Consider the following 288,358-nt stretch of genomic DNA (forward strand, 5'->3'; position numbering starts at 1 on the left):
AAGAAAGTGAAGTCAATCTAGAGATAGAAGAAGAGAAGAAAAGGATGGAAAAGGGAAAAGAAAAAGTTGAACAGGGGCCACCAAAGCGACCTCGCAACACCACCCCAATCATCATTGAAGAACCATCTCAGAGGGTGGCAAGGCTCGAGCACGCAAGAGAAGCCTTTGAAAGAGAAAGAGGTATACAAGGGCATTTCGAGGAGTTCTGGCAACCTAACCCTTGAACAAAACTTAGAACAAAGGACCCACTTCATGGAAAGATCCCCTTGCAGAACTAGAGAAGATTTTCCACAAAGAGGAGCTAGAGAGAACAAAGAGGAAGTTGGGACCTCTAAGTTGCTAAAAACAAAGCATGATAATCAACCTCCCTCTCTAATTATTGTAGAAGTACCCTCTCTGTCTCACATAGAAAAAAGCAAGCATGAAGAGACGGCTCAAGAGGAATAAAGCAATAAAAGAAGATAGAACCTACATATCCAATCTATGATGTAATTTTTCACTTTTTTTAATCAATCTAGAAATCTATAGCCCTAATCCTTTGTAATGCTTTGGTTTATGGAGTTAATTATGTGATCATGAGCGAGACAGAGTGGGGCTAAATGCTTCCAGGTTATATCAATAAAATACTAAGCTGCAAAGAGTTAGAACAATCTCTCATTTTTGACCCCAAAACCTTTGGCTACGGTATAAAAGCCATTTTTTATAGAACTAGAGGAGTCTTTTTTGGATAATTAATGGTACAACTATTTCACAGAGCTGTGTGTACTCTCTTGATTTCTTCTCTAGCTCATAACTTCCTCGTGAAGTGTCCATTTGAAGTCTCGTTGCTTCATTGCATTCAGTGTAAAAGCTTTTCACGACACTATGATTTTCTTGCACTAAAATTGTGTTTTTGTTGTTGCTCACCTATTCCTTAACTTTTTATGGCTCAGCAACTCGACTTTTACTATGCCAAAGAGTGTTTTTTGCACCTTGGTGACGACTTTTTACATTCTTGCGCTTACTATGAATATTTCTTCAGGTAAAAGTAAGCTTGAATCCTTAAAAAGAGCATTAGTGAAGGACCAAGTTGGCATTGAATGTCTCTTTTGCCATACCTGTTTTATCTTCTTCAAATCTGCCAAATTGCATTCACATTGGTTGGGTTGTCCTTCTTTGACTGTGAAGACTCAATTATCTATTTGATTCTCCAATTGGGCCTGTTGTAAGGAGTCTTTGAGGTTGTTGTAGGCCTCTATTGGCTGTCAGCATCTGGCTTTTGACTCGGTTCATTGGAGGACTTAGGAATCCAAATCTCTTGAGGACCTTTGTAACTCCTTTGTTGACTTTTCTTAGCTCTAGGTCTTGTTGAGCTCTTGAGATATTCATGCATGTCTGGTGTAGTTGTAGTTGGCTTGTGCTTGACTGGTAGCCAAATCTTTGCATAACTTATGTAGAATCCTTGTCTAAGAAGAAGATTCTTTGAGATCCGTCTATGTTCTATATCCTCTTGAGAGTCGTGGTAATCTTTAGCATCTTTTGATGTTGTTCTATTGTATACCTGCTTCTTAGGTATCCTAGGATATTGCCGAGCTTGATACCTTGCAGGCCTTCTTTCTTGGGAGGGACTTGATGTTACTTCATATTCCCTTACCTGCAGTTTTGGTACCCATATCTATCTGGTTCCTCTATAGTACTCTTGTTCTTTTAAGCTCCATCGTGGTGCTGTTCATCCCATGTGTTTGTCTTTCTATGTTGATTTCCCATCTTGAATCCAAATCGGATCATTGAATTTGACTAAACTGCTTGGAACAAACACTTGTTTGACTTTCCTTGGTTTTCTTAAGTATTTTGGTTGTTATATCTTTGTTTTTCTAGATGTCTTCCTAGAGGTTTCAGCTGGGTCAACAATTGACTTGAAGTTTTGAAAGCTTGACTTGCTAGAAGTGTCTGATCCACGAGGGTTCTTTGATGTAGAGGATATGCTGTCACACCTTTCGTGATGATCGGTGGAAGGTCCACTTTGGCTTTACCTTTTTTTGCAAGATTTGGCTTTGATTCCTGTGACTCTTGCAACTCTAAATCTAGCATTAACGGTACCTGTATTTGTTGCTTGCTAACACTTGGGAAAGAGAGTATCAACATTGTATCTTCTCTATAGGCCTTGTGTTGGTCTAACTACTGATGGCCAAGGATGAAATTTGCATGCATGTGTGTTGAAGACTTTACTTGAAATTTTACCTGCTCTTGATGTTTCTAGATGCTAAGTGTAGTAGCCATTTCTTCTTTGCTCGCAACCTTACCTAGTATTGCTTTATTGTGTTGTTTTCCTGGAGAGATCGCGAGTATTCTTTGGATGCTATCTACAACTATATTGCACTTTTATTCTTTATCCAACAGAGAATTACATCTAACATTTTCTCTTTTTGTACTACTGAGAACTACAGCTATTCTCAATTTCTCATTGGAGGTTCTATTGAAGATTTATGTGCTGCTTTTGTCACGGTCTCATCTTGATCTAAATGTGTCTCTATGGAGGGCGGCCTAAGACTCTGTTTTCCAATCTGACTTCCATTAGCTTTTAGCTGGCAATGTCTGGATCTTTGGACTTCCTATTGCTTCTTGGGTGTCTGCAATTTTAATCTTCTTTACTTCTTGTCTTGGTGGCATTCTCTGCTCAATAGCTTTCGTGGTTGCTCTTTGCTCTGTTTGATCTGCACTTCTTGATTCTTGATCTACTTTAAGCTCTTCTGAGGTTATGTCCAATGGAGACGAATCATCTTCAATAAGCTTTGCTTTGGCATCGGTCTCTAATTTAACTGTGCTTGAGGACTTTGAGCTGTCATCCACGAGTGACCAGTCTTGGTGTTCATTCTTTGTTGTCTGCGATGACTCCGTCATGTTTGAACTTCGTATCTCTAACATCTTCTGGGCCATTGGTATTCCTAGTATGATGTTGTCTGGGATATCCTTGCTATGATCACGTGGAATTGATATGTGATAATCTTCTGGGCCATTGGCATTCCCACTATGATGTTGTCTGGTATGTCCTTTGTTGTGATCACATGGAATTGGGTTGTGATGATTTGTGAACCTATTTGAATGGCCGTGGAGACAATTCCCCAACATATTTGCTCATTTGTCTCCAGAAATTCAGGAGCATCTTCCATTTGTGGTGGTTGGCCACATTTTTTCCAAGTGCAAAAAGACATGAGGTTCTTGTCTAGAAGAAAATCTAGCTTTACTTCACTTGATAGCTTTTCTTCATTTTCAATGGTGATGCTGCATTCGATTTCTTTCTTGTACTGATTGATTTTGTTGTGGCTGTGTCCATGGGTTGAAATTTTTCTACATTGGCTTTGTCTTGATCACATGCTTCCGTTGATGTTGACTCGTATGACTATGATACCGCACCTCTTTCTTGCAACTATTGAGCATTGTCTGCTTACATTTGAGTAACTTTTGATCTTACAAAATCCATTGTACTTTTTGGCCAAATCTGTCTCTTCGGAAGAGATTTTGATGGTGACCTTTGTGTAGCCTTCTGGACTTTAGCTTTCATTGATTTTGACTTTTTGTCACCTGTTCTAGCAGCTTGAGACTTTGCATCATCTTCAAATAGTCTTTGACTCCAAGTTTAACATTCATAGGGGCTTGTACAAGGTCATGAACCTGTTGAAATTCATTACTGTTTGTATCTTGATATGCATATGTGAGCTTGGTCCCATGCAATTGCTTGAACACTATGGGATTTGTTGGCTTCTGGCTTTGACTTGTGGAGATCAGTTGAAACTTTTTTCCTTGATGATCTTCATAGAAGAATTTTTTTGCAGATTTTGATGGAATCTAGGTCAGTGGAAAACTTCCAACAACCATATGATCTTCCAATGGTTTTTGCTTTGAAAGGGTCTGTTGGCTAGAATTTCTAGGGCTTATACTGGTGTAGCATCTTTTGGTACTAGAGCTGAGCTTGATGGATTTACAGCTCTCCCCTTCCTAGGGTGATCATTATAGCCTGCTCCATTATGAGAGTTTAAAACTATTTGGCTCTGGTTTAGTCTCACCTGTTGGGAGCATAATTTGAGTAGCATTGTTGATGTTTGGAATCTGTAAGCCTTTTGCATAGTTTTCTATGTATCTTCGTGAAACATGACAAATTATTTCCCAAGTCAAGCTGTAGATAGCATTATATTTGCTTTGATATTGTCTATCCCATGGGTATTCTATGAATTGAGCTTCTGTGGTTTTAGGACCCAAGGCATCATAGATTTTAGACTCTCGTCTATATCTACGTCTGTTTTGGTCAAAATATATGCTCTTTTGGTCACAACATCAAAGCTTGATTTTTGATGGAGGAGAGTTTGGCTCTGAACAGATTTTTGGGTTCACCCGGGTAATATCCTTCATCTCTATAGAGGACGGGCCATAATAGATTCTATCCTTTGAAATGAACCATCCTTTTTTATCTATCACTCGATGCACTTCTATGAACTGGTATGTGGTCCGTTCAAACACTGGTTGATCCTTTTTGTACAGTTGCCCTTTTTGGTCTACATAGTGTGCATATGAATTATGTGTACCATACAATGCTAATATCATTCTATTTGACGTGTCCCTTAGACTCATGAATGATTGCACAATTGTGGCAGTGGATATAGAATCATTTGTAAACCTTACACTCTTTTTGACCTTTGGTGATAAATCGCAATTCACATTTTCAGTTTTCTCCATGCTTTGCTTGGCAGTTGATGTGTCCCTATTGTCTAGATTTCTTCGACAATCTTCATGAAAATGTCCACTTTTTCTTCCACAATCTGTGTAATACGCCATGACTGGTGGTATTTCATTTAGTTCTATCATGTCAAGCTCTAGCTGAGAAGTTTCAGCTTCTGTACTCGTCGCCAAGTTGTCGATATCTTCTTTTAAAACACTAAGCATCAAGTTGTAGAATGTTCCATCTTGACCTTTGTATTGTCTTTGACGTGGTTCTCCAATTAGATTGGCTTTAATTGGTTGATCTATTGGATCTTCCATTAATAGCTCTCGACTGTAGATTTGAACAATGTAATCCATGTACAATGATCATGATTGCATATGCACTAAATGGATGCTTTGCGGGCTTGTGCAGGTTTTTGGATAACCACTTTGATCCATCTTTTGCACTTTTATCTGCACCTTGTGTTTGAGCTTGCGATACCTATCCCCATTGAAGTCTGTGAACATGTGGGAGTCCTCTGAATCTGTCTTTACTCTGATCAATAGGATCATGGCTCTTGTGCTGCTTTTATCAATCATAAGATACCTATGGCCTTCCAAATCTGTATCCAAAACCTTATCTCCATTGTAGCCATATAGCTACAAAATTTACTATGTTGCAGTTATGCATATGTTGCTACTGCTACTACTGATTAGCTTTGGTTCTTGTGCATTTGAACTCTCGGCTCGACTTGACTCCATGTTTTCTTGGTCTCTTAGAACTATCTCTTAGCAGATCCCGGTGTTGATTTTGCAGAATTACTCCTACTCAAGTTTGATAAGACTGCTTTTTCCAAATTACTTTTGGCAGTTTATTGCTCTTAGACTCACAAGAGTTGATTAACTCTAGCTCAAAAGTGTCAGAATTGATTGCAGTCTTTGAAATGACGAAAATCTAGGCCTTGAATAACCTAACCTGCAATCCAATGTGATTTGTGCCCCGATTTGCAAGTTCCGCGCGTGAAGCTGCCCTACTTGATTTTACTAAAAATCCATTTTGAATTGTACTTTTATATGCTCAATCCCATTTTGACAGGGTTTTTATCGTTCGCTCCAATTGCTCAATTTTTTGCTAACTATTGTGATAGGTCTGTGTATATCACTTCAATCTGAGCTAAGTGAGTTAGCAAATGAGATTTCCAAATTCTATCCTTGCAAAGAGCTAAAGAACTAATATGCAACCTAAAAAGTGAGTTATCATGTATTAATTTTGATCCAATGGAACCCAAACTTGACCAGTGACCTTGTATTATGTTGCTCTAACACTGTACAAGTTCAAAAGTCTAAAATCTTGTCTCTGGGACTCAAAAGAAAATAATCTGATTATTTACTTTTTCTTAGTTTTCTCACTTTTCAGAATTGTTTTGCCATATAGTACCTTGTTGAAGTCTCTGGACAAGTTTCACTGAGTTTGAACAAGATTTGTCCAAGTTATCAATTGTTTAGGTGTTCGCAGACTCAGTTTTTGATAATCTGGCTTAGGTCCTCACTTTTGTAACCCAAATCTCACCAAACTTAATATGAGTAGTCTACTTGATGTGCTTAACCCTGTGGTATACTCGACTGTGCAAAAATTGTCAAATCTGAGGAAAATATAAATAATCCAATTATTTACTTTTCTCAGTTTTTCTCACTTTTTAGAATTGTTTTGCCATATAGACACCTTTTTTAAGTCTCTGGACAAGTTTCACTGAGTTTGAACAAGATTTGTCCAAGTTATCAACTGTTTAGTGTTCGCAGACTCAGATTTTAAGAATCTGGCCTAAGTCTCACTTCTGTGATCCAAACTCGAGCCTTCATAAAAGATGTTTGTAATCATGCATAGAGTCTCTGGTATTAACGTTCGTCAATTTTGAGCTAAAAGTAAATAGTCATGATTATTTACTTTTGGCTTAAAATGAACCTTTTCTGTAATTTTTTCAATACTCTATCTTTTTGTGACATATTTTAAGCCTCTAAGTCAAGTTTCACAAAATTTGAACAAGATTTATCAAATCAAACTCAATTTCTCGACAATTAGTACAGGTTTTAATTTTTATCAAGGTTTTGGTATGTTTTGTGATCCAAACTCTATGAGCCTTCAAAAAAGATGTTTGTAATCATGCATAGAGTCTCTGGTATCAATGTTTATCAATTTGAGCTAAAAGTAAATAATCATGATTATTTACTTTTGACCTAAATTGAATATTTTTTGCATTTTTTTCAATGTCAGTCTTTTTGTGACATGTTTTAAGCCTTTAAGTCAAGTCAAAACTTAATTTGGCCTAAATTCTCAAGAAAATATAAATAATCTGAGTTTTTGCAAACTCTTGAAAATTTACCTCAAATAGTGGTTCATACAACTTTTATGAACATAATCTCCAGCCGGTTTTAGTGGTTGATAGTCTTTTGGTGCTATTTCAAGCCGTAGACCTGAAATTCTGCAACTTTACATAAACAACTCATAGATGATTCTTTTGGAGTGAACAATGATTTGAGATCCCACCTCGGATTCTACTTACCCTACTCCTAGATTCTACTGCAATTGGGTTGTGGAAGGTGTCCACAAACACTTGTTTTCTTGGTAGACTTGAAATTATGCAACTTCACATAAACAACTCACAGATGATTCTTTTGGAGTGAGCAATGATTTGAGATCCCACCTCGGATTCTACATACCCTACTCCTAGATTCTACTGCAATTGGGATGTGGAAGGTGTCCACAAACACTTGTTTTCTTGTGTTTTATGGTTTTCTAAGCATTGATCTTAAGACTTGTCTTGTCCATTAATCATTCTCAAAATCCTAACCTAATCCTACAATCCTACAAGGTACTTAGCAAGTACAATCTACTTCCAAGCTACCTCTAAAGAGCAAAAGGTGACAGTCTTAAGCTATGTGGTTTTAAAGAGAAAGGTTAACTCTAGGTGATCCTAAAGGAAGTTAAAGGACAACTACACAAAACTCTCTTGTTTTCCCTAGTTTAGGTCTACTCATCCCCGGCAACGGCGCAAAATGTGAATGGGTTTTCTAAACTCACTCTTATCTTATTGCAGACATAGCGAGAACCACGAACATAATTGTCAATCCATGGGACGGAGCTGACTCGACTAGTGCATAGAGACTACAAGAGGGTGTCAATATCTTGGAAAACAATAGACAACTCGCACCTAACACAAGCTACACTAAATTGACCTAAGTCATCAAAAGCTAGTCCCGAATCGGCAAACAAAACATGACCGTTATAGTATCAAACAACATCCGAATGTTACGAAACTTCTAGACAAGTATATAAGACCTAAGCACACATGCTTATAGTCTCAAATCTCACTTTCAATGAAGTGAAAAAAAGCGGTTATAAACAGCAGTGAGATTTTGACCTAGTCGTTTCTTACCCTAAATGCATCTAAATGCTTAGCAATGATGGCCCAATACCCTGCCTATGCCTATTTTGTGATTTTATGCCTTAAATTACTACTTATGATGAAATTAAGCCGTGGGTTGGTGATGCCAAAAGCTACGAGACAACCGACAAGGAGATGGAAGCATGAGAAGGAGAGAAGTGAGCGTAATTAGCTCACGCTGTGTATTTCTTATCCAAAACTTAATAAAATCTTTTCAAAGTTGGTTTTTATGCCTTAGGCAACGTTTAAAATGTGTAATGTCCCGTCGTCCAAGACCTTAGAGGCTCCACAACTTACTGTATCTACAACCTAGGTACACTAACTGACTTACTCTTTACATCTGGAACTCTCTTATTGAGTCCGTAACACTTTACAATTATCACAATGGCTAAATAAATCAAGAAATTACAATACATGGACATTTTGGAAAAATGTGAAAACTGTGTAACTCCAACCTTTATTGCTTCTTCATATTCATCTTTGATGTACATTCATTCATAAGGCTTCAATCTTTAGAGACTCCTGTTAACTGACGTCGGCTCAGTTAACATCAAGCGGAGGTGCGTTGACAATAGTTTTATTGGTTTCCTTTGGGACCCACTCCTTTGTGATTACTAGCTGTTTTGTTGATGATGCTCGTTTTGGAACCCATACTTATCTTTGCTTTGTTTGTGTTTGAAGAGACTTCTTTGGGATCCACCTTATCTTTGTGTGAGTCAGCAATGGCCTTTGCTTTAGCCCTTGTATGCTTGGTTGGAGATGGGATGCAGAATTTGGGAGTTGATACTTTAATTGTTTTGAAATCCAAATAAACTCTTGACCTCTTTGTTCTTGAGTCAACTTCTTTGGAACCCAAATCTGAGTTGCGAAAGCTTGCGAATTTGTGATCTTCTTAGCTGTTCTTGCACGCTTCGATTGTTTTCCTTTTGGTGTTGGATCTTGTGATTTTCCATCGGAGATATTCTTCTTCTTGATCCATGCCTGCTTGTGGCCAAGCTGGCTCTTTGGTATCTGAACTTTTTGGCTTTGTCTTGTCGTTCTTTGCTTTTGGTCTTCATGGATGTTACGGACGCTGCCACTGATAGTGATGACCTGAGTTACTGGTAGGATGTTAACCCTCATGGACACCCTGTGTGCAACGATCGGCCACTGTGGGCGCCCATGTGTGAATGGGCCAAACTCTTATAAAAGGTCCATTTGACCTAAAAATCCTCATTCTCTGAGGTGTAAAGCTAAGAAGTGCTCTTGCTCCATCTCTGTCTCCTTCTCCTTCTATGTGTATGTGTGTATGCTAGAGAGAGAGAGAGAGAGAGAGAGAGAGAGAGAGAGAGAGAGAGAGAGAGAGAGAGAGAGCATTGCGGAGACATCGGCGGCGGCGAGGTGGTAGAGCACGGCATCAGCGAAAACTCCTTCTTCTTCGCAGCACATGATCCTTCACGACAGCAGCATTGAGAGGTGAGTGACACACAATTGTTCTTTGAGCTTGCTAGAATTCTCTAGCTGTGTTTTGCAGCCTTTTGAGGCTCACAGATAGTGCACAGGCAAGTTCCCAGCCTTCGACACGTATGGAAAAGCATACATTTTTGGGGTCGCTATTGAGGATAGCCTTGCATTAAGCTTGAGGAGCACTCAGTGCTACCTTTGGAAGCTTTTCTTTCATCTTTTTTTTGTTTTTTGTTGAGTTCTGTGAGAACTGTTTAGTGACTATAAATGGTAGATTAGCAGGTTTTTGGCAGATTATGTTAGTAATTGTAAGCTCTGTTACTGCTGCATTGTACTGATTTTTTTAAGTTTTACAAGATCTGTAATTTGCAGGTGTTAGTAGAGCTGTTAATGAGTGTAGACAATGAGAAGTAGAGTAGACAGTGAGCAGCGGAGTTGACTGTGTGTAAGTGTGCAATTCTATGTTAGACAGTTAATTAGTTGCAAATAGGTTAGACACAGCTCATAGGAGCTGCTATGTGTGCGTGGGAGCTCGACGTTCACATTATCCTCAGAAAAAGTTTTTTTTTGAAAAAAATTTATTTTAAAAAAATGCTCGGGATATTTGGGACTAAAAATAAATTCAAAAATTACAAATAAAACAATATTATTATAAAATAAAGGGATCAAGATCTTTACCCAAGCCCAAGCCCAGGACTCAGTCTTATGATATTCTACTCACACTACCTCATATATAAAGGCTAAGATCTCAAGTGAAGGAAGGGTATGTGGGACAAGTTCCTCAAGTCCTCTACCATCCCCTTCACACTCACCCTTTGGACTTACTAATCCTAGCCCAGCTCTCCCCACCTAGGAAAGGACTAGTTTTAGGATTCCAAGGGCTCTATGTAATCGAATCGGGGGCTACAAAGCACGACACGTCCCTCTAGCCAAGACGCTCGTTTTGAGCTATCATACACCATATTTCTGTGACTCGGTTAAAAAAAGGGACCAAAATAACAAAAACATTGGGTTGTAAACACCTAAAAGAACTAGGTGAGTGTCCTTCACGGGCACTCACCAACACTTCTAGCGTGTTGAGGCCACATGCACCTACGCTCTGGTCGTGTGCTAGAGGATGAGCACATCAAGAGTGTCTCCGTTTACGCGGGCACTCATTATTCCTCTACCATAGGCTCTAGGCCCTCAGTGGGAACCTGTAGGGATGCGTTGTAGCACGACCTAATCGCAACCCACGAAATTGTCAAATCGTGGATCGGTAACCCGGCTAGGGCATGGAATCACGAGCCTAAGATGTATAGACATAGAGGATTCAAGGGATCCTTCTAGTCATCATAGAGAGAATCCATGGAAAGGGCTTCCTCTAATCAACACACATTCCTACTTACTAATCACTTGAACACAATCATGTGGTTGAAATTAACCTCTCACATCAATCACTCTATTCACAACTCTTAATCACAACTACACAAGCATGCAATTAACATACCTACTCCGCATTAGTGTGTCCATTCCGGCACAACCCCTCAATGTGACTACATATGCACACACACTAACCGCACCTTGTAGAGAGAGATGAAGAGAAGGAAGGCATAGCCCACACACACCATGGCCAATGGTGTGGATAGAATAGATTAACTCAAAAAAAAGGGATTAGGAGATCTACTATCACACTAATACAATCTCACTCCACACAAACAAAGAAGACTAATAAGAAAGAAAGTGTAATTGATTATTAGAAATCAAGAGCTACATGGGCACAGAAAGCACATGAGCCTCATGACCATCCACTCTACAAAGAGAAGAACTCACCCAAGAATGACTACTCATTAAACATAGGGCTCTTTATAGCTTTGGGCCTCAAACCCTTCAACTATGGGATAAAGTTGAGCTCTCTAGCCTAGACTCATACAACTTTGGAACTCCTAAATGAGCCCAAGCCCTATACAATAATCAAGAAATATCGTGCACTATAGCACATCCACATCTTGGTGCATATTCGGTGTAGCCTATGTTAGCAGCTGCTAACATTCCCCCCTTCCTAATTTGGCGCACGTCCTCGTGTGCCAGTGAAACAAGACACGGTGACATGGTAGAAAGCAAGTCCATAGAAGAAATGTTGATCTACAAAACATAAGAACAAGTAATGAGCATCAAAGGCCACCAAGAATAAATAAAGCATGAAGTACAATGAACAATCATACAAAGTGAATTTTTGCTTCCAAAAGATGGGTGAATCATAGTCAAAAACTAGACAACGTAAAGCAAAAAAACACCTAAACTATCATGAAGATTAAACCACTTGAAATTTCAGTTTTATGCATGAAACACAAGCAATCAATATTGACCCTAGGCTAATGCAAGCTCATAAACCTACTAGCCTAAAAACTACGTGAAAAATCTTAATAAATCATTCAAGTCTATCATGTCTAAGGGCTATAAAAAAGCACTTGAAGTACATTGTCAAAAATTTTTGAAGCTTATGGAAGTTTTGGTTTTTGTCATTCATTGAAAAAAGTAAAGCACAATCACAAGGCTACCACCCCAAGGCAAGTCTAGGTGCGACTCTCGGCTCCTTGAACCCTCAAGAAGGTGTTCCAAAGGCCTACTAGCCTACCAAGGCGATGGCTAACCCCTATCAGCCCAGGGCATCGGTTTAGGGCCTTGACCAAGCGAGCCAAGGTGATTCCCCTCGCCTACCAAGTGCCAATAAGGCGCTAGGCCTCACAAAGACACAACACAACATAGAATTTTCTTTTCATGTGTCTAGTAGCATTTTTGCTACATTTTCTTGACACTTTTTTATTTTTTAGCACATTTTTTTTGTGCTTCCATTATGAGATGCGTATGGCAATTGGACTAAGGAGACTAAAGCCTAATCATAGCCCTAGGTCATGTTAAAAATGAATGGAATATTAAGACTATCACTAAGAGTCTAGGACTAGCAAGAAATGAACCTATATTAACCTAAGGTCAAGGCCAATTACCTATGATTAGCACACATAAAACCTAATTTTTTAATGAGTTAATTTTCACAAAGCAAAGTGTTGAAACTTTAAAATGCTTAGCTTTCGAACATGAAAACACCATAGCTTAGAAGCAAAGTTTTACTTAACCAATCATAGAGAATGAAGAGATAAACAAAAGGGCAAAATCATGGAAGGATTACACCTATTCATGCTCTTTGTGCATCCTCGAGCAAGAATCCCCTTCGTGTAGAGAAGCCTCTTGATCCTTTTTACTTGCAAAAGAAGATTTTTGAAGCTAATTGTAAACACAAGCTACAAAAGCCATTTATTTGAAATCCAAAGGCACACAAAAAACATTAATGAAAACCTAAAGCTAGGGTCTTGCATACCCGAATTTGCCAAAGAGAAAAAACCCAAGGGAAAAAAGTGTCTTTGGTTATGCATATGATGCTCTAAAGTATCAAATTTATGCATACATAACAACCATGAGAGAGAAAATGCTTCTAAATAAGCAAGTTTTGCAATTTAAAACTTCTCATGGATGATTCAAAAGTTTGATTAATTTCTAGCTCAATGAAGTATGCAAAAAACAAGCCAAGAGCTGAAAATAATGCAACTTTTGAATGAGATGAAGTGGCTCTCGATAGCCAAATTTTACAATTTAAAGCTTTTCAAAAAGTTGGCTAACAACTAGCTCACATGAAATTTTCAATTTAAGAGCAATCTATGAGCTAGAGATGACTGCAACTCTTAACGGAATGAAAGTGAATGGCTCTCAATAGTCAAATTTTGTACTTGAAAGCTCAAAAATTTTGGGTAAATACTAGCTCAAAATGAAAAAATTAACTTTTGACAAGGCTATGAGCTAGCATAGCATGTATACAACTTTTAATCCAATCAATTGGAATGGCTCTAATTAGCAAAATTTTGCAATATTTTGCAAGGATGACCCCTCCTTGGATCAATGAAATCACAGGCGTGCCACATCCCTTCAAAATTAAGCTCAATTGTTAGTGCTTTTAAACATTTTGTCATTCAAAGTAGGCACTAAAAAAAATATACAATCAACCACAACCCCAAAAGTTTAATGCGCACTCTTGGCCATCAAACAAGCTTCATTTTAGTGCTTTCCAATGATTTTTTATGTTCAAGCACCAAATTGTATAAGTGATGTTAAGTTTTAGCACAAAGTCCGACCAAGCAATCACAACTCATCATTTAGTGCAACTCTCACATGAAGCTCACATGCATGTCAAATAGAGCTTGCCATTTTAGTGAAAATGAGAATTTCAATCAAGCCAAGCACTAGAAGAATGCTCAATCACAAGCCTAGAATTTTACTACCCTCTCATGGTCATTCAAGAAACCCAATTTAGTGCTATACCATGATTTTTGCATACATCTTAAGCACTAAGAAGGTATCGAGAAATGCCGAACACAAACTTCCAATGCACACGCTAGATGATCACATCCAACTAGCACTCATACGGCATGCATAGAAAGGGAAAAAGAAGAGCATAAGATGGAGTGAATTGAAGCTCCCTCGAGGCATCAAACGTGATCTTGTGTCCTTGGCCAATACCTTGGTAAAATGGCTCAATAATTGGTGCAAGAAGGAATGTGGTATGCTAGATAAAAAATGTCAAGCTCAGGCACAAATCCACGATTTTAGTACTACCTTGCCAACAAAATTCAATGATCAAATAGAAATTCATATTCCATGCTCTCTTCTAGAGAATTTTTACATACACAGCAAGAGAGAGAGAGAGAGAGAATGATGTTGACCGTTAAATCCATCAAAAAACCATTTTAGTGCTAAGAGGAGGATTTGTTAATCACAAGCACTCATCCAAAAGTTATTCTTTTCATTTTTCTTGCACTAGATCGTCTCAATGCTCAGCTTGCAGACTTTGAGCTCACCTCCGCCTTGTGCTCAAGACTTCTCCTAAACTTCCCAAGGTGGAGATAAAGAGGGTGGGAATAGCCTCTTTGATGGTAGTAATTTTTATGTTTATTTTTTATTTCATTTTATTCATTTTATGCATTAACTGACTTGGTGGTTTCTTGCTCTGTATAGAAGGAGTCGTTAATGATGGTCTCGCAGGTAGGTGGGCGAGGTCATGGGGTTGCTCCAATTGGGTTTGTGTGATGGCACAATCGACAGATTTGTGTGTTGGCACAAATCGACAGCGAAAGGATGGCAGCGAGCACTGAGTGGTGTGGGTTCAATAGGCAGCGCCAAAGCAAGTGGGTGGGGCGGGAGAGAGCAAAACGGGGTCAACGAGCTGTGGTTCAGTGAATTTGCAGCAGGTTTGAATTAGATGCGCTAATAGCGGGCAATGGTCAGAAGGTAGAGAATCGGGGGGTGCGAGCCAAGTCAAGCCAAAAATGACGCAGTGTGTGTGTGGGTTTTTTCGAGGTGGGCCTGCAGCACGCGCACCCTGCAACTGGGCAAGTGGCGAGCAGTGGTGCGTGTCCAGGCCCATAAAATAGGGAATGTGTGTGTGGTTGGTGAGCTGGCGCAAATCCCTGCTGTCAAAGCTCGCATCCATATTTGGTAGTGCCAATAACAAACAAAGCAAGACTCGGTTGCAGTTGCATGTGTGTGAGTGTGTTTTGAATAAGACCAGACCATATCTGGTAGCAAAAAATGGATATGTGTGTGTGTAGCTTTTTTATTTTCAAAAATCTCCTCTTGGAGGGTGTTTCTATTCCATGGTTGTGGCAATGGATACGATTGGAGTCAAACAATGAGAGTGAGAGAGATGATGTATACGGAAAATTGTGTAAAATTCCTTTCATTTTTTTTTCAATTTCCACATTTGATTGCACACATCTCTTGTGAGGGAAACATTCAAAATTAGATCAATTTCTTATTAAGTTAATGACTTATCAATTTCCATCACTTCCTCGAGCTTTTTTGTTCAACCATTCAACTTGGCATACACACTTGAATCAAAAAATGCCTCAAGATATGCAACTTATTATGAAAAATTCATCAAGTAGACAAAATCTCATGGATACTCATGTAATGGCTCAATTTAGTATTGTATCTCGGATTAACACTCTTTGATCGGACAAGGCATGTATTCACAATTAATGACCATATTTTCTCATTGGAGAGTACCCAACTCATTAGGTAACTATCATTGCAAAATATTGCTCATATCCAATATCAAAAACCATTGATTAAACCTAATTAGGTGTTTCATTGCATCGCTACACGCTTTTGATTATGGCACTTACAAATGCAACACGTAATGAAATTTTTTGCCATATCCAATCGAATTGGCACTCACATCACAATGGCAATGTAGATTAATCATTTTCAATTGGGTCAATTGAATCATCTAAATCAATCAATCAAATACACACCAATCTTTTAGGCCAATAATCATCATAATTGGTAACTGCCACCAATTATTCATCCCAATTTGAATACCAAATGCCATTGAGTAGGCACACACACCCAAATTTAAGCCAAAATTTTATGCAAAAAATTACATCAATTCCACATTGCAATGCAGAAATTGGAAGTTCGATCAAGCATACTTGAATGCATGCATGCTCAATTTCCAAAAAAATAGCATTATTTTTACCCGATCAAGCAATGCACACACTCAAAAATTAAGCACAAAATATCAAATTTGGCTCAATTGGCAATGCATTTAGGCTTATACCTAATCATTGCACACACTTTTAATGATCATCTCACAATCAAAAACCATTTAGGTGTCCCAATTGACCATCCATCATTGAAAATCGAGTGGTCATGGATGGGCACACACACTCAATTTTTGCCCAATTTTTTGGAATTTAAGCTTATCCAATGATTGAGTTAGCCTAACATACACATCATTTACATGATTGCATACTCATGTATCATCAATTCCATCACTTTTTATGTATGCACACATTCAAGATTAGGTGCACACACTTGAAATCTTTGACAGTTTTTTCCCTCTTTGGTGTGTGCACACACACAATGATTTTTATGCACACACATGAATTCTTAATGAGAATTAAGCATTATTTGGATACACACAAAGTTCATTAGTCACATATTGACTATCAATTTCATTCCAAGTGTATTAAATTAGGTGCAAAGTGTAGGTCAATTTGTGTTACACACCTAATTTTAGAAAATAATTAGCAAATTGAATCACATTGATCAATCAGAAATTGACATAACAAGTGAGTGTATTTACATTGTAATTACACTCCAAGTGATTCCTTTGCTTCACCCAAAGTAGCATCATTGCATACACAAGTGTGTGCACCATCAAATCGGTTCCAAAATTGACCATTTGTAGGTCAAAATCAAACACTCAAATCATCAAATTAGGCATAAATTGGTACAATTAACTTGATTAGAGTGATGATTCCACCTCTTGCAAGGGGATTTCACATACTTTACACTTCAAATGTTAGTGGTTAGGTTAGCAAAGTTAGTCAAAATTAGTAGAAATTAGCATAAAATTAGTAAAATTAGCATGGGAAGAAGCAAAATTAGCAAGGGTTAGCATGAAATTAGTGAAATTGGGGGTTTGGGGTATTCATAACTCAACATGATTATCAATTTCTTGCACAAAATCATCAAATCAAACCAAAAAATGAGTTACACACACTCAAAAACCAACAAAATTAGTAGTGAAATTACTCTATTCTACACATCCTAAACTCACTAGCTTAGGTTATCGATCCCCGGCAATGGCGCCAAATGTAGGGATGTGTTGTAGCACGACCTAATCGCAACCCACAAAACTGTCAAATCGTGGATCAATAACCCGGCTAGGGCATGGAAGCACGAGCCTACGATGTATAGACATAGAGGATTCAAGGGATCCTCCTACTCATCATAGAGAGAAGCCATGGAAAGGGCTTCCTCTAATCAACACACATTCCTACTTCCTAATCACTTGCACACAATCATGTGGTTGAAATTAACCTCTCACATCAATCACTCTATTCACAACTCTTAATCACAACTACACAAGCATGCAATTAACATACCTACTCTACATTAGTGTGTCCATTCTGGAACAATTGTTGCAATACTTTTAGCAAAACCATTCATATCTAGTAAGACTAGGTCACCTGCTAAGACTAACGTGCAAAGCTTCGTGTCGCCTATGCAACTTACCTCCTAACATGGTTTATGACAAAGATCATGCCTTGTTCATTTCTTTACATTGTATTTATGCATATAGAGCTTCTTTGATTTTGAAGCAATGGTTTGCGATGAACTCAGAGGGCCATGCTGCAAAAACGTATAGAGGAGAGTCCAAGTTTCCTAAGGTAGACTCGAAGAAAAAATGGAGAGATCCTCAAAACATATTTTTCCTTCTTGCGTACAACAAACAAGTAGATTCATGTAACTTATTGTAGCTAATTATGGGGATTTTTCACAAATAATCTCCTACGCACTCATTTCTCTTTACGGGTGATTTACAATCCCAAGCCTTTGATGTCGAGGTGGTATGTCATCGAGGTAGCACCACAAAGTACACTAGGCTACACATGCTATAATATTCCATTTGTACAAAATGTAGACAAAAATGCACATTGTAGAAGGCGAGGATAGTCCCAAAAGGCAGAAACTACCCCTTAGAATTCCAAACAGCGGGAGCAGTCAGATTAGCAGTAATTACCACAGGCAGTTATTGCAGTAGCTCCTAGGAGCTATAAATAGGACCTGCTACATTGTAATTGGGCTTCTTGACTTCTTAGCTGCTTGACTTTTGGCTTTAGCTTTCTATTTACTTTCGGGTTTATAAGCTCTTTGCCTCTAGCTTCACCCTGTAATCATTGCTTCTGTAATCATTTGATCTTAAACCCAGTATACATTGTACTGGTTATCCTTGAGCTATTGATCTGAACCTGCAAATACTCTTTCCAGTCTTCCAGTCATGTCTCTCATTTCAATATAACATTCGAGTTTAGTTTCCTATTTCAGTTCAGTACTCTGTTCCAGTTTCACTAACTGAACTGGCGACATAACCAGTAGCTCTAAATTCTAACATTGGAATCAGCTGTCTCAAGAGACCAGCTCCAATTCCATTTTGGCGATCATGGTGGTTAGAGTTGTTCGCTCTTTGACCAGAAAACTCTTATCTCCCATTTAGAAATTTTAGCTATACACATGGCACCCAAAGCCAGATGTGGTCGCAAATCATCAACCCGGTTAGGCACTGATTCCAACCTCGTCGACCTATTCCTGAGGTATCAAAAAGAGAGTGTAATCCCAAGAAGGACCCTGAGAGTGAGACTGAGGCTCAAGAGGAGCACAGTTCCTGAGGTATCAGAAAGAGAGTCTGATCCCAAGAAGGACCATGAGAGTGAGATTGAGGCTCAGGAGGAGCATGGTCATGCTGACGAGGCTAGGGACTCTCAACACTCCAGTCATTCTAGGAGGAGAAGGGTTGAGCAAGAAGAATGTAAAACCAGGAGTTCTCGGTCCACACACAAGGCAGTTGAGGCCAAGGGCAGCAAGGGTAGTCGTCATGATTCCACCAAGAAAGCCAGAGAAGAGACAGTGACTGAAACTGAAGAATAAGTTGATTGGGATGTTGACACACATCACTATAGGAACAAGGTCAGAAGAAGCACAGACGATGCCGACCGGCATAATTATACTTCTTTATTGAAAATCTCTTTCCCATTGTTCAAAGGAGGAAAGAAAGATGATCCAAATGTTCATATTCAAGATTTTGAACAATATAGTGAGTTGAAGAATATTGATGAAGATGACTAGGGTGAATATTTTCCTCAGACATTGAAAAATGCAAGAAGGAAATGGAATTACCATTACCCGGCTTGCCAAATCAGATCATACAACAAATTGCTCAAGGATTTCAAATTGGAGTATTCAGACAACAAGGGTGATGAGGACATCCTCTATGAGCTAGATAAGACTAGACAAGGGAAGTTGTCAGTAAGAAGTTATGTAGATAAGTTCAAGGAATTAACCAGGCAATTGCAGGAGCCACCATCAGAAAAGAAGCTACGTGCATGGTTCTAAATGGGTTCCGCAGTAAGAAGCTCATAGAACAAGAGGTACCTGCACCAACAAAGAAATTTAATGATTTGGTGCAGAGAGCTCTGAAGCTTGAACAACAAGCTAAGAAAGAGAGAAGCCACAAGAAGAAAGTCCAATAGTAGCAATTCTTCCACTGAGAATTCCAATACTAGCAAGTTCTCCAGTAGCTCTGATAGAAGCTCATATGAAAAGAGCAAGGACAAGGCAAAGAAGGGGTCTTGGTCTAGAAAGGTTGATGAAATGGCTCGGCAGATTGTTGAAATCAGCCAGACCAAGCAATCAGTTAGGATAATGTAAAGCTGGTGCTCAAGGTGCAAATCTAAAGATCATGTTTTCAATGAATGTCCACAATGTACCTATTGCTAAGCGTATGGTCATTTATGGAACAATTGTGGCATTTAAATTCATCACTTCAAAAAGGGAAAGGATATGTCTCTAGTCGCATTTACCAATGCTAAACCAGCTAAGGTAGAGACAACCAGTGTACCCCAAGATGAGAAATCAGGTACCAACGGCAGTGGTACTAGGCGTGGCAAATACCAAGGAGGTACCGGCCGAGACTGGAGTCGTGGTAATTTTCAAAATTGAAGCCTTAACTGTTATACTTGTGGCAAGTATGGGTACACTTTACAGCTCAATGTCCAGAGGCACCCACCACTGCAGCTACTGAGGCAAAATCCCTAGAGCCAATTCCAGTATGAGCAGTTACACGGAGTAAAGGGGTAGTCATTGAGAAAATCCCAGATGAGCCTGCAAAACCAGTCAGTCCTGAACTAACAAATGGGCTCAGCATAGAGAGGTATGGAAGTCAAAGGGCAAAGAGAAGGTAGTCGATGAATGGTAGGAGCAGAGAGAACTGGCGGCTAAGATCACAGAAGATCTAGCCAAGAAGCTACCAGAGCATTCAGAAAGTTATAATGCTTGGGTCATTCATAAGATACTAGCCCAGTTTTCTGAGAAAAGACAACCAGATCAGTTAGGATCTAGGATTTTTGACACTATGTTGGCTATAGTCCAAGGAATGGTGGAAGATCTAGGAAACGTAAATCAAATCTAACTGCAATGGGAAACAATGAAGGGGGCAAAGGAGACACCAGAGCAGAGGAGTGGCACTATGAAGATAGTCCCGATTCCTTGAGTTCTGAAAATAACTCTAATCAAGAGAGAGAGAGAGAGAGAAGAAGAAATTCATGTTAAAATCTGTGAAAGAATTAAAAAATTGATAGTTGAATTAGAAAATGTCAAAAAAACTTTGCCTGAAGCAGCAAAATTCATCAGACAACGAAGAGAGGCTAAAGCGGATGCCCGAGCAGTTGACTTGGCAGCTGTCAGAGATGATGAAGTGCCGCTGATCCACGTAGACTACAAAGTTAGAAAACAATGGGAGCCACTATCCGCTGTCATATTGGATGGAGGGACAGGTGTAAACGTCCTGGAGGCACACCTTCAGCAAAGAATGGGTATCACAAACTTGAAATCCTTTAAAGTTCAAATGGCCGATCACAGAGTGTGCAAGCAACTAGGATGATAGAGAGTATGCAGATAAGGGTGGGAAAAGAAAAGTTCAAGGCCAGCTTCCTAGTACTGGATGCGGAATGCACATATGAGATGCTACTAGGACGCCCATGGTTGCGAATGGCACAGGCTGTTCACGACTATGCCAATCAGACTCTGATAATACAGGGCACAAGTAGGAAGAATTCAGATCCAGACAAACAACACTAGAAGCTGGAGGAAGGCGATGTTGGCAAGAATGAATATCTTTCCATTGGCTAAGATAGACCTAAATGCAGTATTATTTGACAAGGATCAGGCTGAAAAGCAAAGGAAGCCATTTTCAGATCAGTTCACTGAAGTGAATCCTGGAGAACGACTAGTTCAGCTAACTAGACGGCCAGAGAAACCAGTTGAGTCCAAAGAAGAATTCTCAGATTCCAGTACACCGACGACCACTGAAGAGGTGCACTCTGAAGAAGTTACTAAAAGTCACAATGATAGTTCAGAACTAAAAGGTCCATCATGGGATTATGTTGAGGAGTCAACCAAGCTAGGCATACAAGCTTATGAGATGGGAGATGTCCTACCCGCCGACGGTGCTTTCAAGGGGCAAGAACCTTCAGTCACTCCGGCTCCATGTCCAAAGCTATGTGGACAAAGAGGACTTCTTCATCTCTCCTCTCAAGCATGAGGATGTAATCCTAGGGGCACCATGGTTTGATCGCATGACTGCCAATGTTAAATTCCATGAAAGGAGAATCTCCTTTAAGTTCAGGAAAAAAGATATGTACATAGATGCTAAGGAAATGGGTAACACCATACCCATTGTACATACACAAGCTTTCAACAAGTCAATAAAAAGCTCTATTTTCGTATACATGATTTTTGTTAAAGACTCTCAAAATGAACCTAATGTTTTAGCAAAAGAAAATATACACAATCAAAAGGAATTAGAGTTATCCAATTTTCTCAAGGGGTTTCAAGATGTCTTTATTGACAACATCCCTTGTGAACTACCTCCTAAACGAGGCAATGATGACCATGCACTTGAACTTCTTCCAGGAAGTTCACCGCCTAATAAACCTCCTTATAGAGTTTCTCAAGCTCAACAAGAGGAGATTATGCGGCAAGTGCATGAGTTAGTTGAGAAGGGCATGGTTAAGCCTAGCTCATCTCCATTTTGTTCTCCTATGCTATTAGTGCAAAAGAAAGACGGCACGTATCGTATGCGTGTCGATTATAGAGCACTAAATAGGATCACTATCAAGAATAGGTTTCCCGTTCCACGGGTAGAAGACCTATTTGATAAGCTACAAGGGTCCACCTACTTCAGTAGGATCAACCTAAAAAGTGGCTATCATCAAATAAGGATAGTTGATCAAGACATTGTAAAGACCACATTTCGCACTACGTTTGGTCTTTACAAATACATTGTCATGCCTTTTGGCTTGACCAATGTACGAACCACATTCAACCGCTTGATGAAGAAGCTATTCAGGCCTCACCGAACCTTTACTGGAGTGTTCTTTGATGATATCATCATCTACTCTAATTCATTAGACGAACACAAGCAACACCTCCAGGTAATATTTCAAGTTTTAAGAGAGAACAAACTTTATGTTAATTGAAAGAAAAGTGAATTTTTCTTACAAAAGATTCAGTATTTAGGTCACATTATCTCTCAAGATGGCATCCAAATGGATCCATCAAAGTTAGAGGTAATAAAAGGATGGGCTAAACCAAGGAATCTTCATGAACTAATAAGCTTTATAGGTCTGTGTGCATACTATAGATGCTTCATAGAAAAGTTCTCACTAATAGCAGGACCATTACATGACCTAAAAAAGAAAAACGTTAGGTACAAATGGTCTTCCAAGGAGAACAATGCTTTCAAAAAGCTTATCTCTCAACCTGCGCTTACACTACCGGATCTCTCAAAGCCATTTGAGGTCCAATATGATGCTTGTGGTAATTGCCTTGGAGCTGTTTTGCTCCAAGAAGGGCACGCCATAGGCTATGAGAGTCAAAGGCTCGACCCTGTTGAGCAAGCTCTAGGCATATATAGAAAGGAACTCCTCGTAGTTCTACATGCCTTAGACTCATGAAAGCACTATTTATTAGGGACTCCTTTCATTCTGCGAACGGATCACCAAAGTCTTAAGTACTTCATGACGCAGACCAAGCTCTCCAACAAACAAATAAGGTGGGAAAATTTCATTTTGCAATTTCATTTTCATATTGCTCACATTGCTGGCAAGCATAATCAAGTAGCCGATGCACTCTCAAGACGGCCGAGAGTGAATGCGGTTTCCATAGAAACTCACAATGATCTATCTTCTATGATAGATGAGTATGCTATTGATCTCGATTTTAGAGATGTGATTTCAGCCCTTGCACTAGGGAAGAAAGAGGAACCATTTACTTTACAAGATGGTTATCTTCTCTATGGCAATAGACTATGCGTTACTAACTGACTCCGTGAGAAAGTAATGTATGAATCTCATGCTCCTCCTTATGTGGGGTATAGAGGGATTCAGTCTACCCTAAAGGGGATTGAAACATATTTCTATTGGCCTGCCATGAAAGCAAACATACAAGAGTATGTTTTTAAATGTGTGGTATGCCAAAAGACAAAGTTTAATAGAGGGAAGCAACTTGGATTTCTTCAACCTTTGACAATCCCTAATTCACCATGGGAGAGCATATCCATGGATTTTATCTTTGGATTTCCTAAGTCTATCCATGGGAATACGGGAATATGGACGATAGTAAACAGGTTCAGTAAACAAGCTCATTTTATAACTATCGGAAAGACTATCAAAGCCCATCAAATGGCAACCCTCTTTATTTCACAAATCTTCAAGTACCATGGCTTGCCAATGTCCACAGTGTTAGATAGAGATCCTAGAATGACCAGTAGTTTCTGGAAGGGTCTCTTTGAGAATTTAGGAACAAGGCTAAATTTCTCTTCGGCCTATCACCCGCAAATGGATGGCCAAAGTGAAATAGCTAACCTAACAATTCGCGATCTACTAAAAGCCTATGTGACGGAAGTAGATCAAAGATCCCAATGAGAGAAGTACTTACCCTTAGTGGAGTATGCCTACCATAACACTGTACATACTTCCACGGGAAAATCTCCTTTTGAGGTAATTGAGGGAAGATAAAAAAGTCCCATGCTGCTTAAGGTACATGGGAAGATCTTCGCTGCAGATGAGTATAGACGCTATCTCTATCTCACAGGAAAGGCAAAAGGTTGTTGCTGACAAGCACAAAAGAGCCCAAGCCTTTAAAGAAAATGATTGGGTATTACTCAAATTTCCCAAGGCTCAATTAAGGCACATGATGGGAAAGAATCCTACGGGACACCAAAAGTAGTATGCTAAGCTAGCAAAAAAGTACTATGGTGCCTCCCAGATTCTTAGGCCAATCAATGAAATGGCCTATCAACTCAAGTTTCCCAGCCATTGGCTCATACACAATCCTTTCCATGTGAGCCTACTAAAGCCTTACAAAGGAGAGCCACCTCAAGAACCAACTATTGAAGACCCACTGGACATCGAAGACCAAGAAGAGGTGTTGCAGCCCGAGTCCATTCTCCGACATGAAGACAAGGTACTAAGAGGCGGTAAGACTATTAGATGATATTTTATTAAGTTTAAGAATTATCCTTTTGAATATGCTAGATGGATGCAAGGCATACAATTAAAGGATAACATAAACCTTGTCAATGCTTACAATGCTTCCCTAGAGTAAGCAAATGTACAAATGTTAAAAATGAACAAAGTTTTTGTTTTATAAGACTCTCTTTTTATTTATTGTGTACAAATGTAAAGTAGTATGCATGCTTAGATCAAGTTTGTGGAGACGACGTCTCCCGAACACCAAGTAGAGCTTGTCACTCTACTATGGAAGATTGATAGGCCTAATGTGCAGACATGCTTGCGGTAGCTTAGGCTCTCATCCTGTTACCATATACATGTGGTAGTGATGTGTGTGAACACACTAGGACCGCCGGGGGCATTTTTTCCCTCTTTAGGAGGTTTTTTCCCGCGTGCATTGTATATATGCCCATCACTCTAGGGCTATCTATCTTTCCATTGCACACTAAGTAAGACACTCTCTATTGTGTGCCTTGAGCTTCCTTCGTCTTCTCCAAGCTGTGTGTGTTTCTCTGCAACCCTAATTCCAACAATTGGTATCAGAGCAGGTTGCGTCCTCCCGAGCTTAGTCGCCAGCTGCTCCAGTACACACCTGCTCACTTTCTCCAATTTCAGTGAGCTTTGGCGAGCGTTCGGGCTCATTTCGGCCTCCGTTTCCACTACAGGCAGTACTGCACAGGCTATTTTGTCATTTTGTGTAGAACTTTTGTCAGTGCCGTTTTCTGCATAACAGGTGCCTTATAGTCTTCTACGGTTTGTGCTATATAGCACGTGTTGTTCTCGCTCCATTTCTCCTATTTTCGAGCAGTTTTCACATATGTGCAGCATTTACCATGGCTGACAACAACAACACAGATGTGTTCAAGATGTTTGTTGCTGTTGAGGACAGGTTGGATGGGGACAACTACCCTATGTGGGCTTCTATAATGCAACATGTACTTGTGTCAAAGGGCGTCTGGAACATTGTGCAGGGCATTGATGTACGTCCCGGTTCTGAGGATGTAGGCGATGTTGAGGATGTTGCAGGTCTTGCTGCAAGGATTGCTGCTGTAGAGTTGTTTTGCCTACGGCAGAACAAGCTCGTTGGGATGTTAAGGATGCGCAAGCTCATGCATTGATTGCGTTGTCTGTGAAGCGCACCATTGTTCCTCACATCCATTCAGCAAAATCTGCAAAACAGGCTTGGGATATTTTGGCTGGTCTTTATGCAAGTCGCAATGAGGCTAAAATTGCTTTGCTGCGTAAAGAGCTGGAGTCAAAGATTATGCATGAGGAAGATGATATGGACACTTTCCTTGCTAGTGTCAAGGATATCAATGAGCAACTCATTTCTACAGGTGAAGTCATTTCAGACAGTTCCCTAGTGCAGACTGTTCTTGATGCCTTACCAGATTCTTACCAGAATTTTGCTAGTACTTGGAGACTTATGACCCAAGGAAATCCTGAAGTTGCCAAGTTTGATGCATTATGCACATTGCTATTGCAAGAGTCACTTTCCAAAAAAAACAGGACTAGGAAGCGTGCAGTTGAATAGGCTTTTATTGCTTCTCAAAGAAAGGGTGGTAACAGCAATGCAGCCACTTCTTATGGTTCTGCTACGAGTGGCGAAAATTCTGTTCCTAATGCTTCTGTTGGAAGCACTTCGTCTGGCAATTCTGGTGATAAGGGCAAAAAGAAGATGCGTTTCCATTATTGTAAAGCTAATGATCACTTGATCAAGTCGTGTCCTAAGTTGAAGGCCAAAGAGGCTAAGAAGAAAGAGGGTGGTTCCACTGCAAATGCTGGTTCCACTACAAATGCAGCCATTGTTGAGTCTTCTGTGAAAGGAGACTGTGATGCTGATGTTGATGTAGAATGGGCTTTTAGCGCAGAGTGCACTTACAATCGTGTTGTCCATGATGCATGCTTGTCAGTTGCTGCAGATTCACATGTGTGGTATTTTGACAGTGGTGCTACAAAGCACATTACCTCACATCGTGAATTGTTTACCTCTCTTGAGTCTGTCCCTCATGGGAATTCTGTCACTTGTGCCAACAATGTCTCTTATCCAGTTCAGGGAGTTAGAAAGATTGTGCTTATTGCTGCAAATGGAAATTCCTTCACACTTGTTGATGCACTTTATGTACCTGGGATCAAGAAGAATCTCTTTTCTGTATCCGCACTTGCTAGACTTGACTTGTAGTCAAATTTGTGGATGACAGATGTACAGTTCATGATCTCAGTTTTGGTGATGAAATTGTTGCATCTGGGCTTTTGTGCCGTGGGCTGTATAAGCTCACTTTTTATGACAAGTGTGGATAAAATTTTGCAAATGCTGTTGCAGATTCAAGGGCTATTTCAGATGCAAAACTTTGGCATGCACGTTTTGGGTCATCTGAATTTTGCCAGTTTGCTGCGTTTGCAGAAATCTGATATGGTTGCTTCTTTGCCACCTCTTGAAGCACCCGTCAAACATGTTTGTAAAGGCTGTATTTTGGGTAAGATACAGCGTTCTAGGTTTCCAAAGGATGGTTCAGTTCGGGACACATGCAGGTTGCAGCTTGTGCATAGTGATGTTTGTGGGCCCATGCAAACTCCGTCTTTGGGCAATTACCTGTACTTCGTGACTTTCACTGATGATTACTCTAGGCATGCATGGGTATTTCCACTTAAAGCGAAGTCCGAAGTTTTTATGTGCTTCAAAAAAATTCTGGCTATGGCTGAAAATGTCTCGAAATGTACTATGGGCACCCTCCGTTCTAATCGAGGGGGGGAGTATATGTCTCATGAATTTAATGCATTTCTGGCTAGTCGTGGGATAAAACACCAATGTAAAATTCCTTATACACCTCAGCAAAATGGTGTTGCTGAGAGGAAAAACAGGTCACTGACGGAAATGGCACGATGTATGGTCAAAAGTCAAGCTTTGCCGCATTCTTTTTGGCTTGAGGCCATCATGTGTGCCACTTAGGTACTTAACAGGTGTCCTACAAAAGCTTTGCAGTCTATTACTCCATATGAAGCATGGCATGATAGAAAGCCTTCTATTGAGCACATGCGTGTTTTTGGCTGTTTGGCATATGCTTTGGTGCCACAAGTGCAGCGCAGAAAATTGGATGATAAGGCTGTCAAATGTATTTTTTTTTGGTTATAGTGCTGAAAGCAAAGGTTACAGGTTGTATCATTCGCAAACAAAACGTATTCTGGTTTCTCGGGATGTAGTGTTTGTGGAAGATTCTGTTCAGCCCTTGCTGTCATGTACTAGAGACAGTAATGTAAGCTCATAGGACATTTATGACACTTTGTTGCCTCTTTTCAGTGGTGGAAATACGAATGTAAGTTCCAATGAGGCAAATGTACAGCCTATGGGGGTTTCTGAAAATGTTTTAGATCAGCCTATTACTGATGCAGATGTACATGATGTACTTGATGAGGAAAGGGCTGAAAATGAGCAGGCTAGAGGTATGCCAAAGTGGCTGGTGCACACTTTGCGTGATAGTAAATTGGATGCACCTTTGTCTAGTCGTACTCGTTCAGGATCTCGCCATGCATCTTATGCATCAGATTGTTATGCTTTGGCTGTGTCTAGCTTACATGATGTTGATGATCCTCTATCGTTTGATGAAGCAGAGAATTCAGAAAATTGGATGGTTGCCATGCAATCAGAATATGATGCACTTATAGAAAATGAAACATGGACTTTATGTGATTTGCCTCCTGGCAAAAAGGCCATTGGTACGAAGTGGGTTTACAAGTTGAAATGCAAGCCGGATGGTGAGATTGATCACCATAAGGCTCAACTTGTTGCAAAGGGTTATGCACAGCAAAACGGCATAGATTACGAAGAGACTTTTGCTCCCACTTGTGTATGACTACTATGCGTTTTCTATGTGAATTGGAAGCTCATTTTGGTTGGGATGTACATCAATCAGACATTGTTACTGCTTTCTTGAATGGTGACATATTTGAGGAAGTTCATGTAACACAGCCTCGCGGTTTTGTCATAAAAGGACAAAAGGACAAAGTGTGCAGATGTAAGAAGGCTTTGTATGGGTTGAAGCAATCTCCTTGTGCTTGGTATGAGAAATCTGACACTCATTTGGTTAAACGAGGCTTTCGTAACAGTCCAACAGAAAGCACATTGTATGTAAAGCGTGAGGATGATGTACTTATGATTGTGGTTCTTTATGTTGATGGTTTGCTGATCACTGGACCAAATGAGAGACATATTGCTGAATTTAAGGCTGATTTGAATGCTACTTTCAAGATGAAAGATTTGGGGCTGTTGCATCATTACTTGGGTATACAGTTTAAGCAGTGTGATGGTGGTATTGCCTTGTGTCAGAAAAGTTACATAGAGACATTGCTATGTAAGTTTGGACTTGAGGATTGCAAACCTATTGCCACTCCCATGGAAATAGGTTTGAAGTTGAGTCTACATGATGTTGGCGATCCTGCTGATGTCACTCTTTATCAAAATGCTATTTGCTTCCTCATTTATGTATGCAACACGAGGCCATATATTCATTTTGCAGTCTCACAGTTCAGGAGATTTATGCATAGCCCAGGGTCTAAGCATTGGCAGGATGTCAAGAGGATTTTCCACAACCTTAGTGGCACTTTACATCTTGTCTTGTTTATCCCAAGGGGACATCATTGCCGCCAGACTTACATGCTTTTTCGGACTCAAATTGGGCTGGTTGTTTTGACACGAGAGTGTCCACAAGTGGTTTTTGTTTCATGCTTGGCAATTCATGTATATCATGGTTGAGCAAGAAGCAACCTACTGTGGCCACTTTGAGTTGTGAGGCTGAGTACAGGGTAGTCTTCACAGCTACGGTTGAGTGTGTATGGCTCAAACGCCTTATGGCTGATTTGGGTGTTGGACAGGACACTGCCAACACTATCTACATTGACAGTCAGAGCGCATTGGCAGTTGCGAGGAACCCAGCTTTTCATGCTTGCACAAAGCACATTGAGGTGCATTACCACTATGTCAGGGAGAGGCTCTCAATAGGAGAGATCAGCTTGGCTTATGTGCCAACACAGGACAACCTTGCAGATATTTTCACAAAGGCATCGTCTTGTGAGAAGCTTGAAGCTTTCCGCAAAGCTTTGGGCTTACTCCCCTTTGTGGACTGATCATGTCCTCAGGGCATGGCACTTCCCTTTACTCATGTGCCAGCTCTTGCTCACCGCATCACTCCAGGGGGGATTTGTTACCATATACATGTGGTAGTGATGTGTGTGAACACACCAGGACCGCCGGGGCATTTTTTCCCTCTTTAGGATGTTTTTTCCCCCGTGCATTGTATATATGCCCATCACTCTAGGGCTATCTATCTTTCCATTGCACACTAAGTAAGACACTCTCTATTGTGTGCCTTGAGCTTCCTTCGTCTTCTCCAAGCTGTGTGTGTTTCTCTGCAACCCTAATTCCAACACATCCAAATAAACTAGTCATACATTCTAGAACGATGTCGTAGGGTAACATAGGGATCCTCTACCCGCTAGGAAAAAGGACTAATGAATATGCTTTATCTTCTCTACCCCATATTCGAGCACGACTATGATTTCAAGAGAGAGGTAAGGTCATAATGATCAATATCTAATTCTCCTAAATGATTTTCTCATGTTAAACTGATCATTTAATATGGGGAAGTGCCAAGGGAGGAGAAAAAGCTAGAATATTGGTTAAGCTAGCAGACCGGCCACAGTAGGGATCCAAAGGAGGGAAAATAGGGATCCAAAGGGGGGGGGCATCTGCAAAAGATCAATTTGCAACAATGGGCTTAAAAGACCCTAAGGTTCAGCCCATTAAGACTTCCAAAATTCAAAGGTTGTGTCCAAAGGTCAAAGTTTAGGAAATTTGGATGCTTTGTGTGTGTGTGTGTGTGTGTGTGTGTGTGTGTGTGTGTGTGTGTGTGTGTGTGTGTGTGTGTACAAAAGTCTTCACAAGTCCCTACATAGGAGGGGGCGAGCCCAAGAAGTAGGGGATGAGAGAGAAACACCCACACACACTCAGAAGCTTCATTTGTACACAAGGGCAAAGAGGGACACATGTCAGCTCCCTAGGCCAGATGCCCACAAGGTGTACTCAAATCCTATTGGATGGCCATGGAGGTGGACCAATGAAAATTAGGCTAGAGTAAATCTAGCTTAATTAATTTAAAAACACTTAATAAAAGAACCAATAAGAATTAATCTCTCTTGAAGACTATTGGACAGTCTCCCAAGGGGTCCAATGAGCATTCAGCAGCCCAATGGCTTGCTTGATTCCTATTGACCAGGAGGCAAAGGGGTCCAATGCGAGTTTAGTTGAATTTATTAATTACCTAAAGCTGTCACAAAAGGGAAAAGGGGGTCAAAAGGCTATCACTTATGCTCTTGGAATCCTGTTGGCTAAGCCTTGGGAGGTCCAATGAGGTGCTAGCAAGAGCAAATAGCAAGAGGGGTCGACCAAGAGAGAGAGGGGGCTGATTTTTCAAAAGGAATTATCCACACACACTCACACAAGATCATGTGTAGAGTAAGAAGACTCTCTCTCTCTTCTCAAGCTTTAATGGAAAGCTTATCACCTACTCCAAGCTTGTGAGAAGGGAGGCCTACACCAACAACTCTTGGCTTTGTGATGCAAATTCAACCAAAAGCCAAGCTTCAATGCATGCTCATCTCCTCTACTATGCTAATTACTAAGCTAAGCTATGCTAATATGAGTGATTATGTGAGGAGATGTACATCTTTCTCGTAAGACTACTCCTTCTTCCTCTCAATCTACTCTCATACCCCGCTAGCTCTCACCATCTTCAAAGGCGTGTGAGGTCTTGGGTCTGAGACCGTGAGGGAATTGATGTTGTGTTTGATAAATTTTTTGCTTAGTGCTTGAAGTTTCCAACTTCATTGCACTATCTAGTATTGAAGGAACACAAAGAATTGTATTGTAAAATGTCTCTCTTTATGGGAGAAACCATAATACAAAGTCTTTTGGAGGGGGGAACGTCTCCATGCAAATCCGGTCCTCAATTGTTGTCAATTGCTTAATTTCTCTCTCTTTTGAAGTATTTTTCATGCTATCTAACTAGGTGTTATACTTTTTGTTGCTCTCTCCACCCAAGCACTCTTGTTATTCTCATTAGGAATCTATTCTAATGAAATGCTCACTATGTTCATGCTCTTGTCCACTACACACAAGTTACTAGGCCATTAAATGTTACATTGGTATCAAAGCACAAGGTTTCTCTTTTCTTGCTCAAGAAGGGAGGTCCTCAAGCTAGCTATAAATGGTTGGTATTATTAATTGCATGTGAGTAAGTAGAATAGGGATTTTTCAACCTTTCAGTGTGCCTACCTTTGTGTAGATAACAGGGCATCAATGTCGAGAGCTATGGTCTTAATAGTGGAGTCCTACGGGGCTTGCCTATGGCTTAACCACTATTGAGCTATTAGAAGCTTGACAGAAGCCAGTGTTGTTTTGGTGTTGAACGACCCTCTCTTCTATTCCTTGCAACTAATGGTATTCGAGCCACGGGTACAGTATCTTGAGTGCTTTTTCTAAAGGGGTAAAGAGGAGTAGCAACTAGGGCTTGAAGTGCCAAAGCACACCTAAAAGTTGTTAGAATTGTTGACAATAGTAAAGAGAGTGAAATTAATGTTGATAACTTTGATTTTTCTAATGAGCAGGCTACTAATGATGCCCCGATGCTTGTTAACTATCATGTTTCTAGGCTTCAACAAGCCATGGGTGATCCATCCCTCCAAACTGAAGTGCAACGGCAGCTTCGTGCTCATGGGATTCTCCAAGCTCCCCACCATGACGAGAGAGCACCTAGGAAGCCTCCTTGCGAGACTTCCAAAAGAGGCCTCACTCCGACTTGGGAAGAAGAAGAGTATCCATATGAAGGGCTCAAAAAATTTGCTCCTTGATGATGCATCTCCTTCTAAAAGGAGAAATCAAGAGCCTCCACTGAAGGAATGAGAAAGAAGTGAGTCTCGTGCCACCTCGGTAGAGATGGCTCCACGAAGACGGCGGGCTAAACGCTCTCCATCACCTCCAAAAAGAAGAAGACCATCGCATGCTTCTCCACACCATAATTCAAAGTGGGATGACAAAAGGCAAGAGAAGAAAAGGGCGATAAAGAGGGCACCCTCTTCTCCATCTTCTTCATCCTCTTCCTCTTATGAAAGTGATGGTGAAGACAAAGAAGAACAAGGCAAGAAAAAGGCCAGAAAGAGGTCATTATGTTAATCGAAAGAAAAGTGAATTTTTCTTACAAGAGATTCAGTATTTAGGTCACATTATCTCTCAAGATGGCATCCAAATGGATCCGTCAAAGTTAGAGTTAATATAAGGATGAGCTAAACCAAGGAATCTCCATGAACTAAGAAGCTTTATAGGTATGTGTGCATACTATAGACGCTTCATAGAAAATTTCTCACTAATAGCAGGACCATTACATGACCTAACAAAGAAAAACGTCAGGTACACATGGTATGCCAAGGAGAACAATGCTTTCAAAAAGCTTAAAGAAAAGCTTATCTCTCAACGTGTGCTTACACTATCGGAGCTCTCAAAGCCATTTGAGGTCCAATCTGATGCTTGTGGTGATTGCCTTGGAGCTCTTTTGCTCCTAGGAGGGCATGCCATAGGTTATGAAAGTCGAAGGCTTGACCCTGTTGACCAAGCTCTAGGCATATATGAAAAGGAACTCCTCGCAGTTCTACATGCCTTAGACTCATGGAAGCACTATTTATTGGGGACTCCTTCCATTCTGCGAACGGATCACCAAAGTCTTAAGTACTTCATGACACACACCAAGCTCTCTGACAAACAAATGAGGTGGGAAAATTTCCTTTCGCAATTTCATTTTCATATTGCTCACATTGCTAGCAAGCATAATCAAGTAGCCGATGCACTCTCAAGATGGCCGAGAGTGAATGAGGTTTCCATAGCAAGTCACAATGATCTATCTTCTATGATAGATGAGTATGCTATTGATCTTGATTTTAGAGATGTGATTTCAGCCCTTGCACTAGGGAAGAAAGAGGAACCATTTACTTTACAAGATGGTTATCTTCTCTATGGTACATGACGGGCAAGAATCCTACGGGACACCAAAAGTACTATTCTAAGTTAGCAAAAAAGTACTATGGTCCCTTCCAGATTCTTAGGCCAATCAATGAAATGTCCTATCAACTCAAGTTGCCCAACCATTGGCTCATACACAATGCTTTCCATGTGAGCCTACTAAAGCCTTACAAAGGAGAGCCACCTCAAGAACCAACTATTAAAGACCCACCGGAGATCAAGGACCAAGAAGAGGTGCTACAGCCCGAGTCCATTCTCCGACATGAAGACAAGGTACTAAGAGTCGGTAAGACTATCGGACGATATCTTATTAAGTTTAAGAATTATCCTTTTGAAGATGCTACATGGATGCAAGGCATACAAATAAAGGATAACCTAAACCTTGTCAATGCTTACAATGCTTCCCAAGAGTAAGAAAATGTACAAATGTTAAAAATGAGCAAATTTTTTTTCTTATAAGACTCTCTTTTTCTTTATGCACAAATGTAAAGTAGTATGCATGCTTAGATCAAGTTTGCGGAGACGACGTCTCCCGAACACCAAGTAGAGCTTGTCACTCTACTATGGAAGATTGATAGGACTAATGTGTAGACATGCTTGCGATAGCTGAGGCTCTCAAGCGCCAAATGGACTAGTCATCCATTCTCGAACGATGTCGTAGGGTAACATAGGGATCCTCTACCTGCTAGAAAAAAGTTAATGAATATGCTTTATCTTCTCTACCCCATAGTCGAGGATGACTATGATTTCAAGAGAGAGGTAATTCATAATAATCAATATCTAATTCTCCTAAATGATTTTCTCATGCTAAAGTGATCATTTAATATGGGGAAGTGCCAGGGGAGAAAAAGCTAGAATATTGGTTAAGTTAGCAGACCGGCCACATTAGGGATCCAAAGGAGGGAAAATGGGGATCCAAAGGGGGGGGCATCTGCAAAAGAGCAATGTGCAACAATGGGCTTAAAAGACCCTAAGGTTCACCCCAGTAAATCTTCCAAAATGCTAAGATTCCAAAATTCAAAGGTTGTGTCCAAAGGTCAAAGCTTAGGAAATTTGGATGCTTTGTGTGTGTGTACAAAAGTCTTCACAAGTCCCTACATAAGAGGGGGCGAGCCCAAGAAGTAAGGGATGAGAGAGAAACACCCACACACACTAAGAAGCTTCATTTGTACACAAGGGGAAAGAGGGACACATGTCAGCTCCCTAGGCCAGATGCCCGCAAGGTGTACTCAAATCCTATTGGATGGCCATGGAGGTGGACCAATGAAAACTAGGCCAGATGTCAGCTCCCTAGGCCAGATGCCCGCAAGGTGTACTCAAATCCTATTGGATGGCCATGGAGGTGGACCAATGACAATTAGGCTAGAGTAAATCTAGTTTAATTAATTAAAAACACTTAATAAAAGAACCAATAAGAATTAAGCTCTCTTGAAGACTATTGGACAGTCTCCCAAGGGGTCCAATGAGCATTCAACAGCCCAATGGCTTGCCTGATTCCTATTGGCCAGGAGGCAAAGGGATCCAATCAGCATTTAGTTGAACTAATTACTTACCTAAAGCTCTCACAAAATGGGAAAGGGGGACATATGTCAGAAGGATATCACTTATGGTCTTGAAAACCTATTGGCTAAGCCTGGGGAGGTCCAATGAGGTGCTAGCATGAGCAAATAGCAAGAGGGGTTGACCAAGAGAGAGAGGGGGACTGATTTTTCAAAGGGAATTATCCACACACACTCACACAATCTCATGTGTAGAGTAAGAAGACTCTCTCTCTCTTCTCAAGCTTTAATGGAAAGCTTATCACCTACTCCAAGCTTGTGAGAAGGGAGGCCTACACCAAAAACTCTTGGCTTTGTGATGCAAATCCAACCAAGAGCCAAGCTTCAATGCATGCTCATCTCCTCTACCATGCTAATTACTAAGCTAAGCTATGCTAATATGAGTGATTATGTGAGAAGATGTACATATTTCTCGTAAGACTACTCCTTCTTCCTCTCAATCTACTCTCATACCCCGCTAGCTCTCACCATCTTGGAAGGTGTGTGAGGTCTTGGGTCTGAGACCGTGAGGGAATTGATGTTGTGTTTGATAAGTGTTTTGCTTAGTGCTTGAAGTTTCCATCTTCATTGCACTAGCTAGTATTGAAGGAACACAAAGAATTGTATTGTAAAATGTCTCTCTTGATGGAAGAAGCCATAATACAAAGCCTTTTGGAGAGGGGACCGGTTCCATGAAAATCCAGTTCTCAACTATTGTCAATTGCTTAATTTCTCTCTCTTTTTAAGTATTGTTCATGCTATCTAACTAGGTGTTATACTTTTTGTTGCTCTCTCCACCCAGGCACTCTTGTTATTCTCATTAGGAATCTATTCTCACGATGTTCATGCTATTTTCCGCTACACACAAGTTACTAGGCCATTAAATGTTACAGGATATATCAATTTTTATAGAATATTTGTTGATATGTTTGCTTTCAAGGCATTACCTTTATATGAGCTCACCAAGGAAACCAGCAAGGTCATCTAGACTGTTGAATGTGAGGAGAGCTTCCAATGTCTTAAAAATGCCATTATCAGTAAGCCAGTACTTCGACAACCGGATTGGGATGTTATTTTCCATGTGCATGTTGATGCTTTGGGATTGGCAATGGGAGCAATACTGGTTCAACTAGAAGGGAGGACTGATTATCCAGTGTATTTTGCCAGTCGGAGATTCAGTCATGCTGAACAAGGATATACTATTACGAAGAGAGAAGCTTTAGGAATGGTTTTTAGTGGCACAAAGTTTCGACATTATTTACTGGGCAAGCTATTTCATTTCTATGTGGATCATCAGGTATTATTATTTTTTATTAACAAAGTGATTATTCAAGGAAGATTGATTAGATGGACGATGTTCCTGATGGAGTTTGAATTCCGCATATTTCACAAGCCCGATAAATCTCATTGTGGTGCTGATTTCCTATCCATAAGTACTGACGGCTACTCAAAAATATCCTTGAGAGATGAGCCAGTAGATGTAGAGTTGTTTCAAGCGACAGCTGAGAAAAACACAGATCTAGAATGGTATGATGTATATCAATTTCTTTCCAAAGGAGGATTCACAGAAAACTAAACTCAAAATCAGAAGAAGTCTCTGTTATTAAGACTCTAAATTTCACCATCATAGGAGGATTGCTCTATAGACTGAAAGTAGATGGGGTTCTTCGAAGGTGTGTGCCAATGGAAGGAAGAATGCAAGTTATTTTTGAAGCACGCGATGGGGATTCTGACGAAATTTCTCCACTGATATTATTGATAAGAAGATTTTGGAGGCTGGATTATGTGGTAAACTTTGATATCTGATGTTAGAAGTTTTTGCAAAACTTGTGATATATGTCAAAGAATGGGTAGACCAACAGCAGCTGACATGACTCCACTTACTCCAGCTCAACCACTGGGAGTATTTATGAAATGGGGTCTAGAATACATGGGACCATTCAATAAGGTCACTCCAAGGAAGAACCAGTATATCTTAATGGCTACCTGTTATGTCACTAAATGGGTAGAGGCCAAGGCTCTTCCAGATAATACTGCGAAGCCCACTACGGTTTTACTATTTGAAAACATTATGTGTCGATATGGATGCGCCATTGAGATCGTGTCTGATCAAGGGACACATTTCATCACTGATACCATGGAAATTCTGATGGAAATGCTCTCAGTTAAGCACAGGAAATCAACTCTTTATTATCTAGGTGCAATGGTCAGGCAGAGAGCAGTAACAAACCATCAAGAACATTTTAACCAAGATTGTTCAGAAGGAACCACATCAGTGGGACCTTAAGCTACAAACTGCTCTATGGGCCTACAAAACAGCTTACAAAGTCACCACTGGAATGACACCTTTCAGAATGGTGTATGGTACTGAAGCTGTAGTGCCTAATGAATTTGTGATTCCCAATCTCAGAATGGTGGTGGAATATGGATTAGAATTAATCACAATCTTAAACAAAGACTGGAGGAGTTAGTGCAGTTGGATGAGTTGCGCCAATGTGCCATGCTGGAACAGGGAATTGTTCAGCACAAAGAAGAAAGCACTAGCATGATAGAAGAATCAAAGTTAGGGAGTTCCGGAAGGGAGACTTGGTCTTGCTTTATTAGTCCAAACTGGTCCCTAAGAAACCAAATTAAAGATAGCTTGGCCTGGTCCATATGAAGTTGATTGGGTATTTTCCAACGGCACAGTAAGGTTGAAAGACTTATCTGGATTATTGCTGCCAGGTGTTTATAATGGGGCCAAAATTAATCTATATTGTTCTAATGAGAAAGAGAACTCCAGAAGAGAAAATACGGGCATTCTAGGTACTCATGACCAGGAACTATCATAACCAGCTATTTTAAACCTCTTTCATATACAACAAGTACCAGAACCAGTGACAGTACCAGAAAAGTCTCAGCGTGATAAAACAGTGCCAGTGGCAGAGTCATTAAAGTGGCAAGCCAGTACCAATTCTTATGGGGAAAAGGGCCAGTGGGAATGCATGTGACAATCATCAAAGGGAACATGGGAAGTATTAGCCAATGCATGTGTTCCACGTCACCGATGATGCACAAAACTCTAGGAGTAGTAAGTAGTGGAGCTTTTATGGTGCGAATGCGTATAAAAGTAAGGCAAGTGGGCATTCTTCCTCACAAATCTCCTACGTGATGCTTACCTACTGTTACACACTCGCCAGCGCCAAGCTCTGAGGATTCTTCGCTACAACCACAAACCTCCTCGATAGAAGAATCTGTTGATCACTGTCTATCCCTACCTGACACACCTTGCTATGGCTTGGATTATACAAGTAAGTCTTCTTCCTCTACATACTTCCTGTCTTCACAGTGTATGGGTAGAAGGAAAATGTCGAAGAGATGCAGGATACCATAGATGAAAATGTAGCAATTATCAACTCCCTACAAGCTTCTCTAGCACTTATCCCACATAGAAAGATACAAAGGTATGTGTTTATCGAGCAAGCCAAAGCACTACTGCATCTATGGGATTTGCATGTGGTTGTACAAGCTACGAGGATAGATTTTGATACGGATGTAATCAAGCAGGTTCTTGATTCTTTTAGTGCCAAGGATGACAGTGCTATTGTTAATGGTGTAACAGTCAAAGCAACTCCTGACGCCATTGCCTATGCTTTCAAAATGCCCAATGAGCCAAAGCCGACCACATTGTCTGTAGAACCAAGAAGTTTGGCTCCGAAAGAGGATGAAGCAGCCAAGAATAAATGAAAGGCTAGTGCGCAAGGGGATCAAGTAGCAGGAGTGGACGTCCCCTCAGCCTACAGGTTTGTGGCTAAGGCTGTTAGCCTGAAGAACAATCCCACATATGTGTCAAAAAAGCTGTTTGCCATGGTGCTTGCAAAAAGATTAGATGCTACAGCTAAAATCAACTTATGTCAGATCTTATCTCATAATGTGCTCCAACAGATTGCTAAGCTGAAATCTCAAAATGTATTCAAAGCTTGGTATGTCTAGAAATTTCTATATTAGGCAACTGCTCCAGAAGCTAATTACCAGGTAAGGATGGCTTGGAGTCTGAAGCCCATCCCAGAGACTAACAATGTTGAGCTCTCTTTAGACGAAGAGGCTCCAAGCAAGCACTTGGCTCTAACTGGACAGAAGAGGAAGGCCACACAGGTGGTGGCCGATGGTTCAAAGAAATCAAAGGTTACTTTGGCCAAAAGCAGTGCTTTGCTGAAGCAATTGGAGAGTCAGGTCAAGCCCTTTCCTACTGGAAAGTCCTCAGCATGCCAGACTTCAACCATACTTGAAAAATAGACTCCAGCAGACACCAGTGCTGGAACAAGCCAGTAAGAAATGTCAAGTGGTGAACAGATGGCGTTCAATGACAAGGGAAAGGGTTTAGTACCTGCTACCAATCCAGCCAACAAAATTCCTTTCAGTGAATTGTCTTTATCCATAGCCAAGAAGGATAGACTGCAGCAGTTACAGCATCACCCTCTCAAAGGCCGACTAATTCTAAAAAAACTTGATTTGGAAACATTACCATACATAGCTCCTGTTACGGTTTATGAGCCAGTCCAATCTAGCCCGACAACAGTCGTTGATGGCTGCTCGGTGCTTATCCAATCATCATAAAACACCATTGTCAACGCCTTGGGACAAATGATGGATGCATCAGCCTCCACTGATAAAGTGCCTAAGCTAAAAGAAGAACTGGGAAGCAGCCAGCCGCAGATTCAGAAACTTCAGCAGGATATTGGGGCACAATCTCTTAAGCATAGTATTGTTGAAAATCAGTCAGCACGAACAATTAAGGAGTTACAAGCAAAGATGTGAAAGCTCGAAATGAAGAGTAGGCAGTTAAATGAAGTCAAGGCAGAAGCCGTAAGAAATGCTGACAGATTTCAGACTATGCTGAGAATGAAGAGGGTAGACTTCAATATGTTGCTGACAATTCACATTGCATTGAAGGCTTCCCTTACAGAGAGATATATCTATAATAACCTTGCTGGTATTCTAACTCCAGAAGGAAATGTCACTCTGAATATGGACAATCTGAAGGCACTTATGGAGACCAGACAGAGTGATTTGCAAGACAAGCTCTCTGAATACAACAGCGCTTTAGCAAATGAAGCCTTCATGGATTATATTGATAAGCAAAATGATCCTGATGAGAATTTTGAGAGGGAAGAAGAGCAAGATGAGGAAGGGGAGGAAAACCCATCAGATAAACCTGATGATGATGATAATACTCCTCCTTCCCTACCTTCAAGCTCTGGAGCTAGTGGATCAACTGCCCCACAGGGAGCAGTGACCCCAACAAAGACCAACCAGACTAGCACAAGGACCAGCCAGACTAGCAGTCAGGGGACCAGCGGTCTGATGATCAGCAGCAAGGCAGTGGACAGAAGGGCAACACTAGAGGTTCTCTAGTACACCAGTCACAGCACAGTCTAGATGGAAAAGGAAAAGGAAAAGCTATGGTTGAATCCTTAAAGGCTGATGAGCAATACTCCTTACAACTCATCACATTGAACAAGAGACTAAGACATCAGCAAGCTCCTATACTAGGAAGTATTTGGAGGATGAAACTCTTATCTTTGACCTAGAATTCTTTCAAAGGATGTATGTAGGTGCTAGGGAAATGATTCAGCACTAGAAATCAACTGCCTTTCATGATCAAGAGCTGTGTCAATTACTTGAGCATCCCAGCAGAATCCAGCTACTACTGGAAAGGGTACCTGAGTGGACGCTGACTTCTGATGATTTGACAGTCAATCCACATTGGCAACAAAAGTCAATTGCAGACCGACACTCTTTAGCTCTTGAACTGGATCTACTGCTAGGAAGCAGGCCTACGTACTGGTGTATGAAGGAGGTTAGAACTCAGCTAAAAGAAGTCTTGCTTCAGATGCAAATCGCCAGAAGAGTTTTGGATCATAGGGTGTAGACCATCATTGAAGATCAGTCTTCCAGTAGTAAAGGACCTTGGACTCAAATGACAATAGGAGAATAGGAAATTGCCCTTTGAAGACTCTTTCGGCTTGTCCAAGTTACTAGGAAGATGATGTAGCAGGAGAACCAAGTTGTCCTCAATTTTCTGGAATTTGTGCGTGATTCTCCAGTTCTCATGTATGCATTGCCTGCTAAAGAAGCTGAACTGTCTAGATTTTTCCCAACTTTGTATCCTCAACATCCAGAACTAGTGGATTGGCTCACTTACTTCAACACATCACCAATGAACTTCAAGACTGGTATGAGCAAGCCACTATGGGATGGAAAGCCTGGAAATCACTGATCAACGACGCTCTCAAAATGGATATTGTCATGGATCTGCAAGGAGAAATGCAAAAGGTCAAACTCTGTATGGGACAGGGGAAGATCCAGCTCCGTGGATTAACGAAGATCACAAATCAGTTACTTCAACTGACTATGGAGTCTTCTAAGATTCCTGAAAAGGATATCACTGCAAATCCTGGACTGGAACCACAATACAGAGAGATGGTTGAGATTCTCTTTGAAGCTAGAATCAAGATGAATCAACCTCTTCAGTAGAAATGGATCCACATAGCCTCGCATTGTCATAAATTGGCTAGAACTTGTTTGAGAAAGGGCAAACGCAGTTGTATGATCCCGATACCAAAACCTACAACCCACTCACACCTTATGAATTTGAGATGTCCATTGAAAGGCGGGATCATCTTGAGTAGAAGGCCATTTACAGACTTATCCAGAAGGACAATGCTGGCACTGGGACTTTTGAGGCACCAACACAAAAGAAGGGCAAGAGGAAGCGGGTTGAGTGGAAGGATACTGGGTAGTTCCATCTCAGAATCAGACGGTGGATTTTCTCAGTTAGGCACTGGAATTTCCTTCGCTAGGCACCATTGGAATTACAACTATAGGGGTGTGAAGCACTCAACAAGCATGAAGTATGGTATAAATCTAGCAATACTGAAAGAGTATTATCATGAGGAACATCGGCCAACTCATGAGGAACATTGGCCAAATCAGCAACCAGAAGGGTTTAGGGTTTAGAGTTTAGGCCAAATCAAAAAACCATACGGTTTTCTCAAGACCAACTCAGAATCAGGCGGTGGATTTTTTTAAAAAATTATTTTGGAGTTATACCAAAATTCAAGAAAGGAGGGAAGGATGTAGAAGGCGAGGACAGTCCCAGTGGGAACTGCCCCTTAGAAGGCCAAACAGCGGGAGCAGTCACATTAGCAGTAATTACCACAGGCAATTATTGTAGTAACTCCTGGGAGCTATAAATAGGACCCGTTACATTGTAATTGGGCTTCTTGGCTTCTTAGCTACTTGACTTTTGGCTTTAGCTTTCTAAATACTTTCGGGTTTACAAGCTCTTCGCCTCTAGCTTCACCCTGTAATCATTGCTTCTGTAATCATTTGAGCTTAAACCCATTATACACTGTACTAGTTATTCTTAATCAATTGATCTGAATCTACAAATACTCTTTCCAGTCTTCCCGTCATGTCTCTCGTTTCAGTATAACATTCCAGCTCAGTTCCCTATTTCAGTTTAGTACTCTGTTCCAGTTTCACTAACTGAAATGATGACATAACCAATAGCTCTAAATTCTAACACTAGAATCAGATGTTTGAAGAGACCAGCTCCAATTCCACACACAGTCCAAAAGACACAAAGCAAAAGTTGTGAATGATGCCATTGATATAGAGAAGATATAAGAGCAAACACAAAGGGGAGAAATGCATTGAATGATACCATTGATATAGAGAAGATAGAAGAGCAAACACGAAGGGGAGAAATGTGGAGGATATATTGAATGATAATGTGGATGTCTCCCTAGAGGGAGAGCTCTTCATATATATAGGGATTTATTCTAAGGTATGCCAAGATGAGATGGAGCTTGCTTAAAGTACGACTCATTGTCTTCCATCACATTTTCTCCTAGTGTAACTAGCTAGATATATTTTAATGCAATGAAATCAAAACTTCTTTACTTTATTTAGCTACTTATTAATATTAAGTTGATAAGGTGTTATGGTTTATTTTTATTGTAATGGAAAGTTGTGATTGTTTTTGGTGCAATATTGTTTACTCAAAGTTCGATTGTTGATCGTGCAAGCTAGGCATCTTATACAATGTTCTAGTTTGTTCATTTTTTGACTCTCCTACACTTTCTTCTTTCTACATACATGGTAGATGATAGCCCACAGTAGCTTGGGCTTGTTCTGTATTGCTATCCCAAGTCAATTGGTGTACACGCAGTCCAATTGCCCATCCTTGTCACATTCCACAACCTCAAAGTGTTCCAAATCATCAAAGTCTGGTCGACACTAATGTGAACCCTTGCAGCTATGCTCTATTAGTGGCGGTGGTGGTGGACAATGTGAGATGGCCGTAACCCCGTCATCCCTTGTCATTGCCATAGATTCACTTCCACATTTTTCCTAAGCTTCATACCACTCTTACCCCTTGAGACCCCTCGGCTTCACACCATAAGATACTCCGATTGAGACTCCTTGTTTCACACCGTAGGATACCCCTACCTTCACACTAGAAGAGATACCTATAGATACCCTCGTGGTTACCACTTGCCACTTTTAGCGAGATCCATAGCACATGTGTCCTTATAGAATAGATCAAGTGATTGATCACGTACACATGGATGAGAATGGGAAACCTCTCATTGCATGCACCAAGTTTGCTCCTAGGCCTTCCATCATCACATCTTGAAGAAATGGAGGCAAATCGACATAAGGGTAAAGGAGCAAGAAATTTTTCTCGTTCACAATAATTTTCGAGGGCCCTCTGATGTAATGCTTCTCCAAAAAGTGCATATTGGAGAAGATGGGTGATTAACGCAATCACAAGCATTCCAATGCTTGGGAAGTGCACAAGCATGGTTTAGGTAAGGTTGGTTGGCTAAACAAAGAAGATGAGAATTGCACAAGCATGGATTAGGTAATCCTGGTTGGCTAAACAAAGAAACTTGTAGGTCATCAAAGAGGGGACCATACATCCCCCAACATATGGAGCTAGCAAAGAGAGGTAACGAGGTTGCATGTGGGGCAAGGAGTTCAAATCACATGGAAAGCAATGGTTGGGTGACATTCAAGGATTTATCAACTTTGTCATTGCTTGCTCTAATCTTTTTTTTGAGTTCTTGATTTGAAAATGCCTCCATCACTAGAAGGGAGCCATCCTCACTCAAGCATAGATATGGTGTAAAATAATATCTCCATTCATTGATCCAAAAGTTGTTATCACAAGCTAAATTCGTAAGTTGGTTTAACTTTGAACACAATTTACATTGATGTTACTTTTTTTTTTTTTTTGGTTGTTGTTTTCTTTTTTATTTATTCCTTTTTTCTTGGTAGAACCCACTAGATATCTAACTACAATGGGAAGAGCTTTTGTCATTGGAGTAGTGCAACTAGGATACTTATCTATAGTTTTTTAGCTTTAGCCATATATGTCCTTATTGGGGATGGCACACACATCCCATTTTGTAATTGTGATTTTAGTTTATAAATTGACATGGTTTGTACTTCATCATTTGCTCACTCATTGTATTGAACATCTGAAAGTAAGCAAATACAAAAGCTGCTCAACCTTATGATGTCTTTTGGTGTTCTTTTGGTGTCGCTTCATGAAAAATATTGAGGAAAAGCCTCATTTTCTAGCTCTATCACTTAGAAATTTTTTTTCCTACATTTGTCATTAGTTATAGTTTCTACAACATTTGGTAATTGCGTCGTTACCACGATTGGTAATAACAATTGTGAGAATGATGCACGTACCAATGCTTATGCCAACTGTATTATAAATGAATATACCAACATTCTAATGATTATGCTTGTATTGGACTTTTGATGCTAACATTTGTATCAATGTTATGATGCTAATGCTTGTACCGTCAAAAATATTGATGTCGCAAGAAAAAAATTCCTAGTTAATTGGTGTTGATATTCTTGTCTATAGTCTTAAGACTTGCTTATAGTGTACACCTTATCTAAGCCCATTGTATGGGGCTAGTCAAACTAAAGGCTAGCTAGAAGTTGGGATGTGTGTGTTTATGATTGATTGCCTAAACATAATTTGACTTGTGATAACTACTTAACCATACAGTGGGACTAGACCAAACAATATATATGTACCAAAATGAGAATTAAACTTTTCAAAATGAGAAGTTTCTAGACAATTATCATAGAAATTTTACATGTACATTCTCTCAAACAATAAATTTTGGCATTATGATGGCATGAAAACAAACAAATCAATGATCCATAGCATCATTTGGTAAGAACATGGCATACTATACATGTTTAGCATTCTTGAGAGATTGAGAATACCACTTTGTTTACCCCTTAATGAATGGTTGCTCGATTTTGTTGAAGTTCTAAAGCCCTACAACTGCACTAAAAAATAAAGAAATTGTTAGGTGTTACAACAAAAATTTACATTATTAGAATGCAGTTGAATGCAATTGTGGCCTCTAATTAAGGTGATGTCAAGGTGTATTGTTGGCGGATCGCTGCAATCGGACGATGTAGCCTAGAAAGAACTCAAACCAACATAAATATGTCAATTCAAGGACGTAGCCGACCCGACAAGTGCATGGAAGCATCCAATGAAATGCCCCAACAACAATGCATTGAGGAGAGAGGTGTCACTCTCAAGCAAGGAGGCAACTAAGTGGAAAATGCCTAAGTCTCCCGTACGGTCCAACTAACACTCAAATGGTCATAGAGGTGTCAAATGAACTCCAAATGACATGAAACTTGACATTGGGGGTCTCTAGGCTATAGGCAATAGGTTTCCAACACCAAAACATGCAAAAGTCACAGCCGGGTAGGTGAGGAACCGCAACTGTTTCCACCTCTCACCTTCACCAAAAATGATGAATGAGGGGTCATTTGGCTCCTCGTAAGGCCTACTTACCCCTGTCCATGCTTAGTTCACTTAAAACACCATCGACAACTCAAAACAAACAATTAAACACACTAGGCAACCTAGAGCTAAAACCGCTCATTGCGTCTCTCTCTCTCTCTCTCTCTCTCTCTCTCTCTCTCTCTCTCTCTCTCTCTCTCTCTCTCTCTCTCTCTCACACACACACACACACACACACACACACACACACACACACACAAACATAGCACATTGAACATGTACACGATGCCAAGAGCATGAGGAAGCAGCACATGAAGTTCCATTAGCAATGCTTACCAGTACAAAGACTAGTAAGCATGCAAGTGTGGGCATACTCTTCACTACGTGAGCTCCAAAGTAAAAATAAATCTTTTAATAATCACAAATTTTGGCTTACATACCCAAGGTAGAAAATTGGGTATTTGGTTAGAAAGGGATAGTCAAAAATGTGATGGGCTCTGACATCTAGCCTTTTTATTGAGTACAAAATGGTTTGAAAATAATTAGACTCTTTCGGGTTTAGGATTTACAATGCCGGCTTAGGTGAAAAATAAATGATTAAGGGAAAAAGGTTTTGCAGGCCCGTCCAAATTTGTGTGATTGGGATCCTTTCTTCGACACTCCCCCCTTCCGATCTCTTATTTTCCCTGACAAGACTTCAATCTTTGAGCAGGGGCTTTCTTTGCTTTTTTTGTCGACATACTCCTGAAAATCCAACATCATTAGTTGTACTTGGTCTTCTTTCTGTCGCTTGGAGATTCTAGTTAAGGGTTTTTCTTGTTCATGGAAGGTGTATGCCACAAACTATAGTCTGAGATTGTGGGCATGAACATTGTGGAATCCATCTCAAAGTAGCCCATATAGAAGGCCTCCTTGAAAGTCTACATGTAGTGGCTGAGTAGAAACATGATCCTGGAAAATACGCCATAAATTATCTTCATCTTGGGGGTTTCATTCAAATTGAATATTAGTCCTTTGTACCACTCCAAGAATGAAGTCCATTTCACTTTGGTGGGCTCTGTATTCTTGAAAGTGTTGATGCATGCGGAGAGCATGTAACATATCTTCAGCATAATCTTGCATGTTATATCTGGCTTTCCTTGAACTAGGCTGATCATATGCTTGATGGCCTTCCTCATGTAAGCAAGTAAAGGTGTCTCTCTTGGTTTGGAGAAAATTGGGTAATTTAGCCATGTGGGTGAGAGACAAGCAGTTGTTTGTAATCAGCCCACCTTCTCCTCCTGATGATTGGATAGTACGTCGGGTCAATTTGAAGGTGGGTTGGAGCAAAGGAGTTTACTATTATTTCCTACTTTTCTCCCCCATGAATTTAATTTTCCATTTGGGTATGGATTCTTTGATCTATTCATGTGGTCCATTTTGAAAGATCCACTTCTTTGTAACTTCCTTCGGCATCTGGTAGAATTGCTGGTAGCAACTCTTTCTTCTTCTCTATTGTCAGTCATTTGAGTAGTGGATAGGGAAGTTCTGGCTCAAGAACCTCCTCTTGTAATTGTTCTGGAGTGATGTAATTTAGTAAATCTAATTTTATTAAATGGTGCTCATAGTGGAGGTTCCTGGCCACAACTTCCTTAGTCACTTCCCAGTGCTCCTCTAGTAGATGTGAGTACTCTTGAAATAATTTGTGAGGGTTGGGAGGTTCTGGAACTACTCAACCATTAATAGTTGTTTTCTTAACTCCTCCATTTCCTTCATAAGCATCTCCATGCTTTCTTTTGCCTTTACTTCTTCTATCATGGCCTTGCTCTTGGTGTGTAGAGATTCTTGCAATGTGATTCTCGTTTTTTGAGAAACTTCTAGGGCTTGTGTACTTGTAAATGTGGGTCTTCTCAAAACTACTTGTTGGGATGAGCAAGGGATCTTCTTTAAATGCCTCTAGTTTTCTATTATGATCATCTATCCAGCCCTTAAGCACATCTATTGAGATATATTGCTTCTGGGCAAGTGCTATTGACTATTTGGCACTTTGGTGGGCTTGTTGATATTGCTTTTCCTTCTGGTTCAGGGCAAGTTTACTGCTCTGAGCTATACCCTTTTGCACTTTCGTGGACATCTTTTCTTTCTCGTACATCTCCTTGTACTTTGCCAACTCTCCGCTGACATGCTCTAACTGTGCATCCCTTCTTTGAAGATCTTCTACTAACAAGGTGTTGGTATCAATTAACTCTTGTTTTCACTCCTTGTTTTATCCATCTCTTGTTGTGTACTGACCATCACTAAGTTGAGATTGGCATTGTTTTCTTCTTCTCTCTCATATTTGAAAGTTATCTGCATGATTTCCTTGTTTAAATCCTCAAATAGCTTGGATGTCAATGTTGCCTCGGCCATACTAGACATTGACTCTTGGATTTGAACAGCAACTTGTGTTGTTTCTATGGTGGTTTTGGGGACGGACTCCTTGCTTTCATCTTTCTTGATAACCGTGATTTCGGGTGGAGTGATTGTCTTGATCTTGTGTTGTGGTCTATCTCCGTGGAACCTCTTTAAGAGAGCATCTGGGGAAAGACTTGAGTCTTGCCCTCTGATGCTTTCTCCACATTTCCTATATCTTCTTAACTGCATGGATTATCTGTTGCCATTGAACTTCTAATAAATCAGGTAAACCAGCCATCCCAAGGTTTTCTTCTATTTTTAACAAGCCTTTAGGGTGATTTACTCCTTGTACCTGTTCATTTTTTATTTCCTATCCTTAATCAGTTGTCATTGGGTTTTCTTGTGTTTTTTGCAAGCCCTCTGACTGATCTTCTTCACATATAGCGTGCTCAAATGTTCTTGACTCTAGGCTGGGTTCTTTGAGCAAGGACATTGATAAATCCACCACAGCATGGGCATATTCTAGGTTGTAGCCTGCATCTAACAAATCTTGGATAGTATTTTTTGCATGCTGGCCCGTATGGGACCTCTACCTTTGTACTTTTTGTGTGGCCTTGGCTGGCCTGTTCTAACTGAAGGCTTACATTAGTGGGCGAGGAATCCATGTGAATTAGATTGGTAGGCATAGGGATTGGTATTTTTGGTTCCTCCTGTGGTGTTTCATATTGCTACCCTTTCCTTCCCTGTTCCTCCTGCTGATAGATATGGTCCATCATTTCACCATTGTCTTGATCAAAGGTTTCTTCTTCCGTAGTGGTTGTAGTTGTTTGTTGGAGATTCAATCTTATTTTTGTCCTTATTTCATTAGCGGAGGCACTTTCTTCAGGCTGATCCTGAGTCTTCATTCTTTTAGGCTCCTGGCCTTCTTTTCCTTCTTCTACTGGTCTCTTTGATGTCTGGCATGTTTGTTCTTTGATCTTGACCCTCATCATATCTAACAAACTCCGTGCATGCTCTTCTTTTATAAGTTTTTCTGTATCTCTTCTTCTTTGATTAGCTTCCCTTTGTTTTTTCTTCCTTTCTTCTTCAGCTTTCTACTTTTTCACTTGTTTATCTTTAGCTCTTTGCTCTGTTTGTTCCACGCTCTTGGCATACACTAATATTGGATTTCTTTCTTGAGTAGTGGGGTCTAACTACTAGAGCTCTATCTTTTCCTAGTAAGTCTTTGATCCAGTTGACTCAGAGCTAGTGGCTCCCTCATCCCTGACATACTTTGGTTGTGTTATTTTCTTTGCTCTTGTGATCCTTGCAGATGTAAAAGGTGTTGCCACCTTCTTTGATTTGGATTGTCGTACTTGTTCAACCCATTCGTTTGAATTTGGGGCATCCTGTTCTCTAACTAGACATGATGCAATCTTTGTCAAAAGTTCAGCTCCCCCTAGGTGTGGGATGTCAGATTGCTTGGCCCATTTCTTTTTCTCAGCTGCTGCTACAAGCCGATCGAAGCCCCATTTGGCTAGATCAACAGGTACATGCATGTGTTGTGGTACTATCTTGTGTAGGATTGATGCCAAATTTTTGGCTTGCCTTGTGTATCTGGTTTGCCTCTCAAAATGTAGGTGATGATGCAGAACTCTCATTAAGTATTGTGCCCTTCTTTCTTTGCTACTGCTAAATGTGGGCAACTTCATGGTATTGAAGTCCTCATCAGCATAGCCTTGTGGTTTTACCGGCTCTCCCATTGGTAACTTTGTGACTTCTACTATGGTGTCTAGGGTGATTTCTACGGTTACCTTCTCCCCGTCTGCTTTTGTGAGTGTTTCTGTCATCTTTTCTTCTTCTACCTTTTGGAGAGTTGTGATTAGCTCATGAGCCCATCTGTATAGTTAGCTTGAACTATTGATTCTGATAAGAAATCCTCAAGTCCTAGCCTTGAGATGGCTCTATCGGCATTTTGCGGTGTATAGGCAATGGTGTTGAAATCTTTGCATCTGTGGTGCCTCACATCTCTTTCCTTGTTTGTCTTTCCACACACAATTGAAAATTATGAGGCCGTGCTGCACTTGGATTGCCTCATCGACAAAACACACTCTTGACCCTGTAATGTGGTCAATGTCAACCTGATAGCTTTCTTTCTCCTCAAGCTTGTACATGCTTTTGTGTCTCATTTTTTGGAAATGTCTGATGTTGTGGGAAACAAATGACAAAAATTCAATTTTAAGCTAGGTAATTATCAAATGTTAGTCACTTGTGTAGTTACTTCCCTCAAAGTTAGTTTGGTCAATACCTTGAGCTCAGGGGGTCCAAATTTGGCATATGAGGTGTCATTGGGATGCCCTTCATCATGGTCTACTCCAGTCCCTGAAATCTGACAAATGGTGGCAATTGCGACAGGTCTCATCAGTGTCAAATTTGAGATTTTTTCACATATTTTGTATATTCATCCCCCCTGGATGCCATTCATAGTATTATGCATGAAAAAAAGATGTATGGTTGCAAAAATAAGCATAAATGTCAACAAAGTGATCAACTTGGACACCTAAAATTTCAAATTAGGTCCAAAAAGTATCTAGACCCTTTCTAACTTGGTCTTTTAAGTTGGAAATTTTGACTTTTGGCCTACCTTTCTGAGTCCATTTTTGTATTCTACTCTTCAAGTGGGTTCTCTGGACTGGCAACATGCTATAGCTATCAATTTTCCAGGCTCAAAGTCCTCTTTTTGTAGGTCATGTGGCAACAATTGTGGTACCTGTCAATTTTAGCAAGAATGATACCATCAGATTCCCCTTGATGTGTTGATTCTATTACCATCTTGCATGGTCATTTGAATCACTAGTTTGGTCAACACTTAGTTTTTCCTCTTGCCAAAAATCTTGTTTGTTAAGAAAGCCCTAGTTATGGTTTTGCAGTTGGATTCACACCTTCCCTGTAGCTTCCTATGGTCATTTATGTGCTTCTAGAAGGTTGGGGCCTACTTTTATAAAAAAATGCACTAAAAACACACATTCTATGATAAGTGGAACTCTGACCAACTTTTTTCTCTATTCCTTATGGTAATCAGTTCCTTATGGCTAGATAGAGCTTATGGTCCAAAAATTCGAGGCTTTTTCATAAGTTATGCTAGTTTTGCAATTTTCCCAGCTATTGGACTCTGAAACTTGTAAATCTTTGAGTGAAAAATCCTTGTTGGTCCAATTTTTTAGCAAATGAAGCGTCTATGGACTCCTCATCACCTGTAGAACTTGTTGGTATCAAAATTTTCATGGTCTAAGCCCTATGGCAGCTACCACGATCGGTGTCAACTGAGGCCGTTTTGCACACAGATTACATGGTTGGGTTCCCCATGCCAAGGAGATCCTGTTGGGGCCATGCACTTGTAGTTTGGCGGCATGTTCTCTTTGACAGAGCAATATCTGGGTTTCTGGGTACTTTGACTATTCCTACTGAGTTTTAGGTATCCATTTGAGGTGATCATAGCCTCATTAGGATCCTCTAGAGGTGGACTTCATGCTGGTATGCTTTGTTCATGATTTGGTGCCAGGTAGTAGCTACTGCAATAGGTGTCACTAGCACCTAATGCTGACCTAGGTCACATTGTTTCAATCCCCATGCCTTGGGGGTTCTTTTGATGGCCTGACTATGTCATTTGGACTTTTCTACCTTGTGTAGTGCTCAGTCTTCTATGTGAGGTGCTTATACCCTGTTTTTGTATTTTTGGTGAGTGGGTTAGTTTTTGGCATGCATGCACATGTTTCATAAGTATCATGGAACTCATCGCTAGCTCCGCTTGCCATGGAGAAGATAATCTATGCGTATGGGCTCTTCGAAGGTCGCGCATGCTCGCTTGCTCTCTCTCTCCCGCAAAATTGCTATGTGGAAATGACTAGAAAATCTCCCTAAGTTAGTATTTGTGCCTAGTGCTTTTGGAAAGCCGATTTATTTTTTTATCCCATCATTCCCTATGCATACCTTATAATTTTTATGGATCTTTAATTTTTGCCTTTGGACTTCGTATGTCCCCGATACGGCAGGTTTACCTTTCGGGGGCCCGTCGTATTTAGGTCAAAATTTAACGTCTTCCATTTGCTTCCAAACTTTTTCTATGAGTCACTTCTGTTATGGAATTCTGTCATTTGGCTTCCAATTCTCCATTTCTTTTTTGGGTCTTTAATAGATTTTTAGAAAGAAATTCAAAAAAAGTACTTGAAAAAATGTGATAAATCCCCTAATTTTGCAGAATCAGTCCAAAAAAAGTACTTGAAAAACTCTGATAAATCCCCTAATTTTGCAGAATCAAGCCAAAAATTATCCAAAAATTACCCAAAATTAGGTGAATTATTCATGGCTTAAGAAAATAAGCTTCATATCATGTACAGAATGTTTAAGCCACCATTGGCCTTTTTTGTGCTTTTGTCAATTTTTGATCGAGGTTGACCATTTAATTAGAAACAAAATATGAAAGCTTTTATGTATGGAGTATATACAAGAAGATGGGGTTACTTTTGGCCCTGACATGACCAGATCCCCCTTTACTTACTTTTCAAGCATTACTTAGCATATTTTAGAAAAATCAAATCGCAATAAAGTATAATTGTAAAACAATACTTGGTAATATATATATATATATATGTCATGTCTTTTGTCATGTCTCCCCCTCTCGTGTCTAAGTCCTTTTGGACGAATTGGAAATTATGGGTTCAAGGTGGGCGGATCAATATTTTTGGGCCCATATAGCCTCTGATTGAGTATTGCAACACGTGCTTTCATAGGCATATGGAAAAATTTGACAAGACCGGCTATGTTGATGACTTGTTTTGGCTATTTTGGCCATCATACTTGGTGTTTTTGTAGTGTATGACCCTGCCTATGGATTTGATGTTTGTCTTGTGTTTTTGTCACTGGAATCCAGATCCAAAGCTGATTTTTTTGTGCGTGGCATAGATCTTTGGCCATCCAAACTTGCTTTTTTGACTTGGTTGGCCGTTGATTTTCCAAGTGATGCTTGGTTGGTTTGTTTGGCCTCGTACGGGGATTCAACTTATTGTGCTTAAGAATCCAAATAAGCTCCTATGTTTCTAAGCTTGAATCAACTTCTTTGGTACCCATATTTTTGTGATTGTTGCAGGGGTGGTCCATATGGGTATATGAGATGATACTTAAGTCTTTGCCGGCTTATGGGCTTTGAGTGAATCTTTTGCATATATCTCATACCCAAACCTGCTTTGTTTTGAGATGTTACTTTGGGTATCCCTCTCTCTTTTTTAATTGTCATTTGTCTCATCAGATTTTTTTTTGGTGATGGTGTGGATTGGGCTGATGTCTCCTTGACTTGGTGTGTTGGCTTTTGTGGAGACTTTTGGGAATCCATTGCATGGTTCCTGTAGGCAAGGGTTTTTTTTTGTGCGGTTTTGATGGTCTTATACAACATAAAATCTGTGTGGGTAGACATAATGATTGATTTGAACATATAAGGTCACTAATCCTAATGCTTTGATCTAGTGGTCAATATAGCTCTCCATCTCCTGTGATGTCATTTGAAGCTCTACGTCATGACCAAGCTGTGTATATGCTTGAGGGAGATGATGTTTCCTCGGGCTCGTGTGCCAAGTAGAGTGGTAGTTTCAACTTGATTGTTGCCAATCTTAACTTTGATTACTCGATTCACTCTATCTTGCTTGAATTTTTTTATGGAAATGGAGTTGATACGCAATGGTCTCCCATGTTGTTGTTGTTGTCATAGAAACCTTCCTTTAGCCATTCATTCCTTAGCTTCTGTCTGTGCTTCTTCAACAATTTTTTGCTTTTCTTTTGCTCATTGTTTCTCATTGTGAAACCTCTATAGCATTTCTTGGGTTAGTAGTAGATGATACTTCTTGAGCCTACATCCACTAATCCAGTTAGGCATTTCTTCTCCATTTAATGTCGCAAGCTTGACAGGCCCACTTGGTCACAACTTTTTAATCACAAGGGGTCCCATCCCTTGCTTTTTTAGTTTTTTAGCATGTTGTTTTAGGGTATAGACCAAGACGTAGTCCCTTGTTTTAAATTCTTTTGACCGCACATGCTTGTGGAAGAACTTCTTTTGGCGTCTTTTCTGAGCATAGAGAGATGCTACATTTTGAAGGCGTAGTTCATCTAGCTTTTCCAAATCATCTAACCTTGATGACAGTTCATGACCTGTCCACTCTAGTTTTTTAGATACTCTCAGGGTTGGGATTAAGAATCCAATTGGTAGAATGGCATTAAGACCAAACACCATATATTGTAGGGTGTCGTTCCAATAGATGTCTTATAGGCCACTCTATATGCCCATAAAGCATAATGTAACTTTTGGTCCCAATCTGTTCGTGATTCCGTCACAATTTTTTTAATATTGTGCAAAGTGTTTTATTAGTAGCTTACGTTTGTTCATTGGCTTGTGGGTGGTATGGGGCAGGCTTCTTATGAATACCCATGAATTCATCAAGAAGATTTTCAACAACTTCGTTTACGAAATGTGTGCCTCTATCACTGACAATTTTTATGGGTAATCCATATCTTACAAAGACATTTTCTTATAGAAACTGTGCAGTGGCTCTGGCATCTTCCTTTTGTGTGGATTTTGATTCAGCCCATTTTGTGAGATAGTCCGTGGCAACAATGATATAATGGGCATGGGATTTGTAAGTAGGGTTCCATTAGGAGTTCCTTCAATTTATTAGGAACATTTACTTCTTGTGGTGAAAGAGAAGTAGTAAGAGAAGGGAGAGAGGAAAGAGAATCATATGACATTGAGGAATATTCAACCATAATAGAACCATTATCAACATTTGATAACAAATGACACAAAGAGCAACACAAGAAGAGTTCTTTATTTCATCATTTTAAGAGAGCTTCATAAGCTTGGTTGTAAAAATGAGTGGTAAGGGAGGTACATCTTTTGTCCCCAACAGTTGCACATGCATACCATTGGATTCAAACTTAAGACTATTACGCTCATAGCTATGTCACAATGTTGAACCTAACCCATGCAACCACTTCCAACTCAACACCACATCTCCTCTATCCATGTTCATTGCCTAAAAATCTAAACCTATGTGATACCCTTGGATCTCAAGAGGTACACCTTTTACTTGGGTATCCCAAAATCCAACATCATGGCCATGGTCATTTATCATAGCTACCTTCTAGTGGTGGAAACCAGATGTTTGAGGCACATTGAGACATTTCACTAACTTATAATTAATGAAATTGTGATAGGCTCTATCATTTACAAGGATTCTCACCTTGTGACCTTGAATGTAGCCATGCATTCCCATAAGCTAGTGCGGGCCAAATGTGAGTTGCCACATAAAAGCAATGATAGAGCACTCATGAAATGCTTTGGTATGTGTGACCTCCACATTGTAATAACAAGAAGAAGATTCTAGGGGAAGCAATTACACCATGTGCATTACTTTATCCTTACCCTAGGAAGAAAATTTCCCTTGGGGACAATCCTTTTTGCCATGCCCACTTCCCATGCAAAATAAAATGTAGCTTCTCTTTCTTTGCTTTTTCAAATTCCTCAATTGAAAGATAAGTTCTAGGACCCTTGGGCTTCTTGGACACATCACATGAGGCTACCAAAAATTTTCTTTTATTATGTGCTTGAGTATAGGCATGGGAACTATCAAGCATATGCGTGTTATATTCAGCTACTACTGCGGCTAGCAACCAACATAATTAGCATTGCCACTTTATTTCCCCTACTGATATTTGTACAAAAAAGACTCGCGGTTTGCAATGATTTATCATCTAAACATCATGAATATGTAGTTGCACTATAGCCCTTCAGGTGTTTTAACATGCTTCCTAAGCTCATGAGTCCATGGATAAACCCTCTAGCTTGAGGATAACATCTCTATTATACAAGATATATTCAAGCAGTGTCTTATGCTATCACATAGAACACTAATCCCATGCTATCCAATTTCCCATTACTATTATAACTACCAAATTCTAACTTTATATGAATATCTTCTTAATAGAGTCAGCCTACCAGATCCAACTTGTATTTAGAATTAGCAAATTACATATTTACATAAATTTCTAGTTAATGGAGTTATCCTTAGAGGACTTAAGCACCTAATCATTTCTTAGTGAGACCATAAGTGCAAAAAGGCAAGCTATAAAGTATAAACAATGTCTACATATTTCTATTCGCTAACCTTTGTGTTCATGTTTTTTGCATAGTATATGCATCAACTAAGTAGCATTACTCGTTATATTCGGGAGACGAAGAATACGCAAATAATAGGCATATTATATGCCCGTTTTATATTGTGCCACATCAGCAACGATGGGGTGCCATATAAATTCTTAGTTTTTCAATCGAATTTTTTATGAATTTGTTTTTTTATCAAAAAAATTGGCATAAAAACAGGCTGCGTTGCTCATTTGGCACATTTTCCACTTGAGCAGGTAATTAGTACTTGGAGCAAAATTAAAAAATAAAACAAGTTATTGACTTTTAGAAAAAGATTGCAAATTAATTAAATAGTTTTAAAATAAATCTAGATTAAAAATAATTTAATTTGATTTTGTTCAAATTTTGTCAGGTAATTTTTTTTTCATGGTCAAATAGTATAAGCCCTGTATGTTGTGTAGATCTTGGTCTCTCACTCTATGCAGGGTGATTCTTTATAAGAGTCACTTGCCATGTGCTCAGTTAATTGACACTTGGAAGTGAATTAGTCAAATAATTCAGGGTATTCCCATTGTGTGCAGAGTGTACTCTCACATGAGATAATGAGTTTGAGAAATATTACTTAATAGAGGATAGTTTTACGTAGTTTAGTGTTCTATTTTGATGTGCAAAGATTCAGTCATTTCAAAGTGAACATACGTAGATAGACATTTTTATAGGGCTATCCATTCACACTATGCTCTCACTAAAATTAAAATTTAGGAATAGCATGTCCAAAGATATTGATATTTATTATCTTAATTTGGATTACAAGATCTATCATATTGTGTGAGAACGTACACATGCTTGCAGTGTAGATAGATAAAAGCTTAAAGATATATGGTGGAGTGTGAGAACTTCATGTTTGCACTTTTGATAGATATGGTAATCATCAAGGTCTGCAATTGATTATCACTTATAGCTCCTGTAGCTTGTGCATTTCATAATGATAATCATTTCTGAGACTTGATTAAAATTATCGATTATCGATTATCGCAATGTGTGAAAGCAGCAAGCTTTCACTTTAGATAAATCGATGTAGCACAATGTGATATGATTTGATTTATATGTATTGTTTTTTATATGTGATTAAGATTATCGATTATCATAACTTGTGAAAGTCACAAGCTTGCATCGATGCACTTGAAATGGATGCAAGATTTTGTGGCATGCGGTATACCGTTCAATGCTATGCGCGACCCAATAATTTAAGATGCTTTGATGAGCACAGTCAAAAAAGAGTTTTTGCTACATTACTACAACAAGATGCGCACCGAGTATATAGATAACGTGATAGACATTACTCAAGCCATCCTCAAGCACATGGTGGTAGACTTTGTTCCTGCATATGGTTGCACCATAGCATTAATTGGATGGACTAACTCTCAGAAGAAGCCCGGATCAATGTGATGCTTATCAACCCTAGAGGGTCCATGTTTGTACAGGCCATTGACACCTCTTTAAAGAGAAGACAAGCGACTATTAGCAAGGTTGTACGTGCATGCAATAGCAAGGGCAGGCGGGCCAAAGCATGTGACTACTATCATCACAAATAATGCATCCAACTACAAGGCTGCAGGTAAGGCTATCCAAGCTAAGTATTGCAATTACACTTTGATATAACACAATGTCTTTTTGAGAATACAAATAGGAGGAGGTGAGAGGGAAAAATGTAGTCTAGGATTATAAATTTTTTGATATAACACATTGGCTTTTTGAGAAAACAGATAGGAAGAGGTGAGGGGGTAAAATCTAGTTCTAAGTTCTGAGACTTAATGATTGACTGTGTCATTTTATCTAATTGGTCATCTATGCCAAATTTAGAACTTCTAAGCTCTAAAGATTGGTATGCAGGTTTTTGTTGCAAAGTACCACCCTCATTTGGTAGGGGTCCCTACAAGGAGGCATATCATTGAAGCTTTGCCTCTTTTTAGTTAAGCCTTGCCTAGGATTTTGAAAGCTCTTCTCAAGATCAAGGATTTGGCCATGTAGCATGTCTAGTGTCTCTCTTTGGCTTGCAAGGTCTTTTCCTTGGCTGGCTAATTCAATCAGTGTTTCTCACTAACCCTCAATCCATGCATGTGCACTTTGAAAAATTTTGCAGCATATAGTGGATCTTTAAAGGCACGATGGGTGACACCCACATGCTTCACATGTGTCCATCTTCCCTCTTCCAGTTGTGGAGCCTATATGTTGAATATGGCGGTCTGGCAGAAGATGTAAAACAGGGGGAGCTGAGAGAGGTCTAAAGTAACAACTGTTGATGCAACAAGTTCTGCTCTAATGTTGACTCCTGGATCCTCAACAACATTGGAAGAGCTCACTTCCACTCTTGCATGATTTTTTGATCTTTCAAGCTTCTCCTTGCTCTTGAGATCTATATATAACTATTGCACAAGTTGTATGCGGGTAGCTATGCTCTGTAAGGTAGTATGTTGGACGGATACGCCGCGACGGACGTCAACACAGCGAGAACTCACCTAACAAGATTTGTCAGCTAAGGACGAAGCTCGACCCGCAGGCGCGTGGAAGCAAGCATAGGGTGTCAACCTACACTCGACCGACTCCTAACTAATTCCTACAGAGGTCTCTACCCAATGTCTAAGTCACATCCTTCAAGAGTGCATAAGAGGAAACTTCCTACAACGCTTTCTAGAGCCGAACACCCATCAAACAATCTCAAAACACCACAGAACTTGAAAGAGATCCTACTAACACCAATAGGTCGCTCTCCCTAAGGTCTATGAACCAAAACTCCAACCCAAAACACCTGGTGCAAAATCACGTAGGACGTTTGGCCGAAATTTGCAGGTCTTCGTTTTCGAGATCTAAAGTGCCTAATGTGTAGCTCTACTCAATGTGAACGCGTGGATATGCTGCAATGCAAAATCGGACAACGTATGCTCACCGAATCACTAGATGGAGCTCGCAAAACCAGACCATATGTGCGCAATGTAGGTATCGGCGCATAGCTCTCGTTAGGGGCAACACGCTGCACTTCTCCGCACTCGATTTTGACCACCGGTGCACATGTAGCATCAAGATGAAGCTCACACTCTCTCTCGTACACAGTACGCTCACTCACAGACTTCAAACTTTTTTTTAAAATGACAATAGGTTTTTCATTAAGGTCAAAAAGTGGTATAAATACCTTACAATTCTCAAACCCTAAAGTTCCAAATCAACTATCTACTCAATCTAACTCTCAAAACTGGGATACAATATGGAAACTTCTGTAAGCCCCAATATTTACAAGGTGAAATGTTGAGTTTTCTCAATAAATGAATAATTATAAAAAATGATAATCTGCCGAGTAGTCAGTTTCCGTAGAGTGTGTCCAGCTTCTAACACTCCCCCCCTCCTTGCTCATGTCGTCCCCGACATGGCTGTTGAGCTGCTTCTTCATCTTATGGTTTCGCGCATCTTGAGCAGCGACTCGTATTTTGCATGTAAATCCAGCAGTGTTGGGCCGAATATATCAGTGTTGATGGTGAAGAAGCCGGTGTAGAACGCTTCTTCAAAGGCTTGGAGGTGATAGGATGGCAGAAACATTATCCTTTGATACAATGCATGTATCACCTCCTTGGAAGGCTGACCAGACAGATCATATGCACACCTGTAAGTATCTTGAAAGAAGAAGATACTGTCTATCACTTGGCCCGGTTTGAACGTCTCGAAGACTTCCAAAAGGGTTTTACAGATCTTCCTCATCATTAGGCAAGAAAGGTCAGGCGAGCCATTGAACAATTTGATGGCGCCCGTTAGGGTTTTCACCATGTATTGAACACTTATTCTCTCGCCTGCCTTCAAGCCTGGCAACTTCGGATAGTTCAACCAAGTGGGTTGGCTTCTTTGTAGTATCTCCTAGGCGGAACGGTCAGGCGAAAGCCATTGAACAAAAGTGGCGCCGCAATTAGGGTTTTTTCACCATGTATTGAACACTTATTCTCTCGCCTGCCTTCAAGCCTGGCAACTTCGGATAGTTCAACCAAGTGGGTTGGCTTCTTTGTAGTATCTCCTAGGCCTTCCACGTCCGTATCCTTGGTAGAGGGCAGAAGCTTAGGTTATCTCTGATGATTTTGGGTGCCTCTACCAAATGGATTAGGAATTGTGGATACTTTGTCAGCCACGCCTTTCTCCACCTGGACTGGGAGTCGACTATCAACTTGGCCCCTTCAGGCTGGGAGATATCTGTTGCGTAGAGTGGCATTGTCGGCTCTTCTCTGATCCTCTTGTTGATGGTTGCGGCTTCATACTTTAGCAAAGGATATGGGAGAGAGGGCTGTAGCCATTCACGCCGGAGGTTGCTGGCGTCGATCTTTTGAATGGTCATGGATTTAAAAACCCTCTGCTCTCATTCCAAGGCTTCCTTGGCCGTTTCTCTGATTTCTACCTCTATGGCCTTGCGCAGCTTCTCTTCCTCTTCTTGTGTCAAATCTTGTGACTCTTGAGAGGGTCCTACTAGGATTTCCTCTTGCATGGGTGTGTCCATAGGATCTGCCACATTCTCTAGGTCTATGCCTTCCATGGCTGCCGGCCTTGTGCCTGCCTGCTCTTCTGCCTGTTGTCCTCTCAGCTCTTCTATCTGCTTTAGGAGTGTCTGTTTCTCTGCTTCAACTTCTTCTCCCATGTTCATGAGGAGGTCGTTCAACTCGGCATTTATCTTCTCCGCCTCCTCAAGATTTCTCTTGATAATTTCTAGCTCATCTTGCATTGCTTTCTGCTCTTCTTCCATGTATGTTTGCATAACCACCGACCCTTCCGCCATCATCAACCTTTGCTTTTCCTCTAAAGTCAACTCTTGTTGAAGCTCTTTCATCTGTTCTTCATAGATCTGGCTTTCTGTAGTAGTGAGTCGAGCTAGTAGCTCTGACTCTGGCAGGAGATTCCCATAACCACTGGATGGTTTGATCTTTAACTTTAAGCTGGTCCTTGAGCTCAAGGACCTCATCATGGCTAGCCTCCTGGTCTATTTCTGCCTTTTCTTTGGCATTTTGCATGGCCTCAACTTCCTTGGACTCCTCAGCAAGTTGTAGGGTTAGGTTATCCCTTTCCCTCTCTGCATCTGTCAACAACTTGCTAAGTTGTCTATACTCCTCTTCGGCTCCTTGCAGTCTTTGAGCTACTGCCTGATTTTCTCTTTCCATTTCCTGGCATCTTTGCAATGCCTTTGCCAGACTACTTGCAGCTTGCTTCTCTCTCTATCTGCCTTTGGCTTTGTTTTTGTAAAGTGTCAACTTCCAGCTTTATCTGCACTTCAGTGGCTTTGAGAGTTGCTATTTCACTTTCTAAGGCCATTGACTGTGCTCTTAGCCCGGTTAGCTTTGTCATAACCACATCCCAATCATTGGTGGGCGGGTGTAGGTCCACTGTATCAGTGGCCATCTCCTTTAGCTCTACTAACCGTAGGCTTTGCATTTGCTCTTTGGGCCCCGTGCTTGCGAAGTCGAATGCGACTGTGGCAGCCTCTTCTTTTGTATATCCGACAGCTAGCAGGTCTAGAAATGTGTTGTATGATTCTCTGGCTGCTCACTTTTAGGCTTAGCCTCTTCCTTTGGTTCTTGCTCCTGGCTTTGTTCTTGCTTGGACTCTTCTTGGTCTTCTGGTTTGTCTTGCTCCTCTTTCTCTTCTTGTGGATAGCTACGAGGAGGTGGTGAGGGCGGTGGGTTGGATTGAGGGCTGGCCGGTGGAGTTGTCGGCTTTTTCTTAAAATCTTTGTCCGCCTTTGTCTTCCTTTCTCTCTCTCGGCCTTCCTGCTCTTTTAGCAGTTTCTGTCGGACGTGCTCCACTTCCTCTTCTATAAAGGGTACATGTGGGATATTCTTTGTTGTGGCATCAAGAATCTCAAAATTCTTAATGTAATCATCTAATCTGTCTCTATGCACCCTTTGGGATAATTCCGACATTGCTTCTAGAGACGGCTTCCATAGCTCGTCTAAATCTCCTTTGAGGGCTCTTTCTGCCCTGAAGCTTTCCATCAGCCGCTCTAGACGTGCCGCTTTCTGTGATTTCGTCTCTTTTAATTGCACTTGGGCAGATTCTTTCTTTCCCTTCTTCAGCTCTGGCTGCTCTTCTTGCACGGTTTCTAACCGGCGTTTCAAACGAGTTGCCGTCCTTGGTGCTTTGGGCTGTTCGTCTTCCTTATCTTCCTTGAGCCTCAGCCAATCATTTTGTGATGGAGGGTCGGGCCATCTTCCCTTGGCGTGCAATGCCCCATAAATCACCTTCGTGATTAGCTCACCCGGCACGATGTATGTGGGGTTCTTGTTGCCCATCTTCACCAGATTATCATGTACATAAGCTGCATAATTGATGATCTTCGGCTTGCTTTTCTGCATTGCCCAGGTGAATGTTGTGGCAATTGCTGCAGGCGGCATCCGGTACGTTTGTGGCCACTTTGTACACATATGGAAATATTGATTGTACAGCTGACTCATGATTGCCACTTTAGGGTTGGCAATGTCTTCAAAGGTGTCGTTGGCTTTCTTTTCGGTGTACACCTTTACTTCGTCTCTCCTTTTGGTTACACTATCCCCCTTGTTGGAGAGTTCTAGTGCAGCTGCTGCCACTACTCTTTCTGTGATTAGAATCTCAGTGCCTGGCTTGCCCTGCAGATCTGTAACTCAGGCCACTCCATCTTCTTTTATTGTTGTCACAAATTCCCATACTCTTTTTATGTCAATACCTGCCGACACCGCTTCAAAGTAATTGTGGAGATCAATCTTCTCCAGATACTCTGCCATCTTGCTTCTAACGAACTCATTGAGTTCCCGCGGTAGCATTGGTAGCTCTATCACGTTTCCTTCGGTGTCTTTGAACACGCCTTGGTAAATCTTTAGATCATTGGACTCTAGCAGATCTTCTTGGATCCATGTGCTTGTTGGCTTTAGAGTTCCTTCTGGTATGACGAAGGGCTCTACCTCTTCTAGGTAATCTTTTATGGTCATCCTTTTCTTCTTTGCCGGTGACTTTGCGGCTGCCATAGATCCCGCTGCACTCAGTAGTCCAAAGTTAGCGTTTTTTCCATATCAGCTGAGAAACTGAGTTTTAGCTATCCAAATGACTTGAAAATTGAAAGTAAAGCTTAAAAGGAACTTGTGAAACTGTGCATGTGATTACATCTTCTTTGATGTTGGTAAGACCCTGGGTATAGTGTTTGGGCTCAAAAAGTGTATCTTGAAGGTGTTGGGGGTCAAAAATGATTAGAATGGCTTCAAACTTGGTATATGAGCTCTTGAAGATGATGTGATTAGATCTGGAATGGACAAACACCCTCTGTAGGCCAAAAATGTCAAGTAGACATCCTACGCGTAGGATGTCTACTTCATCAATTTTTGCAGGTGACCACACAGATTGGTTGGCTATGTGCTCATGAATGTGTTGTGCAAGTTTCATGTGATTTGGACAAGTTTTGGTAGGTCTATGGCCCATTATTTCCTCTATGCCCTAACTTTGCGTTTTTTCATGCATATGAGGTTAATGTTGGTCCAAATGGGATGAAACTTGGTGGCTAGCATGTAAAGGCTATTCAAAAAATGTGTGTGATGAAAAATGTTGGGTTCTGTGTCCAGAAATTCCCTTGAGACATCCTACGCGTAGGATGTCTCCTGATGATTTTTTCATGGAATCTGTTCACTAGTGCCTGCCCTTAGTCCCCCTGAGTCCCTTTTAAGCCTAATTTCAACAAAAAAGTCAAATGGATAGAAAGTAACTCCCTGTGTGGATTTCAGAGCCTCTGAGCCGTTTTTTGACTTTTGGAGTGCTTTTCGGCGATGAAATTTCTTGATATTGGTCTCATCCCTTAGGGATCCTTGCCGTATGGTTTTTGTCGACTTTGGCTTCACCAGAGCTCCATTTGGCAATTTGTCTCTCTAGAAGCACCCGTGGTTGCGTTTACAAGTCTTCGATGATTTGTGGTGGTCTACCACCATAGGACTTGGTTGTTGATGGTCTAGGAAAGCCGCTCGTGAAGTTTGGTGGCAAATGGACATGCGGTTTGGCCGCGAGAGCTATTTGACGCTTTGTGTGTTTGATGCCGTTTCTGAAGTTTAGTGCGGCTTCGGGTCAGGCTTCGGGTCACCTTTTGGTCAAGTGGGCTACATAGACTTGTCGAGCATGTCGAGATGCTCCTACCCATGAATTTTGGTAGCATTTGGGCGCCTTTCCACCGATTTCCCATTTGGTGGCCTCTTACGGGATTCTAGGAATTAGGGTTTTTTCCGATGGTTTTCTACTGCCTTTGGACATCCAAGACTGGTGGTCTCCTATGATAGGCTAAGCTTCCGATGAAGTCTCGTTGCTTTTGGGTTAGCCGCCGTTAGGTGGCCGCTTCTACTTGTAGGTCTCTACTGCCCGCTTTGTGTGTGAACCCTACGCTAGTTTTCGCGACAAAACAACAAACATGCGTGAAAAGCTCAAGGTGGTGAGCCTACCTCTCATGTCTGCATCCCGTCGGGTAGTCGTGCGCGTCGTAGAAGCTACTGGAAGTTCCGCTCGCTCTAGGTGGCAGAAGCTCTCTTTCAAAGGACAATAGTGAAAATGAGCTAAAAATGAGGTGAAATTTTCTTATAATGGAGGTCCCCAAACCACTTTTCATGAAATTTGACATGTGCTCCCAACTTCTTGTGAGATGCAGTCTCTCCCTCCCCGGCCAAGCGGCTCTGCACACGCTGCGGGATTTCGGCTTCCCCTTTAGCAGGCGGCTCTTCACGCCCTCAAGGAGATGACATGCAAAAAGCCCTAAGTGGCTCCACGCCCTCTTGCCCAAAATAGACCATTCTCTGATACCAATGTAAGGCAGGGGTGACTAGAGCCTGAGAGTCCACCACCCAACCACCCTTTATATAGGCATGTCCCTGGCCCTTTGCCCTAGTTGGACTCCTCGTTCCACACCGCCTATCCCGGCCCTGCCTTGTCTAGTCCGGCCTTGCCGGTGTCCTGACATTTTGCCTGCCACTCTCATCGAAGAGAGTCACACGAGTGGTGAAGCCAAAGTTGTCGTTTTTTTCTTGTTGCTCGAGGTTTCCATGCCGAGCCGGCTGTAGCAGGTTTGCATGGTGTTGTAGATAATGTTTCTTTGCCATAATTGAAGCAAATTTGATAGGTTCTTTGTGTCGTTTCTTTCCTTTTCCCTCTTTCTTCTCTTTGCTCTGTTACGACAATCTGGTGCCGATGTTGGAGATGTGTGTGCCTCCCGAGGTCTCTCTGTGTGTGAGGGAGAAAGAGAGAGCGGTGTGTAGTTTTGAAGGTGAACTCTAGTGGATTGGGGTGCAATGATAATCCTGGGCTATAGAGAGGCAGAGTCTTTGGGTTGCATGTGTGTTCCCCTTTCCCCCCATCCATCTTCTAGTGCCCCCAATGAGGAGCTATCTGATGGCTCCTGTTTGAAGAAAAAGTTATGGTTTTGGAGCAAGTAAAGTGAAGATTGTGAAGAGCAGAGACATTGAAGGATGGCTTTGACGGGTCTTCCTACTTTCAAAGGATGGAAGATGTGGAAGTCGGGCTGCAGGATTATGGCTTATTTGTGTTGGAAAACAGGTTGATGAGGGAAGAAGGTGCGGTGTAGATTTTTTTGCTATTGGTTCGGGGAAGTGCAAAGTGGTGGTTTGATGGGCTACCTGCAGAAGAAAAGTTGAATTGTGAAGCTTTGGGAGTCGCTTTTTGACGCCAGTACCTACCAGCGGTGCAGATGCATGAGGTAAAGAGTAAGTTGGACGGTTTAAAGTAGAATCTTGACGGAAACGTCTAGGCATTCATATGGGAGTTCAAAGCCCTTTGGCGGGAGCTGATGGAGGGAACTGGTACTCAAAGTGTTGATTTTCTAAGATTGAGCAAGTTTTTTGATTGTCTTCATGAGGAGGTCAGGGATAAAGTGGAGACGGATGGGCCTGTGACATATGCTGAGGCAGTGCAATTGGTGAGAGGCCGGACCAAAAAGATATTAAAGAAGCAGTAGGCCAAGCACAATTTGCCAGATGTGGTGATACCAAAGCAACTAGAGGTGGTGAGACTTGAGTTGAAAGGGGTGCAAAGGACTGTACCAGTGCGGGAAGAACCCGAGGTTTTGTGGGCTCAAAAATTTCTTGATTTGGACTCCATTCTCCCTGGTACCAGAAATTTGGCATTTCGGTCAAAATCTGGCCAAAACACGCTTTCCACTCCAGTCTCATAATTGCACCCCCATTGTACCATAGGTTGTCCTATAGTCACTGATTATCCCCATATTTTTTGTTTTGCATTACGATCGTTTTTCACCTGCTTGTTATATTTTTGGAGTTTTTTTGCCAAAAATTAGCAAACTTAAAAGGAAAATAGCAAATCAAACCCAGAAAATCCCCAAAAATCATAATAAATCAAAAACATCACCGCAAAATATTATATACACTCACATGCAATTTTTATGGCCGGATTTCTTCATTTTACCAATATTTTGCCCGAAAAATAGCTATTTCTACTTATATACACACACCTAGGGGCTTGATTCGGCGTTTGGCCCCATATACCTATAGATACATGCTGTATAAGGGCATATGTACTTGGGTTAGTCCAGAAAATTTCGCAATCAAACAACAACCCTTAAAAATAGTCGAAAATCATGCCCTTTTTTTCTCTTTCTGCTATTGGTTCCGCATTTGAGAATGCCTCCCCCCCCTCCTAGCCGGAGTCCTCCCGGACGACAAGGTATCGCCTCGGAGTATGTGCCGTGCATAGGTTGAAAAATTTGTGCTAATGCTTGGCCGATTAATGTGGCCCTATTTTATGCATACTCAGTCAATGCATGGAAAAATTAATGTTGTGCAAGAGAAGGGTATAAGCAAGATACTTATTGGCATTCACCATCGAGGTTTCCTGTTTTCTTTGCAAGTAACAGCTGTAACTCTACTGCTCTCTGTTTAATTGTCTTTCTTGCAAAAGGCAGTCGCTTTGCCGCTACTGTTGATATGGCCGTAGTTGTCTCTTTGGAGAGGATTGGCTTGGCCGGAATGGCCGTAGACCGTATCTTTTTTTCTTTCCATTGGTAGCTTGTTTTTGCCAGTTTTTGTAGGTTTCTTGCTACTTCCTTGGTTGCCACTGTTTTGTTGCTTATTGGCATCTAGACAACCCAACAAGTGACATAAACGACACTTTAACTAATGCACGGTTTTATGATTTTCCATATCAAAGACCCAAGAACCATTATCACCGCTACAAGAATAAAGTGCATCAGACGTGGATTCCAAAATCTCCAGTGAAGACACAACTACAACAAGCATCCTCATACGTGGCTCATATACATGAAGGAAAGACTCAGTCAAGAAGAACACAACCATGTCAAATGGCTAACAATGCTCTAATCAATTGGCTAGAGAAGTCATTCACGAAACAACAATCCAAAAGCAAACAAATAGTAACTTTCCATAACCAGCCAAACAACAAATGGAAAGTGCTAGAATTCAACCCTGCTGAGGATAGTAGTGACAATGATGATTCTTATGACATCCCTACCAGGAACTCAAGTCATCACTATCATTAGCAGCTTTTATAAGCATAAAGGAAGGCCAGAACAACAAGTCAAAGCTAAAAAGTTTGACAAATCTAGATACCAAAGAGCCAACTTGGCCAAAAGCAGTTATGCATCAAGAAGATGAAGATATTTGATGAAAAATCACAAGATCCAACACCAAAAGGAAACCAGTTAAAGTATGTAAGAACGGCTAAGAAAATCACAAAGTCAGAAGCTTTTGTAAACCATATTTGGGTTCCAAAGAAGTCGATTCAAGCACAAAGAGATTAGGAGTTTACTTGGATTCCAAAATGATTAAAGTATCAACTCTCAAAGTTTGAATCTCGTTCTCAACCAAGTGTACAAGGGCTGAAGCAAAGACCGCTGAAGACTCACAGAAAGAAACAAATCAAGGACAAGTATGGATTCACAAACGAGCATCATCATCAAAACAACAAGAAATCATGAATAAGTGGGTCCCAAAGGAAACCAATAAGACTATTGTCACTGCACTGCCGCTTGAATTCTTCCAATTCCTCCTAATGTCGGAGGTAAGAAAAGACTGCTGATCAGTCTTCAACACCAACATGAGGCCAAAAATGTCTAGGTTGGGACTACAAGGACAAAGAAAATTGGTGATGTGACTAAACAAAAGCACACATCAAGTGTAAAGTTTCCTATCAGACACTTCATCCGAGTACAAGGCCGTATACAGGAAGTAGATCTTTATACTGTAATCTTCTATCTTGTATGTAACTTAATGAAGCCTAACAAACAAAAGGAACTAATAGTACTGACAAGAATAAAAGGGGCAAAAATGATAGTTCAGTCATTATCTATCGCGATACAAGTCTGCACGAGCAACCAGGGGCAAGCCAAATTTTGGTCATCATCATTGGTTCTTTGTAAGGAGGCTACAAATAGAGAATACAAGCTAAGGGTTATTAAAATAAAAAAAACTCTAGCTAGCCAAAGATGCATTTTTTTCAAAGCTGAAGCAATGATAGCCACCTACATACCCTGTATATCATGTATATGAGTTTTGGGGACAAATGAACAATGATAGTTCATAGATGGTCATCTGTCGCGAATGATGTCGGATAAGGCCCTTTTGAAGCAAGTTACTAACTTGGGGAATTAACTGGGGTTTGTCAAGCTTTAATTTAGTCATGTATCAAGTAGAACAGTATAATGATTTACCTATCACACAACTTCACATATCTATACCCAAAAAATGATGTTTTCTTGGATACTAAAGAAGAGACACCAAGTCTACAAAATAGTTTTGAAAACGCTAAATTTGGACAAATCCTTCTTAAAGCCACAAAGAAAGATAAGAAGTTGGGCCTTGACGAACTTTCTCACTAGGCACCAAAAAGTTGCAAAGCAGCACTGGAGAGGCCCAAAGGAATGCGTGTTAGTCATATCGATGAATGTCAACTTGGTTGTAACCACAAGCCATTCATGAAGGTATATAAGTGCAGTCAAAGACATCCAATAAAGGCATTTATACAAAGAAACTTTGGTTGTCTCTTTAGTTGGAGAAACTAATTCTACCAACCATATCTTCTTGTTATTCCTGTGATTTTCATGTGTGAGAACCACTTAGAACACTCAATGGAGATAATGATGATGGAAGCCTCTATCTTGTCTAGTTCCAACGTCATCTCCTCTACATATTTTGGGGTGAGCTTGTAGGAGCATTCACAAGGTGTCCTTTGTTAGCGAATGGTGCATATTGAAGTGTTGAGTTGGACACCTTCAATCTCAATGTAGGAATATGCAAACACATCCTAATTGGAGTGAAGGAAAAAGGAAATTCTTTAATATTATAGGTGTTTTATAACATCATGAGTGAGAGACACTTGGAGTGATGATGGTGCTAGTAATCTTTAGCTTGTTTGGTCCCAACTTAACCTCCTCCATGTACCTTTAGATTGAGGTTGTAGGAGCATTCAAAATCCTAAATTTGTTTTTTGTTATGGTGTGCACCACAATGATAGTCAAAACACATTCAAACTTCATGTAGGTTTATGTAAATACATCCTTGGTAGAGTGGAAGAAGGAAGAAACTATCTCACGTTGTATGTTGTAACTTACAGCTCAATTGCTTATCAACTATCTTATGTGAATTTTTTTTTCTCTTAGTTCTACTAGAAAACATTGTCTTTGACAAGAATTTCCAAGAATTGTTTCTTGATGGAAATTATAATTTTTTTCATAGGAGAATCTTAAATTATGCACACGACATTGCAAAATTTCCACAATTGAGCGACCCCAAGCGCTTGATATGGCAACAAGGAGAATCCCTACAAGAATCCAAATCTTTTACTTGATCTTATTGACATTTTCGTGGCTAAATTTATTGGGAATGGCGTTATGGCGGAAACGTCAGCGAGCCGTTCATGATGTGATTATTGAGTTAATTACAAGAGGTATTAGAGAGAGATTGACACTAATACAAGTAACAAATTATAAGTAGATTAATATGCAAATGGGTACAAAGTAGGCTAGAGTGATAGTAAGTGCATGGATGGAAGAAGGATACAAAGTGTAGCTTAGGCTTCTTTTATAGACTTGGGAGAGGGCATCATATGACCTAATCAATGATGTCAAAGTTGTAGGTTTCCAAACTAGAAAGAGTTCACACTTGTGGTGGTGAGGATGTGGCACACACCCCAACAAAATTTAGGCCAATGGATTGCTAGAAAACAATGATAATTTGGCCAAAGAGGGAGCTACTTGAGAAAGACCTTAAAAGAGATTTAGTGAACCTAGTCCCAACTTAGAATCATGCCACTTTGAAATCCAATAATCCCAATTGAGAGGAAGATGACAAGGAAAAATACCGCATGAGTTTTGAGGGAAATAGTGCAAAACTAGTAAAAATTAGCTCAAAATTTCAAAATTTTCTCTTGAGAAATACATAGAAGGAAATGTGTATGATTTAAAAATTTCCTATAGAGATTCCTTCCAAGGCTGTAGCAACGTGAAAATTAACAATTGTTGTGTGCAATCACTAAATAGCTTGTCTTGTGATTAGCAGAATTGGTCAAATTTAGCAAGTGTACTCTATTAGTAGTTTCAAGTTCAATCTACTCCTTTGCCAAAATAACGTACTATCAATAGGAATCCGATGCTTTGGTTATGCCCAAAAGTGGTGTCAAATTGAATTTGTGTGTGCGTGTGTGAATCACGACCATGAGAGATGCTGACACTATTGGGCATTGCAGGTGTTGACTCTCAAGAGAATTGGAGAATTAATTTTGCACACTTGCAAATGCCCGTAAAAAATAAGAATTGGAGACTTAGATCTGCACTTACAAAGCCATAAAATGTGTTTATGTCCCTTGCACTTCAATTATGGTATGCTCTCTTAAGCACCAATATATTTACTTCATATATAGGGAAGAGGAAAGTAAAAACTTAAGGCCACTCTTGAGGAGATTCAATTTAATCATAGCACGGGAAAATGAACTCTATTCCAAAGTGTTCCAAAATGGTTTGGTTTGTATAAGAGCTTTTGAGGAGTAAAGTTCTCACACACTAACCAAATGATAACCAAGCCGAGACAAATTATTCAAGTAAAAAGAGGTAAAATTTTCTACACTAAACACACATTAGAGAAATTCTCTACCAATAACTATGCACATATAATCCATCACTACCGACTGGTCCAAGAATGGTAGCAACTCAAAAAAGAATCTCTAAGCAAGCACCACAAGAGGAATCAAGAGACAAAGCTATAGTGAGGATATCTTTAAGTCTAAAACAAATCTAAAGAGAGGACTCTTTTAAGTCTGAAAATTGCAGGATCAAAAAGTGGTGAGGGGAACTATAAGTAATGTTACAAGAATTGCTTGTTTAGAGAGGAAAGCGATCACTTAGTCATTCAAAGCTCTAGCAAAAGTAGGAGCAACTCAATTAATGAGCCAAGGTGTATGCAAAGATACAATTCAAAAGCTATGATTGAGACCAACCGAGAATTGCAAAAATTACAAATCATGCTTATGTGTTCAAATCATAATTATGTTTTACATTGATATGCGTCATATAGCTTGGTTCCTTAGGAGTTGAATTTGGGCTTTTAGATGAACTATATAATTAGAAACAAATTTCCAAAGCTTGAACTCCTTGTATCTCTATCATGTGGGGTTTGTGTTGTCATTCCCAATCGATTAGTTTGCTTATATCCATACCAATAAGATTATGTAACAAATCGTTATTATCTTTACAAGTGATATGCCTTTTATATATTTATATATATATATATATATATATATATATATATATAAAGAATGCCTAGACTTTTTGATTGCCTTGTCATTGCGTCTAGTGTGCCATGATTGCTTCGCATTACATTTCCACAAAGCCGATAGTATGCTCTAAGAAGCCTTGTGCGAGCATGTATGTGAATTTGCTTAATCTTAGTCAATAGCGCCCATCACAACATAGAATTGGAGGATGAAGACATAGATCACTTTGATTGGAGAAATGCCTTCATGCCGCATTCGCTTAAATTAATCTAGAGTCAAGTGATCACCTTATCCTTTTAAAGTATTACTCGAGATGATCATAGAATTCCAAGTTGTAAACTAGACTTGAATATGTTATGTTCAATTTAAAAGTAATAATACCTACTTTAGGTTGATTTTGGGCACTTGTTCAAGTTGTATTCATTGTCCAAACCTTGCAAAAATGGAAAATAACAAGTTAGCAATTGTTGGTAGTACTAAAATTTTTACATGTGTGGGTTTAGAAGATTATGATCAATGCATTACATGCTTGTACGATGTGCTCACGGGAAAAAAGATAACATATACAGAAGTTACATCGCCCATCACCCTCACCATAGGGAACGTGCCCTTCCCCGCATACTTCTTTTTCTCCTCTAGTGTTGGAGGGTTGCGATATGCTTCTTCCAGTGTTCCCAAAGAAGATTTTTCAAAACAAATAGAAAAAACTGGGCTTTTGAAATTTACGGGTTTTTCTTCAAAATTTTGCAAGTTTTAATAAAAATTATAACTAAACGAGGGAAAATTTTACTGGTTTTTTGCATTGTAAATTTTTATTTTACAGGTAGAAACCAAAACCTAGCAAGTGAATTGTAACTGTTTACATGTTTTCTGTGAACATTAACTTCTTCTCTAGTGTTGGTCACATTTATTTCTCCTCCAGTTTTCTTTTTAGATTTGCAATGCAAGAAAAGAGATTCATTATCTTCAAATTTCAAAAACGGTGGCATCTTGGCTCATCCTTGTTGGGCATATCATGCAATACGTTCCAAGCGGATCACATTCAAGAGACTATGTTTCGAGAGGAACCCTCGTGTTGATAAGCATATCTGACAAACATTGCATTTGAAGAGACTACATTCTGGACATGAAGATCATAATCAACAGTTAGCGTATAGCTTAAGAGAAATGCTCTTCTTGCATCCAATAAAAGAGCCTTGAGCTTCGTGGCCCTTCCCCTATTGGGCATGTCCTCTTTTCATCAGTTGAAAACAACCCTTCACTAGCAATCTCAACTTGACCCATGTCAACATCTTGTGCAATGCCACATGCCTTCAAGTTAGATTTGGATAGAAGCCCTTGCGTACATCCTTTGAAAATGGCCCATAGCTCCTTGGCCTTGGACTTTTTGTGCTTATGATGCATTCCATATATTTCAAGAGATCTTAAATGACATCTAACACAAGAAGCTTAATAAAAGCCTTACTTGTCGGATGCTAAGGCTGTGGAAACCCTAATATAAATGAGTTCCAAGAATGAAAGTATGATAATCCATCCGATTGAAGGCTGGACAAAATTCCGAAGACCAATACATTCCACCGGTAATGGCCAATGGTACCATAGATCTTGGGTTTGTCAACATGTTTGTAGGAAAGAAATGATATCTTGTACGATGAACAACTCATCCCTTTGAATGTAGGAGCATAGTACTCTGATATTACACCCAAGAGTGGTTGCCTTCTCAACTTGCTTGAGCAGTAACATCTAGTAGCCTATCAGAGCACATATTGGATTGCATGTGCCAAGTGAAAGCCATGCAAGGAACAAAAGAGTACTCTGATTCCGCCAACCCATAGTACAAGAATACAAAAGTGGGTGATGGACACAATCTACCTTGTCTCTGTACGATGCCACACCCCTCATATACTTGAACTCATACCCAACCTGTCCAAATTCACAATTTGCATACGTATAGACTGCATCGTACATATCGATAAGGTGAGATACAAAAGCTTCAGTAGCCGACCATGAAATTTGCTTTTACTTAAGGTGCTTGCCATTGGATACATCATACAATTAGCTCACTTACCTGCCATATGGGCAGGATCGAAAATCCGATCACTATCTTCGTTTTTCGTCGTTAATGCTTTTTCAATCAACACCATTAGGCTCCAAGTGAAGACATCCGAGAGTGAAAACACATCAAGACTTTTCTTTTGTGCTTTAGTGAAGATACTGCATGTGGCAAGCCCCTAACTAGCCTGAATTATCTCGCCGTGTCAACATCTTCCACAATGTCACGAGCTTTCAAGGATTGCTAGATGCTTGCCTTTGAGAAAAGGGCTCTACTTTGCATCTGTTGAAATGAGCCCTGCAATAAGGGCACTCCAAGGGACAACATCGTGGACATGAAGCTGACCAAGAACTGTATGTGGACACTGCCACGGGCCTTCCTGCTTGCTTCGCCTTGTCTCCCGAGTTTCGCTTGCTCGAACAACAGCTTTTAAGAGGCAACATTCCATACAGGAAGACCATCTGCAATCTGATCCTGAATTCTCCCACCGATCCCAACATCGGAGGTGTGTGCAACAGAGCTCTTGTAGCATGCATATCTGGTCGCCCCAGTTTTTTGTGACACCATACACAATAGGCTACAAACACTTTGGCCCTACATAGTAAGTAGGCTCTCAATCTGATCATATGAATGTGTGTGCAATGGAGATCCTGCAACATGCATATCTCGTGCCTACACAAGAGGCTGTAGAGTCTAGTCGCTCTCGATTGTCATTAGCTTCTGCTCGCTTCTGGATGTGTACCCTCTGCTTTCATTTTCAGCTCTGAAGGTGGAGCTTTTCAGTCCCCTTCAGCCCAAGGCGGTTCCTCCTCTACCAAAGCCGGCGCAGTGTACTGTTCTACACAAGTGGTAAGAGTCTTTTAAGCCTTATTAGTGACTGTACTGTTTTCCAACCTAAGCAAGAGACTTCACCCTCCCTCCGTTTTTGTAGTGGTAGAGGCACTACATGGCCATCTTCAGCTCTCTACCCAGGCTCTCTCCTCCAACTTGCAGGAGAGCTGCGGCTTGCAAGCACAGCTTCCTCAACTTTGGGCAGCAATGTACCCACTTTCAATGACTCCGAAGAGTCTCCTGCGTAGTCGTTGGCGACAAGCCTGTGCTGAGAGCTAAACCTTCCATTTGCAAGTCCATTCTTCTTTTGCGCCTTGACATGGAGGCGAGGCAGCTTTTAAAGCTGCTGCAGGTTGGGCTCAGCAGACAGCAGTACCTTTTTTTTTCCCACCGTCAACGCGGGGAAGGTAGTAGGGAGAAACATATCATGTATTTACAACTGTGCATTGCTGTACTTAGACCTCGAGGAGCAACCACCCCCCAATACAAGAGGAGAATACGCCTAAGAGAACGCAACTCGTGAGCCTTGAACCCTCAACCTTGGGGTAACATCACAATGGTCTCACCAACTGAGCTACACTTCTTGGGTAACAATAGTCACTTTGGCACGTCAAAAACCGTAGTTCCTCATCGAAACGGTTCAGCTAAGCAATTTCATCTTGACGTACCACCTGATAGAGCTTGTGCAATGAGCTAAAAATGTATGAAGAATCCCCCCCCCACATCATGATGTACCATGCAATAGAGCTTGTAGACCCCTAATAATGGGCTAATGCAAGATACCGTGTGACTTTTCACTCTATAAACTTATAAAAAACAAGAGAAATATTTCTCAAGCCAATGTAGGCTGTTGTTTCTATGAAACTACACACCTTAATATTTTTATGCTATAATCTACAATACTACATGAGTTTGAATGAAGATATTGAGGAGGATTTGTTGAATGAAGATAGCTCCTGTGAAACTAACCAACTATTGCAATGCCATAAAAAAATCCACTACCAATGTGGGCCCAATTGCTCTTCGATGATTGCAATCCTAGCGTTTATACTCTCAAGGTAGCAATAGCTGGTTCATGAAGGTCAAGGGGAATAGAGGACCAAAAACGGGCCTCTGAACATCATCAAGCTCTAATGGCTGAGATCGTGGGCTCTACAAAGGAGCCAACATCTTTGAAGGAAGCTATTTAGGCTTGACTTATAGTTCTTGCAAGGAATGAGAGTTTTAGTTTATAAGCTTTGTCCACTAATTACATCCTTACTTGAAAACTTTTAGTCTTAATCTAGTGTGCCCTACAAAAGGTGTGCCTTGTAGAGTTTGTAGTATCATTGCCCTCACCTTTTCACATGCATGAAGGTTGGGGTCTAGCAAAGACTTGTTTATTGCAACGATGATCCCTTCTGCTAGAACTCTTGCAGCCTCTCATGCCAACATTTCAGCCAAAGCCACTTTGTCTCTTGCGTCTTCAACATCATCCCCTCATAGCTCCACCTACCATGGTTGGAAGATCATCTTTACCACCTCATCCATGACCCTTATCGCATGACACATGCTCTTGTCGAAGCATGTTACTAAAATCAAATCTTTGAGGTTAAAAAGGAGTTCACATGGTAAGCGTGCCTTGATGTTATCTCAATGGTTGGCCATTGATGATTTGCTATATGCACCTTTTAATGATTTTTCATGCATCTTCAGTTGTGATTGGAATTGTATGGGTGTATTGCACTAGAGTGCCTCAAAATTAATAAATCTCACATAAGACTCATGAAGTGTGACGCATGATTGTTCGTAGCAAATTGTTTTAGATGCTCATATGGAAACATGTTATGTATCAATTATCAATTGGTATACGAGTGCATATTATGTATAATATGAAGAATGATCCAAGATTAACAAAGCCTCTTCATGATAACCAAAAATTTGATTGATATAATTTTAGGTGTGTGATTGTTCTAGTCAAGCATCAATTGGCACATCGATGGATTATAACACTACATTAGTTTTTTTACATTTTTTAGTTCTCCTAAATATGAGGATCTAGACCAAATGGCCTCTACTTAGCTGGCAAAAATGCAATTCTAAACTTTTTTTGCATCTCACATTGAAGGCCCAATTCAACAAAGAAATTAGATGCATCATCTTATTGGGTTTTGATCGGAAAATAGTTATTGCCAATTTTGTACCGTTTTCTTGTAGGTCATGGGCACCCAACCTCTAAGGCAAGAACACATGCCTCCAAGTCATATTGGCTTTTGATCATCCTGTAAGCCAAGCAGGACGTTTCTTCCATCAATATCGCTCTCTGTCTCCTTTAAAACTTTCAGGATTATGATATCTTTATGTCTTTCCCTTGGCCATCCATTTTTTTCCACTTTGTGTGCCATCTCATAGGTTAGTTTCACCTATGCAATAAAGGGGAAATGCTAGCATAGGTTTCAATCTTTAGGTAAGAGTGGCTCTACTCTAGCATGCCTCTCACTAAACTAAACAATGAGGTCATGGTCATCTTGTTTAGGGATATATAAGCTCTACTTCCCTTGTACATTGGCTTTTGGCTATGTACTTAGCTTGTATACATTAAATCATACATAAATGAGGATGATGAAGTCATTATACCCTTACAGGCACTTCTAGAGTCGTGCGATCATATTGTAAAGGAGAGAGCCCATTCCAAGCCTAGATGTCGTCAATCCATTCCACGAAAAAGATAAGGAGACCATAAAAGGACGAAAATAAAAAAATAGAAGCAAAGAATGATCGACCTATGTTGCAACCTCGAGTACCAAGAAGTGTCATCACTGATGTAAGACAAACCATTGCGTGCTAAAGATTGCTTTGCCTACCACCTATACATCCCATCTTCAAGGGGAGAATTTTCTTGTCAAAAGATTAGGTTGCTTAAGGAAAGGGTGCTTGGAGTTCAAAAAAATCCCAATAATTATCGAGCCACAAGAAGATCTCTCCTAATGTTTCTTTCCTTTCTAATATTGAAATAGGGTTAGACCCACCTCATGGAAGGTCACCAAACTTTTCCTACCAGTCACCCACTAGTTTACGAGTTAGAAAGTTCTCCATCATCATAACTTAATGGGTAAATGCCTAGGCAACTCACGTAGCCTTTGATCTGTATTGACTCATCTATAAATCCCTCTCACAAGCCTAATATGTTTTCATTGTGACCTCCTTTCAGATCCTGATTTTCTTCCATTCCAACAAATGAGGACACTGATAAGCTTTCAGTCCGACAAATATTAGCTAAAGGCAATTTGGCCATGTCTTTGTAAAATCACCAAGACCTATGATATGGGTTTTTGCCTGTGGAAACATTCAGGCCCACTTTACACATAAACTAAACTATTGGAGCCATCAAAGAATTCCTGCATGCTTCGTAATCAGATTACACGAAAAAACCTGAGCCATCAACCCTGTCAGCAAAAGCATAATAACTTGCTTATTCACCCTACACCAAGCATTTGATTGTTGCACCTGCACATGCTTTACCTTCTGAACTTACGTTTTCCTTTCAATAACCCCCAACTGTGACCCACATCCAAAAAAGTGTAAAAATATGTCACATTCTTTTTACTTTCCTTCATGCTCTTGTGAGTGTCCATCTAAAATGCAGATGGGCTCTGTCTCATTTAATTAATGCTACTCTACAGCTTAACTATATAATCTCAGATGGTAGACAAATTTTTGAAAATTTAATAGCATTCTTTTTTTGCTCCGATGCTCCAAAAAAACTGTGGTTGGCAACATTTGAAATATTTTCTCTTGGCCCAATGCAACTTCTGTAAAGCTGGAGCTATACCTCTTTTTGGACGCTCTCTGCCATTCTTGAGTCTAGCAAAGAACATTAAAATCCTGAAATGCTGGACACATAATTTGAAGTAGCTCCATTCGAAGTAAAACAGAACAACTGGGCAATAGATCACGACCATACTTTCTTTGATAGAGCTGGGGTGGACATGCAACACATCATAGTTTGCGATACACGATCAATTCTTCCAAAGAGGTGGACCAGGCATGAGACATCACCACTCAATCATATAGACCAACTGTTGGCTTCAAGAAAAATTGAGCTTTTAATTTCATGCAAGAATCACCTCAAAAATCTTCAATTGGGATTTTCATGAATCATGGTCTATTGGCTTCAAGAAAAATTAAGCTTTTAATTTCATGCAAGAGTTACCTCAAAAAACTTCAATTGGGATTTTCATGAATCATAAGCATTGATGATGTGAGGGTAAAGTCAGCAATGACATCTATGGTTCACATATTCATGACCATAGATGATGCAGGGAATAATCGATCCAGAAGTGTATACAGACCCCCACCCACCAGCAATGCTCCACTGCAAAAACAGTATATGTCTCTCTCTCTCTCTCTCTCTCTCTCTCTCTCTCTCTCTCTCTCTCTCTCTCTTGCGACGAAAGAAGAGGGCTTATATATCTCAGCTAGAGCAGGATCTGTATAAGCTGTTTATGAGTCAGGACTCAGAGGAGGTATGAAGATGAGCATTCACCACCACCAGCCATCACCTCCACGGAGACATGGGGGGAATATGCCACATCTCTCTACACAGCATAAGGGCAGCCACCATTGCCGGACCCACCAGAGACATGCCCTGAGACATGTACTTTCTTTACCGCTGAGAGGGTAAGGAAAGCCATTGACAGGATGAAGACATGGAAAACACATGATCATGATGGTCTGGTAGCGGAGCACTTCATCCATGCGAGACATATGCTTGCACAGTTTCTTGCTATGATGTTTAATCGAGCCATGTATGAGGCTTTTCCTGAGACTTGGAGTGTGTCCACGATTGATCCCATGATTCCCGGAAATTATCGCACCCTCATGGTTGGTCACACAATGGCTAGGTTGTACGCATCCAATTCTTGAGAAGGAGCTGAGTAAATGGGCAGAGAGAAAAGGCATACGAGCAGGGCAGGCAAGATTTAGGAGAGGTTTCTCCACACTTGACCATATTCTGACACTCAGAATGATTGAGGAGGGTAGACACCCTGGCAAGAGGATCTATTGTAGCTTTGTGGATTTCTGCAAAGCTTTTGACTTATACGTAGACTATAGGACATTGGTGTGCCCACAGAGATGATTTGGGGGATCTTGGCGTTATACAGGACAGTGGTAGGGAGGGATATGCACTACTGAGGGTATCTCTGACATGGTCCACTCCACCATTGGGGTGAAGCAAGGATGCCTCCTATCTCCAACTCTTTTTGGGATGTATGTGGATGAGTTTTCAGACTATGTAGAGCGAGATGGAGACAGAGGTGCTCAGCTAGCAGGGACATGGATTCCGATGTTGCTATACGCTGATGATATTGTATCGATTTCTGACTCTCCAGAGGGGATGCAACATCATTTGGATGCTTTGCACACATTTGCTCATGATAGTGGATTGACCGTCAACCTTGGGAAAACCAAGGTTATGGTGTTCAGCACCACATCACAGTGGGTCAGGAGGAGGTCAGCACCCACATTCACGTATGATCAGGAGACGGTGGAGTACACAAATGCATACACCTATCTTGGGGTAGTCTTCAGTGGACCGGTGTTTTCATTGAGGAGAGCAGCAGAGACTAGATTGACGAGAGCCTATGTAGCCTTGGGAGGATAAGTTCGTAGATTCAGTTTCAGGAACCGCGAACAAAGCTCTGGCCTTTTGACACTCTAGTGGCTTCAGCTATGGTTTACCGAGTTCAGATATGGGGACCCTCAGTAGACGACCATGGCAGATTTGGCAGCATGGATGGATGGAGATGTATGGAGAGGCCTCTGGTCTCTATGATTTCTCGGATGATTCGGGCTAAGCCCTTAGTGCCATATGAGATTATCCGAGCCGAGCTAGCCGCGCCACCCCTCGTGGTCGAGGCATTGACTAGATCAATATCCTTCATACACAGTGTATGGGACCTCCCTAGAGACAGATACGATTGGCTAGTCTTGGAGTCATCTTGACAACTAGCACTGCATGGTGACACAACATGTTGGTACGGGTGGATGACGTCATGGTTTCAGCATGGATAGATTGCCTCCGTTTCAATACTCCTTGGATGCACCCTCCCTATCTCTCACACGGAAAAAGATCACTAGACTCATACGTCAGGGTCTGATTCAACTAGATACTAGGATCACATGGATACAGCCGGCACAGGAGTTGGGCACGAAGATGGCTTTCTATAGAGAGCATCTTCTTCAACTCACGGAGGACGGTTGTGTGATTAGGCCTGCATACATGGATACACACTATCTCATGGGATACGGTGTGCTATTGGGCAGATACACACATCCTCACATCAGCCTCAAATTGAGACTGGCTGATTTCGAGGGGTACCAACACAGGCTAGGATATGTCATTTATGTGACCTAGAGGCAGAAACAGAGCTACACTACACGTCATTGCCCGGTGTACTATGAGATACGAGGCCGCTTCCACTGTTTGTTTAGAGAGGGTTTTGGACCATTTTCTAGAGTCATGAGAGACGAGGATCAGAGATGTCTTGGATTATTTCTACTAGAGCTGCATAGACATAGAGAGAGCTTGTTGAGGGCATCACGGGAGAGCCAATCTCAGAGACAGATCACAGACTTCTTTACACCAGCCAAGGGACAGCCAGAGGAGCAGTCATCACAACAGATCACAGATCCCACCCACACAAGAGGTACGCTGATTGATCGAGCCATTGAGCTAGGCAGATCCAAGCGCCTACGACCGTGGAGGGCCTCACATCATCGACGGAGGTGGCAACAGAGGATCCAGATCATCCTAGCTCGACATGCGAGACGACCAATCAGAGTATTGACCATGGAGGATATTGATGAGATTCGGCAGCGACCAATGAGGGATCTCATCTGAGCTTGACCCGCCTGCCTCTGATGATTTGTAGCTCATTTGTATCACTAGTGATCTGTGTCCATCTTTGTATTCATTATATCAGCCCTCACCCCATCACCCCTCCCCACCTATTTCGCTTCAGCTTTAGTTTTTTCAATTCTTTGTACTTTCTGTACTCAGACATTGTATCAGATTCACCAATTGTAACTTTTCGGTCTCATAGGCCACTTTGGCCTCTTGAAGACGTAATTATAACATTTCATTTCTCTCTCTCTCTCTCTCTCTCTCTCTCTCTCTCTCTCTCTCTCTCTCTCTCTCTCTCTCTCTCTCTCTCTCTCTCTCTCTCTCTCTCGGGAAGATCACGTGGGAGACGGCCCTATTGTTGTCATTGTGGATTTCCACAAAGCCTTCGATACAGTGCCCAAAGCTAGATTGATGCGCAGTATGTAGGAGATGGGGGTACCCACAGAGTTGATTTGGGGGATCATGGCTCTATACAAGTCAGTAGAGGGGCATGTACGCACTCCGGAGGGGATTTCTGATTTGGTTCAATCCACTAACGGGGTGAGACAGGGCTGCCCGCTATCTCCTACACTATTTGGCATGTATGTGGAAGAGGTTGCTGACTACATTGAGAGAGATGGTGGTGTTTAACACCACACCACAGTGGGTCAGGAGGCCAGCAATGGCTTAGACCATTTTGTATTACATCAGCAGCATTACACAAGTCCCTAGGCATCACAAGATAAACCAGAATCGGTAGTGAAAAATCCCCTGAATTGTGACAACAATAACAACAAACAGAAGGGGAAAAACCACCAGTAATACAGAATTACAAAAGATGGATGATACATCAAAGGTTGAACCAGAAAGAGGCCACTCGGACTTCAGCGAGGAAGTTGATAGCTCCACCATCAAATCTCCTATCAGAGTCCGGATCTCCAAGGCCAAAAGGCGCACACCACCGCACATCCACTCAGCATCAAAACTTCAGGGAGAGAGAGCCTGAAACCATTCTTGCCAACTCACATGGCTATGGGTACCTTCAACTTGCGAAGTGTCAGCATGGGCCCTGGACAAAGCTGAAGATGAGGCTGCAAATCCACCACCCTACCTAGCTCACAAGGGCATCCACCAAACAAAGAAAGCAACAGAAAATAACATGCATGGAAACACACACTTTCACGCACACCTCCCGCAAACAGGCACACAACACACACACCATTGACTAAATATACAACATCCCCACTTACGTCATCAGTGCCCAATAGTGGGTGTGGAACTAGGTACTAACATATTCTCCCAACACAGCACACACCACATGCCCACATACATGAGCATATATCAACACAAAGTTTAGCGTACCGAGTTTCTGTCATGTCTCCAGAGATCAAGGGCAAGACTTGGCCACGATGAAGCCTAGCACTAGAAAAAAGCTTAGAAAGAAGCTGCACTCCTTGACGAAGCCCATCTCTGTTCCATGTATAATGCTCTCAAGTAACGGCTGAATTCTCAAGCTCTTTCAGAGTCTTTGCTAAGATTTTGTAGGCTGAGTTGAGAATGGTGATTGGTCACCACTGCCGAATCTCGTCCAAGGAGCCTCCCTCCTTGGGGATAAGATAAATCAATCCCTTACTCATGCTGCTTGGCATCTCCTCAGTGTAGAGAATGTGCTGGTAAGCACTAAAAAGGTCTCCCAATACTCCATGAAGAAGATGGGAGTCAACCCATCCCCTAGGCAGTTACCCTTGGGAAGTGCCCCGAGGGCCTCTCGAAGCTCCTTTGACGAGAGAGGGCTCTCAAGCCTCTAGCGCATATGCTCAATGACTAAACAAGGCATCTGTGCCCGCAGCTGCTCTCTGCATGCATCTTGACGCTCTGGCTGAAAGAAAATCAAGGTAAAAGTCAGTAGCAATTGCGCCCATATCCTCGGGCTATGTAGCAACAAACCCATTGGGCCTCCTCAGGTGGCGAACATTGGTGTGTGCATGGCGAGGACCCACAATCTCAAAGAACTCATTAGTAACTTTGTCACCCACTTGAGTCCATTGAGATGCCTGACCATGAAAGGCAAACTCGTGGCGCAGCTCCTCGATGGTGATCAGCTCTTGCCGAGCCTGCTGCATCTGCTCCCCCTTCTGAGGGCTACCTACATGACGCTTTTGCATCCGCTCTAAGGAGGCAATGCCCTGCCGTAAGCGCTTCTCTTCCTCCATTGTCGCAGCCAAGCCAGCTGCAAACTCCTGGAGGAAGAAATGTCTAAGCTCCACAAGGTCATTGGCTGCTCTAGCAGCAGGGTCCCCCTGCCTGTCCAAACTCTCTATCTAGAGTGCCACAACCTGCTCTTTGAACTCTGTATCCAACAAAATCCGATGCGTAGCATGACATTGCCCCTTCTTTGTCTATCTAACACAATAAGAATCACTGGTGAATTATCGGAAAAAGTAGTCCCTGCTAAAATGCAAATTGAGCCTCCCATGTCACATATGTGGTCACTACTGTAAAACGATCTATCCTAGATAAATTCATGCCCCCTACTCTGCAATCAAACCGAGAGAAAGAGAGGCTACCTGAGGGCCATACAAAGCCTGCATGCTGCCATACATCCGAAATCCTCACAGTCATACATAGCGCTCCCAAGCAACCAACTCAGCCCCGTGAACTGTAGCATGGCTTCCCCCCCATCCTATCCGAGGGGTCCTCCAGCATGGTGAAGTCCCCCCCCATTACACCACTGCTCTGCGTGAGGAAAGGACTCCACCAAAACTTAGCCTGTGAACTTCCATGATTGGGTGGGCCTCATATTTTTAAAGGCCCTAGGCCCAAAAGCAATTTACATGAAAAGCCTTCAAACTCAAAAGCATCTGGTCCAAAAGCGATGCCCAAAAGTTGCAAGCATAAATCATGGAAATTCGTACAGCTACCACGTTAGCAGTCAACGCAAAACGCAGAAATCCGTACAGTTTGCCACGTCATTATGTCAGCGCAAATTGCGGAGATGCGTACAGTCTGCCACGTCAGCAGTCCAGCACGAAATCCGTGTTTTCCGTACAGCATGTCAACATGAATTTCAAGAATCCGTACAGTTGCTAGGTCATCTCCTTCTACTGCTTAGGGTTTAGGCCCCTCGGTTGTGATCTGAAGGTTGGCTCTATTCTTCACTGACTTGACACGTCAAGCAGTTTGTGACTGTGCATAATTGTTCAAGAAATCCACAAGGCTACCTTGAACCTGCATGGTGACCCATTGAGTCCTACTTGGCACAATAATACCTTTGCCCACAATGGCCTGCTACCATGAGTCCGCAATAGTCATAAATACACCTCCCTAAATGCAGCCAGGTCCAAAAGCAGCTAACCAAAATATCTCATATCTACCTCGTAGAATGTGTCCACAACGTTGAATCCGGCTCTCACATAGATGATGCTCTTGTCTCAACCGACCCCAGAGGTGCACAAACTGTGGTCCTCCCAGATCCTGAATATTCCATGAGACAATCCTCATGGGATCAGTGAGAAAAAACCAATGCTGCTACTGCAGCCAAGCGAGCAATCTTCGAGGCTGATTTGTACGGGGAGTAATCCGCATCTGATCAACCCCGAGACAAACGAGTTTGCATCACATGCCCCACCAAGGCCCAAGATGATTGTGCAGCCCTCTGAGGCACATCTTTGCCCAACCAACCAAGTCCACGGTCCAATCCTGTTGATCCCAACCACAAAGTGGAAAAGAGTATCCCACTGTAGAATCTAGAGCATTTGTATCGTGTGCCGCAAGAAACAGGACTGAACCCGAAAGCAAGCCACCTCTAAGTCAGCATGGGGGTCGCCAAGAAACCAAGTAAAGGGGTAGCTGAAGAGGTCCCACCATCTGCTGATGTCAAAACTGGAGAGGCCCCTTGGAATAGCCCCAAAGGCCGAGGTCTCAACCAAGAGGGGAGGTCGAAGGAAGGGCTACCTCTCCCGAACTAGCCTACTGGCAACAAAAGAGCTGCCCAAGGAACGATGTGCAGTAGGAATGTGCCAACAGTTGGAGGAGGAAAAGGGGGGCTGATGGTGGAGAGCATGAGACTGGTGGTTTGGGGGTGGGTGGGTGGGTGGGGGGGGGGGGGGGGGGGGGGGGGGGGGGGGGGGGGGGGGGGGGGTTGGCATGGATCCTCTTGCACAAAGGAGGTGGAGGGGAGGGGTTTGAGGTCTCCTGCTGCAAAGGTCTGAAGAGGTTTTCCGTAGGAAACCACTCTTGTCGAGGAACAACAAAACCGTCACCAGGGCGAGGTGCCTAGCCTTGTCAATGGCTGCCACGCACCTATTGCCATCTGTCGTTGCTGAAGCTGGATCTCTTGAAGTTGAAGCCCTGGTTGGGGGAGAGCCAGCCCTAGGGGCCTGTGACTGTGGGGCTGGCCGAGCTCTTCTATGTGGACAGGCCTTTGCATGATGCCTCATCTGTCTACAAATGAAGCACTGGTTTGGGAGGGAGGCCCCAATACTCCATACTCTAGTTTGGGAGGGAGGCCCGAATACTCCACACTCTGTCTGATCCAACCACCACTCACCCGAGATAGAAAAACCACCTTTGGGAGTGTATGTGTCTCGAACAAGAACCCGCATAGTGGGTTGTCAAAGTTGACGATGCGGAGGCGTAGAGCAATGGGGAAAATACGAGAGAACGAGAGAGAGAGAGAGAGAGAGAGAGAGAGAGAGAGAGAGTGCTGAACCAACCAACCTTGGCAATGAATTGATATGACGTACAATGGGGGCAAGGGGTCACATATACACCCCCTCACTAAATTGCCCCCTATCGAGACTTTGACAAAATAAGTAAAATAAATACCTAAAAGCCAAAATAAATAATAGGATCACTTTGGGCAGTTCACTTGAGATGCCTAAACTCTACCACCCTCTCTGCAGCTCATAGTGGACATAATAGTGAGACCAAGTCGATGAAGAAGCTACCATGGACACCCCAGCAGCTGTACACTCCACTGGATACACCTTAGATTTGCTACCTTCAACTTTGTTCCATAGAAGAATGCCATCTTGAGGATCGGTTGCCTTTTAGAAAATTGAAATGTCGTCCAAGAATCCCCATTGGTAAACTGTGAACACATCGCGTCCAAAATACTCCAAGATAATAAACTGAGGAACACATCATGTCCATAATCCAATCAACAACAATGGATTGGTGCACTCATCCATAGTGTTTTAGATACGTCTGCTTGGTTCCCTACCAGATGCACGTGCCTTGAACTCTAACCCACGGGTTCAAACAACGATAGCTTGAACACCAACACAAGGGTCCAAATTAATTATATGGAGCATTGTTTGCCCCTCTCTACCACTCACAAGCCTCTCTCTGGCTGAAGCTAGTGGCAGCAACTGTCCTCTGACTAGAAATCTAGTGCCATGGACACTGTGGTCGCCATCACGTGTGCCAGGTCGATCTCCTCTGTCAAATCTTTATTACTGTAATATCTGTCTAGCTTGCCTTTGTCTTTGTCCTTTTGTGAGTTCCTGCTTTTGATTTTGGCTTCAAACTCTCAAGCCAAACAAAGCGTCATCACATTTATAACATTGGTTGTCGGACCTCCTGGATACCAAGGCAGCTAGCTGAGTATTGGTACTGTTGACCTCGTCAAGCGTGCATTTGCCTTTGTCCTCTAGCGAACTCGTGCATTTGCTTTTGGCTTCACAATCCCGAGCCAAACAAATTGACGGCTTCCTTGAGAACTTCACCCGTGCATAGGCCGCTAACTGGAAACTAGTCGATCCACTTTTCATAGCCGATAGTTGGTGTTGGTCATGGTTGTCAATGCCGAAGCTACACAGAAACAAGCCCTTGCTTATGCCTTTGATGCCAAAAGCACAGTACTTTGGGCCTCTTTTGATCATGCATTTCAAAATGCTTTGCAACAAGAGGTCTTCTCTAGCCATCAATGAAGTAATGCTTTACAGATCACAGCCCTCCAAGCCTTCTCTACGTGCAACATTTCAAAACACACTTAGAAAAGCTGCCAACAAGGTCTCCTTGACTCAAAGCCTTTTAAAATGCTGCTCAAATCTCTGCACTATGGAAACAACGTTTCAAAACGTACCTGAGAAAATCTACAATATATAGACAGCGTCTCAAAATGCCCTTCAGTAGACCACCGCATCAACAAATTCCGGCAACATATCAAAACGCCGATTTTAGCAGCATATCAAAAGGCAAATTCTGGCAGCACATCAAACGCATATTCTGGCAGCATATCAAAACGCTACAGAACACACGGATCTTGAAAAACGTGAGCAACCTTCTAGCTTTTCAAAAACGCAATCTTCAACAGATCTCTTGCTTTGGATCTTCCTCTTCTTTGCAGGTGTTTATCCTCTCCCTTGCAATCAATGAGCACAGAGCTCTGATACCATGCCAAAGTTGACGATGAGGAAGCGTAGAGCAATGGGGAGAATATACGAGAGAGAGAGAGAGAGAGAGAGAGAGAGAGAGAGAGAGAGAGAGAGAGAGAGAGAGAGACGAAACGAAATGAAATGATATATTAACGTCTACAAAAGGCCAAAATGACCTATGAGACCAAACTGATTACAATGGTGAATCTAGTACCAAGTCTGGGTACAAACAAAGAAAACTACAAACTAGAAACTGAGATAGGAGTGCTACCGACTCCTATGGGTGGCTGGTAGGTTGAGCAATGGTATAATGCCACAAAGGTACAAAATGGGGATAAGTGTCACCATGACACAATATAGCAGTAGCATGAAGTCTATCCTGATTGACACTCTGGGTGTCGTGCTAGAATCCAGTGGATCCTCTGTCGCAATCTCCATCGGTGCTGCGTGGCTCCCCTCCTCAGTCGTGGTTGTCTCGATCTCCCCAACTCTATAGCTCGATCAATGAGAGTACCACTGGTGTGTGTATGGATGGGAACCGAGCCTATCATATTTGTCCCTAGTGGTGTCCCATAAGCTGTGTACAAATGATAGTGATCTGGTAAGTGCCTCAATCTCCATAGGTGGGTCAACAGCTAGCTCCGCTCGTATGATGACATGTGTAACTGAGGCCTTGGCTCTAATCAGCCTAGAAATCATAGATACCAAGGGCCTCTCCATATTACTCCATCCAACACTGTCAACAGATGGTCCCCAAACCTGAACCCCGTAGTGCATAACTGAAGCGACCAAAGTGTCGAAGAGCCAGAGCTTTGTTCGAGGTTCCTGGAACCGAACCTGCAAACAAATCCTCTCTAAACCGCCTAGGGCTGCATAGGCACGAGTCAATCTAGTGTCTGCTACCACTCTCAGTGTGAACCTCGGTCCACTAAAGACCACCCCAAGATATGTGTATGCATCAGTGTACTCCATACTGTCTTGACCATATGTGAATGTAGGTGCTGATCTCTTGACCCACTGTGGCTTGGTATTAAATACCATGACCTTGGTTTTACCAAGGTTGACAGACAATCCCCTATCCCCTGCAAAACTATGCAATGCGTCCAAATGTCTCTGCATACCCTCTGGTGAGTCTGATATCAACACTATGTTGTCAGCATACAATAAAAGAGGGATCCATGTCCTTGCAAGTTGAGCACCTCTATCTCCTCCTTTGTCAATATAATCACAGACCTCATCAACATACATACCAAATAAAGTAGAGGACAATGGGCATCCCTGTTTCACTCCGATAGTGGAGTGAACTATGTCAGATATCCCCTGTGGGGTGCGTACATGACCCATCACTGAACTGTACAATGCCATAATCCCCCATATCAACTCTGTGGGTACCCCCAATTCCATAAGTCGGCGCATCAATCTGGCCCTCGGTACTGTGTCAAAAGCTTTGCGGAAGTCCACAAAGCTGCAATATATCATGTGCTTGACCCTCCTCAATAATAGCTCTCAGTGTAAAGACATGATCCAGTGTGGAGAAACACCTCCTGAAACCAACCTGTCCAGGTGCCCGTATGCCCATAGTCTCTGCCCAACTCCTCATCCTATGCTCAAGGATGGATGCATACAACCATGTCAATGTGTGTCCTACCATGATAGTACGGTAATTCCCCGGCACTGTGGGGTCTCCTATCTTGAAGATAGGTACAATAGTAGACAATCTCCAAGACTCAGGAAAGCCCTCACACATGACACGTTTGAACAATCATGCAAGCATCTCTGCCAACAAGTCCCCAGCATGTATAATGTGCTCTACTACCAAACCCTCATGATCATGTGCCTGTCTGGTCTTCATCATGTCCTCCTTTACCATCTCAGTGTAAAGAAAGTGCTCGTAGCCGGACATGGATGTGGTGGATCTGGTAGTGGTGGTTGTCCAGGTACAGTGAATAATGATGCTGCATACTGCCCCCATATCTCCGTAGAAGTAATCACTGGTGGGGGAGACTGCTCATGGAATAGACGCCAAGCCTCTCCTGAATCTCTACTAAGGAAGAGCTGATATAAATCCTGCTCCATCTGGACCAAGAAAGCTCGCTTCTTCCGTCGTACTAGTCATCGTGTAGCAATATGAGACTGTCTATAGGTGATCACTCCCAATGCAAGCTCCCGTTGGATCTAAGCTCTCCTCTGTCACCACTCCTCATCATACCAGCTGTTCTGAGGCATGTGCCCAGAACGACATCTCTGACCAGGCTGAGTGTGTGGGTATGCCTATGTCGCTGCCCCATGTAATGTCACTGTCAGCATAGATGTGATCTCCTCCACTGTGTATACTGGCTTTGATGTGCATAAAAGTTAATGTATCTCCTCTGCATAGACTGAGTCAGTCTCTGGTGTAAAAGTATAGCGTGGATGTCCACCACCCCGTGAGGCCTGAGATGTATTGTACTCAAAGGAGACTGATAATGTCAAAAGTGCATGATCTACTGCTATCCCAACAAGCCTGGGTCCCACTGTAAAATCTTGAATGTAAGAGATAAAGCTCGAATGTGTCAGAGCAGAGTCTACAGTACTGGCCCCATGTCTGTGTGGAAACAAGTAAAACCTGTAGATGATGGGAAGGTCGGTAAGCCATTCAGTATGGCTAAACTGTGAGTAGTCGTCATCTCCCTGAGGTATCTCCCATACTCTGTATGCTCTCTGTCATGTGAGCATCTCTCAAGCCCCATCTCCTCTGGCTCTAGCTCTCTGAGCATCTCCTCTGAGGTGTCATAGAAAACCGTCTGTGAACTGTCTGTACGGGCATTGAAATCCCCCAATAGTATGATGTCTCCATCCCTGAAGAACTCCCAAATATCATCATCAAGTACAGGGTAAGGAGACTGTCCTCTGGGTGAAGCATATACTGAAGTGCTGGGAGGAAAATAGCATATGGCGATGTACAAGAAACGTCCAGTCTCTACCCTCAGCCTCACCCACATGTATCTGGCTTGATCATCTCTGCGAACTATGTGCAGTAGTGGCTGGAGCTCCTCTCTGAAAAGAACTGCTACACCTCTTGATCCTCTAGTCCCATGCTCAGATCTGGTGCATGTCCGGCAAGCTGTCTCCCATCTGTATCTTAATATATGCGGCATCACCTGTCTTGGAGCCCGATGAGTCTCTAAGTAGAAAACAATGTCTCTGTCTCTGAAGCTGTCCTCAAAGGCCCCCACATCAAGTCTATACGAATCATTACAATTCCAAACCGCCATCCTTAGAGTGGTCCCATAGGTCTCGCACCGTCATGTAGAGCGGTGCTCTGTAATCACTACTCGCCCATCTCTGTAAAAGGCTAACTTTCCCTTCTCCCTTGCTGCTATAATCTCCGGCATGACCTCTCTCATATGTGCAAGCTGTGAGAGGGTAAGGTCATCTCCTAAAAAGATACCTCTTTCTTGAGGGTTGGCCTCTTCTTTAAAAAGTCTTTCTTTTCTTCCATGGAGGGAAAGCGCAAAATGAGAGCCCGTTCTTTTGAACTCTCCCCATTACCTTCATTCTTCTTGCCCACTCTCCAAGATTGTGTGTGCAAGGGCTTCTCCACCCCCATCGTTGACATGAGGCTCTTCACCTCTTGGTCCACCTTATTTGAATCTTTTAGGCCGGTCACTCTCACGTGTAGAGCGCGTACCCTTCTTCGTTGTTCCTCTTCAAGTGTCTTGTTGATGATGTCGGGTGTAGCCAGAATGTCCTTGCCCTTCCCCTTCTTGACAACTTCAATCCACTTTTCAGCCTCTTCCACCTTCTTTTGCGTTTTGGAGAGAACCTCTATCCATGAGGTCTTCTTTTCTCCTTCCTCCTTTATCTCTTTGACTTGCGCTCGTATAATATTCAGCTCATCTATCATTGATGGCTGAATTTCTCCATCTTCAAGGCGTCCTCTCTCTTTAGTTTCGGCAAGTTTCTTCTAAAGGGCTGAGATGTTACCTTTTAGAGCTTGAATTTCAGCCCGGAACTCTTTGCGCTCTAGTTCCCTCGCCTTTTCCTCCCTCTTTTTACATTCAAGAAGTGAGCTCTTCTCTTTCTTCCACTCTTCCATTTGAACTTCGCATTCTTTCAACTCTCTTTCAATGGATGTCATCCTCTTGCTTGTGACCATGAAGCACCGCCATATTTCTTGCTTGTTTGTTTCACTTCCTTTTCTTGTAATTTGCAACACTTTCAAAAACCCGTTGTTGCTTGAGGCCCAATCCAAAACTCAAACTCCTTTTCTTGTAATTTGAAACGCAAAGCCTCCAGGGAATGCAAATGATGCAGGGCAATACATGTAGAAGTGCAAATGGAAATGCAGCTTAGGTTGCGTGCACGTGCAGGAAAGGCTTCTAATGTGCTGAATGCAAATAATAATAATAATGATAATAATAATAATGCAAGGCAATGCTTTTGCAGAACTGCAAATCGAACGCAGCTCAGTTTGTAGGAAGAGTCTTCTACTATGTGCTGAACTACGAAGGGGTTAACAAGCAAAATGAGGGGGGAAATGCAGACGCTGGGCTGGCAATTGATCTGCAGCACACTGGAACAGCAGGATGAGAGCTAGGGTGGATGCTCAACAGAGCGAGAGGCAACATTGCACTGTTTGACCCTGCTTACTAGGGTTTCACTGCAGGACTAAGGTTCTCTCTCTCTCTCACACACACACACACACACACACAGAGAGTTTATCATTAATCACTCCCCTCCTCAAAAAAAAAGAGAGAGAGAGAGAGAGAGAGAATGAAATGAAATGTTATATTAACGTCTTCAAAAGGCCATAATGACTATGAGACCAATTTGTTACAACATAGTGAATCTGATACCATGTCTGGGTACAAAAGAAACTAGAACAAAATACTATTGCTACAAGCTGGAACTATGTGAATGTGAAACAATGACAGAATGGGGGGTGGAGAAATGGTGAGGATCCATCCTCATCTGAATTCTGAGTGTCGAGAGAGTATAGCTCGAATCCTCTGATATAGTCTCCATCTATGCTGTGTAGCTCCTCTCCTCAGTCGTGGCCGTCTTGATCTCCGTAGCTCCAATGCTCGGTCGATAAGAGTGCCAGTAGTGGTCGAGTGAGTCTGGGCCGAGCTCTGCGGTGGTGGCTGCTCCTCTGGCTGTCCCATATCTAGTAAAAAGAAACCTGTAATCTGTCTCTGGGACTGTCTCTCTCTAGCTCTCCCCAGTAAAGTGTCTATCTCTGTGTAACTCAAGTAGATATAGTCCAAGACATTTCTAATCCTCATAACTCATGACCCTAGATGAAGGACCGAAACCCTCTCTGAATAGGCAGTGGAAACGGCCCCGTATCTCATAGACACTGTGCAATGACATATGTAATGTAACTCTGTCTCTGGCTCTATCTGGCATAAGCGGCATAACCTGCCGTCTATTGATATCCCTCTCAATCTACCAGTCTCAATCTTGAGCTGATGTGAGGATGTGCGTATCTGACCAATGGCACAACGCAAACCATGGGACATATGTGTGTCCATGTAGCTGGGTCGAATCACAAACCCATCTCCTGTGAGGTGGAGAAGATGCTCTCTATAGAAAGCCATCTTCGTGCCCAACTCCTGAGGCGGATCTATCAATGTATTCCTGGTGTCCAGCTGGATCAGGTTCTGATGAATGAGCCTAGTAATCTCCACCCGTGTAAGAGACAACGAGGGTGCCTGAAGAGAGTACTGGAAAGGGGGCATCCTGTCCATGGTGAAGCCATGCGTCTGAAACCATGATGTCATTTGTGCGTACCAGCATGAATTGTGCCCCTGTAGCGCTAATTGTCTAGAAGACTCAAGGGCCAGTCTAGCATATCTGTCTCTAGTAGTATCCCATAAGCTGTGCACAAAGGAGACTGATCTGGTAAGCACCTCAATCTCCATAGGGGGGGCAGCTAGCTCTGCTTGAATGATAGCGTGAGGTACGAAGGCCTTGGCTCTAATTAGTCGAGAGATCATAGATACCAAGGGCCTCTTCATACATCTCCAACCATCCTGGCCTACAGAAGGTCCCCATACCTGAACCCCATACATCATAGTTGAGGCTACTAAAGTATCAAAGAGCCATAGCTTTGTCCGAGGTTCCTGGAATTGAACCTGCGAACACATACTCTCCAAGCCTCCCAAGGCCGCATAAGCTCTAGTCAATCTAACCTTTGCTGCTCTTACCAAAGAAAACCTCGGCGAGAGAGAGAGAGAGAGAGAGAGAGAGAGAGAGAGAGAGAGAGAGAGAGAGAGAGAGAGAGAGAGAGAGCTGAACCAAACAAACTTGACAATGAATTGATATGATTTACAATGGGGGCAAGGGGTCACATATATACCCACCTCAGTAATATCGCCCTACCCAGACTTTGAAAAATAAGTAAAATAAATACGTAAAAGCCAAAATAAATAATGGGATCACTTTGGGCAGTTCACTTGAGATGGCTGAACTATTACATGGGTAACCATGCGGCCTTGGCCACAATAGTGCTGAAAAGCACGGGGTCTCCAAGACTATTCCATCCTGGAACCAATCATGGAAAGTAAGGGAAGATACTCCCTCCTCAACCTAGGAAGCAAACTGAGATTGAAAGATCTGCCTCCTCCTCAAGCACATCTGAAGTCGAGTCGCGATTGTCTGAAGTAAGCTCGAGCCGCCCCAATGCCTAGCGGGCTTGTCGATATCACTTTGGCTGCCATCTTTGGAGACTCAAACTCTATCTGGTAATAACCTCTCCCAAGAATCTGCACATCAATGATCTTGCCCACTTCGGTGAGGAGTCGGGCCTAGACAAGTACCGAACCTTGCCTCTCTTGGGCCGTGTGCCAACAATCTTGCAAATGACCGAGGTGGCTTGAAGTCGTTCAACCTTGGCCATCGAGCTCGCTTGCTCTTCTAGTGAAAGAGATAGTCCAAGGGTTGGCTTCGTGTTGTCGGACGAGGGGGCTTCAATAGAGTCCCTCTGAGGTGGAACAGGGGCCGCAGGGGCCGCCATTCTGTGTCTGCTTGTTAGGTGCAACGGAATGAATGTTGTATTTTCTCAAGATTAGTGATCTTTATTGCTCAAGGTTCCTTTTAGTTCTTAGGGAAAGAGAGAGCTTTCCGTCTTGTAGAGTGTTGTGGTCAAGAACAAAGTGAGTGGATAGTGCGTGCAAGTGAATGAGACTAAGAGACGGAGAGAGAAGAGATACGACACCCGAGAGGTTGTAAAACCCTCCTCCGAAGGCCCCACTCTCGTCGGCGAGAGTGGTCTATTCTTTGATTTCACATAGGTGTACAATGCGTATGCGATGGACTGATGCAATGGGACTATGCCGATGACGACGACGGTGATGACGACGGCAACATGATGGCTGAAACCTGAGATCTTCTAATTTGCTGAATTCTGGGACTGTTCGGTGGCTGAAAATGACTGTTTTTGGCTGCGTTTTTCGGGGCTAAACTCGGGGACCTTCTCCAACTGAATGGGGGAAATCTGCTACTGTTCTATATGCTGAATCCTGAGTTTTTCTCTTTGCTGAAACTGCAATAGGCTAGCATAAAGTGAGGTACTGGTACCGAACTGTATGGCGTCGAGGGAGATCGCCAATAGCATCCGAAATCCTGGAAGGGACTCTTCGCCGGCCCACTCGGATGTGTGGGTCGTGCGGTACTTGAACTTCATAAAGGTCTGCAATGCTTGCTTCTTTGGGCCGCGCCGAAAGCGACACAAAGTCTTCTGAATCTCCTTTCTTGCTTCAACTTCGTCTAGAGTCCTGCTTCTTTCACCTTCAAGAATCTCCATGGCTGAAAATTCCTGAAACCATCTCCAACACAAAACCATGAACATACCCATTCCATGTAAAGTGAAGGAAAAAAATATTGTCTTCTCTAAAGATTGTGTATGCAATGTAGATGAACATAGAGACGGAGTGACAACCCGTTCATCAAACGCATGCAAACAATGCGATCGTATCTGTTTTATTGGATCGAAATCAATAAATTGTGGCAATTCACAATGGAAATGCCCATGCTTGGTACTCATACAATCATGTGCTCGTTCAGAAACTGTGTCATGCCAAGGAAGAGACATGGAATGTGACTTCCTGACATACAAACTTTTCAACTTTTCATGCACAATCCGCATACATTCGTGCTCATCCATGAGAGAAACGTGCTCAACATACAATATGTCATGCCTAGGAAAAGGGATCACATAACGATGTTGACTAAAATACAGGAAACGATCACGAATGAAACATTCGAACAATGTGTGCGTATCAATCATGCGAACACATAACACTTCTTGTGATGGTTCTTTGGACCAAGGCTCAAGAGCCAAGATCGGTTCTTTGGGATCTATCGAATCTTCTGGTGGGGGATCTGTGGACCTCGACTCGGAAGCCAAGATCGATTCTTGGTGATTGATCGAATCTACAACGAGGTTAGCTGTGCTAGAAAAAGCATCAACTAACACACCATCCTTGTGAACAATCACATCATCTTCATGCAATTCATCATGCTTGTCTTTTTCATCCAAATCATCATGCAAATCATTATCCATCAAATCATCATGCTTCTCATAATCATGCAATTCCTGTGTGTCATGCTGTGGAGAAAAAGAGACTAAGAGAGTCTCCTTATCTCGAATCCGTTCAACCTTGTCCTGCATATTAGCAATGAGAGATGGAGAAGGACCATGAAAGACAGTAGGAGAATCACTTTTGGCATTGATAGTTAAAGTGTTAGCCTCCCAATCAACGAGAGGGTTCAGTTCACGAAACCATTTCATGCCTAAAATCATATCACATCCTGAGAGAGGAGAAACAACAAATCTTCTAGTGAAGGAAGTCTGTTGAATTGCAAACAACACATCAAGGCACTCCTTCGTGATGAGAACGTCCATACCAGGACGAAAGCCAGAGACCTCGATAGGAGATCTCGGACTAACTTCCAGGTGGGCTCTCTCAACAAGAGAGGGGCTGATCACATCATGCATGCTACCTGGGTCAAACAATATGACAAAACGGTGCCCCGACGTACGACCATAACATTTAATGAGAGAATCATCAATGGGAGGGTCCTGAGAAGCTTTGGGCACAATCGTGTTATCATTCATTGCATTGACAGATGTAGTGGGTGTTGTGGGTTCTTTAGATTCATTCGATTCAAGCTTAGGACATGTTCGTTTTATGTGACCCTTAATGTGACAATGAAAACAACGACCTTCTTTAGAATACGTGCTTTGTTCTTCCGAAGTGATGTATCCTCCTACAATTCCTTGTGCTACTTTTTCATCTGGAGTAAGCTTAGGTTTAGCAATTGTGTTAGCCTAACTTGTAGATTCATTGGAAGAATTCTTTGATGAGAGACTATTGGAAGATTGGTTAGAAGAGTTATCATTCTTACCATTCTTACCGTTCTGCGGGTTCTTAGAAGTCTACGAGGTACTTGTGGAAGTCTTGTTCTCCTTAGGCTTTCCTTTGTTGTGCTTCATCTCGTGGGCGAGAGCAATTGCTACCGCTTTGTTGAGATCGATTGGATCGAGTACCTCGGCATCATACTTGATATACTCATCCAATCCGTAAAGAAATGCCTCCTTGCGCTTTGCATCCAATTTGCGTAATTGAGTGCCAAGCTGCAAAACACAATTAGAGAAAGACATAACCGGCATACCGTTGCTTGAGAGCTCGCCAATCGTCCTTCAGTCGTGCCAGGTATTGAGGTGACATAAACCGCGCCTTGAGCTTGTCTTGGAAATCAGCCCAACTAAAAGAGAGGGGCGTGAAATCGTCGGCTGTCTCTAGGTGCGCGGCTAGCTATGCCTCTTGCCATGCCTGGTACCAATTTATGGCATCACCGGCAAGGTACATAGCTGCCGTCAAAACTTTGCTATTGCCTGTTTCTTAGTTGTCGCAAAATAAGCATTAAATTGATGCAACCAAGAATGAATAACAGTAGCATCCATCTTACCGTCATACTTACTGAAAGTCAACTTCTCTGTGACCGGATTGTGTGAGTCTGCACCGTGGCTTGCGCCACTTGACGAACTCCCACGATCTTTTGGGTGGTTCCGTCTTCGAGGCTAGGATTTGGGCTATAAATTAGCTCCCTTTGAGCTTCACCCTCGGCCTCCTTTTCTGCTTTGCGTTCTTTTCGTTCAGCGCGCTCGCGTTCGAGAGCAAGTCGTTGTTCTTCTTGTTTTGCGGCAAGCGCAATGCGCTCACGTTCCTGAGCACCCCTTGGCGGCCTTGCGCTCACACCAAGGTTCCTTTTTCCCACCTCACGTCGATTGGCCGCCTGCTAAGTGCACGGTCCGCTCCCAATGAGTGAAAAGAGACACAAGGGGAGGCTGGACAAGCCCTTCTTTCTTGGGATTCCTGTCACTCTTCAACAAAACACGATTAGGAATCGCCACGCCCAAGTAAACTTGGGTTCGTGCGATCGCAACAAGCAAAAAAATTTCTTGTGGTTCTTGTGGTTCTTTCCTTGAGTAATGCAGAACACTTCCAAAGCTCTGATACCAATGTTAGGTGCAGCGGAATAAATGTTGTATTTTCTCAAGATTAGTGATCTTTATTGCTCAAGGTTCCTTTTAGTTCTTAGGGAAAGAGAGAGATTCCCACCTCACGAACAAAGTCTTGTAGAGTGTTGTGGTCACGAACAAAGTGAGTGGATATTGTGCGTGCAAGTGAATGAGACTGAGAGAAGGAGAGAGAAGAGATACGACACCCGAGAGGTTGTAAAACCCTCCTCCGAAGGCCCCACTCTCGTCGGCGAGAGTGGTCTATTCTTTGATTGCACAAAGGTGTACAATGCGTATGCAATGGACTGATGCAATGGGACTATGCCGATGACGATGGCGACATGATGGCTGAAACCTGAGATCTTCTAATTTGCTGAATTCTGGGACTGTTCGGTGGCTGAAAATGACTGTTTTTGGCTGCGTTTTTCGGGGCTAAACTCGGGGACATTCTGCAACTGAATGGGGGAAATTTGCTACTGTTCTATATGCTGAATCCTGAGTTTTTCTCTCTGCTGAAACTGCAATAGGCTAGCGTTAGTGACTAGGGCTGAAACGCTGGACAATTGTTGGAGTCTTGCTAGCGTTTTTGAAGAGGTTTCTGCCCGGCTGAAAACGCTGAGGTTCTGCAGCTTTTGAAGGGGCTGAAACGATGATAAAACGCTGATCTAGTTGCAGGTTTAGGGGCTGAGTTCTTGCAGCGTTTTTGATGCTGAAAATACCAAGGATCTGCAATGACTGCTAGCGTTAGTGATTCCTTGTACTGCTACCAAGGCTAAAGAAAACGCCAGGCATGTAGTGGTGATGGCTGGCTAGAAAACGCCAAGGGAAGGGAAGGTATGGCGATGGTCTACTGCGGCGGGGGGGGTACTGCTGAGAAGTTGCCTGTTGAGCAGGGAGCTCCTGCTGCCTCTTCTGCCAGAAAGTGTGAACTTTGGTTTGCTTATATATTAACTTAGCAAAATTGCCCTACCTACTTTTGTTGGAAAGTCACTTAAAAATAATAAGTGAAAATCCCAATAAATAGGAAATTAGGCTAAATGCACTGGAAAATTCCCCTAACTGATGCTAATGGATTCTGATGGGAATTCTGATGATCATGCTGTGTGCAACCGGAGGATATGCATCTATGCTAAGTGACTGGACATGCACGGTCTACGAATAGACTCACAAAAGTGCCAGATCACTACTAATCTAGACTTGATTGAACCCTGCTGTGGTGTAGCTTGTCCACGGACACATAGGGTTGGGATGTGTCACGTGACACTGCTACTATAGAGAAGAGAGCGAGTGGAAAAGCAACAAAAGGCAAAGCGAACGGATCAGCACGAAAGAGGAAAAAATGGCGGAAGGAGGGAAGCCCAAAGGCAATGGGGCAGAAAAAGGGGGAGGGGGGTAACACTCATGTCAACTATGTTCTTGGGGTTGATTTGGTGTTGTTGTGGGCTGATTTAACCTGTTCTAGCCAATTCACGTGCCCAAGTTCTCTTTAGAGACCATGGAGAAGGGTGAAGGTTCAAACAAGGAAACAACCTATGAGGAAGTACTACACATGAAGGTTTTTGAGGACGATTCCCGAAACGACGAGCAGCGGGGAGATTGGTCGCAATTCTACTTTGGTGTTGCATGTGTGCGTGTGTACGCGCACGCATGCATGCATATATGTATGTTTACACTTGTATGGGGTTGATATTAAATAGCTCTTGCTACAGCATTTACCCCAATAGTCAATTAGTCTGCTACTGGATCGCCATCAAAATAGTACTCTTGCTTGTCGGCCCCCTATGAGGCCATGCATCATCTCTTCTCAGAGGTCTGAAAAGTTGAGACTTTCTCATCTTCCTCTAGTACATATTACTTTTCAGGTTTCCAGGGGCTTCATGTGGGAAGCTATTTTTCCTATTTGGCATATATCTGCAATACCCACGTTTTGATCTCTTCTCTGGCTGGGTTTGTATTGGTCAGTCTGGACTCTGGACAGTATGTTATTATATCCTCAAAGCATAAGTAAACCTTCTTCGATTGTCTTTAGGCACAGTAACAGCCAAACCTTGACACAAACACTAAAATCCTGCCATAAGATTATGTGTTTTCCCTCCACTTACATGTTATACTTTTAAAAAAACTATAGTTAATGACCAAACCTTGTTGGATTAATCCAGGCTGAATATTTCCGGAATGAAAGGAGCCCCTGCAAAGGAGTAAGAAAACATCCAAGAATGAAGTCAATGAAACCCTTCCAATAGCAATAGTAATGCATAGCAGCTGCTGACGTGATAAAAGTAGGCAAGAGAAAAAGGAAAGAGATTTGAAGAAACCAAACCCGGAGTGCCCCAGCAAAAGAAGCAGCAAGAAGAAGGGGAGCGACATAACCTGTGGTGTAAGCCAAAAGAAGCCCACCTCCAACAACAGGGTCCTGCAGTATATCAATTCAAACATCACAAAAATAACTTTTTCATACTAAGTGTGGATTGTGAATTCTGTTTAGAAGCCATTAGTACTTGTGAAGTAGCAACGTAACCCAAAATGGTTGCTAAAACAGGGCTGCTGCATGGAGATGCAGCCAGTGCAAATGTGAGGCCAGCAAGGTATGCTTGTACACCTGAAGAACTGGGAAAAGTAAATTGCAAATACACAAGGACAAAACTCTCTCTCTCTCTCTCTCTCTCTCTCTCTCTCTCTCTCTCTCTCTCTCTCTCTCTCTCTCTCTCTCTCTCTCTCTCTGTGTGTGTGAATGCGTAATCATATTGATTACCTAAAAGAAATGTACATTTTCAAACGACAAAGGCTAGAGTCCAATATTGGACATAAACATGAAAAGACCATAACCAACATGGCAAAGATCAAGCAATGAATGTCACCGCCAAGATGCCATCCTTCAAGACCTGTGCATTTGCTACACAAGTTTTCTTGGCAATAGGGCAAGTACTGAAGCAATGTCTATTGTCTTCTCAAAAATTCGTGCAATAGAAACACATGCCATTGGAAAGGCACAAACTCCCTCCCAATGAAGCCTCTCACCATAGCCCGCCAAAAGAAACACCTTTCTCTCATAAGGAAGTTGAGTATGCTAGCCTCGAAACAATACATCTCTCCACCAAGCAGTAGAGTTTTGACTTGCCAAGTCTTGTTGGCCTTGTCAGCCAACCAATGCTTTCGTCCAATAAAAGAGTGAGACATAATTGCAGAACTGGCGGTAAGGCAACCACAAAGTCGCTCCTAAATACCTCAATATCCACGAGGGATACGATACCAACAGCGCACTCTACGAAAACAGAAAAGCTAGCTATGTTGCGACTGTCAGAGAGAGAGAGAGAGAGAGAGAGAGATTTGATTTGATTTGATTTGATTTGGTATTAACGTCCGCGGGGGGCCAAAAATGACCCATGGGACCTCAAAGTGATACATAGTCTCCCCTTACGGGGGTGTATGGTGTGGTGTGTGTGTGTGTTATTCTCTTTTTGTGTTCCTATGAGTGTCTTTTGATGCTCAAGTATGCGGGTGAGGTATGTGCCGAGAGCTGTAGGGGAGGGGTCTGTCTTGGATAATAGGTCCGCAAAGGTAGGTAGAGAGAGAGAGAGAGAGAGAGAGAGAGAGAGAGAGAGAGAGAGAGAGAGAGAGAGAGAGAGAAATGAAATGAAATGTTATATTAACGTCTTCAAAAGGCCAAAGTGACCTATGAGACCAGAAAGTTACAATGCGATGTATCTGATACAAAGTCAGATTAACAAAATAAATTAAACTAGGATAACAAAATATAAATACTACGGGACCCTAAACTAAGGAGTACAATGTGAAGACAATATGGGAGGGGAGTAGAGATCCATCTTCATCTGCACTCTGGACGACGAAAGAGTATGGCTTGAATCCTTTGCTGTAGCCTCCTTCGAAACTGTGTAGCTCCTCTTCTCCATCGGGGTCGTCTAGATCTCCCTAGCTCCAATGCTCGGTCTATGAGAATGCCAGTAGAGAGAGAGAGAGAGAGAGAGAGAGAGAGAGAGAGAGAGAGAATGGCGATGGACACACAAGAGACAAATGGAAAAGGCTGGCAAGCCCTAATAACTCCAGATGGCAAAAACTACTCTGTACAAGACAAGATATGAATGGGAGAGTGCATCCCCCCTCTCCGAGTAGGTAGGACAGACCAAAAGCCCCAACGACCATGCACAAAAAACCCATAAATGAGGAAAAAATGAAAAAGGACCAGAATAGGTCCGGCCAGGCAAAGTGCTGAGCAAAACCCTAAATGTGCCTGAAGATCCCTATCCAACAAGTGTACGGGTGGCCAACCCACAACCAAGGGCCAGTGCACGTGATTTGTGTGAAGCCTGTAGGCAGGATGCGAAGCATCTGGAGATGAAGAATCTAACACCCCCCTCAACGACAGATGCAGAGTCACTGAGGAAGAAGATGCAACATGCCTGACAAATTTGGACTGTGAAACAAAGAAGCGCCAGCCAAACAAAAAACGATAAACCGTCCAGCACCAATGTGATGACGACTAAAGCTAGGTCAGGCTGATCAAGTCGCACAAGGAAGCAAATGGAGAGGCTAACAACGAACAAGTCGCTGAAGAGGATATATATGAGGGAAAGATGGAAGACGAGTAGGGAGCTCATCCGTGGAGGTCAGCAGAAGAGAGAGAGACGGAAGAGAGAGAACCCCCCCTGAAGAAGAGCACTCTAACACAAAAGGATAGAAGGCAACGGTGGTAAACCGGCGAACTCCAAGCCAAAAAGTGATCTCGATCATAAGAGGGAAGAAGGAGGTAGATGAACCTAGAGGCTGAAGCCATTGGCCTGTGAAGGGCTAGAGATGGTGGTGGCAGACGTCTGTTGCGAAGCCGTCCCATCCTCAGAATCTGAATCCTTCTTGCGGTCCCGCCGTCGTTTATAACATTTTGCTGCGTAATGACCTTTCTTTCCAGAATAGGTACAAGTAATGTCAGGGCGAGAAGGTGTACAACCAGGTCCAGACTGTCCGGGAGCACTACCACCCGTACTGGATGTAGAAACCAATGCAAACCGACCGCAGAGGTGTCTGAGGTGGCTCTGTCCTGAATGCGCGAAGCTATCTGCTGCACAGCGGTAAGAGCTCCTCCCAAGTAATAGGAGTAGGGCGCGTGGAGGTAGTAAGTGACTGAAACAAGGAATCATAAGTGTCCGGAAGCTTGAGCAGCAACCGAGTTGCCATGCCCTCAGAAGAGATCTGGTGTCCACAAGCTGCTAGCTCATCACGGAGTAGAAGCATGAAGTCCTAGATAGTCGAAAATGACAAGACCTGTAAGTCCATCAAAGTCTTTTCCAGAGCGAGGATCCTTCCGGGTGTCTTCGCCTCGTACATGTCGCAAAGGAAACCCCATACCTCATGTGCAGTGGTGTGAGAGCGTAAAGACGTCAACACACTATCCGCACAATTGATGAGTAAGAAAGAGTAAACTCTGCGATGGTTCAGATTCCACTGATCCACCATAGCTTGTGTAACAACAATACTTGACCGCCATAAGCATTACCATGAGAAGAAGTAGATGAGGAGCTAGCACGTGTAACTGTAACAGACTTGGACACTCCAAGTCAAGAATCAACCGCGACAGCACCAAATAACCACTTCAAAACAATTTACAGATCACAATAGATTTGCACTGGCCCGGCGGAGTTCCGTGCCTAGAGATATTGGCCCCAAAGACTGGCGCCCCTTTCGGTATTTCTTTTTGTATTAATCAATCATCAAAGTACAAGAGAGCGGTTAGGGTTTCACTCTCAGACTCTGCGTCCAGATGCTCTGAGAAGTGAGGCCCTCACCACTAATTTAAAGGTTACAAGGGATGCCCAAAAGCAGAGCCCCAAAAGCTTTTAAAATCAAAAGCATCAATTCTCTCTCTCTCTTAGAGAGTCTTTTCTCTTTTTTTTATAAAAAAAAAAAGCAAAAGCAAAATTCGCGTCGCTCATCATTTTCCAAGAAAAAAAAATAATTAATTAATAATCCGCCTCCGCGATTTCCAGAAATTAGGGTTTTTGGCAAAATTTAGGGTTTGCAAGAATTTTAGGGTTTCTGGCAGAAATTAGGGTTTCTGCTGTCCGCCACATCATCACTTTGTGACATACCCCCCTCTTGAAAGCATTGTAATCGACTGCGATTACGCCTGCAAAACCGACAAAAGCCATAAACCGTCTTAGCAGACACTGACTGTTAGTACCTACGTACTAGGAACGCACATCTAGCACATGTACAAAATCGACAGTCACATCACAGGACATCACCAGACATCACAGGACATCACATGACATTCAACATTCATTCGGATCTTAGACCATGATTTATCGGCAATGTAGCTAGCAATCACATCTAGGTCCAATCGGGACCTCATCGATGTCCGATTGACTAACCCCTATTGCAACCATGTCTATTCGAGATCAATCAGACCAAAATGCTGCAGTCATTTCGGCTATCAGTTCCTGCACTCACAAGAAGTCAAGAACAAATCAGTATCATAATCAGGAATTCCATTTCATAAAGTCATCCAGCAGAATACTGTCAGCTCTCAGTATCCCTGAAGCTCAAAGAGACATCAGTGACTTTAGTATCAAAATCGAGGCATCTGTTGACAAAGGAGCGGAGTGACTCCCCTCTTGTGCATCCCACTGCACCAGATCTTCGGCGAAGCTGAGTTTCTGGGTTCCGTTTGGAGTAGACTATGCTAAACCAAAACATCGAGGTAAAGTTTCACAATCCGAGGAGTATCTGCTAGGTCCTCCTCCTCCATCCACTTCGCATCAAATGCAGGAAAGTTCTTGAACTTAACCAAGAACCGCCTTCGGACTTTACCTTTCTTCGTATCATTATGTGCCAAAATCTGTTCAGGAACAAGGATCTCCTCGTTTTCTTCCACTTTGGGTTGCTCATCAGGCTCCCCATCATCAGGCACATCACCCTTAACAAGTTTCAAGAGACTCACATGCAATGCATTATGAATCCTCCAAGTATCTGGCAGTTCCAATCGGAAGGAGACATCATTTATCTTGTCAGTAATCTGGAAAGGTCCGTAGTATCACATACTAAGCTTTGGAAAAAGCCTCTCCTTTCTCTTTTTCTTTCTTAGGCATGCCTTCTCAAAAGTAAGAGCACCCAATCATCCTCCTTCAGTTTCCAGTCGCGACGATGGCGATCCGCTGCCTTTTTCTGTCGTTCTTGAGACTCCTGCAAAGTCTCGCGAACCTTGGCAAAAGCCGTATCCAAATCTCGCGAATATTCATCCGCTTCAAATTTCTAATCTTTCGTGCTCAGGAAGGATGGAACCTTCGCAGCAGTTTCAACAATCTCTCATGGCGTCTTCCCCGTCGAAGAGTGTATCGTGTTGTTGTAGGCAAATTCCACCAAAGGTAAGTTCTTTTCCCATTGAGTCTTTTGATCCGAGATACAAGACTTCAATAAATCTAAAATCACTTAATTGGCAATCTCAAATTGCCCGTCAGTCTGCAAGTGGAACGATGACGAGAACTGCAACCGCGTGCCAATGTTCTCCCAAATTGCCTTCCAAAACAAACTCATAAATCTGGGGTCTCTGTCGGAGAGAATCGTCTCAGACGTGCCATGTAATCGGAAAATCATCGTGATCATTCTGTGTTCTTGGGAGATCAAAAATGAAATCCATTTCAATATTTTCCCAGGGGCGGGTGGATATGGGTAAAGGCTGTAACAATCCCTGTGCCTTATGCCTGTCAAACTTGACCTTCTGGCATACCAAGCAACTGCGCACAAACTCTTCCACATCCTTCTTCAGTCTCCGCCAAAAGAAATCTCTCTCTACCCCTTTCATGGTGGTAGCAATGCCGCGGTGACCCGTAAAAGGTGGACAGTGGCAATCAATCATAACCTTTTCCCTCAACGGCTGTGTAACGCACAACATAGTCTTTTTCATCAAGTAGCCTTCCCGAAGGGAGTATCCAGCTACTGTCTCCCCATCCCGTATCTGTGTGAAAATATCTGCAAAATCTGTATCTGTGGCATACTGATCGATCGACCATATCCTCGAAGCTCCTATGATGTATCACGGAAATAGCCAGAACCAACGGTTTCCGAGACAAAGCATCTGCCACCACATTCTTCTGACCCTGCACATGGACAATCTGGAAGTGGAACTGTGACAAGATGTTCACCCACCGCATCAGCTTTTCCGAAAGCTGCTTCTGTGACAAGAAGTAGCGCAAACTCTAATGGTTTGTAAAGACAGTAAAATCCGCTCCGAGTAGGTAATGCCGCCACTGAGTAAGAGCGTGGATAACCGCCAAAAGCTCTTTCCCATAGATCTGTGCTGTCATCTTCGGCCTAGAGAACAAACGGCTCTCGTAAGCTATGACATGGTCTTCTTGCATCAAGACCGCACCCAGACTACGACCAGAAGCATCACAAAATACTTCAAATGACTTCTGCAAGTCCGACAAAGTCAAATCTGGTCCTGTAGTCAATTTCTCTTTCAATGTCCGAAAGGCAGTCACCTCTGTGGGTCCCCATGAAAAAGGTACTGCTTTCTGTGTCAAGGTATGCAAAGGGGAAGCAACGTCTGCAAACTTTCGTATGAACCGCCTGTAGTACGAACACAGTCCCAAGAAGCTTCTAACTTCATCGACATTCCTCAAATCGGGCCAATCACGGATAGTCTCTATCTTGGCCGGGTCCATTTGCACTCTTGCTCTGACACAATGTGTCCCAAAAAGTGTATCCATGGTAGGAAAAATTCACTTTTCTTTGCATTAATCACTAGCGTGTGATCTCGTAATGCCTAAAAGACTTGAAGCAGATGATCTCTGTGTTCTGCCTCATTCTTGGAGAAAACAATGATGTCGTCAAAGAAAGTGCCAAAAAAAAAAAAAAAAAGCCTGTACTCTCGAAAAATCCTGTCCATCATCCGGTTAAATGTCGCAGGAGCATTGGTTAAGCCAAAAGGCATCACCAAAAACTAAAATAACCCAAAAGTCGTCCGAAAAGCTGTCTTGTAGACATCTCCTGGCGCTATCCTGATCTGATGATATCCACTCTTCAAGTCAATCCTGCTAAAGCACGAGGATCCTTGTAACCTGTCGAGTATATCATCGATCCTAGGAATCGGAAATCTGTTCTTGATGGTGATTTCGTTGAGAGTGCTATAATCGATGCACATTCTCCAAGATCCGTCTTTCTTCAAAACCAACAACACTGGAGAGCAATACGGTGAAGTACTAGGCTCGACAAGACCCTTTTCCAAGAGGTCTTTCACTGAGTTCATAATCTTTTCATTCTGTACTCGGCTCACACGATAAGGTGGCCGATTCGGTGGCGTGCTTCCAGATATCAGATCAATGGTATGATCTTCAGGCCCTCTCAAAAGCAATCGGCATGAGCGTGGAGAAAAAAATCTTGGCGTTCTTTTCTTCAGGTCAAAACATATTCAACTTTTATCCATCGTTCATTTCTCCCAAAAGAATGAGTAAGAAAACTGAAGTTCATCAAGTACAATCTCTAAGCCCTTCATTTATCAAAGTCGCTTTCTCGGCCTGGTAGTCAACCACGGCGTAGTTCTTGTGGTACCAAGGGATCCCGAGTAGAACGTCACTCACGTGCCCTGAACACCCCTGTCATTGCAAACGAAGTTTGCCAATGCTCGGTGTAATGGCAACATCCCATCCGGGTGCCAGTCGAACTACCTCCGCCTGTGGCGTCAGTCTGTCGGGCGTAGTTCCAAATCGAGCCGCCAATTCCAAGTGAAAAGAAGTTGGCCTTGGCTCCTTCAAAAGAGCTTCCTGATCCTTCACTTTGCCCCGAAAGCGGCAAAGTTTGTACTTTCATTCATTAGATTCGATGCAGGTCCCACGCCATGTGGTACCAGTTCTGCTTTTCTATCTGCCTTTTCTGCCACATTCCTCAGCTGCTCTCGAACTCTCAGACCTGTCGTCGTTTTTATCATTTTGTTCTTTCTGTGCCGTATCAAGGCACTTCGCGGAAATATCCCCGCATCCAAAGCACTTCCCCTCTCTGATGAAGCGAGCTCTCTCCTCAGGAGTAAGCTTGGGTCGTGCATCCTTTTTTTTTTTCTCTGGGTTGCTCTTTTTCATTCTACTTTCATTCCCAGAAGTCTGTTCGGCTCGTTGTGTCATGGCCTCATCTGTGGGGTAGGTCAGACTGCCAGAGTGAATGGCAAAGCCCCGCTTCGCATGACTCATCAACTCCTGAATAGAAGCCGACTTCTGTTCCAAGCAGTGATCTCGGATCTCTGTAGGTAGACCCAAGGTAAACCGCTCAATCTGTTCTCTGAACGAGATCTTCTTGAATGAAGAGGCGGGTAGAAAAGAGCTCCAGAATCTTTCACAATAAGAATTCACTGTATCGCTCTTGGTCATCCGGAGATGGTTCCAAGCAGCTCGTATATCTCGCTCAAACTCTTGAGTCAACCAAGAAGAAATAAAAAGCCTCTTGAATTTCAGCCATGTAACTGGCACAATCTTGCTTAATAGAAGCGTGGACCACCAAGTACGAGCATTCCCCTTCAAGTGAGAGGCAGCCCTCCGAATCTTGGAGTGCTCTGAATAGCGTCCTCCCGCAAAAGCGATGTCAAACTGCTGTATAAAAGACAAAGCCTTCGAAGCATCTAAGTATCCTGAAAAGTATCAAACTTGATCGAGTGGCCACCTTCCTTAAACTCTCGGACTTTCTTGCTTTTATCTTCGAGAAAGTCATACTGGTTGGCTTTGTAAAAATTCTTCTTGTTCGCATAAAACTTTCCGTCATCGGAATCTGAGCTGTCTGTAGACGAGTCCTCAGTAGAACTGTCAGTCTCTGGGCGAGATTTAGCCTTCTTTGCCTTTCTCTTGCCCTTTCCAAAGCGTTGCTTCTTGCTTCGCTTTTTACCTTTTCTGTCTTCTTCGCTCGAATCCGAGGAGCTAGAAGAATTGTCAGAAGAAGAAGAAGAAGATCTGGGTAGGTCTTCAAACTTGACGCGCTTCTTCAATTTCTTTGCCTTGTCAAATGTCGACCGACGACCTAAATATCCCGGGAAGTCAGTGCCTTTCTTCTGCTTTTTTGCCGTGCTTTTTGGCTTTCTTTTGCGTGTCAAAAAGCTGAGCAATCCGTGCATCAACCACGTTCTCCAGTTCCTTCTCCGTATATTTCTTGGAGGCAGAAGGTTTCTTGAGAGCGGGTTTCGAGAGTGGTGTTGTGGTTCTCTGCCACTCCATCTGTACCTCTTCCAAAGAAATCTGGTTCATATATTTTGCCATCTTCGGGTCCTGGGCAAAATTGAGCATCATCTTTATTGCATCGCCGATCAACTGGCGACGCTCTATCTCTCGCCGCTTCGCCTAAGTAGGCCAACGCGGGCCATACTCTCTGCCTGAATCTTCGTTGTGATCCCAGCCCGCATCTCCAAATGCAGAGGGAGTCGACTTATCATTGCCTGAAGCCATAGGTGCCGCGGAAAAAAAAATCAAAGATCGGATTTCCCGTAGAAGAGAAATCGGCCGTGCTCTGATACCACTGTAACAGACTTGGACACTCCAAGTCAAGAATCAACCGCGACAGCACCAAATAACCACTTCAAAACAATTTACAGATCACAATAGATTTGCACTGGCCCGGCGGAGTTCCGTGCCTTGAGATATTGGCCCCAAAGACTGGCGCCCCTTTTGGTATTTCTTTTTGTATTAATCAATCATCAAAGTACAAGAGAGCGGTTAGGGTTTCACTATCAGACTCTACGTCCAGATGCTCTGAGAAGTGAGGCCCTCACCACTAATTTAAAGGTTACAAGGGATGCCCAAAAGCAGAGCCCCAAAAGCTTTTAAAATCAAAAGCATCAATTCTCTCTCTCTTAGAGAGTCTTTTCTCTTTTTTTTATTAAAAAAAAAAGCAAAAGCAAAATTCGCGTCGCTCATCATTTTCCACAAAAAAATAATAATAATAATAATAATAATCCGCCTCCGCGATTTCCGGAAATTAGGGTTTTTGGCAAAATTTAGGGTTTGCAGGAATTTTAGGGTTTCTGCTGTCCGCCACGTCATCACTTTGTGACAATAACTAAAGAAGAAGTGGTAGCTGATGATGTCGATGTAGAAGCACAAGATGCAGGAGCAAGGCCGGGACACACGGCATTTGCAGTATCGATAAGCCACTCCCAAAGGTCAAACTGCAGAAGCATCACCATGATCTTTATCTTCCAGACGACAAAGTTGGAGCCGTCAAGCTTTTCGCCAGGAGGAAAGATGGGCATGGCTATGAGTGTTGGCATAGATACAGACAAAAAATCAGCAGAGAAGTCTCGTGTGTAAAATCAGAAGCAAAGGTGAGTATAGGATCGGAAAACCACGCCGGATAGAACGCCAAAAGACCGCAAAGTAGGGGGTACGCGACGGGAGAGGCAAGGGAAACCCGAAGGGATGCCGATGAAGCAAAGTCGAGGTCGAAACCTGAAATTGCAGCAAAAGGGAGCTCGAAACACCGCAAGAACGCAGGGGTTTGAGCAAAAACGCCAGGTGATGAACACCGGATGCCGAGAAGGTAAGGTGAGGGCTGTAAATGCACCAAAACAAGCTGAAAATCAGCAGGTAAGTGATCGGGAAATCGCCAGCAATAGTCACAACTATTGAGCTTCCAAGCGGGAAGACCAAGGGGCAAGGAGCGGGGCTCCGGCTGTCCAAGATCCGTAACCAAGAAAACGCTGAAGTGAAGGTTAAAAAACGCTGTTCTAAAGCTGTCCTGACTGCCACAAAAAACGCTAGGAATGTTGGCTGCTGTCCTGCCTAAAAACGCTAGGGTATAGGGCTGAAAAACGCAGATCAGCGGGCTGGCGTCCCGCAAAAACGCTAGATCCAGATCTGGCTGAAAAACGCTAAAGCAAGGAGAGGGCTAGCGGTGACGATGAGGCAGAGGGAGGGAGGGCGAGAGCAAAGGATGCAGAAGAGGTACCGTCCACCAAAAACGCTGGTGTTGTAGGCAAAAAACGCAGGTCCAAAGCTGAAAACGCTGGTGGAGAGGGAAATCCTTCCCGATGAAAAGCTCTGCAGAGTCCTCCCAGGTGTAGGCAATGGTAGATCCAAGCCTAGAGCTCTGATACCATGTCAGAGAGAGAGAGAGAGAGAGAGAGAGAGAGAGAGAGAGAGAGAGAATGGCGATGGACACACAAGAGACAGATGGCAAAGGCTGGCAAGCCCCAATAACTCCAGATGGCAAAAATTGTTGTGTACAAGACAAGATATGAATGGGAGAGTGCACCCACCCCCCCCCCCCCCCCCCCTCTCCTATGTATAGGAGAATAGGGAGTAGGTAGGGCAGACTAGAAGCCCCAACGACCATGCACAAAAAACCCATAAATGAGCAAAAAATGGAAAAGGACCAGAATAGGTCCGGCCAGGCAAAGTGCTGAGCAAAACCCTAAATGTGCCTAAAGATCCCTGTCTAGCAGGTGTACGGGTGGCCAACCCACAACCAAGGGCCAGTGCACGCGATGTGTGTGAAGCCTGTAGGCAGTGTGCCAAGCATCTAGAGATGAAGAATCTAACAGCGACAACACGGTATCAGAGAGGTTAACACGACCAAGCCTTGCTATACAGTTGAATCGTTAGCGAAGGTGATCTTTGCCAAGCCGAGTAATATATCTAGAGGTGGAAAGCACCTCAAAATATAGTTAATTTGCTACCTCTCTACAAGAGGGCGGCTTCCAATGAGCAAACTTCAATACCTCTTGCCATGAGAGCACCAAGCACATGAGCAAAAACGATTGCTTACATTTGAATGGCTGATTTTCATTTACAATATGCCACCATGGTGCCTCTATCAAAGTCTTGCCATGTGGCCAAACTTGTCTTGCATATGAAATCCTCAACAATGGAAACCCATGGTTGCATGGAATCAACACACATATCTTGAAGAAGGCCCCAACGCCTGGCTATCATACGTGTCCCTACATTCGAAATTGTTGCCCCACCTATTCTTTTAGGGGTGGATAAGTGCTTTCATGAGACCCACACCGTCCCTGACTTGAGGTTATTTTTCTTTCCAAATCATGAAACGGATGGGTTGAGTGATTCTGGAAATTAATTTAGAATTCCACGGCAACAAAAGTATGAAATACAATAGCATAGGAAGCCATATTGCGTTGGGTGAATGACTTGTGCCAAAGTCCGATGCAAACGATTAGCAATAACTTTCATGCAACTCTTATAGAACCCTCCCATTAAGGAAATAGGTCACCACTGTTCAAATTTACATGGAGACGGGACCTTCAATGAAAAACTAATAAGCCCAATCTTCCAAGAATTATGCATGGTGCCAGAATCCCAAACATATTGAAAAAGGGTGGTAAGTGGCTGCTTCAAAGCGTTTGCATACTGAGAAAATAATTCATTGGTAAGTCCATCCCATCTTTAGCTTTTGTTTTTGGGTGAGTGAAGTAAGATATCCTCAACCTCATCCGTAGTAATGTCGACCTCAAGAGTAGCAGCCATATCAGCTGACACACGGGCACACACCAACATAGAGTCCTTGAATCAGCATTTACATTCTGTGAGGAACCCAACAAGGAAGCATTTGTAGCTGCCCTTGAGTCACCATTTACATTCTATGAGGAACCCAAATATGGAGGCATCCACAATCATGTCTCCTACATCATTTTGGAGCCTCACAATGTTTTCACGAGCATGCACAGGATGCAAACCGCGATAGAAACAATGCGTCGATAGCTCCCACTCTAGCCTTTTCATAGTCAGTCATATGCAAAGTAGCAATGTGTTTGACCATGTATTTTGCAGCCAAAAGCAAAGTTTCATGATTTGGTATTTACAACAAGCTGGGCATGAGTAGCATCCAGTAGTGCCTCCAGTAGCATCACCTGTTGACGGTGCACATATGCATTATGAATACAATATTGCTGTGCCACCCTCCGCACATTGGCGACAAATATATTCTAGGCCTAAAGATCAAAAGAGGGCAATACGACAATGAAGTTGGCAATGAGCTGATCCATATAACCTTTGAACACACAATGCTTCAAAAAGGAGCTATTGAAATTCAGTGGAGCCTTTGCTAGCAAGGTTTTGAACATATCCACAAGTTGCTCCAACATTTGAAACACCACAGTAAAGTGGTTTGACGATGACTGTGGAACATTTAGTGTTTCACAGTCATCGTCAAACCTCAGGTAAGAAACCGTCGTCATGTACAACGTACATCCTATACAATTGACTCCATGTGGTGGAATATTGGGCCGATTGGTATGTGTAACATGGTTCATCAGGATGTAACCAAAACCATAGCTCTTGCTTAAGGAAAAAGCACTGCAAAGTTGACCACACCCTATGCTCACGTGTGTCCATCAATGCATGTCGTGAAGAAGATTGCGAGAGAAGCCCATAAAACAGATCGTTCATGACCAACATCATGTACATACAACACATCAAGCCAAGTTAATGTAACAAATGAATTGAAAAGAGGACTTAACCACAAACATATGTCACATGCACATGGCTCTGTGTGCCACGTGGACATGCTTCATCGACTTCCACAGCTAGGTTTCCCCTTGTTCCTATATAGGAGTGTCTAGAATCCTAGGAGGATTAGTACCGGAAATTTTGTGAGCCTATTCATAGTACCTGCATGTTCGGACGAGTCCATTCAATTAGGTTTTCTAGTTTTGGAACCCTCTTGCATAAATGGTTTGTACACATGCACTACAGTGGGCATCTGGCATGACGTGCAAATAGTTTTAGGTTAGAGGAATCCAACGAGACATTCCCTACGTCGATCAGATTCATGGGTGGCCAGATGTGCGACAGTTTCACCCAGAAACTAACCCCTTGGTCAAACTTATTAATAAATCATTTTTATGATTTATTTGTAGGAATTTGACCCAGAAACTAACCCCTGGTCAAACTTATTAATAAATCATTTTCATGATTTATTTGTAGGAATTCGACACAGATTTTGCCCTACCTAGCCCTTAGTTAATTTATAACCCCAAATTTTGGCCTATAAAGAGAGCAATCAGCCTATCGCTTAACATAATTGAAGATAGTGCAGATTGCATAGCTTGGCGTTTGGGAGAAATTAGTCCTAGCATTTTTCTGCTCCAGGCGCCAGATCAGCCAGCAATCTCATCCTTCAGCCCTAGCGCTTGGTCAAGGGCAGCCAATCAGCTAGCATTTTCAGCTTTCAGCCTTGGCGCTGCCATCATTGCAGATCAGCCCCTTGCGTTTTCAATTTTCATCCCTTCCCTCGCCAGATCGGCTTGGATCTCGTCTCGGTAGCTTCTTTGTTGCGGTCAGGTACTTTGGCGGCCCATCGAGTCTCCCCTCGGCCATTCCCTTGCCGTCATAGAGTGCTCCCATTGCCGTCCATCATCGGCATCGTCGAGATCTGCGTTTTCAACCCTTAATTTCTCTCACATCGGGAGCGCAATTCAGCCCCAAATCTATCCCTTGATGGCCATTCGCAATCCCACATTCAGAAGATCCAAAGGTGCATCAAATTAGCCCCCGAGGTGTCTTGTCTTGAGGAGTTATTGCGGCAACAATCATCATTCGAGTCAGTAGAGTTTGCACTTGAGGTATTGCATGTGTGTACATTTTATTTACGGAATCAAAAGCAGATACCACATCAGCAATGGTGTGGGGGGCCCTCGAGAGGGCTGGTTGGGACCTCATGGGGTGTCATTCTCCTCTTCTAACCTAGATCTTCACCATTTTCAATTCTGCTGCACTTAACATTGGTATCAGCGCTTTGAAGATTTTCTACTAATCCGCTAGTCCCCAAAAAAGTTTTTCTTCCTCTCTTGTGTTTTTGGTTGTGTTGGCAGCCCTTTGGTGTATACTTCTCCCTCTCTTGGAACTACAGGCCTGCCATTGCGCGTAGGATCGTGCGCCTTGAGCGTCAAAAAATAGCAACCAATTATACATTGAGTGTTGCATGCGGGGTGCACTGACGAGGGGGTATATAGTCTCCCAAAGATTAGTGTGCAACCTTCCTTGAACCAAAAGCGAAAATCCTTGCATTGTCAAGACTTGTAGCGGTAAGGAGACATCCACCAATCAAGAAGGCGGGTAAGTTCCACCTATGAATCCTCCCATTATTTCTCCCCCTACCCCTCCGTCTTTGCCACCAAATCCCATGGATGCTATGATGCGGATGATGATGGAGATGATGGCGGCAAGAAGAAGCGCGTCGACTAGAGCATGCGGAAGCGGTGGAGCGAGAGGAACGTCGATTGGCCACCGAAGCCGAGACTCGTAGACGGGAGCGCAAGGCAGATGCCAAGGCTCGTAGGCAAGAAAGGGAATCCATGCCTGAACTCATCATCACTTTGGCGGTGCGATCCAATCCTTCTTCTTCGAAACCGGATTATGAGCGGCTTGCCAAGACCATTGCGGAGGCGACCAATGCTACACGGACGACCAATGAACGAATTCCCGAGAAGACCATGTTCCGTAAGTATGGCATAAGATATATGCTATTGTCATTTATTCTTGGTTGCATCAATTTACATCCTATTTTACGATTGTTAAAAAGTCTAATAATAAAAAAATTCTCTTGCTTCCATGCATCTCACGCGTGATGCCATCACTTGAAAGGATGAGTGGATGAAGGAGGAAGCCCACAAGGCGGCCCACTCCGTATCTCTCCTCGTTCCCCCTCTCGAGCTTAGTTGGGAGGAGTTCCAAGAGGATTTGAAGACGCAATTCTTGCCTCCACAATACTTGAAGCGATTGAAGGAAATTTTTTGGGCTTTGTCTCAACAAGGTAAACATGTGATGCCGTATGCTAACCGTGTATCTCAGTTAGGTAGAAAATTGAGGAAATCGGATGAGGAAAGGTTGGAGGCCTTTCTCTTTGGATTGGACCACTCGATCAAGTTTGATGTGGAAGCTGGTGATCCGAAGACATTGCAAGAGGCTATACGCTTGGCTCACTCCAATTGATGAAGCACAACAAGGCTAAGCTCAAGACGGCCAACGGTAATGGTAACTCTTCCTCTCATGACTCCTCTAAGGACAAGGACAAGAATTTTAATGGGAATGGTAACAATAATAAGAAGTCTTCCAGTTCTTCTTCTCAATCTAATTTTCTGTCTATATCACAATCTAAGGGCAATAAATCTAAGCATAAGGGTGAAGGAAAATCTGATAAACCTCAACTCACACCTGATGAAAAGATTCCTCAAGGAGTTTTAGGTGGTCAATTAAGTAGAGAAGAACAAGCATTGTATGCAAAGGAACGTAGGTGCTTCCATTGTCACGTCATAGGTCACCTAAAAAAGGAGTGTCCTAAGAAAGAATCTAAAAAGGAAACCTCTAATGTATCAACTTCTGACTCGCCTTCTCAAGTGAATGCTATGAGTATGACTGAGCTAGAAGCTAAGCAGGAGGGGACTTTCGTAGAAGATGAACTCATAAAATGTTATGGGGATACGAATGGTCAAAGGGTCATTGGGTTGTTTGATTCTGGAAGTTCTCATGATGTCATAAGCGAATCTCTTGTGAAACGTGCATGTCTTCAAACTTCTTCAATCCACACCCTCCTAGTGCAGGGGCTCTCTGAAGGCATGAACGCTTCTCTCTCTCTCTCTCTCTCTCTCTCTCTCTCTCTCTCTCTCTCTCTCTCTCTCTCTCTCTCTCTCTCATTCATAACAGGTCTTGAGTTCAACTCTCCTCGTCGGATAGATCTTTCAGGTCTCTTGGGATAGTTTCCTACGACGTTAATACAATCTTCTCTCTCTCTCTCTATGAGATACGGGGGCGTTTCCACTGCTTATTCAGAGAGGGTTTTGGTCCTCTATCTAGGGTCATGAGTTATGAGGATCAGAGATGTCTTGGACTATATCTACTTGAGTTACACAGGTATAGAGACACTTTACTGGGGAGAGCTAGAGAGAGGCAGTCCCAGAGACACATTACAGATTTCTTTTCACTAGATATGGGACAGCCAGAGGAGCAGCCACCACTGCAGAGCTCGTCCCACACTCATTCGACCACTACTGGCACTCTCATCGACCGAGCATTGGAGCTACAGAGATACAGACGACCGCGACTGAGGAGAGGAGCTACACAGCATCGACGGAGACTACAACAGAAGATTCGAGCCATACTCTCTCGACATCCAGAGTGCAGATGAGGATGGATCCTCACCATTTCTTCCATCTTTGTTTCACACACTGTTACATCCAGTTTACCGGGTACCTATTGTATCAGCTGCCACACCCACGTAGTTTTAGATTGTAGTAGTAGTAGTAGTATTTTGTTCCACTTCTAGTTCTTTTCTAGTTCTTTTGTACCCAGACATGGTATTAGATTCACTATTTTGTAACTGATTGGTCTCATAGGTCATTTTGGCCTTTTGAAGACGTTAATATAACATTTCATTTCATTTCATTTCTCTCTCTCTCTCTCTCTCTCTCTCTCTCTCTCTCTCTCTCTCTCTCTCTCTCTCTCTCAGAGGTGTCTCGGATTGTTCCTACTAGAGCTGCGCAGACTTAGGGAGAGCTTGCTGAGGACATTAGGGGAAAGACAGTCTCAGAGATGGATCACAAATTTCTTTACACCGGCCAGGGGAGAGCCAGAGGAGCAGTCAGTATAGCAGATCTCAGAGCCCATCCATACCAAAGGTACACTGCTTGATCGAGCCACTAAGCTAGGCAAATCCAGACGCCCACGACCTCGGGGGGTCTCCCACCATCGACGAAGGCTGCAACAGAAGATACAAATCACTCTAGCTTGACATGCAAGATGCCCAACTAGAGTACTGGTAGACCATGGAGGAGGTTGATGAGATTCGACAACGACCGATGAGGGATTTCATCTGAACCCACCAACCCCTCCCCCTGTTTCTCTTCTCAATCCCGAATCAGCTTCAGATTTATTTCCTTCCTCAGTGTTCTAGTGTTTAGTTCTTAGTTAGTTTACTTCTTTTAGTTTCGTACTCATACATGATATTAGATTCACCAGTTGTAACTTTTTGGTCTCATAGGTCATTTTGGCCTTTTGAATACGTTAATATAACATTTCATTTCATTTCATCTCCATCTCTCTCTCTCTCTCTCTCTCTCTCTCTCTCTCTCTCTCTCTCTCTCTCTCTCTCTCTCTCTCTCTCACACACACACACACACACACACTTCTGTCGAATGCCTTTCTTTCTCTCTCTATCTCTTTTGCATACCCTAATCAAGCTGCCTTCACAGGCCACATGTACGTTACCTCCTCAAATCTGTTGTTACAAGTAAATAAGAGTAACTTGGAAGGATGTTAAGATGAAATAGCTTAAGGTAAAGTCCAAGTTAACTGGATGGAAGACTTGCTGCAGCTGATCGCGGATCAAAATCTCCAAAGAATGATGGCAGTTGCAATTCAATTATCTGAAAGGACACCATCAACAGAGCATCCGTTAGCTAACACTTTCCTTCAACTCATGGTATGTCAAAGACATATTCTGCAAATATATACCTCAAGAAGATTTAAGCCCATCACTACTGCCAAGGCAGAAGCTCCAATGGGTAACCCCTGTCCAATTTGCCCATATGCCTTGCCAGCCAACGAGGCTACAACACCCAAGAGAGCTAATGTTGAAGCAAGCCCTAAAGAAAAGGATAGGGAGTCCACCAATACCTACCACCAAGAAAAAATACAGATAAAGATGTGAGAAACTTAAGACCAATCAAGATGCGTTGACAAAACCTACATCTGGAAATTTAGTGAAAGATTGAAGTCTTCTTGTGGCAAAGTACGAGCAACCAACCTGCACACGATTCTTTCCAGCTCCAGAAGCTCCTGAAATCCACATCAAAAGCAAGATAGCATTAATATGTAAGTTTCACTGATATAATTCAATCATAAAAAGTCAATGGAGTTCAAGTTGCTGATGAAAGGAATGCTACCAATATAACCAAGAGTCAATGGCAACACACTGAGTGTACAGGGAGAGAGACTTGTAACCAGGCCTGCTCCGAAAATAACAGCCACCCTGTCAATAGGTGATGAAGAAATATTACCAATAATAAGCCAGAGGCCCAAACTTAATGAGACCATGAATGTTTGTCATTACACCTACCCTGCCGGGCCAAGTGTGGTCAGCTGTACCTCAACCAGTTCATTTGCACTCTGTCCTGCGTTATACAAGAGGCTACTAAACCAATCGTCAAGTCCCAAATCAGCTAGAAATATAGCCGAGGGTAATGTAATGTCTCCTCCCTGAGCATAAAAACAAGTTCAGGCATACAATGGCTTTTGTCAAAAAGTTTTACCTGCAAACTGTCTTCTTGTATTCTCAGATAAAGTTGAATCACACCAAAGTCATATGCCACCCCTCTTCAAATCAAAAGATCCACCTCAAAAAAAAAGAAGCGGCCATAGGGTTCGCATAGTGACAGAAAACGCTAGTTTGTGGACCTTGGGATGGCAGAACAGCACAATCTGATGGGCCAAATCAGACAGCACTCCATCATCAAAATTGCAGTGATGTTGGATCATCCTTTGAGGAAAAGCTGAAGGCGGTGGATAACTGTGTAAACAGGGCTATTTAACAAATTAAAGGGTGTTTCTGCTTCTTCAACCTTTCCTTACTCTATACGTGCCAATTTTTGAAAGCTTTTGGCTTCACTCAAGCTTAGTCCTCCCACACATTTCCTCTTCCTTGTCCCTCCACTCTCCTTGCCTCCCTGAACCCATCCATTAACTAAGAAGAATGACGCAAGACATTCTGCATCGTATAAAATGTAGTGCAATAGATTGCACATTCTACAACCAATGCATGTGAGGATTTAGTCCACAGTCATCACATTTACAGAATTTCCAAAGGACGCTATACTTTGTATCAAATGTGCAGACAAGTAAGTTTCTTGACAAACATTTTCAGAAATCTCCTCTTGTTCTCTTTTCTGCCATCAAATACATTGGGACCTCAATTTTGTATAGAAGTTCAAACCAACTTCCACCTATCCAAATAGTTCTAACCAATTGACCAACAGGGGGTACTACACATGTATCACAATATCCATTGTCCGCATATGCAACCAAATATGCACCAGGAATCGCATGAAACAAGATGTGAGAGCTGTACAAAGAGAAGCATTGGTGAAAATAAACCTGAAAGTCCACCTCCATGCGCCATCCTTGCCCATAGAACAAGATTTTGGTCACACCGCTGCCAAAGTATGGCATAGAAACTGCTTTCGAGGCTCAGCCTGAAGAAAAAGACCTTGGACGATGAGCTCGGAAAGCAAGGCATGGCTCGGCATCTCCAGATCAATAATACTCAATCCAACATCCTCCATCGGCGTAATGATGGTAGGCCATGCTACTCACTGATGGATGTCTCTAGAGCCATCACAACCTCCCCAAAGAAAGTTGTGCACGGGCGGCGCAAGCCTCATGCACAACAGGGATAAAACCCATGGATGCACATCCAGCAAGTAGTAGTATACCAAGCTGTCTCAAAAGAAGCACTTGATCTACAACCATAGCTCTTTCTGCAATTGATTAGAAGACTAATGACAGAGCTTCCTCCAAATGGGATTGCAATATTGGCTCAAACGGCTGCTGCGCAGAAATTCAATGCGCACAGGAAAACCGAAGTAACAGCAACTCTAGTAGAGATCTAGCCAAGTAAAGCCATCAAATAGTTCCCAGTCGCACTCCTCAACATCCACCAAAAAAACCATGAGATTTGAGCCAGTTGATCGCACCTCTATGGGCCAGACATTAAAACAGACAAAAGCAGGGTGTCATCTGCATACTCGTGAACAGATCAGGCTCCTCATGCACAGGCATGCGAAGACACACAGCCATGGCATCCTGCCCTGCAGATAGAGGGACATGGCCAACACAAAGAGATATGGAGCTACAGGGGAGCCCTGATGTACTGATCAAGATAGGCCAACACGTTGACCTATAACCCCACAAATGGTGATCCACTAGAAGCGGATCTTCCAAAGTGATGCTACACCAACAATCCACCAGCCCTGATCAAAGTCTGTGCGGGACGCATGGATGAGATCAAGTAAGAATGGCCTCAACCATGCACTAATAATTCAAGAAAATATCTTAAACACAAAGGACATGAAGCAAGATAGGTCTCAATGATGAAGATGCGAGGTATCACCACCATTTGGTATAAGAGGAATCAGTCTGGACGACATAGATGCAGGCATCTCACCAATACCAAAGATGTGCTGCCAACCCTGCAACAGCAACCTACCTAGTATATCCCAATACTTCAAGAAAAACTGGAGTCAAACCATTATCTCCCAGAGAAGAGGCACTGTCACTACCATGCACTGCATCATTCATCTCAGTAAGACTGACAGGTATCAGCAAAAGATGACACATCTCTTGAGTAACCAGATGGAAGACATGCAACCAAACCTCCAATCCAGTAAAAAAAATGGAATCAGTGTGACTGGTTCAGAAGTAGAAAGTGTAACAAAGTCGTCCGAAGCAATGTCAAGAACTTCATCGTGGTTGGTGTGAAGAGCTCCTGTACTATCTCTGAGTGCCCCCACAAAGTATCTCCATTGAGGTCTCTCCATAAAATGCTTCTATCTACTTTGATTATCCATGTTGACTTTGAAGCATGATGTCAAGTCAGATTCCTCCTATTGGAGTTGAAGTAGAGTCTCTCTAGGTTCCACCTCCCCCCCCCCAACAAACCATCCCTTGGAAATTCTTCCATGAGCCTGTCAATGCATCCAAGCCGCATATGTAAATCTCTGTCCTTGCACTGATCCAACCTCTTCATCAAACACCCATGCTATTGGCAGCCTGATGTAAAGTACAAAGAGTGGGGTGTATGAACAGAGGATGGCACATGCTAAGCATCTACAACAAAAGTCGCAAACAAGAATTTGTTCAGTGGATCTCTCTCAACTTTTGAAATGGAACTCAAAATCTGCAAAATGTTCGCTACATAACAACTCAGGGCGGGAAAAACGGCTCGCTGCTGCCCTTGCCCCCCTCCCCTGCGCACGCACCTGCACCCCCCCTCTCGCCATCGCTCTCTCCCCACCCATCCTCCCTCGCACTGCCCTACCCTGCCCAGTCCGCAGCCTGCTCTGCCCGCTGCCAGCCCAGCGTGCAGCCAGATCACAGCAAGCAGCCCGCCCGCCCCAGCCCCGCACTCCCGCTTACATCCCCACCCCCCCCTCCCCCCCCCCCCCATCCCACTTCTCAGCTCGCAGAAAGTTGTTTTCTCAGCCTTCTGGGAGTTTCGCGTCACCTTCGCTCTCTCGATTCAACAGCAGACACAGAATGGCTGCTTCTGCTCCACCTCAGAGGGACTCTACAGAAGTCCCCTTGCCCGACACCGCAGAGCCAACCCTTCGACTTGCTCTCTTGCCAGAAGAGCAAGCGAGCCTGATGGCCGAAGTGGACGTTTGCAAGCCACTTCGGGTATCTGCAAGATCATAGGCATCGGCCCAGTCGGGGCGAGATTTGGGATCTACTTCAGGCCCGCCTTCTCTCCGATGTGGATGTCCAGATCCTCAGGAGAGGTACTACAAGATAGAGTTCGAGTCTCCAGAGATGACAGCCAAGGTGATTTCAATGAGCCCGCTCAACATCCGAGCAGCTCGAGCCTACTTCAGATGATGGCATCATGGTTTTGACCCCTCTAGAGGTGTGCTTGAGGAGGAGGCACACTTGCCGATTTCGGTTTGTTTCCCAGGCCTAAGGCGAGAGTACCCCCCTCTTCTCCCCAACATTGGTTCCATGTTCGGGACAGTTATGGAGTCTCCGCGTACTACAACTTGAGTTGTGCCCAAGGCCACAGGTTTACCTACTATGCGGGTTCTTGTTCAAGACACACACTCCCTCCCCCAAGGTGGTACTGCTGCCTCGGGTGAGTGGGGGATGGATCAGACACTGTAAAGAATTCGGGTCTCCCGAATCAATGTTTCATTTGCAGACACATGGGCCATTTGGCAAAGGCCGTCCTCGCAGGAGACCTCGACCCACAGCGCATGCACAGCCTCTCAAGGCTGAGCATGCCCGACAGCCAGATACACAAGACGCACAGTCTGGTACCTCGACTGAGACCAGCGATCAGACAACTGACGGTTGGCAGTAGATGCCTGGCCGCCACCAACAGGGGAAGCAGTAGGGCGGTGTCATGAGACACATCTAACCCTATGTGCACGTGGACAAGCTACTTCATGACATGGGTTCAGTTCAGTTCAGTCAGCCTAGAATAGGAAGTGATCTGGCACTTTTGTGAGTCTGTTCGCAGACTGTGCATGTCCAGACACTTAGATTAGATGCATATCCTTTGGTTGTACACATCTAACCCTATGTGCACGTGGACAAGCTACTTCATGACATGGGTTCAGTTCAGTTCAGACAGCCTAGAATAGGAAGTGAACTGGCACTTTTGTGAGTCTGTTCGCAGACTATGCATGTCCAGACACTTAGATTAGATGCATGTCCTTTGGTTATACACAGCATGATCATCAGACTTCCATCAGAACCCATCAAGAGCATTTTTACAGTGCATAGACCTATTTTCCCTATTTTTGACATTTTTCACTTATTATTTTTAAGTTACTTTTGTTGGGAACTAGGTAGGGCAATTTTAGAAAGCAAGTATATAAAGAAACCTAGCGCTAGCACTTTCTGGCAAAAGAGGCAGCAGGAACAGTGTGTTCAACAGACACCTTCTCAGCAGGACTCCCCACCAGAGACCCTAGCGTTTTTGCATGCAGATCAGCAGATCCACAGCAAGACACAACAGATTCCCTAGCGTTAGCAGATTTCCACAACAGAGTCCAGTTCAGCCCTAGCGTTTTTGCATCACCCTGAGACCTCAGCTTTTTTGCAGATCTTCGCGACAGAATCAGCCATAGACTAGTGTTTTCAGTTTTCAACAGTTAGAACCGCCCTCAAAGATAGCGAGGTTGGTTGCTGTTGCAGCATCTGTTTTCTCTCACTGACTCCATGAGAATCATCACATGGAATGTGCTGGGATTAGGAGGGTCCCAGTTTCAGCGTCAGAGGGGTCGGCTGCGTCGGAAGCTTCAGAGATGCCTTGTGGGTGGTGAGATCGACATTTTTATGCTACAGGAGCATCATCTTTGTGAGAGCCGCATTAGACGGTGTGGTCAGATTTTGCGTGGTCGCTATGAGACGTTTTGGTCAGCTACATTTCGATATGGAGGCATCCAGGGAGGGGTATGTATGACTATTGCGGATTCTTTGATTGTGGACAGAGGTATTATTGCCCCACGCAGAGCTCAGTGGATTACTATGCAGGTTCAGGGTTGCCTTATGGGTTTCCTGAACATTTATGCGCCCAATGTGGCAAGTGCACGGGCAGAAGGGTTTGATTTACCTCATTCCCAAGGAGGGTGGTTCCTTGGATGAAATTCAGCAGTGGCGATCCATCACCATCGTTAACTCAGCCTACAAAATTCTTGTCAAGGTTCTGAGTTTGAGAATTCAGCCACTTCTAGAGAGTATTATCATGGGACTCGATCAGGTTTTATCAAGGAGCGCAGTATCCTTGACAACATCTTTACTTTTTGGCCCTCGCGCGCCTCCGTGGTGAGGATCTGGTGGTTCTTCTTCTCGATTTTGAGAAGGCCTACAATAGAGTTGACTGGGACTTTTTGGAGGGCACATGATGGGCTTCTCAGATGCCTGGATTAGAGGTGTGTCAGCTCTTTATAGACGTGCACATAGTCAGGTGCTTTTGGTAGGAGGTAGAGGAGATCGGTTCATGCTCACACGTTCGGTCAGACCAGGCTGCCCTCTTGCCCCCTTCCTCTTTCTGTTCTATGTTGAGGCAATGAGCAGATTTTTGGTTTCACAGCAGGTTGGTTTACGTGGCTTAGCGCTTCCTATTCGGGGCGATGAGCTACTGGATGTTGAGTTTGCAGGCGACTCAGCTTTGTACTTGGAGGACCAGGAGGCCAACCTACACAGGTGTGAGCAAGCTCTTGTGACCTTTTGTTGTGCATTAGGTGCACTAATCAACTGGAGGAAGACAGTGGCTTTCTCGGTTGGTAGTGCTCCGATGCCTAATTGGATGCCAGGTGAGGGTTTCAGATGGATCCCCCCAAGTTCGTTGCTTGGGCTCTCAGGTTGGCTTGGACTTGTCTATTGAGCAGCAGATTGCTCCCCTCCTCCTGCCTATCAGGAGGAAGCTGTTACATTGGAGCTCGGCACGACTTTCTTTGACATAGAGTTGTAATGGCCAACCAGGTGTTGTTGGCTACTATGTGGTACATTACATCTTGTTGGATCTTTTCGAGCTCCTACATCAGCTAGGTAGAGAGGCTCATCAGGAATTTCTGGGAAGTTGGCTTGTACATAGTGGTCTCTCGGTAGCATGTGCAGCTTGTGACCATCCTGTGGAGAGTCAACGTCATTGTCTTTAAGACTGTCCTATGGCACAACAGGTTTGGCTTCGTGTCCTTCGGCTGATGCCAGCTCTTTCCACAGCACGACAGTACACTTGGGGGGCAGCTGCTTAGTCCACTCTCATGGGCCCGGCACTACAGTTTGAGCTATCCTCCACCAACAGGATGATAGTGATACAGGGGGGTCGACCTACACTCCAGCCTGCTACAGAGCCTACTCCACAGGAGTGGTGCAGTGAGAGAGAGGAGTGTTGGGAGCTCGTCTACGGCCTGACACTCTGGTTCATCTGGCAGGCCCGCTCCTTCAGCATCTTTGAGGCTCGCCCTGTATCGCCAGCATAGAGAGTTCGAGATTTTTGACTAGAGCCGATCTATACTCTCAGGGGACCGTTTGAGAGACTCCAAGGCAGCTCCGACCGCATGCGGGAGCGTAGAGAGGCTTTCCTTTGACTCTAGCGCCCTGGGCCTTTCTTCACCATGGTTCAGGGTGTGCTCAGATGGCACTACCGTCCACCTGCGTGGTTTTTCCCTCCTCCCATCTCCTGATTTAGCCTCATTGTACATATGCTGTTTTTTCATTGGGAGAGTCTCCCCTTATGATTGTTGTAGCCCTCTCTAGTAGAGGTGGTGGTAGCCCTATGGGCAATTTCATTAACTAGTAGAAGAATCTCTTTCTCGGGAAAAAAAAAACAACAACTCAGGGCCTCAACAATGTTGAAATCTGCAGTCCCCAAAGAGTTGGTCTAACGGTAAGGCTTTGGCTTCTCAACCTACGGTTTGTGGGTTCAAATCCCCTGTAAGATCTTCTTGAGAGGGACACCTTGTGTTGACCTGGTGTTCACGTTGCTAGGGTTCTCGCCCTTGAACACTCTCCTCTTGGGGAGGGTCGCCCAAGAAGGAGGTTCCTAGCTGGTTGCTACGAGTTCTCTCCGTTGTTCCTAGCATGTGGTGCATCAATTAGGTGGCCATGGTGATGCCTACGCGTGGCTCTTGCCCGATAGTACGCGGCCCTTGCCCGACCATGTTTCATGGCTAATATTTGGAAGGGATAAACACCTCCCCCTTTGGGCCCTCTAGTGTAAGTTGTAAAAAAATGTTGAAATCTTTAATCTGCACCTACAATCCATGAGTCCACAGGAAGCCTAACATCCACAAGCTACTGCCAAAGCCAAGCTTGTGTACGTAAATCAATTAGGTGCATACACCACATAATCCCAAACAATGTGTCCCCGACGGGCAAAGAAAGCCATATAGCTTTGCCGGGAATCAAGGTGCCATTGTCAAGCACGAGACAACCATCTAGGTCCCACAGATATGCATACACCCCCATTGCAATGACAGGTATTTTTCTCAGTGATCATCTCAAACTCTCGCAGCTGGCTCACATGAGAGAGGTGATGCCACAGATTACAACAACAAGGGAGAAGGGAAAGATTGCCTTCTACACAGATGGTCAGGTGGTTATTCTAGAGCGACGCTCTACATGACGGTGTGAGACTTATGGAACCAAACTAAAGATAGCAACCTGGAATTGTAATGGATCTTATAGGCTAGATGCGGGTGCCTTTGAGAATAGCTTTCGGGACAAGGACATTACATTCTTCTCAAAGACTCATCAAGCCCCTGGACACATGATGCCACATGTGACAAGATGTAGATGGGAGACAACTTGCCGGACTGACAAGAGATCTGAGCATGGGAGCAGAGGATTGGGGGGAGTAGCAACATTATTCAGGGAGGAGCTACAACCACTTCTACACATTGTACGAAGAGATGATCATGCAAGATACATGTGGGTGAGGATGAGGCCGATTTTTATACATTGCCATATGCTAACCCCCCCCCCCCCCCCCTCGGTACATCACTCTATATTGGAGAGGGCAATCACCTTTCTCTGTCCTAGACAATGACATATGGGAGTTTTCCAAGGATAGTGACATCATCCTCTTAGGGTCCTTCAATGCTCGGATGGGCAATGCTCAGACAGTCTTCTATGACACTTCAAAGGAGATGCTTAGAGAGCTAGATGTAGGAGATTTGGGGCTTGACATACATTCACAGGATAGAGAGCAGAGAAAGTATGGGAGACATCTCACGGAGATGGTGACTACACATGGTTTGGCCACACTTAATGGCCTACAACGTTTTCCTAGAGCAGTCGGTTTCACATGCTTTCCCACACAGGCACGGGGCCAACGATGTTCTTGTCGAGGAAGCAACCTCCCCATCTCGGTCTACTTCCCCGGCCTGAGAAGAGAGTATCTCCCACTTCTTTCCAAGATTGGTTCCAGGATCGGAACAGTCATGGAGACCTCGAGCACGGCAGCTTCAGTTGCTGCCAAGGCAGCAGGAATTCCTACAGTACGCGTTCTGGTACGCGGCACTCATACTCTCCCGAAGGTGTTCCTTTACCTAAAGTGAGTGGTGGGTGGCTACGCCAGAAGGTGGAGCATTCGGGGCTCCCGAACTAGTGGTTCATTTGCAGAAAGATAGGCCACTTAGCAAAGGCCTGTCCTCGTAGGAGATCTCGGCCTGCAGCACAAGCTCAATCCCCCAAGGTTAAACTGCACAGCCGACAAGTACCCACGACACACAGGCTGACACTTCGATAGAGGACAGCGACCGGCCAGCTGATGTCTGCAACAAGTGCACGGCCGCTGTTGACAGGGGAAAACTCGCCACACGCCGCCCCCCGGTGGCCAACCTCCTGCAGCCCAGTAGCATTGGGTTCCCATAGGAATTGGTTCGACCCTTTGTAACAAGATCCCCCTAAGGAGTCTCAAACCATTTCAGCTTCACAACCGCCCCCCCTCCGTAGACCAAGTCCTTTGACCAGCCTCCTCCACCCCCTCCTCCCGCTCCCCCCCCCCCCCCCCTTCTCCCGATCCGCCTGTAGCCTCATCACCCGATCCATCCCGTACTTCCCCTCCGACAAAGCCTTCTCTTCTTCAACCTCTCTCTCTCAAGCTCTTACCTTCAAGCCATCTCCATCTCCAAGTCTTCTCTGCCATCGTCGTGTTGCCCTTCAGATTCTTGAGTTCTCTTTCTCTCTTTCCCTTTTCTCTACCTCGTTACGATGGCCCCGAAGCGAGTGACTCGAAGCTCGAAGAATGCTCATGTCGTTCAATCTCCAAGGAAGGTGCAAAAGAAGATATCATCTACTCCAATCGTAACTCAAGCGAAGGTATCAACTCCGAAAGAAGGTGAAATTGTCCAACCTCAAATACGGGAGGTAATCGAATATGTAGCTAATCCGGTAAGACAAATTTATAATTCTGCATTGTTATTCATGTTGACCTGGGAAGTCAAGCATATGGAACCCCTTAAACCGTCCAAGAAACGTGATTCTATCACAAGAAACAAGCATATGTTTTTATAGATTAGTGAAAGAACTATTTGATAAATTGTCACTGTTTGTTAAATTGTTATTGTTTGATACATTGTTATTGTTTGATAAGTTGTTACTGATTGATATGGAGAATTGATTGATCATGTTTCAAGAATCATTTAAAGAGAAGAATTGTTGAAAGAATATTTTTTGTTCCTCGCCAGAAGCGAGATGATTCTGCGGTTAGTGGGGATTAAGCTAAGGTTATCGGCTCTCTTTTGTTCCTCGCGGGTAGCGGGATGTCTGGCGGTTAGCAAGATGCCTCGCGGGTAGCGGGATGCCTGGCGGTTAGCAAGATGGGAAGGTTGCGCAATTCACGGTTAGCGAATAAATCCTTTGCAAACGCTCTGTTGGTTAGACAGAGAAAGTCTGCGGGTAGCGGCGAACTCATAAGAAATTGGGAAAGTTGTTTTTCTTGAGAAATAGGATTGTCTTCATTAGGCTTTGTTTGAATTTTTTTGGTATTATTTGAAGAGTTGTATAAAAGAATCTGTATCTGGGATTAATTAAGCAACACTGTTTGTATATGTAAAACAGTGTGGTAGTAATTAAAAAAAAAGCTAAAAAGTGTGAGTGTGGGGTGGAAAGGGGAGGCTGGCTCAGGTTGCCAGTCAAGGATGGGTGGTCTCGATTAGTCGAGAAACTCTCCACTCCCTCTTATTAAGAGAAGTGAAATTAAAGACTCATTGTGCCAAGAGTCGAAAGTCTCAAACATACGTGTCCCTGAAAGCTATGGACCGATTAGTCGGATGCTTTTCACAAAATTACTAGTTAGTTTACACTATGTCTCATATCATATTCAAGGTTTATGAATGGCGGTCGTGCCTCTTAAACGTGGGAAAAAAGGCGTCACTTATGGATTCTAAATATGTCAATGGGATTTCATCTTTATGTTATAGAAAATAGCTTCCATTTGAACCCTTGATTTATCGACCTGGCCTGTGGCATATGACCCTTACAACCACGATCACTATCGAGAGAGGACTTCCTCTCTTCTGTTGCTCATATCTCTACTTTGTGGAAACGGAGTAGGGTGTCGTCAACGGAACTTGAGAATAAAGGAATGTCATCTATCAAGTCGGCCCAATCTTCCGGGGTTGGGGACCTCACAATTGGTATCAAAGCATAGGTTAAAAAGATTCAATTGGCTACTTCAAGCCCTTCATGTGTATGGTTACTATACCCATTATCTGACTCGTAGAGATATTACGTTATGCCGATTGACGTGTACCATAGTTATGGTTGAAACCTCTATTATGTTTTCTCAAGGAGAGATCTTTTATAGACCCCTGTATGACATTTTGATGATTTTATAAATAGAAGATTGAGTTGTTTTTCTACAAAGAAATTGTTTAAGTGGTTAAGTCATGAAAGTGAGTTTTTTTTGTGGATTCAATGAGCCATGGCTGGTTAAGTCATGTGATTGAGTTTTAAAGGATCTGATAAGTAATGATTGGTTAAGTCATACTATTGAGTTTTAGTGGACTGGATAAGTCTAACTTTGGAAACTACCTTAGTGTTTTGAGTTATTACGAACAATAACGTTAATATATGCATACACTCAAGAGAATCCTCAAATCACTCCTATAATGGAAAACCCTCATAACGATGCTATCTATACGGAGTTTCAGGAAAAGAAGTTGTTGCTCAAACAAATGCAACCACCTTCTTTTAAAGAAGAGGGTGATGATATTGAGAAAGATGCAGAAGAAGCAACCACCTTCTTTTAAAGAAGAGGGTGATGATATTGAGAAAGATGCAGAAGAATAGATTGAAGCTATGGATAATTACTTCTCTGCTGCAAGGAACACACCTGCAAATCAAGCGATGCTAGGGATGTTTCGTCTCTCAAGGGAAGCAAAATTATGGTGGAAACAAAATTGTCGTGACATTGGAGTGTTGAAAAACTCTCAGAGTTGGTGAGAAATCAAACAAGCGGTGAAGGAAAGATACTTACCCCCTACCCATGAAGCGATAAAGATGAATGAGTTCTTTAGCTTGAAACAATACAGTTTATCATTGGAAGAGTACTACTCAAAGTTTGTAAGGCTTAGACGTTACGCACCGTCAATGACTATAGAGCAGCAGGTAGCTCGCTTTTGTCAAGGTTTAAGAGAACTAATCAATTCACGATTAGAAGCTTTAAAACCTACCACTGTACAAGATGCTTTACTACGAGCTAAACCTTTGATGACGGAACAAGGAATTACAAGAAGAATTGAACAAAATTAAAGCTTCAGAGATACATAACTACAAAGAGCTTATGCCGCGAATGCGCGAAATCCTCCACGCTTGAATGTTCGATGCTTTGAATGTGGAGAGTTGGGACATTATCGGAACTCTTGTCCACGACTGACTAATGGAGCAGCAATCGAAAGTGAAGCAGACTAAAAACACCACCCTTTTGGATATAATGATAGTGATTACAGTCGGAGTATCCTCACTTTTTCTCGAGATGAGGACATCTCGAATCCCTAAGTTGGAGAGATTGTAACGTACCCAACATTTTTCAATAAAAGTATTTCATTTCCTTTGCAAATATTTAAGGTTCGTATTTTATTAAGTCAAAGAGCATTCTAATGGAACGATATTTTATTAAGTCAAAGAGCATTCTAACCGCGAGGAACAAAAGAGAACCGATAACCTCAACTTAATCTCCGCTAACCGCCGAATCATCTCGCTACCCGCAAGGAACAAAAGATATTCTTTCAACAATTCTTCTCTTCAAATGATTCTTCAAACATGATCAACCAATTCTTCATATTAATCAGTAACAACTTATCAAACAATAACAACGTATTCAACGGTAACAATTTAACAAACAGTGACAATTTATCAAACAATTCTCTCACTAATCTATAAAATTATATGCTTGTTTCTTGTTGTCACAAATTGGTGACGTGGCTAGCTGCCCACTTGACACACACGCTGAAATGGTGGCTGGCTGCAGCGTAAGTCCCGGAAATTACGAGCAGAGTGACACATGGCACTGTTGACGTGGCGTCCATACTAACACGTGGCAGCTTGTACGGACCTTCCGCGATTTGGGACACGTTTCACGGACAAGCAGCAGATTGCGACAGCTTTTGGAGCTTTTGCTTTTGGGCTTGCTTTATTTTATTAAAGCCTAAGAAAGAGAAGAAAGAACTCCTTTTGCTTTATTTTGAAGGCTCAAGAGAGAGAGGTTGTGAGAGAAAGCTTACTGCTTTATTTTAAAAGCTTTTGATTTTCAGCTTTTGGGGCTCTGCTTTTGGCATCCCTTGTCCTTTAAATAAGCTGGCAGGGCTTCTCACAACTCAGAGCATCTGGACGCAGAGTCTGAGTATGAGCGCCTACCCGCACTCTTGTACTTTGAACTCAGATTAATACAAAAAGAAATACCGAAAGGGACGCCAATCTTTGGGGCCAATATCTCTAGGCACGGAACTCCGTCGGGCCAGTGTCAAATAAATTGTGAACTGTGAACTGTTTTGAAGTGGTTATTTGGTGCTGTCGCGATAGATTCTTAACATGGAGTGACCAAGTCTATTACAGTGGTATCGGAGCACGGCAGATTTCTCTTCTACGGGAAATCCAATCCCTATTTTTTTTCTGCGGCACTTATGGCTTCAGGCAAAGATCAGTCGACTCCCTCTGCATCCGGAGATGCGGGAAGGGATCACAACGAAGATTTAGACAAGGAGTATGGCCCGCCTCGGCCTACTCAGGCGGAGCGTCAAGAAATGGAGCGCCGACGACAATTGATCGGCGATGCAACAAAGATGATGCTTAATTTTGCCAAGGACCCGAAATTGGCTGTAAATATATGAGCAAGACTTCTTTTGAAGAGGTGCACGCGCAGTGGCAGAAAACCACAGAACAAACCCGAAAACCCGCTCTCAAGAAACCTCCTACTCCCAACAAGTATACAGAGAAGGAATTAGAAGAGGTGATTGATGCACGAATTGCTGCGCTTTTTGACGCGCAGAACAAAGCTAAAAAGCACGACAAAAAGCAAAAGAAAGACACTAACTTCCCGGGTTATTTGGGTCGTCGGTCTACTTTTGAAAAAGCAAGAAACCAGCAAAAGCATATTCGATTTGAAGGAGTATTTCTGCCAAAAACCCTAATTTCCGGAAATCGCGGAGGTGAAAAAATAAAATAAAATTGCAACACAAATCCTAGCTTTTTGCTACGCAAGGATTTTGGATGAGAGAAAGAGTTGAATTGCTTTATTTTAACTCTCATTGAGAGAGAGAGAGAGAATTTGCTTTTGCTTTCAAGCTTTTGGGGCTCTGCTTTTGGGCATCCCTTGTAACCTTTAATTAGTGGTGAGGGCCTCACTTCTCAGAGCATCTGGACGCAGAGTCTGAGAGTGAAACCCGAGCCACTCTCTTGTACTTTGAACTGATTAATACAAAAAGAAATACCGAAAGGGACGCCAGTCTTTGGGGCCAATATCTCTAGGTACGGAACTCCGCCGGGCCAGTGCAAATCTATTGTGATCTGTGAATTGTTTGAAGTGGTTATTTGGTGCTGTCGCGATTGATTATTGACTTGGAGCATCCAAGTCTGTTACAGTGGTATCAGAGCACGGCCGATTTCTCTTCTATAGGAAATCCGATCGCCATTTTTTTTTCCCACGGCACCTATGGCTTTACGCAAGGATCAGTCGACTCCCTCTGCATCTGGAGATGCGGGCAGGGATCACAACGAAGATTCCGGCAGAGAGTATGGCCCTCCTCGGCCTACTCAGGCGGAGCGGCAAGAGATGGAGCGTCGCCAGATGATCGGCGATGCAACGAAGATGATGCTCAATTTTGCGAAGGACCCGAGATTTGCAAAATATATGAGCGAGACTTCTTTTCAGGAAGTGCATGAGCAGTGGCTGAAAACCACTACACCACCCCCGAAACCCACTCACAAGAAATCTTCTGCTCACAAGAAATATTCAGAGAAGGAATTAGAAGAGGTGGTTGATGCATGGATCTCCCAGCTTTTTGACGCGCAAAAGAAAGCCAAAAAGCACGGCAAAAAGCAGAAGAAAAGCATTGACTTCCCAGGATATTTGGGTCCTCAGTCGACATTTGATAAGGCAAAGAAACAGAAGAAGCGTGTTCGATTTGAAGGAGTACCCAGTTCTTCTTCTTCTTTTTCTGACAGTTCTTCTAGCTCTTCAGATTCGAGCGAAGAAGATAGAAAACGTAAAAAGCAAAGCAAGAAACAAAGCTTCAGAAAGGGTAAGAAAAAGGCAAAGAAGGCTACATCTCGCCCAGAAACTGACAGTTCACTAAGGACTCGTCTACAGACAGCTCAGATTCCGATGACGGAAACTTTTCTGCGAACAAGAAGAATTTTTACAAAGCCAACCAGTATGACTTTCTCGAAGATAAAAGCAAGAAAGTCTGAGAGTTTAAGGAAGGTGGCCACTCGATCATGTTTGATACTTTTTCAGGATACTCAGATGCTTCGAAGGCTTTGTCTTTTATACAGCAGTTTGACATCGCTTTCGCGGGAGGAAGCTATTCAGAGCACTCCAAGATTTGGAGAGCTGCCTCTTACTTTAAGGGGAATGCTCGTACTTGGTGGTCCACGCTTCTTTTAAACAAGACTGCGCCAGTTAAATGGCTGAAATTTAAGAAGCTTTTTATTTCTTCTTGGTTGACGCAAGAATATGAACGAGATATACGAGCTGCTTGGAACCATCTTCGGATGACCAAGAAAGATACAATCCATGCTTACTGTGAAAGATTCTGGAGCTCTTTTCTACCCGCCACTTCATTCAAGAAGATCTTGTTTAGAGAACAGATTGAGCGGTTTACCTTGGGTCTACCTACAGAGATCCGAGATCACTGCTTGGAACAGAAGCCGGCTTCTATTCAGGAGTTGATGAGTCATGTGAAGCGGGGCTTTGCCATTCACTCTGGCAGTCTGACCTACCCCACAGATGAGACCATAACACTACGAGCCGAACAGACTTCTGGGAATGACAATAGAAAGAAAAAGAGCAACCCAGAGAAAAAGGATGCACGACCCAAGTTTACTCCTGAGGAGCGAGCTCGCTTCATTAGAGAGGGGAAGTGCTTTGGATGCGGGGAACATGGACATATGTCCACGAAGTGCCCCAAAAAGGCACAGAATGAACAGCATAATAAAGACGACGACAGGCCTGAGAGTTCGAGAGCAGCTGAGGAACGTGGTAGAAAAGGCAGATAGAAAAGCAGAACTGGTACCACATGGCGTGGGACTTGCACCGAATCAAATGAATGAAAGTACAAACTTTGCCGCTTTCAGGGCAAAGTGAAGGATCCGGAAGCTCTTTTGAAGGAGCCAAGGCAAACTTCTTTTCACTTGAAATTGGCGGCTCGATTTGGAATTACGCCCGACAGACTGACACCACAGGCGGAGGTAGTTCGACTGGCACCCGAACGGGATGTTGCCATTACACCGAGCATTGGCAAACTTCGTTTGCAATGACAGGGGTGTTTAGGGCACGCGAGTGACGTTCTACTCGGAATCCCTTGGTACCACAAGAACTACGCCATGGTTGACTACCGGGCCGAGAAAGCGACTTTGATAAATGAAGGGCTTAGAGATTGTACTTGATGAACTTCAGTTTCTTTACTCATTCTTTTGGGAGAGAACTGAACGATGGATAAAGGTTGAATATGTTTTGACCTGATCAAAAGAACCCCAAGATTTTTCTCCACTCTCACGCCGATTGCTTTTCAGAGGGCCTGCCAGGCAAGTTACCACCCGCTCGTCCTGAGGATCATACTAATGATATGATACCAGGAAGCACACCACCAAACCGGCCACCTTACCGTGTGAGCCGAGCACAGAATGAAGAGATTATGAACCAAGTGAAAGACCTCTTGGAAAAGGGTCTTGTCCAACCTAGTACTTCACCGTATTGCTCTCTAGTGTTGTTGGTTTTGAAGAAAGACGGATCTTGGAGGATGTGCATCGATTATAGAGCTCTCAACAAAATCACCATCAAGAACAGACTTCCGATTCCTAGGATCGACGATATACTCGACAGGTTACAGGGATCCTCGTACTTTAGGAGGATTGACTTGAAGAGTGGATATCATCAGATCCGAATCGCGCCGGGAGACGTCTACAAGACAGCCTTTCGGACTACTTTTGGGTTATTTAAGTTTTTGGTGATGCCTTTTGGCTTGACCAATGCTCCTGCAACATTTAACCGCATGACGGACATGATTTTTCGAGAGTACAGACTATTTGTTGGCACTTTCTTTGACGACATCATTGTTTTCTCCAAGAATGAGGCAGAACAAAGAGATCATCTGCTTCAGAGATGCACTTTTTTGGGATACTTTGTCTCGGCAGCAGGAGTGCAAGTGGATTCGGCCAAGATAGAGACTATATGTGTGATTGGCCCGATTTGAAGAATGTGTTCGTACTACAGGCGATTCATACGAAAGTTTGTAGAGGTTGCTCCCCTTTGCATATCTTGACACAGAAAGGAGTCCCTTTCTCGTGGGGATCCACAGAGGTGACTGTTTTTCGGACCTTGAAAGAGAAATCGACTACGGGACCAATTTTGACTTTGCCGGACTTGCAAAAGTCATTTGAAGTATATTGTGATGCTTGTGGTCATAGTCTAGGTGCTGTCCTGATGCAAGAAGGCCATGTCATTGCTTATGAGAGCCGATTGTTCTTTAGGCCGGAGATGACAGCACATATATATGAGAAAGAGCTTTTGGGGTTATCCATGCTCTTAGTCAGTGGCGGCATTACCTACTCGGAGCGGATTTTACTGTCTTTACAGACCATCAGAGTTTGCGCTACTTCTTGTCACAGAAGCAGCTTTCGGAAAAGCAGATGCGGTGGGCAAACATCTTGTCACATTTTCACTTCCACATTGTCCATGTGCAGGGACAGAAGAATGTGGTGGTAGATGCTTTGTCTCGGAAGCCGTTGGTTCTGGCTATTTCCGCGATACATCATAGGAGCTTCGAGGATATGGTCAATCAGTATGCCACAGATACAGATTTTGCAGATATTTTCACACGGATACGGGATGGGGAGACCAGTAGCTGGATACTCCCTTCGGGAAGGCTACTTGATGAAAAAGACTATGTTGTGCGTTACACAGCCGTAGAGGGAAAGGTTATAACTGAATGCCACTGTCCACCTTTTACGGGTCACCGTGGCATTGCTACCACCATGAAAGGGGTAGAGAGATACTTCTTTTGGCCGAGACTCAAAAAGGATGTGGAAGAGTTTGTGCGCAGTATGCCAGAAGGTCAAGTTTGACAGGCATAAGGCACAGGGATTGTTACAGCCTTTACCTCTACCCACCCACCCCTGGGAAAGTATTGCAATGGATTTCATTTTTGATCTCCCGAGAACACAGAATGATCACGATGATCTTCCGACTACATGGCACGTCTGAGACGATTGTCTCCGGCAAAGACCCCAGATTTATGAGTTTGTTTTGGAAGGCAATTTGGGAGAACATTGGCACGCAGTTGCAGTTCTCGTCATCATTCCACTTGCAGACTGACGGGCAATCTGAGATTGCCAATTCAGTGGTTTTAGACTTATTAAAGTCTTGTATCTCGGATCAAAAGACTCAATGGGAAAAGAACTTACCTTTGGTGGAATTTGCCTACAATAACACGATACACTCTTCGACGGGGAAGACGCCATTTGAGATTGTTGAAAGTGTTGCGAAGGTTCCATCCTTCCTAAGCACGAAAAATTAGATATTTCAAGCGGATGAATATTCGCTAGATTTGGATACGGCTTTTCCCAGGTTCGCGAGACTTTGCAGAAGTCTCAAGAACAATAGAAAAAGGCAGCGGATCGCCATCGTCACGACTTGAAATTGAAGGAGGATGATTGGGTGCTCTTACGTTTTGAGAAGGCACGCCTAAGAAAGAAAAAGGGAAAGGAGAGGCTTTTTCCAAAGCTTAGTATGCGATACTACAGACCTTTCCAGATTACTGAAAAGATAAATGATGTCTCCTTCCGATTGAAACTGCCAGATACTTGGAGATTCACAATGCATTGCATGTGAGTCTCTTGAAACCTGTTAAGGGTGATGTGCCTGATGATGGGGAGCCTGATGAGCAACCCGAAGTGGAAGAAAACGAGGAGATCCTTGTTCCTGAACAGATTTTGGCACGTAAGGATACGAAGACTAAAGGTAAAGTCCGAAGGCGGTTCTTGGTTAAGTTCAAGAACTTTCCTGCATTTGATGCGAAGTGGATGGAGGAGGAGGACCTAGCAGATACTCCTCGGATTGTGAAACTTTACCTCGATGTTTTGGTTTAGTATAGTCTACTCCAAACAGAACCTAGAAATTCAGCTTGGCCGAAGATCTGGTGCAGTGGGATGCACAAGAGGGGAGTTACTCCGCTCCTTTGTCAACAAATGCCTTGATTTTGATACTAAAGTCAGTGATGTCTCTTTGAGCTTCAGGGATACTGAGAGCTGATAGTATTCTGTTGGATGACTTTATGAAATGGAATTCCTGATAATGATACTGATTTGTTTCTTCACTTCTTTTGAGTGCAGGAACTGATGGACGAAATGACTGCAGCATTTTGGTCTGATTGATCTCGAATAGACATGGTTGCAATAGGGGTTAGTCAATCAGACATCGATGAGGTCCCGATTGGACTTAGATATGATTGCTAGCTACATTGCCGATAAATCATGGTCTAAGATCCGAATGAATGTTGAATGTCATGTGATGTCCAGTGATGTCTAGTGATGTTCTGTGATGTCGTGTGATGTGACTGTCGATTTGGTACATGCGCTAGATGTGTGTTCCTAGTACCTAGGTACTAATAGTCAGTGTCTGCTAAGACGGTTTATGGCTTTTGTCGGTTTTGCAGGCGTAATCGTGGTCAATTACAATGCTTTCAAGAGGGGGGTATGTCACAAAGTGATGACGTGGCTACCGACAGCAGAAACCCTAATTTCTGCCAGAAACCCTAAAATTCCTGCAAACCCTAATTTCTGCCAAAAACACTAATTTCCGGAAATCGCGGAGGTGGAAAAAAAATTCTTTAAAAAAAAAAAAAAATGAGCGACGCAAATCCTAGCTTTTTGCTACACAAGGATTTTGGATGAGAGAAAGAGTTGAATGGCTTTATTTTAACTCTCATTGAGAGAGAGAGAGAGAGAGAATTGGCTTTTGCTTTCAAGCTTTTGGGGCTCTGCTTTTGGGCATCCCTTGTAACCTTTAAATTAGTGGTGAGGGCCTCACTTCTCAGAGCATCTGCACGCAGAGTCTGAGAGTGAAACCCGAGCCACTCTCTTGTACTTTGAACTGATTAATACAAAAAGAAATACCGAAAGGGGCGCCAGTCTTTGGGGCCAATATCTCTAGGCACGGAACTCGGCCGGGCCAGTGCAAATCTATTGTGATCTGTGAATTGTTTGAAGTGGTTATTCGGTGCTGTCGTGATTGATTATTGACTTGGAGTGTCCAAGTCTGTTACAGACATCGCTTTCGCGGGAGGGCGTTACTAAGAGCACTCTAAGACTCGGAGAGCTGCCTCTTACTTTAAGGGGAATGCTCGAACTTGGTGGTCCACGCTTCTATTAAGCAAGACTGCGCCAGTTAAATGGCTGAAATTCAAGAGGCTTTTTATTTCTTCTTGGCTGACTCGAGAGTATGAACGTGATATACGAAATGCTTGGAACCATCTTCGGATGACCAAGAAGGATACAGTGGACGCTTATTGCGAGAGATTCTGGAGCTCTTTTCTACCCGCCTCTTCATTTAAGAAGATCTCGTTCAAGGAACAGATTGAGCGGTTTACCTTGGGTCTACTTACAGAGATCCGAGATCACTGCTTGGAACAGAAGTCAGCTTCTATTCAGGAGTTAATGAGTCATGCAAAACAGGGTTTTGCCATCCACTCTGGCAGTCTAACTTACCCCACCGATGAGATCATGACACAAAGAGCTGAACAGACTTCGACAAATGAAAGTGGAAAGAGAAAGAGCAACTCACAACAGAAAGATGCATGACCCAAGCTTACTCCTCAGGAGAGAGCTCGCTTCATCCGGGAGGGGAAGTGCTTTGGATGCGGGGAACCTGGACATATCTCCACGAAGTGCCCTGAAAAGGCACAGAAAGAACAGAACGATAAGGACGATGAAAGGCCTGAGAGTTCGAGAGCAGCTGAGGAACGTGGAAGAAAAGGCAGATAAAAAGCAAAACTGGTACCACATTGCATGGGGCCTGAACCGAATCAAATGAATGAAAGTACAAACTTTGCCGCTTTTGGTGCAAAGTGAAAGATCAGGAAGCTCTTTTGAAGGAGCCAAGGCCAACTTCTTTTCACTTGGAATTGGCGGCTCGATTTGAAATTACGCCCGATAGGCTGGGGCCACAAGCGGAGATAGTTCGAGTGGCACCCGGACGGGATGTTGCCATTACAGCAAGCATTGGCAAGCTTCATTTGCAATGACAAGGGTGTTTAGGGCACGAGGAGTTTTATGTATTTGCCTTGGAAGGTTGTGACGTTCTACTCAAAATCCCTTGGTATCACAACAACAACGCCGTGGTTGACTACCGGGCCGAGAAAGCGACTTTGACAAATGAAGGGCTCAGAGATTGTACTTGATGAGCTTCAGTTTCTTTACTCACTTTTTGAGAGAGCACTGAACGATGGATAAAGGTCGAATATGTTTTTGACTTGAACAAAAGAACGCCAATATTTTCTCCACACTCATGCCGATTGCTTTTCAGAGGGCCTGCCAGGCGAGTTACCACCCGCTCGTCCTGAGGATCATACTAATGATATGATACCAGGAAGCACACCACCGAACCGGCCACCTTACCTTTGTGAGCCGAGCACAAAATGAAGAGATTATGAACCAAGTGAAAGACCTCTTGGAAAAGGGTCTTGTCCAACCTAGTACTTCACCGTATTGCTCTCCAGTGTTGTTGGTTTTGAAGAAAGACGGATCTTGGAGAATGGGCATCGATTATAGAGCTCTCAACAAAATCACCATCAAGAACAGATTTCCGATTCCTATGATCGATGATATACTCGACAGATTACAGGGATCCTCGTGCTTTAGCAGGATTGATCTGAAGAGTGGATATCATCAAATGCGAATCGCGCCAGTGGGAGAGACGTCTAGAAGACAGCCTTTCGGACGACTTTTGAGTTATTTGAGTTTTTGGTGATGCCTTTTGGCTTAACCAATGCTCCTGTGACATTTAACTGAACGATGGAAAAGATTTTTTTTGTTTTTTCGAGAGTACAAGCTATTTGTTGGCACTTTCTTTGACAATATCATTGTTTTCTCCAAGAATGAGGCAGAACATAGAGATCATCTGCTTCAGGTCTTTCAGGCATTACGAGATCACAAGTTGGTGATTAATGCAAAGAAAAGTGAATTTTTCATACCAGAGATACACTTTTTGGGACACATTGTGTCAGCACAGCAGGAGTGCAAATGGATCCGGCCAAGATAGGGACTATCCGTGATTGGCCCGATTTGAAGAATGTCCATGAAGTTAGAAGCTTCTTGGGATTGTGTTCGTACTACAGGAGATTCATTCGAAAGTTTGCAGAGGTTGCTTCCCCTTTGCATATCTTGACACAGAAAGAGTCCCTTTCTCGTGGGGACCCACAGAGGTGACTGGCATCTATGAGATTCCTGAGTGGATCTAGATGCGATTGCTAACTGCATTGCCGATAAATCATGGTCTAACATCCGAATGAATGTTGAATGTGATTTGTCATGTGATGTCCTGTGATGTCTAGTGATGTCCTGTGATGTCGTGTGATGTGACTGTCGATTGGTACATGTGCTAGATGTATGTTCCTAGTGTGTAGGTACTAACAATCAGTGTCTGCTAAGACAGTTTACGGCTTTTGTCTGTTTTGCAGGCGTAATCGAGGGCGATTACAATGCTTTCAAGAGGGGGGTATGTCACAAATTGGTGACGTGGCTGGCTGCCCACTAGAATGGTGGCTGGCTGCAGTATAAGTCCTGGAAATTACGGGCAGAGTGACATGTAACACTATTGACGTGGCGTCCGTACTGACACGTGGCAGCTTCTACGGACCTTCCGCGATTTGCGGCGCATTTCACGGACAGGCAGCAGATTGCGGTAGCTTTTGGAGCTTTTGCTTTTGGGCTTGCTTTATTTTATTAAAGCCTAAGAAAGAGAAGAAAGAACTCCTTTTGCTTTATTTTGAAAGCTCAAGAGAGAGAGCTTGTGAGAGAAAGCTTACTGCTTTATTTTAAAAGCTTTTGATTTTCAGCTTTTGGGGCTCTGCTTTTGGCATCCCTTGTACCTTTAAATAAGCTGGCAGGGCTTCTCACAACTCAGAGCATCTGGACGCAAAGTCCGAGTGTGAGCGCCTGCCCGCACTCTTGTACTTTGAACTCAGATTAATACAAAAAGAAATACCGAAAGGGGCGTCAGTCTTTGGGGCCAATATCTCTAGGCACGGAACTCCGCCGGGCCAGTGTCGAATAAATTGTGAGCTGTGAACTGTTTTGAACTGGTTTTTTGGTGCTGTCGTGGTAGATTCTTGACTTGGAGTGACCAAGTCTATTACACTTGTGATAGAATCACGTTTCTTGGACGGTTTAAGAGATTCCATATGCTTGACTTCCCAAGTCAACATAATTAACAATGTAGAATTATAAATTTGTCTTACCGGATTAGCGACATGTTCGATTACCTCCCGTATTTGAGGTTGGACGATTTCACCTTCTTTCGGAGTCGATACCTCCGCTTGAGTTACGATTGGAGTAGATGATACCTTCTTTTGCACCTTCCTTGGAGATGGAACGACATGATCATTCTTCGAGCTTCGGGTCACTCGCTTCAGGGCCATCGTAACGAGGTAGAGAAGAGGGAAAGAGAGAAAGAGAACTCAAGAATCCGAAGGGCAACACGACGATGGTAGAGAAGACTTGGAGATGGAGATGGCTTGAAGGTAAGAGCTTGAGGGAGAGAGGTTGAGGGAGAGAAGGTAACTCCGACATCAAGGCAAGTTAGCTTCCGCTTCTGAGAGTGTGTCCTGTCGGAGGGACAGCCCTACTTAAGGACGCCACTATGGTACAGATCTCTCCTTTTGCAACAGTCCCTCCTGGGCTGACCAGCTATGACATTGACCTGTACCCATGATGTTCAGGCTGACACAGGTGAAAGCTAAGTGCCGTATGAGATTATCAGAGCTGAGATGAGTGCACTACCAATTGTAGTGGAGGCTCTTGCTAGATCAGTGTCTTTCATTCATAGCACATGGGAGCTCTCACGCGACAAATTTGCACTACTAGCGCTTGAGTCATGCGATAGTTTCCATACGTAGGCAAATCACTACTTTTACACACGGACTACTCGGGATGGCCCACCACAGGTTACCCACTCAAACCTGTATAATCATCAATTCATCGCCAAGGTTGGTTGGTTCAGTAGTATCTCTCTCTTTCTCTCTCTCGTGTATTCTCCCATTGGTCTACAATTTAGCATCATCGACATTGACATGGTATCAGAGCTTCATGCTCGATGATCGCAAGGGAGGGGAGCCGGCGCGAAGAAGAGGATTAGAGGTTGGTGATAGCTCTTGGAGTCTGAATTGCCTTCCAAAACGCTGGTGGTTTGCCCGCCAAGGAGGTCAATCCACTACTAGTTTTGTTGATAGAATTTTAAAACGCAGATTGCAAAGAGACTTTTGGGAGCTATTGTGTCATGCTCTTTTACGACGCTTATTGAAACGCAATTATGGGCAGTCTTTAATTCCTAGCGTTTTGAAACGCTTAGAGATGAGAGACCCTAAGAACAGTGTTTTAGGCAGCAAAGGCAACGCAGTAAGTGTTCTTGCGAAGCTTCTATAGCAAAGTGGCCTCCATTGGCAGCAACCTTGAATGACCAACACCAAATAAAGGCTATGGAAAGCGGATCAACCAGCACCTAGTTAGCGGCATGTGCTCGCCCAAAGTTCTCAAGGAAGACATCGCTTCGTTTGGCTCGGGATTGTGAAGTCAAATGCAACTGCATGAGCTCACTAGAGGACAAAGGCAAAGGCTAGCTTGACAAGGATAGTAGAAATAGTGCTCAGTTAGCTGCCTCAATAGCCACGAGATCCAAGAGGGGTTGTTATAAATGTGACAAGACGCTTTGTTTGGCTCGGGAAAGCGAAGCCAAAGGCAAACGCCATAACTCACAAGAGGACAAAGGAAAAGGCAAGCTAGACAGCCGTCCTTGTGTTGGAGTTCAAGTTATCTGTGTTTGAATCTGTGGGTCCAAGTTCAAGGCACATGCATCTGGCAAGGAACCAATCAGACGTATCTAAAACACTATGGATGAGTGCACCAATCCATTGTTGTTGGCCGGATTATGGACAGGATGTGTTTCAAAGTTCATTGTCTGGAAAATTTTGGACGTGAAATGTTCATAGTTCACGAATGGGGATTCTTGGACGTAGTGTGGTCTACAATTCAAATTTCTATAAGACAATCGATGCTCAAGATGGCATTCTTCTAAGGTAAAAAGTTGAGGGTAGCAAAACCGAGATATACCTAGTTGAAGGCCTCTTCTGGGGTATCCATGGTAGCTACTTCATCGACCTGATCTCACTATTTATGTCTATTATGAGCTGCAAAGAGGGTGTTAAAGTTATGGCATCTCAAGTCTGCCCAATGTGGTCCCAATATTTATTTTGGCTTTAGGTATTTATTTTACTTATTTGTCAAACTCTGGGTAGGGCAATTTGCTAAGGTGACTATATAAAGTACACCTAGCCCCCATTGTATAATCATCAGTTCATTGCCAAGGTTGGTTGGTTCAGTAGTCTCTCTCTCTCTCTCTCTCTCTCTCTCTCTCTCTCTCTCTCTCTCTCTCTCTCTCAGACTACAGGAGATGGGGGTGCCCATAGAGGTGATTTGGGGGATTATGGCTTTGTACAAATCAGTGTTGGGACATGTACGCACTCCGGAAGGGGTATCTGATTTAGTTCACTCTACTATTGGAGTGAAACAGGGCTGCCCATTGTCTCCTACTCTATTTGGTATGTATGTTGATGAGGTGTCTGATTACATTGACAGAGAGGGTGGCAGGGTGCCCAGCTGGCAGGGACGTGGATCCCATTGTTGCTATATGCTGATGATATTGTGATGATATCTGACTCACCAGAAGGTATGCAACGACATTTGGATGCACTACGCAGTTTTGCAGAGAATAGTGGATTGTGTGTAAACCTAGGTAAAACCAAGGTTATGGTGTTTAACACCACAACGCAATGGGTCAGGAGATCAATACCTACTTTCAAATATGGTCAGGAGATTGTGGAGTATACAGATGCATACACTTACCTGGGGGTAGTCTTTATTGGGCCGAGATTTTCTTTGAGAAGAGCAACAGAAACTAGACTAACTAGAGCTGGTGCGGCTCTGGGAGGAATGGAGAGGATGTGTTCGCAGGTTCAGTTCCAGGAACCTAGGACAAAGTTATGGCTCTTTGATACTTTGGTTGCCTCTACTATGTTATATGGAGTGCAGGTTTGGGGACCTTCTGTAGGCCAGGATGGTTGGAGGCGTATGGAGAAACCCCTGGTATCTATGATGATATGATCTCTCAGTTGATTAGAGCCAAGGCTTCCGTACCGCATGATATTATTCGAGCGGAATTAGCTGCCCCCCCATGGAGATTGAGTCGCTTCCTAGATCAGTCTCCTTTGTACACAGTCTGTGGGATACTACCAGAGACAGATATGCCAGGGTGGCTCTAGAGTCCTCCAGACAATTAGCTCTTAATGGGGATACATCATGTTGGTATGCACAGATGGCATCATGGTTTCAGACACATGGTTTCACCATGGACAGGTTGCCTCCTTTTCAATACTCTTTACAGTCACCCTTGAGGTCTCTGACGCGGGTAGAGATTAATAGACTCATTCCTCAGGATCTGATCCAGCTGGACACGAGGAGGACATGGATAGAGCCGATACAAGAGTTGGGCACAAAGATGGCTTTCTATAGAGAGCATCTTCTCCACCACACGGGGGATGGGTTTGTGATTCGACCTAGCTATATGGACACGCATCTTTCTCATGTTTGCGTTGTGCCATTGGCCAGATACGCACGTCCTCACATCAGCTCGAGATTGAGACTGGCAGATACAGAGGGACACCAGCAGATAGCAGGATATGCCGCTTATGCCATCTAGAGCGAGAGACAGAGGTACATTACATATGTCATTGTACAGTGTACTATGAGATACGAGGCCGTTTTCATTGTCTATTCAGAGAAGGTTTTGGGCCTCTATCAAGGGTCACAAGTTATGAGGATCAGAGATGTCTTGGGCTATATCTACTTGAGTTACACAGGCATAGAGAAACTTAATGAGGAGAGCTGAAGAGAGACAACCCCAGAGACAAATCAGAGATTTCTTTACACTAGATATTGTACACCCAGAAGAACAGACAGAGGAGCAGCCAACAGTGGAGAGGTCTACCCGCACTACTGGCATTCTCATAGACCGAGCATTGGAGCTAGGGAGATCTAGACGACCCCGATGGAGAAGAGGAGCTACGCAATTTCGAAGGAAGTTACAACAAAGGATTCGAGCCATACTTTTTCGTCGTCCAGAGTGCAGATGAAGATGGATCTCTACTTCCCTCCCATATTGTCTGCACATTGTACTGCTTAGTTCACACATTTTACGCCTTTCACCTTTCACACCTATCAGCTTAGTTTAGGATTCCGCAGTATTTATATTTTTTTATCCTAGTTTAATTTATTTTGTTAATCTGACTTTGTATCAGATACACCGCATTGTAACTTTCTGGTCTCATAGGTCACTTTGGCCTTTTGAAGACGTTTATATAACATTTCATTTCATCTCTCTCTCTCTCTCTCTCTCTCTCTCTCTCTCTCTCTCTCTCTCTCTCTCTCTCGTGTATTCTCCCCATTGCTCTACGTTTTCGCATTGTCGATTTTGATAGTATTATGTAAGCTGATGATGATGATGATGATGTAGGGTAGGCTTAGATACCTACCCACTCTAGGTACCCCATTTATTTTTATTTTTATGTTCCCAAGACATTGTACTAGAGCCACACTTGGATGTAACCTTTTGGTCTCAGGGGTCATTTGAAGACATTAATATAACGCTTTTCTTTTCAGTTCTTTGTACTTTTTGTACCCAGACCTGGTATTAGATTCACCACATGTAACCTTTTGGTCTCATAGGTCATTTTGGCCTTTTGAAGACATTAATATTACATTTCATTTCTCTCTCTCTCTCTCTCTCTCTCTCTCTCTCTCTCTCTCTCTCTCTCTCTCTCTCTCTCTCTCTCTCTCTCTCTCTCACACACACACACACACACACATGTCCTTTCTCTCTTTCTACCTCAATGATATCTCTCCTCTACAGTTGCCTTATATATGTATGGGGCAGGTGTTCTCAAGTATCGGAGGATCCTATTGGAGTCCAGCCAGATCAGAGTCGAGGTGTACACCGGATTAGAGGCCAGTCCATGTCTTCATCACATCTTCCACTTCCTATTCCAACATGAAGCACCACAATGGCCTACATCTCACTAATGCTTGGCTCGTTTGGTCCCAAGCCATTGAGACTACACAACCGACGGCAAAGCATCAATATCTGGCAGCAAGGGCCATAGAAGTGTCCCAAAGCCTGAACAGTCCGAAACCATGCAGAACAATAAAGAAAGAGAGCGAGGTAAGACTTTAGCATCAATCTCATTGTGCCATTCTCTGATGGTCCTTGGATACTCCCTTGATGTGTCAACAAAAAGAATGAGTGGTAGGTAGAACTAACCCTCACTATCAAGCCACTATACAACGCCAATGGATTGTGGAAAGTGAGAAGGGAAGATAGTGGGTGGTACTTCCCCTAACGAAAAGAGCAATGCATGAGTTGTGTGCTGATAAAAAAAGGCTATAAATGACTGCTATGAGGATGATTTGATTTTTGCAGGTAACCATGAGGTTGTAGTGGATCATGTAAGGACTACTTTAAGGTTAGAATTGGACATGAAAGACTTGGATGAGCTGCAATACTTAACTGGGCCTTGAAATTTTGCGCATTGAAGAGCGCATATGGCTGTCACAATTGTAAGCATATTTCTATGCCCTTACTTCAGAATTTGAAGATTAGAGTTGATGCAAGTGAAGTCCTTGAGAATGCCAGAATGAATAGGAAGACCGTGGGTAGCTTAATCCACTTGTCTATCTCACAACCAGGTCAAAGTTACACAATTGAATTGGAGATTCCATTTTTGCAGCTTCCAAGGAAGCCACGCTTGAATGAGTGAGTGCACATTGCGCTAACAACTAACCTTGAGGGAATTTTTTGATAACAGGAATTTATTTAAGTATCTGCAGTTGATGATCAAACAAAATATAACAACAAAAACTAGTTCTCCTCCATTGGATTTGAGATTTTTTGGCAAGGGAGGTGAGATTGTTTCGAATACAGTTTTAGACAATCGTCAAAAACATAGGAAGGATGTATGTTCCTCGACCTGGTTGTCTGGAAAGACAACGTTTGCTTAGTCTAGCCCTTTCCCTCACTTCCTGCCAGGGAAACACATGGCCAGGGCTTTGCCTCCTGATGACTCAAGGGGGCTGCTCTCAAGAAAGCTGAATGCACAGAGTTTCTTGGACAACTCGTATCAATGAAGACAAAATCATTTCAGAAATTTTAATCATTCTCAACTGACCTGAGTTGGTTTACCAAGAAAAATAACCTAGTGCTAGGCTTCAACAACAGATCTCTGGGGAGAGGGGTGTGGATTAACACAGAGATATAATAAAACACCTTTTACAAACAATTCTCAAACATGACTTTGCCCTTGCATGCACAGGAGGGAATTTTTTTGGTAGGTAAAAGCCCCCTGTCAGAGGATTTCAAACTATATTCGACAAGTCCCTTCATATTCAATATCTGTGCTAATACACGAACATTGTACAATTGGGAGAAGAGGCAGCCGACCATAGGGGAGTCGCCAATCCTTTGAATCTCATTCTATTTGATTCCTTCAAGTTAGCTAATGAAGCACCCAAAGCACTACAATTGGAAGGAAAGGTAGCGCACGGGTGCTCATGAAGCACCTAAATACTGTACAGTTGGGAGCAGAGGCAGTGAAAAATGGTTACTCTTGGTCTGTTAAATCTTGAAACAATGAATTCCTTTGAGTCAGGTTTACATCACTGCAGACTCGGTGTGGCAACTGCCCAAGCTCAATATATATAATTTTATTTATTTACATATATTTTTATTTTATTTAAAAAAATTATTTTTTTACTTTTTTTATTTTTTTTATTTTTTTATCCCTCCTTTCTAGTGTTGCTACAAGACACAACCAAAATGGCTCTATTGGAAACTTGGATAATGCTGAAAATTGCACTTTCTCCTTTTCCTTCCTCAAAATGTCTTGCTTTCAACACACATAAGCAGATGTCTTTTCTGAACTGAAAGCACCATGAAATACTAGAAAGTCATTTGTTCAGCCTAACTCTATCATTTCTTTATTAATTCATTAAAATAATGTCAAGCAATTCCTTTTCAACTAAACAAGTTCCACAAATAAATCCAAAAACGCATACCATCTTTCCATTATCCAGTAAACTAGCTGCCGCGGCAAATGAATCCTTGCATCCTGCTATTCTATGCCCATACATCTCAAAAGTTCCCAATCTCTCTCTCTCTCTCTCTCTCTCTCTCTCATACACACACACACACACACACACACACGGTTCCTAGACAGCCACCACTTCGAGACCCCCTAGAGCCATGCCCACATACTTTTGCTTTCTTTACTACAGAGATGGTAAGGAAAGCCATTGACAAAATGAGGATTGGGAGAACTTATGATCATGAGGGCTTAGTAGCAAAGCATTTTATACATGCCAGGGATATGCTTGCAGAGCTGCTAATAGTGATGTTCAACCGTGCAATGTGTGAGGGTCTACCTGAAAAACTTGGAGCTTGTCTACTATAGTGCCTATCTTCAAGGCAAGGGACCATACAGAGCCTGGGAACTATCGTACTATTATGATTGGGCACACGTTGGTTCGGTTGCATGCATCCATTCTTGAGAAGCAGTTGAGCAGATGGTCAGAGAGAGCCCGCATGCGAGTAGTGGGATACGCAGGTTCTAGGCGGGGGTTTTCTACTCTTGATCACATTTTGACACTTAGATCACATGGTAGATCACATGGGAGGAGGATTTATTTTATCTTTGTGGATTTTCACAAAGCATTTGACACAATGCCTAGAGACACGTTGATGCGCAGATTACAGGAGATGGGGGTACCCACAGAGCTGATTTGGGGGATTATGGCACTCTACAGGTCAGTGAGAAGACACGAAGAGGTATCTGATGTAATTCACTCCGCTATTGGGGTGAAGCAGGGATGCCTGCTATCTCCGATGCTCTTTGGCATGTATGTGGATGAGGTTTCTAATTACATTGAGAGGGGAGGTGATAGAGGAGCTCAATTGGCTGGGATATGGATTCCGTTGTAATATGCTGATTTCACTCCACTATTGGGGTGAAGCAGGGATGCCTGCTATCTCCGACGCTCTTTGGCATGTATGTGGATGATTACATTGAGAGGGGAGGTGATAGAGGAGCTCAATTGGCTGGGATGTGGATTCCGTTGTTATATGCTGATGACATTGTGCTGATTTCTAATTTCCAGAGGGGTCGCAGCATCACTTAGATGCTTTACATGTGTTTACCCACGATAGTGGATTGTCTCTCCACCTTGGTAAAACCAAGGTTACGGTATTTAATACCACGCCACAGTGGGTTTGGAGATCAGCACCCATATTTTCTTATGGCCAGGAGTCAGTGGAGTATACAGATGCATACACTTACCTTGGGATAGTCTTCAATGGGCCAGTGTTTTCGTTGAGGAGAGCAGTTGAGACTATATTGACCAGATCTTATGCTCCCCTAGGCATATTAGAGCGGGTGTGTTCGCACGTTCAGTTCCAAGAACCTTGAACAAAGCTGTAAATCTTTAATACTTTAGTGACATCACGTATGCTTTATGGAGTCCAGATATGGGAACCTTCAGTGGACCACCACAGCAAACCTGGTAGCACTGATGGGTGGAAATGTATGGAGAGGCCTTTGGTTTCTCTGATCTCTCGGATGATTAGAACTAAGGCTTAACTACCACATGAGATTATCAAAGTAGAGCTGGAAACATCTCCACTCGTGGTTGAGGCACTCCCCAAATCAGTCTCCATTATGCACAATTGATGGGACCTCCCCAGCCACATATGTTCACTTAACTCTCGAGTCTTCCCAACAGCTAGCACTGCAGGGGCATACTACTTGCTGGTATGGACAGATGACATGATGGTTTCAGTTACACGATTTCAGTATGGATAGATTGCCTCCTTTCTAGTACTTTTTGGAAGCACCATTGGCAGCGGAAAAACACCTGGAAATAACAACAAAACCAAATTATAGGGGAAAACCACCACTGATGCAGAGATACCAAAGATGGCTTGTTTTTTCTACAAACTCTCTTCTCTTTTACAATCAGCCTTGACTCCCAACTCTTATTTATCACCCACTGCAAAAGTCCACCAAAGAGTCTCCAATTTTAGATTCCGAATCTCCAAGGTCTAAAATGGGCAATTCAACAAAAAGGATGACCACACCGATCATTTTGCATCAAAAAGACTCTGGGAGAGAGATAACCTCAAGCCATCCCTCGCAGCAATCAACAAGGGTATGATGCTCTTCAACCTACAAAAACATCAGCAAGTAGGGCAAAGCCAAAGATGGGGCTAAAATCCCGCCCACCAACCCTCCGACACCACAACCACCACTCTTACGTTTCAGTTCAACACAGCTCCATTAGGAGAGGTCCCCACACACACTCGGTATACCTTCGTGAGGGAGACGGATTCTGTGTATATGGATGAGATATACAGGCAGCTATGCACTCAGGAGCCGGGACAGCCACTAGATGAACTCACTCCGATATTGACAGAGACGCTCCATGATGCAGCATCAGAGGCATACCCCCACAGCCAGCCTACACGGAGATGATCTGAGAGCATGCCCCAGAACATCTGGTATGATGAGGAGTGTAGAGAGACGAGGATGAAATTACAAAGGGAAGTGATCATGGGCATTACCACACATAGACAGTCACGGATTATCTTTCGCCGCCTAGTGCGACCAAAGAAAAGGGCTTATCTATCCCAGCTAGAGCGGGATCTGTATCATCTATTTATGAGTCAAGACTCAAGCGAAGCATGGAGACTATTCCATGAGCGTTCACCACCACCAGCCGTCACCTCCACAGAGACATGGGGGGAATATGCCACATCTCTCTACATAGCATCAAGGCAACCACCTTTGCCGGACCCACTAAAGACATGTACTTTCTTTACTGCCGAGAGGGTAAGGAAAGCCATTGACACGATGAAGACAGGGAGAGCACATGATCATGATGGTGCGGTAGCAGAGCACTTCATCCATGCCAGAGATATGCTTGCAGAGCTTCTTGCTATGATGTTTAATCGAGCCATGTATGAAGGCTTTCCTGTGACTTGGAGTATGTCTACGATTGTGCCTATTTTCAAGTCAGGATATCCCATGATTCCCGGGAATTATCGCACCATCATGGTTGGTCACTGAAACCGGCTTGTTCAATCCAAAAAGGGCGGTAGACTTTAGACTTAAATTTTATTTGCTTTCACCCATTTAATTTGTCGCCCACTTTACCTGTACTTTCAAGACACAACAAAGGGGAAAGGGATACAGGCTGCTAGCTTGCACCTGTATGAGAAGACCGACACCAGATTGGCCCCTAAATTAGGCGCCCCTTTCGGTATTTCTTTATTCTTCAACAGAGGGAATAAAAATTGTGGTTCCCTACAAGCTGCCCCGCACAACCTTGGCTGAATTTCTGTTCTGGCCCGATTTCGGCAACATAACTGTACTAGGACCCTTCACAGTCAGTATTCCCACACATTAGATGACTTTCCCGACGCATACGGACACTTTGCAAAACCTGGCAAGAATCTGCAGCACGCTGAATTCTCTGTTTTCTGCCCCGAAAATGTGCCAGATCACTTGTACAGCGGTCCCTCGCGTCCCCGAACCTCCTGGGGGTATTAGGGTCGGTTTAGGGCCAAAACCCTAAACCTGCAAAAATACACAGCAGGCTGTAATTCACTGTTTCGGGCTCCGTTTTGCGTGCCGGTCGCATCCGTAGCAAGTCCTCGAGCTCCCGCACCTATAGGGCTACTTGCCCTTTGAATCGGACGAGATTTTGCACGTGGAACCTCTCCGAATCACCTGTACCTGCAGGGGATTAGCCGCTAGCTAATCCAGTACCTGTGCAAGAGGCTCTTGCCTCGGCAATCGCGCGTGAACCCACACAACTGTACATTGGTCAATTGAAAAGCCCACTAGAGGGGCATAACATACTGCCATAGGGGAGAGAGAGGGCAGTGCGTAGCGTGCAAGGCATCACTCCTGGCACCGTACTGTACATAAGAGGTAAGTAAGCACTCCATTGAAGCTCTCAACCTGTGACAGAGAGAAAATGAGCCCCTCTCCTCTCTAAAATCAGCGCCCCCTCTTCATGCATGAGGAAAGTGCACAGAAATGTGCCACTTGGCACATTTACATGCCATTTCCCGTTTCGGGGTTGCCGCCTAAAAATCTCCCGACCGGTTGCCCAGTTGACTTCACTGCAGAGTAATAAAATGTTCCCCTTGTCATTCCGGAGGTAATGACGCAAACACATTTTCAGGTCCCAAAATAGCAATTCCCTAAATTTTAGGAGATGCTGCCATTGTATCTCTCTAGGTCATCCGACCCTCTTTGTACACTGCAGCCACACCAAGAACTGAAATGTAGCCTCTGTAGCAAAGGATTCCACTTTGGCTAGTCAATGACCCCACTTTGGCTAACCATAGTCCTTGTCCAACCTTAGTGCTCTCTTGCCCTCAGGCCTGGACTCCCTCTGAACAGTTCCACACTAGCTATGCAATGCAGGGCAGTTAGATTTCTCGAGGGGTGTTTCCAAAAAGTGAGTAAATAAATAATAAGAAAGAAATCAACAAAAAGGATAGATAGTAGTCACACGCTGGTGACATACCCCCCTCTTGAAATCTCAAACGTCCTCGTTTGCATCTATGTCGTACATGCTCAAAGTCAACACTGGTGTATTCAACACTTGTCGACACATGTACGACACATACATGCTCATTGTCAACCCTAGTGTATTCAACACCTCGTCGACACATGTATTGCCTGCGTGTGAGCCCTGTCCCAATGACATAGTGGTAGCTTCGTACTCTGCCATTGCTTTGAGTCATTAACTTTCCAATGACAAAATGGTAGTTACGCATTTTGCCACTGTCTTTTAGTACACGTTGGATCCAGTAACACTTTCGAGCATACCCAAACCGACAGTTTAAGAATGCAGTTACACATGTACCCTTTAATAGAAGCAATTACTGTATCCTTGACAAACTGACAAGAAATACTCACTTCTATAGCACTAACCACACTTTTAGACATTCTATAAGAGCAATTGCCAAATTGACAATCTGTACAGTTCTAACATTCATGTAACATGTACTTGATTTGAGCTCACTTTAAATACCATGTACATCATTTGTTTCAGAAGCTATTGTCACACTGACATCCATGTAGCTTTGAAACTCAAGGGGTCAAGGTAGGTTGCAAATCGAAGGCTTCAAGGTAAAGTGATAACACAGTTGGTGACTCTGCAAGTTCACCTTCTTCCATCCACTTAGCATCCATTGGTGGATAGTTTCTGAACTTCACCAAGTAACGCCTAGCAACCTTGCCTTTCACTTTTCTTTCTTTATGTGCCAAAATCTGTTCCGGGACCAAGATCTCGTCAAGTTCCTCGACTTCCGGCTGATCTTAAGCTGGCATATCTTCTGGCACATCACCCACATAGGGTCTGAGAAGACTCACATGAAACGCATTGTGAATCTTCCAACTGTCAGGCAATTTCAGCCTATATGCAACATCATTGATTATGTCGCATACTTGAAAAGGCCCATAGTAACGCATGCTGAGCTTTGGAAACAGTCTTTCCTTGCCCTTCATCTTCTTTAACCTTGCCTTTTCAAAGCGTAGAAGCACCCAATCACCAAGTGAAAATACCACTTCACGACGGTGACGATCAGCTGCTTTCTTTTGCTTTGCCTGAGTCTTTTCTAAGGCCACTTTGACCTTCTTGTACATTTCATCCATGTCCAAAACATACTTATATGCTTCAAATATCTTATCCTTTGTATGCAGTATGGGAGGAACTTTCTTGCCACCTTCAACTATCTCAAAAGGTGCCTTGCCAGTTGATGAATGCATTGTATTATTGTATGCATACTCCACCAATGGCAAATACTGCTCCCACTTTCCTTTATGCTCTGACACATAGCATTTCAGCAGGTCTAGGACAGTAGAATTTGCCTCTTCTGACAGCCCATTTGTTTGAGGATGAAATGACGAAGAGAATTTGAGCGTGGTACCCATATTCTCAAACAAGCCTCTCCAGAACAAACTTGTCATGCATGGATCACGGTCGCTAACAATCGACTGTGGCATGCCATGATACTTGAAAATATTGCTCATAAACAAGCGTGCCATCTGATCTGGCTTTATCTTCTTCCTGACAGGAATAAAATGAGCCTGCTTGCTGAATGTGCAAATGATGGTCCAAATACCATCGTTTCCTGTCTGCGTTCTCGGAAGATCAAAGATAAAATCCATAGCAATACTTTCCCATGGTTTATCTCGAATAGGTAGTGGTTGCAATAACCCTGGTGCCTTTTGCCTGTCAAACTTGACCTTCTGGCATATTAGGCATTCTCACACAAAGGCATCCACATCTCTTCTCAATGTAGGCCAGTAGAAGAATGTCTCAACCGCTTTATCTGTAGCATCGATACCACGATGCCCTGCATACGGTGGGATATGACTCTCTTCCATAACTTTGCGTCACAATGGCTTTGTGACACAATCTGCCATGCATCATCATGAACCCATCTTTGAGAAGATAGTGTTCATGACGTTGTCCATCCATTAGCTGCTCAAAGACCCTTGCAAAATCTTCATCATTTGCATACTGTTCCCTCATATCATCAAGTTCATGATGATAAGGAATTGACACAGCTGAAATTTGTGGCTTTCTTGACAAGGCATCAGCCACAACGTTCTTCTTGCCTTCCACATGCACAATCTGAAAATGGAACATGGACAAGATATTTGCCCATCGCATATGCTTCTCAGATAACTTTGCCTGTGTTAAGAAGTATCGCAAGGTCTGGGGATCCGTTTGGACAACGAAATTTGCACCTAGCAGGTAGTGTTTCCAACTTAAGAGCGCATGAATGACGGCCTGCAGTTCTTTTTCATAGACTTGCATAGTCTTTTCTGGCCCTTGCAAGATTCTACTCTCATAGGCTGCTACCCTGCCATCTTGCATTAGCACTGCACCAATGCTACTACCACAGGCGTCACACTGGACCACAAATGACTTCCTAAGATCTGGCAACACAATGACTGGATCTGAAGTTCCTTCTTTTAAGAGATTAAAAGCTGAGATCTCTTTCTGTGTCCATCTAAAGGTGTCTGCCTTCTTTTGAAGAGCATGTAAAGGTGAAGCAATCTCAGCGAAATTTCGGATAAACCTTCTATAATAGGAGCATAGTCCCAAGAAGCTTCGGACATCATGCACCGTCTTCAAATCTGGCCAAGACTTGATCGCTTCAACTTTTGCAGGATCCATTATGACACCATCCTTTGAGACAATGTGTCCCAGAAAGTGAATCTCTTCCAGGAAAAATTCACTTTTCTTTACATTGATGAGCAACCTATGGCAGCAAAGTTCAGCATTCACATCGGCTGCACCTTATAGAGGACATACTATCAATTAGTTTAAACATGGACATGAACTGATTTTACACGTGCTTTATTATGCGGAACGAGTGATTCAAGCCTCACGTGTACGAGTCAAACGGCATGATACATTGGATTATGAAACGATATGATTCTCGATGCAGATGCAGAGATTATTATTGATGAAGAAGTTTTTCCAAGTGATACTTCGTTACCAGACAAAGATAAGGACATGGTTGCAGATCTTGCCTCTGATGATGACTATGCTCTCTTTGATTCTTTACTGGACGATGATATTCCAATTGCAAGTCATGAAGTGGCAGTTTCTGAAGATAACTCTGAAGGATTCTGGGATTCAATATTGGACGATGATTACACTCTCAAGCCAAAATCCTCTCGAGTGATTACTAAAGTTGAAGTTATCCCATTTAAAGAGTACCTTGAGAAGATTTCCTCTTCACCAAATGTGTCGCAGTTATCGGAAGATCTTAAACCAGAAAACTTACGTCGCATGAAGGATTTTGAAAATCAATCTCTTGTTGCAGTCAACCTGATTAAACCAGATTTTTCTCAAAAAAATTTGAACAATGCAATGACATGGGATTTAGCAATCAAAGCAAAAAGGTTTCGCAAGAAGCAAAGGTTCAAGACAAAGGTTTCCGATAACTCAAAGATCGAAAATTTTCTTTTCAAGAGTTCTATCAACATCAAAAGTTATTTCTTTGACATGGTCTCTTATTTTAAATGGGAGGGAATGTCACGATTGTGACTATGTTGCAATATTACATACACTCCTAGTTGCAGATACGCAAAGTACCGTGACAAGGAGAACGCCTACGCTTGGATGGTCACGACCCTTCGCTCAAGAGACATGCCTCTTCGCCAAAAGCCACACTCCTTCGACGACTGGTCACACCCCTTCGCTCTACGGTTGCGACTCTTCGTCCAATGGTTGCAGCTCTTCGCCAAAAGGATGTGTCTTTACGTCTAAAGTTCCGTCTCTTTAGCATGAGACGTGTCTTCATTTGTGTCTTTTCTACTTCTATATAAGGAGCCCTTGTATCACACATTCAATCAATCAACACAGAGTCTTATGAGTCGTGTTTTTGAGTACAATTCAAGTTTCTTAAGTCTTAATCATGAGTTTACGTAATTAATGAAGCATTAGCAACTAGAATCCTTATAATTTGAGTACTTGCTTAGTGTATGCTTTAGCAATTCAAAACCTTAGTTGCTACTCCTCTTAGCTTTTGAAAATTGGCATTTTAAGTATCTACACCCACAGCTCGAATTGGTTAATTATAGAGAGTAGTGGAGTGGGTCTAATATTGCAGAGTTGCCGAGGGATAGCTCCTTTCAAACTTCTTATGGCTCAATAAAGCCGTAGGCAAGTCTTAAAAAACTCCATTATTAAGACCAAAGCTCCCTAAGTGTGCACTATATTCCTCATAGTGGGCTCAACAAAACCGATAATAGATCTCGGTCCCACTTACCCTAATATAATTAATAAAATCAACCATTTATAAGCTACTTAAGGACCTCTCTTCTTAAGCAAGAAAAGAGAAACCAAATGCTCTGATACCAATGTAATGGAAATGGCCTATGAACTTTGAGAGTAGCGGAATTAGGAAATTAGATAAAGCACTTTTGTGAGATTATTTTGTGAGCATAGAGAGGAACTTAATTGATGGTAGCAACATAAACATGGTACTTAGTTAACTTGGCATGAACAATACTTTTACAAGAGACAAAGTTTAGAGAATATGACAACAGTTGAGGACCGGATTTATGTGGAGTTGGTCGCCCCTCCAATAGGCATTTGTATTATAGTTTCTCCCATCAAGAGAGACTTACTGCAATACAATCTTTGTGTTCCTTGTGACCTAGGTGATGCAATGAAGATGGAAAGCTTCATGCATCACGAGCATAACATAAACTTTGTAGAAAGCATTAACTATTCGAAGCCTCAGTCCCAAGGCCTCAAACACCTTCGAAGGTGGAGAGAGCTAGCGGGGAATGAGGGTAGGAAAGAGGAAGAAGAAACATTTCATAGGAGAAAGAATTAGTTCCTCACTTATCATCACTCTTCTTGCTAGCATACATAATGTAATGAAGATGGAGAAGATGCAAGCTTAAGCTTTGAAGCATAGCTCTTGGTTGGATTTACATTCCATAGCCCAAAGTGTTGGTGTAGGCTCTCAACTTCTCTACTAGCATGGAGAAGGAGATGGAGCTCTTGCACTTTGCACTACACACAATGTGTGTCGGAAAGTATACCCCCCAAGCATGTCCCTAGCTTCCTTGGTCGACCCCCTCTTGTAGCTCAAGCTTGAAGCTCATTGGACCCCTGCAAGACTGGCCAATCACATGCAGGATGCATTACAAGCAACAAGGGTAGTCTTGGGACAAGTGTCCCCCTTTCCCCTTTGAGACTTGATAAATGCAAAAACAATTAATTAAATCTACTAAATTATCATTGGACCCCTTGGGAGGCCAACCAATAGGCTTTAGGCACACCATGAGGGCAACATGAGGAGGAACTTGACAAGTGTCCTATATGCTTTCTTTGTACCAAGCTTGCCTTGTGTGAGTGTGTGTTTTCTCTCTCGTCCCCCTAGCTTTAGGGCTCGCCCCTTCTCTTGTAGGGATGGGATTTGACTTTTGCACACCTTACCCTCAAGCACCTTAGTCAGCAAGCATGGCAAAGCACCTCAAGCTTGGGTAGTGTTCTCACAAGCACCTCAAGCTCCCTAGTCGGCAAGCACGACAAGCACCTCAAGAACCTTAGTCATCAAGCACGACAAGCACCTCAAGCACCTTAGTCATCAAGCACAACAAGCACCTCAAGCTTGGGCCAGGTTCCCACCTCAAGCTCAACCCTAACTTACCTAAGGTCATCGGACTTTTAACACTAACCTTTGGAGGTCTTCAATGAAGCTAACCATAAGGTCTTTTAAGCTCCATTGGTTAGCCTTGCTCTTTGACATACCATCTCTCATTTAGACCCCTTACCATTAGCCCCATGTTGAGATAGATTTGTAAGCACATGTCTATATTCTAACCCTTGTTCTCGTTTATTCTCCCACATTAAATGATCAGTTTAATATGAGAAAATCATTTGGGTTGGTTAGATATTAGATTTTATGACACCGGTCAACTAAAAACTACCCCAGGTTAGGTATATGCATCTGTGTACTCCACAGTCTCCAGGCCATATGTAAATGTGTTGACCTCCTGACCCACTGTGATGTGGTGTTAAACACCATAACCTTGGTTTTCCCAAGGTTGACAAACAATCCATTGTCACAAGCAAATGTATACAAAGCATCTAAATGACGTTGCATCCCCTTTGGAGAGTCAGAAATCAACATAATATCATCAGCATATAGTAACAACGGAATCCATGTCCCTGCTAGTTGAGCCCCTCTGTCTCCCTGACGCTCTACATAGTCTGAAAACTCATCCACATACATGCCAAAAAGAGTCGGAAGCAAATGTATACAAAGCATCTAAATGACGTTGCATCCCCTTTGGAGAGTCAGAAATCAACATAATATCATCAGCATATAGTAACAACGGAATCCATGTCCCTGCTAGTTGAGCCCCTCTGTCTCCCTGACGCTCTACATAGTCTGAAAACTCATCCACATACATGCCAAAAAGAGTCGGAGATAGGGGGCATCCCTGCTTCACTCCAATAGTGAAGTGGACCATGTTCGACCTTCCCTCAGTAATGCGTACCCGCCCCATCACTATCCTGTATAAAGCCAAAATACCCCATATCAGCTCTATAGGCACACCCATGTCTTGTAGTCTGGCTTTCGGTATTGTGTCAAAAGCTTTGCGGAAATCCACAAAGCTACAATATATCCTCTTGCCATGGTGTCTACCCTCCTCAATAATAGCTCTGAGTGTCAGAATCTGGTCAAGAGTGGAGAAACCTCTCCTGAATCCTGCCTGCCCTCGTGCTCGTATGCACTCTCGCTCTGCCCATCTACTCAGCTCCTGCTCAAGAACGGATGCATACAACATAGCCAATGAGTGACTGTCACCAGCGTGTGACTACTATCTATCCTTTTTGTTGATTTCTTTCTTATTATTTATTTACTTTCACTTTTTGGAAACACCCCTCGAGAAATCTAACTGCCCTGCATTGCATAGCTAGTGTGGAACTGTTCAGAGGGAGTCCAGGCTTGAGGGCAAGAGAGCACTAAGGTTAAACAAGGACTATGGTTAGCCAAAGTGGGGTCATTGACTAGCCAAAGTGGAATCCTTTGCTACAGAGGCTACATTTCCGTTCTTGGTGTGGCTGCAGTGTACAAAGAGGGTCGGATGACCTAGAAAGATACAATGGCTGCATCTCCTAAAATTTAGGGAATTGCTATTTTGGGGCCTGAAAATGTGTTCGTGTCATTACCTCCGGAATGACAAGGGGAACATTTTATTACTCTGCAGTGAAGTCAACTGGGCAACCGGTCGGGAGATTTTTAGGCGGCAACCCCGAAACGGGAAATGGCCTGTAAATGTGCCAAGTGGCACATTTCTGTGCACTTTCCTCATGCATGAAGAGGGGGCGCTGATTTTAGAGAGGAGAGGGGCTCATTTTCTCTCTGTCACAGGTTGAGAGCTTCAATGGAGTGCTTACTTACCTCTTATGTACAATACGGTGCCACGAGTAATGCCCTGCACGCTACGCACTGCCCTCTCTCTCCCCTATGGCAGTATGTTATGCCCCTCTAGTGGGCTTTTCAATTGACCAATGTACAGTTGTGTGGGTTCATGCGCGATTGCTGAGGCAAGAGCCTCTTGCACAGGTACTGGATTAGCTAGCGGCTAATCCCCTGCAGGTACAGGTGATTCGGAGAGGTTCCACGTGCAAAATCTCGTCCGATTCAAAGGGCAAGTAGCCCTATAGGTGCGGGAGCTCGAGGACTTGCTACGGATGCGACCGGCACGCAAAACGGAGCCCGAAACAGTGAATTACAGCCTGCTGTGTATTTTTGCAGGTTTAGGGTTTTGGCCCTAAACCGACCCTAATACCCCCAGGAGGTTCGAGGACGCGAGGGGACCGCTGTACAAGTGATCTGGCACATTTTCGGGGCAGAAAACAGAGAATTCAGCATGCTGCAGATTCTTGCCAGGTTTTGCAAAGTGTCCGTATGCGTCGGGAAAGTCATCTAATGTGTGGGAATACTGACTGTGAAGGGTCCTAGTACAGTTATGCTGCCGAAATCGGGCCAGAACAATTGAAATTCAGCCAAGGTTGTGCGGGGCAGCTTGTAGGGAACCACAGTTTTTATTCCCTCTGTTGAAGAATAAAGAAATACCGAAAGGGGCGCCTAATTTAGGGGCCAATCTGGTGTCGGTCTTCTCATACAGGTGTAATCTAGCAGCCTATATCCCTTTCCCCTTTGTTGTGTCTTGAAAGTACAGGTAAAGTGGGCGACAAATTAAATTGGTGAAAGCAAATAAAGTTTAAGTCTAAAGTCTACCGCCCTTTTTGGATTGAACAGGCCGGTTTCATGGTTCCATCGCCGGGATTAAATCACTTTTTTCCATAGAAGTGAGCCTTGGTCAATTTGGGCTTGAAGACACAGGGGATCACAGACCAGACACAGGAAATTGCAATTATGGCTGACAAACCAGATGATGTGACTGAAGAGGTTTCCTCTTCGCAGGGTCAACAGACACATGAAGTGGGTAAGTCTTCAAGACCACCACAGACGGGTGATGATATATTCAGGACCCAGTTGGCTACTGCTATGGCTATGTTCACACAAGTAATGCAGAACCCGAGGTTTTTAGCCTTTCTGCAACCTCCTCTTCCGTCCCAGCAATTTGGGTCACCGAATCATATTCAAAAGCCGGTTAAGGCTCAAGCATCACCTGTACACTTGACGGAGAACATACAGTCTCCACAACCTGTGCCTAAGGCGCAAGAACAGGTGGCTGAGATGCCATTCTTTCAAGCTGTACCAGTTCAGCCAGCCACTTTCCAGTAGCCTATAGCTGGTTCTAATGGGTAGGGAAGCAACCTACAGGCTATGCAACAAGTCTTCCCACCACCTTCAGTACACCCTGGCTATTTTGGAGATGGAACGGTATTCCAGAGCATGGCTGGTCATGCATCTGGAAATCAGTTTTACACTCCAAGAACAGTGTTCCGAGGTGCTCAAACAATGATGCCTAACCCCATGTATGGTGTCACGGGCATGCTACCAGGGTTTCAAAGCATTCAGGGCCAATTTGGGATGCCATAGGCAAATTTTGGTATGGCTGGAATTACAAATCAACAGCCAAATATGGCATTTCCAGGTCAACTTAATAGCAGTCAAGGAACACAGATGAACCCTAACAGTGTTCCCATGTTTCAGTCACTTCCATATAACAACTTAACGCCGCTGGAGAGGCCAACTCCGTACAAAGAAGGTGGCAAAGGTGTGACATTCACGACCTTTACAGGGTTTGATGACAGGAAGAAGGCTCTCTTATTCCTCCAGCAGTTTGACAAGGCCTATGCAAGGGGGAATTTTACAGAGGCTTCAAAGGTCCGCAAGGCAGCCACTTTCTTGACAGGGAATGCGGGACAATGGTGGACAACTTTATTGCTTCAAGGGCAAGCTCCATCCACATGGATTTACTTCAAGCAGATTTTTGCAGCAGCATGGTTATCTGATGACTTTGAAGCAGATGTCATCACAGAATGGCACCAGCTTAACGCTGCCACTTGCAAGAATCTGGATTACTACAATCGGAAGTTTTGGAAAGCTCTACTTCCTGTAACTTCCTATAGGTTTGTATCATTGACAGGACCAATTTAAAAAAACTGTTATGGCCTACCCAAAGGATTGAGAAAGTACTGCACGAAGGCCAAAGTCACTACTTTGACGCAGCTCATCGAGGTAGCAAACACTAGCAATGGTTTGCTCAAGGAAGAAGATTGTGAATTTAATACTGGCGTCAAGGACGGATCGGCCAAGAAAAATTCAGCAAAGAAGCACGTTCCCAATGAGGTTTCTAAAGCGACTCAGGAGCCAACCAACGCAGGGAAAGGAAAAGCTATAGCTGAATCAAAAAAGGGACCAGCAAAGAAATGGAAAAGACATTTTCCTCGCAAGTCCGAAGAGCAAAAGAAGGTCCTAAGGTCAGAGAACAAATACTTTTATCTGTGAGCAGCCTGGCCACATTGCTTACAATTGTCCTCAATAGAAAAGGCCAGCTGATTCTGAAGACAAGGAGGACAGGAAAGGAAAGAGGCCCATGGCTGGTCTAGTGCGAGATATGGTGGGCAACAAGCCAAATTCAGATGCAAGTGAGCTTTGCAGAGCATGGGGAAAGGTTAGGGATCAAACAATGCTTATCTTCTTTGATCCAGGTGCCAAACCCAACTTCATTTCCCCAGAATTGGCTTCAAAGTTGGGAATCAGACCTGAAGAGATGGGGTATAGAGCAGAGACAGGTTTGGCATGTCCTGGCCATACAGAGGCTGTGACACCCATCATTGGAAAGTTGCGCCTACATATCCAGTCCTATGTAGATGCTGAAGAATTTTACATCATGCCACTGGACGGACGTGATGTGTTGCTAGGTATTCCTTGGTTGTTTCGTGTACAAGGAATCATGGATGCCTACAACAAAAAGATCACTGTACAGAGCAAGGGAAAGACTCACATTCTGGATGTAAAGCTTAAAGGGGAGTCTATTCCCACTGTATCAGCTTCTGCTATTACTTCTGTAATCTTTCTGCGTACTTGGTTTTTGCACGTGAAGTGTCAGATTGTGATGAATCAAATTTATCTGTGTTAGATAAAGAAAGGTCAATGTTTTTACAACAGTATAGTGACTGTTTTTCCGATTCATTACCGTCTCAATTACCGCCAGAGAGACCCGAGGACCATGCGATAGATTTGGTGCCAAGCAGTAGCCCACCAAATAAGCCTCCATACAGTTAGTGCGGCTCAGCAGAAAGAGATAATGAACCAAGTACAGAAGCTGTTGGAAAAGGGGCTGATTCAGCCTAGTTCATCTCCATTCTGTTCTACAGTGTTGTTGGTGCAGAAAAAGGATGGCTCATGGCGTATGTGCATCGACTACCGTGCACTGAACAAGAATACCATCAAGAATAGGTTCCCTATACCTAGAATTGATGATATTCTGAACAAATTAGAAGCAGCAGCTATGTTTAGCAGGATAGATCTAAAGAGTGGGTACCATCAGATCCGCATTAGATCAGAGGATGTGCACAAGACTGCTTTTAGAACAACGTTTGGCCTTTACGAATTTCTAGTGATGCCCTTTGGTCTCACAAATACTCCTGCTACATTCAATAGGATGATGGACAGAATTTTCCGTCCAACCAGCAATTTGTTGGTACATTCTTTGATGACATGATAGTCTACTCAAAGAATGAAGAGGAGCATAGGCATCACTTGGCCATTGTGTTCACAGAGCTCTCGGACTAAGTGCTCCGAACTGTGCTCAAGGGTTCCTTTTACTTACGAAAGGGAGAGCCTTCTATTCCTTTAGTAAGAGAGTGCAAGTGATCACAAACAAAGTGGATAAACACTGTGAATGAAGGTGCTGAGATTGAGAGATAGAGAGAGAAGAATACGACACCAGAATGTTGTCAAACCCTCCTCCGAGGCCCCACTCTCTGTGGCGAGAGCGGTCTACTATTGATTGCACAAATCTCTACAATGCAATGGACTTGCCGACGATGAGGACTACGATGAGATGGGCTGAAAACTGAAAACGCTAAGGGCTGAAATCTGCAAATCTTGTATCTGCTGAATTATGACTCTATGTCGGTGACGACGGCGATGACGATGATGCGACGACGACGCGCTGAAAACGCAGATGCTGAAATCTACGAATAGCGGGCTGAATCTGCAAACACTGGCTCATCTGACCATGCAACGAGAATCTGCTGCGGGAAGGTGAGATCTACGAGGTTTGGGGGCTGCGGTACGGAACCTCACTACAAAAACTAAAAATGGTGATGCAAATCTGGGAGCTATTGTCAAGGAACTACTGCAAACGCTAGGACTGATCTGCAACTCCAAAAACGCTAGGACTGATGCTGCAAAAACGCTAGGGAAACTACTGGAAATCTGTTAAGGCCAGGCTGATCTGCAATGCTAAAAAACGTTGGGGCTGATCTGCATGTGAAAAACGCTGGCTGGTCTTTGGTGACTGAAAACACTGTGTTCTCTTGCTGGCCTTACTGAGAAGGTGTTCTTTAGAGTGTATCTGTTGCCTCTTCTGCCAGAAAGTGCTAGCGCTAGGTTTCTTATATAGTGACTTACCAGAGTTGCCCTACCCAGTTTCCCAACAAAGTCACTTATTAATAATAAGTGACGGAATGGCTAAAATAGAAAAAATATTTTATGTGCACTAAAAAATGCTCCTGATAGAATTTGATGGTAATGCTGATGATCATGCTGTGTGTAACCAGAGGATATGCATCTACTCTAAGTGCCTGGACATGCACGGTTTGCGAACAGACTCACAAAAGTGCCAGAACACTTCCTAAGCTAGGCTAACTAAACCCTTGTCATGAAGTAGCTTGTCCACATGCACATAGGGTTAGATGTCCACGTGACATCCCCTCCTTTTTAAAGTGAGATACTGGTACCGATTAGCATGGCTTCCTTGTAGACTGCCAACATTTCGGGATAATCTTTGAAAAACTCTTCATCAACCCACACTGCTTCATGGGTTCCTCGATCCTTGAACTTCAAAAAGTACTGTCTCACTTGCTTCTTTGAACCATGACAAAACCGATGCAGCAACACTTGCTCCGATTCCATGACTTCAACTTCATCAATGATTTCTAGTTCTTCTTCTTCTGAAATGTCCTTTGGATGTGTTCTCTGAAACACTTTCAACCAGGAAGCAGGGAAAACGTTGTGCATTGACCATGAGTTAGGCAATTGCAATTTCATTAAAACCTCATTTATCTTTTTAATGACAGGAAATGGACCATACATTCTGAAAGACAACTTTGGACACTTCTTTTCAACTTGCTTAAGACGTTGCTTCATGATTCTTAAATACACCCAATCCCCTTCCTTGATCGGAACATCCTGACGATGCTTATTAGCCTGCCGTAAGTATAGCCGAAGCTTCACTCTCTCAAAAATCTCATTCAAAGACTGACTTTCAGCATTGGCATCAAGCATTTGACTGACCGAGCGAGTCAAAAGTGACTCGAATGGACGACCAAAAGCTGCCTCATACGGAGTTCGACCAATGGCAGAGGAAAAAGAGTCATTCAAAATAGCATAAACCAATGGGAGATAGAGCTCCCAATGAGACTGCTGATCATGCGCATACGACTTTAAAACATCAAAAGCTAACAAATTATACATCTCTGTCTGACCATCTGATTATGGATGAAAGGCGATGAAAAATTCAACTTAGTCCAAAATTTTCAAAGAGTGCGCGTCAAAAATTGGCCGTGAACTTAACATCCCTATCTGAAACAATCGATTTTGGCAAACCACATGTAAATCTCTGTCTGACCATCTGACTGTGAATGAAAGCCGATGAAAAATTCAACTTAGTGCCAAAATTTTCAGAGAGTGAGCGCCAAAAATTTTGGCCGTGAACTTAACATCCCTATCTGAAACAATCGATTTTGGCAAACCACAGAGGGGTACCAATGCTTAATGAACAACCGTGCTACATCTTGTCCGATGACTGTGGCCTCACAAGGAATCAACATGCAAAACTTGCTGAAACGATCAACAATTGTCAAACATTGAGTGTTCCTTGCACGACTCTCTTTTCGCATTTTAGGCCAATAAAAGAATCTTTCTATTTTTTCCAGAGTGGTGTTCATTCCCTACTGTCCACCCGTGAGAGAGTTATGTGCATCATGCAATATGGTTGTCTTGAGAAAGGGCAACACACACAGACGTTGACGAAAATACAACAAACCATCACAAATGAGATAGTTGCTTGGCCCTTGGGAAGCAAGAGCCTGCAACTATTGCTTACCAAACTCGAAATCCGCATACTAGTTCTTCATGCTGTCAGAAGACATACCCTAAAGAGAAATGTGGATCTTGACTCAAGAGCCAGGATCTGTCCTTCACGACTTAACGCATCTGCAAACAGGGTTAGCTTTTCCAAGAAATACTCAATCAAACCTCCAAATTGCTCAAAAAATGGTGACCATCGTGCTTGGCGATCACTCCAATGTGCACTAGGCATAGACTGGAGCCACTTGAGGGCTTGGTGATTTGTGCAAGCTGTAAACTCTCTACCATAAAGAAAATGCTTCCAATGCTTAAGAGAGTGAATGACAGACAAAAGCTTTTTATCATAAACTGAATAGTTCTTTTCTGCACTATTGAACTTCCGACTAAGGAAAGCTACTGGACGACCATGCTGCTGAAGCACAACGCTTATGGAGACATTGCTCACATCAGTCTATATCTCAAAGGGTCACCCCAAGAGGCAAGGATAAGACACGGCGCTTCTGTCACCGCAACCTTGAGAGCTGCGAAAGCTTCAATGGCTGCCTCGGGCAAATTCACGCACTAATGGCGAGTCTTTACCCCTTTCAAAACATCAGTCATAAGTGCGGCAATGTGTGGAAAATTCTCTATGTGTGAACTATATGCTTGACATAAACAAAGAAAAGAACGCACATCATATACAGTTTTGGGCAAATCCCAATTACGTACCTGTTTCATCTTCGCCGGGTCTAGCTTGACACCTTCTGCCGAAATGATATAACCCAGATAAGTAACTTCAGTGAGAAAAAACACAGAATTCCTTACCTGCAATGTCACGTGACGCATCCAACCCTATGTGTCCGTGGACAAGCTACACCATAACAGGGTTTCCGTCAAGTCGAGTCAGTCTAGATTAGAAGTGATCTGGCACTTTTTGTGAGTCTATTCGTAGACCGTGCATGCCCAGTCACTTAGTATAGATGCATATCGTCTGGTTGCACACAGCATGATCATAAGCATTCCCATCAGAATCCATTAGAATCAGTTAGGGGATTTTTCCAGTGCATTTAGCCTATTTTACCTATTTTTGATATTTTTCACTTATTAATTGAAGTGACTTTCCAACAAAAGTGGGTAGGGCAATTTGGGTAAGAAAATATATAAGCAAACCAAGGTTATCCCTAAACAGCAGATGAGCAAGGAGAACAGCAGGCCATTCGCGACAGGTTCCCCTCTCTCTCAGCAGACTCTCCAAGATCCCTTGGCATTTCCATCACCCATTGCCTTGGAGTTTCCCACCCTCAGCCCTAGCGTTGGCATCATCGCTAGCCTCTCCAATGCCTTGGCGCTTTCAGCAGATACGCATAGCTTCACCCCCATTTGCATCTAGCGTCTTCAGCATTGACCAGCAGCAGCAAAACCCTGCGTTTTCAGCCTTAACCCGCAGCAGGACAGCAGCGTTTTCAGCCCTAAAAACAGCAGTCATCAGCGTTTTTATCAAGCAAATTCAGCATCCAAAAACGCAGCCAAACTCAGCGTTTTTATCAGCCCAAACCTGCGTTTTTCAGCAACACAAGATCAACCCCGAATTTCGGCAATTCAGTTGCAGCAAAATTCAGCAGTTAGCGATTTTGGACAGCAGTTAGTAGCATTCATTTTTCAGCCCCTTTGTCATCGTCGCCATCCCGGTTATCATCGTTAACATAGACTAGATCTGCATCAGTCCATGCATCCTCATTGTACCCGTTTGTGCAATCAATCATAGACCACTCTCGCCAACGAGAGTGGGGCCTTCGCAGGAGGGTTTTACAACGTCTCTGGTGTCGTATCTCTCTTCTCTCTCTCTCTCTCTCTCTCTCTCTCTCTCTCATACACTTGCACGCACAGTGTCCACTCACTTTGTTCGTGATCATAGCACTCCCCATTAAGAACGGAAGGCTCTCCATTCCATAAGGACTAAAAGGAACCTTGAGCAAATATGGATCACTCATCTTGAGAAAGTACAACATTCATTCCGCTGCACCTTACATTGGTATCAGAGCTTTGGCAGTGTTCTATATCACTCAAGGAAAGAACCACAAGAATCACAAGGATTTTTTTCTTTTGCTTGTTGCGGTCGCACAAACCCAAGTTCGCTTGGGCGTGTCGATTCCTAATCGTGTTTTTTGAAGAGTGACAGGAATCCCAAGAAAGAAGGGCTTGTCCAGCCTCCCCTTGTGTCTCTTTTCACTCATTGAGAGCGGTTCCGTGCACTTAGGGGCCGGCCAATCGACGTGAGGTGGGAAAAGCAACCTTGACGTGAGCGCAAGGCCGCCAAGGGGTGTGCCCGCAGAAAGGAGTAGAACTCGGGTGAAGAGAAGATCTTTCTCAAACACGGTTTGCAAGCGAAAGTAAACCTCAAGAACCTCAAGACCCTAAAGAACCCAAGTTCCTCGTGAACTTAAGAACCAAAGATCATAGTGCATGGTCGTCACCCGAAGCGGGATGGATACTTTGCATACAGGTGATGAGCATGAGAGAGGCGACGAAGAGTTCTCCCCACGAAGCGCAGCACGAAGCGCGGCCTTGGAGGCCGAGCGTGCAGCTCAAAGAATGGCCTTGGAGATCGAGCGAGAGGCTCAAAGAGAAGTACGCACGCAAGAGTTGATTCGACAAGTACTTGCCTCAAAATCGGAACCATCCAAAGATCGTGGGAGTTCCTCAAGTGGCGCAAGCCACGATGCGGCTTCCAACAACCCAATCACAGAGAAGTTGACTTTCATTAAGTATGATGGTAAGATGGATGCTACGGTTATTCATTCTTGGTTGCATCAATTTAATGTTTATTTTGCGACAACTAAGAGGACAGAAAATAGCAAAGTGTTGACGGCAGCTGTACCTTGCCGGTAATGCCATTAATTGGTACCACGCATCGCAAGAGGCACAGTTAGCCGCGCACCTAGAGGAAGCCGACGAATTCACACCCCTTTCCTTCAATTGGGCTGATTTCCAAGACAAGCTCAAGGCACGGTTTATGCCACCTCAGTACCTCGCACGATTGAAAGACGATTGGCGCGCTCTCAAGCAAAATAGTATGCCAGTTATGTCTTTCTCTAATCGTGTTTTGCAACTAGGTACCCAATTACGCAAGTCGGATGATGAACGCAAAGAGGCATTCCTTTTTGGATTAGACGACTATATCAAGTTTGATGTAGAAGTCTTCGACCCAATCGATCTCAACAAAGCGGTAGCGATTGTTCTCGCACAGGAGATGAAGCACAACAAGGGAAAGCCTAAGGAGAACAAGACTTCCACAAGTACCTCGCAGACTTCTCAAAACCCTCAAAATGGTAAGAATGGTAACTCTTCTAACAAACCTTCCAATAGTCTCTCAGAAAAGAACTCTTCCAATGAATCTAAGGGTAAGGCTAACACGATTGCTAAACCTAAGATTACTAAAGATGATAAGGTAGCACAAGGGATTGTAGGAGGATACATCACGTCGGAAGAGCAAAGCACTTATTCTAAGGAATGTTGTTGTTTTGATTGTCACATTAAGGGTCACATAAAAAGAACATGTCCTAAGCTTGAATCGAATGAACCTAAAGAATCCAGAGAACCTACTTCCTCTGGCCATACAATTAATGATAACATGAGTGTGCCCGTAGTTTCTCATGACCCTCCCATTGATGATTCGCTCATTAAATGTAATGGTCATATGACGGGGCAGCGTTTTGTCATATTGTTTGACCCAGGTAGTATGCATGATGTGATCAATCCCTCTCTTGTTGAGAGAGCCCGCCCAAAAGTTAGTCAGAGATCTCCTATCGAGGTCTTTGGCTTTGTTTCCGGTATGGACACTCTCATCACGAAGGAGTGCCTTGATGTGTTGTTTGCAATTCAACAAACTGCCTTCACTAGAAGATTTGTTGTCTCTCCTCTCTCAGGATGTGATATGATTTTGGGCATTCGATGGTTTCGTGATGCTAACCCTCTCATTGATTGGGAGTCTAACAATTTCACTCTCAATGCCAAAAGTGATTCTCCCATTTTCATTCATGGAGAGGACATTGTTCATTCTCTATCTCTCATTGCTAATATGCAGGACAAGATTGAACGGATTCATGAGAAGGACTCTCTCAGTCTCTTTTTCTCCAAAGCATGAGACACAGGATTTGCATGATTGTGAGCAGCATGATGATTTGATTGACAATGATCACCATGATGATTTGGATGATAAAGACAAGCATAATGATTTGCATGATCAACATGTGATTTCTCACAAGCATGATGATTTGCATGATCAAGATGGGATTTCTCACAAGCATGATGAGTTGCATGAAGAAGATGTGATTGTTCAAAAGGATGATGTGTTAGTTGATGCTTTTTCTAGCGAAGCTAACCTCGTTGCAGATTCGATCAATCACGAAGGATCAATCTTGGCTCTCGAGCCTAGGTTCAAAGAACCCTTACAGGAAGTATTATGTGTTCACATAATTAGTACGCACGCATTGTTCGAGTGCGTCTTTCGTGATCGTTTCCTATATTTTAGTCAGCATCTTTATGTGATCCCTTTTACCTAGGCATGACATATTGTATGTTGAGCACGTTTCTCTCATGGATGAGCACGAATGTATGCTGATTTTTCATGAAAAGTTGAAAAGTATGTATGTAAGGAAGTCACATTCCATGTCTCTTCCTTGGCATGACACAGTTGTAGAAAGAGAACATAAAAGTATGAGCACGAAGCATGGGCATTTCCGTTGTGAATTGCCAAAGTTGATTGCTCTAGATCATAAGAGAAAGATTCGATCTCATTGTTTGCGTGTATATGGTGAATGGTTTAGCACTCTGTCTATTGGTTCATCTACATTGCATGCACAGTCTTTGAGGAAGACAAGATTTTTTCCATTCACTTTACATGGAATGGGTATGTTCATGTTTTTGTGTTGGAAATGGTTTCAGGAATTTTCAGCCATGGACATTCTTGAAGCAGAAAGAAGCAGGACTCTAGACTAAGTTGAAGCATCGAAGGAGACACAATAGACTTTGTGTCGCTTTCGGCGTAGCCCAAAGAAGCAAGCGTTGCAGACCTTTACGAAGTTCAAGTACCGCACGACCCACACATCAGAGTGGGCCGACGAAGAGTCCCTTCCAAGATTCCGGATGTTATTGGCGATCTCCCTCGACGCCGTACAGTTCGGTACCAGTACCTCACTTTGAACAGGAGGGGATGTCATGTGACACATCCAACCCTTGTGTCTGTGGACAAGCTACACCATAGCAGGGTTTCCATCAAGTCCAGTCAGTCTAGATTAGAAGTGATCTGGCACTTTTTGTGAGTCTATTCGTAGACCGTGCATGCCTAGTCACTTAGTATAGATGCATATCGTCTGGTTGCACACAGCATGATCATAAGCATTTCCATCGGAATCCATTAGAATCAGTTAGGAGATTTTTCCAGTGCATTTAGCCTATTTTACCTATTTTTTATATTTTTCACTTATTAATTTAAGTGACTTTCCAACAAAAGTGGGTAGGGCAATTTGGGTAAGAAAATATATAAGCAAACCAAGGTTATCCCTAAACAGCAGATGAGCAAGGAGAACAGCAGGCCATTCGCGACAGGTTCCCCTCTCTCTCAGCAGACTCTCCAAGATCCCTTGGCATTTCCATCACCCATTGCCTTGGAGTTTCCCACCCTCAGCCCTAGCATTGGCATCATCGCTAGCCTCTCCAATGCCTTGGCGCTTTCAGCAGATACGCATAGCTTCACCCCCATTTGCATCTAGCGTCTTCAGCCTTGACCAGCAGCAGCAAAACCCTGCGTTTTCAGCCTTAACCCGCAGCAGGACAGCAGCGTTTTCAGCCCTAAAAACAGCAGTCATCAGCGTTTTTATCAAGCAAATTCAGCATCCAAAAACGCAGCCAAACTCAGCGTTTTTCTCACCCCAAACCTGCATTTTTCAACAACACAAGATCAGCCCCGAATTTCAGCAATTCAGTTGCAGCAGAATTCAACAGTTAGTGATTTTGGACATCAGTTAGTAACATTCATTTTTCAGCCCCTTTGTCGTCATCGCCATCCCGGTTATCATCGTCGACATAGACTAGATCTGCATCAGTCCATGCATCCTCATTGTACCCGTTTGTGCAATCAATCATAGACCACTCTCACCAACGAGAGTGGGGCCTTCGGAGGAGGGTTTTACAACGTCTCTGGTGTTGTATCTCTCTTCTCTCTATCTCTCAGTCTCATACACTTGCACGCACAGTGTCCACTCACCTTTTTCGTGATCATAGCACTCCCCATTAAGAACGGAAGGCTCTCCCTTCCATAAGGACTAAAAGGAACCTTGAGCAAATATGGATCACTCATCTTGAGAAAGTACAACATTCATTCCGCTGCACCTTACATTGGTATCAGAGCCTTGGCAGTGTTCTGTATCACTCAAGGAAAGAGCTACAAGAATCACAAGAATTTTTTCTTTTTGCTTGTTGCGGTCGCACAAACCCGAGTTCGCTTGGGCGTGTCAATTCCTAATCGTGTTTCTTGAAGAATGACAGGAATCCCAAGAAAGAAGGGCTTGTCCGGCCTCCCCTTGTGTCTCTTTTCACTCATTGAGAGCGGACCGTGCAATTAGCGGCCCGCCAGTCGACGTGAGGTGGGAAAAAGCAACCTTGGTGTGAGCGCAAGGCCGCCAAGAGGTGCGCCCGCAGAAAGAAGTAGAACTCGGGTGAAGAGAAGATCCTTCTCAAACACGGTTTGCGAGCGAAAGAAAACCTCAAGAACGTCAAGACCCTCAAGAACCCAAGTTCCTCGTGAACTTAAGAACCAAAGATCATAGTGCATGGTCGTCACCCGAAGCGGAATGGATACTTCGCATACAAGTGATGAGCATGAGAGAGGCGACGAAGAGTTCTCCCCACCAAGAGATTTTTCGGACCCTCCCCGTTCGCCATCTACGCCACGAGTTGTACCAACTTCTATGGAGGCGATGGTCAAGTCGATGTTGGACATGATGGCACAACAACAAGAAACGAATCGAGTTGCGTTGGCACAACTAGCAAGCAAAGCAGAACAACAGGAAGCTAAGGACCGCGAGCGCGACGAAAGAAACGAAAGAATTGCCGCACAACAAGAAGCAAATCGCAATACTTTAGAACGCGAGCGCGACGAACGAAAAGAAAGAAAAGAACAAAGAAAGGAGGAACTGCAGCACGAAGCGCGGCCTTGGAGGCCGAGCGTGCCGCTCAAAGAGTGGCCTTGGAGATCGAGCGAGAGGCTCAAAGAGAACTACGCACGTAAGAGTTGATTCGACAAGTACTTGCCTCGAAATCCGAACCATCCAAAGATCGTGGGAGTTCCTCAAGTGGAGCAAGCCACGATGCAGATTCCAACAACCCAGTCACAGAGAAGTTGACTTTCAGTAAGTATGATGGTAAGATGGATGCTACGGTTATTCATTCTTGGTTGCATCAATTTAATGCTTTATTTGCGACAACTAAGAAGACAGGAAATAGCAAGGTGTTGACGGCAGCTATGTACCTTGCCGGTGACGCCACTAATTGGTACCACGCATGGCAAGAGGCACAGTTAGCCGCGCACCTAGAGAGAGACGACGAATTGACGCCCCTTTCCTTCAATTGGGCTGATTTCCAAGACAAGCTCAAGGCGCGGTTTATGCCACCTCAGTACCTCGCACGATTAAAGGACGATTGGCGCGCTCTCAAGCAAAATGGTATGCTAGTTATGTCTTTTTCTAATCATCTTTTGCAACTAGGTACCCAATTACACAAGTCGGATGATGAACGCAAAGAGGCATTCCTTTTTGGATTAGACGACTATATCAAGTTTAATGTAGAAGTCTTCGACCCAATCGATCTCAACAAAGCGGTAGCGATTGCTCTTGCACAGGAGATGAAGCACAACAAGGGAGAACAAGACTTCCACAAGTACCTCGCAGACTTCTAAGAACCCTCAGAATGGTAAGAATGGTAAGAATGGTAACTCTTCCAACAAATCTTCCAACAGTCTATAAAAAAAGAACTCTTCCAATGAATCTAAGGATAAGGCTAACACAATTGCTAAACCTAAGATTACTCGAGATGAAAAGGTAGAACAAGGAATTGTATGAGGATACATCACGTTGGAAGAGCAAAGCACTTATTCTAAGGAAGGTCGTTGTTTTGATTGTCACATTAAGGGTCACACAAAAAGAACATGTCCTAAGCTTGAATCGAATGAATCTAAAGAATCCACAGAACCCACTTCCTCTGTCCATACAATTAATGATAACATGAGTGTGCCCCAAGTTTCTCATGACCCTCCCATTGATGATTCTCTCATTAAATGTTATAGTCATATGACGGGGCAGCGTTTTGTCATATTGTTTGACCCAGGTAGTATGCAAGATGTGATCAATCCCTCTCTTGTTGAGAGAGCCCGCCCAGAAGTAAGTCAGAGATCTCCTATCGAGGTCTTTGGCTTTCTTCCCGGTATGGACGCTCTCATCACGGAGGAGTGCCTTGATGTGTTGTTTGCAATTCAACAAGCTGCCTTCACTAGAAGATTTGTTGTCTCTCCTCTCTCAGGATGTGATATGATTTTGGGCATTCGATGGTTTCGTGATGCTAACCCTCTCATTGATTGGGAGGCTAACACTTTCACTCTCAATGTCAAAAGTGATTCTCCCATTGTCATTCATGGAGAGGACATTGTTTATTCTCCATCTCTCATTGCTAATATATAGATGAGAAGGACACTCTCTCAGTCTCTTTTTCTCCAAAGCATGACACACAGGATTTGCATGATTGTGAGCAGCATGATGATTTGATTGACAATGATCACCATGATGATTTGGATGATAAAGACAAGCATAATGATTTGCATGATCAACATGTGATTTCTCACAAGCATGATGATTTGCATGATCAAGATGTGATTTCTTACAAGCATGATGAGTTGCATGAAGATGTTATTGTTCACAAGGATGATGTGTTAGTTGATGCTTTTTCTAGAGAAGCTAACCTCGTTGCAGATTCGATCAATCACGAAGGATCAATCTTGGCTCTCGAGCCTAGGTTCAAAGAACCCTTACAGGAAGTATTATGTGTTCGCATGATTAGTACGCACGCATTGTTCGAGTGTTTCACTCATGATCGTTTCCTGTATTTTAGTCAGCATCTCTATGTGATCCCTTTTCCTAGGCATGACATATTGTATGTTGAGCACGTTTCTCTCATGGATGAGCACGAATGTATGCTGATTTTTCATGAAAAGCTGAAAAGTATGTATGTAAGGAAGTCACATTCCATGTCTCTTCCTTGGCATGACACAGTTGTAGAAAGAGCACATAAAAGTATGAGCACGAAGCATGGGCATTTCCGTTGTGAATTGCCAAAGTTGATTGCTCTAGATCATAAGAGAAAGATTCGATCTCATTGTTTGCGTGTATGTGGTGAACGGTTTAGCACTCTGTCTATTGGTTCATCTACATTGCATGCACAGTCTTTGAGGAAGACAAGATTTTTTCCATTCACTTTACATGGAATGGGTATGTTCATGTTTTTGTGTTGGAAATGGTCTCAAGAATTTTCAGCCATGGAGATTCTTCAAGCAGAAAGAAGCAGGACTCTAGACGAAGTTGAAGCATCGAAGGAGCCACAGAAGACTGTGTCGCTTTCGGACGCGGCCCAAAGAAGCAAGCGTTGCAAACCTTTATGAAGTTCAAGTACTGCACGACCCACACATCAGAGTGGGCCGACGAAGAGTCCTTTCCAGGATTCCGGATGCTATTGGCGAACTCCCTCGACGCCATACACTTCGGTACCAGTACCTCATTTTGAAAAGGAGGGGATGTCACGTGACACATCCAACCCTATGTTTCCGTGGACAAGCTACACCATAAGAGGGTTTCCATCAAGTCTAGTCAGAAGTGATATGGCACTTTTTGTGAGTCTATTCATAGACCGTGCATGTCCAGTCACTTAGTATAGATGCATATCCTCTGTTTGCACACAGCATGATCATAAGCATTCCCATCAGAATCCATTAGAATCAGCTAGGGGATTTTTCCAGTGCATTTAGCCTATTTTACCTATTTTTGACATTTTTCACTTATTAATTAAAGTGACTTTCCAACAAAAGTAGGTAGGGCAATTTGGGTAAGAAAATATATAAGCAAACCATGGTTAGCCCTAAACAGCAGATGAGCAAGGAGAACAGCAGGCCATTGGCGACAGGTTCCCCCCTCTCTTAGCAGACTCTCCAAGATCCCTTGGCGTTTCCATTACCCATTGCCTTGGAGTTTCCCACCCTCAGCCCTAGCGTTTGCATCATCGCTAGCCTCTCCATTGCCTTGGCGCTTTCAGCAGATACGCATAGCTTCACCCCCATTTGCATCTAGTGTTTTCAGCCTTGACCAGCAGCACCAAAACCCTACGTTTTCAGCCTTAACCCACAGCAGGACAGCAGCGTTTTCAGCCCTAAAAACAGCAGTTATCAGCGTTTTTATCAAGTAAATTCAGCATCCAAAAACGCAGCCAAAACTCAGCGTTTTTCTCAGCCCAAACCTGCGTTTTTCAGCAACACAAGATCAGCCCCGAATTTCAGCAATTCAGTTGAAGCAGAATTCAGCAGTTAGCGATTTAGCATAATAACATTCACTTTTCAGCCCCTTCGTCGTCGTCGCCATCCCGGTTATCATCGTCGACATAGACTAGATCTGCATCACCATGCATCCTCATTGTACCCGTTTGTGCAATCAATCATAGACCACTCTCGCGAACGAGAATGGGGCCTTTGGAGGAGGGTTTTACAATGTCCCTGGTGTCATATCTCTCTTCTCTCTATCTCTCAGTCTCATACACTTGCACGCACAGTGTCCACTCACTTTGTTCGTGATCATAGCACTCCCCATTAAGAATGGGAGGCTCTCCCTTCCATAAGGACTAAAAGGAACCTTGAGCAAATATGGATCACTCATCTTGAGAAAGTACAACATTCATTCCGCTGCACCTTACATGCAATATACAACTGACACTCATCCAAACAGGTCAATACCCTTTCTACATCCTTTTCATGTTGTTCCCACCATGCAGAAAAAATAAGAATATCATCAAAAAAATGAACACGCATATACCAACCATATCACTGAAACGGCCTACCATGAGACGGTTAAATGTACCTAGGCACCTGTCAATCCAAAAGCCATAACAACAATCTCCTATTGCCCTCGCTCTCTGCGAAAAGTAGTCCTGAAGATGTCGCCTTTGAATACCCTTTTACCTAATGGTATCCACTCTTGAGATCGACCTTAATGAAGACCTTTGCCCCATTGAGCCTATCAAGGATATACTCAATGCGAAGCATCGGAAACTTGTTCTTGACGGTCATCTTGTTCAAAGCCCTGTAATCAACACACAAACGAGATGAACCATCTTTCTTGCGGACAAACAAAATAAGAGCAACAAAAGGACTTACACTAGGACGTATGAATCCTCGAGCCACCAACTCCGTGAGCTCCCGCTCTAACTCTTCTTCTTGTGTCTTGTTCAAACGGAAAGGAGCCTTACTGATAGGCTATGTCCCCTCAGTAAGCTCGATGCGATGGTCCTTCGGCCACTCGGGAGGGAGACGGGGTGGAAGATCATCTTGCAAAAAGAGATGCTTAAACTTCGTAAACAAAGTTGAATACCTGTCTAGAGCTTGAATGCTCTGGGTAACTGGAGAGGCATAAATGAATGCCGCTTGTGCTCCTCGTCGTAATTCACGCTTTGCCTGCATATGAGAGATGATAGGCAAAGAATGCAAACCCTCCTCACCACGAATGATCATGGGAGAGTCACTTTTGGCATTTAAAGTGAGAATATTTTCCTCCCAATTAATAAGAGGGTTATGCTCACAAAACCATCTAATACCCAAAAGCATATCACATCCTGAGAGAGGAGACACGACAAATGCAGCTTGCTAAACTGTAAACATCACATTAGGGCACTCTTGTGTGATGAGAGAGTCCATACAGGGAGCGAAACCCGATGAAGCCCTTCGAGTGGCGGCCGAAGACAGACAAGCGGCCTTGGAGTTAGAGTGTGAAGTGTAGAGAGACCAATGCATGCAAGAGTTGGTCCTACAGATACTCACTTCGAAACCCGAGCCGGCCAAAGATGTTGGTGGTTCATCAAGTGGCACAAGCCGCGATTCGAACTCCAACAACCCCGTCACTGAGAAGTTGACATTCAGTAAGTATGACAGTAAGATGGATACTAATGTTATTCATTCTTGGTTGCATCAATTTAATGCTTATTTTGCGACAACTAAGAAGACAGGGAATAGGTTTTGACGACAGCCATGTATCTTGCCGGTGATGCCATTAATTGGTATCAAGCATGGCAAGAGGAGCAATTGGCTACACACCTAGAGGAAACCGAGGTCGGCGTGCCCCTTTCTTTCAGTTGGGCCGACTTCTAAGACAAGCTCAAGGCGCGGTTCTTGCAACCTCACTACCTAACGCGGTTAAAAGAAGATTGGCGCAATCTCAAGCAGAGTGGTACACCAGTCATGTCTTTTTCTAACCATGTTTTGCAGCTTAGCACCCAATTACGCAAATCGGATGCAAAGCGCAAAGAGGCTTTTATGTTCGCGTTGGACGCTATATCAGGTTTGACGTCAAAGTCCTCGACCCCGTAGATCTCAACAAGGCGATAGCGATTGCTCTCGCACAAGAGATGAAGCACAATACGGGAAAGCCTAAGGAAAACAAGACTTCTCCAAGTACCATGCAGACCTCTAAGAACCCTCAAAATGGTAAGAATGGTAAGAACGGTAAATCTTCTAGCCAATCTTCCTCTAATTCTTCGGAAAAGAGCTCTAACAATGAATCTAATGGTAAAGCTAAAACACTTGCTAAACCTAAGCTCACCCCTAATGAAAAAGCCGCAAAAGGAATTATAGGAGGATACATAACGGCTAAAGAACAAGTCATTTATGCTAAGGAAAGTCGTTCTATCAATGTCACGTCAAGGGTCACATTGAAGCGGCTTGTCCTAAGACAACCCCACCTAAAGAACCTAAGGCACACGCAACTACCACAAGCACTCTAATGAACCAATCTGAATCTTCAAATGTCTCGACACACACATCCACCGAGTTCTCGTCTTCGTTTCATCCACAAACTGATTCTAGTCAGAAGAGGCTAATTCTATTGTCTTAGATCTGCTGAAATGCTATGTGTCAGATAATAAGGGCAAGTGGGAACAGTATTTGCCTATGCTTGAGTATGCGTACAATAATACGGTGCATTCGTCAACTAGCAAAGCACCTTTCGAGATTGTTGAAGGCAGCAAAAAAGTTCCTCCCATTTTGCATACAAAAGACAAGATCTTTGAGGCAGATTGATATGTTGAGAACATGGATGAAATGTATAAGAAAATTAAAGTTGCCTTGGAGAATACTCAGGCAAAGCAGAAAAAGGTTGTTGATGGTCACCGTCGTGAATTGCTATTATCACCTGGTGATTGGCTATTATTAAGGTTCGAAAAGGCAAGGTTAAAGAAGATGAAGGGCAAGGAACGGTTGTTTCCTAAGCTCAGTATGCGTTACTATGGGCCTTTTCAAGTGCTTGACAAGATCAGCAATGTGGCTTACAGGCTGAAATTGCCTAATGCGAGGAAGATTCATAATGCGTTTCACGTGAGTCTTTTAAGACCCTTCGTGGGTGATGTGCCAGAAGATATGCCAGATGAGGATCAGCCAGAAGTTGAGAAACTTGATGAGATTCTGGTACCCGAGCAAGTTTTGGCACATAAGGATAGAAAAGTTAAAGGACAGGTTGCAAGACGCTATTTGGTGAAGTTCAAGAACTATCTGCCTATGGATGCAAAGTGGATGGAAGAGCATGAACTGTCAGAGTCACCAAATGTATTGCAGCTTTACCTTGAAGTCTTTGGGTTACAACCTACTTATGTCCCAACCCAACGTGTACAAAGGAGGGGTAATGATAGAGCTACCACATCAAATGTACATATGAATTCAGTGTAATAGATGGAAATGAAAAAAGTATGAAGGTCTCATTAAGTCATTTGTATCTATGTGTTACGACCTTTCTTGTGGATACATGCGATGATAAAAGAGTGCTAACAACACAAGATCATCAGTGGCATGTATTTATGGTATGCAATCGAGGACGCTTGCGATTTCAAGAGGGGGGTATCTCACGAGGACGTGGCAGCTGTTAACGATGTCACGAGGACGTGGCAACTGCTAACCTTAGTTGTTGGTTTCTTTCCAATGATTTTTGTTTTATTTTTGAGACCCTCTTTTTGAAGTTGCAAATGGTCAGACATTGTATGGCCAATGTCAACGTTAGTTTCACCCGCAGACGGGAAGTTGGTCGGCACTGGAATTCGTATAGTAAGAGGATGTCTAGGCTCAGTGCAAGATCATGTAAGTCACCCCGTCGCACTTAGCAAGTTGGTGGATACTAGGAAGTGAACTCAATAAAGGCATAAAGTCAAGGTGGGATCACCAACAGAAAGTATCCAACAGTTGGGCCACATTGCACTTTTGGATGCGGTCCCAATGAGGATAGATGGTCAGATGACCAAGGGGAGCCCAACGGAAGCATCTCCTAAAAATTAGGGAACTGCTATTTTGGGCCGTGAAATGTGTTCCCGTCATTACCCTCGGAATGACAAGGGGAACATTTTACAACTCTGCCGCGAAGTCAACTAGGCAACCAGTTGAGAGATTTTTAGGCGGCAACCCCGAAACGGGAAAATGCTTGTGAACGCGCCAAGTGGCACATTCCTGTGCACTTTCCTCTTGCATCAAGAAGTGGCGCTGATTTTTAAGCTGGGAGAGGCCTCATTTTGCATTTGTCACACGTTAAGAGCTATGGAGTGCTTTCTTTCCACTCTATGTACACTGTGGTGCTAGGAGTGATGCCCTGCACACTACACACTGCTCTCTCTCTCCCCTACATGCAGTTATGTGATGCCCCACAAGAGGGCTCTTCATTTGGCTGATGTACAGCTGTGTGGTTTCATGCTTTTGTGCTGAAGCAAGAGCCTCCTTGAGCAGGAACAAGGGTAGCTAACTGCTGCTCCAAAGCAGGCACTGGTGAGGGTCATAACCTCACCGTACAAGTGCGTGTTCAGCCCTGCGTATGCGCTGTAATTTGACTATTTTTCAGCCATACGGATGCTAGGACCATTGGGAACAGTGCCCCACTGACAGAGGACAGTTCGGAGACTGTTTAGGGCAGAAAACAGGGCAAAAACCAGTAAATACAGCGTGCTGAATTTACTGTTTTCGGGCAGGAATCAGAGGGTTTATGCCAGTGGAAGTGAGTTCCAGGCTTCCAACAGAGGAATTGGTTTCGCGCAAGTTGTGGGGCTGTTATGCTGCCGAAATTTGGCCAAAATAGGTGGTATCTAGCGGGATACAAGTCAAGGGTTCCCAGGACTCTACTTTGTAATTTTCCCTCTCAAAGTATAAAGAAAGACCGAAAGGAGCGCCAATTTTGGGGCCTACAGGTTGTCGGCGTCTACTCGGAGCATTTTAGCTTCCGAGCCGTGTGTGTGCTTAAGTGTTAATTCCCGTCGCAGGTTTACTTTGCATGTTCTCTCTCTGTGTGTCTAAAGTAAAGAATTTCGGGTGAAAGCCAAAGCCTACCGCCCCACGGGCCGGTTTCATCTCTCACGTGTGTTGCTCTAGATCAGTGTATCAAAGCTTAGACGATTCTTGTTCTACGAAGGATCCGATCCCTTTACTTGCAGCACACATGGATTCAGTCGACCTGAGAGCGTTGCACAGATCTACAAGAAGGAGCTATTAGTACTGTGTCACAAAGTGATGAACGTGGCAAGGCCTTAAAGAATGAAGCCCGGACAGAAGGGGCTTAAACCTCTCGGAAAGAAGCAGAAGAAGTTCTAACCAACGTGCAAGTTCCTGTCAAGGGGCCCAAAGGGGTTAGAGCTGAAAACCTAACCCGCCAACTTATGGAACCTGGCCGAGGGGCCTAAAACCTCTTAAAACAAAAGCAGGGCCCATTTTTACGTAAAGTCTGATGACATAGCAGGCTGTACAGATCTCCGCGAATCGCGTCGTAAATCGCACTGAGAAGCTGACGTCAAAGGTCGTATGAACAGCCCATGGGACGCTAGCTTTTGGGACTCCAGATGCTTTTAGAACCTATGCTTTTCATGTAACTGCTTGTGGGCATGGCCAAGGGCCTTAATAAGTGTGTCAGGGCCTCTTCTCCAGGCAGATTATCTTGGGAGCTTGCCAAAGAGAGGAACCTCGGACATTGCACTTGTGAAAGCTTAATAAATAAAGAAATACCGAGAAGAGACCAATGCTTCTGGGCACGACTTCGTCGTGCCGTGTCGTCTCTCTCAGTTTTTTTCAGTAGTTTCAGTTCTCTCACGTGTGTTGCTCTAGATCTTCGGCTTGGAGTGTCCAAGTCTATGGGGCCAATGCTTCTGGGCACAGAACTCCGTCGGGCCGTGTCGTCTCTCTCAATTTTGTTCAGTAGTTTCAGCTCTCTCACGTGTGTTGCTCTAGATCTTCAGCTTGGAGTGTCCAAGTCTATTACATAGTGACACACGCTCTGACTCAATGGAGGCATTACTTGCTTGGACCAGATTTCACAGCGTTTACAGATCATTAGAGTATGAGATACTTCTTGTCCCAAAAGCAGCTTTTGGATAAGCAAATGAGATGGGCGAACATTTTGTCTCAAATCCATTTCCACATTGTTCACGTTATCGAAAAGAAGAATTTGGTAGCAGATGCGTTGTCGCGAAAGCCATAGGTATCGGCCATCTCCGCGATGCATCACCAAAACTTGAGGATATGCTTGATCAATATGCTACAGATCCTTATTTGCAGACATGATCGGGTACAAAGCGGGGAGACAATTGCACGATATACTATCAAGGAAGGATACTTGATGTGGAAAACCACGTTGTGTGTGACACATGGTCTCGGGAAAAAGGTGTTGATGAAGCGCCATAATCCTCCTTTTGTTGGAAAGAGGCATAGAGGCATTGAGAGTACCGTGAAAGGGGTGGAAAAGTATTTCTAGTGGCCTCAACTCAAGAAGGACGTGGACAAGTTCGTGTGCACTTAATTGGTGTGTCAAAAGGTACAGTTTGGCAGGCACCAATCAGCAAGACTCCTACAGCCTTTAGCTATTCCAACCGACCTTGGGAGAGTATACAATGGATTTCATCTTTGATCTTTCGAAGACTCAGAGTGGGCATGATGGAATTTGAATAGTAATCGAAAGATTCAACAAGCACGCTCACTTCATACCCGTATAGAAGATAGTGAAAGCAGATCATTTGGCCAAGTTGTTTGTCTCGCAGATTTAAACTACATGGCATCGCTATGTCTATAGTGTTGGACAAGACCCCAGATTCACGAGTTTGTTTTGGAGAGCAGTTGGGGAGAATATAGGCACTCAGCTCAAATTCTCGTCGTCGTTTCATCCACAAACAAACAGGCAATCGGAGATGGCCAACTCAATAATTTTGGACTGTTGAAGTCCTATCTCTTCTAGTCACAAGACTCGATGGGAGAAGTATTTTCCTCCGGTGGAATTTGCTTACAATAACACGGTTCACACATCTACAGGGAAGGCGCCATTTGAGATTGTTGAGGGTGCCAGAAAGGATCCACCAATTTTTAGCACCAAGGACAAGATTTTTTGAAGCGGATCCGTATACACAGGATCTAGGCACTACTTTTGCCAAGGTAAAGGAGGCTTTGCAAAAGTCTCAAGCACAGCATAAGAAAGCAGTAGACAAGCTGTAACAATGTCAAACTTTGTAAAATATTTATTTATTTACGAGAAAATAATTATCTAATTAGTTGTGTGAACATCATAATAGATCTAGCAGTTATGGGGCCTCAGGTGCGCCCAAATTTGGGCCAGAGCACCTCAGGGAGACCCTAGCAGAAAATACCCTGAAGCCCTAGTGATTGGGAAATTGGGCCTTCCTCAATAAAGGGGTAGATAGTAGCCTCAGATTTCAGGCTCAAAAAAATACGCACGTCAGTGTGAGCACAAGAATGAGATGGGATCCTTAGAGCAGTAACCCTAAGGCATGAATTATTTTTACGGCCTTAGGATAAGTTAGTTAAAATATTTTAAATTGTTTATGCCGAACCAAATGGTCGGACAAGTGCGAACAGGTAATGCCAGAGCAGTGCCGGTACAGCATTGTGCTGGGAGCAGCTAACGTTTTTATTAGTAGTATCCACGTGTGCAGTTGTGAGTTGATTTGCACATTTTATTAATAGCTTAGGGACTTTTAAAATGTGAAAGTTGAATGGTTTTTAAGTTATTAAGTAAGTGTGACACTTGGCACACTTACCAATGCAAAGTGACTCACTCTCACTCACCCTCTCTCTTCTTCTAGCGCCCCCTTCTTGTTAGAGTCTATAAGAGAGCAGCCTCTCCCCCTCTTCTCAGGTGGAATCAGCTCGCATAGCTGATGGAATACATGACAAGGGTACTCCCAGGAAGATGGAGCAAAGCACCTATCATGCCAAGCAGAAGGCTCTCCATGGAAAGCCTACCTCTACTTCTTCTTCTCAAAAGAAGAAAAGAACCGCCTCCGATACAGAAGCAAAGCCAAATCAGCCCAAGAAAGGGAAATATCTCTCTCCTGCTGAATTGAGAACCTACATCAACGAAGGAAGATGTAAGGTGCAGCGGAATGAATGTTTGAACTTTGCTCAAGATGAGTACTCCGAACTGTGCTCAAGGTTCCTTTTACTTACAGAAGGGAGAGCCTTCCATTCCTTTAGTGAGAGAGTGCAATGGACACAAACAAAGTGAATGGACACTGTACGTGAAAGTGGATGAGGACGACGACGAGACGGGCTGAAATCTGAAAACTCTAAGGGCTCAAATCTGCAAATCTTTATCTGCTGAATTCTGACTCTATGTCGATGGCGACGATGCGACGACGACGCGATGAAAACGCAGATGCTGAAATCTGTGTTTTCCGGGCTGAAACTGTAAACCTTGCGGGATCTGACCGTGCGGCGAGGATCTGCTGCGGGAAGGTGAGATCTGCGATGTTCAGGACTTGATCTGCGGTGTCTAAAGGTTGAAAACTGAAAACGCCGGTTCTAGGGATGATTCCGTCGCGAAGATCTGCAAAAACGCTGAGGAGTCCGGCTGATGCAAAAACGCTAGGGCTGATTTGTCTTGATCTGCAAAAACGCTACTGATCTGCTGGTGCAAACTGCTAACGCTAGGGCTGATCTATCTTCTGCTGTCGCCATGCTACTGCAGATGCAAAAACGCTGGCTGATCTGGGTGCAAAACGCTAGACCTTCTTGCAGATGCAAAAACGCTAGGCTTGCTGGGGTCTTGCTAAGAAGGTGCCTGTTGAACTGAGTTCTTGCTGCCTCTTCTGCCAGAAAGTGCTAGCCCTAGGTTTCTATTTATACAACTTAGGAGAATTGCCCTACCTACTTTCCAACAAAAGTCGCTTAAAAATAATAAGTGAAAAATGTCAAAAATAGGGAAAACAGGTCTATGCACTGTAAAAATGCTACTCATGGGAATCTGATGGTCATGTTGTGTGCAACCAGAGGATATGCATCTAATCTAAGTGTCTGGACATGCACAGTTTGCGAACAGACTCACAAAAGTGCCTGATCACTTCCTATTCTAGACTGACTTGACTGAACTGAACCCTGATCATGTTGTAGCTTGTCCACGGACACATAAGGTTGAATGTGTCACGTGACAGAAGATGCTTCAAGTGTGGACAAATTGGACATTTGAAGGGTAATTGCCCTACCAAAACCCCACAACCACCTTCTTCCAATGCAGTCCTAGATGTACAGGGGAATACAACCAAGGATGGAAAAGAAAGAGCTCTTCTCAAAGCATGGGGTAGCATCAACAACCAACGGGCTCTTATTTTGTTTGATCCTAGCAGTACAGACAATTTCATCTCTACAAAGCTAGCTGATTATCTGAATTTACGGCCCAACCGTTTTAGAGTTTCTATTCAAGCATAATCTGCTTTGAAAGGGCAAAACTCCAGTTCTACTCCAATCATAGGGAAGTTGAATTTAAAGATCGACAACTACAAAGATCAAGAGTCTTTCTTACTAGCTTCACTTGAAGGGTGTGATGTCATCTTGGGAATGCCTTGGCACTACAAGATGCATCCCATTCCTGACTATGTTCAAAAAACTTTTATCCTTTGATCATAAGGGAAACCAATTTCTTGTACTTGCGAATGCAGGTAATTTAATGAAAAAATGTGTTTCAACGTACTTAATTTTTGCAAGAGAGAGAGAGAGAGATTGAGATGGGTCTGCTTCACAACTTTCTTCCTCTTTAGAGCAAAAAAGAATTAAGTTATTAGAAAGTTTTGAAGATTGTTTTGCATATGAACTTCCAAATGAACTCCCACATTCTCGACCTGAGGATCATACAATTGATTTGATCCCAAGAAGTTCTCCTCCAAATCAGTCCCCTTATCGAGTTAGTCTAATGCAGCAAGAGAAAATCCTCAAGCAGGTTAACGAACTTTTGGAGAACGGCTTAATAAGGCCTAGTACTTCTCCATATTGTTCACTTGTCTTGCTAGTACAGAAAAAGGATGGCACATTCCTTATGTGCGTAGACTATAGATCTTTAAACAAGATCACAATCAAGAATCGATTCCCAATCCCTCGGATTAATGACATTCTTGATAAGTTACAAGAATCAAGTGTCTTTAGTCGTATAGACTTGAAGAGCGGGTATCATCAAATCTGCATAGCTCCTCGAGATATGCATAAGACTTCATTTAGAACAACCTTCGGGTTGTATGAATTCTTAGTGATGTCTTTTGGACTCACTAATGCACCGGCCACATTCAACAGAATGATGGATAGAATCTTTCACTCATATAGAAGATTTACAAGAGTTTTCTTCGATGACATCTTAATCTTCTCAGAAACGGAAGAAGAACACTATAAGCATCTCGCATTAGTGTTCAAAGAATTACGCAAACACAAATTATTTGTGAATGCTAAGAAGAGTGAGTTCATTCACTACTTGTGCCCTATAGTATCTCACAACAAGGTGAGAATGGACCCTGATAAGATTCAAGCAATTGTAGAATGGCCTATGCCAACTACAATACATGACGTACGAAGTTGTCTTGGCCTCTGTTCCTATTATCGGCGTTTCATTAGAGCCTTTGCCGCCATACCGGGTCCTCTCCATGATCTGACAAAGAAGCAAATCCCTTCTATTGGGGGCCTGGACAAAAACAAGCTTTTGAAAAGCTTAAGTATCTACTTAGTCATGGACCTGTTCTCACCGTCCCTGATCTTTGCAAACCTTTCGAGGTGTACTGCGATGAATCTGGAGATTGTGTAGGAGCACTTTTGAACCAAGATGGTCACGCCATAGCCTACGAAAGTCGGCGCCTTATAGATCCAGAGTTGCATGCTTCCATTTATGAAAAAGAGCTAATGGCAGTGATTCATGCTCTTTCCATTTGGAAACATTATCTGTTAGGAGCTTATTTTATAATCAAGACAGATCACCAGAGTCTTCGCTACTTTCTTACACAAAGAAAGTTATCAGAAAAGTAGATGAGATGGACCAACTTTCTTTCAATGTTCCATTTTCAGATTTTACACACTTCTGGAACAAAGAGTGCGGTTGCAGATGCTTTCTCCAGGCATCCAAAGATCAATGCAATGACAACAATTAGGAACTAGAATCTCTTAGTGAGACGTATCCTCAAGATCCAGACTTCGCTACAATTTGGGCAGATCTTCAAGCTGGTCACTCAAGGCCACCTTATTCCATTAGGGATAGTACACTAGATCGTCAACAGGCAATATGCATAGCTCAACCCTTATGACAGAAGGTGATGGATGAAGCACATAATTCTCCTTATGCCGGGCATCGGGGAATTGTTGCTACTACTAGTGCCCTTGAAAGATATTTCTTTTGGCCAACACACTAGGCGGACATTGAAAAATATGTACGCGAGTGTTTAGTATGCCAAGAAGTGAAATATGACAGACATAAGGTTTATGGCAAGCTTCAGCCACTCCCTGTGCCTAACACGCCATGGGAAAGTATTGTCATGGATTTTATTACGGATCTTCCTAGATCCAAGAATGGAAATCATGAAATTTGGACTATAGTAGACAGATTCAGTAAGCAAGCACATTTCCTTCCAGTTAAGAAAACGACCAAAGCTGATCACATGGCTAGAATATTTCTAGCTCAGATTTTTGAACACCATGGATTGCCAAAGACTATTGTCAGTGATAGAGATCCTCGCATGGCTAGTCTATTTTGGCAAGCATTGTTCGAGAACTTGGGAACTAAGCTTGATTTTTCGTAAGTCTATCATCCTCAAACAGATGGTCAAAGCAAAATCGCTAATGCCACTGTTTTAGACCTCCTCAAGTGCTATGTTTCAGAAAGACAATCCGAATGGGAACAGTACTTACCGTTAGTTGAGTTTGAGTATAATAATACCATACATTCTTCAGCTGGTAAAGCTCCCTTCGAAATTATTAATGGGAAGCCACTCTTACTTCCTATTATGGTTACCAAAGAAAACATCTTTGCCGCAAATGAATTTGTACGCAATATTGATACCACCTATCAACAAGTAAAGCAAGCGATTCTTCGTACTCAAGAGCAGCGGAAGAGAAAAGCAGACAAGCATAGAAGGAAACTCAATCTTGAAAAAGGACAATATGTCCTACTTAAGTTTGAGAAAGCTAGATTGAAAAACTTTCAGATTGGATTTGCCTTCTCATTGGCGCATCCATAATGCTTTTCATGTAAGTCTCCTCCGACCATATGTTGGACCTCCTCCAGTGATGCCAGTACAAGAAGATCCTCCGGAAGTTGAAGAGACTGAGGAAATCCTTCAACCTCAACAGATAATACACCACTCTGAGAGACAACTAAAGTTCGGGAGGCTACATCGAAAGTATTTAGTCAAGTTCAAGAATTACAGCCCTTTAGTTGCAAAGTGAAAATAATTGATTTATTTACGAGGAAATAATTATCTAATTAGTTGTGTGCACATCAGACTAGATCTAGCAGTTATGGGACATCAGGTACGCCCAAATCTGGCCAGAGCACCTCAGGAAGACCCTAGCAGAAGATACCCTGAAGCCCTAGTGATTGGGAAATCGGGTCTTCAATAAAGGGGTAGATAGTAGCCTCAGATTTCACGCTCAGAAATATACACGCGTCAGTGCGAGCACAAGAATGAGATGGGGTCCTTAGAACAATAACCCTTACGGCCTTAGGATAAGTAGGTTAAAATATTTTAAATTGTTTGTGCCGGACCAAATGGCCGGACAAGTGCGAACAGGTAATGTCAGAGCAGTGCCGGTAGGGCATTGTGCCGGGGAGCAGCTAACGTTTTTATTAGCATTATCCATGTGTACAGTTGTGAGTTAATTTGCACATTTTATTAATAGCTTGGGGACTTTTAAAATGTGAAAGTTGAATGGTTTTTAAGTTATTAAGTGTGTCACTTGGCACACTTACCAAAGCAAAGTGACTCTCTCACTCTCACACTCACCCTCTCTCTTCTTCTAGCGTCCCCTTCTTGCTGGAGTCTATAAGAGAGCAGCCTCTCTCCCTCTTCTCAGTGTTTGCAGTGCTCCTACTCCCCCTATTGTGAGTGTGCTCCACGCGTTGGAGACCTCGATGGAAGCTTGAGAGCAGCCCCTTGCGACATATGTGGTGGCCTCGTGCTCCCATTGTCTAGAACAAGGATTCTCATAGCCATAGCCACCTTTTGGTGAAGATTCATCGCGAGAAGTTGTAGCAGGCACTCTCTCCGTAGAGTGTGGTGGCTGTAGATTCTCTGTTTTCATCCTCTAACCATCTCTTTTAGGGTGAATTTCAGCAAAGTACTCATAGAATCTAGCTCTTCTCTACCTACACTACACGTACACAAAGTTTGGTGCAATTCCATCGCAAAAAAGGTCTCTATTTCCGCATTGGAACGTGTTCAGGTAACATTTTCAGGTTATGTGCAGAAAATTACAGCAAGCATGTGTGCTTGCATATTGCGTGTTTCTCCCTTGTTTTTATTGCAAGAATGATTATGCATAAAGCGACACAGTTAGCGGAAGGTAGACTCTCGCTTTCGAGAGCTTCCGTTGAGTTTTGTGGAAGATAGACTCTCGCTTCCGAGAGCTTCCCAAAATCTCACAGCAGAGGGAAAATCCTCTCAGTACTCAAAGAGTAGTTTTCTCACTCTCTCAGTCAAAAGCAAAAAAGAAAGTATAGAGCACGGGCTTTTGCCCTGTTCTTGTGCTTGTAAAGATTCTCCCTTAGTAATAAAGATAATATCTTTATGGGGGAGGAGGGGGGGGGGGGGGGGGGCCAGGCTGGTCCCCAATGAAGTGTCAAGCTTTCTCTTTCTCTCTCTCCCCAATTCTCTTGCGTATTTTAAGTTTAATTAACAGTCAATTTACGCTTCCGTATTTTTGTGACACGAGCATCGACGCGACTAGCAGCTGAAAGAGAATGATTGGGTGCTTCTTCGATTTTAGAAAGCACGACTACAAAAGCCGAAGGAAGGATTTTCCAAATCTTAGTATTCCAGGTACATGAAAAGATAAACGATGTATCCTTTCGAGTGGGGTTGCCAAATACTCGGAAGATTCACAATGCTTTTCATGTGAGTATCTTGAGACCTTTCAAAGGTGAGGTGCCAGAGAAGAGGGAGCCCAAGGAGCAACAGGATGTGATACACCAAGGAACAATGCAGATCTCCTAGCTATTTTGTATATTGTACAACTTTTGAAGAATTTGTACCGGAAAAGGCATCAACAATGGTTGCATTTGCCTCTTTTTTAGAAGTCTCTTGTTCCTAGCTTAGGACATTGCTAGATGAATCACCTTATGGATATTGCATTTCAAATTTTTCTTACCTTAACACACTTCTTAGACTTATTTCTCTTAATAAAAGTAGTTGCAAAGCTTTGCTAGCCAACGAAGTTGCAATGGCGATGGCAGCATTGCCACTCTTGTAGCCATAAAGGATACCATCTTTTCCACAGCATTTCTAATCTGGCACTCATACAAGGAGAACTAAATAAAGTCTATGACATTGCTGGCTTCTACCAGCATTTGCTATAAAGTATCATAGAGGGTAATCTTTGTCTAGGGGAGCTCATGTAAGGTCTGGAACCTATATCTGATCATAGGTGCTCTCTCTAGACCTAAAAAGATCGGGCCTTGTCCTACTGCTAGGACAGGCACGTCTTTGGACCTACCCTTCAGTGTTTCATGAAAAGTGTGTCTCCTTGTACAATTGTCATGCAAAGGAAAAGTCTTACCTAAAATTTGAGAAATTAGTGTAAAATGTAAAATATTCTTCAATATCATTTTTTAAAATGAAGTGTGTATGATTTGGGGAATGTTCTTTCCGGAGTCTACCATCATACTTAGTTATATGGAATGCATAAAAGTAACTCTTGCCCTCATTCTGTGTAGCTATCATTAGGCTGAAATTCTCTAAAACCTCTATGTGCCACACCCCTCTCTCTCTCTCTCTCTCTCTCTCTCTCTCTCTCTCTCTCTCTCTCTCTCTCTCTCTCTCTCTCTCTCTGTGTGTGTGTGTGTGTGTGTGTGTGTGTGTGGGCTTTGGATTGAAAACTAGACAAACCTGGTAAGGCTAACGGGGCAGCTAAACTGCTAGAAATATCCGTGATCGAGTTCATACACATAACAGTAGTCCTCCTCCGCTTATCGACTTTTGAACTCTCTTTGCTAAAGTGCAATATCCTGGATGGATAGCCTGCAAGAGAAAGTAACAGTGACTCTCTCTCTCTCTCTCTCTCTCTCTCTCTCATTGCACACACACCTGCATGGTGCCCCGTTAGCTGGGAAACGTAACGTTGTGTAAAGCCAGCCACTGTCGCAGCCATAAGGATGACGGTTTAGTGGGTAGCAATTTTTTCTGATAGTTAATGAGCAAGACTCACCGTTGTAAGTCTGGATTCATACGGTTGCATAATGTTCACATGTAGTTACATGAGCATCTTGAAATGTGCAAACCGAGATGGTGCAGCCTCCTCTTTTCATTACACCCAACTTGTAATTGTCTTATGCTTGTTGCATATTGTGAAGAGCATTGTGTATCTTATTCGTATGATCATCAAAAAATCCCTTAACTTGTTGAATCTTCTCAATGGATAACCCCAATGCGACAAGTGAATATGTCGAAAGCCATACATCAATATGAGCCAATGGTTACAGGTTTAGAACGGTTGTAAGCAAACTCTAAAATGGGTAAATACTCTTGCCAAGCAAAAAAAAAATTGATTGCATAATGTGTTAAAAACATATCTTCAAACACTTGATATCCACTCAATTTGAACATCAATTTGTGGAGATGATTAATGATACTTAACCCTAGGTGTTGTACTAACCTTTTGATAAAGGTGTGTCCAAAATGACAATTGAGCATTGGATTGCAGTTGTTAAGAATTTTCCTAGGCATCCCACAAAGCTTATGAGCATTCTCCATGAATAGTCATACTATTGTTGACGTGGTAGGAATTATAAACCTATACATCTTCATCAATTGGTCTAACACAACCCAAATGGAATCATGTCCATAATTTATGGTGAAAATACTAGCAATAAAAACCACAGAGATATTTTCCCACTTCCCATATAAGATCTCTAATGGATGTAATAGCTCGCTTGCTTCCAGACACTCAACTTTTGTTTACCTAGAAATTCTTTCAATGTATGATGTATTCTTGGACCTCTAGATGTAAAATGTTGGCCTTAAAGATTTCCATGTCACTGTAGGTATGTGTTTTATATCCCTAGGTAACCAATAGCTAGACTATCATGACACTGACAAGTATTTATTGCCTAGTACCTCATGCCACAAGTGTACATACTCTTCCCTTGCATAGTAAGTACCAAAAATTGATGGAAAAGTGTTTCTAACAACCTTGCTAATAAAAAAGAACCGTCTGTGTTGTTATCACATGGGCACATCTTTTAGAATGAAACTCCACACCTTAGAGAATGAAGGCCTAATAAAGCTCTAATTTGATCCTAAGATTCCAACATCTATCTCACTAGCGCTGCGAAGCTGAGGGTGCTAATTGTTGGCAACCTACTTAGAGCATTATGTATATCATCCTTTATGATATCATCACTTAAAATATCCACCTAAATAATATTTTCGCGCCTTGACATTGAAACCATTTGATACTCTCAACACAATCCCTAATTGTGCACTATATAAATAGCATCAACACTTATGTAGAGAGTGCATAGTAGCATATAGTTTCCTCTCGCAAGCAGATTAATTCCTTCTTGGCTACCTTGTACTACACTAGTGGCTTCATTACTAGCATCTATGTCCAACACAAATGGTTTGTGCTTGGTCCATCATGGAAATAAAAATATTGGCATAATTCTTAATTAAATATACAAGATATAAAAAAAAATCATCTTCTATAAAGAGGGGTCAGACCATAGAAGTATGTGTCTCTACAAATCATCGGTCTCCATATACACATCAAAAAAAGCACATGAAAAACACAAGATTCTCTAGACTATGGCTAGACACGAGATGGTACACATCCAGATACAATGAATAGCTCAAGGTAGGGTCCACACATAGATTTTGGTGTGCAGGACAAAGCGAACACCCCCAACAACCCTTTGCTTGGAGTTTGGACTATAACCAACTATAGAAAGACCAACAATGCCAAACGAGATAATCGTGCCACACAAGCTACTCTTTACACATACCTCACCCAAAAAAAAACATGTATGACCAATCCAATATAGATTCTCAAAAGCTGACTCCAAGATATGAGGTTGAGGTCCATCTATGTCCTCTAAAAGATATCACTATCACTCTACTTTTGTTGTAATGGTTCCTTCTTGGACTTGTCCGTACCACCATTGTAAGTCTGGATTCACACGGTTGCAAAATGTTCACATGTAGTTAGTTACATGAGCATCTTGAAACGTGCAAACCGAGATGGTGTAGCCTCCTCTTTTCATTACACCAGCTTGTAATTGTCTTATGATTGTTGCATATTGTGAAGAGCATTGTGTATCTTATTCGTATGATCATCAAGAAATTCCTTGACTTGTTGAATCTTCTCAATGGATAACCCCAATGTGACAAGTGAAGTATGTCGAAAGCCATACATCAATATGAGCCAATGGTTACATGCTTAGAACGGTTGTAAGCAAACTCTAAAATGGGTAAATACTCTTCACAAGCAAAAAAAAAAATTGATTGCATAATATGTTAAAAACATACCTTCAAACACTTGATATCCACTCAATTTGAACATCAATTTGTGGAGATGATTAACGATAACCCTAGGTGTTGTACTAACCTTTTGATAAAGGTTTGTCCAAAATGACTATTGAGCATTGGATTGCAATTGTTAAAAATTTTCCTAGTCATCCCACAAAGCTTATGAGCATTCTCCATGAATAGTCATACTATTGTTGACATGGTAGGAATAAACCTATACACCTTCATCAATTGATCTAACACAGCCCAAATGAAATCATGTCCATAATTTATGGTGAAAATACTAGCAATAAAAACCACAGAGATATTTTCCCACTTCCCATATACGATCTCTAATGGATGTAATAGCTCGTTGCTTTCAGACACTCAACTTCTTACCTATAAGTTCTTTCAATGTATGATGTATTCTTGGACCTCTTGATGTAAAATGTTGGCCTTAAAGATTTCCATGTCAGTGTAGGTATGTGTTTTATATCCCTAGGTAACCAATAGTTAGACTATCATGGCTCTCACAAGTATTTATTTCCTAATGCCTCATGCCACAAGTATACATACTCTTCCCTTGCATACTAAGTACCCAAAATTGATGGAAAGGTGTTTCTAACACCATTGCTAGTAAAAAAGAATTGTGTGTGATGTTATCATGGACACATACTCTAGAATAAAACTCCACACTATAAAGTATGACGACTAGGTAAATCTCACAATTGATCTTAAGAGTCCAACATCTATCCCACTAAGCGCTCCGAAGGTGAGAGTGCTAAACATTGGCAACCTACTTAGAGCATCTGCTATATCATCCTTTATGATATCATCGCTTACAATATTCACCTAAATAATATTTTCCCATCTTGACGTTGAAACCATTTGATACTCTCAACATAATCCCTAATTGTGCGTTATATAAATAGCATCAACACTTATATCATGAGTGAATAGTAGCATATAATGTCCTCTCGCAAGCAGAGTAATTCCTTCTAGGTTACCTGCTTGCAATAGTACTGCACTAGTGGCTTCATTACCAGCATCTATGTCCAATACAAATGGTTTGCGCTTGGTCCACCATGGAAACAAAAATATTGGCATAATCCTTAATTAAATATATAAGATATAAAAAAATTCACCTCCTATAAAGAGGGGTCAGGCAGACCATAGATGTATGGGTCTTTTCAAATATCAGGCTCCATATACACCTCAACAAAAGCACATGACAAACACAAGACTCTCTACCACATAGACTATGGCTAGACACGAGATGGTACACATCCAGATACAATGAATAGCTCAAGGTAGGGTCCGCACATAGATTTTGGTGCGTAGGAAAAAGCGAACACCCCAACAACCCTTTGCTTGGGGTTTGGACTACGACCAAATATAGAAAGACCAACAATCCCAAACAACCTAATCGTGCCACACAAGCTACTCTTTACACATACCTCACCAAAAAAAAAAAAAAAACATGTATAACCAATACAATATAGATTCTCAAAACGTGACTCCAATATATGAGGTTGAGCGCCATCCATGTCCTCTAAAAGATGTACATACCTTCAAGCACTTGATATCCGCTCAATTTGAACATCAATTTGTGGAGATAATTAACGATACTTAACCCTAGGTGTTGTACTGACCTTTTGATAAAGGCTTGTCCAAAATGACTATTGAACATTGGATTGCAATTGTTAAGAATTTTCCTACAAAGCTAATGAGCATTCTCCATGAATAGTCGTACTATTGTTGACGTGGTAGGAATAAACCTAGACATCTTCATCAATTGGTCTAACACAACCCAAATGAAATCATGTCCACAATTTATGGTGAAAATACCAGCAATAAAAACCACATAGATATTTTCCCACTCCCCATATAAGATCTCTAATGGATGTAATAGCTCGCTTGCTTTCAGTCACTCAGCTTTTGTTTACTTAGAAATTCTTTCAATGTATGATGTATTCTTGGACCTCTTGATGTAAAATGTTGGCCTAAAAGATTTCCATGTCATTGTAGGTATGTGTTTTATATCCCTAGGTAACCAATAGTTAGAATATCATGACACTCACAAGTATTTATTTCCAAGTGCCTCATGCCACAAGTATACATACTCTTTCCTTGCATAGTAAGTACCCAAAATTGATGGAAAAGTGTTTCTAACAACATTGCTAGTCAAAAAGAACCGTGTGTGATGCTATCATGGACACATCCTTTAGAATTAATCTCCACACCATAGAGTATGACGGCCTAATAAAGCTCACATTTGATCTTAAGATTCCAACATCGATCTTACTAATTGCTGCAAAGCTGAGAGTGCTAAACATTGGCAACCTACTTAGAGCATTATGTATATCATCCTTTATGATACCATCACTTACAATATTCACCTAAATAATCTTTTCCCACCTTGACATTGAAACCATTTGATACTCTCAACACAATCCCTAATCGTGCACTATATAAATAGCATCAACACTTATGTAGTGAGTGACTAGTAGCATATAGTTTCCTCTCGTAGAGTAATTCCATCTAGGCTACCTTCTTGAAATAGTACTGCACTAGTGGCTTCATTACTAGCATCTATGTGCAATACAAATGTTTGTGCTTGGTCCACCATGGAAACAAAAATATTGGCATAGTCCTTAATTAAATATATAAGATATAAAAAAATTCACCTCCTATAAAGAGGGGTCAGGCAGACCATAGATGTATGGGTCTCTACAAATCATCGAGCTCCATATACACCTCAACAAAAGCCCATGAAAAACACAAGACTCTCTACCACATAGACTATGGCTAGACACAAGATGGTACACATCCAGATACAATGAATAGCTCAAGGTAGGGTCCGCACATAGATTTTGGTGCATAGGACAAAGTAAACACCGCCAACAACCCTTTGCTTGGGGTTTGGAAAATGACCAACCATAGAGAGATTAACGATGCCACACGAGCAAATCATGCCACACAAGATACTCTTTTCACATACCTCACCACAAAAAAAAACATGTATGACCAATCCAATATAGATTCTCAAAAGATGACTTTAAGATATGAGGTTGAGGTGAGGAAGTAGGACTTTCACTAGCGGAGGAGGTTGCGGTGAGGTTCTTCTTTATCTAGTGCCCAAGTGTTACAGTTCATTACATTTAATTTTAGGTAGGAGAGTTAGTGAGTCTTGCTCATTTTTCAGGTAGACAAAGAGTCATGTGTTCTCTTTTTGTTGCTTTGTAGGTTAGGACGACCTTAGTTGTTGGTTTCAAAGCATTGTGCATTGAGTCGACGCTTGTTTGAGTCTTGTTGTAAATTATGTTTGGTAGGCGTTTGTGGTGAGTAGGGACTATATTCAGAAATTCCTCTATAATCTACCCCACTATCACTTCTTTTTACTTCATTTTGTTTTATATTTTTATATTTTGTTGTTTAGGTTAGTTGTAGGAGTAGTAGCTAGGTTAACATTACATTTTGGTGTTGCTTGGACGAGCCAAAGTTGCTTTTGTGTCATATTGCGACTTTTGATGGTAAAAGTGATTGAACATGCAAGAAGTGTGGATAACTTGAGAACGAAGTGTGTGAATTGAGAAATTCTTGCTTGTACACGTGCATACACTCTAGTATGGCATATCTAGAAATTTTTGTTAATATTTGAGTCATCATCTGTGAGTTAGAGAAGATTTTGTAGTAATTGGCCAAGTTGAACTTAAAACTTTAGGTGGAGGCCAAAAAGTGGTCATTTTGAGTCATACATAGTGTCATTGGGAAGCCCCAGAGGTAAGGAAACCACAAAGAGTGACTATCTTGAAATCTGACCTTTGTGGCAGCTATTGTGGCTGCTGTCACCTGTCACATTTTCACATCCAGGGTTTACTAGCAAGATCCTTAGACTCCACACTTGCCAAATCCAATTTCCACAAGTCAAAAAGGTTGAACTATTGAATAGAACCACCCAAAATTGCTTAAGTGACCAAGCTCGAGGAGTTAACTTGTCTTTTGACAGGTCAAAATCCAAAATTGCAAGTCACACCTACGTGCAAAGAGTGTACAGGTGATTGGGAAGCTATTGGAAGTGCCAGAACTCAAACATCACACAAAAACCAGTTACTGAGATAGTTTCCATATGTGCCAGATTGGGTCCAAGTTGGTGGCAATTGATTCCTACTAGTGCAAGGATCCTAAATATACCTTCATTGACTCATTTGGACCGCTAAAATCTCCTCTAATCACCCAAAAACTGAATGCCAAGGCCAGAACCTGATAATTGACCCAACAAGCATAAAAAAGTGTCAAAACACTTATCAGGGTGTCAAAAGACTCACTAGGCAAAGCCCAACTAGCAGGTTTTGACCAAGCCCAAAAAGCTCACCAGTGTCATCTAATTGCGGTTGCTGCCATCTGGTCCAACTGGGAAATTGGACCCTACCGGCCTGTAGGAACATCTTGCCAAGTTTCCAAAAATACCTTGGTTGCACCAAACAGACCCAAGAATCACCCTCAAAGACCTTGTTAAAGATTAGGCTATTATTTTTCAAATTCTTGACCCACATTTCAGAATTTCTGCAAATTTTTGAGTTTCAGTGAAGACCCCGGAGAGGAAATTTGGACTAATCACTCAAGGGCCAAGGGGCAAAGTGATTGATTTTGTGTATACAGGTATCCAGGTTACCAAGAGCAAAAGCTGCACAAGGAGCTGGTTGACCTCACAAGTAAGAGGTTAGGATTTTGCAAGAGAGTGTCGGTATTTTTTCATGTATTTGAGGTTGGGCAGTCATCTTATGAGGGAAGGTAGAGTAACAAAGGACCAAGGAAGTCTAGTATCAATAGAGGAGAGTGTAAACCAAGCCAAGATAGATCCCTTAGCACCAATCATAGAAGAGGGCAATGATACTTACACCTCTTCCGACAAATCATATCACTAGATGGCAAACCAGCAACTAAGAGGCTTTCAACAACAAGGGGGCACATGGGGAAGCACCTCCCAGACCCTTTTGAACACACCAAAATACACGACAATCTTTCTAAAGGGAACAAACTCCCATGGAACCCTAATTTATGCGGATGCTCAAGGACAACAATGTATCGATATTGAAGAATGGCTTGCTAGAGGATTAGGAATTATCCTAGTAAATGATGATGGTGATAGATTTCGCAATGAAGAGGAAAACTACTACCTCATTGTCAAAGATCCATAGAATTACCCTCGAAGAACTACCTCCTAAAATTAATCTTCATGGGGCTTTTTATATTCACAACAAGAGAGTGGAAAGAGTGACTACAATTCATGAAAATATAGGGATTTACAAGCATGCGATGGGAGAGTCATCTCTTACTAATGTTGCATGGAAGCCCATGTGAATGAATTAAGCAAAGACAAATTCCTATACTTGTTTTTATATGACTCTACAACAGGAACCCATATTATTTTTGTCAATAAGTACAGAAGAGAATATGAGCCAATCCACCTAGGGGATGTAAGAAGAGTGATAACGCCAAATTTATTACCATAGGCTTCTAAAGAGAAGAAAAAACCCCACACATGGCCCTAGCAAATCCACAAATCCCTTCTCAAATGATTACGACACCACATCGCATACGAATAGACAGCCATTGCCTAACTCTTAAAACTCACAAGACACATCGCTATCATTTCAAACAGTATGCAACATCAAAGCAGAACACAAACATAGGTGGTTATTGAGCCATGTCAGGGCTAGGAGCATCACCAATACCACCACTCCATCAGTAGTACCATGCAAATCCACAAATCCCTTCTCAAATGATTACAACACCACGTCGCATACGAATAGACAGCCATTGCCTAACCCTTAAAATCACAAGACACATCGCTATCATTTCAAACAATATGCAACATCAAAGCAGAACACAAACATAGGTGGTTATCAAGCCATGCCAGGGCTAGGAGCATCACCAATACCACCACTCTATCAGTAGTACCATGATGAGAGTAGAACAAGAACGCCAAATCTGACCAAAAGAGAAGCACCACATTGAGAATGAGAACAAGAACGAGAAGAAAGGATTTGAGGAGAGGAACGACCACTTGCTAGACCAACCAGGAATTATGGATTAGGAGGATCCATAGGAGACGAACACCTACCATACCCTAGGCCAGAAAGAGCTCATAGAGGAGGGTTAGGAGACCCTATGCTTAGAATGATGGATCACCGTAGGATCATACCATCTCACGTCCAAAGGAGTGATATTACAACAAAGGGTACGTAAAGAAACGCCAGTATTCCCCACAAGCCCAAGTAGCAAAGCCCAAGAAGCACAAGCACAAGCCCCGTCAGTGCCAAGATACACAACATGAGTTCTTTTAGGACTAGTAGAAGTTGAAAGGCCACAACCCATCTTAGGACAAAAACCCCCACTGTCAAGAATGAGACCTGTAGGATTCTGATAGGCACCAACGGTAGAAGAACCCAAGGAACAATCCTTAGTATCAATCCCAACATATTACAAAGAGCCTAGTGGATATATGACTTAAACAATATAACTATACATCTGAAGAATCGAAAGCACCAGAACCATGGAGCATGACTGGATCAGCTAGACAACCAACTACTACACATTCTATAGGAGAAGCTAGATACAGCTTGGATGGGGGGTGGCCGTTGAGCGAGCCCATGAGAGCGAGCAACTATTACCATCAAGAATCTAAGTGCAATAGGAGCGAGCGGCATGCACAAAAAATCCTAGTTGAAGGGAGATGGCAAGTTTGGTGAGAAACCTATATATTGCTCATGAGTTAAATAGAGTAAGACATTCTACATGTCTATAAAAGCTAGAGAGCCATAAAACACTGTAAGAGAGTCAACCAACTCCCAAGTCCATTATATAACATTTTCATAGAGTGTATTTGGCATACATGTCAACCAAGGCAATGCCAAGCACTAAATCGTTTGTCAATAGCCCTTGACTAACAATATCATCTGAATTATTTCGCCCATATTAGTTGAGCAAGGCAATGCCAAGCATGACATCGTTTTTCAGTAATGCATGACTAACTATATCATTGGAATTCTTTCACCCATAATAGCCTCTTGCATAATGCCACATGTCCTTCAAATGCAAGCATAGGTGACCGCATTTGGAGAGATGTCCTCGCAGTGCATATGCTAAAAACAACCCTAAGCTTTTTGGCCTTTCCCGTGTTGGGCATATGTTGTAGTCAGTGCACTCCATGAGACGACATACTTGACAAGCAACTCCTCGACCACCTCTTGTGCTTGCAGAGGTAGAGCACATTTGGCATACACGTCGACCAAGGCAATTCCAAGAAAGACATCGTTTTTCAATAGCCCTTGACTAACAATATCATCTGAACTATTTTGCCCATATTAGTGTCTTGCGTAATGGCATAGCGGCCGTGAAGATGCAAGATTAGATGATCGCATTTGGAGAGGCGTCCTTGCATTGCATATGCTCAAAACAGCCCTAAGCTTCCTCGCCTTTTTCGCTTATGTTGGGCATATACGTAGTCAATGCACTCCATGAGACGACATCCCAGACAAGATCAGCCCCAAATCAGCCTAAAGAATTAGCGTTTTTAGCCCAAAAAAACAGCCCCAAATCCGCCACCAAATCAGCCTAAAAAATTAGCGGTTTTAGACCAAGAAAACAGCCCCAAATCAGCTACCAAATCAACCTAAAAAATTAGCGTTTTTAGCCCAAAAAAACAGCCCCATATCAGCCCCAATCCGCCATCAAATCAGCCCAAAATTACAGCATTTTTAGCTCCTAGTTTTGGACTTTCCCGTGTTGGGCATATCTCGCAATTAGTGCACTACATGAGATGACATACCTGACAAGCAACTCCTCGACCACCTTTGGTGCTTGCTGAGGTGGAGCACGTTTCGCTTACATGTTGACCAAGACAATGCCAAGCACGACATCTTTTTCCAGAAATGTTTGACTAACAATATGATCGAAATTCTTTCACCCATATTAGCCTCTTGCATAATGCCACATGTCTTGAAGATGCAAGCGTAGACGATTGCATTTGGAGAGATGTCCCTGCATTGCAAATGCTGAAAACAGTCCTAAGCTTCCTCGCCTTCCCCTCTCGTGTTGGGCATATCCCGCAGTCAATGCACTCCATGAGACGACATCCAGACAAGATCGGTCCCTAATCACCAAATCAGCCCTAAAACTCAACGTTTTTAGCCTCTAAATGATCCATCAAATCAGCCCAGAAAATCAGCGTTTTTAGCTCCTATTCTTGGCCTTTCCTGTGTTGAGAATATCACGCAATCAGTGCATTCCATGAGAAGTCCTCGCATTGCATATGCTAAAAACAGCCCTAAGCTTTTTGGCCTTTTTCGTGTTGGGCATATCCCGCAATTAGTGCACTCCATGAGACGACATCCTTGACAAGCAACTCCTCGACCACCTTTTGTGCTTGCTGAGGTAGAGCACATTTGGCATACACGTCGACCAAGGCAATTCCAAGAAAGACATCGTTTTTCAATAGCCCTTGACTAACAATATCATCTGAACTATTTTGCCCATATTAGTGTCTTGCGTAATGGCATAGCGGCCGTGAAGATACAAGATTAGGTGATCGCATTTGGAGAGGCGTCCTTCCATTGCATATGCTCAAAACAGCCCTAAACTTCCTCGCCTTTTTCACTTATGTTGGGCATATCCGTAGTCAATGCACTCCATGAGAAGACATCCCAGACAAAATCAGCCACCAAATCAGCCTAAAGAATTAGCGTTTTTAGCCCAAAAAAACAGCCCCAAATCCGCCATCGAATCAGCCTAGAAAATTAGCGTTTTTAGACCAAGAAAACAGCCCCAGAACAGCCCCAAATCAGCTACCAAATCAACCTAAAAAATTAGTGTTTTTAGCCCAAAAAAACAGCCCAGATCAGCCCAAAATTACAGCAATTTTTAGCTCCCTGTTTTGGACTTTCCCGTGTTGGGCATATCTCGCAATTAGTGCACTACATGAGATGACATACCTGACAAGCAACTCCTCGACCACCTTTGGTGCTTGCTGAGGTGGAGCACGTTTCGCTTACATGTTGACCAAGGCAATGCCAAGCACGATATCTTTTTCCAGAAATGTTTGCCTAACAATATGATCGAAATTCTTTCACCCATATTAGCCTCTTGCATAATGCCACATGTCTTGAAGATGCAAGCGTAGACGATCGCATTTGGAGAGACGTCCTTGCATTGCATATGCTGAAAACAGTCCTAAGCTTCCTCGCCTTTCCCTCTCGTGTTGCGCATATCCCGCAGTCAATGCACTCCATGAGACGACATCCAGACAAGATCAGTCCCTAATCAACCACCAAATCAGCCCTAAAACTTAGCGTTTTTAGCCTCTAAATGATCCATCAAATCAGCCCAGAAAATCAGTGTTTTTAGCTCCTATTCTTGGCCTTTCCTGTGTTGAGAATATCACGCAATCAGTGCATTCCATGAGAAGTCCTCGCATTGCATATGCTAAAAACAGCCCTAAAGCTTTTTGGCCTTTTTCGTGTTGGGCATATCCCGCAATCAGTGCACTCCATGAGACGACATCCCTGACAAGCAACTCCTCGACCACCTTTTGTGCTTGCTGAGATAGAGCACATTTGGCATACACGTCGACCAAGGCAATTCAAAGAAAGACATCGTTTTTCAATAGCCCTTGACTAACAATATCATCTGAACTATTTTTCCCATATTAGTGTCTTGCGTAATGGCATATGCCGTGAAGATGCAAGATTAGGTGATCGCATTTGGAGAGGCGTCCTTGCATTGCATATGCTCAAAACAGCCCTAAGCTTCCTCGCCTTTTTCGCTTATGTTGGGCATATCCGTAGTCAATGCACTCCATGAGACAACATCCCAGACAAGATCAGCCCCAAATCAGCTTAAAGAATTAGCGTTTTTAGCCCAAAAAACAGCCCCAAATCCGCCACCAAATCAGCCTAAAGAATTAGCGTTTTTAGCCCCAAAAAACAGCCCCAAATCCGCCACCAAATCAGCCTACAAAATTAGCGATTTTAGCCCAAAAAAACAGCCCCAGATTAGCCCCAAATCAGCCTAAAGAATTAGCGTTTTTATCCCAAAAAAACAGCCCCATCAAACACACGAGTACCATATTCGACTGTTCTTATACAACCATCAAACACACGAGTACCATATTCGACCGTTCTTATACAACCATAAAAGAAAGGTAGTTTTGAAGAAATCTACAACACTGCCAGTGAGTCTAAGTTTGAGCACAATCATCTAAGAGAATAGCAAAAAGAAAATGTGAAGCTTGGCTGGATCCAATCTTCAACTACATTGCGACCCTTTAAAATCAATCCATCTGCAAAAAAATGCACAATTGCTTAATACATACCCTCTTGTCAATCAACTTATAATTTTCAACGAACCTACTCCTAACATACCTTGACTCCAAATGGCTTCAACAAGCGATCATATATGCGCTCATCCCTCTCAAACATAATGACATGTCTATCCATGAAGCCAGCTGCCAAGCCAAGTGTACCCGTGCCAGCAAATATGTCAAGGACTACATCCTGTGGACGGCTAAAAAGTGCGATTATGTACTTCACAAGCTTTTGACCTCTTTGACAACCACCCCTCCATGGCTTTCCTTTCCTCTTTACTAAATCTGCTTCAGGTACTCTGACATTGAATACACATTTTACTTACTTTAATGGCATATATATATATATAAATGATGGATTAGGCATATAAATAAGTAAATGATAGAGTCAACTCACATATTGAAGATAAGGTCCTGTCCAAATTGAAGGTCACCACCAAGTTTCAATTCTGGCAACTGATCATGATGTATACGATACACACAAGTTGTCGAACAACGAACAAAAGCAGACAAGATCAAGCAATTCACCTATTCAAATAGAAAGCTTTATGTCATACATGTCATTAAAGAATAGGATGCCACACTAAATTCTATTGCACATTAAATCAAGAATCAATTACTTGTACCTGTGTGACAATGGGTCCCAACCTCTTTCCAATAGGTGGTGTGCATCTCACAACCTGACGATGATATATCTTAAACCCTTTTTGCTTGCCAGCTTGCTCGACTTTCACCCCTTCCTCCATGGTGTACAAACAAACAAAAAACCCCCTATCACTCAAGCATGAGTCTGCAAGCTGAAATGTGGTGTCATACAGGTTATCCACTATCTTGTTCCAAAACGGAACTTTATTGCAAAAGCATCCCTCGACAGCCACGTTAGATGGAAAATCTGCAAATATGAGGTCTATGCACAAGTCTAGCTGAGTGCCCTTCACAGTGCCTTGGCTACAAACTACATTGAAGGCCTCTAACACCTCAAGCCCCATTTGCTCTGCTTGTTGGGGATATTCAATAATATGAACAAGCTCTTCAACATAAATGTTGAAAACGTAAATAGTGCCTACAAATCAAAGCTTTTAGATTTAAGAAAATGTATCAACAATCACAACACTCCATGGATCATATTAGATAGACAAAGCAAAGGCATCAACACTACCTGTAGGTTCCAATGTTTCATTGATTATGTCATCATTTTCTCTTAGCCCTCCACTGCTACTTGCGCTTTGATGTTGCCCTTGCATCTTGCCATCCTCTACAGCCTTGTTTGCTTGTAATGCCCTATGTACGACTTCCCTACCAAGATTTATAGGAAGTGTCTTACGAAATGATGCTGATGCAGTGGATGCTACTACTTGAGAAGTTGCCGTCGTCTCCTCTTCCAGGACACTATTCGTAGTAGTTGTAAGTTGAAGGGCTGCTTTATGTTGCTGAAATAATTCCAACTCCTCATCCGGAACATGGTTCTTAACCATGTCTAGCCACCACGGACACTTGGCTTTCTCTATGGTGGACAAGGACTGCACAATCAACAACTATTATTTAGCATAATCTCCCTATGCGTTAAGAGTTAACATAAAAAATGCAATGTAATGCATCGCTTACCCTTCCAAGCTTCACATCGGAATACATGAACGTAGGGTTATCTGCATATGTCCATACACTTGCCAAGGGGGGCATCTCATCAAGCATGTGTTGTGCAATCTCCTTGAGTAGCCATCTAAACACACACCAACTACTAAGTACTAGTTTAATGAGGACTAAAAAATTGAACCATACAAATTAACAAACCTATAAACAACTCAACGGGTAGCATTGTGTAATCCGGGTTGCTCATTCATGGCATTGGTCGACTTAATGCCACCTTCCACAACGCGAAATGCTCTATTGAAGTACTTTCTTCGGCAAAGCATGACAAAGTTGTTGAATCGATGTTCCAATGGCAGCCTTACTCGATCAGCATTTTGAATGTCTAGTAATAGACCTAGACCATATTGATTGACTTGCAACCAAAAGCAATACATGTGGAGCCAGTCCCTAACTTTAGCTTTGTCATTGGGAAGGCACTCCAAGGATCGAATTGATACTTGTGAGCTATCTAACAATTTCACAATGTGTGCCTTATCCACATCTGTTATGCAAGCATTTCCAATCATGTTGAGTTTCTCTTCAGTCGCAATATGCGCACTCGGTTCATGCCAAGGCAAGGACAGAGTAGCACACCAAAACTTCTCTCCATTTGCAGGATCTGCAATCCTTGCATACTTGGAGGTCTTTCCCCTATAGGTAATCTCCATCTTCTTTATCACCTTGGCCCTACTAGTTTCATCCATTCCCTTAGCCAACTCTTCAATCTTCTGTTCCATCTCATCCTTAAAGAGCAACCATGTCATTATTTGCACAGGGAGTGTAAACCAACTCCTTTTCCCCCGAGATGAAACAACCTGCATTTCTTTCTCCACCCATGCTCTGTCTTCAATAGACAAACCATCCAAGAGAGTAGTCTTGTCTGCCTCTCCTAGCCTTCTCAATTGGAACAACCTATCTCCAAATGTGGTTGGCACATATGCATAATCGTTCATCCTGTAGCATTAAAACAAAAAAGAATATCAATAACTCCAAGACAACAATTAAAATTTTCAAGGAGAATAGTAGATGCCCAACATCATCTTACTTGTTCAATCTTGCCAAGGAAAACATTAATTCCCCCACATCAGTCTTTGCAAACTGCAAAAAGTGGCAGACCACAGAGCAATGTCTAGACAGGTCGTTCTCAAACCCTATATTGCATAATTGTACAATTATATTAAAATAGTGCAATCAACACAACAAAAGTTCTTAAAGGAGATTAAGTTAAAGAATACCTTGTCTAATGCATTCCATCCATGCATGCAGACGATTGTTGCCATCCAGGACATGGACCATCTTTCCTTTCAAGTAGGGTCCCCACTCTGTCTCTAAATCAAGGGACCTCTCAAATCTTTCATTAATTGTTTTCCAGTAGTCATCCCAAGAATCTATCCTTTCTTGAGTGATTGGTGTCTCCTCCCCCTCTAGATCAATAATGGAGACAGTAAAGGCTCCCTTGCTCTCAAGATATCCTCCCATCTTAATAAAACTTCTTGTGAGTGATCTTTCGGTGGAAGGGCTTACTTTTCTAATGGCTTCACTAGACAGTAACCTGCATAATGGGATCCTAGGGGGTGGTCCAAAAAATGTGACTCTAATTCTTTCAAGGAATGCCTGTGGTGTAGAGATCTCAAGGATCTTACCAAACACCTCTAATTTGTTTCTTCTCCCCCCTGCAAGATTGGAGATATTCTGGCCTTCTGTCACCTCATCATCTTGTTGCCCCTCAGTCACCTCATCATCATGTTGCCCCTCCTCCTCATCATCTTGCCCTGCAGTCACCTCATCATCACGTTGCCCCTTAGTCACCTGGTCATGTTTCTCAACTACCACCTCCTCACTCTAATCATCTTCCTGAGTTCTCTGAGTATCAGCTCCCTGCTCCTCTCTCTCAATAGCAACTTGATCCACTACCTTCTCAACGTTTTCTTGCTCCAAGTCATGAACAATACTATCAACCAGCTCCTCAGCACCACCATTTCCCTCAACATCTTCAGCATCCTTTTGACTTACTTGAGAATGCTCTTGATTACCTGCTCTTGCAATTGACCTATTGAAGTTGTCTTGCTTTGATGGTCTACCTCTTCTCTTGTATGTTGCTCTAGAATCCCCGGCACCCTGCACAATTTTCCTTCTCTTAGGCATAGTTACCATACTCATAATATCTGCCTCACACTTACCATCCTCACAATTCGATCTTGTGAAGTGCATAAACACTTTGAAAGAATGAAAATTCTTGATTATATGAAATCTACTTAAAAGCCATATGAATGACTGAATCGGACACATTGGAAAGGACAACATCAGCCATTAACTAAATTATGGGTAGTTGTGTTGCGTTAGAGTCATTATGGCAAGTTAAAATCATTACGGTCGACACATTTATCACCACGAATCTCGCTCCACCTCTATATGGTGTGTTAGAGTCATTATGGCGAGTTGAAATCATTACAGCTGGCACATTTATCACTTTACAAATCTCGCACCACCTCTATACTACCACTTATCATTTTGCTCTTCTCCATTCTCCTGGAGCTTTATGTGAAGAATCTATCTGTTCTTTCTGCAAACATGTAAGTGACTCTCTCTCTCTCTATCTGTGTGTGTGTGTGTGTGTGTGTGTGTGTGTGTGTGTGTGTGTGTGTGTTCTCCATTCGCTGACCCCTCCTGGCTTTGCTCTCCAGTTCTCCATCGACAACTCACACCCTGCATCTCACGCTGTTTGAGGTGTTAAGGGAGCTTTACTATACACAGTGTCTCTCATAGGAGCTCTCTCTCTCTCTCTCTCTCTCTCTCTCTCTCTCTCTCTCTCTCTCTCTCTCTCTCTCTCTCTCTCTCTCTCTCTCTCTCTCTCTCTCTCTCTCTCTCTCTCTCTCTGAGCTCTGTTGCTACCACAAACTAGTAGTGATGCAAGCTTCAACAGTGCTACCACCTGCTCAATACACACAGCAACAGGAATCTTCCATTCCTCTCACACCTACGCTCAACTCAAATGCTCTCATTTGCTGTCAAATTCACCTTCTCTTTTCTCAGATCTTTAAGCGCGCTCAGCGTGCTTAAAGATTTGAAAAAGATGGTCCTTAAATCAAAAGGTTAAGCTTACCTTTGCTGTTTTCTTGGGGCTTAAGGGGTGGAAGTATTTGGCCAGTGGCGACGTTTGCAAGAGCCTTGCCTTCCTCATGGCGTTGCAAAGGATGGAAACCAGGCAAACAATATGAATGATTAAGAATAAGCTGAACATTTGAAGGGCAATAAAAATGTTTTGAAAAGTTAGAATATAATTAAAAAACCAAACTAACTTTCTTCAACCATTTCTCCAGATTAACGTATTCTTAAACATGTCTCAAGATTAACATTTTTAAAACATTTCTCAGAATTTCATTTTTAAAAAAAAACTGGGATTGATAGTAGTGTTTTTGAATGTCTGTGAAATTATTAACTTTTACAACCATTTCGCTAGATTAACGTTTTTTAAAACATTTCTCAAGATTAACATTTTTTAAGCATTTGTCAGAATTTCATTTTAAAAAAAAACTCGGATTGAGACAGTAGTGTTTTTGAATGAATGTGAAATTGTTAACTTTACAGAGTTGTTGGTACAGATTGACTTGACACGTGTTCAATTTACTCAAAATTATTAACTATGGATATGGTGTTGATCTGATTGAAAGTTCTCTTTTATGCAGGGAAGCTAAAATTTTCTTGCAATCTGTGTCCGGACAGTCCATCAACATTCCATTCATCCATGGAAAATGCCTCCTTCCCGTCAAGCTCCTGCAAGAGAAGTTGTGTGGTACAAGTAGGGTCATTGTCGAGGCTCTTGTTCAGGAGGGACAAGAGTTTAATGTTTTGGCACCTCTTCCCACCTATGCGGGGGTTTATATGGAGGCATACTTCATCTTGGAGGAATCATTATCTAAAAATTACACTGCAAGACTAGAAGACATCTTTCAGACCCCTGAGTCATCTCCAATTGGTCCATCACCTGCACCAATGTAAGTGTATGTAAGTCCAAGATCATTTTGGAAGGTTTGAATTTGAACAATTCTTCACTATTTTTTTTGCTCTCTTGCAGACAAATTGATGATGATGAGGAAAATGAAGATCATTTTGAATTTGATAAGCTAGATGAAGAAACTCTAAATTTTGAGACAGCAGTTTTTGCATTCCAGATCATCCATACACTCCCTCCCAATGATGTGCTTCACACTATTATGCAAGAGTGTGAATACAAGGGCAAGGTCAAAGATCTACCAAAAACCTACCAAGAATTCTGCATCTATGAAATGATTGAGGGGAAGGCAATGGAGGGTATGGAGCAAAAGTATGAGGGAAATTTGTGGACAAAACCACAAACTCAGACAAGAACTCAAAAATCTTTTGTCCTTAGGAAGAGTTTTTGTGGAGGGGTTTTCCAATGTATGAATGAGCGATGCTCATTTAGGAGCAGAACTAATCAAACTAACAAGCAACATTGGAATGGTCAGTTGTCCAAGCTCCCAAAGAATGGCTGCCTAGCCATGGGGAGCTATGGAAATTTGGAATGCTTTTTTTGCAAGCATGTTCCCATGTGTGTGAAAGATTGTCCAGCAACAGTTTACTACTTTATGCCTAGGGATTCTTGCCATAGTAGGCTATTTATGCACCATGGCAAGCACAAACACATCGTCCCTAAGGGAATGTCTAGAGCATCAATTCGTAACATAAAAGCCTTAGTAGCTAAGGCAGTGACAATGGACAATAGAGCAGGCCCTAGGAAGGTACAAATGATATTGGCTAGAGAGATGGTGCTCAAGGCCTTCACAGATGACAATATTACAAGTGGGGATTTTATAAGTGAGAAGGAGGTCCATGAGATGTCCCAAGAATTGCTTACCCTTGTCAACATGAAGAAGTAAGTTTTCAACTTATAAGCACCAAAACACTTGTATTCTTGAAAAAATGGTTCACCCATGATTATGTATGTTGTAGGGTAAAGCAAATGGTGATGCAGTGTAGAAGGACCACTCGACCAATGGGTGATGGATATGATGCAATTCTTGAACTAAAGAGAAAGTGCCACTTTCAGTTCTTCCATGGCTCTCGATTTCCGTTGCAAGCATCAACATCACAAGAGCGGTCCTTCATATTCAAGATGTCTACTACTGGCCCTGGTTCAGGAGTAGATGTGGTCAGAAGGATGGATAGAGATGGACATGAAGACCTCCGATTATCATGGGTTTGTTTTGACCATGTCCATCGAATAGAAGGAGGCTGGCACACAATGGGAGCACATGTTTATGATCACACGTAAGTAACAAATAAGTATTAAAAAATAAATAAGTGGATGTGGATACTAATTGTGTAAACTATTGTATACCTTGGCTCATGGCTTTGTAATGTTATTAGGATTGGAGAGCTTCTAACTATTGCCACATGCGAGTTCAAAGAAGAGGATGAGGAAGCACAAATAATGTTTTGGGAATCTATGAACCAGGTTATGATTGAGCACACAGATAGGCCAGCCAATTTTCAAGGATTCATGTCAGATGAGGCAGGAGCAAATTGGAATGCAGTGAGATATGTGTTCGGGGACAAGAAGGAAATGGTGGGTAGGGAAAGGTCTTGTCTATGGCACTGGGAGGATAATTTGAGGGTGCACACACAGAGGTATATCCACTCCCAGTACCAATCAAAGCATAAAGAGATGTGTGAGAAGTGGAGATTGTCTGAAACAATAGATGCGGCACTCGAACAATTTCGTAGGATTAGGAGCTGGTGGGCAACAGGCAAGACAATAGATAAAAACATACCAAAGCTAGATAGTTGGTTGAGTTGGTGGCATTTCAGGGTTAGCCATTGGGGACATATGATGGTCAAGGATGGGGAGCCCATAATGAATGCATTGATTCCAAGGACCAACCTCTCTGAGAGTTGGTTGGCTGGAGAGGGGTACAAGCAAAAAATTAGTCTTTATGATGCATGTGTCACTAATCTTATTAATGCCTATCTTCAGTGTGCCCGGCGTCTAGCCTTCTTGGATGGTAAATATATTGGAGGGGGGCCAACATTGGAAATTTTAGTTGACAGAGCCATGTCAAGGATGCAGACTAGTCCATCACCAGCAGCCACCTCTAGGGCAGTGGATGATGCTTCCATGGGTACTCCAATGTTCAATAACAGAGTTAATTTCAAGGGTGAGAAGAGGACAATGCATGCCAAGTGACCATTAATGGATATGGATACAAGCATTTGTAGCCACAGGCCTGAGTATAATTATGTCACGCAAGATAAGACGTCAAATGCAGCACATGAGCAACCATGCAGTGAATTGTTGCAAGCTCTAGAGCAAAATGTCCATGACACAAAGTGGGCTATTCGCAGGATACCAACATCAAGTAGAGTGGAGTGTAACCATTGGACAGCTGGTAAGAAGTGTGGATTGAGGCAGAGACCGGGAGACCCAGCTCCATGTTTTTGGAGTGACTGTCAATTATCTTCTTGGCGGAAGCAAAAGTTTTGCTACTTTTGCAACACAGATGTGAGGCATACATGGAGAATGGTCACAAGCATCATACACCCACCAGAATGCGCTCCGCATGTTTGGCCTATTGCAAAGGGCACCAAACTCAACATCCAAGAAGCTTGTGCACTTGTGAAGGCAGGATTTGAGGTTGGAGTGTCAACGGAATCATTGATCCCCAAAGAAGTGCATCAGAGAGAGCCCCATGCCAACAAAAATGAAGATCAAAATTATCCCTATCGACCAGGGGTATCGAAGGCTGCCTATGCTCAAGTTAATGCAGCATTAGAAATGTCAGCAAAATTGACTGGAAGCCGCGTAGAAGTGGAAGGAGAGAAAGAGATTTTTACCATAGAACTACTGACAGGTCACAGTAGAGCCCCTACATCATGCATAGAAGTTATAATTCAGAATGTCCCATCTTGTTCGTGCATTGATTTTCAAGGCAGGTTGGCAAAAAAAGCATCCTTTCTTGCTTGCAAGCATCTTTATTTTGTGTACTTGATTGTACTTGGACAAGATGTCAACAACAACATGCATATCCATCAAGCACGAATTCCAAAGGCCATTCTTAAGGATATGCTAACAAAGGCAGTCAGAATCCAACCTAATCAGCTATAAGGGCTATAGACTGGGTGATGTCTTATTTTGTTTTTGGAAGGGTAGACAAGATAGCAAAACCTATAGTCTATAGATCACTGCAGTTATTTAGTTCCTCCTACTTAGTGCATTTTGTAACCCACTCAGCACCTAATTTTTGAAATGAATCAGCATAAACTTTTTGTAAGAGGTAGGTACTAAAGCATTTTTTTTTCTAGGTTATTCCTTCAAGAATATGATAGATTTCATCCATAACATATTGAAAGAGTTTTGCAAACTTTGCAACTCTACATTGCTTTCCAATGGTCAACTTTGAATGGCATGCTCTCTGTCACTCTCTCTCTCTCTCACACACACACACACTTCAAACCCCCTCTAGCTTGTCACTATCTCATTTTGTACCCACCACTCATAATCTTTTCAGGTTGTTTCTTTTGTTTCATTCGTGTTTCAAATAATTGTATCATATGTATGATTAATGTATGTTTTTCTCTCATAGATCATTTGGGCCTTTTGCAAAGGTAGTACATCTCAAATCCGCTCTCTCTCTCTCTCTCTCTCTCTCTCTCTCTCTCTCTCTCTCTCTCTCTCTCTCACACACACACACACACACACACACACACACACACACACGCACACGCATACGCGCACACACACACGCACACGCGCACACACACACACACACACACACAAGCTCTCTACAAATTTTCCTCCCTATAAATTTTTCCCATGATTTAAAAGAAATCATGGTGCATGCAATTTTTCCATTGCCCTACCAATTTTTGCTTAGGGAGTATTAACATTCATGAAGGTCTATAAAAATTTTCTCTCTCTCTCTCTCTCTCTCTCTCTCTCTCTCTCTCTCTCTCTCTCTCTCTCTCTCTCTCTCTCGTGATTTTAGGATCGTCTTTCTCTATGTGCACTGGAGTATTTGTCATAGAAGTATTAAACCCTAAATACATGGGGCTTGATTTTACTACAGTGGGGTTGTCTCAAGCTACTTTATGCTCGCTTCTATCTGCTCAACTGATTTCTCATTTTTGCTCGAGGCTCACTGCTCTTGGCTCGCTCCATGGATGCACTCGCTTGGATGGATGCACATTTCTTCATAGAAAATGGAGGATTAGCGGATCAAGACCTGCTTATCAGCAGAGAGTTGCTCAAGGAGCACCTCACCAACCTAAAGCATTGTGTAAGTGTGGCAGTGACCACTTGATGAGAGACTGTCCTCACGATGAAATGATAAGGGTGAATGCATAATTCCCTGAGTGTGGAATCACTCATCTAATCCCTGATTGCCCAAAGGACTCTAACAAAGGATCAAAAGTAATGTTGAATATACTAGAGGCAATGCCATCTAGTTGTGAGTCAGAAAACGAAACTGTGATACCAATCCAAGTGATCACAAGAGCCCAAGCTCAAAAAGTGATAGACAAGCCCATCATAGAAGAACCAAAGACCGATGCACCTAGCATTGAATAAACAAGTCAGCGAAACTCGTGGAAAGCTAGGAAAGCTAGGATGAAAGCTAGGAAGGAATGTGAATAGACTTCCTTAGTCGAAGAGCTAAAACAAACAAGGGAAAAGCTGAGAAAATTGGAGGGAGAAATGAATGAGGAAAAGAGAACCCTTGAGGTGGTACCAGAGCTAGGCATAGTTGAAAAACCCAACGACCTAGTTTAGGAGGATCTATATTGGTAGAAAAGATCAAGGAATCATTAGAGGCCCTCCTTAAGGCCTATGCCACTCATCTAAAAAACAACCAAACTCAAAACCAAAGGTGGATGACATATCCATATGCGGAGCTAGAAAAGCAAAGGCTTGAAATGTGCCAGAAAATGATTCAAACTACCCAAGCCTTACTCGAAACTCTAGTTGGGAAACCGGAAGAAGTGATAATTATCCCACCAGCACCAATAATCCCACCAAACTAGGAATGAATAGAGTTAGATTCTAGTCAAGAATATGGACCAGAGCTCAAGGACCCAACAAGAGAACCAAAGATAGTGTTGAATACCATGGTTAATTCTTTCAAGGGATTCCACCAAGGTATACCAGAGGAGTGTAGAGAAATAGATGGTCTTGACAAACTATTGAAACAAGTCAGAGAGGCCAATGAGCTAGTGAGCTAAGCAAGCACGTAAACTACACCAATGATGGGAGAGTAGTGTTTCTTCCATCGATAGATGAATTTGAGGCTGGATCTCAACTAAATCTAGAAGTGCAATCGTATTGGGGAGACCAAGGATCTGTTCAATCTATAGACAACCAACCCCATTTGCTATAAGAACACTACCATCCTATAAGGGAGAGCACAAAGCCAAGTCAGATGTTGTTCCAGTCCCATCTTAGAGACTCTCTTCCAAGAAAGTCATCGACTCTAAAGGGATGATAGACATTTTGTCAATGCCAGTGACATGCGCATTATCGTTAGCTGAGCTGCTACACATACGATCGAACATGTGGATGATGATAGGAAGTTGTTTGAATATTTTTTTTGTAAAGGATCCTTTGCCACGAATTCAAGAGGGAATTCAAGGACTCGGAAAACCTCACCTTACTACCAGACGGGTATCATTAAACAAAGTCGGAGAGTACTATGAAGGAGAAGATAGCAACATGACTCTTTCGATGGAATTTCAATGTGTCACTACCATGGAAATTCTTGATAGTGGGGCTAGAGTAGCCATTGCTACAAAAGAAACATGGAAAAAAATGGGGAAAACCTACTTTAAGAGCAACACAAATGAAACTTCAACTTGCATATGGATATATGGAGAAATCCCTAGGGCTTTTAGAGAATCTAGTTGTCACCTCTTGCGGAATTGAATATGAGCATACATTTGCTATTGTTGATTGCAGACAACGTCCCTATACTTAAAATGACACATTTTCCAAACAAATTAAAGAGGAGATTGATAAGCTTAAGGAGGCAGAATTCATCTACGAGATTGAACACACTGATTGGGTGTCACCCATTGTAGTTGTCCCCAGGAAAAATGGGATATTACGCATATGTGTGAATCTCAAAAAAGTGAATGCTGCAACAATAAGGGATAACTATCCCTTACCAATCACAAAACATGTGCTTGCTAAGCTGGCAAAACATCAACAAAAGTTCTTCTCTGAGGTCATAGTAAGACACTTTCACCACACGTCAGAGATCGAGCTTCACGCTCTCTAAACCCTGCCACTTCGGAGCACTATTACCAGTTTATAGGGACTTTGACCAAGTCTATAATTGAGCAACTCCGGATCATGTTTGTGTTTGTTGCTTTTGGCATATCACTCATGAAATCAAGTTTGTTATTGAACATGGTCAAGCAGACTATTGGGCAAATCATGAAGACCTTTTAGGAGCTAAAAAATCATGATATTACTATGTTAGAAGCTGGACACACCCTACGGAAACTGACTACTCGGCAGATTATCATTTTTTGTAATTATTCATTTATTGAGGAAACTCAATATTTCACCTTGTAAATGTTGGGGCTTACAGAAGTTTCCAGATTGTATCCTAGTTTAGACAGTTAGATTGAGTAGATGGTTGATTTGGAACTTTAGGGTTTGAGAATTGTAAGGTATTTATACCACTTTTTGACCTTAATGAAAAACCTATTGTCATTTTAAAAAAAAGTTTGAAGTCTGTGAGTGAGCGTAATGTGTACGAGAGAGAGTGTGAGCTTCATCTTGACGCTACGTGTGCACCGGTGGTCGGGATTGAGTGTAGAGAAGTGCAACGTGTTGCCCCCGACGAGAGCTACGCGCCGATACCTACATTGCGTGCATACGGTCTGGTTTTGTGAGCTCCATCTACAAGCTTCATTTGGTGATTCGATGAGCATACGTTGTCCGATTTTGTATTGCAGCATATCCACGCGTTCACATTGAGTAGAGCTACACATTAGGCACTTTAGATTTCAAAAACGAAGACCTGCAAATTTCGGCCAGACATCCTACGTGATTTTGCACCGGATGTTTTGGGTTGGAGTTTTGGTTCATAGACCTTAGGGAGAGCGACCTATTGGTGTTAGTAGGGTCTCTTTCAAGTTCTGTGGTGTTTCGAGATTGTTTGATGGGTGTTCGGCTCTAGAAAGCGTTGTAGGAAGTTTCCTCTTATGCACTTTTGAAGGCTGTGATGGAACAAGACCAAAACCGAGATGGTTATCAAGCCGCACGAGGGCTAAGGGATTTGCAAGAACCACCACTCTATTCAAGGTGTCGAGGAGAGAGTAAGCCAAAGACTCAAGGGTCAACAAAGCCTGGAAGACCACCCATGGAACGAGTTCGAAGAGATGAACCATCTCTGGCAAGAACTGTTAGAAATTATGGCTTAGGAGCACCACTGGGAGAGGAACCAGCCTACTACAGAATACCAGAGGAGGTATATCGATTAGGACGTGGAGATCCAATGACGAGGTTTGTAGACCATCGTAGAATTAGACCTTCTCAAGTGCAAAAATGGGTAAACAAGAAATACACAGGAAACAGAGATCCAAGAGATCATGTAGCAGCCTTTGTGTGCGTAATTAGAGCTGAAGAGGTGTTAAACTTCCCTACCCAATTTGCAGCGTTTGGACTAACCCTAGAGGATGATGCTGCTACTTGGTTTGACTATGTAGAGCGTAGAGACTTTGAGTCTATGGAGGAAGTGTTTGACGAGTCTATCGAGGAATTCTCACAAAGGGGGATAGCTCATAATACCGTCTCACAAATCCATAAATTCAAACAGAAAGATGGGGAATCTGTACGAAAGGCAGCCCTAAAACTAAAAAGATATGTTAAGTTCTGCCCTGTGGAAGAACTGCCAACTCAGTCCAGACTTATGATTATATTCATCCAAGGACTAAGGAATGCAGATCTCCAGAAGGACTTACATATGAAGAGGAGCACGACGTTGAATGAGTTGATCAAGGAGGCTCTTTACCTTGTGGACAATTGTGCGGTCTACAAAGAGGGGGAGTTCAAGGACCTTGACGACGATTCATCTTCACAACAAAGTGGAAGCAAGTCTTCTGAGACAGCACCGAAAGGAGAAGTAGCTCTAAACCAAGAACAGCTTGTAGAGGAAGTGCTAAAAAAGATTAACTTGTACGCCAAACCCCAAGCTAAACAGCCCAAGTGGTGTGCTATTGAACAAAAATGGACAAACCATGGGATGGAGGAATGTTATTATAACAAGGGATATGTGAGAGAGAGACCTTACGCTCCCCAAGCTCAGGTAGATTCTCCTCAAGTTCCACCGATACCTAGGTATCAAGCAGGCAACCTACCAGGACTTGTAGGTGTAGAAAGACCACAACCAGTGTTGGGGCAACAACCACCTCTACAAGGATTACGACCAGTTGGCATAAGATACACACCAACAGTAATCGAATCAGAAGAGAAGTCTTTGTGCCTATGCATGCATATTATGAAGATCCCAATGGATATGCGAAAAACTCTGTCTATTATCCACCGGAAGAACCCTCGACACCAGAACCATGGAGCATGATAGGAAGTACAGGACCACCAACAGCTGCACAGGCAGCAGGAGAAGGAAGATATAGCTTAGATGAACGAACATTGTTGTTCATAGCCAACGGAGGCATGGGCGGACACAGACATGCATACCAACAAAGAGGAGCTCAAGGAGCACCTCAACAACCCAAGGGACCCTGCTACAAGTGTGGTGGAAACCATTGGCTAAGAGACTGTCCTCATGATGAAATCATTAGAGGCAACGCATATTGCACTGAGTGTGGAGTTACTCATTTGATTCGTGATTGCCCTAAAAACCCGAGCAAAGGAGCAAAAACTACCTTGAACATGCTAGAAGCAGTACCTTCCAATGGAGGGTCAGAAAATGAAACAATCATACTTATTCAGGCGGTGACACGAGCCCAAGCTCAAAGAATGACGAACGAACCCATAATTAAAGAGCCAAAAACCGATGCCTTAAGTTCAGAAACGAAAAATCAAAGAAGCACTTGGAAAGCTAGAAAGGCGCATATGAAAGCCAAGAAAGAACGAGAGCAAATAGCTCTATTCGAGGAGTTAAAACATACAAAGGATAGATTAGAGCGGTTAGAGGATCTAGCTAGCTTAAGCTCACACACTACGGCAACCATAGCACCCAAGGAAATAGCAGAGCCCAAAAGTGCAGAATCAGGAGGATCAGTACTGGCAGACAAGGTAAATGAGCAGTTGGATGCACTTCTAAAAGCTTATAAAGCTAGACTCAAAAAGAACCAAACCCAGGAGCAAAGATGGATGACTTATCCATATGCTGAAATAGAAAAACAAAGGTTGAAAATGTGTAGAAAGATTATTGAAACAGCTCAATCATTGATGGAAGACCCGCTTGGTAAACCTGCAAATTGGCATGAAGTACCAGCTCCAACCTATATCCAACCAACTTTAGAGGAACAAGTAGAAACGAAGGAAAGACTCATGAATGCCTATGAGTCCAGAGGAGAGCCTATCATAGTGCCAAATACAACAGATGAGGCAAGTGACGAGTTCGAGCCTAAAACATTGATAGAAATGGGTAACGACTGTAACGGTCTAGATGATCTGTGGAAACAAATCCATGAGGCCAACGAGTCTAACAAGGTGAGTAACCACATGAATAACACGAGAAAAGAGAAGAATGAGATCTTACCTCCTATTGAAGAATTTGAGGCAAGGTCGCAAATGAACTTTGATATACATTCACAGGGGGGAGACCAGGGATCAATTAGTTTGGGGCACAGCCAACCAGACTCGCTGAAAACTCTACCCTCTTACCTAGGAGAGTATGAAGCCAAGTCTGAAATGAGAGCAATCCCATCTCAAATAATTTCTTCTAACAAAGTGATGGATTCACAAGGATTGATTGAGTTATTGTCCACCCCGGTGGCATGCACAATCACATTAGCCGAACTCCTAAGGTTACGACCAAACATGTGGACCACAGTAGGTAAATGCCTAGTAAAATTTGGAGTGAAAGACCCCACCTCGAAGCTTCAGAAAGGGATCAGAGAATTGGACAGGCCTCAACTAAACCCTAGGCCAGTACCATTAAACAAGGTTGGAGAGTATTGCGAGGGAGAAGATGGAAACACCACGCTACCAGTAGAATTCCAAGGAGTAGTTTCCAAAGCTATTCTTGACAGTGGAGCGGGAGTTGCTATCGCCACCAAGGAAATCTGGAAAATATGGGGAAACCCAGCTTTCAGAGCTACCATAATGAAATTGCAATTGGGTTCATGGAGAAGCCTCTTGGACTCTTAGAAAAAGTGATTGTCACTTCGTGCGGAATTGAGTATGAGCATACATTTGCAATAGTCGATTTTGACAAAAAGAACAATTATGAGATCATCTTGGGAAGACCATTCATGCGACAATTGAAGATGGTCCAAGATTGGGGTTATGACCACATATACCTCAGACATGGCGAGACAACAACTAAAATACACCTAAAAGACCATAATTACAAGGATGTGAACCAGACACCAGTGGAAGAATTTGATTCAGCTACATTAGCAGGATCGAAACTCCGAGCATGGTTAGGGCAACAAAAAGAGCTATGGATGTGCGGAGATTCACATTGTGGAAGCTTAAGAAGAGAGGAATGCGTCTTAGAAAGAGCGATTGAGAACAAGGAGTATATTCCGGAACTTTTCCCTGAAGATGCCTTGGAACCTCTAGAATGGGAACACATACTAGCAACATTGGATGTCTGTACCATTACAGATAGTCCAACAACAAAATTTTGCGACAAGGAAGGCTATGATGTGCTACCCTACTACATGGTAAGCATTATACCAGGAGGAGAGGAGACGATAGAACCACCAGAACAAGAAGAGTTTTATAACTCCTCTGAACATCTGGAAATAAATAATGATGCAGATAATGAGTATTCAGACAACTCAAGTAAGTGTGGGGAGAAAGCAGAAAATATCAAGGTTCATGATTTTGCTAATCAGCACCCTAGACGCCAGGAACGCTATAGGAGGAAACGGACAGGAAACAAAGTGAGAGAGAACCTGATGGCCAGGATGAAAGATAAAACTCACTATCTGATGCTTGTAAAAGTAGAGGATTGTGTAAAAGATCAAATATCAGAAAGATTCTCAAAAGTTCAAAGGGAAAGAACGAAAGAGGAAAAAAGACAAGTACGAAAAGCTAAAACAGAAACAAAATCACAAAAATCTCAAAACTCAAAAAAAGAAACAACAAAAGACCAAGAGTGGACCAAACTGGAGCGTAAACAGAAATACCAAGAACTGAAACGGTCTTTACGAGAGATATGGACTACTGAGGGAGATAGTGATGGTAAAGGGGAGTCAGAAAAGGGAAACATGAATGTACCATCACACTATCGGAAATTTACCATCCAGGACAGAAAAATCATAATGACACCACCAGTTAGGGAAAGAACCAACCAGGAATTACGATGGGCCAGAAAATGCAAAAAGGATAGACCTCGCGGAACCAGGTGAAAAGCCTCAGCCGGTCTATATAGCAACCGATTTAGAGCCTGAAGAAGAAGAACGGCTAACACAACTTCTCAAGAAGTATAAAGATGTGTTTGCATGGTCCTACAAAGACCTCAAAGGAGTTGATCCATCGATATGTCAACATACAATTCCTTTGAAATCGGATGCAAAATCTAGCAAACAACGTCCTTATACATATAATGACACATTTGCTAAACGAATCAAAGAGGAGATTGACAAGCTCATGGAAGCTGAATTCATTTATGAAATCGAGCATACAGATTGGGTGTCACCCATTGTGGTAGTCCCCAAAAAGAACGAAAAACTGCGAGTGTGTGTAAACCTCAAAAAGGTAAATGCAGCCACCATAAGGGATAATTATCCCTTGCCAATCACAGAACATGTACTTGAGAGGGTGGCCGGGAAATGGGCTTATTCCTTTCTGGATGGGTTTTCAGGATACAACCAACTGGCAATTGCAATGGAGGATCAACACAAAACAGTGTTTGCCACGGAATGGAGAATATATGCGTATCGAGTTATGCCATTTGGCTTAACTAATGCCCCAGATACCTTCCAAAGGTTAATGACACACGCATTGAAACAATACCTGAGAATATTCTTAGAAATATACATGGATGATCTTTGTGTACACTCTCTTCTACGAAAGGAACATATTGACCATTTGCAAAAGGTATTTGAAAAATGCAAAACATATCGAATCTGTCTTGACCCGGAAAAGTGTATTTTTATGGTTAGGCAAGGCCGCATCTTAGGACACATTGTCTCAAGAAATGGCATAACCACTAACCTAGACAAAGTCAAAGTCATAGTAGACCTACCCAGGCCTACTAATGCGAAACAAGTGCAATCCTTCATGGGACACTGCGGATATTATCGAAGATTCATATATATATGTATGCAGTCATTGCACAACCTCTGTATCGTTTGTTTGCTAGTCAATTTCGATTGGACTGAGGAGTGTGAAACTTCATTCCAAAAGCTGAAGGAAAACCTTGTATCAGCACCTGTACTTAAAGCACCAGATTGGGAAAAGATATTCCATGTTCACATTGATGCTTCTGCATATGCAATCGGGAGTATTCTGGCTCAACCTGGAGACGGAACAATGGATTTTTCAGTTTGTTATGCAAGCCGACAGTTAAACAGTGCGAAAAAGAACTACACAACCACCGAAAGAGAGAGGTTAGGATTGATTTATGCTGTAAAGAAATTTCGGCATTATTTGCTCACAAACAAATTTGTGTTCTTCATAGATCATCAAGCTCTTTTGTATCTGGTGAATAAACCATGCAATACAGGGAGAATTGTACGTTGGTTTATTATATTGCTAGAGTTTGATTTCACAGTGGTGGTCAAAAAGGGTAAAACCCATCTACGAGCGGATCATCTTTCAAGGATACACAACGGGGAAGCTCCTGAAGGAGTAGATAATGACATACCACATGCTTATCTTTTCAATAATGAAATGATACCGAAATGGTCTCAGGAAATTGTTAGCATTCTTTTTTTTGGAGGTAGGTTTGATAATACGGAATACAGATCCAAACAACAAACAATTCGACAAACAAAAAACTTCCAGTTGATTGCAAGACGGCTGTATCATCTAGGATCGGACCAAATTCTACGATTATGTATAAATTTGGAAGAATTCGAGTGTTACCTTGAAGAAGCACATGTCCAGGATTGTGCATTTCATTTTTCAACAGTGAAAACACACCAGAGACTCAAACAGTTAGGGGTTTATTGGCCAACTATGTATGCAGAGACACATTCTTATGTTACCAATTGTACTATATGTAGTGCCAAACGACCAGTGGATCACACGACATTGTTTCAGGTAAACATTGCACCTGCATGGAGTCAATATATCATTGATTTCTTAACCACCAGGACATTTCCTGAAAACATAACAAGAGCACGGAAAAGGGCTATAGAGCTGGAGGCTCGTGACTTTCAGTTAATTGGGAACCAACTCTATAAGCGAGGAAAGGATAATCAACTTAGAATCTGTGCAAGTGAAAGTGAATACCCGCTGATTCTAGAACATGCACATAGCAGAATAAGTGGAGGACATTTTTCAGGCGATAAGACGACAAAAATTGTCTTAACCGTAGGAATATGGTGGCCTATATTGCATATGGATGCTGAAGAGTTTGTAAAGCGTTGTGACGCATGTCAGTGCACCAAGGTGCCGATAAGGAGAGATGAGATGCCACTACGGCCAATGATGGGAGCAAGGGCATTTGCAAAATGGGGCATTGATTTTGTGGGACCTATTTCACCCCCTGCATATCGCACCCATACCCAATATATCATTGTGGCTACGGACTATCTCACAAAATGGGCGGAAGCCAAGGCAACACAAAAAGCAGATGCACGGACCACTGCACAATTTTTGTATGAGAATGTTTTTGTACGATACGGTTTACCAATAGAAATTGTCAGTGACTGTGGAACACATTTTCTTAATGAAGTCATTGAATATCTGCTAGAGGAATTCATGGTCATACATAGGAAATCTCTTCCACACCATCCACAGGCAAATGGACAAGCTGAGGCCACAAATAAAACACTATGCACGGTTCTCACTAAAATTGTGTCAGAGTCAAGAACAGATTGGGATCAACAGCTACACTCAACACTATGGGCATACAGGGTAGCTTACAAACATCGATAGGAAAGACACCGTACAATATGGTGTTTGGTCTAAATGCTATATTACCCATAGAGTTTTTAATTCCAACTCTACGAGTAGCGAAACGCTTAGAATGGACAGGGCATGAGCTCTCTTCAAGAATAGATGACCTTGAAAAGCTAGATGAACTTCGCTTGAGAGCTATAGCTTCGATCTATGCTAAAAAGAGAACACAAAAAGAGTTTTTTGACAAGCATGTGCGCACGAAAGAGTTCAAAACTGGTGATTATGTACTTGTTATACTTTGAAGCAACATGCCAAGAAACTTAAAAAGCGAGGGATGGGACCCTTTGTGATTAGTGATGTATCGCAAAGCGGAGCTGTCAAGCTTGCTACATTAGCTGGTGAACAAATGCCAAATTGGATTAGTGGGTGTCGATTGAAGAAATATCATTTACCAGTAACACAGCATATGCTTCAACAAATCCATCAAGGAAACAACGAATGAAGGAGAAACAGAGAGTACAAGAAGAAGCTGAAGCAGAAGCAAAAGAACGCATTGCAAAACAAAGACTTCTACGACAACAACAACAAGGTGGAGCACCATTGCGAATCAATGCCATTCGACTAACGAAGTTTGATGAAGACACAGTGGAGCCAATAATTGCAGTCAAAATGGGTAGCAATCAAGTTGAATCGACGGCATTGCTTGATTCTGGAGTTCAAGCAAATTTGATCTCTTACAGATTATACAAACAGCTCAAGTCCACATGACAACTTCATCCTACTCCACAAGTAGTACATCACATTCGTTGAAAACATGGGGCTAGACTATATTGCATGTACAAGTGCATCAATATATTTACCCACACAAATTTTATGTAGTTGAGGATGAAAGCACACAACACCCCATGTTGTTGAGACAACCTTGGCAAAAAGAGTACAATGTGCAGATAGATTGGAATGCGAATGTAGTCAAAATTCAGCATGCACAAGAACAACAGGTAATAGCCTTTGCTCAGCAACCTCGCAATAATCAGCTGCCAGCAATGCAATCACTGGAAAAAGAGACAAAAGCAAGGGTGCCACCAAAGAACAACATAATACCCAAGGATAACAAACAGGTCATTGTCCCCTACAAGTATGTCAAGTCACCAACCGCAGTGCAAAGATCAAGGTTACCAAAATCAGAGAAACAAGTATGGATGCGGAAGGATAGAAATGACATGGCAGACAGAAAACACAAAAACGGCAGAATTGAACCGAAGCAGATAGTTCAACCAAAAACTAAGGGCATAAAACAGATATGGATCCCAAGGAAAATGCTCAGCAACAACTCCAATAGTATAAATTTATTTTTGTTTGGTAAGATTGTACATGAGAAGACGTGATACAGTAAAAGAGATGTTTAAGAAATAACCCTCAGTGAGATTCTACCATGCACTTGTGATACTATATCTCTCTTTGAACCCTTTCATTTCTATTTTTGTGGGTAGTCCAAGGGGGCCTATTTTTGAATTATTAGCAATAACTTTTGTTTGAATGAAATTTTGGTTGTTTTAAAGTTTGTACACAGTCTAAGAGTTCATTCTGATAGTTTTCCTTCAATTTTAAATTTTGACCGAGGGCACTCATTGGAAGCCACTTTTAAAGGTGTTAGGGTGAAATTTTGGGAAAGTTTGTATGTAGAAAATACAACCCTTAACACAAGGAAAAACATTGATTCATTGAGTATTTTCAGATTCCATGGTTTTGATGCTCATTGTAGCCCATAGATTAAGGAAAATGAAATATCTGTTTTGCATCAGTGTTTTAGAAATTGCGAACTTTCACGTTGAATACGAGCAAGATATGACTTTTTTGCATCACACGATGGCCGAAGAGTGCAACAAGATGAACAAATTCATGTGAGATAAGCCCGGACAGATTCGGAGCCGATTGGGAGCTACAAGCTGTTGAAAATATCTTAAAAGTTCAACACTTTTATTTTAAAAAAACTTGCCACTTGAATCACTGCCAAACAGGTAAAATGTGCCTGTGTTTGCCATTTTAAGACCCCAGTTTGGCCATTTCACGCGCCTTTGTGGCCCCTCTTGTTGAGGGTCCCTGGGCCTTAAAGTTGCAAACACGACCTTTTTTTAATGCATGGCCATGACATAGAGGTGTAGTGTTTAATGTAAAAGAAAGACTCCCCTCCCTTCCTTGATATGTGTTCAAAGGAGGGTCAAAGGCCTCACAAATTCTGTGCACAACATTAAGCACTACAAAGCAACCAAACAAGGAGCCGGTTTTCACTTCCTTGTGCCTACCCCCTATTTTTGGGAATGTTTCGATAAAGGCATTTCTTTGGTATTTGAAACCACAGGTGATCTCTATTGTTATAGTATCCAACCAAAGGTTTCTTGACTAGAATTTTACGCACGAGTGGTTCATATCTTCTATGTTAACAATGTATGCATCTATAGTTTATGTTTACACTTTCTCTATCCAAATGAGCTACACAGTAGAATTCAAATCCACAATTTAACAGTTAAGTTCACAAGGTGATAACTATTGGGATCATCTTTAGCAATACCAAAGAAATAGATACCAATAGCCAATGAATAGGGATATTTAAGAAGATTTGATACCAAACACTTGTCAACAGTACTCAAAAAAGGTGGAAACTCAAAGGCTTTACAATATATGTATGTTGAAACATGAATCAATAATAAGTTAATTGTTTACCTATCAAATCACCGCTATACATCGACACCTCCATCTCAAGTTGTCCTTTCTATAAGTCAAGCTTGGCATAGGCATACTAGTACGGAAACAATAGCATGTTGAAAATCAAAAGTTTGGCTTTCTCAACTTGTGAAATGTTGTTAATGACGCAGGATATATTCAACATTCCCAAATGAGGACATCTTGACAAAGGTGATGATCCACTTTAATAAGAATAACCATTAATGATTAAACTGAAATCAAAATATTGCTTGAATTTCTTCATGGTGGAGTGATGAAGACTTGAGACTTGAAATATCTTAGAGGAAAATCAACAAATTTTTTCAAATCTGAATGAAACTCTAGTAATCTAAATTAAATACTCTCACTCAATGTGACACCATTTAACAAAATAACAAATTTACATTGCACCAAAATGAGTATAAATACAAAAGCATTTATTAAGGAATCCAACCTCATGAAAAGAATTACAAAGGGAGACAATGTTGTTGTTGTTAGGCTTCTCTTATAGGTGTTTTTCTTCCTCATCTAGAGATTCATATACACTTGAGTATTTGTGTGTCTATGACACTAAGGAAGATGGTAGTAATTTATGGAGGGCTTTTCTAAGAGCTCCTAGAGAGTACCTATTGGTTCAACATTCTACACAAATCCTACTATTCTTATCAGAATCTTTTAATATGGTAGTGAAAGGTTCCTCGAGGACCAAGAATACAGTGTTGCTTGCCCATGTCCTCTCAAAACAAGTTGATTGTATAAGTAAACACCAGATTTTGAGAGCACAAAGTTATTAAGTACAAAATGATGGCATTCTAATAATCTAGTGACAACTATACAAAGAAGAAATTAGAAGGAGAATAGATAACATAACTTACTTGCATTGTGAGACTCAATCACATGCTACACAACCCTAGATGGCACACCAAAGCCATCAAAAAAATAGCACACCCTAATGTTATGAGGTGTGAAGCCTTAGACATTGATATCCATAAAGAGGTTGGTTGTCTCCAGCATGATCAACTTAAAGATGGAGATGATGTTAAGCTATGAACGTAAGCTATAAGGGTGGTTTTCTTAACATTCTATCTTTATGTTGGAGGTAAACCCTTGCAATTTCCACTCACCATTCACACCTCTTGTTGTTGTGGTATGCAAGTCATGTGAGCTCATACTTTTGCCACCATTGGGAGTAGAGGTTTCCATGTGTGAGTGAATGAAAGAGAAGGAGGACAATCTTGTTTCATGTTGTAATGGAGATGAGAGAAGGGAGAGGAGCTAGCTTGGTGTGAAAATACGTGGTGAGCAAGGGGAAGAGATGGCGGGAAGCTTGCTTGGTGCTACAATGGAGGTGAGAGAAAGCTAGAAGAGAGATAATGTTGGACTATAGGTGGTGCATGTGGTTGTTGCAACAATGGAGAGTTTGCAAAATGGTCTTTAGAGAGAGAAATTTATTTTTTAGCTATAGAATAGGTTTAGAAAGACTTTGGAGGGTGAAAAATGATGTTTTGAAATTTTGAAAAAAAAACTAATTTTTTTGTTTGTTCTTCAGTGCATTTTTTTACTTTTGGAGGTCAAAAATGCTTTTTTGACCATAAAATAGGTTTGGGAGCCTTTTAAGGAGGAAAATTTTGAAATTTTTAATTTCTAAGTGAATTTCTAAATCCGGGCACAAAAGTGGGAGGAAAAGAGGTCAAAGTGCCCCCCCCCCCCCCCCCCCCCCCCCCCTCAGCCACCTCCCTTACCTTCTCACTAGGTAAGAGACCATCAAGAGGTATAAGGCTACCTTGTCCCCCTACTTTTTGTAGGATATAAAGTGTGTCCACCACCCTCTTCCTATTGGTTGGCCTCTAATTAACCTTAATCTCAAAGGGTCCCTAGAGGGTTTATTTTTTTCCTAATTACTCTTTATCACTCAAGCAACTCTCCTTTCAGAATTCAAACCTGTCAGTTGTTCTCCTGTTGCATTGTAAAAATATGCCAGCATGTGTGTGCTATCGACGTGGCACACATGCGACGAGCGAGCGGGGAGTAGCACCAGGATGAAGCTCATGCTCTCTCTCTCTCTCTCTCTCTCTCTCTCTCTCTCTCTCTCTCTCACACACACACACACACACACACACACACACACACACACAGTCGACAACAGCTTAAAACTTAGATTATGATAAAGTTGTCCTTATTACAAAATGACCTAGATACCTTATATACTAAGGCTGCCATAAGTTAAACCTAAAATAGAGTTCAAAGGGTAAAATGGCTTTGTATTTAAAATCTGGAAGTGCCATTGCACCCCGGCTTCTGCAACTAGAATATCTACTCATTACAAATGATGTTTATAACCATAATCCACATCATTTCATAACTCTCAAGAAATAAGGCTTTGTTGAGTTATGTAGTCTAGTTGACCCGTGGGTCAACAAGAGTTTCCTCCCAAAAATCTCTAGCTCCATATCTATGTAATGGGCTAGGTTTTACTTAAATCTTGTGAGAAGGTATGGTGTTCATCTTGCGAACAGATTTGCATGCATGGAGAACATGAGAAAGACAAGAACCCAACATCATGGTGTAGTTGCCTACAATAGCGTAGCTAATTACAAACATATCCCTTTTTGCATGATACAATGATTAAAGAATAATGATTAATCAGTTAATGGGTTGGATAGCCACGGACACACGCTAGCCCAATCACAATGGCCTTAAATCCAACAACCTCCCAGTTAAAGGCCATTGTTCTTTTAAAAAATCTATGGATCTATATACAAGATATGTAGAGATTGGATCTCAGCCCAATGCCCATAAGCACTCAAGGGTGTGAAAACTGCTCAAAGGGTAGACCTTCAGTTCCTAAATTAGCAAGGTTGTCATCTATATAGATCTTGAAAAGCTCAATGCGCTTGTTCTCTAGCATTTCATGGACAAACTGCTATGTCACATAAATGTGTTGTCTTTGCATGAAACACTGGATTTTGCAATATGCGGATAGCACTCTAACTATCACAATGAAAACTTGAACTTCTACTCTAATGCCCAAATCTTGCACTAGTAAGCCACATAGCTTCTTTGTGGCATCTGACACAGAAGCGTACTCCACACTTCTATGATCGTATGAGTTGTACAATCTTACAAACACAATTTTCTTGAATTTGTACCACTTGTAAATTTAAAGACATAGCTTGCCGTAGACCTTTTGTTGCTAGATTTCTTGCACAATCTACATATATGTAGCTAATGGCGTATGGTTCTCACCTCCAAATAAAATTCATAGCTCTTTTCTATCATTCAAACAACTCATCACGCCTTCATGGTCTCACAATTCTCCTTGGCAACACTTTCCATAAATCCTCTAATACCTCCCATTTCAAATGTAATGTCTCTATAGAGTCAATCATGCTCTACATTAAAAACCCAACAAATGATGCATAAGAAATCTTGGCCATCTCAACCCTTCCAACATCAAATTTAGGACATGCTAGGCTACCCATATGAAAGCAATGGAGTAGAAATCAATTTCTTCCACCTCTACATTAAAACGCTTCAATATGTGGAGAATGTGCTCTTTTTGTGGTAAGTGAAGAGCTTTCTTGTCATGTCTAGTACAATGTGTGTGCCAACAATATGGTTTTATTCTCCCAATTGCTTCATGTCAAATAACTCATCGAACATCACCTTCGATGCATCTCCCTCAAGATTGTGTCTGAGGTATGGAAACATCATCCACGTAGATGATTAAACTCAAAATACTCCATTTAGACCAACTCCATGTCCTCTTTGGCAACCAAAGCAAGAGCTATTCATAGAGTAGCTGACTTTACAGTCTTTACGGATCATCCGAGTTTATGTTGCTTCTTGTCATAGAAGCAGCTTTCAAAAAAGCAGATGCGATGGGCTAACATCATGTCACAGTTTCACTTCCAGATTGTCCATGTTCAGGGACAAAGGAATTTAGCGACAGATGCATTGTCTCAGAAGCCCTTGTTTCTGACTATTTTCGCGATTCATCACAGAAGCTTCGAGGATATGGTTGACCAGTACTCCACAGATCCTGACTTACGGGACAGCTATTTGATGTGAAAAACAATATGTTACGCAGCCTTTGTGGGAAAAGGTCCACAGACTGCCATTGTCCACCTTTTACAAACCACCACGGCATATGTACCACCTTGAAGGGTGTGGAGAGTTACTTCTATTGGCCGAGGCTTAAAAAGGATGTGGATGACTTTGTTCACAATTGTTTAGTATGACAAAAGGTCAAGTTTGATAGACATAAGGCACAAGAACTTCTACAACCTTTACCCATTCCCACCTGTCCCTGGGAAAGCATTGCTATGGATTTCATATTTGACCTCCCCAAGACTCAAAGTGGGCATGATGGCATTTGGAAAGTCGGACAGATTTAGCAAGCAAGCTCACTTTATTCCATTGAAGAAAACGGTCAAGCCTGATGATTTAGCAAGATTGTTCATTGCTCAGATTTTTTGGTTACATGGAATGCCTGAGACCAAGTCTCGAACAGAGATCCCCAATTCACGAGTTTGTTTTGGAGGGCAATTTGGGAGAACATTGACATGCGGTTGCAGTTCTCATCGTCATTCCAGTAGACAGATGGGCAATTTGAGATAGCCAATCCAGTGGTTTTGGATTTATTGAAGTCTTACATCTCCAATCAAAAGACTCAATGGGAAAAATATTTGCCTCTGGTGGAATTTTCCTACAATAACACGGTTCACTCTTCAACGGGGAAGGCACCATTTGAGGTAACTGAAGGTGCTAAGAAGGTCCCTCCATTTCTAAGCACCGACGGTAAGATTTTTGAAGGAGATCACTACACGAGGGATTTGGACACTTCTTCTGCCAAGGTTAGGGAGGCTCTAGAGAAGTCTCAAGCACGACACAAGAAGGCATCAGATAGACATAGACATGACTTGAAGTTGAAGGAAGATGATTGGGTGCAGGTGCTTACGTTTTGAGAAGGCACGCCTAAGGAAACGAAAGGGAAAGGAGCGGCTTTTTCCAAAGCTTAGCATGAGGTATTTTGACCCTTTCCAGATTCAAGAAAAGATAAATGATGTATCCTTTAGACTCGAGTTGCGAGACACTTGGAAGATTCACAATGCTTTTCATGTGAGTCTCTTGAAACCCTTTGAGAGGGAGGTGCTAGTTGACGAGGAACCTGATGAGCAACCTGAAGTAGAAGAGAGCGAGGAGATACAAAACCTATCTAACAACATAGCATGAGATAACATGTTGCAGTATTACTCTTGAACTCTGCAATTCATCCTTACAATACCCCATTTTGAGAAAGTGTTTTGAGGAGTAGTAAGCTCTCTTTGTATCCATTTATATCGCAAAAATGTTGGAACTAGTCGAAGATGTATTATCCACCATTATCATTCCTCAAGCACTTAAGCTTCTTGTTTGAGTTTCTTTTTATCGTCATAAAAAATCCATTTTTGAGTTATATAAAATGCATCATCCTTATGATCTAATGGATATGGATATAACCAAATTTTAAAATTTGCTTATCTAGGAAGGTAATAAAATCAGCAACACCGCCTAGTGGCTTTTTAGGCAAGGGTCCACACGTTTCATTTCACTTGGTCTAGATTTTCAAGCTTCTTCTTGCCGAACAAAATTGTAGCGACTAAAATAGCACGCTTACCATACATATAGCATCCAAATGGTTCATACTTCGAAAATGAAGGACATGCACATAACCCAAACGAGATAGTGTATTCATTTAGCTTTGGCTCAAATGGTCTAACCAACAAAAAATATAGCTGTCTGCTTAATATATTTACAATATGATCTTGTATTATGCAAACATTTTTAAAAATAAACCATACCAGGCTTATCTCCTCTAGCCAAGACCAAAGATTTTTTTTTAATCTTTTGCAAAACATGTATTATAGCCACAATTATCAAGCTACCGAATAGATATAAGACATTGTGAGTCTCACATTGCTAAGAATAAATGGAGAACCATTGGCAAGCCTCGATGTATCACTCGTACACCAACTATGTCACAAAAAAAATCATATACCAAATATACACATCAATGTTTGCTACTATTATAAGTAGATAAACATTTCCTACGAGGAGTGACATGAAAGGATGCACCAAAATCAAAGATCCAATCTTGGGAAATGAGCCATCTTTGCTTGGAAAGAAACATGCAAGTAATGAAGAGGCAAACAAACATCCCCATCCTCATTGTGAGTGCATCGACCTCTTCAATCTTAGCTTTATATTTGTCCAGTGCATCGACCTCTTCAATCTTAGCTTTATATTTGTCCTCTTTCTTGATAGCCTCGCGCTTCTCTTTCTTCTTTTGCTCTTTCCACTTCTAGGAATTTTTCTTGATGTGCGCCTTCTTGCAAATGATCACACTCAATGTCCTTTTTTGTCTCTAGTTTGATGTGATTTTTCATGAGTTGTTATTCTCACGAGACTTCTCCTTCAATTGATCTATACCTCTATCAACAGAGAGGGCTTCATTTTGCTTACATTGTTCAATAGACTTGCACATAATTTCTTCAAACAATAAGCTGCTACCCACATCAACAAAGTTTAGGGCACCGCTAGAAAGTACGAAATCATGATGCAAGCAAATTTTCTTGAAAGTAAAACTATTCTACATATGGATTTCGAACATTATTATGTGGAATTTGGAGTGAAAATGTGTTCAAGAATATCTAATCTATGTATGCTTTGTTTTGTTTGTTGTGATTTTTTATTTTAGAGCAAGAAATCTGAATTGATAAGATGTTGGAAGTAACAAAAAATAGCAAGGCTATTGTGTGTGCACAGGTACACCATTTGTAACTGCAATCTGCAATCATTGCTTGCAAACAATGTAAAGAAGATGACTGACTTCCTAGAGTGCCTATGATATCTAGATTGTGAAGCATGTAGCTCTATAGGACTAGAGCTTTTAATACATGCTTGACAAGCCTAAGCTGCCTCTAGGCCCTAATCAAACTAACTCCCTATGTGGCAACATTAACATGTTAATGCAAAGTAAGACGTGTTGCCACCATTCGTCTCATGCAAAACCGCTAATTGATATTTGATAGAGGAATTTGCATGCCTTACTTGTTTGACTTTGGTTCCAAAAAGTTTTTGAAGCCTTTTATAGAAAAGGTGTAACTTGAAAATGACATGACTACTAGTAGCAGTGGAAGAAAGGCTGTGAAGAGAAGTCTAAATCTATTAAAAGAAGGTTGCTCCAAAGAACAGTAGACAAATATGACTCTAAAGAAGAGGCATGTTAAGAGGAAAGAAAGGGATGGGCGGAGAGAGAGAGAGAGAGAGAGAGAGAGAGAGAGAGAGAGAGAGATAGAAATTTTATATTAACGTCTTCAAAAGGCCAAAATGACCTGTGAGACCAAAAAGTTACAATTGGTGAATCTGATACCATGTCTGAGTACGGAAATTACCAAGTTACAAAGTTACCAACTTACAAAGAACTAACACTAAAACACTAAGGCACTAAGGATAAAGGGAATAAGGGGGGGGAGGAAAAAGGGGGGGGGGGGGGGGGGGGGGGGGGGGGGGGTTGTGGGTTCAGATGAAATCTCTCATCGGTCGTTGTCGGATCTCATCGACTTCCTCCATGGTCACAACTCTGGTTGGGCGTCTTGCATGTCGAGCTAGAGTGATATGTATCTTCTGTTGCAACCTTCGTCAGTATGGCAGACCCCTCGAGGTCGTGGACGTCTAGATCTGCCAAGTTCAATGGCTTTGTCAAGCAGTGTACCTCTAGTATGAGTAGGCTGTAATGACTGCTCTGTTTGCTCTCCTCTGTCTGGTGTAAAGAACTCTGTGATTCATCTCTGAACCTGTCTTTCCCCTGATGTCCTCAGCAAGCTCTCCCTAAGTCTGCGCAGCTCTAGCAGGAACAATCTGAGACACTTCTGATCCTTATATCTCATGACTCTAGAAAAAGGTCCAAACCCTTCTCTAAACAAGCAGTGGAAGCGTCCGCGTATCTCATAGTATGCCGGGCAGTGGCATGTGTAGTGCAGTTCTGTCTCTGGCTCTAAGTTACATAGGTGACATATCCTGGCTCCTACCGGCACCCCTCGGAATCGTCCAATCTCGATCTGGAGCCGATGTGAGGATGTGCGTATCTGTCCAATAGCGCCTCTTATTGCATGAGATAAGTGTGTATCCATGTATGGTGGCCTGGTCACAAATCCGTCCTCCGTGAGTTGGAGAAGATGCTCTCTGTAGAAGGCCATCTTCGTGCCCAACTCCTGTGTCGCTTGTATCCATGTGCTCCTGGTATTTAGTTGAATCAGATCCTGACGTATGAGCCTGGTGATCTCTGTCCGTGTGAGAGACAAGGAGGGTGCATCCAAGGAGTATTGAAGTGGAGGTAATCTATCATATTGAGACCATGCGACTGGAACCATGATGCCATCTGTCCATACCAACATGATGTATCGCCTTGTAGAGCTAGTTGTCGAGATGACTCCAGGGCAAGCCGAGTGTATCTGTCTCTTGGGAGATCCCATAAACCGTGCATAAAGTACACTAATCTCGTCAGTGCCTCCACCACGAGGGGGGGGGGAGGGGGGGGGGGGGCTAGCTCGGCTCGGATAATCTCATGTGGTACTGAGGCCTTAGTCCGAATCATCCGAGCGATCATAGAGACCAGTGGCCTCTCCATACATCTCCATCCATCTGTATTACCAGATCTCCCATGGTGGTCTACTGAGGGTCCCCATACCTGAACCCCATAGAGCATAGCTGGAGTCACTAGAGTGTCAAAGAGCCATAGCTTTGTTCGCGGTTCCTGAAACTGAACCTGCAAACACATCCTCTCCAGTCCTCCCAAAGCTGCATATGCTCTCGTCAGTCTATTCTCTAATGCTCTCCTTAGTGAAAACACCGGTCCACTGAATACTACCCCAAAATAGGTATATGCATCTGTGTACTCCACAGTCTCCTAGCCATACATAAATGTGGGTGCCGACCTCCTGACCCACTGTGGTGTGGTGTTGAACACCATAACCTTGGTTTTTCCCAGATTGACCGACAATCCACTGTCACGAGCAAATGTATGCAGAGCATCCAAATGACGCTGCATCCCCTCTGGGGAGTCTGAAATCAGCACAATATCATCAGCATATAGTAACAGTGGAATCCATGTCCCTGCTAGCGGAGCCCCTGTCTCCCTGCCGCTCTACATAGTATGAAAACTCATCCACATACATCCCAAAAAGAGTCGAGGATAGTGGGCATCCTTGCTTTACTCCGATAGTGGAGTGGACCATGTCAGACATTCCCTCAGTGGTGTGTACCCGTCCCATCACTGTCCTGTATAGAGCCAGAATACCCCATATCAGCTCTGTAGGCACACCCATGTCCTGTAGTCTGTGTATAAGTCTGGCTCTCGGCACTGTGTCAAAAGCTTTGTGGAAATCCACAAAGTTACAATAGATTCTCTTGCCATGGTGTCTACCCTCCTCAATAATAGCACTGAGTGTCAGAATATGGTCAAGAGTGGAGAAACCTCTCCTGAAACTTGCTTGCCCTGGTGCTCTTATTCCCTCTCGCTCTGCCCATCTACTCAGCTCCTGCTCAAGAACAGCTGCATACAACCTAGCTAATGTGTGGCCAACCATGATGGTGCGATAATTCGCGGGAATCATGGGATCTCCTGACTTGAAAATAGGCACAATCGTAGACATACTCCAGGTCGCTGGGAAGCCTTCATACATGGCTCGATTAAACATCATAGCCAAGAGCTCTGCAAGCATATCCCTGGCATGGATGAAGTGCTCTGCTACCAGACCATCATGATCATGAGCTCTCCTTGTCTTCATCCTGTCAATGGCTTTCCTTACCCTCTCCGCAATAAAGAAAGAACATGTCTCTGGGCATGTCTCTAGTGGGTCCGGCAGAGGTGGTTGCCCTGATGCTGTGTAGAGAGATGTGGCATATTCCCCCCATGTCTCAGTGGAGGTGACCGCGGGTGGTGGTGAATGCTCGTGGAATAGCCTCCATGCTTCGCCTGAGTCCTGACTTATAAATACCAACTGTTCTGGGGCATGTTCCCAGATCGTCTCCGTGTGGGCTGGCTGTGGGGGTATGCCTCTGATGTTGCATCATGGAGCGTCTCTGTCAAAATCTGAGTGAGTTCATCTAGTGGCCGTCCCGGCTCTTGGGTGCATAGCTACCTATATATCTCATCCATATACACAAAATCCGTCTCCCTCATGAAGGTATACCGAGTGTGTATGGGGACCCCACCTAATGGAGCTGTGTTGAGCTGAAAGGTCAGGGTGAAAGACACGATAGCATGATCAACTGCTACTCCAACTGGCCTAGTGCCCACCATGAAATCCTAAAAGAATGGGATGAGACCTGGTTGGGCCATAACATAATCCACTGTGCTTGCACCATGTCGGTGTGGAAAGCAAGTAAAACCTCCAGCTGTTGAAAATCTTTGTAGGCCATTCACAATGGCCAATCTGTGTGCGGTTCCCATATCTATCAAGTATCTACCATACTCAGTGTATTCCTCATCTTGTGATAGTCTGGATAGACCCATCTCTGTGACGTCCAGCTCCCTGAGCATCTCTTCGAAAGTATCATAGAATATTGTCTGGTGGTGGGCAGTCCTAGCATTGAAATCCCCTGGTATGATAATGTCACCATCCTTGGAAAACTCCCATATGTCATTATCCAAAATAGCAAAGGGGGATTGTCCTCTAGGTGATGCATATACTTACGTACTAGGAGGAAAGTAACGAATAGCAATGTAGAGGTATCTGCCCGTCTCTGCCCTGAGCCTCACCCACATGTACCTATCCTGTTCATCCTTGCGTGCTATATATATCATTGGATGCAGTTCCTCCCTGAATAGAACTACCACTCCCCCTGAGCCCCGTCCTCGATGCTCCGATCTGGTCTCTTGTCTGCAAGCTGTCTCCCATCTATATCCGCTCGAGCACCTGTGGCATGGATTGTCCCGGTGCTTGATGCGTCTCAGAGTAGAAAATGATGTCTCTCCCCATAAAGCTATCCTCAAAGGCCCCTACATCAAGACGGAGTGACCCGTTACAATTCCAGGTTGCCATCTTTAGTGTGGTCCCATAGGTCTCGCACCGTCATGCGGGGCCTCGCTCCAATATCACCACCTTTCCATCCCTATAAAAGGCAATCTTCCCCTTTTCCCTTGCTACTCTTATGTCCGGCATTACTTCTTGCATATGAGCAATCTGCGAGAGGGTGAGGTCATCTCCAAGAAAGATGCCCGTCTTCTTTAGAGTCGCTCTCTTCTTCAAGAAATCTTTCTTCACTTCCATGGAGGGGAAGCGGAGAATGAGTGCCCTTTCCTTCGAGGTTTCTCCGTTGCTCCCACTTTTCTTGGTGCCCACTCTCCAAGCCCTTGTATACGTCTGCTCGTTGACCCCCACCAAGGTCATGAGTTCTTTCACCTCTTTGTCTACATTATCTTGGTCTCTAAGGCCACATACCCTTACATGTAAGGCCCGCACACGTCTCCTTTGCTCCTCTTCGAGTGTCAGGTTGATGATGGTTAGTGTGGGGGTGGGAGTTATTTCCTTGCCTTTCCCTTTCTTGACAATCTCAAACCATTTTTCGGCCTTTTCTGCTTTCTGCTGGGTCTTTGTGATGACATCTACCCACGAGGTCGTCATTTCTTTTTGTTGCTCCCCACCTTCTTTGATGGCTCGTACTTGTTCCTTGATCGTGTTAAGCTCTTCAATGACAGAGGGTTGAAGTTCTCCCTCTTCGAAGACATTCTGCGAGCGCACCTCTGCAAGCTCTTCTTGAGTAGTGCGATTTCCTCATCTTGGGCCTTCACACGATCTTCGAGTGTACGTATCGTGCTTTCTTGTGCTGCCACGCCTGCGTCGAGGCCGTTAATAGTACCTAAGAGGTGGCGGTTGATCTTGCAGATGGACTCGCTCAGTTCTTCTTTGCATTTTTGGATGGCATCCTCCATCGGGTCATCCTTGCTATTCGGCTTTCTCATGATTGAGAGACCGCGACAAAGGGGTGTGCACCCACACTAGCAACCGGCACGGTAGCTGGGCAAGTGGGGGAGCGTGAGGAGGTATGGCAAGCGAGGGGCAGTGATAGAGTACGGACGAGAGAGAGAGAGAGAGAGAGAGAGAGAGAGAGAGAGAGAGAGAGAGCACCTCATAGAATCATAAAATGTTTAAAAATTTCTCACCTTTTTCAGTCTATCAAGCCTCATCCAAAAGTCACATATGAGATGTTGGCATTAGAATCAGGCAGAAAAGCCTTTCATGTATATCGAGGATCTTGTAAACTATCACATATATTATCAGTCAGCCCAACATCTTATACTGCTGAGTGAATTCTCTCTCACTGAAGAACAAGAAGCAAGACACCTTATTTTGGAGCAGAGGAATCAAGAGAGGAGTTGATAAGCCAGAAAAGTTAAGATTTACTAAAAGTTCTGGTTGATTGTGGAGCAAAGTTTTTGAAAACCATGCAAAATTTCTACCAAGATTGCATCTCAGAAAACAAAATAAAAGAGCAACGATTAGATAAATCAGTAGATTACCATATGGTAACACGAATCAGGGGCATGCGTTTGTCATAAGCGAACAGATTGATTTTAAGATTAAGAGACGAGTCAAATTCTCTTTTGATTTTTTACAAGGCAAGTGAACCACTTGGTGAATTTTTGAGGTTAAAAGTTCTGAGCTCTTCCATATGTTCTTAGTCATTGAAAGACGAGAGAGAGAGAGAGAGAACACACTTGGTAAAGGGAGGGAGCACAATTTTCTATCAACTCCTATACATCGATTTATCGATTCTATCAGAGAGAGAATATAAAAAGGAAAGCATAGGTCAAGAGAGAAGTGAGAAGGGTAGGAGCCCTTAGCTAGGCTTTCCCTTTCTACCTTCCCGGCTATGATTGTGTGAGAAACACTCTGTGACAAAGAATGATACCAGCACCCACAAAGGAACTTTCCGATTGAGGGTAACAGAGCAAGCACATGATCCAACCAAACCCCTTACAAACAGGCATGCCTGCTCACTCGTGCTTCCACTGAACGTAATACTTGAACAAGAGCGTCTTTAGTAATTACAACAGGAAGTGAACTATCTCGAGAAAAGCACTTACCAAGTGCTCAACCTGTGTGCTTCCATTTCCCAAGCAAGAGGACTTTCGAAGGCATTAGCGACGACTCTACTGAACAGTTAACTAGACTGTTCCTCTGGTTGAAGCCATTACTTCCAGTCTCTGCCACATTTCAATCTGTTTCTCCTTCACTATGATTGCCTTGGCTTCTTCTTCTTTGTACAAGCATCTGCACTTTTGGAAAAGCTCTGAATCCATCTCTTGAAAAAGATTTTGCAGAGTGATTTTCATGTCATGAATTACCCGATTCCAATAATGACTACCGTTGCTCTCCAGGGACGGAACAATAATTGGTAAAATAACCGAACGGTGTGGCTTGATGAGGTTGACAATGTGACTGTTATTGCACAGAAATAAAGCACGCTCCGCAACCTGTGAAGACAAACACCAATCCACCCTATGATTATGCTTCTTTACACATATTTTGCTCGACATAAGCTCCTTAAACAGCCAAGGTTAACGTGACTTAACTGCTACATCCACAACAAACACCATAGAGCATGTATCTGTGAGAAGGAGCAAAGACAACAAATAATATTTTGCCTCGGAGCTGATCTTTAACTATGCATATGTAATCTAACAGCAAGTCCAATATATAAAGAAAACTTTTAAATGTCACAGGATCTGCAGCTTAAAGAAGCCTTTGATACCAAGATTCCAATCTTCATTTGAAAACAAAAACCTTTCTGTCTGTAAGAAGCCTTGAAAAGACAAAACCCGGAAATCAATCATCCAAATAGGAGATGACCTTCTAGAGAGCAAATCTTAAACCAAAGATTGTGATAACCATCCACCATCAGAAAGCTGTGCATTTGAAACCCTATTGTTTTCTAGAAACCAGATGGTTGCATTGCCCTGGTTCTGAATTATAATCAATACTAGCGCACCTTTCTCTTTAAATAAACTAACGGTCATACTGCTTTTGAATATGGTCACACACCCTGAAGACATTTGAAAGCCACAACAAACCAGCCACTCTCACCTCTCCGAGGTCCGAGGTGCAGCTGTTGCCAACAATGATCCTATAATAAATCAGTGCACCACAAACAATATATGTCATCTAATACCTCCTTTGACCTTCAAGGTTCAGTTCACAACTTCAGAACTGCAGATATCTCATCTCAATCTGCTTCAATCTGAGAAACTGAGAAATCGAAACAGAAAAGGGAACACAAAAATGGTACTTTCAGAGAGATTCCCACCCCTCCTAAACAACTCAGAAAGGTTGGGAAAAAACCGGAAACTGTGAAACAACAAAAAAATGGAATTTTGTGAAGTTTCTAGTAACTATGCAAAGCCCCATTGATTGTGCTTGCAAGCAAAGGGGATGTGAGCCCCTGCAAATGTTGAAAGGCAACAAAATTTCAGGACAGAACTCTCTCTTAACCACTCCCTCCATGCATTCTCACACCAACTAATGCATGTTTCCTATCATGTTCTCTACCTCACACTGTCACACTCATGTCCCAGTCTAGTTAACTTCTGCAATTTATACTTATTCACACTGCATGCTCTAATGGACTTTACATACTAGCTGTGGAAAAAAATGCTACATTCAACAGGTAAGTAGTAATTACAAATACTAAATGGCCAATGATGTTGACCCCTCTTCAATAAGGCTGCAGTGCTTTTAAAATGATGTGAGGGCATTATAAAATCTTCCTTAATGTCCAAAACTCCTTGGGGCGACTGCTGTCGCAACAACTCAAGCTAAATAAACTCCTCATGGCCAAAACCACCAGAGGTCGATATTCTCATCTATTAAGCACCAAGGGTCTGCTCTGTAGTGAGTCAGGACTTGACCATCAGCACATAAATGTTGAAACTCTGGAGCCAAAACCTGCAGCAGCAGTGGCCTGCCAGAGTTCCCCTACTGTAGTAACGAGAGTTCCCCACTGGGTGCCTACTAACATAGCCACTCCTGCCTTTCGTTTGTAGCAATCACCTTGCAGGAATGTTGCAGCCTATAACTGTTAAGCCCAGTTAATGCCTTCAAAAGAATTTATCTTACCAGAAGCCCATCAACATCGCCTCAAATCACCAATGTGAACCTTCCATACATGAAGCTCCCCAAGCTCTCAAAACAGATGGACAATGCAATATGCAGAAATTCCACGACATCAAATGCCAGCCAAGTTTCCAAACCAGATGAGCCAGCTGCGGTGGAGGAAGAGCTAGCACCTGTTCAATCCAACAAGGACAACTCGAGTCCCCCAAACTTTGCCTTTGCAGATACTGTATGGCAAAGCGTTTGAAGGGTGATAACTTGTAGCTCAGGTGCTTTACGCTTGAAAGTAGATGTGAACATGTCAAAATCATCACGTGTACTGGCTACTATCTCACTCAAGAGATGGGATGTGGAACATGGACTGTACCATAAAAGTTGCTGCTAATAATGTTCAAGCAAAATCCTCAAAACCTCAATCGTTAGATACGGCAACAAACTAAGATGAGTGGGCATACATGTATCTAAATGAACCAGGAAAAAGGCCAACTTCACCCATGAAGGAAAGCCCAAGTTACTCTTGTAAACATCCAAAAGACTATTAATAAGCCCATAGAGCGCATATTGACAATTTATTCTCTGGAATCATGTGAAAAAGAATCAGAGCGTCAGTCCAAAGTTTAATCCTCAAAGTATTTGGAGCTTCAGATACGACACTTTTGCTCAAACGAGCTGCTATGTTGGAAAACACCTTGCAATTCCGAAAACCTTTTTCAATGCCCTACCGGTAATGTAGAAAATTGGAATGAAACCCAGAAAACAAATCTACTTAAATGAATTTACTTGAAGAAATTACACCACACAAAGTGTTAAGCATATAAACAGTTAAGACTCACCTGGAAATGAGGGCTGTTAAGACACCGGTCCACTTGCCTGAACAAAGGAACCATGCATTGCTCAAAGATTTCTGGCTGTGTAACCTCTAGGATTTCTTCAAGTTCTCCAAGGAACGAAACCTCCTTGTGGCTGTTTGTTATTGGCCAATACTTCAATAAACTTTTGACAACAGTATCTACCAACCTCAAATCCTTTGCGATATACTGAGTCATGCAGTAACAAAGCTGTTGGTGATACGTAGACAAGCTCTTGGCTTTGTGCAGTGGTATCAAAGCCCGCACAAGAAAATTTATATGTTCCTCCTTTAAAGGAATGGCAAATCCATTGATAATACTACCTAGTATTTCTAGAAATTCTGCAATTCCATGATGCCTTTCTGTCTCAAGAACAAAATGGTGAAAAATGTTGTTTACTGCTTGCCTTACAAAAGAACGGTAAACCATGAACTTTCCATAAATACGGTGCAGTATTGTCTTTAGATATTGCCTTTCTCTTGAATCCTCTGACTCAAAAAGGTCCATGAGCTTGAGAATGAAGGATTGATTGATATACAACCTTGCAATCTTTGCGTCTGTAGCTGTTGATGTGATAAACAAAAGGAAAAACTCATATACAACCACCAAATGAGGCCATGCTGGCTCCAGAATAGGCTCCTCATCCTCTTTGTCAAAGCTCTGCGCTTGAAAATTTTCACGCATATTATGTGGTAATGCTCGGAATAGATTGGCAGCTACCATCTTGATGACCTCTTCTACAACAAACTCTGTGATCTTCATAGAATCGGAACTGATAAAGTCCACAAGCTCAAGAAGGGTCCGTTTCTTGATGTGTTTCTCCTTCAGACTGCTAGTAGGGTCTCGAAAATCATAGACATGAGAGCATAGGTGGAGCTTAGCTATGAAGAGGTTTGGCCTTTCAGCCAGGGACACATCACTAAAGAGGGGAAGCGACCTGAGTGGAGGTGTTGTCTTGATGGTGCTGATGGATGTTCGTGCAGCTGATGCATTGCATGACATGGGCCATGCCAATATCTCTGTAGTGATGGTGATAGTTGTCGTTGCCATGAAAGCAGCACAATGTTTCTGTCAATGAAGAGTACACCCTCTGTTTCCTCTCAGGGGGCTACGTCTCTTAATCAGAAGCATATGCATAGCTGGCTCAGTTGGCTGACGCAGAACAAAATCTCAAGTGGACAGTACCTAAGCGTGAAAGACCATGCCAAGGGATTCCACCCTTCAAATAGGCAATGAAACAAGGGGTCACCTTCAGCCTGCTCTGCTCGGAAGAAGTAACCTAAGTATGCAGCGGAAATACCTGATCGAGAGAGAGAAGCCAGCAAGGGTTCAACACACACAGAGAGGGTTGCTGATTCGCTTTTTGCAGGTCGCGGAAGGAGGTGTTGCCATTTGGAGTTAAAAGCTGCGCGGCAAGGTTCCTGACATTTAGAGCCTTGAAAGGCCATTCGCGATTCCGCTCGCCTTTCTCACTCTCGAGTCTCCAGCGCCGCCTACCCCTTGCAATTTTCAACGGACTTGCAATTTAAATTGCAATCCTTCCCACCCTTCCTTTATCCCTAGCCCTGCATTTGCCTGTCAAATTTTTCTAGACCTTCCCACCAAAGGCCACTTTGGCAAAGGAGCCGTTCACTAAGGAAGGGTTGGCATTCTCTTGGTGTTCCTCGGGAACGGCCACTTTTTAAAGTGCCTTTCCAAGGTCAAATGGACGCTGGAGTCTAGGAGTCGAGATTTGATCTTTAGCATTAGCCCAAAGGTCCAATTTTCAATTTCCAATGCGACTTCAATAAAATTGCGAAGGTCGAGACAACTTTGAGGTCTGCATGCAGCTACTAGAACACCTACTCCATTTGATTTTGCAATCGCAACTCGTGAGGGAACCAATACGGGACTCACAAGCGCGCTCCGCGCGTTCAAACTTCAAAGCTCAAACTCTAGAGCAATCAAGAGATTGCATGCGACTCATGAGAGTTGAGGGCAGCACTACGCAACATCAATGATCAGACTGGTCATCACCTCTTTACTACCTCGAGTCAAGAGTTAGGACTTAGGAGTCAAGACTCAGAGTCAAGAAGTGTAAACGATAAACCATTGAGCATAGTTGAGCCTCAGGTTTGCCAATGGACCGAAAGACGTGCTTGGAACAGCTTGGGGCACCGTTGGAGAGAGAGAGAGAGAGAGAGAGAGAGAGAGAGAGAGAGAGAGAGGTCTAGAGCTAGCAAGATTGCTTCGCAAGGATGACACAGAATAAAGGCTTCTTTCCTACATCCTCTTGATTGTAGCAAAAGAACATCTCAGCAAAGGTAATCTCATGCTTTTTCTCGTCGACTCGCCAAGTCCCTTCTTGTGTGTGCGCGCTCTTGCATCATAATTGAGATATGCGCATTGAATAGATGTTACAGGTAAAAGGAAAAGAGATTGTGTATGCTATTGAATTTGTAGTAATGGGTGGGTGTGTTCGTCGGTCATGTGAATGAACTAAACTGGACATCACCTTGCTCTAGTGCAAGCTGCACACTTACAAAGATCATACAAAGGCCTTTGTATCAGTTTCTTTGGTGGCCTTTCCGAACATGGACAACTATGGTACCTATAGAGAAGACTTTTAGAATCATAAATATATGGCTGGACTTTTTACAACCTTGGGTTGCAGATGAGTCTATGAACCTAAGTTTTGATTTCTCATCGACATCACACATGTTTTGTTTCCTGAGAGGTGGTAGGGTGTAATGTACCCAACATTTATCCATATAAGTCATTTCAGTTATTTTGCAAAGTAATTGAGATTCTCAATTTTGTGAGTCATCGTGAGTTTATCAGAGCAATCGGATTGAAACTCGGGTTCAGAATCCTTTTATTTATGATCTTTCTTTATGTGGAACAATAGGTTTATGTGGGAACCTAATCTATGTGTGAAGAAAAATCTTAGAGATATTATTTTTAGGAAAGAAAGAGAGGTGAGTCAAAATTAGGATACTTCTTTCTTTCTGTCTCTTCAAAATAGAATGGGAACTTGTAAGTATAGAGCTTTTTAAAATCGCGCATAGGATTCGCATACCAAAAAAAAAAAAGAGCCGCGACGACGCGCAAGCTTTTTTCCTCTCCTATTCTTGAAACCTCTCAGTATTGTTAGCACCCCCCTAGGGCGTATATAAAGGGCCCTTCTCCTCTCACTTTGAACACACACATCTACAAAAGCGGAAGCTCTCTCGCAACGACAAGCCGGAGGAAACCTCTCTCCCTTAACCTCTCACCCTCAAGCCATCTCCATCTCCAATCGTCGACGTGCCGTCTCCCTATTTGTGGACACTCTCTCTCTCTCTCTCTCTCTCTCTCTCTCTCTCTCTCTCTCTCTCTCCAACAACGCGCTTTTCTTTTCTCCATTCTGAAGCTATGGCTCCGAAGCGTGTAACGCGAAGTTCTAAGAACGCCCATGTTGTTGCACCACCAAGGAAGGTGGGAAGAAAGGTGTCAACTCCAAACGTATCTCATGCGGAAGTATCAACCAAAGAAGAAGTCGAAGTCGTCCAGTCTCCAGCACAGAGTTAGCAGCCGCACGCGCTCCAAATCCGGTAAGACAAATTTATAATTCTGCATTGCTATTCATGTTTGACTTGGGAAGCTAAGCATAGGGAACCCCTTAAACCGTCCGAAAAACGTGATTCTATCACATGAAACAAGCGTATGTTTTCATAGATTAGTGAAAGGACTATTTGATAAATTGTTACTGTTTGTTGAATTGTTATTGCTTAATAAATTGTTATTGTTTGATAAGTAGGTTCTGATTGATATGAAAAATTGGTTGATCATGTTTGATGAATCATTTAATGAGAAGAATTGTTGAAAGAACATATTTTGTTCTCGCGGGAAGCGAGATGCCTCGCGAGTAGCGGGATGATGCCTGGCAGTTACCAAGATGCCTCGCGGTTAGCGAGATGGAAAGGTTGCGCAATTCGCGGTTAGCGAATAAATCCTTTGCAAAGGCTCTGTTGGTTAGACAGAGAAAGTCGACGGGTAGCGGCAAAAATTGGAAAAGTTATTTTTGTTGAATAATAGGGCCTTTACATTAGACCTTGTTTGAACTGTTTTGGTATTGTTTAAACTATTTTGGTATTGTTTGAAAGGCTGTATAAAAACCTGTGTTTGAAACTAATTAAGGAACACTGTTTGTATATGTTAAATAGTGTAGTAAAAAGAGTGAGTGCGGTGTGGAAAGTGGGGACCGGTTTAGGTTGCCAGTCAAGGATGGGTGGACTCGATTAGTCGAGTACTTTTCACTTTGTCTTAGTTAGTTAGAGATTTATCTCTTTTCGTATTTTGGATTTAAGGATGGCGGCCGTGCCTCTTAAACGCGAGGAAAAGAAGTTGTTTTTGGATCCTTAATATGTGAAAGGGATTTTCTTCTCTTATAATGTATGATCTAGAGTCCATAGAACCTTTAATCTCATCGACCTGGCTTGTGGCGTAGTGTCTTGCAACTACAAACACATCATGTGGAAGTCTTCTTCTCTTTCGTTGCTCGTATCTCTGCTTCGCATTATCGGAGTAGGGTGTCGTCAACGGATTTAGAGGATAAAGAAGGCTATCTTCCAAGTCGCCCCGATCTTCTAGGACGGGGACCTTACAGTTGGTATCAGAGCTTAGGTTAAAAAGATTTAGTTGGCTACTTCAAGCTTCTTCATATGTATGGTTTTCTATCCCCATTACGAGACTCGCAGGGATATTACAACATGCTGATTTATATGTATCATAGTTATGGTTGAAATCTCTATCATGTTTGCTCTTGGAGAGATCTTTTGTAGACCCCTATATGACATTTTGATGACCTTATGATTAAAAGATTGAGTTATTTTCTACAAAGAAATTGTTTGACTGGTTAAGTCATGTAAGTGAGTTTTTTGTGTAGATTGAATGAGCCATGACTGGTTAAGTCATGTAATTGAGATAATCATGAGTGGTTAAGTCATATGATTGAGTTTTGACGGATTGGATAAATCATGACTAGTTAAGTCATATGAATAAGTTTTGATGGACTGGTTAAGTCAAGATTGGTTAGGTCATGTGATTGGGTTTTAATGAATCAGATAAGTAAGGATTGATTAAGTCATACGATTGAGCTTTTAGTGGACAGGATAAGACTAAGTTTCGAAAGTACCCTATTGATTTGAGTTATTACAAACATTGATGTACACTCAGGGGAATCCTCAAATCACTTCTACGTTGGAAAACCCTCAGAACAATGCTCTCTATACGAAGATTCAGGAGAAGAAGTTGTTGCTCAAACAAATGCAACCACCTTCTTTTAAAGAAGAGGGTGATGATATTGAGAAAGAAGCAGAAGTATGGATTGAAGCTATGGATGATTACTTCTCTGCTGCAAGGACCACACCTACAAATCAAGCGATGTTAGGGATGTTTCGCCTCTCAGGGGAAGCAAAATTATGGTGGAAACAACATTGTCATGACATGGGAGTGTTGGAGAACTCTCAGAGTTGGTGGGAGATCAAACGAGCGGTGAAGGAAAGAGACTTACCTCCTGCCCATGAAGCGATAAAGATGAATGAGTTCTTTAGCTTGAAACAATATAGTTTATCTTTGGAAGAGTAATACTCAAAGTTTGTAAGGCTTAGAGGTTATGCACCGTCAATGACCATAGAGCAGCAGGTAGCTCGCTTTTGTCAAGGATTAAGAGAACCCATTTGCTCGCGATTGGAAGCCTTGAAACCTACCACTGTACAAGATGCTTTACTACGAGCCAAACCTTTAATGAAGGAACAAAGGATTACAAAAAGAATTGAACAGAATCAAAGTTTCAACGATAGACAACCACAAAGGGTTTATGCTGCTAATGTGACAGATTCTCGACGCTTGAATGTTCGATGCTTTGAATGTGGAGAATTGGGACATTATCGAAATTCGTGTCCACGACTGAATAACGGAGCAGCAGTATTAAGTGAAGCAGACTAATAATATTACCCTTTTAGAGATAATGATGGTCACTAGTAATTAGAGTAGAAGTATCCTCACTTTTTCCTGAGATGAGAACATCTCGAATCCCTAAGTTGGGGAGATTGTAATGTACCCAACATTTATTTCAGTTATTTTGCAAAGTAATTGAGATTCTCAATTTTGTGAGTCATCATGAGTTTATCAGAGTAATCGGATTGAAAATCGGGTTCAAAATCCATTTATTTATGATCTTTCTTTATGTGGAACAATAGGTTTATGTGGGAACCTAATCTATGTGTGAAGAAAAAGCCTAGAGATAGTATTTTTAGGAAAGAAAGAGAGGTGAGTCAAAATTAGGATACTTCTTTCTTTCTGTCTCTTCAAAATAGAATATGAACTTGTAAGTATAGAGCTTTTTAAAATCGCGCATAGGATTCGCATACAAAAAAAAAAGAGCCGCGACGACGCGCGAGCTTTTTTCCTCTCCTATTCTTGAAACCTCTCAGTATTGTTAGCTCCCCCCTAGGGCGTATATAAAGGACCCTTCTCCTCTCACTTTGAACACGCACATCTACAGAAGCAGAAGCTCCCTCGCAACGACGCGCCGGAGGAAACCTCTCACCCTCAAGCCATCTCCATCTCCAATCGTCGACGTGCCGTCTCTCTATTTGTGGACTCTCTCTCTCTCTCTCTCTCTCTCTCTCTCTCTCTCTCTCTCCAACAACGCGCTTTTCTTTTCTCCATTCCAAAGCTATGGCTCCGAAGTGTGTAACGCGAAGTTCTAAGGACGCCCATGCTGTTGCACCACCAAGGAAGGTGGGAAGAAAGGTGTCAACTCCAAACGTATCTCATGCGGAAGCATCAACCAAAGAAGAAGTCGAAGCCGTCCAGCCTCCAGCACAGGAGTTAGCCGCACGCGCTCCAAATTCGGTAAGACAAATTTATAATTCTGCATTGCTATTCATGTTTGACTTGGGAAGCTAAGCATAGGGAACCCCTTAAACCGTCCAAAAAACGTGATTCTATCACATGAAACAAGCATATGTTTTCATAGATTAGTGAAAGGACTATTTGATAAATTGTTACTGTTTGTTGAATTGTTATTGCTTAATAAATTGTTATTGTTTGATAAGTGGGTTCTGATTGATATGAAGAATTGGTTGATCATGTTTGATGAATCATTTAATGAGAAGAATTGTTGAAAGAACATATTTTGTTCTCGCGGGAAGTGAGATGCCTCGCGGATAGCGGGATGCCTGGCGGTTAGCAAGATGCCTCGCGGTTAGCGAGATGGAAAGGTTGCGCAATCCGCGGTTAGCGAATAAATTCTTTGCAAAGGCTCTGTTGGTTAAACAGAGAAAGTCCGCGGGTAGCAGCAAACATCATGAGAAATTGGAAAAGTTATTTTTGTTGAATAATAGGGCCGTTACATTAGACCTTGTTTGAACTGTTTTGGTATTGTTTGAAAGGCTGTATAAAAACCTGTGTTTGAAACTAATTAAGGAACACTGTTTGTATATGTTAAACAGTGTGGTAAAAAGAGTGAGTGCGGTGTGGAAAGTGGGGACCGGCTCAGGTTGCCGGTCAAGGATGGGTGGACTCGATTAGTCGAGTACTTTTCACTTTGTCTTAGTTAGTTAGAGATTTATCTCTTATCGTATTTCGGATTTAAGGATGGTGGCCGTGCCTCTTAAACGCGAGGAAAAAGGCGTTGTTTTTGGATCCTTAATATGTGAAAGGGATTTTCTTCTCTTATAATGTATGATCTAGAGTCCATAGAACCTTTAATCATCGACCTGGCTTGTGGCGTAGGGTCTTGCAACTACAAACACATCAGGTGGAAGTCTTCTTCTCTTTCGTTGCTCGTATCTCTGCTTCGCATTATCGGAGTAGGGTGTCGTCAACGGATTTAGAGGATAAAGAAGGCTATCTTTCAAGTCGCCCCGATCTTTTAGGACGGGGATCTTACATAGGGATTTTGTTTCTGCAAACTGTCTGTTCTACACAAATCTCACCATTTATTTTCTCGAATTTGCACTCAAGTAAATGCATTGAAATTTGGAGGCTAAAGACATTTTCTTCCTTCTTGCAAGTAGAGCAATCAATTGGTGTTAATTTCAATAGCAGCATGACATAGGTGCTCATATTGTTTTGGCTTGTGAAAAGGTTGGAGAAGGGATGTCTTTTGTTTGTTTTAGACAAGTTAGGCACTTCAAAGATTACCATTAATTGCATTTCACAATTTCAAACGTAGCATGTTTCGGTCTTCCGAAGTTTCGTATAGCTTAATGGAGGAGTGAGAGTATCATGTCTGCATTGAACCTTATGGTATAGTAATGGTCTCTTGCATGATGACATGTTACTTTGTCTATAAAGCTGACAAAGTAAGAGTGAGAGTATCATGTCTGCATTGAACCTTATGGTATAGTAATGGTCTATAAAGCTGACAAAGTATAGCTTAATGGAGGAGTGAGAGTATCATGTCTGCATTGAACCTTATGGTATAGTAATGGTCTCTTGCATGATGACATGTTACTTTGTCTATAAAGCTGACATCACTTGCCTAAAGACCTCAATTAATGATGTGTACAAATGAGCAGACACAAAGCCAACTGAAAATTTGTGAAAAGTATGTACTAGTCCAGAACTCAGAAAAGCTGAAAAAGACAAACACTTTTTTTTGGGGAGAGAGAGAGAGAGAGAGAGAGAGAGAGAGAGAGAGAGAGAGAGAGAGAGAGAGAGAAATGCTAACTTTTTCGAACGAACTACTGATGTACCATTTTTTACCTTGCAGTTTTGATACAAAGAAATGTCATTTATTATGTTTTGTTTGAGATTGGAATCCAATTATATGTTTACTTGAGCAGCTATATTTTATTTCAGGTCCAGAGTGCTTATTCCTTCCTTGGACCTTGGTATGTAGACTTACTTTTGAAGTGTCATAAAACCTAATATCTGATATCTAACCAACCCAAATGATTTTCTCATATTAAATTGATCACTTAATGTGGGAGAATAAAGGGGAACAAAGGTTAAGATATAGACATGTGCTTATAGATCTATCTCAACACGGGGCCAATGGTAAAATGGCCCAAAGGAGAGATGGTCTATCAAAGAGCAAGGCTAACCAATGGAGCATAAGACCTTAGGGTTAGCTTCATTAAAGACCTCCAATAATGTGTGTAAAAGTCCTTTGACCTTAGGTAAGCTGGGGTTGAGCTTGAGGCGGAAACCCGACCCAGCTCGAGGTGCTTGTCCTACTTGTCATGCTTGATGACCAAGGTGCTTGAGGTTCTTGATGATTGAGGTGCTTGAGATGCTTGAGGTGCTTGACATGCTTGAGATGCTAGGGTTGCACTTGAGGTGAGAACCTAGCCCAAGCTTAAAGTGCTTAAGGGCCAAGCTTGTGGTGGGAACTGGGCCTATGCATGAGGGGCTTGAGGTGTCAAAAGGTCAAGATTCAATCCCTACAAGAAGGGATGAGCCCTACAAGAGGGGGGATGAGAGAGAACACCCACACACTCACACAAGGCATGCATGTTACAAAGAGAGCAAAAGAGACACTTGTCAAGTTCTTCCTCATGTTGCCCTCATGGTGTGCCTGAAGCCTATTGGTTGGCCACCCAAGGGGTCCAATGATAATTTAGGAGATTTAATTAATTGATTTTGCATTTATCAAGTCCTCTCTCTCAAAGGGGAAAGGGGGACACTTGTACCAAGGCTACCCTGCTGCTTGTAATGCCTCTTGCTTGTGTTGGCTAGGCCTGGAGGGGTCCAATGAGCTTCAAGCATGAGTTACAAGGGGGGGTCGGCCCAAGAAATCTAGGGGGTTTCTTACGGGGTATACTTACCCACACACACTCACAAAACATTATGATTGTGTGCTATGCAAAGGGCAAGAGCTCCCTCTCCTTCTCCAAGCAAGTAGAGGTTGAGAGCCTACACCAACACTCTTGGCTATGGAGTGCAAATCCAACCAAGAGCCATGCTTCAATGCTTAAGCTTTCCATCTCCTTCTTCTTCATTACTATGCTATTATGTATGCTAGCAAGAAGAGTTATGATAAGTGAGGAACTAATTCTTTCTCCTATGAAAGATGTTTCTTCTTCCTCTTCCCTACCTTCATTCCCTGCTAGCTCTCTCCACCTTCGAGGTGTTTGAGGTCTTGGGACTAAGGCTTGGGATAGTTAAAGCTTTCTTTAAGTTTATGGTATTCTTGTGATGCATGGAGCTTTCCATGCATGGAGCTTTCCATCTTCATTGCATCACCTAGGTCACAAGGAACACACAGATTGTATTGTAACAAGTCTCTCTTAATGTGAGAAATCATAATACAAACGCCTATTGGAGGGGGGACCGGCTCCACATAAATCCGGTCCTCATGTATTGTCATGTTCTCTAAATTCTCTCTCTTGCAAAAGTATCATTCACACCAAGTCACTAATTACTATGATTATGTTGCTATCTTCAATTATGTTCACCCACTATGCTCAAAAGTCATTTCTCAAAAGTACTCTCATTAATTTCCGCTACTCTCAAGTTAAATAGGCCAATTCCATTACATTGGTATCAGAGCCTTTGGTTTCTCTTTCCTTGCTTAAGAAGAGAGGTCCTTAAGTAGCCTATAAATGGTTGATGTTGTTAATTATATTAGGGTAAGTGGAACTGGGATCTATTATCGGTTTTGTTGAGCCCACTATGTGGGATATGGTGCACACCTTGGGAGCTTTAAAATTAATAATGGAGTCTTTTTAGACTTGCCTACGGCTTTACCATTATTGAGCCATAAGAAGTCCAAAAGGAGCTAACCCTCGGCAACTCTGCTATGTTAGACCTACTCCTCTACTCTCTATAATTAACGACTTCAAGCCGTGGGTGTAGATACTTAAGAGCCGATTTTCAAAGACTAAGAAGAGTGGCAACTAAGGTTTTGAATTGCCAAAGCATACACTACGTACATACATAAATTTTGTTAACATGGTTGACAATAATCAAGAGAGTAGAATGAACATTGATAGCTTTGATTTTGCACATGAAGGTGCTAATGATGATGCTCCCATGTTTGCGAACTATCTCGTCACTAGGTTGCAGCAAGCTATGGGCAACCCTGCTTTGCAAGCCGAAGTTACTCAACAACTTCGTGCTTATGGAATTTCCCTTCCTCTCCAAGAGGAGAGAGAGCTTAGGAGGCCTCTTGAAGAGACCCCCAAAATAAGACTCTCTCCCATTCGAGAGGAGGAATCCAAAGAGCAAGAAAGCAATGAAAGTTTAAGTTCCTCTGAAGATGTGGCTCCATGAAGACGGCGGTCTAGACGATCGCCCACTCCTCCCAAGAGGAAAACATCAACACATATTCCTTCTCCTCGTCACTCTGAAAGGGAAGAGAGGAAAAAAAGGAAGAAAAGGGCTAGGAAGAGGTCACCCTCTTCTCCTTCTTCTTCACCTTCCTCCTCTTTCGACGAAAGCTATGGCTATTCTCCTAGAGAATACAAGAGGGGAGGACATCCCAAATCATTTCCTGCATGGCCAAGGTCACAAAAGCTAAAGAAGTTCAAGGAGGGAGGAAAGAGTATCTCTTTTCTCACCTATGATGGCACCTTTGGTGCTACCAACAAAGTGTTGGCCTTCATCCAGCAATTTGATGCGGCCTTTGGAGATGAGGGCTTCACAGAGTCCTCCAAACTACGCCATGTAGCTACGCACTTCCAAAAATCAACTCGTCAATGGTGGGCTAGTCTTCATGGCAATGGTGAAGCCCCAAATACATAGAAAACTCTACAAGTTTCCATCATGAAGCAATTCCATGCAAGCAATGCAAAGGACAAAGTGCTTACCGAATGGCGTAGCTTGAAGATTCTCTCCCATGAGTCTATCCACAAGTATGTAGACAAGTTTTGGGATTTACATCTCAAGGCTACTGTCTTTCAAAAGATAGTCTTTGCCAAGCAAAGGCAGCAATTCTATGAGAGATTACCTCAATGGCTTGGTACTATTAGCGAAGTAATCCATCACACCATAGTTGCTTCACGCATCAATTTCCATCAAGGGGCTAGACGTAATGTCAAGCCCATGGAAAACAAAGACAAAAATGATGCAAAGGGGAAAACCAATGTTCAAAATTCTTCCCAAGGCACTTCCAAAAACAACAACAACAATCACTCCAAGGAGAAGGGAGTTTACAAAGGTAAAAACAAACTCTCTCCTGAAGAGCTTGAAGCTTTTTGCAAGGACCATAAGTGTTTCAAGTGTGGGGAACAAGGACATGGCTATCGTTCTTGCCCCAAGAAGAATACTCGCAATGAGACTCCTAGGGCTTCCACCATCGAAGCTCCAAAAGAGGATGCTCATTGCAAAGGATCATCACTTTCCTATGCTTGTGGAAAGGTAAGAGAGCATGATGCCTTCATCTTGTTTGACCTTGGCTCTACTCACAACTTCATATCAAAGGAGTTGACCACCACGTTGGGCATTCAAGCTTTTGAGATGGGAGATATGGTAATGGTTGACGCAGCTTTCAAGGGGACAATAAGCCTCCGTTACTCCCTTGATTGGGAAGTTGAGGCTTCATGTCCAAAGCTATGTCGACAAAGAAGACTTCTTCATCTGTCCTCTCCAACATGAGGTTGCTATCCTAGGGGTGCCATGGTTTGAGATCGCATGGCTGCCAACATGAAGTTCCCTGAAAGTAGAATCTACTTCACCTACAGGGGAAAGAACATGTATATAGATGCTAGTGAGCGTGGCCGCACTATTCCACTTGTAAATCCTCTTGCTTTTGATAAGTCAATGAAGAGCTCAGTTTCTGCGTACATGATTTTTAATCAAAGAGTCTCTAAAAGATCCTAATGTTTTATCAAATGTAAATGGTAGGAATCAAGAAGAGTTAGACTTGTCTAATTTTCTAAAAGGATTCCAAGATGTGTTCATCGATGATATCCCTATGGACTTACCTCCAAAACGAGGGGATGATGACCATCGCATTGAGCTCCTTCTAGGAAGCTGACCGCCTAACAAGCCTCCTTATCGAGTCTCACAAGCTCAACAAGAGGAGATCATGAGGCAAGTACAGGAATTGGTAGACAAAGGGATGGTGAGGCCTAGTTCATCTCCCTTTTGTTCTCCAGTCCTTTTAGTGCAAAAGAAAGATGGTACATATCGTATGTGAGTGGACTATCGAGCACTAAACCATATCACTATGAAAAACATATTTCCCGTGCCTCGGGTAGAAGGTATGTTTGCTAAGCTACAAGGCTCTACCTACTTTAGTAGGATTGATCTTAAGAGTGTCTATCATCAAATAAGGATAGTGGATGAAGATATCTTAAAGACCGCGTTTTGCACATCGTTTGGTCTTTATGAATATCTAGTCATGCCTTTTGGCTTGACTAATGCACCAGCTACGTTCAATCGTCTAATGGATTTTTTTTAGACCTTATCGTAAATTCACTGGAGTGTTCTTTGATGATATCATCATCTACTCCAAGTCTTTGGAGGAACATAAGCAACATCTCCAAGTGATTTTCCAAGCATTGAGGGAGAATAAGCTTTTCTCCAACCAAAAGAAAAGTGAATTTTTCCTTCAAGAGATTCAATACTTAGGTCATATTATCTCTCAAGATGGTATCCTTATGGATCCATCGAAGTTAGAGGTAATAAAAGCATGGCCTAACCCAAGGAATCTACATGAGCTAAGAAGCTTTATTGGTATGTGTGCATACTATAGACGCTTCATAGCAAAGTTCTCTCAAGTAGCAGGACCACTACACGACTTAACTAAGAAGAACATTAAGTATGTATGGACTGCTAAGGACCAAAATGCTTTTGATAAGCTCAAAGAGAAGCTTCCTTCCCAACCAATCCTCGTACTTCCGAATCTCTCAAAGCCATTTGAGTTCCAATGTGATGCTTGTGGTGATTGTCTTGGAGCAGTTTTGCTTCGAGACGGGCATGCCATAGCATATGAGAGCCAAAGGCTTAATATTGATGAACGAGTATTTGGCATTTATGAGAAAGAGCTTTTAGCTGTTCTACATGCCCTAGACACATGGAAGCACTACTTATTGGGGACTCCATTTATTTTACAAACCGATCACCAAAGTCTGAAGTATTTCATGACGCAAATCAAGATTTCCTACAAACAAATGAGGTGGGAATTTCACAATTTAATTTTCATATTGCTCACATTGCTGGTAAGCACAATCAAGTGGGAATTTCACAAACAAATTTTCTTTCACAATTTAATTTTCATATTGCTCACATTGCTGGTAAGCACAATCAAGTGGCCGATGCACTTTCACGATGACCAAAAGTTAATGCGGTGTCTATAGCTACTCACAATGATCTATCTTCTATGATAGATGAGTATGCTACTGACCCTGACTTTAGAGACATAATCTCAGTCCTTGCTTTGGGGAAGAAAGAAGAACCATTCACCTTGCAGGATGGTTATCTTCTCCACGGCAATAGGCTATGTGTTACACATTCCCTTCATGAGAAAGTTATGTATGAATCCCATGGTCCTCCATATGTAGGGCATAGAGGTATTCAACCTACTCTCCGAGGAGTAGAGACATACTTCTATTGCCCTACCATGAAAGTGGACATACAAGAGTATGTTTCAAAATGTGTAGTATGCCAAAAGACCAAGTATGATAGAGGGAAGCAACCTGGGTTACTCCAGCCATTGCCTATCCCAAATTCACCATGGGAGAGTATATCCATGGATTTCATCTTTGGATTACCCAAGTCTATCCATGGGAATATGGGAATATGGACAATAGTCGACAGGTTTAGCAAGCAATCACATTTTATTCCTGTCAAAAAGACTATTAAAGCACATCAAATGGCAACTCTCTTCATATCTCATATTTTCAAGCACCATGGATTACCCACATCCATTGTGTTAGATAGAGTTCCTAGAATGACCAGTAATGTTTCGAAAGTCTCTTTGAAAATCTAGGAACAAGATTGAATTTCTCTTCGGCCTATCACCCACAAACGGATGGCCAAAGTGAGATAGCCAATCTTACGATACTCGATCTACTCAAGACTTATGTTACCGAAGTAGATCAACGCTCACAATGGGAAAACTACTTACCTCTTGTAGAGTATGCCTACAATAATAATGTACATACTTCTACGGGAAAAGCACCTTTTGAGATCATCGAGGGAAGACCTAAAAGTCCCTTCCTACTCAAAGTACATGGGAAGATCTTCGTCGCCAATGAGTATAGTTGTGACCTACAAGAATCTTTTCAAAAGATTAAGGAGGCTATATCCATCTCTCAACAAAGGCAAAAAGCTACTGTTGATAAGCACAAAAGGGCCTTAATGTTCAAAGAAAATGATTGGGTCTTACTCAAGTTTCCTAAGGCTCGATTAAGGCAAACGACGGGCAAAAATCCTACGGGCCATCAAAGTATTATGCTAAACTAGTAAAAAGATACTATGGTCCTTTCCAAATCTTGAAGCCCATCAATGAGACGGCTTATCAACTCAAGTTGCCTAACCATTGCTCATACACAATGCCTTTCATGTAAACCTACTAAGCCCTACAAAGGAGAGCCACCAAGTGAACCAATTATTGAAGACCCTCCCGAAGTTGAAGACCAAGAAGAGGTGCTACAACCTGAATCTATCCTTCGGCATGAAGACAAGGTACTACGACATGGTAAGATTATCTGACGGTATCTTATTAAGTTCAAAAATTATCCTTTTGAAGATGCTAGATGGATGCAAGGAATATAGCGTAAGGATAGTATGAACCTTGTCAATGCTTACAATGCTACATTCGAGTAATCAAATGTACAAATTTCTTTTAAATGACTCATGTTTTTGTCTTATAAGACTAGTCCTCTTTTTAATTGTGCACATATTTAACTAGTATGCATGCTTAGAATCATGTTTGTGATGACAACGTCTCTCAAACACCAAGTAGAATTTGTCACTCTACTTTGGGAGAATGAAATGGACTAAAGAACAGACATGCTTGCGGCAGCTATGTCTCCCAAGCACCATTTGGATTAGTCATCCATCTTGGAAAGATATCGTAGGATAAAAAGGGATCCTCTACCCTCTAAGTAAAATTGACTAATGACTAAGGCTTTATCTCTTCTACCTCATAGTCGAGGACGACTATGATTTCAAGAGAGAGGTAATGTCATAAAATTCAATATCTAATATCTAACTAACCCAAACGATTTTTTCATATTAAACTGATCACTTCATGTGGGAGAATAAACGGGAACAAGGGTTAAGATATAGACATGTGTTTATAGATCTATCTCAACACGAGGCCAATAGTAAAAGGGCCCAAATGAGAGATGGTCTATCAAAGAGCAAGGCTAACCAATGGAGCATAAGACCTTAGGTTTAGCTTCATTGAAGGTCTCCAATAATGTGTGTAAAAGTCCTTTGACCTTAGGTAAGCTATGGCTGATGGGAACCGATCCAGCTCGAGGTGCTTGTCCTACTTGTCATGCTTGATGACTAAGGTGCTTGAGGTGCTTGATGATTGAGATGCTTGAGGTGCTTGAAATGCTTGAGATGCTAGGGTTGTACTTGAGGTGAGAACCCAGCCCGAGCTTAAAGTGCTAAAGGGCCAAGCTTGTGGTGGGAACTGGGCCTATGCATGAGGGGCTTGCGGTGTCAAAAGTCAAGATTCAATCCCTACAAGGAAGGGGCGAGCCCTACAAGAGGGGGGATGAAAGAGAACACCCACCCACACACACACAAGGCATGCATGTTACAAAGAAATCAAAAGGGACACTTGTCAAGTTCTTACTCATGTTCTCCTCATGGTGTGCCTGAAGCCTATTGGTTGGCCACCCAAGGGGTCCAATGATAATTTAGGAGATTTAGTTAATTGATTTTTCATTTATCAAGTCCTCTCTCTCAAAGGGGAAAGGGGGACACTTGTCCCAAGGCTACCCTTGCTGCTTGTAATGCCTCCTGCTTGTGATTGGCTATGCCTGGAGGTCCAATGAGCTTCAAGCATGAGCTACAAGGGGGGGGGGGGTCGGCCCAAGCAAGCTAGGGGGTTGCTTAGGGGGTATACTCACCCACACACACTCACAAAACACTCTGATTGTGTGCTATGCAAAGTGCAAGAGCTCCCTCTCCTTCTCCAAGCAAGTAGACGTTGAGAGCCTACACCAACACTCTTGGCTATGGAGTGCAAATCCAACCAAGAGCCATGCTTCAATGCTTAAGCTTTCCATCTCCTTCTTATTCATTACTATGCTATTATGTATGCTAGCAAGAAGAGTTATGATAAGTGAGGAACTAATTCTTTCTCCTATGAAAGATGTTTCTTCTTCCTCTTCCCTACCTTCATTCCCTGCTAGCTCTCTCCACCTTCGAAGGTGTTTGAGGTCTTGGGACTGAGGCTTGGGATAGTTAAAGCTTTCTTCAAGTTTATGTTATGCTTGTGATGCATGGAGCTTTCCATCTTCATTGCATCACCTAGGTCATAAGGAACACAAAGATTGTATTGTAACAAGTCTCTCTTAATGGGAGAAATCATAATATAAATGCCTATTAGAGGGGGGACCGGCTCCACATAAATCCGGTCCTCAAGTGTTGTCATGTTCTCTAAATTCTCTCTCTTGCAAAAGTAATTTTCATGCCAAGTGAACTAATTGCTATGATTATGTTGCTATCTTCAATTATGTTCACCCACTATGCTCACAAAGTCATTTCTTAAAAGTTCTCTCATTAATTTCCGCCACTCTCGAGTTAAATAGGCCAATTCCATTACATGAAGTGTATTATGTGCATGTTATTTGTGCTCTTTTCTATATTATGAAAGTTAATTCTAAAACTTGAGATAGCTTGCATCTTGAATGAGTAGCAATAATATCTATGCATTATTAGTGTAGATTCATTTGAATATGGAAAGCGATAAGAAGAAGAACAAGAAGCATGTAGATCTTTCAAGATTTTATAAACTTGTGGAAGGAAAAAGCAAGAGAAAAGAGAAGGAGTTTCAAAAGCAAACAGCTCGAGTCATAGAGGAGATTTTTGAAGAAGGCCCAGAGATAGGACAAGATGATAATGTCAAAGCCCAAGAAGTACAACCAACTCAGAACCAATTCCTAAAGCTAAAAAGCTAAGAAAATGGAGGCCAGCTTGGAAGTTCGAGCACAAATGGGCATATCCAGTGGTAGATGAGGGACAAGTTAGGGTAAAGTGCGAGTGGTGTGTCTATTGTAAACAAAAACCCTTTTTGCAAATAAAGGTTCATCTACACTCCAGCTTCTTGCTCTAAATGAGCATAGTGCTTCAAATGAGCATAAGCTAGCTGCCTTGAAGTGGGCAAACAAGGAAAAGAGGGTATGCATTCCTCTTCCTGAGTATGTCGCATTTGAATACAAGGAGAAAATATGTGTGATCACAATAATGTGGCAATTTTACTTCGTCGTGAAGTGTGCAGGGTCTATGGAGCTCTTTGAGAAGCTCTACCTTCATCAGATTGAGCAAGGGTTGCCAAATATTCTTCGTCATATAGATTATGGTACTTATTTGAATCGAACTGCTGGTATGGAATTCATACAAGCAATCAGGGATGTGCCTTGGAATGCTTTATGTGGAGAAATTCAAGCAAGTCCTTGGTACTCACTCATGGTAGGTGATAGTACAGATAGGGGAAAGAGGGTCATCTCATTGTCTATGTCAGTTATTTGAAAAATGGGGGTAAGGGTGAAAATCATGTTACATTTGTCAAGCTTATAAAAACTGATGATGGTGGAGCAGAAGCTAAATATGATGCTCTTGTGAAATTTCTAAAGGAGATGGGATTGTCTATCCATAAACTTGTATCACTTGCGACCGACGGGTGTTCAGTTATGGTGGGTCAAAGACATGGACTCATTGCTAAAATGAGAGTAGATGTATCCCATCTTCTTCTTGTGCATTGTCTCGCCCATTATGAAAATCTCGCGGCAAGTAAAGCTGTTAACTCATTTCCAAAACTTGTGCATTTGGACAAGCTTTGTAGAAGTATCTACACTTGGCTTCATGCATCAGGAAAGAGGATGGACGATTTCAAGCTTATTGAGGGAGCATTGAATTTGCCGGAGTTAGCCATGCTACGTATCCACTCTGTGAGGTGGCTTTTACGTGGACATGTGATGGAACGCATGGTAAAAGTTATGCCAGATTTGCTTTGGAGTTTGGAAAAGAGAAGCCAAGCCTCTACGCTAAGCTTGTCCTCTATGCAAACCAGATTTACATACATTTATTAGCAGACGTATGTTCAGAATTGAATCTTTTAAGTTGTCAGTTTCAATCAAATCTTGTGGATATTGCTATCATATCAGGGTTTGCTGATGCGGCGTTACAAAACTTGAAGAAGAAATTCTTGAGAGACTCGGCTGATTGTGGAACACAGTATTTGGAGCAATTTTTTCAACAAACAAAATGTGGCCAGATCACTTTTTCTAATGCGAGTGGAGATATGCATGTTCACATGTTAAGGTTTGACAAAATTGAGGGAAGCAACAGAGGTAAATCTTTTGATGATTGCATGCATCTAGGTAAAGAATTAGTCATAAAAGTCGTGGAGAATTTGACTACAAGGATCAATCTTTGAGGCTTGCAAGCTTTTTAGCCCAAAGCACTACCCAAGTGAAGAGTTGTTGCTTGAATCTTGTAGCAAGTAGTGGTTGTTGCAAGTTCTTCGCCAATATAAAAGCTTGGTAGAGAGTGTAGAGAACTGTATGGAAGAACTGGAATCATTTACCACTATTTTGTCTACAACTTTAAACATAAAAGCTTCTGTGATGCATGGGAAGTATGTAGAGATGACATTATCATGCATGACTCATTCCCCAACTTAATATGAGATTCTCTCAGTGGTTCCTGTGAGTACACCTGTTGTAAAACGAGGGTTGTCTTGTCAAAACAACATCAAATCAGCCCATAGAAGAAGCATGAACATGATAACTTTGGAAAACTATATGTTTATAGGCTTGAATGGGACCAAAACCACTGCAGATGTGCCTTGGGATGATGTGTTCTCCTTGTGGAGCAAGAAGAAAAGGAGATTCATAAATGTTGCAGCGTAGAGGATCAAATGTAGCGTGGTGTTCTCTACTATTTCATGGACTTATAGATAACGTGCAAGCTTTGTAGTTCTCTCATAGAGCTTTTGGGCCTTTTTTATATTGATTGTGCTTGCTATAATCCTTGAATGAAAAGCTTTTGTAATTTTGCAAAATTTTGTAATCTTGCAATTTTGTTGGTGAAATAGTACTGAACTCGATTATGTGAAATTTGCATGGTCTGTTTTGATTTACTGGTAGTGCAAAGAGTGTGGTACGTACTTTTCATATTGAAATGTGTGAACTTTGAATTACTTTGCTGGTTCTTGGTGTAAACAAGATGGTGCTTCTCAATCGGTATTTGAAACGAGAAGCGTAGGTAAATTTGAGTTTGGGCAAGTTGAATATTTATCTTTTGGGTTTCTCTTTGCAGAATAGTACAAATAACCAACTACCATAGATAAAATGTATGGCTTTTCTTACAGGTGGACATAAGAGGATTTCTAGGAGAAGGCGTCCAAGTTACACAATAAGTGGAATTTCTCCTGGTACACAATTCATTCCAAATTGAGCTTTGTTCAGTCTTGGTAAATGTCAGCTTCAACAAAAGGAAGCGTCTTCTATTTTGATATGTTTATTTCTTTGTTTGAAAATTTTATACATTTTGCACAAATTTGTAGCTATCATCTTTGCCTGTTACTCATGTGGCACTACCCTCAGATTTTGTATCACCTGCTGCTTTTCCTTCTTGTCTAAGATTTCTTGTCTTTGGAAGTCTCAAGCTTGAGAATGTTTATAAATGGCATGTAAGGATTGCTTCACATAATAACATGTGTGATGAGCTTCTAGTTTGTTTGTTTGTAATGGAAATGGTCATTGAACTTTGAGAATAGTGGAATTAAGAGAATTAGAGTGAGCAATTTTTGTGAGATTACTTTGAGAACATAGAGGGTGAACTTTAATTGATGGTAGCAACATGAACATAGTACTTAATTAACTTGGCATAAAAAATACTTTTGCAAGAGAGAGACTATTAAAGAACATGACAATAGTTGAGGACCGGATTTACTTGGAGCCGGTCCCCCCTCCAAAAGGCGTTTGTATTATAGATTCTCCCATCATGAGAGACTTGTTACAATATAATCTTTGTGTTCCTTGTGACCTTGGTGATTCTAAGAAGATGGAAAGCTTCATGCATCACGAGATTAACATAAACTTTGCAAAAAGAATTAACTATCCCAAGCCTCACTCCCAAGGCTTCAAACACCTTCGAAGGTGGAGAGAGCTAGCGGGGAATGAGGGTAGAGAAGAGGAAGAAGAATCATTCATAGGAGAAAGAAATAGTTCCTTACTTATCATCACTCTTCTTGCTTAGCATAGCATAATATCATAGTAATGAAGATGAAGCAGATGGCAAGATTAAGCATTGAAGCATGGCTCTTGGTTGGATTTGCATTCCATAGCCAAGAGTTGTTGGTGTAGGCTCTCCACTTCTCAACAGGCTTAGAGAAGGAGATGGAGCTCTTGCACTTTGCACTCCACACAATGAGAGAATGTGTGTGTGTGTGTGTGTGTGTGTGTGTGTGTGGGAGAGTATACCCCCCTCTCATGCTTGGTCCACCTCTCTCTCTCTCTCTCGTATTATTTTATTATTTCATTTGGACATGTGTTCTCTTTTTCCTCTTTGAGAGAAAGAACTTAATTATTTATTTTTATGTATCTAAATTCTCATTGGAGCCCTTTAAAACCTATCCAATAGCATTCAAGCACATCATGAGGGCCACATGTGGAAGATCATTTGAACATGTGTCTTTTATGCTTATTAAGTCATTTGGTTGAATTGAATACTTCAAGGACTTAGCCGATCAAGCATGAAACATTGATGCCTTTTGAGAGTTGTCTTTGAATTGAATACTTCAAGACCTTAGTCATTTAAGCATGTGAGAAACACCTCAAGCTTTTGAGAAAGGTTCCCACTAGCACTTAGCAAGCCAACAAGCACCTCATGCTTGGGTAGGATTCCCAGCTCAAGGTCAACCCTAGCTTGTCTAATGTCAAAGGACTTTTGAACACTAACTTTTGGAGGTCTTTAATGAAGCTAACCCTATGGTCTTTAAGCTTCATTCGGTAGCATTGCTCTTTAACATACTATCTCTCATTTGGACCCCTTTTAACCTTGGCCCCGTGTTGAGATACATTCATAAGCACATGTCTATATTCGAACCCTTGTTCCCGTTTATTCTCCCACATTCAATGATCATCAGGTTAATATGAGAAAATCATTTGGGTTGGTTAGTTATTAGATTTTATGACATTGTTTGTGATAATCTGGCACTCCAATTAGGGCATGTATGTGATATTACACAAACTAGTTATAAATTACATTTTTTAAATACAAAGTTTGGAAGGTCATTGAATTTCTCCCATGCACGGTGAATGCCGGATTGTCTAATAGCCCTTCCTTTGGGAAGATGAGAGTTTCCCTTCTCGGGGAAGAGAAGGGGTACCATACAATTTTCATCTCTAATGAGCATGAGAAGCCCTCCTAAACTCTAGCCTAGACGTCCAATAATCAAAGCAAATATGAAAAGTGGTTTGCAATCATCAACTACTTTATGCTTACCGGTTCTGAGCAACAAGTCTCTCCATATGCATTGTGCAGTTGCAGTGTGCATGCTTCAGCTCAAAAGCGTGTTTTATCTATTGCTTTGACATATAAGGGATCAAGTTCTGTACTACTGGAAGTCTTTACCTTGATTGTCTAATATATTTGTAAGAATTCTCCAAGAAGACCTATGCCATACCTCATTGGAGGGAGATAATTAAGGAGGAAGCTATGATCGTGAGACAATTCTAGAGAAGCACACCCAAGACTGTAATGTTGGTATGGGCAAAAAAGTTCACGATGATATTGTTAGTTAGGGTCAGTTGACAGAAAACATTGTGCTTGGTTGCATGCCAAATGTGGTGTACTTCATAAAGCACAAAAAGTGCTTGAGGAGCTTCCTATCTGGGAATGTCGTCTCTTGGAATGCACTGATGCGGGATATGCTCAACAAAGGCAGGGCCAAGAAAAGAGCTATGGGTTGTTTTCAAAAGATGCAAAGAGAGGGCAACTCTCCAAATGCAATTATGTATGCTTGGCACTCCCTTTGGTTGACATGTATGCAAATGTGGTGTACTTCATAAAGCACTCTTTGTCCATAAAGCATATATACTATTTGAGTCATGGTGTCCTCGGTGGTGCTAGCCTTACCCAGGAATCTCACTCGGGTTTGTTGGTTGCAAGTTTGGCCGTGGTTACTAGAGAAACAGTCATATAATTGAAGACACAAGGGTTGCAGAGTAGGATAGTGTAGGTGCTTAGATGGTCGCAATGTATGTGGCTCCATCGAAGGGTAATGGTGGGTGCAAGGAGGGACAATGAGGACTTTAATACTTTGGAACAAGAAGAGAGGGGTGATGGGACCATGTTCCACTACTTTGTTGAAGGTAAGTGTTTTAGGGCAAAACTACTTCCCTGTTCATGCTCACAAGCACGACATAGACAACATACTTATCATCCGACGAAACGACTAACCCATAGGTGCACAGAGGCAATCTCGTTAGCTTGTCAGGCTGAGACCAATCTACACATACGCACTTCTATGATGCATCAATCATTAAACCTTGTTGAATGCAACCCACTCTATCCCTAAACGCTCGCAACACCGTTTACACATCAAATGAACTCGGAATGACATCAAACTTACTAGGCACCATCCTCTCAATAGGATATACTTACCTATAAGTATAATCTCACCAGATTTGAACCCTAGTTATCTCGAATACAGTTGCGATAGACTCACAGGTCATAATATAAAAGTGTGCGAAACCTAAGTCTATGAGTATCTACGTGTAGTTAATCTCCCACTCATTCCATAAAGCACTTGATTGTTGAAAACGGACACTGTTTGTACTACTTACAAGTAAAACAAGCTCGAGGAAGGATCGATCGCGAACAGCTCAAAAATGTGAATGCGTGGCGTGGGCGCGTAGCTCTCGGAGAGGCTACCGCGATGGTGTGGTCACGTCGTGAATCCGGTGAGGGAGAAGCACGTAGCGAAAAGGATAAGACACACACACTCTCTCTCTCTCTCAGACTCGTACAACACAGGATTAATATTCAAATGTTTTTTAAAAAATGGATCTAAGGTGACTTTTATACTTTAGTCACCTTAGCTCAAAAATGTACATGGGGTTCTCTTCATCATAATTACAAAGTGGAAACACATCTGGGTCCTAACTGACTGATTAATCTTTACATAACCCAGATAAGTGGATCAAAATGATAAGACGTCTTTGACATAAAAAATGGGAATTTGATAGGCTTTACAAGGTGGGCTCATTACAACAGTTGGACAAGTTAGGCTCCAACACTCCCCCCCTCCTAGTTCATGTCTACCACAACATGATTGTCTTTGTCTTCAGTGTCGATGTCTTCCTTCCTGGTTGATTTGATGTAGAAACGCATCATATCGCATAGACTCGCTCGCCATTAATGGGCCAATTTTTTTGGATTTGTACATGAAGAAGCCGATGTAAAATGCTCTTCGAATGTTTGGAGATGATAGCTAGGCAAAAACATTAGCCGTCTGAAGTAGGCATACAAAACTGGCTCTGTAGAGTGGCCCACTTAGATCATATGACAGCTGTGATATGCTTCTTTCTGTATTCATGTACTCTGAAGTCCAGCTTTCTGAGAACACTGTGAGACAGGCCAAAAAAGTCCGAGCTATTTTACATAGCATCTTGCAGGATAGGTCGGGAGAGCCTCCGAATTCTGCGATGGCGCCCTGAAGGGTTTTCACCATGTAAGAACCGGATATTCTCTCTCCTTCGGCGGTAGGCCCTGGCAATATTGGATAGTTTAGCCATGTAGGATTTCTGCTTTGTAAGGCTTTATGTTGGCTGTAAGTGTAAGTTCGGGGTGTTGGGCAAAAAGTCCTATCATTCCTCAACTCAGGCGGTGTATTGACTAAGTGGATCAAGTTGTTAGGGTGATCCAAAAGCCATTCACGCCTCCACTTTGGTTGGCTATCTACTATCCTGTTTTGCTGTTCCCGATCCTGTAATTCTCCTTCAAATACTGGCACTTGTTCTTCCTTTGAGAGCTGCCGTTGATGTGTCAGAGTTTCATATTTCACCAGAGCGTAGGGTAACATCGGGGCATTCCATTCTTCCCGTAGCTACGCTGCTGTCTTGCTTGATCTGGAGAGCCCTTGTAGCATCTCCTTCTCTAGTTTCATGGACTTGTACCACATCATCTCTGATTGCTTTTCCATTTTTTCGGCCAGCTTCTGCTCTTCAAATTTTGTGACTGAATCTTCGTCTTCTTCTTGGTTTTTGGAGCCAGTTTGATCAGTCTGCGTATCTGGGGCTTCGTGGTCATCTGATTCTTCCTCATAGTCATCATCACCCCCATATAGTTTTGCCAGTCCAGCCAAATCCGTGGCTGCTTGCTCCAGGTGCACCTGTACCTGCCCTTGGCGTTGACTTGCAGTTTGGAGACTTGCAATTTGTGCAGCCATTGTTCGATTATTGATTTAAAGTGTTTGAAATTCCATCTCCTTTTGGGCTGCAGACTCTTCTAACTCTTTTGCCCTGATGTGAAAATTTTCATTTTTCTCACTTAGGGACTTGGAAACAATACTTTCTATTTCACTGTCATGAGCTGGTCCTTGTTGCTGTTCACTTTGTAAGTCCGAGATTTGCCTTTGCAATTGATCCTTTGCTCTAAGCGCACTTTCGACTATCATTAAGCGTTGTTTTCTTTCCAATTCCAGCTCTCTCTTCATTGCCTCCACTTCTTCTTGCGGTTGGACCACCGGTGTTTGGTAGCGACGTTTTTTGTTTCTTTGCTCGTTCTATCTCTCTTGCCTGTATATTTGTTACTGATCTCAAATCCTTCACTTCAATTTGTAAGTCATCGATTACGACTTGCAAACTTTTGACTGTTTCCAGGGCATCTTGCTTTTCTTTCTCAAACCTTTGGATTTGTTCATCTCTGTCATTGAGGTCTTCAAGAAATACATTGATTGTATCTTCACAAATGGCATTGAAATTTTTTGACTCCTGTAAATTTTCCTTGAGGAGGTTTACTCTGCTGTTGAGCCCCAAGATCTCAGCATCTCTAATACTGATCAGTTTAAGGGTGTCATCTCTTTGCTCTTGCAACTTCAAAACTTCTTGATGGGTTGTTTCTAACTTCGTTTTGTTTGCCCTATTCTGATGGCTAACCACCGACTGTGCAGTCTTGTTCGGTTTAGTAGGGTCTCCATTGACTGTAAATCCAGGTCTATAGTAGCTTCAACCTCAATTTCTTGAGAGGAGGACGCTTTTTCTTTTGTTAGATCCACCTCTTTTTGCTTGCCTTTATCAATGTGTGATATTGTTCCAGTGTTTGGGTGATCATCTGTCCTTTCTTCTTCTTCTTCATTGGGTGGTGTATGAACCCTCTCATCACTATGTGAGCTGTCTGAATGCGAAGGAGAGTCAGCAGGTGGGGTTGATTGCCTCTCACTTGTCTCTGGCCTTGGAGATGGAGGTGGTGTTTCTTGATCTCGTGAAGTTGGCCTCAACTGATCTCTCAAGGTTTGGAGATCCTCCTCTTCAAGTAGCAGTTCTGGTTCATCCATAGCATTCCTTTCTTGGATGTACCTCTCAAACCAGTCGAACTCGAAAGCTGGGTTGTGTTTATTCTTTGTTCTCAATGAGTAAGTGCTACTAGAGGGTCTCCAAGTGGTGCCTACATCGCCTCGTAGAGATCTCTCGAGTACAAAGCCTTCTAGCATTCTTTCCATTTTTGCTACCTTCTGTAATCTTGTGTTGTTCTCCATTTCCGCTTTCCGCTTCTTTAGTCTCAAATCTTCTTCTTCAGTTTTTCTTTCTTCTTCCATCTTTTCCTGTGTACTTATGGTGACTCTTTCCAGCCTGCGTCCTCCAATGGTGTTAGTAGAGGCCGGTACTCGCCTTTGTGATCTGTCTTCAATATTCTCTCTTAACACCAGCTAGTCATTTTGATGAGGAGCAGGTGGTAGCTGATCTGCCGCGCCTATGGCCTAGCATATTATTCTGGTGAGGACTTCTCCTCCTGCAATGTAATTTGGCTTGTCTTGCCATAGCTTTGTCACTTCCTCAAACAGGTATGATGCATAAACTATGTAGAACTCATGTGTCATTCCCATAGCCCACGTCAGTGTTGTTGAGATGACCTCGTGTGGTGTAGTGTATCTAGGCGGTCTCTTGCTATAGCTCAACCAACATTGACTGTATACCTGTGTCAGTTCTCTTACTTCCGGGTTTGCTATGAGTTCAAAGAAGGCCGTTTGGATCTTTGCAGGTAGACTGTGAGATTCTTCCTTCTTTCTCTCATGTTGGCTCCTTGATCAGACAATTTTAACGCTTCTTTGATGATTTCCTTTGTGATCTGAATCTCCATCACCTCATTATCCATGCCTGCCACCCTGCAAGTTCCATCTTCTTGGATAGTCTCAATTAGGTGTTGTACCCTCTTGAAATCTATCCCCACTGGTGGTAGTGAAACAAAGTTCCACAAGCCAACTTTTTTCAGCCATGACCTTTGCGGTGATCTTTTCAGGTAATTTTCTGCCTCCTTTGGGATCATTACTGTATCCACTAAATTTCCTTTGTCATCCACATAGGAACCTTGGTAGAGTTGAAAGGCTGCTGCCTGTTGCACGTCTGCAGGTATCCAGGTGGTTGCTGGCTTTAGTGAATTGGGTAGAAGTGCATAGGGTATTGCACCTTCCGTTGCCAGGTTCTTGCCTTTTCTTTTTCCCGGAGAAGCGTCCATGGATCCTGTATTCACAAATAATGGTTAATGTACAAACATAGTACTTCTTTTCTAAATTGATTACCACTTAATCATGCATCTAGGTGAGCCTTCTTAATCCCAAGACAAGTTAAGGTAAAATGTTAGTAGATAGACAAGCTCTTTCATTGTTTGACTCTGACTGCTTCAAATTAATGTTGTTGATGAAGGAGAACAAGTCCAAATGCCTTGATTTTGTGTGGTGTATGTGCATAGGGTATGTAAGGTCACCCTATAGTCACAAACTGAAAACCAGCTCATTTACAATTTCTGCCCAGTCTATCGCGATAGACTGGCTATCTTTTGACAGGAGATATTGTTTCCACATCTGACTTTACCAGTTGGTTCCTCATGTCTTGTACATGATCTGATCCTATTTTCATCTCAAGTGGATGTCAAGTGACCCCTGTTTGGATCAACTTCCATTTTCCAAATTCCTTCTAAGGAGATGTTGGTCTATCTCCCTCATTTTGTGTTGTTTTGGGATCAAACTTAGTGGGTAGTCCTCTTGCATCATGCTGAAGCTAACTATTGATTCCAATTTTTGATCAGATGGCCATGTATCACTGTGCTTAGTCTATCGCGATAGACTGGGACTTAGTGCCATTTTGTCATATTTTGGCTCTGTAGTCATCTGTCTGCCTTCTCCTAGTTGATGTAAGGTTTCTTGACCTCTCACATGTGAATTTTAACTGTCTGCCATTGAGATGCCCTGTTCTGACTTTGAGTTGCTGTCAAGTCTATCTCGGCTTTCCATATGAGTCCTTCTTGTCTCCAAATTTGGTGTACTGCCTCCATATGCTTCCCCAAGTCTATCCTTGTGAAGATTTTGAAAAGCCTCCCCCTAAAGATAAAAATAGTTTGTCTATCGCGATACTCTCAGTTACTTGGTCAAGAGAGAGCAATTTTGCACTTTGATTTGATATTTGTGGTCATTATTCCTTGTTAGTACCCTTTATGAAGTCAAAATCAAAATTTTACTTGTCTAAGTGTATGAGCAAGTCTATCGTGATAGACTCAGCATCTAGTCATTTTTACAAGTTTTTTGATGTTAGTTGACCATAATGGTGTTAGTAGGCTCTCCTAGACACACACATTAAGTTTTAATCAATTTGGAAAAGTGTACTCCCTGTTTACAGCACTTAGCTGTTTCTGAAATCGGAGTAGACCACTTGGTCATTGTATGACTCAGGATGACTTTCATTTCCTTTTGACCTTCCGTCAAAGCAGTCGGTTGTTCTGTTGGTGTTTACCTCAGCAAAAACGACCATTTGGACGTCTTTCTGGCATGTTTCTAGCATTTGCCCTAGTGGAAGAGCTTTTTCTTGAGTGGACACATTCCAACTCGTAGTTGACCTCTTTTGGATGTACCCTGTCAAATTTGGTGTCATTTGGTCACTTGGTCGGCCCGTTAGAGTATCGTGATGCTTTGCGCGGTTTTCGTCAGTGTTGAGCCAGCAGAGGATCACACCCACATTTTTGCTCACACTCATCATTTTGTAACCATTGATTGTAATAAATGTCTTTTCGACATTAATTTTGATTTGAGCCATTCATTAAGTAACGGGACTCAATTGAGTTTCCAGCTTGTAATCCCGAAGCAATTTCACTTGCCGATGTAATTAGTTAGAGATGTCCTCACCTCCAAGGCTGAGGTATATAAGCCAAAGTTTTTGTAACCTAAGGGATTCAGATTATTAATCAAAGTGAGTTTTTGAGCGCCGTGACTGTGTCTGAGAGAGAGAGAGAGAGAGAGAGAGAGAGAGAGAGAGAGAGAGAGAGAGAGAGAGAGAGAGAGAGAGAGAGAGAGAGTCTTATCTACTTGCTACGCGAGCTACGGAGCTGCCATTGGAGAAGCGACACCGCCATTGTGTTAGCAACGGCGAGAGCTACGCACAGATACCAAGAGTGCGTGCTATCGGCTTCTATGTGTGGTAAGTTCCTACGAGCTTCGGTGTGAGTTTTCTTTCAACTCGTGTGTCGGAATTGAGCGTGCAACATATCTATAGAACCACAACGAGTAGAGCTACACATTAGTACCATCGGGGTCAAGTTTCGATCACCTGTATTTTTCGGCCTGTCTTCATACGCGTTTACCGCACGGAGTGGTTATAGGTTGATTTTGCAGTTCAAGTCTTTAGGGTGTTGTTCTTACCTAGTGTATAGACTTCCCCTTGAGTTTGAGATCGATTCAATGATTCTAGATCCTGTTTCGTATAGCATTCGTTCGTAGTACGGATTTCAGTCACTTGCGTATTTTAGAACTTAGATTTGATTTTCTTAGTAGTGATTGTCATTAGAAGGTCGAGTAGGTGATTTGACACCCACCTAGTTGTTTCCATGTGCCTGCGGGTCAAGCTCCGTCCTCGTCTGACAAATTCTGTTGTTGGTTGAGTTCTCGCTATTTAGCTTCCGCTAGCGGCGTAACCGCCTTAACATTTGGCGCCGTTGCCAGGGACGAGAGCCCTAAGTAGGTGACCTTAGACTAATCCTACGAGGTGAGTCGTATAAACTACTTTGTATACTTTAGTTAGAAAAGATCTAGGAGTGGTGGACTCCGAAGATCTCGAGAGATACTAGGAAGTGGGGTATTCCTGGGTCTTCCGTGCCGACAATATTTTTAGTTTAGCTTAGATTTGTTTGTTGTTTTGTTGGTGTTGAGTAGTTGTTGATAGAAGAAGAATTTGCTAGTCCGTGAGTGACAGTGGATCTCTTTAAAATCACAATTACCAAACCCATTTTATGATTAGGAATAGCTTAGGTAGGACTTCATTTGATCCTGATCTGGAGCTAGTAATCATTGGAGTATTTGCTTGATATGGTTGATTGTATGTTAGATCACTAAACCGTCGAGTTAGTAGTGAAACTTGCAATAAACAAAAGTCAGAGAAATTTTCTGTGTATCTGGGAGTTGCTGAGCACTTGAGAAAGCTTTAGGAAGGATTCTGTGGCAAAAAACTGGAAATCTGCAACTTTAGACATCATACGCGTATGATGTCTAAATGACCAAACAGAGACCAAAACAGAAATTTTGACTTTACCAGAGTGTTCAAAAGGGGGGTTATATCCTAATTTCAACTTAAAACAAGAGCATTAACACTCAAAGAAACCCAAAAAGACAAGTCGGAGCCCAAGAAACGCAAAGAACAGGAAATTTTGGATTCAGATCTTGTTTTTACATTCAAACCTGACAAAAACACTTGAAACTCAATTATAAACATTGGAGAAGGCTTAAAACCAAGAATAGTCAAAATCTGGGACAAAAGACATCATACGCGTATAATGTGTTTTAGCACATCCACTACTTATTTTTGATATCTGACCTGACAAGATTGTTACAAACACTGTAGAAAGCATAAATATCAAGTCTTGACCCAAATTGATGAAAAAGACATCATACGCGTATGATGTCTTTGACCTAATTTTGGACATATTTTGATACTTTGCCAACACAGATCCATTGTAATAGCTGTCTAGAGGTTATATTTCAAGTTTCATCCCATTTGGATCACAATTGACCCAAAATAAGTCAAAAGCGAAAAATTGCCAAGAAAAGCCTAAATCAGCCATAACTTGCTTAAACAGAGTTCAAACTGAATTTTGTGAGTGGACAGAGCATAAGGGGGCTACTGAGAGTGAGCATAACCAAAATAGTCCAAATCTGTGAAAAAAGACATCATACGCGTATAATGTCTTTTTCAGCATAACTGCAACAAAATTCTCACTTGATGAAACAGAAGTTGTCCAACTGACAAGATTAAACAATTGACCAAGTATCAATCAGTTTGGATCAATTCTGACCACAAAAACTTGGGAAAACAAATTGCCGAGACGGAAAAGTTAAAATCCTTTAGGGGAATTGATGAATTTGAGATCGGGTAGGAATCTACAGAATAACCAACCAAAACAAGGGGAACAAGCAAGTGTCATATCAACCGAGGGAAGTGTAAACCAAAGTTGGGTGCAACCATTAGAGCCGATCTTTGAAGGAAGTGTTTCTGATACTTCTTCGGAGAGATCTTACGAGATTTTCACCGAACACTTGGAACACTTGAACCTGAACAACAGAAAATATGGCAGCAGGATCATCAAACCCTTCCGCCACAATGAAGCTATTGTTCATAAAATACCAGTACGACAATGAGCAAGGTGCCAAGATCTACAAAGATGGAATGGACCGCTATTGTGTAAAGATAGAAGATAGACCTAGTGAGTTCAAGGACTTAGTGCCTGTGAGCTATAGCGGAGATAGATATCTAGATGACGAGGGTACCATGTACTTGGTAGTCCTAAACCCTAACATTGTGGACAAGTGGGGATTGATGGGCACCAAAGCCAAAGTAGATGAAGAAGTTGAGGAGAAAGCACCAATAATGAATTTCCCTGATGCGAGGTTAAGAAGAGAGAATGAAACTACAAGGATCAACACTGATAACATCTATGTGGGGCTATACAAATATAATAATGGGGAGCAAGATCTCTATTATAGATGTGAAGAACCCTACATCGGAGAGTTGACAGACCAAAAAAGACTTTATGTCTTTACCTACAGAGGGATCGGAAGTGAAAATTGCCGCTTACGGCAAGTATGGGAGGCAATACTCAACAATGGGCAAGAAAGAATTATAAGGATATACATACTTTGGGGGACCACTACATCAGTATTATGTTACTTCTAGCTCACAAAGACCAGCACCAACAAATGGAGTGCAAAACCCAATGACAACAGGAGGACAAAGAACTCAGGCTGCTGACTCTTTCAGTCAACCTCAGTACTCGAAGCCCGGACCAATGGGGTCATTACATTCCAGAGAGTCAATGGATATGAATCGAGGTAGTGCAGTTCCAATCCCCACGTATACCACTCCAGGTCCAAGGTTCGAAGCGGAACCATCACATTTACCTCCTAGTAGTAGACTCAGGGCAGGGGAACCGACAAGGGTAACCCATGAAGCCCATGATGCTAGAGAAAGCTTTAGCCCATTAGATATGCACCAACCTTAGAGAATCAGGAAGAACAAGCCTTAGTGCCTGTTCAAGCCTTTTATGAAGAATCTGGTGCACACATGTCTCCAACTGTGTATTACCCACCAGAAGAACCCAAACAACCAGAACCATGGGGCATGATTGGGAATGTTGGAACACCAACAGTTACAAGTGCTTCTGATGAAGAGAGATACAATTTGGACGCTAGACCATTGATGTTCATAGCTCATGGAGGGTTAACAGGACAAAGACCATCCTATCCACAAAGGACGAATCAAGTGGGACCAAGACCAGCACTAGGACCCTGTTACAAGTGTGGACGTGACCATCTGATGAATGTTTGTCCACATACGAAAATCATTAGAATTAACGCTTATTGCACTGAGTGTGGGGTTACTCACTTCATTGAGGATTGTTCAAAGAATCCAAACAAAGTGCAAAAGACGACATTGAATATGCTAGAAATTATTCCTACCAGCAGTGGGTCCGAAAATGAAACTCTGATACCAACGCAAGTTGTTACTAGAGCTCAAACTAAGAAAACCACTAGAGAACCTGAGAATGGAAAGTTAGCGATTGAAGTGGTTAGTCAAGGACCGCGGAGTGAGAGAAACACATGGAAAGCTAGAAAAGCACGCATGAAGTTGAGAAAAGAACGTGAAGACGCTATTCTAGCTGAGGAACTAAAGCGGACTAAAGATAGATTAGAAAAACTTGAGAGTCAAAACGGAAAACGAGAGATGAGCCCGGAAAGAACTAAACAAAAGAGTATCAAAGAAACAACGAGCTTAAGCTCAAGGGGATCAATGTTAGTTGACAAAGTACACGAACCATTGGACGCACTGATGAGAGCTTACGAAGCTAGGTTAAAGAACAACCAAACACAAGAACAGAGGTGGATGACATACCCAAACGCGGAATTGGAAAAGCAGAGACTTGAAATGTGCCAGAGAATGATCGAGACTGCACAAGCCTTATTAGAACCACCAAGAGAAACAATGAATTGTGGAACGGAAAACCCAATTCAGCAAGAGACTATCATTTCACGGGTAGCTGAAAAGACTCCCAGTGCACAAAAGCTTGAAAATACACACAAGGATGACCGCGTAGTATTGAACACAACCGATCAGGAGATAGAGAGTTTTCATCCAGTCATACAGAGGTCTTACGGAAGAGATGAGGATTACAATGAATTTTGGAAACAAGTGAGAGAGGCAAACTTTGCAAATGAGCTAAGTTGCCAAGCTAATCAGACAAATTGGGAAAAGGACATCAGGAATCCTCCCATAGTGGAATTTGAGGCAGGATCTCAAGTGGACTTGTATCTGCAATCTTACTGGGGAGATGGGGGTTCTGTTAGAACAATGGAGAGCAAACCTCATTCACTGAATACCTTACCTTCATACTTAGGAGAGTATGAAGCAAAATCCAAGATTAGAGCACTTCCCTCACGAAGAATTTCATCAGAAAAAGTCATGGACTCGCAAGGATTGATAGAGATCTTGGCAACACTAGTGACATGCACTATCACTCTAGCTGAGCTTTTGAAGCTAAGACCACATATGTGGACCACTGTAGGAAAATGCTTGGAGAAATTTGGGATAAAAGACCCAACATCGAGACTGCAAGAGGGTATACAAGAGCTGAGCAAACCACAAAAGAACGCTAAGCCTGTACCCTTAAACAAGGTCGGAGAGTATTGCGAAGGTGAAGAGGGGAATACAGCCTTACCACTTGAATTCCAAGGCGTGAACACGATGGCAATACTAGACAGCGGAGCTGGGGTAGCCATTGCTACAAAAGAAATCTGAAAAAAATGGGGGAAACCAGCAATAAGGAAGACTAGGTTGAAACTCCAATTAGCAGATGGACACATGGAGAAACCTATGGGGTTATTAGAGAAAGTCGTAGTGACTTCTTGCGGCATTGAATACGAACATACTTTTGCTATTGTTGATTTTGGCAAAGAGAATAACTATGATATCATACTGGGAAGACCATTCATGAGACATTTGAAAATGGTCCAGGATTGGGGCTACGATCACATATACCTGAGAAATATGGAAACCACTACACGTGTGAACCTGAAAGACCATAGCTACAAAGATGTGAACCAAACACCGGTAGAGGAGTTTGATTCAGCTACTTTGGCGGGATCCGAATTTCCAGCTTGGTTAGGTAAGCCCAAGGAGTTATGGATGTGTGGAGCCTCGAAATGTGGAAGGTTGAGGCGAGAAGAATATGTTTTAGAAAGGGCTATCGAAGACGAAACTTATATAGGAGAACCCTTTCCAGAGGACACGCTTGAACCATTAGAATGGACACACATTCTAGCAACCCTAGATGTTTGTGCAATTCCGGATGGTCCCACAACAAAATTTTGCGACAAGGACGGGTACGACGTGGTTCCGTACTTCATGTTGAGAACTGTACTCGAAAAAGAAACTGAAAAGAACGATACACTGGAAAAGGAAGATGAAGAAGAGGTGTTTCACGACATTCCCGATCATCCAGAGTGGGGAAATGAAGCAGACAACGAGTCAACGGACAATTCAAGCGAAAACGAAGAAACTATAACGGATGTCAGATTTTATGATTTTTCGAACCAAACTAAACAACGCCAGAAACGCTATAGAGCAAAGAGAAAAACAAAGGGGGTTAGAACCAATCCAATGCCTAGAATAAGAGGAAAAAATCAATTCCTAATGCTAGTAACACACCGATTGGGTATCTCCAATTGTGGTGGTACCCAAGAAGAACGGAAAACTCCGAGTGTGTGTCAACTTAAAGAAAGTGAATGCTGCAACAATTAGGGACAATTATCCCCTGCCGATAACTGATCATGTTCTAGAGCGTGTATCAGGGAAAACAGCATACTCCTTTCTTGATGGTTTTTCAGGATATAACCAGCTAGCCATAGCATCGGCAGATCAACATAAAGCAGCTTTTGCAACGGAGTGGGGAATTTATGCTTATCGGGTTATGCCTTTTGGTCTAACCAATGCTCCCGCAACCTTCCAGAGGCTGATGACGCATGCTGTCAAAGAATACTTAAGGTTGTTTCTAGAAATATACATGGATGACTTATGTGTACATTCTCTTCTGAGAGATGAGCATCTAGAACACCTAAGAAAAGTATTTGAGAAATGTAGGACATATCGCATTTGTCTCAATCCTGAGAAATGTGTGTTTATGGTCTGACAGGGTAGAATTCTGGGACATATTGTCTCACAAAACGGAATATCCACAGATTTAGAGAAGATAAAAGTTATAGTGGATATGCCTAGACCAACCAATGCAAAACAAGTACAGAGCTTTATGGGACATTGCGGATATTATAGACGATTCATTTACATGTACGCTATAATAGGCCAACCACTTTACAGGCTAATAGTGAACTTTGAATGGACAGAGGAATGTGAGGAATCATTCAAGAAATTGAAAGAGGCACTCATTACTGCTCCAGTCTTGAAATCACCAGATTGGGAGAAGATATTCCATGTGCATATAGATGCTTCGGCATATGCAATAGGATGCATTTGGCTCAGCCAGAAGAAGGAAACATGGATTTTCCTATCTGTTACGCCAGTCGACAGCTCAACAATGCAGAGAAGAATTACACCACAACAGAGCGAGAAGGATTAGGAATGATATATGCTGTGAAGAAATTTCAGCATTATCTTCTAGCCAACAAGTTTGTGTTTTTTACAGATCACCAAGCCTTGCTCTACCTAGTGAATAAACCATGCAATACCGGGAGAATAGTGAGATGGTTCATTATCTTACTGGAATTCGACTTCACGGTAGTAGTAAAGAAAGGAAAAACACATCTTAGAGCTGATCATCTTTCGCGATTGAGGAATGGAGAAGACCCTATAGGAGTAGATGACGACATGCCAGACGCGTACTTGTTCAACATAGAAATGATACCGAAGTGGGCTCAAAATGTCGTTAGCCTATTAACCTATGGAGGAGAGTTTGATAGAAGAGAATACAACCAGAAACATATTGCTATTCAGCAATCCAAGAATCTTCAATTGGTTGCAGGAAGGTTCTATCAATTGGGAAATGATCATGTTTTACGACTATGCATCAATCCTGAGGAATATAATATATATATGTGCGAAGCATATGTTCAGGAATGTGCATTTCATTGTTCAAGAAGGAAAACATATAGGAATTTGTTACAATTGGGAGTCTATTGGCCAGGAATGAAGAAAGCGTACATGAATATGTCACTGTATGTATTGTATGTTCATCAAAACCGCCAGCAGAGTATTCAACATTATATCAGATAATGATTGCTCCGGAATGGAGTTAGTATATTGTTGAATATCTCACAAATAGAACTTTCCCAGAAGGAACGTCAAAAGCTCGTCAGAAATCTGTAGAGACAGAAGCTAGAGATTACGCTTTAATAGGATATCAACTCTATAAGAGAGGTAAAGACAACCAGCTTAGGATTTGCGCATCAGAGTCTGAGTATGTGATAATCCTGGAGCAAGCTCATGGAGGAGTAGGTGGAGGCCATTTCTCAGGTGATAAGACAACAAAACTTGTCTTAGCCGCAGGAATATGGTGGCCAACATTACATATGGACGCTGAGGAATACGTTAAACGGTGTGATGACTGTCAGCGGACCAAAGTACCACTTAAAAGAGATGATATGCCGCTTAGACCAATGATGGGGGCAAGAGCTTTTGCAAAATGGGGGATTGATTATGTCGGACCCATTTCACCTCCTGCATATAAGACTCATGCACAATACATCGTTGTGGCTACAGACTATCTAACAAAGTGGGTCGAAGCAACGGCAACTCAAAAAGCAGATGCCAGGACCACGACACAATTTCTATATGAATACGTCTTTGTACGATATGGATTGCCAATAGAAATTGTGAGTGATCGAGGCACACATTTTATAAATGAAGTGATAGAGATCCTTCTAGATGAATTCATGGTAATCCATAGGAAATCAGCCCCATATCATCCACAAGCAAACGGACAAGCTGAAGCAACAAACAAAACCATATGCACGGTCCTTACGAAGATTGTATCTGAGTCGAGAACTGACTGGGACCAGAAGTTGCATTCAACATTATGGGCATATAGGGTAGCATATAAAACATCAATAGGAACGACCCCATATAACATGGTTTTTGGGCTAAATGCTATCTTACCAATAGAATTCTTGATTTCAACCTTAAGGGTGGCTAAGGATCTAGAGTGGACAGGGCACGAGCTTTCTGATAGAATAGATGACCTGGAAAAGCTAGACGAGCTTCGCCTAAAAGCAGTAGCTTCTATCTACGCTCAAAAAAGGCGAAAAGGAATTTTTTGATAAGCATGTGCGGACTAAAGAGTTTAAGGTTGGGGACTATGTCCTAGTTTACACTCTGAAAGAGCATGCTAAGAAGCTTAAAAAGCGAGGGACGGGACCTCTGGTGATTAAAGATCTATCACCAAGTGGAGCCGTCAAGCTTGCTACATTAGACGGAGAAGAAATGCCCCATTGGATTAGTGGATGCAGAGTGAAAAAGTATCTTTTGCCGCTAACCCAAGACATGCTTCTCAAAATACATCAAGAAAAGCTGCGTGTCCAGAAAAAGAAAAAGATTTTGGAGGAAGCGCAAGCCGAGGCGAAGGAAAGAATGGAGAAAAGAAGACTACTATGTCAGAAATAGCGCAATGAAGGAGCAATACGAATAAACGTAGTCAGTATAACAGAAATGGATAATGACATAGAAGAACCCATCATTGAATGCAAAGTAGGAACCAACCAAATCAAAGCCAGAGCACTATTGGATTCAGGAGCTCAAACTAACCTACTTTCACTCAGTTTGTATAGACAATTGACAAATGACACTAAATTACAAACTGCCAAGCAAGAGTTAACACTAGGTTGGTAACCTAACAGGACATAAAAGTGTCCTTTCAGGGTTTTGAGAAAAATCTCCAAAACCATGGTAGATCCACTCATTTTGTAAAATCCTTTCATGAGGTTATAGTTCAAGGCCTACTACACATGGAAAAAATAAGATACTTGTAAAATTTCTCATCTTTTGGTCACACCAAGCCTCCAAAGTTGATGGACCAGTACATTTTTATCAAAACAGTCATTTCTTACGTTTTGTGGCATAAAAATAAGATTAGGGATTTTTGTAGGACTTGAGATAAATTCCCTAGTTAACTTCAATGGGTTGGTGATCAGAACATATGATTGCTTCTCACTCACTATTTTTTGTTTTGCCAAAAGAAATAGGTACAAAAAAGTTGAATTTTTACCATTCTGCAAACCTATCATCAAAGTTTCTATAGCCAAGCTCAATACAAATAATATATGCATGTTTTCTTAGTTCCCTATTGTCTTTTAGGTTCATAAGGAGCTATGGACCATGTCAAAAGAATAATACATCTCTTACCAAGGGGAACCTTGGGGACAAAGATGAAGTGCTAAATACAGCAAACATGAAAAAACTGGGTTCAACATTATGAGTTGTAGAATCCCATAGAAACTATTCAATATCTAACCAAATTTGATCCTTATGACTAGATATGGTTACTAACTACAAAATGCATGTAGTTGTCACAAGAAACTAACAATATTGAAAAAGCTATACTTGATATACTTGAATGTTTTGTTTTCTTCTATAATTGAAAAAATCAACCGTCGTTGTCTACTATGCAAAATAGGGTATTAGGTGCCCAAAAACTCAAGGAATATTAGTTTTATGTTACAATACGCGACATAGAAAATCAAACTTCATTTGGATATCATGAAAGACACCAAAAAAATCATAGAAGAGCTAAAATTGGCTAAAAAACAAGATTTGACAATTTTTGTAATTTGGTCATAACTTACAACTTTAACATTTATTTCTCCCTAGAAGCATCAGGACATGTTGAGGACTACTAAAGATAGTTCTCTAGCATTATAGACCTCACAAACATGAATTCTAGAGTGGTATAGTTGCAAAAAGTTGAAAAAAGCCAAAAACAGGACCCGTTTTTTCACACAGTTTAGGTTGTGAAATGTTGTGCAAGGACAAGGTTAAAGATGGAATTGATATTCCAAAAAAATGTCGAGTTTTTTTCAGCTCATGAGACAACTTTCTAGATAGATAGCACCTCAAAATCCATTTTGAAACTCTTGACATAATTCAAGGAAAATGGTCACTTAATAGGACATAAAAGTGTCCCATTACCAACCTAGTGTTAAAGAGTTACTCTGAGAATTCAATCAAAACTGTCGGATGCACAGTTTTACATATACAGATGAACCAGTATGTGTATCCTCATATGTTTTACGTGGTTGAAGACCAAGCTACACAACATCCATTATTGCTAGGACGACCATGGCAGAAGCAATACAATGCAATGATTGACTGGAGTTCTAAATTAGTGCTTATCAAATACGAAGGTGAAAGTCAATCAGTTAAGTTCACCAAAGGAGCAGAGCCAACTCCAAAGGAAGAATCCAAGAACAAAGGTAAACAACAACCAGAGAAAAAGAAGAAGCAATGGCAACCAAAAGTTTCTATACAACTGGATTGCTCTTCGACGAGGAACTCTCAACATTGGATAAGGAAGACAATAAATAATATAACAGCTCAACCTTTGAAACAAACGGAGTCAAAGTTGGTATGGAGACCAAAAAAGGTTGTGCCAGAGAACACAAAGGTGGAAAACAGAGTCTTCAATACCAGACAACAGAGTGATTCCAGACAATCAAGGACAGTGAAACAGATCTAGATTCCAAAGAAGTTCATGACGGCACAAAGCTATAGCAAGCAAATTTGGATCCCAAGGATTTGTAAACAGGAACTCCCTTCAGTACAATCCACGGAAACTCCTAGGTATTTCAAGGCGAGGAAATCAACACAAAGAACAAAGCAGGTTTGGGTCGCAAAGAGTTTGTGGCAAGCACAAGCGAAGCGGAAGCAGATTTGGATTGTGAAAAAGAACAACAAGGTAAAGAAGAATCCATCTACTGATTCTACTACCGAAGTGCCAAAACCAACCCAAAACCCGACCACCAATCCTTCAATCAAACAAAGAGCAGCTTTATTGGAAAGACTGTTGTATCATCGCTCTACAATTGCATTGGGAACTTATGACCAAAACAACTACAATGCTTCGCCCACAGACACTTCATAGTCGTCCAGGAGGACTCAAACTAGGAGGGGGGGAGGTATACAGGTATACAGGAGCTACAAAGCAACTACAAGCGACAAAAACAAAGAAAAACAAAAATTATATTACAAGGGCAGTGTCTTACATGATTTCATAATTTTTATGTTTGATTGCGGATATTGATAATATTTATGCCCTTATATACCTTGTTTTGCAACAAGAAGAGATCAAATGATGAATTTGGGTCTCTAGACGTGTAAATATCACTAAATAAGAGTGTTTTTTGGAGCTAAAAAGTGGAAAAAAGTGGTAATCCAAGTCCAGAAATCACAAATAAGTGTATATTCATATACACAGGGTTACCAGCTATTTATTGTGTATGTTTGGAATTTTTTGGCTTCAATTTGCTATTTTCCTTTATTTTTTGTGATTTTCTTGATAAAAGTAAAAGAAAAATAAAAAAGCAGGTGAAACGAGATCAGAAAAAAGAAAAGAATAGATGGTGATGATCCTAATGACAAGGGAAACCCATGGTAAAAATTGAGTACAATTCGGGAAAAGTTGCGAAAAGCCCGAAATGACTGAATTTTGGCAAAGTGGACAGATTTCTCAGAAAAAGGTCAAACGGAGTCCAAATTGAGAAATTTCAAATCCTAAAGTGCATTTCACGACGAGATAGGAGCACATGTCAAATTTGGTAACAAGTGATCTAGGAAGTCCAAAGTTAAGTATTTTTGACTTCACTTACAAGCTCATTTGCACTATTACCCACTTGGAGAGAGCAAAGAGCACACAGGAGCATCCAACCTTCGACAGCCTTCTACGACTGCTACGAGAGCTCAGAGGACACCAGACATGAGAGGTAGACTCGTTGCCATAAGCTTTTGATGCTTATCATTAACTTTTGTCGCGAAAACTGAGCAAAACCAAGAAACAAGAGCAGACGGGGAATGCGGTAGAATGCTAGGTAGTGGCACAACCGCCTAACCAAACCTTGCAAGAAATTATAGGTGGGTTACCTTAGTATAGAAGATGGGTTTCTAACACTCAAAGCTCGAGAAAGAACGACTGGAAAAACCCTAGGTCAACAGAGCCTGCAAGAGGCAAACAGGAAAAAGTTGTCGAAACGACACAAAACTTCTCAAGAAGCTTAACAACATCGAGGGCAATGCAACCATGGAGTATCTCCAGGTTTGGACCACCAAAAGTGGGTCAAAACAACCGATTTGACGACAGACACACAAAGCGTCATTTTGGCATAACGGCTGAAATTGACGACCGAATGAAATGAAACTTCACAAGGAGCTTCAAGTAACTATTGATGACTTATGTTTGCAAGCAAAACCCAAAAGAAAGCTGATTCACTTACCGATGGTGAAAAAGACGCTTTCGGGCAACCAAATGGAGAAAGATGAAGAACGGGG

At 42.4% G+C, this 288,358-nt stretch overlaps 2 protein-coding genes and 2 pseudogenes across 13 annotated transcripts; 1 reads left to right on the top strand and 3 right to left on the bottom strand.

The window, feature by feature from the left end:
• Nucleotides 1-79,055: 79,055 nt before the first annotated feature.
• CCDA (cytochrome c biogenesis protein family) lies at nt 79,056-194,738 on the bottom strand. Of its 11 annotated transcripts, none has more exons than XR_015185781.1 (14): nt 194,583-194,738; nt 194,385-194,516; nt 150,437-150,492; nt 120,180-120,319; nt 120,007-120,092; nt 119,811-119,899; nt 119,576-119,737; nt 119,415-119,487; nt 101,624-101,724; nt 101,446-101,538; nt 101,267-101,313; nt 79,563-79,724; nt 79,314-79,428; nt 79,056-79,234 (listed from the first exon to the last, which is right to left on the bottom strand). XR_015185781.1 is itself a non-coding variant. In XM_086494797.1 (12 exons), exons 1-12 carry the CDS (start codon nt 194,644-194,646, stop codon nt 79,643-79,645), a joined length of 1,122 nt encoding a protein of 373 aa, XP_086350923.1. In that variant the 5' UTR covers nt 194,647-194,738; the 3' UTR covers nt 79,437-79,642. The 11 variants fall into 11 exon arrangements, 7 of the variants coding, with proteins under 7 accessions (XP_086350923.1, XP_086350927.1, XP_086350924.1 ...); XR_015185780.1 differs by having other exon boundaries at nt 79,314-79,435; XR_015185779.1 differs by having other exon boundaries at nt 79,056-79,428.
• Nucleotides 194,739-207,333: 12,595 nt separating this feature from the next.
• LOC147430319 (uncharacterized) lies at nt 207,334-211,309 on the bottom strand (annotated as a pseudogene). The gene is made up of 9 exons (XR_015185800.1): nt 210,231-211,309; nt 210,041-210,146; nt 209,158-209,949; nt 208,972-209,086; nt 208,526-208,886; nt 207,993-208,429; nt 207,764-207,894; nt 207,425-207,651; nt 207,334-207,342 (listed from the first exon to the last, which is right to left on the bottom strand). The product of XR_015185800.1 is annotated as an uncharacterized LOC147430319 (transcript).
• Nucleotides 211,310-215,185: 3,876 nt separating this feature from the next.
• LOC147430320 (uncharacterized) lies at nt 215,186-216,118 on the top strand (annotated as a pseudogene).
• A 26,421-nt stretch (nt 216,119-242,539) lies between these two features.
• On the bottom strand, nt 242,540-247,444 carry LOC147430321 (serine/threonine protein phosphatase 2A 59 kDa regulatory subunit B' eta isoform-like). The gene is made up of 2 exons (XM_086494803.1): nt 245,937-247,444; nt 242,540-243,467 (listed from the first exon to the last, which is right to left on the bottom strand). Exons 1-2 carry the CDS (start codon nt 246,999-247,001, stop codon nt 243,159-243,161), a joined length of 1,374 nt encoding a protein of 457 aa, XP_086350929.1. The 5' UTR covers nt 247,002-247,444; the 3' UTR covers nt 242,540-243,158.
• Between the last annotated feature and the right edge of the window lie 40,914 nt (nt 247,445-288,358).

Source organism: Adiantum capillus-veneris, chromosome 22 (assembly GCF_014529385.1).
Source record: "Adiantum capillus-veneris isolate H3 chromosome 22, ASM1452938v2, whole genome shotgun sequence".
Classification (NCBI taxonomy): Eukaryota; Viridiplantae; Streptophyta; class Polypodiopsida; order Polypodiales; family Pteridaceae; genus Adiantum; species Adiantum capillus-veneris.

Excerpts from the sequence above, each read along its gene's own strand:
- CCDA (XM_086494796.1), bottom strand. The coding sequence starts at position 194,646 with ATGGCTGCGACAGTGGCTGGCTTTACACAACGTTACGTTTCCCAGCTA. Across the intron at positions 119,900-120,006 it reads ATTGACTCTTGGTTATATTG|GAGCTTCTGGAGCTGGAAAG; the intron begins GTAGCATTCCTT and ends TGTGGATTTCAG. Across the intron at positions 119,488-119,575 it reads TGGGCTTAAATCTTCTTGAG|ATAATTGAATTGCAACTGCC; the intron begins GTATATATTTGC and ends GTGTCCTTTCAG.
- LOC147430321 (XM_086494803.1), bottom strand. The coding sequence starts at position 247,001 with ATGGCAACGACAACTATCACCATCACTACAGAGATATTGGCATGGCCC. Across the intron at positions 243,468-245,936 it reads TTAACAGCCCTCATTTCCAG|GTTGCGGAGCGTGCTTTATT; the intron begins GTGAGTCTTAAC and ends TTGTCTTCACAG.